Source organism: Megalops cyprinoides, chromosome 3 (genome assembly GCF_013368585.1).
Source record: "Megalops cyprinoides isolate fMegCyp1 chromosome 3, fMegCyp1.pri, whole genome shotgun sequence".
NCBI classification, from domain to species: domain Eukaryota; kingdom Metazoa; phylum Chordata; class Actinopteri; order Elopiformes; family Megalopidae; genus Megalops; species Megalops cyprinoides.
The window spans coordinates 28,465,695-28,752,458 of NC_050585.1; the positions used below are offsets into that span (position 1 = coordinate 28,465,695).

The window sequence follows — 286,764 nt, forward strand, 5'->3', positions numbered from 1 at the left end:
TAGGGAGACAATTCAATGACTTGTTGACTTGTTGGCACACTACAGTTAATCAAAGAAGATATTAGCTTGTAATGATGGTGACTCAGCAGGAGGGAGGTATTGAAGGCTTGTTTCCAGAGAATATGGTGTGTTTAGCTCTGGCACAGCCTTGATGAGCTCACAGATTACAACATCCCATTGTTTCCCTCCAACTTCCTCTTTGTTCAGCTTCTACGGTCATAGTTCAACCTTTATGTTCCCAACCAGCTCACACACTGATGTGAAATAGTTTTTGTGCTTCTTTGCAGGTGCTAGTCAAATTTCAGACAAATTTACAAATTCTAATAAAATTATACAACTAAAGTGAATATTTTGGTCATGAGACATTCACTGTTCCACCTGAAAGATCATGTTCGCCCGACGCCTGGCTTGATGGTTGACCTAATAACATATTAAGATGATATAATGGCCTTATGGTACAATACAGCAGCATATCATTTTGGTTAAAGTCCCTTTTTCTCAGCCTTATGAGAAACAGCAATATAATGCGTGCAAAGAGCAGGCATCTGTGAAACCGCGTTCACACATCTTCTCTGCACTCCTGAGACAACAGTTGCCTAGCGACAGCACCTCTGTTGGCATGGGCTCTTTGTGTGTGGTACAGATGAACCACACAAGCCTCTGCTCCCAGTGTTTGCAGAGAAGTGCAGGTTCCCACGGTGCACACGCGTGTTGGCCTCTGCACAATGGAGTGCAGCACCACCTGCGGTATCATGCCACTCATTTCCCTGTAACGCCTGGATGTTAACATTTTGAATGATGCTGCCACATTATGGAGATCCTTTGAGGTATCAGAGGGACAACAGCTGACCTAAGCCTAAGCCATTAAGGCAGTTGCTTAGGGTGCTGCCCAATCACCAGGGGTGCCACATGTCATTGTTTTAATTTTTCATTATTGATTAGAGATTTGTTTGGTAAGGCAATTGTACTCCCCTCTAATCAGCCCCAGAAAAAGCAGTAAAAGCTTATTGAGCCTTGACGAAAAGAGAGCAGAATATTTAATTAGCGGTAACATCCCTTGATATGTGCTGGTTTGCCAATCAATGCATGTTGATCAATAAAATACATTTTGGTGCATTCTAGATCTCTCCAGCTATCTTTTAATATTTCACAAACCTCTGCAGGTTGAAATCGTAGCTGGTGAAAGCTCCTTGAATAGGCATTTACTGATGCCATCCACCAGAGGGAGACCTAGAACCACCTCTATCTGCAACTTGCTGACTTGACTTCGATCAACTCTATTGCTTGTCACATACTTCTATGGGGTTAACCTCTTGACCATTCAGTTCTGAGAGTAAAAACAATGATGAAAGCATGAAAAAATTAAATGTAAGTTCCGTTTTTTGCAGGAAACAGCACTGCATCTCCTTCCCCCATGTTATAAGAATCAGAAGGAACTGGACAAAATCTGAAAACATATTCATGTATATAAACCGAGTTGATACAGCATGGCTGTGCCCCTGTGCACAAAGCAACGTCCATAAAGACATGGTTTGACGAGTTTGGTGTGGAGGACCTCCGGTGGCCTGCACAGAGCCCTTACCTTAACTCCATTGAACACCTTTGGGATGAATTAGAAAGCCGATTGCAAGCCAGGTCTTCTCGTCCAACATCAGTGCCTGACCTCACAAATACTCTTTTGGCTGAATGGCTACAAATTCCCACAGACACACTCCAAAATCTTGTGGATAGCCTTCCCAGGAGAATGGAGGCTGTCATAGATGCAACTCCAAATATGGCAACTCCATATTAATGCCCATGGTTTTGGAAGCCATCATATAGGTGTGATGGCCAGGTGTCCACATACTTTTGGCCATATAGTGTATCATCCTATTCAAACTTTAATGCAATGGCTGTGTCAAAGCAAAAGCCCATATAATGTTATGTTCCCCTTGTGTCTCCCAACTCCATATGCCCTGTGGAGGACTGTGAGTGGCACTGGGGGGATGATGGAGGTCATGGAAGCAGATGCAGACAAGAAATGCACAGTGTGCTTCACCCTCCACTCCTGCTCCCCCTCCAGATCTTGTTTCTCCTGCTCTGGGACCCATCACAGTGCACATTTTCTGAATGCCTTTGATGGCAAGATCATCTAATGCGCATGGAAATGGAACACAACAGCATCTCCAGTCAATCCCCAGCTCTCTCGGCGGTCCTTACACAGCATCTCCAATCTCTCTGGTTTTCCCCTAATGTTCCCATTATTATACAGCATCTCTAGCGACCTTCCCAGGTGTCACTATTGTACAGCATCTACAGAGGCTCTGCCATATCTGTCTATTCTACAACATCTTCAGTATCCTAACCAACAGTGTCCTTCATGGACACATCCTCAGTAGGAGCAGCACAGGCAGGCCCAGTTCAATAAACCAACAATATTAATGTGGGTGCTCTAATGGATAGGAAATGTATACATGAAGCATTCATTTGTAACACATGTGAATGTGAAACCACCACTCCAACAAGAATAGTTCTTACAGCCTATCTCCGCTGATCGCTTTTCCTATGCTAAAATGAAATAAAACTTGCAATGACAGTGACCTGCATATTTATTTTTGTAAGGTTGAATAAGGTCTTTTTTTTCATACAGCATTGCATTGCCAAGTGGTTTTTCATGAAAATCCCCTTGTGGTCACGAAGACAAAAAGAGCAAAGAAGTCACTTACTGAAAAAAAGACGTCAAAGCACTTGTAAATTAGGGGGTTTTAGATGGAAACCCATGTTCATCCGCACAGCGTGCGTATGTGCGCAATCGCTGACATGAAGGGAGTTACCAAAGTGAACAGGTGTGTGACAAGAGAAGTGTCCCCACAAGTCACAGACGGCGTTGGCTGCTGTGCAAAAGCAGGGATGCAGGCTCAAGGTGTAGGCAGCTGTCACAGTGCTAGGCTAGTAAACACAGACAGTGTGGCACACCTCACATAAAGCAATTGTGTCTGTGGCAGGTGTTTATCATTTTCCCTGTGTGTAGTGCATGCAGTCACCTATTGATTCTAAATAATGTGCTTTCGTTAGAGCTTTGATTTCTTTGCAGGTGAGGTGTAGCAGGCACTGTTATAGAGCCAATACAAGATGTGTGCCGATAAAGGTGATTAAAAATATTATGAAAATATCAAATTTTTCATGATGGGGAGTTCAGAATTATTACTGTTTTTTTTTTCTTTTTACAGGCTCTGCTACAATATCATTTTCTGTCTCATCTTAATCAAACCAGTCAGGAGAAGTCATTGACTGCTGTTATAATTTACCCCATAACTGTACCATTTCATTTTAAATAGGGTCTCCTGAGGAAGAAAAAACAAAATCGGCAGTTAATTACTTTGTGTACTAATTGAGTGATTTGTTGTGGTTTCAAAATCACTGATAAATTAATTGGATTGTTGTGCTTTTCTTCACTTATGGAGACTCATGACTATTGTATTGCTGAAACACGACTTTGTTTAAGAAAGGGAATTGTTTTGATCTCTGGAGGTGAGCATGCCTGTTTGAAATGACATGTGACATTTTCAGAGTCTTTATGGGAGGGAATCATGAATCAGTTACAGCCATAGTCAAATCATCTCCAGCACTACTAACCTCATGAAGATGGATGGCCAATTTCAAATTAAACAAGGCCCACAATGCTCTGCAGCACGTTTCCAGAGTGACATATCAGCTGTAACACAGGGTGTATCCAAAAAAATCCAAAAGGTGATAACCATGGGGGTAAATTACACCACATGTGGTGATACTAATTAGGGCGTAACCATGGTCAAATGCTACACCAGCAGGGCCTGACTGAATAACACTGATGCTAAAAGCTGATCCATGAACTCTATGGATGTCGACAGAGCACAGCAGAAAAGAGGATAAAGACAGCCCTCTTGTGGAGAAAATGGGGCCACGCTTCAAAAAAGTGATTCCCAACCATTTCCCACCAAATTCTTCATACCTCCATACTGTCGAGTCTTCTCAGTAGTTCAATGTCACATGGCCCAAGATATGGCCAGCTGTGATGTTATGGTCGAAGCATCACATTTTCAAGTGTAGACAATGCAGTAAGTCACCTCACCAAAGCTGAGCTATAGAAATTAGTTATTGGAGCACCATAGGTAAACCTGAAGGTCTTATTATCCTGGTTAACTGTGGTCCACCTAGGTAAATAATAAATTCAATATGAAGATGACAGAGATCACTGAGACCTGTCAGTGACTAGACATATCATCTCTCATGTCCTTTGTCAGCGATGAATTTTTGGTAGCCTAGAACCATATTGACATTGATGTCCTCAAGTTTGTAGTGAAAACATTTCAATGGAAAAACATGCATTGACTAGTACCTCCGAGCCATATATATTGTTTAGTTTATACTCAGCTATAATTGTTTGTCTTTTATCATCATGGGGGAGATGTTAATGTCCAGAGCAGACACTTACAGCTGCATGACCCCTTCTCCTTATTCATTTGTAGAGAAGAGGGGATTGGCAATGTGGGAAAAGCAGCCAGGTGATTTGTGGTGAGCTTGGTGAGAACTCATAATCACAGACAACATTAATGACCTTTTAATAACGTTAATCAGCTTGACTTGCTCACTTTGTATTTATTAGCACTAATAAATGTGACAGCTCATTGAAGGAGTTCATTCTTTGTGACACCATGTGCTTCTCCTGGGGCACTGATACTGCTACCACCCAATGTTCAATTAAAACATACATAATTTCATACACAGGAAGGATAAAGCTTACATTTACATTTTTTAAATGTGTAGTTAGAAGTATCTTCGGTCTTGATGGTTCAATTGGCTTAGTAAGTACATGTATCACATGTAATTTTAGTTCTTCAGGACATGCATACACCTCTGAATCACCAGTAGGGGGCCATGTACTCTGTTGCAAGAATTCAATTACAAAATTATTGCCACTCACATTTTCATACTGTACCATTTTTGAAGGAAGCATGTTTGCTGCTTCAATGTAAAAGCAATGATTAGTCTACAATATTGCTGAAACTCTGAAGAAGTGTGGACATTACAGAAGATATCATGTCATTCAAAATATAATCAGTATAATCATTATTTTGAATATAACTATGAATTTCTTTGGCTGCACTTTGCTTTGTGGATTTGTTTTTTATTTAGAAATAAAATCATATGTTTCCAAACTCTATTTGTGCGTGTGTTTCTGTGTTAAACAATGGCATGTAAGTAAAGTGAAAACTGTAATTGTATAGAATATAGCAAAACAGCAGGGGGAGCTAGTGGTTTTCTCACTGACATTGTAGCTACATCAATCTGCGTTGCCTTTTTGTAAACAACAATCCTGCCACCACTCATCAGGTATGGCACACACACGGATATGTATTCACACACATGCATGTCTGCACACATGCAATTACACACTCTCCCTCCTTTGTTCTTTCTGTTTTTAATCTGTCTGTCTCAAGTAAGCTCGGGAATACATGCATGCACATCCACACACACACATACGAACACGTACAATCACTTACAGCAATTGCTTCCATTGTGGTATTTTACTCTCCCTTTGTGCTCAATCAAAGGGGATTGGAATATAGACTATATCCTACCTGCTTTTTTCCATCACAGGTTTGGGATTTGCCCTCAGATGCGATCTGAGCTCAAAGTTATGGATAGAGGTGAACAAATGGTAGCCCTGGCAACAGCTTGTTGTGTGTTGGGCGCAGTGAGCTTCACAGAAGCAGGAGACAGATGCCACCATCAACAGCTGGTCAGAGAGGTGAGAGAGGCTGAGATTTGTGCTCACCACTGCTTTTCAAATTTGTCATTTTGTCTTATGAACAGATTTCGATTTCAATGTGTGGCAAAACAATACAAATGAGAGCATCCTCACTTTCCAAACCGGGATTCAAAGGGAAACTGGAATTCAGAGAAAATCAGTAAACCAGAAGTCACCTGGTTTTAAAAACAGCATATTTACTCATTGACACTTAATGCCCCAACACATAAGAGTGTTGTGTATACACAACCAACTAAACATAGAGAACATTTTCTGCATTAGGTCATAGGGTGATTGGTGTATCAGATCAGCATGAAGTGGATGGTGGATGAGGACCTGAGAGTGGTGTGTGAATCTCTCTGTATGACGCTGCATGTTGAGAGCATCACTGTGCAAGCCACATGCCACTGCCGGTGATGGCTGCAAACATTCCCCTCTCTGCCAATGAGCAGCACCTTGCGTCCAAGGCCATAATGTCAAAATGTAGCAGCAATGGTTCCTAAGGCCCCTGCAGCTTGTCAGCAGTGTGTAAATCACAGTCAGCATCAGGGATACAGGGCACTGCAACTCTCCCCTTTCCAGCTGGACTGGATGAAAGTCCAGTTCTGATATATGGCCTTGCTGGCCTGGTGAGAGACAGAACGGTTCACTGTGGAAAAAAACGTCTGTCACAAACCTTTGAGTTTTTTCGCGTGACCACAGTCACGTAATGCAGTGCACTGTTTGACCTGACCCAGGCCGGCAGTCTGTTACAAGAGCAAACACACGGAACTGCAGGTCTACTCACCATTCGCCACAGTGCATCTTTCTTCTGTTTTCAGTGACAAATTTCAGGCTTCAGGAAGTGGGTTATGAGTCAAGCAATTTCCTTTGGATTAGATTGGTTTGACTCTGTCTTAGTGTTTCTTTGCATTGTGTCCGTGCAAATGTTAGGGGTTACTGTTAAAATAAGGTCTCTTTGTTTTGATTCATATTTGGATGTCTATAGCTTAAAGCAACTGGGGTTGTGCTATGGTGGAAGAATACAGCCATTATTGCTCTCGTTTACATCCACCATAAATTGTCCAAAAAAACCGAACATCTTGAAGGCATCAGAGATTCCATGACATACAGAATACTAATTCATAGCCACAGACAACTTATGACTTAGGATGATTCATTAGAAAAGATAATCACCCTTTTAGAGCTTTCAGAGTCTTTCAGTAGACAGATGGTGCAGAATTAAAGCCAGATATGTTCTGAAGATAATGGAAGATGCACATTTACATCAATCACTGAACTGATGGAGCAGGTGTGATTCTCTTGATGTCTATATCAAGGGGTCAGTGGGGGGATGGGCCTGTGGCCATGACACACACCCCCCAGCCATCTCAGATAACATTAGTACATTACATTATTGGCATTTAGCAGACACTCTTACCCAGAACGACTTACATAGGTTACAAGTTTTACATGTTATCCATTTGGATAACAGCACTGTCCTAGCAGGGGATCGAACCATCAACCTTTCGGTTACAAGTCCTGCTCCACTTACCACTATGCCACACTGCCACTCTGGCCACTTTAAGATAACCTCTTAAAGGCTATCACACATGCATGCATATGCTCCAGTGCTGTGAATAGAGCCTTAGCTTAGTTAAACCCACTGTGCAATTCTCAGAGTGGGATGAACAACTACATGACTGCTGGATCAAGTCAATTGGAGAAAGATGGATCAGCTACGGTAAAACTTTCTTTTATAAGAAGAGATGAGTGAAACAAAAGTCTTTGAAAGTCTGTGGCCGGTAGTGAGGAAGCAAAGTGACTGTCCTATTACTCGCTCCAGTGGCTTCACTCGAGATAAGAGATAAAAGAGGCAGCCATTTCTCACTCGCTCAAGCTGGCCCAGCAGGAGGAATGCTGTATCTCTGATTGGATAACTGAAAAGGGGAAGCTTGGCTCTGTGACCCCCGGAAAGGGCCTGACTCCCACATGCGGAATGCTGAGAAGACAAAACAGACTCCTCGGAGCAGCGGTGCTATGTCATCCTGGGAGCTGTCAGCTGTCAGTCTCAGGTCTGATTGATGAGCAAGCTGACTTTGACACTGGCTTATCGCTAGCTGAGGAAAATGAGATCATCTGAAAACAGACACTGAGTAAATAGTTAGATTGGTTATTGGGGGTGCTTTGGATCAACATTATACTGCTGTCCTCATCAGCTTGACATTCCCTGGACTCTGATGAAAAGGAGTCTCTCTGGTTGCCTTGATGCAGGCACCAATGGAAATCCAGTAAAGGCCCCTGACATCATACTCCCACAGTCTTACCCAAGTAAACATTGTTTAGGGAAGCTTGCAGATAGAGCTGGAGCAGGTTTGAATGCAATAAATGCATCCCTTATCCTCAGCAAAATTCTTCAACTTTGAATGTTCAACTTTACCCTGGATTGTCTTCAAACAATCAATAATGTCTTTTGTGGCAATTAGTGTTATGCAGACTAACAAAGTGAAAAATTAACAACAACAAACCTAGCCTGGTAGTCAGGTACATCCATAACAGTCCTTGGTTTTATAACTTGAGATGAAAGAAGAAACTGTGTGGATGTCACTTGAGATACTATTTAATGTTGCTGGTGAGGACACATACTGCAGCTAGCTGGGCAGAAAAGCAAGCAGCAGTCATAGTAGCTACCTTTCGATCAAGAAATCAGATATCAAAGAAAAGTAGCGATGATCCTGGCTAATGTTTGCTCAGTGCACCATCTCTTCTCTTGCTAACCCCTTAGCAGAAGAAATGTATTTATAAAATGAAAAACTAGCATTATAGGTAGTGTTTTTAAGTAGTGAAGATATTGCCTGGATAATAATGGTGGCTGTACTTCTTGATTCTGTTAAAAAATGCTGTAGTGTTATGTAGTCTAATGACCATGCCGTTAACCCCTCTGTCATGTCCCTTCTTGGCTCAGTGGCATGGGTAAAAGTTAAAGCCTACAGTTAGCTTTGCTCACCAGCCCTGGTTCCTGCTTTGAGTTCCAGCAATGGATGGGGTCCTACACTGAGGCAAAGGGATGGGGCAGACTCCCAGTGAGGTGCTCTGTCTCCTGCATGAAAAAGTCACAGCATGGTTGCTATCATTATGAGCATAACCTGTGTGGGGGTTTCTGGTGATAGAAATTGTTCTGAGCCTGGGATCAGCGCACATTGTCCTTTGCCAGGTTTGTTCATGGAGAGTTTTGCAGCACTGTCACTGAAGCCCAGTTCCTTTTTACTCCTTTGATGTCTATTAACCATGTCAAGCACATAAACCATTCTTAAATATAAAGAATACAGAATAGCATTAGTTCAGTATGTCCAGACTGCTCATTTTTGATAACTGCATTCAGAGGCTATTTTACAAGATGACATTCAAACAAGGTCTTAACAGTCCAAAGAAGGATGTTTCATGCCATGACAGCACAGTCACAGGATGCATCCATCCCCAAGTTCCCTACACACTTTATTTCATAATCCACTGGATCATGTAAATTAAATAACTTTTCACTGATAATGAAAAGTCTTGGACGTGAACAGATTTTTGTTTCCTACCATTAATGAGGAAAAGAATTAGCTGGTAAATATCCAAAACAGCACACCACTCCTCATTTTTATCCAGAGCACAGGTGCTGTGATTTGACAGGAGGAACTAAATGCTTGTTTCCCCTGACTATTCTGACCTCTGTACAATAAAAGAGGAAGGTTTTGCAACCACACACTACTCTGAAGGAGGAACTGCTGTTTGCCCCAGACCACCACTGTGACAAATTTAATCAGGCCCTGGTCCTCTCACGCCTGCCCTACTGCAACTCGCTCTTTGTTTGTCGTCCTGTCTGTGCCATCAAACACCTACAGCCAATCCTGAATTCAGCTGCACGACTTGTATAAAATCTTCCTAAACATAATCAAGTTACACCCCGCCTCACCTCACTTCATTAGCTTGCTCGCATCAAGCACAAAACTTTGGTGTTGGCATACGTGACAATGAATGGGACTTCATACTTACAATCAGTCTTCAAACTGTATGTTCTGCCAAGATCACTATGCTCTGCAACCACGGGGCAACAAACTGTCCAATCCTCTCTCCTCAATGCTTCTCTCAGACCTGATCTCTGTCTGTACTGGTTCCTCAGTGGTGGAATGAACTCCCCATGGCGGTCAGGACAGAGGAATCTTTGGCCAACTTCCAATGCAGACTGAAGGCCCACCGCTTCAGACTGTATCTCGGTTCCACCTCAATCCCCACCCCCTAACACTTGCTACTTGTATTACTTGTTGTTTATTTTATGTGTACTATTGTGATGTCAGATTGCATAAGTTAAGCTGTGGTAGGGCTTGAATAGTGTTATGTTCACATTGACTGGTCTGGGAGTATTGTTAGCCTGGTCTGATACTGTTGCTCATTCAACTTGAATGGGTACACTTCTGTTCTTTTGTGCTGGAATTTGCTCTGGATAAGAGTGTTTGCTAAATGAATGTAATGTAATGCAATCTTTATTGTATATCAAGTCTTTGTGTCTTCACATTGCAGCCTTCCAAAGTCAGTTGGCCCGTGTTTACAGAGTGCATGTTGTTGCATACTGTCGGTTCAGTCCAGGACAAGGGCTGTGGTCACGATGGCTGAGTGGCTGGATTTACAAGTGGTACTCGTGTGAGGCGGGGGTGTGTTGGCATGGACTCCAAAGATACCCTTGAAGGCTGACAGCTGATTGAATCTCCCTCCCTGTATGTGTCCCAGCCCAAAGAATGTGGATCATCCAAGATGGCTAACACCAAACAAGCATTACATAAGAGGTACATACTACCATGTAACAGCATGACCTAATGTACAAGCAATCATATACAGCAAGTGGCCCACTAGAGAAAAGTCCAAACATCATTTAAAAATAATATAGCTGCCAACAACGTACACGACACACAACACACACCTTCTGAGTGGCTGAGAAAGAGCTCCTCTGGTTCCTCTCCATAACTTGCATCAAACTCTTTCTGCATGCAGTTGAGCCAAGCTCATGTGGTATAGGGCCCGCAGGCAAACAGGGAAATAGTAGTGTAGGGAGAAAGGTTGGACAGACTTATTGGGCCAAAATAGAGCTGACACTCTACTTTAAGTTGTTTCCATAATTTGACAGAATGTGAAAATGTTGCCATCAGACAACAGGTCCTGCTGGCCAGGGGTCAGATTGGAGTATTCCCATACCTCTCCAGGAGCCGGAGATTCCACCAAGAGATGAAAGTGTCTTATGTGACCACAAAGTTGAGGATATAGGGTTCTGTTCTAACTGGGTGGCCACTGACTAGGTGCATAGTACTGTATTCAGGTCAGACTAATATCGAAAGTGTATAGCACAGCTCCCATTCATAGTTTTGAAGGCCCATGAACTTGACATTTTGCCATTTTTTGTGCATTGGAAACAATTGTTTTATGTTTCACTCTCAAAGCCCCAGTTGAAAGACTTTCATGCTTTGCCAATCATTATGCCATATAAATTTCTCACACAGAAACCAAGGTTAATTGTCAAATTTGATTCAAAACAATTCCAATGTGCCAATCCATGAGTGGTCAGTCAATTGCAACAGGAAATTAATCTATTCATGAAATGGTCCTTGGAAGTGGCATTGTTTTGTTTTGAATTGCAGCCGTGGGTGGAAAATAACCGCTTTGCACAGCTGAACAAAGCTGAAGCGAGAGAGAAGACCGAGCCTCCCGAAATAGCAGACGTGTAGCCGGGCTGGTGTCACAACAATGTGCCGCACAGCTCAGCTCCGTCCGACTTCCCGGGGCAGATATCCGAAGCCTTTTAATGACATCCGGACCCAGAGAAAAGAGCGGTTAGGTCAGGCAAACATCCGAGGCGCTCCAGGAGGATATCAGCTTTGGGGAGTGAAGAACAAACATTCAACCAGGAGAGTGAGGCCGTAAACAGGAAAATACGGGGAGGAAAGCGACATTCAAGTGCATACTGGTTTCAGGGACAGGGCCACGCTCCCGTCCGCAATGTCCCATTTCCTATCTCCCGGCTCCGTTTCCTCGGTTTGGGATTTGCTCAAATTGTTTTGTCATCACCGACCGACAGTAGCATCCTGTCTCCTGGAGAGTGCATGTGTCACTTTGTCCGTGGATAGCTATTATCGGTACTCTTAATTAGCTACTGGAATTTTTTCCTCTTCAGTAGTGTAGGATGTTACTCTTTGCCGAGGAATTCCAGGGCAGTCCCCGGCTTCTGTCCGGGGCCAACTGTTCAAACATGAATGCACGTGTTCTCCTGTGTTGGAAATCACAGAGCTTTGCTCTGGCAGCTAATGGGACCCCTGAGCTTGATTAGGGTGCAAATGTTGTGGGGGCTGGGCATTAATTCCCCCAGCTTTCCATAAATCCTAATCCCAGATAAGCGATTCATTCACAGACAAGTAGAACCTGATGGATAGTGGCAACAAGGGGAAAAAAAATCAAGCAAATGATGTGATAACTATTAAAAAATAAGTAATAATATGCAAAGCTTCAGTTTGCTGAAAATCTCTGGCAGGTTCGATGCCAGGAAAAAGCTACAAAATGCATGAAACAGATTGTACTAGGTGTCAGACTTGTGGCATTGCGCTGCCCCTGTCCACGCATTCAGTGCACCATAATAGGCTTGGCGGGGACTTTACACGCAGCCTAATCTGATGTGGTAACCTTTGACTATAGAGGCTTGGTGCTTTTGCTAAAAGAGAACAGCTGAAGAAAAGACAGCCTGCTACTAAGCCGGGTAGTTATTCTTTTTCCCTCTTGACACCCGTCAAGAGTGCCTTCATGGTCAAGCTATGACCTGGCTTGGCCCCTGCACAATGAGACGACTTGGTTCCAAGCATGTGCATGTCGGGCTGTCAGTCAAGTCCCTCCATTGTCGTATTGTCTCCAAGGAGGCGCCACCCAGGCCCTGGAGACAAGCAGAGCACAGAAACCCTCAGGGCCTCCCCTGCTGGATAACAGTCCTCAATTGTTCTTGAGCCTCTGCTCCAGCTTTAAAATGAATACTTCCCCAGAAACAGGTGGACTGCATTAGGTGGTGTCAGCCAGGGGTACTGAACATGTGTGTATGCTATAGCGACCACCACAACATCTAAGCCTCTTGTTTTGCTGGCTGCGATGACTGCTTCCTACTGACATTGAGAATGGAAATTGACATAGAAAAATGTGTGTTTTGCCATTTCAGTAATGCTTACTTGACACAATGCAGAATTAAAACAGATCCTAAATGAAACTAATCGAAATAACAACCCGCAAATATAATTGTGTACTCTCAGTGAGCAACATAGCAAGGCAAGACAGACAACATTCACATGTAAGTTGCTTAGCGAGGTGGATAATTGATCGCTGGAGGAGGTCACAGGAGAGGAAAGGACTGATTTAACACTGATTCTGGATAGTAACCAATGTCCATGCTATGAGGCCCAGCTAATGTTAATGTGCTGTGTGGTGTGCTTTTATAGGCATGGCCGCTGCACAGTGGAAAAAAGGAAACACACCAGTCGGCACGCACACACACCACCCCGCGCATATCAAACGCACAGCCTGCCTGTTCGCTCTGACCCCTGGAAATGCTTTCCTCTCCCTGCTCTGGTAGCTGTGCTATTTTTAGGGGATTATATCCCTGGAACTCCTTATTGCTGAACTATCACCTTTCATTACCCTCATATCTAACATCTACAGTGGTGTTCATGAGACCATCACCCTCTGCTTTTATTTCACCGTTGCCTTTAAGGGAATTTTATTTGTTCCTTTCTTGTGCTGTCTTCATTTGCAAAGCAACAGGTTGTCACAGACACCTTGACTAGAATCCAATGATGCATGACTGCCGCATCAACAAGGTGCCAGTTGCACATTGTATCATATCCAATAATAACAAGACAACTCCAAAGCGATGCTTCAAGGGTAAGCCTGGCTTAGAGTGCAGCATCTTTATTGTGACCGAATTCCTTGGAGAAATTGCTGAGTTAATGTTGGACGCTCGTGCAAATGGTGCACTGAAAGTTTATTGGATTGCCCCCACTGTGTTTCTTGGAGAGCATGAAGTGTGCTGATTGAGGATGATGGAACCTTTCAGAAGGAACAGCTGCCTAGACCCCCCAGTCATCAAGCCAATTTTGAGATAATTACCCCTGGGTGAAGAGTGTTAATTAGCAAATATAGCTCTAAAATGTGTTTAGCCAATATCACCAGTTGGAGACCGGGGTTAATGTTTTATGTGACTCAAAGAAACAAACAAACTGTCAGAACAGATCTGTGTGAGGATGAGCGCCATGGAATCATTACCGATTTGGTTTCAGCTCCTTCATTATCACTCCTAACTGTATTTTATAAATGTAAATGCAATCATAAGAAAGCAACAGAAATCCTTGAGATAAAGTTCATCTTTCAGTAATGTGGCCGAATGCTATCTGAGTTCAGGACTACAGAGGACAGGGGATAAGAGCCATACTATCACAGGAATCCATAAGCACCCACAGAGGTGATCACGCTCATCAACAAGAATTTGTTTGTGATTGTACATCTAACCTTTCAGCACCTTCTGTGAATGTACTGATGCTTTAAAACTCTACTGTCTGGTGAGGACAAGGTGACTATGGCTACCAGAATGATCTGCTGAGGTGAACTGGAAATTAAGCCAAAGTTCAATACACAGAAAGGGAGAGAATATAAGTCACCAATCAAAAGTCATAAAGTGTCTAGTTACATATTACAGTCTCACAAAATTAAATAACTTAAAAGGTGACAGTTAGGATGCATCCAGTCCTTATATGTTGTATTACATATTTTATTTGTCCTTATTTTTAAGTACCAAGTATAAACAAGTATTTTGTTTTGTTGGTCTTTTCACAGTTTTCTTCAATTTTAGTGACGATATAGTGGCAATTTTAGTGATGATTCAGTAACAATTTTAGCAACTTGCAAGTCATAACAACATGTGGTACAAAACAAAGCAAGACCTGCTTAAATTCAAAGATAAACACAAAGCTCAAAGCAGTAGGATTCAGTCCAGACCTTAGTAAGGCGTTTCCTGCAGCCATAGCATGACTTTACAGAAAGACATATTAGGCACCCTAACCAGATTCAACAAGTCCAGGAGAGACTGTGTCCTCAGCGTGCAATTGTGCTTAAAAAGGTTCCATTTTCAACACTCAGGCACTGATTGCTCCACTCACCAATGATGTGCCTATCACACACAGCCAGATTTATGTGCAATAAAAGACATCCTCCTCTATTGGTGCATGCTTCTCTCTTGCCAGTGAGTGACCCCCTTGGAAGATAGTTACAATGTAAATAGCCATCATTCAACAAGCAATGTGCATTAGGCTAGTAGGATTAATCAGGTGCTCCATTCAACTTCTAAAAGGGGCAGTAAACTTTCACTCACATTACAGAAATTTGCACAGATGAGATGCAGCCAAGGCCCAACATTTCAATGTTTCCTGCCACACATGACCAAAGGCTGTGTGAAGAGACGTGCCCCTCTTTCATTGACATTTGGTTGGTTCTGGATGCCCATTTCTCTTGAAGCGTTCTTCTTTGTTCGCTGTGCTGTTCTGCAGTGCAATGCAGTTCTTGGCCAGTGCCTTGCATGTCAAGAGCACGTCTGGATCTCCAGTCGTAAGACAACCTTGCCATGGATCTCTTGCAGGGGCAGACCATGTGATGCAGCGCCCACTCAACTCAACAGAGATGGCATTGATTCATAAACCAACGATGTGCAGGGTGACGTGGTCCACTGGCCACTGTGGACACCTTGAAACCTGGGCCGCTGCCCAGGACTTTGCAGCAGTCAAAACAAAGCAGAAACAAGTGCTGTAAACAACAGGAGAGTATATAAAATCTATATGTGACTAATATCAGTGACAAACTGGAAAAGGACTGAAACAATGCCTGACATCTTGGCCTCCGGGATGGCTGAGGAAATGCAGACAAGGTTGACATTCCGAAGCACTTCCTCGGCACATGCTGCTTCACCTTGACAGCCCTTGAGCAACCGCATATTTTCCAGGCAAAGCTTCCTTTTGAGTCGACTTACAGGGATTTCAGGTTCCACGCAAGCAGGTGTGAGGCCAAAACGGACTTTCCAAGGATGTCAAGTAAACAGAGGCCTCATTAATGTCTTTCCCTGCGCAGAGAAAACAAAGACAGAGGAATTCAGGAGGATGGAAACCTGCATGTCTTAGATTGGGAGATACACACTGCTGTACTGGATCTCAGCTTGGGGTCAGGGCCTTGGGGGAATTTTCCTTCCTTGCTGTTGACTGTAGCAGCTGGTAAAAATAGGGAGCGGTCCTTGGACCATTATAAAATTGCAAATGTTTGTGATGCACTACAACAATTGATGGAATCCAGGAGGTGATAAAACAGGAAGTGCCATTACATTGAGGTGGAGAGGAAATGTACTGTGTACTTTTGAAAACCCAAAGGTTCAGTTCAGTAATGCTATTTTCTCATTAATGGATTTGCCCTGGCAACAAGGCACTTCTATGAACAAAAAATAACCAGGTCAAAAAGAAAGCAAATGTGGATAAAACAGCAAATACTCATTAAAGCACACACACACACACACACACACACACACACACACACACACACAAACCAAAAAGAACCACTCTAATACTCTTATAAGGGTCATTAGTGGAATGAGACCATTTTCACCTCATCTGGTTCCTTTCTGACTTTCATCACAGTTCAGATATTGCCATGGTGATTGCCAGAGAAGGGCTTTAAAGTAAAAATTGCTCGTAATTGCTCCATCTCAAGTAAAAAGAGTTCTCAGAAGGCCTAAACTATAGGGCTTCCAAAAAAATGTACTTTCAGCTGGCAAAAGCAGCAGCAACAACAAAGATGTTATTTTTGAAAGACTAGCAAACATTCCCCCTAAAGACATCCACACAATGAGTATGTACACTTTTCTGCCTAGAGTAAAAGAAAAAAATTGAAGACATGTATTCACAGATACTTTCTTTAAATGGATCAGTACAACATTTTAACAAAAAGAAGCCATCAACAATTCTGGCAATTATTGCCACTTTTCTACATCTTCATAATTTGTTGTAACACAATCATTTCATTAGTGTACCAGTGTAGAAACAGCCTTCAAAGAAATGATAGAGAGAATGTTGCCAAGTTGCAACATGACAAAAACAAAGGTCTCACTTGATATGACTAACTAGGCTCTTTTCATACTATGAATTGGAGTACTGAAGAGGAACATAAAGGCTCCATGTGACAAGTGGGCCACAGTCCACGCTGGAAGATTGCCAGATAATTTCTCAATTTGTACATGCGGACAATGCACTGGCAGAAGAATCTGCAAAGTGTTTCATACCGATAATCTATGGAATGTGCAAAGGCCCCTGTGGAAGCCCTCAATAGGTTTCATCCTCACAGATGGAAAAGCCAGTTTATTTCCCTGTAACTGAAGTGTCCTCCTTGAGAGGGGTCACCACAGCCATGAGCTGAACCTCCGCTGTTGTGCCAAGGTGTTTTAAGGGAGATGCTGAAGGACTTGATTGATGACTCCATTACTGTGCCACAACACGGCAGGCTAATTCCAGCTGTTGGCGGGTCTGGGTGGCGACCCCCGGTGCGGAAATCACCTAATTGTTTACAACGGAGGAAACAAAAAACATTCATGAAACAAACAAGGGGCTGATATCTTCCATGCGACAACATCCTGGTGATAGCAAACAATATGATTAATCAGTGCAGCAGACAAACAGCCAGAGGGCCCTCAGTGTGGGTGCACGGGGGTCGGATCCTGTTGAATCTGACTTGGCTGGATTCATCTTGTGGGTGCATACTCCGGTCATGGGACAGGGTGGTTGACCATGACTCCTGACAGAGAGAGAAGAGGAACATTTGTACAGACATTCCCTGTTATGCCAGTGGAAAATTGCTGAGATTGAGGAGCATAGCAAACTGTGTTGTCGAGCCGGCCCCAAACAAACACGGTGTTGGATCAGATGCATTCGTGGCCCTTTGATGCCAGCAGGACACCCCTGACATCACCCTGCATGCTCTGTGAATCTTAATCACCTGGCCAGACTGTCATCTCTGATGTGTCAAGGGGGGAAAGGGGAATAGATGAAAAGGGGAAGATAGCAGGGTGCCGGTACTAGGGAATAGAGTGGGACAAGGAGGAGTAGTAGTGATAGCTATATGCTGAGGTGGTGACACATGATGTACTATGACTCCCTGATTTCAAAACGTTTGCGGTGCAGTAGCTTTTACTGAAAAGTAGCCAACTCTTAGAGTGTGTGGTACACTCAAAGCACACACTTTTGGAGTTGAATAAAAAATTTCAGCAGTGCTTTCCTTATATGTGATATGCAGATTAGGTTATGTTTAGTGAGTGCCATTTTTTGTCTAATTAGTGACATTTTTGTCCATGGATGCATTGGAAAACTTACACTGAGTGATGATTTTTAGGATCCCAGCCACGTAACAACAGGTCATGTAAATTGTAAAACAGGTAGAATACTTCAGAAATGGCAGGTGTTCGCCTGGGTTCTTTTCAAAAGTTGGTGATGGCCCTGGGGTATAACACGGTAATGGGGTTTTCACTTTTAGGTGAGGACTACAGTGCACCATCAGGGGTCCTCTGAAATGGAGTAATGAAAAATGTACCACCCTGCAATGAATTTTTCATGGAGTCAAAAAACATGGAGTGTTCAAGTTAACAAGAACCTACCGAAAAAGTCAAAGGAGATACATTAAACCTCAAATAACTGAGGTAGCACTACACTCACATAAGAAAAATTCCATTACCTCAATGATTAATTTTAAAAACAAAGCCTGCCAAAATATTCAGAAAATATCTGAATTTGTCATCAAGTTTGGTCCTCTGTACGTGTTCTAATGTATGTACTGGCCACTGTCTGCTATGTGTACACTCAGCTCAGAATGAATGAGGAACAAAGTGTAACTCATGTAGGGTGCAAATGCCATTATCCTGTGCTATAGTGTCTAAAAAATGGAGGAGAAAAAGGAGAAAAATCCAATAGATGTACAGCAAAAACTTGCACCAAAGACAACATGTAGAGCCTATAATAGACTTTTGCTGGTACACAAGAGGAGCATAAATCTGATTACCATTGAGGTTTTCAAGAAAACTTTATAAATTACTCCTTCAACAGTGAAAGACAAGTAGCTTTGTAGGTTTGTTTCCTTTTGCTAAGTACTTTCATTTGAATTTGATTCCACTAAAGCAGTCACGTCTTATTGGCATAAATCAACAGTAAGTGAGTTCTGTTCTTTTGTCATCTAAATCAAGAAAAAAGGGGGTTAGCCTGCACTCAATTCATGGATGCAAACAGAGGTAAAATATTCAGTTTATTAAGGTTTTTAAGGCCTACATAAACAGGCCTCTCATAAATCAGAGAAGGTGCCCGAGTGCTTGCTGGGCCACGTGTGCTTCAGAGAAGGAACATTCGTCAGAGTCGCTGACCTTCCTGAAACCCCCCCAAATGCCAGGGCACCTGTTTTCTGTAAACAGAATGAAACATCTGCTCTTCCCTAACCAGGATCCAGCCTGAAATCTCTCTCCTGTGGGAATAGTAGCTCTCAGCTCACCTCTCTCTTCCATGGATTATTTGCCTCCCACTCAGTGTCTCCTGGGTGTCAGCGGGGCACGGCTTCGGACACAGATGGGAGAACAGCCCTGCAATCGCTTCCATATGTCACGCCGCTTTCGCGTGTCCACTTTTTTGTTTTTATTTCTCTTTCCCTTTTTTTATCTCTTTCTCTTTATGTCTCTAATGTAATGACCAGAGAGATGAGCTGTGTGTGATCACTCTCTAAAAGACATTGGTAACATCAAAAGGACAGTAGACCTGTTCACCTTTAGACCCTGGGGAACAGAATGGGTTTTTTGCGGGTTCACAGGCTATTTGAAATGAGGTTTTCAAAAGCTTTCATCGCAACAGTGAAAAGGTGATTTTTTTTTTCTTGACACTGTAGATGCACCTCTTCTTGAAGGAGATGAGCAAGCACAGTACAGTAGATCAGAAATGCAGGTGATGAAAATAAGGGCCACCTTCAATCCTCAAGTCTCCTGAGTGTCATGGTGTGTTAATTCGCCATAAAGAAATTGGGAAACGGAACCATGTTGTAATGCCGAAGGCGTTTCTAAGAAATTAGGGAAAACAGTCCCTTTGATGCTGTCATGTTTGGAGGTCTCTGACATTGGCCCCACCACACGTGAGCAGCAATATCCCCTATCTGATTTTAATCCCCGTGGTCGACCTCATTAACCGGGGAAACGTGTTAGACCCTGTCTGAACAGGGGCAAGGGGTTGGGCTGTCAGTCAACACCAATTGCATCAAGCAAAATGCACCGTAAGAAACTTTGCAGGACCACTGGTCCTTTTTTTCTCAGACCCCTTAGAGTTTTCCCAAAAAAGAGGTGCTGAGACATTATTCCAAACAGAACAGAACAACTCTCTCAAATAAGAGAATTATTTTTTACACATTAGGTGATTACTTTTGAAGGGAACCTGGCAGCTCTCTGTTGCAAATGATCCAAAACCAAACCAAAACCAAACCCATCACCAATGCTTTCCATAAGCACAAGTACACTGACTGTATATAAAGTACTGCTAGAGATGTGGGCACACACTTCTTCTCCTCTTTCCTGCCCTTGCTCACCTTGACAATCTATAGCTTAAAGGAGAGACTTCATTCTCAAGTCAAGTGGAGTGAAATAACATATAAAATGGCACTGGCTGTGGACAGTTTCAGGGTCAAAAACACCAGCCTGTCGAGATGATTAACGATCCAAGCACTGAAGGTGAGAGGAGCGAGGGTATGGCTGGGCTGTCGTGAGATTCTCATAAAAATGTAACACTCTAGGCCCTGGTGCTCTCATAACACTTTCATAATGTGAAGGCAACAGCCTGCAAAAAATGCCTACAAAAAAATTCTCCATTTATGTGATGGGCTACTTTTTCCAAACTGCACTGCACGTAATAGCAAAGAAAGAAATTACCTTCTGTAGAAAGGTTTTACAAAGCAACAATATACCACCAGCATGAGAAGGGCAAGTATACAACACGATAAACTGATCCACTGGTCTCACCATCACCTTCAGACGACACAAGGAAACTATATGTTATGTACCTTAACAATTACATAATTACACAGCAATTCTTGTTCTACATCTCAAGTTAACACAGAGCTACATCTCCAGTATTACGACAAGGCTGCAGGTATGAGAAAGGTCAGAATGCTGGCAATGGGGACATTACATTTCGACATAATGATAAGGCAGGGAATGTGGAGCTGATGCATTGCTACATCCCATATTGACAAGCAACAGTCTATGTAGCTGTGCCTTACAGAATCACAGTGGAACTGTTGGACCGCTGACTGTGAAACAGATGGTATGGAATACCAATGCTGTTATCATCCCTTTCATTAACATTAAAGGCTAGAATTTGTCTACAATATCTGTCTGCCTATACCTCAGGTCAAATCCTGCTTTGTCCTGGGAGAGAGATTAAAAGATATACAGAAGGGAAATTGACTGGACAGCAGCTGAGCCTCATTAGCAGACATGCGGTTTGCTTTTACAATAGTATTAGGTTTAAAATGACATTCCCTTACTGTTGCCTTACTGTGCTCCAAGCTGGTTCCGTGTGGGACAAGGGAATTGCCACAGAGGCAGGAAGGCAAACACGCTGATCTCTAAAATCCAGAATTAGGGGTCTGTAGTGGAGCACACAAAGGTAATGCCGATCAGATTTAAAATGTTAACCATTTAAGTGGGATCAGTGACTTATAAGGGTGTCATTGGGGTCGACCTCATGCAGGGACAAAATTAACAATTTGTAACAAAGGTGGTCAAATAGATAACCAAAAGACATTTAGTGAAACAAATAAATAATAGTAACTCTTATAATCATTGTTAAAGGATCATAGATTGAAATTCAGGCATAGAGAGGCTATGAGAAGATCCGCCATGTAGGACAAAAGCAGAAATTCCCAGAAGGGTTTGCTGACATGATAAAAGAAACCTACAAGAACCAAGCACAGCATGCTACGATACTCATACTGTATGCTGTCTGTTCGCCCAAATAACGAGAAGTGATAGAATTAACAAAATGTGACAGAGAGCTTTTTTCTAGCGGCTTTCTCTCAGAAATCTCTCAGGCCGCAGCCTGGCCTCTCCCGAGTCCTCTTCGCTGTTCAAAGACTTGCTGCAGCAGCGTGAGGCCATTTCAGTGTAAGTTCACGAAGCACGCAGCGCACCCCTGTGACCCTGCCACTTGTAATCTGCTGGGGGAGGAAGTGATTTGATCTCTTGCAGGAGGAAAAAAAAAGAAAAACAGGGCATCTGAAAATCTAATAACTTGAAATCTAAAGAAAAACACTGTCAAGAGTTTGACCTTGATGGCGCGTATGTAAGAGATCAGCCGTGGAGCCAGCTGTCTGCTGCGTTTGAGAAGATGGTCCCTGTAGGACTCTGGGACACCTGGTTTTGGTGATATTCTGTGGAGATCAGCACTGCAGAAAAGTAGTCCCTCCTTATGTATCATTTTACACAGTGTGATGTTTATCAGCGCAAAGGGACAAGATCTCAAACCAGCGCAGAGACACCCTGTCTAATAAAACACTAGAATCAGACCAACACCAACAAGGGGGGCAAAAGAGGTTCTTTGTCTGGGGAAAGTTTTAGACCTGGGGCAGTAGGTCTTTGCTGGAGATGTGGATTGAAGCCATCCCCTGCTGCCTTGTGTGGGTCCTCATCATATAAATCGCTTTGACCAGGGAATATTTCACTTTTTATTGATGCAAACTTTCATGGGTGCCTATAAGTTGGTGAAGGAACCTGTCTTCTCTATTTTCTTTCACAGCATCATTTTAATATTGTTTGTCTCTTTACCAGAACATGCAGTCCCAACACATCCTACCCACACACTGGAAACACTGCTGACCACAATGGCTATTGCCTTATCTGGTACTTCTTCTAAATATAAATTAAAATAATTTCTAAGGAAAATGATTCTGCATCTCCACCAAATGCATATATCAAGAGTCTTGTCTGGTTGGTATTCAGAAGAATGTACAGTATTCATTCTTCTCATTGTATGTGGAAAAAAACTCAAACCTTCCTTGTCTTTTTGGCATTGTTTACTAAGGTTATGCACACTTATACATGAGTATAGACGCCAGCCTCATGATAATCAAGAGACTCGTTACATTCAATAATTCACCACTTTATTTCATTTTAAGGGATAATTGCAACAGACAAACCTTCTGTATCTCCTTTCATTCAGTCCACACTTAATGCAACATGACAATTGTGAAAACCTGCTGCATATAGAATTACTAGTGATTAGTGGAGCTTCCATCTAAATAGGCTCATTATTCAGACCACTGCTCCAAAACTCCACATGGCATGTCATGGTATTTCTCTTTGTTCTGGCTGCTGTGTACCATATTAATCGTGTTTCACCTGAAGCCATTACTGAAGCGTCCTGCAATATGAAATCATGGCAGTCAATCCAAAGAAAAAAAGAGATCAAATTTAGCAGAAACCTGATGTCTGCTCACTCATTTACAGTTCTGACAGCTATAAGTGACAGAGAGTCAGTGATCCTTTCCATGTCAGCCCTTGTGTATACAGCACACCGCGCCCAGGCCAGCCGTCCTGCAAACACTCCCAGTGTTTTAGCAGAGCTGCCCAGACTGTGGGTCCCGGTCATGTCTGATGTCTTACACCCATCCCTCTGCTGTTTGAAGTGACTCCCCAACGGCGCACTCCTGCTCCCCCCTGCTCTCTGTCAGGCGTGTCCTTGAAGCGGTCTCCAATTCCCATACCTGTGAAGACGCCTGGTCCGCAGGTTACAGACACCAGGAAGTGAGGCCTCGTGGCCCTGGCTGGCAGACGGCCAGCCCTGCACAAACAGGCAGTCTCACATCTGGAGGTCTCACTGCAGCTGGACGGGTCTGGGGGAGGCCAGATAGATGAGTGCAGTGCCGGTTGTGGAAGGCCTTATTACCCCACAAGGGCATCTCAAATGTACCAATTTGATGTCATTAATCCTTTGCCATCTCTAGGGTCACATGTCACTTTTTGTTAATGGTCCCACCCCCCACCCCGCAAAAAAAAAAAAAAACCCTCAGAGAGAGAAAGAATTCCTGTAGTGGTAAAGAGAAGGCTGCACATGTGTGTCTGGTGAAGGTTTTAGCTGCTCTCAGCATGAGAGGCAGCTATAATGAACATATCTGATGTCTGTACAGACTCTTGATTACAACAGACATGCAACATGTAACTCAGAATAGCATCAAGGATAGCATCAGAATAGCAACCACTTAATAAAATGTTAATATTAAAAAAGGTAAAAAAAAATAAGAATATTAAAAAAAGTGATTTGGTAGATGATCAGTATAACAGTCTCTGTTAGAATATAATGAAAAGGAATGAGTTTCATTTTGTATTTTAAATAATAATAACATATAATGGCACCAGTTATGAGGCGTGTGCACCAAGGAGAATCCATGCAGAGGTCTAAGCTCTGATGATGGATTGAAGGTAGTAAGGAGCCTTCCCCCTCTACTGCCTGGTGCAGCAGAGTCTTTACTTTGAAGTGCACAGTGATCAGAAGCCAGTAAATTGAGACAAGGAGAGGCAAGACATATTTTGGGAGATAGAAGACAGCCCAGAAGCAGCATTCTGAATGACCTCATGGCAGAGTCCATGAGGTCAGTGAACAGAGAGTTAGAGTTATGCAGACTGAAAGAACTGTCCTTTAAAAGAACAGAGTTTGAGAAACTGAAGTTCTAAGTAGAGGCAGTATTTTTATAAAACAAATAACTTTATGCTGATAATTACTCATTTAGATAATGAAGTGCATCTAGGAGAATCTTTATTGAAGGGCTGTACCTGTTCATGGAGAATCACAGAACACATTGTCAAAAAGGAAAACAACTGTGACTATTAATAAAATTAACAGCACCAAAACAACAGCAACCAAAAAACTGCCATTTGTCACTGATACAGATATGGGGGTATATTATATTATATTATATTATATTATATTATATTATATTATATTATATTATATTATATTATTATATTTTCATTTACATTTACATTTACATTTACATTTATTTATTTAGCAGGTGCTTTCATCCAAAGCGACTTACAAAAGTGCATACAGTAAGTATAGCGACAATACGGGGACAGGATGTGTACAGTTCCACAATGAGACAGTTCTCAGCTGAGAGCAAGGTCTGTTTGAGGACACAATACTATCAGATTTGTACAACTACAGCATATAGGTCAACTAATACGATACACCTTCAAACAGCAAACTTCAACAACTTCAAACAGCGCAATGAGTGTCAGGGTAAAGGCGGCAACAAGAAACAATTTAAAAAGCACAGCAATTTACAACAGCACTCATTGGGGGGGGGGCAGCAATTGTGTGCAGGGTCAGTCCAGGTAGAGTCTGAAGAGGTGCGTCTTCAGGCCCCATCTGGGGTATAAGACATGATACTAAAATTCATTTGTAGCCTACATGAGATTCTGTAGCTCCAGGAGCAAAAAGCAGGCAGTAATGAGTCTAGCAGCTAGCCTGCTCTGTTGCCCAATCTCTGACATGAAAATACACACATACTGTGATGTATAATATCATCTGTTCACCAGAAATTCCCACTTCCCGTGTGTTTAAGGTCATTTGGATAAAGCCCCCTCCCCCCGCCTCTGCGGCTAACCTGGCACATCCACTCAAAACATCCACTGCTCCCAAAGAACAACATAACATTGGTGAACATGATATGTGCTAAAATAGAAAGAAACAGTAATGTGATGTGAAACCATCTGGAGCACTTTTAAAATGCTTGAGGAAAGAATAATATGACCACAGTTAAGCAGTGTCTTTTGATATTACCACAGCTTAGACACTGCAATCTTTGGGCTGGTTGGAATCATTTTGCAAAAGAACGAAAAAAGTTGGCATTATTTGATTAATTTAATTATTCATTATTAATTCATTAATTTATTTAATCAACAATTTATTTCATTCATGTTTTGTATAATACCTGCAATAGACCTATTGGAATGATAAAATCCTTGTGTGTGTCTAAATTCAGCCTTTAAAGAGAGAAAAAAAAACTATTTGAAAAAGACTGCAGGACATTTCTAAGCCTTCTAAACATGTCATACCAGAATAACAGTGAAATGTTCTGCCGCTGTTCCACTTAAAAACTGAACAGCAGAGTAAATACACGAGTAAATAATTACACAGGTGGATGAAAGACTAATAAGTGTTCAGATGCGCTAAACTGTAGTTCCCAACTGCTGTGATCTATTTCCAGTTACTTGCAATTTGCTCCTTTCTTGCTTGTTGGAAAATAACTTTTCTCAGGAAGTTTAGGCAACACATTAATGCCAGCCATAAACCAGGTGCTTAGTGGATTACTGAAGATCCTATGGAGCAGACGTTTGGCCTGCTTCCAACTCCCAGAAAAAAGTGCCTCTCTTAAAGGGCTGTCTCCCTCCCATCCTCCGAAGGGCTCCACTTGTTTCCCTCCGTCTGAGCTTTGTCTGTGCAGCTTTGTGTGTTTCACGTGATTAACGGTGTTCAGGGCAGGTGGCAGAAATTCATTTCCCCTCCCTTTCTTTTCTAATGTTCTGGGCCCAGTTATTGATCAGCCCCCTGGATCTTGTCTGTGTTGGAAGTCCACGCGGCACTTGTCTTAAGTATGTATCTCTCAGATTGTGGCAGGAGGGGCTGCTGGGAAAATGCATCACTCACAGCACAGTCATCACTATGCTTTTTCTCACCAAAGCAAACACTTATGACAACAATAAGGTGCCATTTTGTTTTTTTGTTTGAATCATAGCTGATCTTGATGAATTATCTCCATATGATGTGTGGGTGCTTGGCATGCTACATATACCTTTGTTGATAGGATTCAGTCATGAGAATACTGAAACAGTTAAGGGATGCCTACTGAGGATATGTAGGATCAAAGTGACATGTGCCAAACTTGTCTTCCCTCTCTGACAGCATGAGCCACATGTCTAAAGATCATTTGAAGCATGCTGCACAAGTGTCTGAACACACGAGTGGTGCAAAAGGTGTTGACTAAGCTGCTTTACTATTAATAAGGGCACTGACAACCTCTTCCCTATGAGGATTATATGATTACTCTGGAATCCATAAGGTCCTATTTAAATTTAAGACACAATTTTAGTGTTAACAGCAAAAATGGCTTCTGGACTAGATTGAATAGGACTTCAAACCCTACATGAATATGTCAGCAGCTCACAGATTTGGCCTGGAAAGGGCAAGTAAAAGGGGCTTTAGTTCAAATACACTGTTAAACCTAAACAGATCTAAGGTGTGCATATGTTCTAAACCCTACATCCAAGTCTCAGAAGGAGTAATACAGGGAGGGATCCATAGAGGAGTTTTCTTGCCTTTGAGTTTCCTTAGAGATCTGTCATCTTTTGACATAGAGGTGAGTAACTTCTCTTACACCTTGCAATGCATGCAAGCCATGTGACCAGGAGGCTCTGATGTTTCTTGATGAATGCCAGGGTGATAGAACACAGCCCCCTGGAGCGGCAAATTCAAGCCCTGACACGGACAGGCAAGAGTCTGTCAGAAAGAGCTCAGCCATGGAAAATGTCACTTTGATGAAGTAGATGTGAAGACAAAGAGGCTGATGGCTAAATTAGGCTGATCAATAGGAAGCAAGATTGCATTCCATCACTGCAGCAGTTAGACTGCAAGCCAATTATTGAGGTACCTCATAAATAATACCCCCCACACCACACTATCCACCAAAAAACTTTTTCCAGTCTTGGCCTTTGACTTTTCCTTCATTCCCTGTGCTTTTTATTCATCTCCTCTGAGGCATGCCAGCACCCAGCTTTGACCGACGCATGCTTCTCCCTCTAATCATGTCAGGGAAGGAAACGGATGACATTATTGCCTGTTGAGGGGCAGTCCTTCCTCATTAAAACCTGAGGCCTAACGAGAGTGTTTTCCTCCGTGACAAGTTATCATGGTCGCGCAAGGGCCTGCTCCACAGTGAGTCAGCCAGTCGGGTCTTCCTCCAGATAAAGGGGGACAGTGCACAACTTGCCCAGAACCGATCTGTGACCGCATGCCATCATCCTGACAACAAGGGGCCACACCCTAGTTAGGATGCAGCTGATTAGGGTCTGTTGGAAAACAATGATGATGCAATTTCCAAAATACGTAGCTGTCTTGAGCAAACAAGAGGCCCATCGATGGAGCAGAGAGAAGCTTTTTTTAGAATTTTTGTTGTTGTCATTTCATCTCCGAACATAAAACAGGATTGTTTTGTGTGTGGCCTGAGTGTCCATAATTCACAGGCTATTTAAGGTTTCTCCTTGGTCTACATAATCTTTAATGAGTGGGGGACATATTTAAACAAGGGGGTCAACAGAGTCGTTCCAATGCAGGCCACGGCTGCTGCACTGAACCGAGAAACTTGACATTAATCCTGGGGGTAATGTGGGGGTTCCTGTGGCTAATGAAATCTGAAGCTTTTAAATGGCAGCAACTAATGACGCTCCTTGACAGTTTTTGCATTAAGCAGCTATAGCTGTTGGGAGCTATTTAAATAGCACACAGATGGTAGACACAAAGTTTTTTCGCCTGCGAGCAGTCGCATACGGTTTCTATTTGTGAAACAAAGAAAGCTTCTTTCAACAAATCTACAGGAGCTTTGGCAGATTGCGTTTGATTGGGTTTTTATTGATTTTCACTAATGGGTGTTTTGAGGTCAAGGGATTGTCTTCTTTTAAAATGCCTTTCATGAAACCACAATTATTTTGAAACTAACAGAAACTAAATAAAATAGCATCATCAACTGTACATTGTTCCTTATGAAACTGAGGCCATTTCAAATCCTAACACACAGCATCATTTCTGAATGACTCTAGGACCAAATTACAATACATGAATGAGGAGGAAAAAATAAAACAGGGTAAAAGTAACAAGCATCCAACTGACCAAAACTAGAAACAAACCTTTAATCTTCATGAATCTTTGGTTCCTTTGACACATTTGCCTTTAACAGCTCATATATGAAATTTGATTGCTGTATACTGTGAAGAGTTAATGACTCTCTAAAGCATTAATCTGAAGCAAAGCACAAATTACTTATTTCAGATGCCGTCAACTCTGTTTCCTAGTATGACCTTCGACTCATCCTGAAACTATTTTATCTGTTACTTCATTTCCTGAAATTAGGACAAAGAGTGTGCTAGTCTTGGCCAGAGTTAAGGCTCAACTTCCTGCATGCTACTGCAGTCCAGTTTTGATTGGAGTGGAAGAGTATGAAATGATTGAGTAAATACTGGATATGATTAGTTTATCATTTGGGAGAATGTGGAATCTCATATTGCTAGCCTGATTAAAATTGTCTAAGGTGGAGGTTACTCTTGTCTAGAAAATGTAGACAATCATTATACAATACAAAATTCAACTCCTTCATACTATGCAGATGTAATTATTGTTCTGTATCTCCAAAAAGCAATTCGCAAGTTGATATCACACAATTAATAATTACTCCCTCACAGGAAAAAAAAACTTACCCTCATTGTGTTCTATTAGTGTACTGATGTCACAGGACTATTTCTGAAAAAGAGTTCAAACATGACCTTAAAACAGAGAGAAAAGTGAAGCAGTTCTGCCTTCATAATAATGGACCTAACTAAGTAACCATGGCAACTGACAATGACAAAGACACTGCCATTTACCAGGGAACAATCTTCCTTTTCTCCCGTATAATAGAAAATCTCTCGTACTTTAATGACATTTCTAAATCTTGCATGGACTAGAGAAGAAAATTTCACTGCTATTGATGAGAGAAGTAAAATGCCTAGATACCACCAGGCCGACTTGAGTAATAATGCTTGGTGCAGACTGAGGAGTGAATGGTACAGACAGACCTTTGGACTAAAACCTTACAGAAGTGAACCTGTTCATTTCTATTTTTTGCAACCATTCACCCTTTCCATACTTTTCATTTGTGTCAAACTAGCCACATAGAGCCTTAAGTGGGTCAACATTCTCTGACTTTGGCTTCAGTAATCCTGCCTTACAGTTTTTCTATATATAACTTTGCAAATAATGGGAACTGAGTTTCAATGTGTTTTAGCCCATAAACATTAGCATGTATGTTTGCTCCTCATATTTGTGATTTATTGTTCAGTGTATCTGGATGCTGAAATGCAGATTGTTGATATAATGCAGAATAACCTGTGAATTTGTATTCCCATAGTGTTGTTGTCTGTTATTCTTCCCATTTTTGTTTGTTATGCTAGGATGGAGACCTCCGAACCCATTTGAATCTTATGTGTAATGTCAGACAGGCCTGCGTCTCACATAGCTGGAAATGCATGTGGAATTGGAACATTATTGTAGCTCCAGGTCATTTTATAGTGAACCATTTTCTTGGCACACGCAGACAAAATAAAAACTATTTTATCAAACTGAAACTTCAGGATGAAGCTGAAGGTGTTTACTGGGACAGATGATTGAATAGGTTGGAGTGAACTGACATCTGCTGAGTGTTCATAACCTTTCCTTTCACAAGGACGTTGTTCCAGCTAACTACCATGGAGCAACTGTACCACAACCAATGGACATGGTGTGCAAAATGTCACTGAACACAGAGCGAAACAACAACAAAATCAAAATAGCACCTCAAACGTTCCCTTGCAATGTGCTTGAAATACACTATTAAGTGAAACCAAACTGAAGGAAGTACTCTTTTTATTAACCTAGTAAATTTAACATGGACAGAAAAATGCCCAGCATGAAAAAATACAGATGTTGTGCAATGGGTTTTCTCGCTTTCACTTACTCAGTTCACAGTAAAACCGACACCAGCAGTTCGTCAGAAAAACCACTTCAGTCTCATAACAACAAAAGAGCATGCCATTGGCAGGCACGTATTAGGTGCACATAATAAGAGAGAGCTGAGAGCCAGTTTATTTCATCACAGCCAAATACAGTCAGTCAGCAAAGCTCATTCTGCGTCAAGGTGCAACTATTTTGGCAGCAATTGTGAGGATCGGTGAGGAGAACACGTCTCCATGCTTTTCCCAGCACCACATACATTACAGCTGCTTCTCTGGATGACTTCATGTTTTCTCCCCTCTCCTGCAAGCATGTCTGGCTGTCAGAGGTCCAGGCTGGCAGGGAGGGGGGCGTCAGACAGCAAAGCACGTCTGTATGCCAACACCAAAGCAGCCAGACCTCCTTATTGGAATCCTGTAAAGGAACTGTGATCCTGACCATGTACGTACTCAGAGGCAGGCTTGGCGGTCGCATCGTTCCTGTTGCCCTGATCCTGTTTTCAGCCACAGAGTCTCCTGACTCCGGTTGACTGCGCTGTGTCTCCCATACCACATGCAGATTTTTAGTGCAAGCCTTCACAGGAGCCCTGTATCTGTGACCCATTGAAGGATGTCAGCGCACAAACCCTTAATTCAGTGATGCTCCAGAGACACGCCTAAACCGCTTGACCTCAACAAACACAGCAGTTATTGATCAACCCACCTCTGTTGATGGGTGGGACCCCTGAAACTGATTTCTGGCTCTCCTCCCCCAGGCAGTGCTAGGAGGGTTTGGCTTGTGCCCCCCAAATCAGCTCCCAAGCCAAGATGATCCTACGTGAGACCCCACCACGTCCCTGGCGAGGGCAGACGGCTGACCAGGCTGTCAGAGGGGTCAAGGGGATACTTCCTCTGGGGGCGTCTGCTGGGGGCAGGGCATATGAGAAGCACATGGGCGGGGAGCCGGCACAGGCGGAATGTGGAGTGATCCTCTCATGTGAAACCTGAGGCAGGACCACACGGCACACCCGGCACGGATCCACAGCATTACTTGGGCACAGCCTGCCATGAGGGGCGCCAATCAGCAGCTGTGAAAGCCTGATAACTGCTTCACTCTGATCCTTTCCACGATGCGATCCAGCTCTTACATCAGAGTTCGCAGTAACAGAAACAATACGTGACACGAGGCAGTGGACTGGTGCTTTGCACTCAGCTTTAAACTGGAGGTTCAGATTTCTACAGTAAATAGTTTCATTTTCACAAGAATATACTAAATGGCTTCCAGGTGATTGTTTTTCTGTTACAGAAATTTTACCATGTTACCACAAAGCTTTTGTGAAATTCAGTGCTTTTTACCATCAAGATAAGCATTCTTTATAGCAATTCCACATATAGCACATGTATTTGCAAGAAATAAATACCCGTGCACAAATCTAACATCCTGGCTTCAGATGTTGGCCTTTTAGAAAGAAATACTTGATTTGTGGACACAAGAGTAAATGAGCAGTCTATTGCTTTGGCACAAGTCCTGACACTTCTGAATCAAAGTCCATTTTGCAAACAAGTTGGTTGCATTTGTGCCCTGAAAAATCAGATCAGTCATATCTCACTAGTCATATCTCAGTGCCTGACTCCCACTATCTGATTGATTTGCTGCCTAATAAAAATGAACAAATAATCCATTGTGTTATTTTTGTAGATCAGCACAGTAAAAGTAGAAGGTTTGGTCTGGTACAACAATAACAGTGGGAAAATTCCCAGTTGCAAGCTGTGTGGAATTGGCCATGGTGGGAGGCAAGTGACAGGCATGGTGTCACATCAGAGCAGAACAGTGCCTTCAGCACAAGGAACCGTTAAATTAACTGCAAAGAGGCATTTAAAAAATTAGTCCAAATTTTAGTTAAGATCTGAAGGTCATGTAATTGTATCTGTTAACATCTTAATCTGTATTAAGATGTTAACAGATACAATGACATGACATCCCATTCCAGCCACCAAAAAGCTAGCCCCTGCGTGGCATTCTGCCACAAGTCAGGCTACTGTGTACCGGGAATGGCTTTCTTCATCAAATGGTGCTAACCTGCCAACCTCACAAAAGGACAAATCCATTGCTTCTCTTTCCTGTCTGTCTTTGCATTTTTTCTACTGTTCTTTCTTGTTTTATTCCAGTGGAATATTACAATTAAAAATAAAATTAAACTATATCTCAATGAAGAAAAATCACGGATTGACCATTATGACAGCAAAAATGGTCTGTCATGAAGATGTTTCCTCTGTTACTAGTATTAGTATCACTATTATCATATGTTACCAGTCTTTCTTCCACAAGTGTCATCATGTTATTGTGATCAGCTATCATCTACAATGCTTTAAAACCATGGCAATGGGCATCTTCATAACTGCAGCACATGCAGGCTGGAAACAGGCAATACTAAGAAATCCATGTTTTATTGATCTCAAAGGAGTAAGAAAGCTAAGAGGAGTAAGAGACATTTTCAAGCGTTTACCATCTTAGTTCCACTGAGGAGGTGTGAAAGCATGTGGAACCGCTGCTCGAACTTGTGCCAGGCACTGCCCCCAACCATGCAGCCTTGAGCAGGTGGGGACCAGGAGGGGCAAATAACAAAAAGAACTGATTTATGATTTTAATATTTGTGGCTCCAAGTTGGTCATTAAACATTACGGGTCATTAACCGAATTGCCTTTCTCTTTCAATTGTTAATAGTCCGCAGCTGGGAGAAAAATGTAACAATCCTAAGGCCTACTGGCCTTAACTTTATAAGCGGCACAACATAAATTATGTCCCTTAAACAATGCACCCGGAAAACGCTAAATAATGGAGAGTGGACCATTTTGTTATTTTCCAAGGAAACAAAAAAGTTCATGAAGAAAAGGTGACAGAACATCAAAGCCAAATTTCACAGAAAGATAATGCTGGGTGTTGACAAAGAACAAGGAGTTCAGAGCCTGCCACGCTGCAACTTCTTTTCTAGAGGGCATTTGTTTCCCATGAATTCAATGGGCAAAGTCTGTGAGCTCAATTCCCAATGATTTCACTCCCTTTCCCCTTTGAATCATTCATGTTTTTGTACATCTGTCAATGATCTGATTTATGATTCTCCATTTTTTCCTCATTTCTATTTATCTTTGTTTGATCCAGTGTATTATTTTGTGTTACAGCCTGTCCTGACTTCCTTTCTGATTAGCACAAACCCATTCACGAATCCCCAAAATACTCCCAGTGGATCACGTTGTGGACTGCCGAATCAGCACACGAAGTTGACCAGTGGAAACAGTGCCAGTGCTGGCTCTTTGCAATCCTCTGTTCACTCTGTTTAATGTTTTCCTCTCTGTTTTCTTTCACTGTGCATCTAGTCCTGATTACATCAGGATGAAGTGTCCCCCTCGTGAGCATTACTGGCCCATCAATGTCCTCCCAATGTGCCATGTTAGGGTCTAATCAGAGCGAGCAGGGTAAGGAGAGAGCCTGGCACATAGCTGATGTCAGTAGAGCAATTTACGATAGCACTCACTAATAAATGATGATGGGAGCTTATTATTTAAAATGGGCCACATTAGCTCACACTGTTACAATGCACTTAACGCTCCAATTCACCAGGTTTGCATGTACAGTTTTACTGGCCTTAGATAACAATCTACAACCATGGCAAAATTTGGAACATATACTGCAAGTTTCTGTCTCACAACACTCAACAGAATAGCCATTACCCTTAATCATTATCTCTAGTCAGTGAAGATGGAAATTCTGCAAGATGCTTCACTGAGTATCTTGCAGAATCAGTGATCTCTGCTCTGAACTGTCATTGGCTCAGGCTTTGTACATATTCAAAGCTGCATTTAAGTGGACCATAAGACTGTCAGCAAAGCCTGTGCTCTCCCTTAGGAGATACCATCTGCTGGGTCACATCAATCTATCCCACAGTGTGGCAAAGACACCCAGCTAGAGCATGCTCAGACCTGCTCTTCCCAGTCTGTAGCCTTTAACACCAGCATCTATAAGAAACCAGCCAGCTGTTTCCAACCCCCTTTGTGACTGTACAAACTGATTGAAAATTCAGATAAGTGCAAAAAATTTAGAAATATTTCTTTAGAAAGATGAACAAGCCACTACATTGGGATATTTCAATTTGTTTTGACTTCTTTTGATCTTCCACTACTATAGAGGAACTTCCGAGGAGCCATATGTTTTTTTTGGAGACCAAAAAAGAAAAAAAGAAAACCAAACATCTTGTGTGCTGAGTTGCAGCAGGTCGGAGGAGACATGACATTTTGAAGTTCGCTGGAGCGTGCGAAAAGATGGCCAACATCCACTTTCATACATCGACACCTTCCGCAAAGCCGAGCAGAGGGTTATGTTTACCGCCCTTGCCAACTGTGCATTCAGCGCAACTATTGAGAGGGAAACAAGTGACGTCAAGTGCAGGGCTCCTATCTCCTGGCACCTGGGGGGACCTAAGCCCCTCAGAGTATAAAGACTGGAAGAAATCAAAGCCTTTCTTCATTTGTTGGTTTAAGATATCTAAAGACAATCTGACTCGGATGATAAGGGCAGCATGAAATTGCCTATTTTTAACATTTTCCCTGTGTTTTGTTTGTGCAGCTTGCTGGAGGAAAGTTCATGAAGTGCATGTATGATTGCGAAATTTTCCGCAAAGCAGTCTTAATTGATCTCAACTCTCATAAATTAAAAGGTCAGGATCTAATTTTGAGTACACCTGAAAGGTTCCCAGGGAAGGGTGACCATTCATCCAGTTTTGATTTTGTCCCCTGTCCTGAAGTTGCTCTTGTAATTTAGGCTGTGCACAAGCTCAGATTTTTCACTTTCTAGCCATTGTGGGCCATGTGCATAAGAGCTTTTCTCACTGAAGTGAGCTCTTATCTCTACTGATAAGATGAGATTCCCCCACTCCTGTTCAGTGTACACGTCCTGTAAAGGGACAGGGGGAGGGGGGAATGCATAAAAACTACACTGGTTTATGCCCCAAGCCCAGCCCACATTTTAACCCCATTGATCAAATATAGTATTTTGCTTTCTACCTCTTTCTCGATGACAATGTGCCTGGAGCAATATAACAGTTACGATGGACCTTAATCCTCAATAAGCAGAAACAACTGCAATAATGATATATGAATAGCAAAAAACAAAACAGAAACTCACACATAAATGAAGACAGTACCATTTTGTGTGTGTGCGTGTAGGGGGGAGAAATTGCAAAAATTCTCACTGAATCAAATAACTATCGTTTTTGGGTATTTTAACATTGACGTCACACAAAATAAGCTTTTTTAAAAAATGTTTGCCACGCAGCTGGTATTCCTCTTGAAATATAAACAGACACTTGTAATTGCATTGGGATGTAGCCTAATGCATGTATTTTCCAGTGTAGAAAGGGTACGACAGTAAACCTGGTCATACAGAGCACTGAAAGGGTCTGCCATATCCCATGTTTCAAACACCTTCTATACCTTCTTGGTCTAGCATGGACCCTGTAGGCCATTGCTGTGGACAACCATTGTGGTAAATCGCCCTTGTATTGCATAAAGAAGGCCGAAAATTTGGCAGTAGGAGTAACTGAAACAATTTCTAGTTGTAACTCACTGTGTAAATTTCCCTATTGGAAGTCACAAGGTAGTTTTGATCATTTCCATGTCATCAATGCAATAATTGATGTGCCAATCAGAAGCCCAGCTTATAAGGTATATTTTTGATGCATATGAGTCTGTCTCACATTCTTGGATTGATATTTCCTTCCAATAAGAACTGATTTCACACTTTTCAGCTGACACATGTAAGTTGGACTTTACTGGCCTTTCTGACCCTTCACCCTCTCACTACCACATAACATTTTCACTTTTGTATAATTGTTGATAATCATGGTGCCTTTGTTGGGAGACATTGGTGTTGATATAAGTGGGGCAGTCATCCTAATTGGAAACTGCTGTGGTCAGTTACCAGCATATTGCCCCTTTTTTAAATCTCAGTACTGTCAAGACTACTACAGCCAAAGGCATTAGTATGACCTCACCAATAATGCCAATAATGATCATTTGTAACTTTCTGTGGTATTTTGTCTTAGAGTACATTTACATTTTATGATGTTTGCGACACCTGAATTAAAGTTCTCAAAGCTGTATAGAGCAAGGGTGACTGTACATAAGTACCGTAATACGAACAATAGTTAAGACTAAACCACCAATCCAGGACCCCTCCAGGGCAGCTCCTGCAAAAAGTCAACCCTAATTGGAGGGAGGGAGCTGTTTGCTGCATGCAGAACTCTCCATCAGATAATAGCGTATGAAATTCAAGATGCCCCCATCTCGTTTCTCCTTTTATAACTCCGTATCAAGGCAACTGGCCGGAGCCATCATGCCACAAGAAGAGCTCAGTCATCTGTGGCAGCTGACTCTCTGAAGAATATGGGATTGTAAAGGGCTTTTGATTGGTTCTGGAGATGCCTGAGGGAGGTAAAAAAGGGAAACAAATGAAAGCAAGTGCTGCTGCTCTGCCTCATGGGCTGTTGACAGCACTCGATTCTCAGTTCAATGAATGGGGGAATGATAATGTTGTGATTAAAGCAAGATAAGCCAAGCCGCTCGTCTTCCGATTCTTGACATTGGTGATATGAGGCACACAGCGCCTGGGAGAGTATCGTGTTACCTACTGGCACTCAGCCAGGTACTCAAACACAGGTTTGCAGATCCTCAAATGCGAAGATGTAGTGTGCAGAAAGATGATATATGAACTATTTCATTTTACTTACCTAATGTCATCAATAGATCATTGTACAGTTCTTGATCTACACATTCAGAACTCTGTAGGAAACAAATGGTGATTAAAAAAAAAAAAAAAAAAAACAACTTTACTCATTGGCACAACTGTCTTAGGTCAGATACCTGTTCAGATGTTCAGTCATTCAATAAACAAAACAAAAAAAGGAACAACAAAAGATAAACTACTGTTAGAATATCGGCAATGAGATGTTTTCATCTTTGAAGCATTCTGTGAACTAGGTGCAAATTTGGAACTATACAGTACACAGGAAGCAGATTATAATGAAAAACAATGAAGTGTTGCAGTTTCTGACTTTTTAAAGAGAAGAATGAAGCTAAACCAAACACCTGTTGGCTGGTGATGAATAGAAACACAGGAAGCAAAGGTGCCCTGCTTTCCAGAAATCAAAATTGCACCCTTCTGAGTCACGAGATGCTGATATAGTCTACATACTATTAATAATACCCCAAGTCAAGAACAATGAGTTAAGCGTACACTGTGGAACGCGTTACGCTTGTCACTGGTAGGAGATAAAGACAGCATCGTCACCAGCAGCCAAACGGAAGCCTCGATGAAATTCTTTCATCTGACTATTTCCTGTAAACATCCAAGTGCTTCCTGTGTCAGGGCAGATGTCAGGGAAGTGCTGCCTGTGCCCACTGCGTGCTTCTTGTGTGACTCAGACCAACTCTCCTGAGTCCAACACAAATGCTCAGGAATTCAGTCACCAGTGTGACACATTGCCAACTGTTTGGCCACCAGTCTTAAAATAAAATGTGAAAAAGATGAAAAATGCCAAGGTGTAAATGGGATGAAATGCATTCTACTGTTTAATATCATTATCATGTGCTGTTTTCTCTTCAGCAGTATTTGAAGCTAATAAAGTAGCTTGAATACTAATTTTGTGCATCAAGATTTTGAATATAAAGATTGTACTTACACTTACTTCAGAAGATCCGTGTTGGGTATGCACTCAAGGTACTAACACAATACATTTTATGAAGCACTGTCAAAAGAAGACTTTCTGTAAGTGCTGATTTTCTTTATGCATGGAAATCTCTATATACAGTGATGTCATCAAATTTAATGGTTTTCTGCAAATATCTCAAGAACAGCATATATATATATATAGATATGGACAGAGAGATTAATAGATAAACATAAAGACATCTGTAGATTGTAGCTCAGCAGCCTCTACACATGAGGATCACTTCAGAGGTAATCAAGGCTTCAAGTGGACAGTGTAAAAAGTAAGGTCCTCATGTTGTCAGTTTTCAAGTGGAGCAAATGTGTCAGTCACAGACACACTTAACCACAGCCAATAATGGCTGCCCTGACAGGTGGTGACACTGAAGACACGTGCCCTTTACGCTGATGTGGAGAGATTGAACTCTGTGTGGCATTCACAGTGCAGGAGTAATGTGCAATATTAGTCTATCTGCTGAGAACAGTGCAGAATAGTGTGGGTCTGCTTTCCACCGCATGGTCTCTCTTCTCCCCTCACACACACACACACACACACACACACACACACACACACTCACTCCATATTACTTTAGTCCCCTGTTCGTTTTCAATTCATGGTTTATATTGTCAACACACTCTGTTCTCTCATTACGTGTTTGCATTTTTTTACTGCCAGTTCATTTCTTTAAAAATTAATTTGTGTTTGTTTACTGTATGTGGGTTCCATCTTTATTTCTCCTCAATCTTAGTTGGCTTCTGTCATTTCAAACCTTTAATGAAAATGTGGTGATGTAATGTGTATGGAATACATCTTCATTATTGCTCAAGACTCTTAATAGTATTGTGAATACTCTGCACATTAAACTGAAGTGTGCTTATTTTGGAATAGAAGGAAACTATATTCTCTACCAATATTGCTGTTGATGAAAGACATAGGAATTTAATTTAATTTTAGTCCATGATTAATGTGAAAATGCTTATAGACCAGTGGTACACCTTTCCTTACATCTGGCACATTCATTTCAGCACCATGCATCTGCAGTTGTTTCATTATAAGCACTTATAAGGTAGTGCTTTCCACTAAATAAGTTACCTTGGACCATTCTACCACTAGAACACTCTCACAGCCATGTCTACGTCTGAACAAATACAGATATGTAATTTTACACTTTGTGTTCATACTTTGTATCTTCCACCCATATACCCACATCTGGGCTATTTCTCCTCATGTTTGCCTTCAGTTGTGTGGAAATGATTGTTCAATGTTTTGTAATTACAGTGATTTGTAGGTTTTGTAAGGAAAAATATCCCCCCTGCAAGGAAGAGGTCATGCAGAACATTCTCAACTGCTAACCTGTACCTGTACGGGATATTTTATTTTTGTATCTGTGTCATTATGAATCAACTATATGAAATTTTAAAAAAGCAAAGCAAAACAAACAAAAAAACAATAATGGTAAAACAACAGCATTTCATTGAGAAAGAGAGAAATCTGCCATCCTGAAATGTAAAATTTGACAAATCATTTCAATATATATTCCCATGACAGATAATGTCTTGTTATAGTTTTTCATGTTTCTCACAATTCAATTCAAGAAATACCACCACTTCCTGTTTATAATATGCATAAACTCCTAAAAAAAACTTAAACCCACATACCCCTGAACTGCTGAGACCTTTGTTCACTGAAAGAGTCCTGCAGAGCAAAATAAATAAATGACCGAATCAGGAAAACAAACAACACAGGCAATCGAATAACTTCTTTATCCCCTGAGTACTTCCCAGTGTCACAGACTGTTTGTTATGTTTGTTTGTTATAGATGAAAAGGTGAGATGGATGCATAGGGAAGAAGCTGTAATCGGACACTTGCCCCACAACACAAACGCACAAAAACAAGGAAAACATTAACCTCTTTCCCCCTCTGCTCTCTGCCCTCCTTCACATGAACAGCTACTTTAATCCCTGGCAAGCTTCCTTCAAACAATTGATAGGGTCTATTCTACAAGTCAACATGCCTGGTTGTTATAATGAACCTGAGCACCGCTCTCTCACTCCCCCCCCCCCCCCCCCCTTCCCTCAGTGGGAGGGTCGATGGGCGTGCAGGAAAGAAGGTGGGTGTGTATGGGGAGGCCCCTTTTCCATGACCCAGGGAGTCAATGATACATAAGCCACATGACCGACTGGGCTTCTTATCCAAAGCAAACACATCGCACATAAGAGAGGCTTGCTGCACGCCGGCTCCCAGCGCGTTCACATTCACATTCGCACAGCTCAGCTGAACTTGGCGCACGCTGCCTTCTCCAAGGGAATAAAAGCACAGGCTTACACACACACACACACACTCTCAGCTCCCGGGGAGAGCTCGGATAAAGACGTGCTGACGGTCTCAGAGTGGCACTGTCACACTCGAGCGCCGATATATAAATACACACATATAGACTCGTATTCACACACCCACACGCGGCCGTGCGCGCACACAGAGACGCGCACACACACACACACAGACTCACAGAGAGGCGAACGCACCCTCCCTCTCTCTCTATCTTGCTCGCTCTCCCCCTCTCTCTCTCTTTAACACACGCACGCCACTATATCAGCTCGCGACTTCACGGGGAGCCAGAGGGGAGTGCAGAGATGAATGTGAAGATCCTCACGCTGGTGATTGTGCTGCTGGTGTCTCTGCTGTGCTCTGCCCGCGCTGGTAAGTCAGGGAGAACGGGCTGATGCCTGTAGCCTCCCTCTGATGCATTTTCTCGCCTCTGAGACAGGGTTTGGGCAGACAGCTGTGGTTGATCAGTTACCCGGTGTGGTTCGCCTTTCCGTGCTCCTGACCTGGGGAGTATCAGCACCTGCTGCTGTAGTGTACTGCACTGCACTGCAGTGCCTTTCTTCTCATCATTGCTACTGTATTTCTTTTTTCCATTGAACTTTATGAGGCCATCGGTTGCTTAGTTTTATAACTTGTGCTGGCACGCAGACACACTAGTGGCTCTGTTTGAAATGAAAGGTCTAGAAAGGTTTAATGGTTTTGCATGTGTTTGGGGTGTCCTCTTCCCTGTTTGGAACACCAGTGTGACAACTGATTGTGTGGTGTGCTACCTGGGTGGTACTGTAAATGTGCTTATTTGTCTATATTTGTTTGACATGCGTCCAGTGTTATTGTTACATTAATCATGCCGGTGCGTTCTTTAATGAGTGTTTCATCTGGCTTTGCTCTAGGGAGAGGTGAATGTTTCCAAGCAGAGCAATTGAGAGTGCTACTGTTATGCTTTGTCACAATGAATACCATTTCAGTGTCACTGCAGAGACAGTGAAGACACACACACAATCCTCAAATACGTATTCTGAAATTGCATTGAGTTGTTCTAATATAAAAGCCAACAGAGTGCTCCCCAGAGAAGCAAGCTAGTAGAACCTTCTTAAGATGTGAAAGGAAAGCAATGACTTGACCAAGAGAAAGCCGGCATTTTCAGGGAAGGTATCAGTTTGTTGTAAAAAAAAATCACGGAGGAGTCTGTAAATTCCTGAATGTGTGCAAAGGCTGACACCCCTCCGCTAACGATCGCATGGGTGGTATGGGGGGGGGGGGGGGGGGGGGGAGATAGGTAGCAGCGGCTGAGCACAGTCAAGGTGTCACACCGTGATGCACGGCTTCCCCTCGGCCCCTGCTCGCCGCGCGAACGGAGTGGGCTGTTTTGGCCTCCACGCGTGAGTAAACGCGCACAGCTTTTACGCTGCCGTTGTGGGAGGGCTGGCTCGGCACGCCCAGCACGGGCTGATCATGTGCTAAGACGGCGAGTGCGCGCACCGAGCCGACAGTGTGATAAGGCTCCAAGCCCCGCCGGTCTGGGGAGACCGGCGCGCCTCGGGGGTCACGCACCCACAGGCCTGCGGGGGTCCTCCTGCGGCAGCAGCAGCGCGAATGTGCGCCCGTCGCTTCTATCCATCTGTCCGTCCACGCCGCGCCAGCCCGGGGGGGCATCTGCAGGGACGCGGCGAGTGCCAAGGCTCTCGTCTCCAGATGATTGGCTGTCCGGTTTACTGGGAACCGGTAGCTTATTTCAGTCATGTGTGCTTGCCTTCCGCTCCCCCAACCCCCGATCTCATTTTTTTGGGAGTGCTGGCTTTCTCGGGTGAGGGGTGGGTGGGGAAATGGAAGTGAACTAATAATGCAACAGGCAATGAAGGCAACCTCATTCAATGCATCCTCCGGCAATAAAGTGCCATTTAAAGCGACGGAGGATAGGGAAGATTATTTTGCAGGGCCAGCCATGAATTTCACACAAATATCATGTGCAGCAAGCATGCTTGGCAAGATGCAGTCTATCGATTGGCTGGCCGAGTAAATTCTCTGCTATATTGCATGAAGAATAGAACACACGACGTGTTAAATGATGCAAAAGAGAATATCAGACCAAGGAAGCTCTTTCCAAAGCTCTTACAGATGTAGTTGTGCTATAAAATACTTTCAGTGTGCTATAAAAATCTGGGAAAACAGTTCAGGGATGTCTTGATCCTGCTTTTCAGGACCACACAAAAATGACATAAAGTCCTCAATACAGAAAAATACAGATCATGAAAGCTGCATGCACACATGCAAACAGACAATCAAACACTGTTGAGATGTCTAATTTTAGCTGCCCGGTTGGCTTTCTCGATCCAGCCACAATTGAACAGGTGAGGTCTCCCAGGAGCCCGGTACTCAGATCCCAGTCACCAGTCCATGCCCTGCTGGCACACGCAAAAGGCGGCCAATTTCACAGGAGCTGTCAGCGCGGCTATTATTCGTCGTGAAACTTTGATGTATTGTCGAGCGAGGGTCTTGCCGCAGCCACGCAGCCACGGCGTTCTGGGTCACCAGCAGCCACAGGGAGGCCGGCAAAATAAACACAGGCCTCATTAGGCTAGCTGCAGGCGCACAATGTTTCTTTTCAAAGAAAAGCGGGTAGATTTTGTGAAACAACAATCAACTGAGCTGCGCTAACAGGGAGCAGGAAGCATTAAATCATAATTCCTACTTGTTGAGACCACTCTCTCTCTCCTAATGTAAAGAAGGTGTTTTGGGTCCAGTGGCCGTGATTGTAGCTGCTGTAAAGGGAGCAAAAAAAAAACAAAAAAAATGACCCAAACTTCCCTGATGTCCCCGGGTCCCTCAATGATATAATGGTAACCGAGTAACAATGCGGGGAGGAAATTGTTAAACGGCGGTTGCAGAATTACGCGGAATGAGTCAGCAGGTCTTTTGAGGCATGGTAAAACTTTGGCAGATGGCACCAAAGTTTCCCCTCTCCTCTTTTTCTCTGCGTCTTTCACAAGGTTAAAGGTTCAGATCAATTTTGCAAACAACCTGGATTTCCTCTATGGGGGGGGGGGGGGGGGGGGGAGTGGCAATTAAGGCTGAGTACAGGGGCCCTTCATCCATAGCCACATCCATAGACGAGCTGGGGAACAAAGGGGTCGTCTTTGGTGTGGCTCATCAGGCCTTCGTCTACAGGAAAACGGGGCTCTCCCTGCTCTCTCCTAGCACTCATAGCATATTGATTGGGTCTGTTTTTTTCCCTCAAGTTTTAACCTGAAATTGAGGGAAAAGCAACCCTGTTTCTGTAAAGCATGGTCAAAAAAACAAGGACACGCAGGTCCCAGTCACCAGGGGCTGTCAGGCTTATGATGTGCTTGTGGAGGGAAGTGTCTGAGAGGCACCTTTACCCATGCAATGAAGGGCGGAAGAAATAGAACAGTCTTAACCAATTACTTCTAGTCACTTGTTGCTGGTCCACATGCTGTCTATGACTAACATCCTACCAGGGCACTAACTGCTGAGAGTGTCACATATAACGGTTAGACAGACATAAGCTGACTTTGAGGACGTCAGGGAGGATACTGTACAGCACTGACTTTTGAAAAGATGGTCGGTTTTATCATGCCGGACAACTCTGAAGCACTCTGTGCAAAGTTGCTCATAAATTCATTCAGAAAAGTCTTTAATGGGAAAAAGAAAGAGGAGGTTGGATGTAAATCACCACTCCCTTCTGATAGGGATATTAAACGAACCTGATACCCAGGAGGGTTTTCCAGCTTGGTGAACGCTTTAGCACATGTGACCGCTCAGGGAGGTTGAGCTTAATGTAATTCAGAGCCTATTCAAAAGAATAAATCAAACCCACCTAGGCTTTGGGATCTCCACAGATTTTGTTGGTGAAGAATGGGGGAAAGAGAGGGAGAGGGGAGACAGACAGAGGGTTTGTTTACGCACACACTTCTTTTGACTCAGTGTAGGTGTTAACACACAGCTCTCGGCACTGTCATGCATTAATTCACATACTCACTTATTGCAAGAAGAAATTCCCTGCAGGTCCAGGACTCACTTACATTTTTGATGACGAGGACAGTCGCAATAACCCAGTGCTTCAGTTTTAACAATGCAAGAGTTGACTGTGGCTGCTTGTTTTTGACTCATTGATGATTAACATGCTCTTGAAAGAAAGGATCTGTGAGGCTTCACAAAGTAGTAGCATCTTTAACACTGAGGCCATTCTATAATGATAAGTAAAACTTGACCTCCTTGTAGCTGAATTCTAACTTTGGATGGATTACAGTCACTGATATATTTAAGAGGCTGAGCTTATATTTTTTACACTTTCTTTACAAAGCCTGTTAGTTTGTCAAGTTCAACCCACCGATAAAATGAAACCTTTCGTTATTATCTAGCTCATAATCTGGGTCTATTGCATCTCTTGCATTGCTGTCTATTGCAGGACTGTGAGTTGATGTCAACTACAGCTTCCTGGTCACACACACAAGTTACTGTGCATTAGCATATTTAGTGTTCCTAAGAAAGCAAAGAAGGTTAAATCTAACTGTTATATGCAGTGTGAAGGAAATTACAGAGACAGAGAGGGAGAGAGTCAGAGACTGAGAGATGGCAAGAGAGAGAGGCAGAAATTCAGAAAGACAGAGAGAGGGAGAGGGGCTGAGAGTGAGACAGACAGAGAGGGAGAGAGGTAGACAGAAGGATGGATACAGAGAAAAAGAGAAGGAACAAGACAGAGAGGGTTAGGCAGCAGAGAGCGACAGAGGTGCAGAGGGAGGAAAAGAGACAGACAGAGAAAGGAAGGGAGAGAGATAAAGAGAGATGGAGAGAGACGGCAGGAGGTCTGTGCTACACGGGTCCTGCAGGCTCTCATCAGTGAAGGAGCACATGGACCTTGAAATATTCAAAAGCCTCTAAAACTACACAGCTGGTGGTCGTGCTTGCCTTCCCTAATTTGCAGGTGGACGAAGGAATAAAATGAAAAAAAGGCACACAGGGACGGTAAAAAAGAAAGGGCTTCAAACAGCGTACTTGCGTCAAATCCACTCAAGAGCAGCACTCCTCCGCCACGGCCGTCACTCCCTCTCTCTGCCTGTCAAAGCCAAGAGGCTCGACCGGGGACCTGTGCTGCCACGGTGTTAGCAATCACGCTATTCAACATCAAAAAACATCCCCAGACCCAGAAAATTCTTTTCATTCTCGACAGCTTAATTAAACCCAGAGATTTCAAATGACCCACCATTTCCACCCAAGCCCAATATTAAAATGATTTATTGCTCCCTTCTCAAACATAAAGCGTTACATTTGGAGTTGTTGCCGATCTGATACAATCAGAGTGGACATTTTTATTAAGTGCAGGGCTAACTGCTGAATAAATATTTGAAGTCACTGAATGAATGTGCTTTAATTACTTTTCACGGCCCATTTGCGAAATGTGGAATGGCAAAAAAAATATTCAGAACAGAACCAATAACACTCAACAGACTGAAGGTGGCAAGCAAATGCATCTTTAACACAGTTTAAGATGGTCTCACTCGTGATCCAGAGGGTTTGTCCTTGAATCCTTTGGTAAACAAGGGTAAGTGGCATCAATAATGCCATTGTTGTTTCTTCCAAATCAGGTATTGTGCTGGCCACAATTCATTTTCCGGGTTGAAAGAATTAAATAGGCATCCATTTCTGGGCCAGTTTCATGAGAACTGGAAGTTACAATTGAGCTCTTTAAAGTGAATAATGCAGGGGGGGATTTGGTTTATTTGGCAACACTCAAGCCCCCTGTTGGGACCCAGCTGAACTCCAAACCTTGGTCGAAAGATTTTGTTCTCTCCTATGCTCCTGCTTCTTTATTCCCATCTAAATCCCGCTGGAGTCGTTGATGGTTTTATAAGTGTTGAAAATCAAACATATGAAAATGTAAATGCATGTGCTCCCTCCACCCCCCCCCCCCCCCCCACCACTCCTGGTTCCAGATGACACTCCTCCACTACCTCACAGGAAAATTTGATAATAAGCTCGTGAAGTTTTATTTTAATTTATTTATTTTTCCAGTCGGCTTCCTTCCAGGTGCTTTATTTATTGTCTCTTCTTCCGTGCCTGTGCTGCCACATCAATCTCAGAAAGGTGCCGTGACCGCAGGCAAGTTAGTATCCCGCGCGCACATGTGAAATCTTTACTATCTGTCACTATCGATGGCAATTACGCTGGAAAAAAAAACCCCGCGCTCTGCCCGCTCCAAACAGCGGGGTTCCGGGGAGAAAGTAATGACGTGCCAGATTCTGCCCTCACTACTTCAATCGCAGGGGAATATCGAAGGCTCTTCAGCTTTTTCAAAAAGTTTGCGAGCGCAGAGTGTTGCCTTCGCGGTTTACTGTTACATTTTTGCTCTCTGTGGCTCTCTCACTGCAGCACGTCCCATGAAGTGTCAGCTCCTCCACAAAGTCCCTTCCTTTCGTTTCCGGTCACATCTCTCCTTCCCAGCCCTCTGTTACAAACAGTTGGCTCAGAAAGGTGGCAAAAGGAATACATGTAATTTATTAAAACAAATATATCCGGTGGCGTTCAACAGCTTATTCTAGGATTTGCATGGGTGAGTGTTCATTATTGGGGTATAATGCATACTGAATAGCATAACAGTGATTTAGATAAGTGTTCTTAACCCATGAAGGTGTACTTAACATTTATATTGGTGGCACACTGGATTTTTGCCGTCAGGATTAATCAATTAATAAATTAATTGAGGCCAACCTATAGAGATGCTTAGTTTTATATCAAATATCTATCATGCTTGGCAACCACAGTACACCCCTGAAATATACCAGAAGTGCATGAGCAATGATGGACATCTTGAGAAATATATATGGGAAGCACTGTTCATCTTACATAAGCATTTCTGAAGTGATAGACTTTCATTTGTTAATCAAAGGCACGACTTTCCTGATCTCATTTGTCAGGTTTTACAGATTTCATGTTGCGGTCATACTGAAAAATTCATTTAAGTTCCCCATGCTGTGCTATCTCTCCAGTAACTACGGTTCAGTTTGTCTTGTTGGGTAATGCCTAGCTGTTTTTGGCTCATTTCCTTGAGAATGGGACCCCGCTGGTCAGCTTGTGAGAGGTTGCTTCAAATGGAACTGCTTGATAAACCTTTTTTCAAATGAAAACAGCCTTGACATCTTTCCACGCAAAGGTGTAGTATGAGGATGGTTGCGGTAATTGAATGATGCAAGGCAGTAATACCTTTAAGATCATTGTCTACAGTACCTTTTAGGAAATGTGTATAAACCTAGACAATAGACTTGGATTCAACCTATCGATGGCACTCCATCACCACCAGTGCAGCTTCAGTACAAGCATTAGAAACAATTTTTGTGCTCATAAGATGTGCATTTATCGTGTATCCCAGCCCTTAGCAGTAACACTACAGGGTGTGAGCTGGTGTTTCTGCCTTAGGGCGCAGGTCACAGCTCAGACAGTGCCATGCGGGGACCCCTGGTGCCATACTTCAGCCACGCTGCAACCACACCGCTGCTCACAGCAGAAAGCATTCTCTCCCATCATCCATCTCATCTTCAGCCCCTTCACACTCATCGCTGCAGACGGAAGCGACCATACAGGCTCACAGCGCAGGACACTCCCCTTCCATAGAGGCTAGGGGATGCGGTTCACAGCCATTTAGAGCGCCCATGGAAACGGAGGGGCCGGAGGACCCTTCGCCTCAGCCGCGGTGTCTCCGGAGATTATGGATATTGAAGGGGGCGTGCACCTCCAGAACGATTACCATCACGCAGAGTTAAAGCCCGCTGCTGCTGGCTTTGGGATCCCAGGTCTCGAAACACGAAGGCTGCTGTCCTTGGGATTAAAAGCCTCTTTGAGACAGCCTGCTGCCTGCTCGGGGGAACCAATTCAGGAGAAATCTCACTTAAGATGCTTTGCATGACCAGCTCCCTGGTTTCTCTGTATTTGAGAGGGGGGCAACCTATAGTAACCTCTAACCACGGATTCACCCCACTCCCTGCAGCACTGTGGTACAGTAAAAGGGCACAGAGGAGGGTTCTCTTGTGCTTAATTAGGTACTGTGCTCCAGCTACCAGCATGCAGATCGCACGTAATTTCACACCTTGCCAGCGAATGCGGTCATTATTCCGGGTGCAGTCATACTTGTTGAGCCTTCAAATGCTATTCAAACACCCTACTTCCTCTGAGACAAATCCGAGGGGCTCTGCAGGTTTGTGTGAGGAGGTCAATCATCAGTAATCATCAGTAATTAGCAGACAGTAGGAGCTGTAAAGTGGATTTGACACGGACTGAGGTTTGAGAGAGCTAAGCTGGGCAAGTGGCACAGTGTGATTGTCAAGGGGTTAAGTCCAAACTGGAACAGCGGTTGCAAGTTTACAGGCACCTTCCCTTCATCTGTGGAGCTGCTGCAAGCAAAGGCGGCCTTCATGTTTTCTCGGGCTCCACAATATCACAACATAATGCTGAATAATGACCGGTGGCAAATGCCATTAAATGCACTCCTCTCCACAGTCACCACAGACAGTGATGAGACAGACAGGGCCCAGCTCCCCCAGGCCAGAGGGGAAAGGGTTAACTGCAGCTAAAGGGGGCTATTCCTGGATTCCAGGCTTGTGCACTGAAATTTGTAAACTGGGAAACCTGATCCATTCCAATTGACAATGTCATTCTATTTACTCCTGACTGAGCGCCTTTCACTGCCGCTACCATGGAAACGTGGTCTGAGAGTCGGCGAGAGAATAGTACCAGTTTCTGCCAAGGCCCAGAGTTACTGGTAGACAGGCGATAAGCAGCGCTGACTTTGGCTTGAAAAGGCAGCGGATTTCAGACCGGTGGCTGTCGATTCCAGGTGCTGGGCAGGGAGATGGGAAATGTAATACCTGCTCACAGCATTACGGGGGGCTTATTGTGCAAAAAGCGATCCGGACTATCATTTCAGCAACAACGACCGTGTATTTTTTTTTTTCCCAGATTACATATTATTGATTTTCACATCAGAAGGAGCAATGCCTTAGCGTGTCCTGTTTCTGTGTGAAGCTGGGCGTGTCTCCATAGCGAGATGCTGCAAGGCAGGAGCTGCAGACAGGAAGCAGCTACATGCATTTACAACCCCCATGCCAGGAATCTGACCAGGGAGAGACCGGGAGGACTTGAAGGTCCATACTGACGGACACATGCATCCGTGAACACTACCTCACACAGAGGCAGTCACTCACTTGAGCACACACCCATATATTTTACTTGCCCTGTATGCTGCAGTGGGTAGAGATATGAAAGAAGGACTGAGGGAGGAGAGAGACTGATCTGGTACGCTTGAGCCCGTAGCCTTTTACCATTCAGCTGGAATGCTCATCTGAAGCAACTCAAGCCCCTGGATCTTTCTCTTTGTGCTGAAGTGACATACTGTATACATCCGCTAGGAGATAAACTTCATGATGAAGCCTGGAAGTGGGACAGCAGATAACAAAATTAAAACACAGCGGGGAGTGTCATACGTAACCCCACATTGACCGGGCTCAGCCACTTAGAGGAGTAATCACCTCAGACAGAGGCTTTTCTCCGGAATTTTCTTTTAATACTGTCCAGGCTAAAAGTTGATTGAGAGTAATGAGATGCTCTCAGTTTTTGTTTGTGTTTCGTTACAACCCCCTCTTTTTCTGACAGGGGGAAAAAATGCAAAGCTCGTTATCGTTTCCTGTCACCTTTGACACAAGGCACTTAACCGTTGCCAAGATGGCTGCCCCAAGCGGGGTGAGAATGCCGGGCATCACACTGTGTGTATAGAGAGGCGCAGCTCCGACAGGCTGGTTGCCCGCAGCCCCCTGCAGCTGCTCTCTGCTTGCCATGGTTACTGCAGCCCTGAGACTCCGGCTGATGTGCTCATTTCCACACTGTGTCTGCTTGTTGTTTACACGGTGAGGGCCTTTCAAGTTACTTATTTGCTGCTTCATAGAGGAGGGAGAGAGGGACAGAGAGACAGAGAGGAATAAATAGTGTGTAAGGGAGGTAGAGGAGAGTAAATGAAAGAGGGGAACAGAGCAAGACGGATGCAGGGAAGGCAAAGGGAAGGGCCGATGCAAGGCCAATTAAAGGGCTGTGTTCCTGGGGGCCTGGTGAAATTAAACTTAATTGATGAAGTTAGAGCTCAACCTGGTGGTTGCTGGTCCAGACCTGGACCTGAAAGTGGCCACAGTCAAAAGTGAGGGGTGGTCATGGATGAGATATACCAAGGCAGACATTTGTTGCTTCGCGCCTGCATGCTCGCAGACAGCACCGCAGTGCTCTGCCCACCACAAGCAGGACCTCAGCCTCATTTCCCATGCTCCACCACGCCTGCCCCAGCTCAACATACAGTCCATGCGTCAAAGCAACAGGAGCTCCATCACTCAGCTCCACTAACTGACAGGCGACTCCGCCAAGAGGGAAGACAGTGGAATTTACATGGGCAGGCTGTCACCAACGCTTCTGCACACTGGGCCACGCGTGGAAGAGAAAGTGCGAGACGAATGAGGAAACGTGATAAATGGCACCTGGGTCACGCGGCAAAGACGGCTGCAGCGAACAAGATACCGAGGAGCAGATATTCATCGCGAGCCCGGCTGTCTTCTCCTTCTTTTTCCTCGCTCTTTATCGGGACCTGGGGGTTGCAGCGGTAGTGGCAATATCGAGGCATTCCTGAAATTCCCCCTTTATTAAACTTTAATCAGGGACTTACTGACTGGGGGTCAGACGTGCACTTTGCTCTGAGGCAAACATCAAGCCGAGCTCCAAGGTCAGATGGTGTGATAAGTGCGGGTGTCATGAGAAACGTGTCCTCCAACATTACTCGTTATCCTGCTTATCGGCAATCTAAAAAAACACAGGGGGGAAGAGGGAGAGGTCAACTAGGTTATGGTTCCCCGATTCAAGACATAAACCCGAGGAACGCTGTACTGTGTGCTGCTTTTTGACTGCCGGTCCACCATATTAGAAGTGTCAGGCAACCCTGACTTTGATTTCCTCTCACCACTGCACAATAAAACAGACCGATCTGACCCACTTCCTTCCAGGTGAGAAAAGTTCACATGTAACAGTCAGGCTTATCAGTCTGACAGAGGGCTATTTTTCTTCTGGCGGCATTCATTTCACTTCTCTTTCCTGTGGCCAGACACACTGAGATTTTTCACCAGATGACTCCTCCATTTCTCCCTTCAGTGCTGACAGCTCAGGGCAGCAGAAAACATCTAAATTGTCTCATTATAGAGGAAGCTTTGACAGCCTGAGCCAGGAGATAGGAGTGTATGTTACAGTGTCTCCCAGACAGCCTGTCTATATGTAATTGTAGGTGTAGCTCACCAAGATCCAAGCTCATCAACAGCATCGTGATTGTCAGAGGCACACGTGCCTCTTTGTAGACTTAACAGGTTTGTGGAAGTGCAGTGTCTGGATGAGGGGTTCCAACCCAATTGCGGGAACCCCCCCCCAACCCCACCCCAACACACAGACACACACATACACTTCCCTTTGATTTTTTCCCAGTCTATGGTGACCCTATCACTGACAAGGAAACTGTGGATCTGGGAAATCTCACATCAGCCCCCCAAACCACGCCATAAACAGATTATTTTTCACATGCTAATCCCTGCAGATTAGGAAAAAATTAGCTGAATGCAGACAGAGTATGTAAACTGCCCTAATAACAAAGGGATAAAGCCAGGATTAAAGCGTATGAGGAAAAGTGGCTTTATTTATTCATTTTTTTCCTGAGATGCTTAAATACGTGACACAGCCCTTCTGTATGAATGAATTAGCCCACTGTTCACTGCTAATATGAGCAATGTTCACAGAAGGAGATTTACAAGTTGAACTTGAGAAGTCTGGTATTTGGGAAATATCCTTTCAAAAAATCCTAACAATAACATCCAACATATTTTTTATTTCATTATTCTATGCAGTATCTGAAACTGTTCTGTAAAACTACACAGGTACAGTATGGTCTCTGTAGCTATACATGCAGTGAGAAAATCTGTACTGGAATTTAATGGGTATTATAGGTTTGAATGCCTCCTTTTTTCCTTTTACAGATAAAAATGTTTCCCAATAGCTACCTACTATTTACTTTCCTTTCATTCATTTTACGTTTCTCTACAACCACACAATTTGTCTTTTGGAGAAGAGGAGAAACCTCTAAAAATGGCTCTGAAACCATTGACCAGTTTTTGACAGCCCTGTCCGACATTGCAATTGTGTTAATTAGCCTGAAATTCCCCTTGTTTCTGTAACACTATACAAATGAGCTTAAAAGCTTTGGAACGGAAACTCCAGAACATTCGTCATAAAGCGGGCAAAAGAGAAACAAGCACTTTCCTATTGTGCTTTTACATGTGAGAGGATTTTTTGTGTTTCAGTTTCAGTGCTATTTAAGCATCCCTGTTGATTGTAGTCTGTATCTACTCCAAGAGGTATATTTTCTTGTAAAAGCATTTGATCAGTCACAAGCTTGGCAGATGTTTCCTTCAGTACCTTAACGGAACTGTGCCGGTCTATCCCCAGAGAGGAGTCGGGAATGTCTTGACACAATGTGAGTGATGTCACACATGGTCTTGACAGGAAAACGCAAATGGGATTGCGTGTTTATTTTGGGGAAAAGGCATTTGCCCTGCTGTGATGGATCCCAGCCCTCCGCAGGATTAGACATATTTCTGAGCGTAGGATGAAGGCTGAAGCTGAGACAAGGATAGATGTAGACTTTCTGAGATGAGACTGAACCTAAGGACAGATTCCCGAGATGGACCATGAACAGAGCAGAGAAAATACGCCTTTTCTGAGAATGGGAAAGCAGGACTGACAACAGTTCTGCCTAGCCTATGTGGTTTCTGAGCTAAGGTAGCCGCATATCCACGGAGTAAAGATGTTCTTGTTTAATTCAACAAGCAAAGCCTCTTCTCCTCCCATGTGCAAAAAGATAAGACTGATGAATGATGACTTAGATGAATGAGCATTAGTCAGGCAGGTCTTTCATAAGCTCTGCCTTGGTTCAATAAATGGAAACAGTGAATATTTATAGAGTAACAATGAGCTCACCTCAATAATTCTTTTCAGTCATAGCTTTTGGAATTTTCCACACCATTGGTCTTACACATAAAAATCAAATCTACCCAACAAAGTCTGAAGGATCCTGCCTCAAACTTTCCGGGGTAATATTCAGCTGTGCGCAATCAAAGACTTTTACAAACAAGCAGCAGATCGAGACTCGCCCCCTAAAGCCAACTGAAAGTCCATCACCCTCTGATTCTTGGAGAGTTCACCGGGACAGTAGAGTTGGATCCAGCAGTTTGTACATGAGGAGCTTAAAGGATCTAGGCACCCTAATTGGCAGACGACAGGATATGTCTGCACGCACAAACACACGCACGGGCACAGATGTGCATACACACACGCACACAACCTGCTCTCTGGCACTACCGCGTGTTGGATTTACATTGGCTAGGGGGAGGAGGGGGAGGGCAGGGGCTCAGTCGTTGCCCCGGCTCTGGTCTGACAGACATCTACATGCAATGGCAGGGTGAAAGATTACGTGAGACAGTGGGGCTTGAGTTTCATCCGGCACTGCAAAAGCCCAGCAGATCCCCCCCTCATCTGCTTTACTTTGGTCGCACCATGTCATGTACACGGTGACTAATGAGCTCAGAGACTGGGTGGGCTGTGTCATGGTGGCCCACACACATGCTCATTACATGTGTCCCCCTTTAGTTAAAGCTTCATGCATGTAGACAGTCACTGTGTTAAGACACAGGCTTGCAATTTTCTGTAGACAAATGAATAATGATTGCATTCATGAATTTGCTGTGAACCAATAATGTAATTCTGCAGTGCTGACTGTGTAGAGTTCTGGTATATGTGTATAACCAAATATTTCCAAGTATTTAGTGCATGTATACATACAGTATATATGTATATGTATATGTATATGTGTGTATATGTACACAGTAAGTTCATAAAAATATGCACAATTTGAATTCTCTGTTTGATGTATTGAATTGTATTGCATTAAATTAAAATGTTGAACTGAAGGATAATGTTAACCCCTGTCTTCCGTTCACAGGGCCCATGGCCTCCACAGAGCCAGTTAAAACGGTGGAGGAAGAGGGCAGTGTGAGGAAGCTGGTACAGCAGAACCCAGTCAGGACTGCTCCAAACCACAGACCCGCCGGCTGGAAGAGGAGACGCCCCCGACCCCGCCTGTCTCACAAGGGGCCAATGCCATTCTAGAGCAGGTGAGTTCAATAAAGGCGCCCCCAATAAAAGCGCATTTCCATTTGATGTAGTGCTTTATCAGTACCATGTTTATGAAGTCACACTTTATCGCGTCCATAAATTCTCGAACCACTGTTTCTCATAGCTTTACAAGGTTAATGAGCCCCAATGATATTCACTGTAGAACGCTTTTGTCAACATCTCCCAACAGTTACTTGTTACTTATCTTGTTATTCAAATATTGAGACCATGGAAGAGTTATTAACCATTTTCATGCTGTGAATGTATACAGTTTCAGTTGTTCAAGGAGCTGTTCTATAGATCTGTGGAAAATAGATTATCCCCATAAATGTAGGTAGAGTGTAAGTTGATGTAACTGATCAAAATCAGTTTCCAGATCCCACATTCAGACAAAGTTCTTAAGGGGTTCACCTGAAAGTTATTGAACAGCTCGTAAATCTGGCAAGTCTCCCCGCAGAACTGTATGCTAGGGCAGTGAAAAATTTATCCACAAGTTAATGTGAAGAGAGTGGTGACTCTAAATGATGACCACCCCCTCTCCTTTATCCACCTCTACCACAACCCAGACGAGTTATTGTTGGCACTGAGGAAACCACATCTTTACGAGGTTATTGGACTTTAGCCTCTCCTTTTCAATTTCTCCATTAACTCCTGCAGTTTTATTTACAGAGAGTGAAACTCAATATATTGCTGTGTGTGGCAGAGACAGGGCTTAGAAACTCTACTGTGTATATACCCTGTATCAACTTCTCTGAGGGCAAAGTCATGCTCTATTCAAGAAAAATCAATCAAAACCATTCACCATAGGCAGCACTTCTATCGTGTTCTCCTCTGGGATATGATTTTGTCCATGACATCTTTAATCCCAGAAAGATGAAGATAAACATATTTCCACTTTGTGTTTGCATAGCCAGTATAAAATGTCAGAGCCTGCTCCAAAACAGCCACCAAGTAATTTAATACAGCTTAGCTGAAGTTTGTTCATCTTGTAACTCATTACAATGCGACCTTTTGCTACTCAGAATTGCTGTGAGGTGGCTGTGGTTCCTACTTTCCAATTCTGTGAACGGATTTAGACAATGGCATTGCAGTGAGGAAGCTTTACATTCAGTATCTAGCACCTCAGTCAAATTCTCTTCACAAGTTCCATCTTTTGGCCCATTTGAGAGCACCACTTTTGTCACTGTGCTTTCTTCAAGAGAGGGAAAAACAGCCCCGGTACAAGCAAACTGAAGAGGGTTCATTCCATCCCACAGCTCATTCACATTTTTTTGTCCTCAAGCTTGAGATGACACAGGACAGCTCTGTGGGGGACACTGCCACAGCAGGAGGTGCCACCTACACAATACCAACCTGCGGAGTCCCACCATAAATTAACCCAGATGGGGACAACCGCTTTTGTGAAGAGGGACAGAGGTGTTGCTCCCCGATGAAATAGTTAATCGGTTTTCAGGGATTGCAGATGAAAGGGATAGGGAGGGGGAACTTTTCTTTCCCCCAACTTCCAAAGTTTCACAATATGTCACTTATTAGGTTTATTGTTGTGTTTTTTGTTGTTTTTTCTTTCCGGGAATGGGTTGACTATTTACTCCCTCCTTCGGCTGGAAAAAACTGAATGGAACTGAACTGTGAGGGGGAGGGAGGGAAAATGTGGCCCGAGCAAGGCCTTCTGTGCTGGAAGGATAATGTGAGACTTCCCAAGTTCAATGCACTGCCTGGCTATTAAATCCTTTGCATTTCTTCACTGCATGTTGAGTGGTCAAAGCTCGTTTTGAGTGCTGGAATGCAGGCCAGACAATGAGGGAAGCCGCGGGAAGTTGTGTAGCCCTATAAAAAGGGACGGCTCAGTGACTCACAATGCAGTTCTCCACAAATACCACGTCAACCACAACAAGACTACCAATTTTTTTTAGCCATTCCCCCCTCGAGCAGTTTTCATGCCCGGCTCAGTTCATAGTTCACCTCGTTCTTTCTCTTCATCCAAAATCCCACGGACGCAGTAACAAGGGCCAATGTACTTGACCTGTGTGCAAATTGAGCCTGTGCAGCTGCTGTCCAGTAGCATCTCCTAATATTGTAAAACCTCCACTGTTTGCAGGCAGGTTGATTTAACCTGAGCTGTTGCAAAACAGTAAAGTGTCGAAAAAGTACATTTACCCTGCTCACATGGAGTCCCAACCAAAGCTTGCCAGCAGCAGCTCATTCACAGTAGCCTTGACTGTCCCTTTGCGCGCCTGAAAGAAAGACACATAGATCAAGCAACCTCGGGATGGGTCCTTCAATTGGTCCATGAGTAATTAACAGGTAGAAGGGTACAAATCACCAAGCAATGTGACCGAAATCAAACCTGAGTGATCTTGTAGGGAGAGAGTCATTATAGGCTCACAGGGGCAATGTGGAAGACACAAATGACTATCATTCATAAGACATAAGAGAGTTTTATTGTCATTGTTCAGGACAACGAAATTACAGTTGCTCCCCGGTGTCATGGAATGCATGTTTTTTTTAAATCCAGCAAGTGTCACCCATTGGTGTGGAGGGTCATGCCTGTCATATTCAGCAGTAAGATGATGTGGAGCAAATTGTCTAAAGATACTAGTAGAATTTAGAACTAGAAGAAAGGATTTAGAAAGTGATTTCTAAATGAAAAAGTTTTTGAAATACCAAATTTCCTTTCCATTCCAGACAAAAGCTTCATGTGGCACAACATGATTCTTTTCATATTAGGATGTTGCAGTAAGCAACGCCCAGGATAATCTCCCCAGTGTGAGCACTTTTAGCCTTTAGCCTTCTAGAGTTCATCATTTCTGCTCTTGTCCTGTCTGGGGGAATTAACTCTTCATAAGACTTGGAAGGATACAGGCATCCGGCTCATAGGACCTCGCCACTTAAGCCCCTCTCTGGAGAGTGCTTCATGTTAAAAGGCCCTCCTCTTGTTCTACACATCTCACTCATTCTTCCTCTACTTCCTCTGACCAAAGGCACTTCTTCAGAAACAGCTGGACAGGGCTATTGTTCCACCAGATAGGAAGTCTTTTTACCTGCCAGTGTGGGTCTGTCAGAGTTGGATCCAGGCATCCATTAATGAGTCTGTGAGGAGGACCGGCACTTCATTAGACACACTGCACTTGCTGCCGCCACTGCTCACCCCCCACCCCCTGACCAAGTTCCCTGAGTTTCAGCTCCGTCACAGATAGGTTCGGATGCACATTCAGTCCACACCACCTTTCAGCTCACAGTGAGAGGATGAGGAAGCAGCCTCCTCTGGCTTGTGCATTGAAAATGACAAGCAAATCACACTGTATCGCAATGTGATTATAAAATCAAAACAGACATTACCAACTGAGGCAGTCTGCTGGAGGAAACAAGTTTCAAATGAGCATTTAGCAAAAAAGCCCAGATCCAGAGGCACCTTTCAGAGGAGGTAAAGAGAAACATGGAGAATATCGAGGCTGGACCTGGCGCTACCACTGTCTCACGCAGAGGGAGTCAATAGCGGAGCCCCGCATGCACATGGTTCTTGGATGAGGAAGGCTTGTTTACTCAATTTCACCCTCCATAAACTCCCAGGCTCAGCGAGATGCCATGGGATTACGGGAGAGCTATCGCCTCCAGCAGATGGATACTTTTGCCACAGATAAGACAGCAGAGGGGATTAGTGTTAATCAGGAAAAGAGTTGTATAGTCATTTCTTTAGGAGTTTGAGGACTTTTTGGGGAAAGCAAGATAAGAGAGGCACCAGCCTGGCTGTAAGCTTGTGGTAGAGGGAGCAGCAGGTTGGTTCTTAACCTGTCCCTGCTGGTACTCAGTTGGTGGGGAAGTGCTTAGATCTGTGCACAAAAATGCACTGAGCGCCCATATCACTAGACCATGGTGTGGAATAGTTATATCTGACATTTTTGAACAACAGGGTCCTATGTACCAAAGGCATATAGGTCTTCATTAGGTTTGGCACTTTAACTTTAACACTTTAGTTTTAACTTCTTTGCGAGTGTCTGAATGTGTCTGTGCTGAGGGCAACAGAAGCAGCCTGACCTCACCTGTGGTGCTTTTTCTTGCCCCGCAGGCCATGGCTGAAAGCGCCCTCCCCCAGGTTTCCAACTTCTGCGCTCTTCCTCTGCCTCGGGGAACCTTCCCACACGGGGCTCAGCAAGGCCTGAAGAGGGATGTCCTATGCCGCACCTCCTGGTCCTTCTAGCGACTCTTCGACCGCCCAGAAAACCCAGACAAGCTTCTCACCCTCAGCTCTGCAAAGGATTGTGTGGGGTGGGGGTGGGAGTGGGAGGGGTAGGGGGAGGTGGTGGTGGGGGGGAGGGTGGTTTGAGCCTGAACTGTAAGATTCTCTCTCTCTGTGTTTTTCCCTTGCTTTATAGAGCCCTTTTCGTTACCATCTCTCTGGCATCGCACACTGCATGCCTTGTGGCCTGTGGGGGTGCCAGGCCCAACTAGTCTTAGTCTTAAAGTGTCAGACACTTCTGCAAGGTGTGGTGTTCCTATTCTGTCTGATTAAAGGTGATCACAATCACTAATTCCATGCCCATATGGCTATTTGTGTTTAGGAGTGGAAGGAGGGGCGGCAGTGGGGGTGATTGGGGCCTGAGCAAGGTATCAGGGAGTGGACACAAGGCATTTGGTCCTGTATAAATTCTAAATCCAAATCAAGCCAGGTGAACTGCAATCAGACGGGCTCTGTGCTCCGTCTGCTGCAAAGCTCAACCTCAAACTTTCCTTTAGAAAGTAGAACAAGAGCTAAACATTTAGTATTTAGTTTTTGCAATGGTAATAGTTACTCCAAATATATAACCGTACCCTCATGTTTAGTAAATTCGAAAGGAATGTTCTCCAAACACTGCAGGAGGTATGTAATGATTCCGCTACACCATGTGAAAATGTACACACAGTCATGCAACCTGCTTTGAGGCATTGCCAATATTTCTACTTTTGGGAGCCTCTTTGATCCAAAAGAGAACTTCAGAACTCTGGAGCTCTTAAACACCTGTGTCCCTCCATTCCCCAGCCCTGGAGTCCTGAGACTTTGCCTCAGTTCCGCTGTACAGCTTTGCACAGCTGCATGACTGTTAATTGGCCAGGGTGATCTGCAGCATGAGCGGACTCCCTCTCCTAAACTCTGAAGTGCCAAAATGATGGTCTACTCCACAGCGCTGCCTGGAAGAAAAAAAAAAGAAAAAAAAAAACACAGGTCCCCTCTCATTTGGTATCTTAAAACATGACACCTCTTTCTCAAAAATGTTAACAATCCTAAATATAACTGCATGCCATAAAGAGGCTGTGTGAGGGAATTAGACCAAAAGACTCTCTTAAGCAATCATTTAACATCTTGATATATAAACCACCTGGTCAACTAGCCTAGTCTTCTCTGATGAGTTGGCATGAGCCTGCTCCCTGCCCCCACCACCCCTCCAACTGATTGATGGGATCTGATGCCTTTACATCTTACTGGAATTCCTGTTCTTGTTTTCGTTTATTTTCTCAGGGTGCTGTGATTGAAGCCTGTTCCAGAGCAGCCTCTGCTCTGTGCATTTATTAATGTAACCCACATATAGCTACTGTAAATGTACAGTATATATGCATACACTGTGTCCCTGTCCATGTATACGCCCTAGCTTTGTGCCCAGACGTAGTACTTGCTGATCACTGTCGTGCCTCTTGGGTGCGGCTGCCCTCTACCTTCACCCTCCACAGCGCAGGTGGTCATGGCTTTGATCATTATGGTTATTAAACCCAATGGCTAATCTCTTTCATATGGGCCTCTCTGGGTGGATGCCTATAGGCAAGTAGGATTTGAGCTTGTTGCGAAATAGGCAAAACAAAGGAACCATATCCACTGTGTCCTGCTGCTTTATGTGACCATGCACCATGCTTGGAAAAAAAGTATGCAACCTGTAGAGGGAATACAGTGTAATCAGCATTTACACTGTTCTGGGTTCAGTTTTTTTTTTCTTTGCTCTTAAAACTGATATTCACCAAAACCAGAAGGGTTACAGAACTGTACAACCAAAATTATGGAACTGGGGCTGTACACAGCCAGAGGTTTTCCCACGAAGAATTTTTTTGCGCGAGAAAAAACGCAGAGCGTACAGTATCCAATCTATTTTTCCCTCCAGAAATGAGAATAAAAGGCTGTTTATTTTCAGCCATCTCTCTCTCTCCCAGCAGCAGCTCTTATTAAGACAGAGCCTGTAATCACAGGGGTAATGCACCCAGCCAAGCTCACCTTGATTAAAAATGTATTAAATCTGAGGGCACACTGAATACTAATAATTTTACTCCCACTATCATTCTTTTCTACCTTTCAAGAGGGAGCTGGAGGATTGATTTATATTCAGAAATAAGGCGGTTTTAGTGGGGCTAAGTTGTACACCAGTCAGGAGAACTCAGGGCTGATTGGAGCTGGCTGTCAGACAGGGTGTAGGGGTGGGGTTCTTCTGAAGAACACAGCAGCATGTTCAGAGAGTTATGAGTACCTGTCAGGTCTGGCCATGTCTGGTCTCATCCCCGGTTCCCATATGGAAGCACCTGCTAAGGTACCGAGTAACACTCATGTCCACGCTATAGTTCGTGAATGTATCGTCACCGTCCGTAGCAGCCAAGCCACTGATACAGCCGAGCCACTGATCCAGAGAACTGTCTTACGAATCGCTAAATCAATAGAGATGGTCTTGTATTTCCTTTTATATGACTAAAAATTAGCAACTGCCACCCTTGAAGAATACAATCCCAAAACAAACTATGACAGATTCTAAAGCTTCTGACCTCATTGACCCTTAGTGGCAATAATTAAGGCCCACTCTAAATATAGCACTGATCCTTTGCCCATTGCCCGGCTTCGCTTTTAGACATCTAAGGGCGTGCAAGGCTGCACTTTTGCAATCCCATTATGCTGCTGGAAAAATAAATCCCTATACAGTCTCTTGCTATGTAATGTTTGTTTTTTCCAGTCGACAGTGTCAATTCTTTGTCTGGTTATTGTCTAGCTGGTTGTCCAAAGCTACTTTGAATACAGTGAGGAAAAAAAAGCTCCATATGTTGTGATAGTGAAGGGGTAGAAATAGTCTACAGCACAATATGCGGTGGATACATTAAAGCTTGCATGCCTGTCGCTCCTGCACAATGCAGCCCACAGTCTCCTCCGATGCATCAGGTTAATGGGGATTGTGGCATAAAGGGGCTAACACGTCAGGGCTCAAGCTGAAATGATGAACCAATGCATTACACGCAGAGAGCAGAGAGCATTTTTCTTAATGGCCTCCTCCAGCCAAGCTTACACCAGAGAAACGATTCCCGCTTCCTCCTCTCTCCTCTGCCCCCCCCCCCCCCCCCCCCTTCTTCCTCATTACATCACATGGCCTGACTAATGTTGTTCCTATGCACTTGCTAACATTTTTCCCACTGGTATGTTTGAAGGTTTTCTGAAGGTTTTGTTTATGCACTTAGCTTATGCACTTGGCTTTTATTCATGTGTGTTAAGATGCATTTGGCTGGGGCTGAGACAGCCTGGATTGTGAGAAAGACAAAGAGAACTGTAAGGCTGGGGTGGATGGCAAAAAAGGAAGATGAACTGCTGGCACACAAACTGGGGAAAAGGCAGGGACCGTTGTTCCTTACCGTGGTGGTACTATGGTTATGGATAGGTCACTCCTGAGAGTCAGTGTTAAAAACTCTGGTCCCCTTTTCATCCTGCCATAGCTTGTCGTGCTCTGTTGGCTCCTTTGGCACATTTTCTTGTAAATAATGTCAGCTCTGCATTTTCGGAACAGGCGAAAGAAAGAGCGTGCCGCACCGCTAACACACACAGCTTGCACAATGCAATCTCTGCAGGATCTGCCTTTTGAAATCCTATCCCAGTAATTCACACGAATCCACTGGCTGAGCAATCAACAGGATAACTAGATTGGATCTCCCAGTGGAATGACATAAGACTGAGAATTATCTGTCATTAGCTCCAGCAGCTTCTGATGGGATTTAAGACCCAGAATAGCACAGCTCCCACCCTGTGGCGCTGCCTCTGCGTGTCCCCATTGCATGGTCAATCTGTGCCACACCTTTACTGTACAGTAAAGAAAGAAACGAAGATGGCTCCAGAACCTCTAGGCCCCCCACCTTCAAATCAATATCACTTCATCACAAAGCAAATTCTTCAAACAAATCATCGTATTACTCTCAGTCTCTCATCTTTACTGTTGAAAGATATGTGCTCGTGTTAGCCACCGGGCCAAATGTACAGTCTCTGTCTCTGTTTTGATGTTGAACTGGGCAAAAGTGTAAAAAAAAAAAAATCAAGAAAAATGAAACAAAAAAAAAAAGCGTATCAGAAATGGTTGAAATACTGTGTACATATTTGAACTTTTGGTTTCTAATTTATAAATGATAAGCTTTAGCTCTTGGAGTACTTTTTTTCTTTTCATGCGTAGCTTTGTGTTTTTATTTTCTATTTCTGTAAAGTGTGTAAATATATCTTTATGATAATAAGTAATATTAAAAAAATCTTATTTTAAGAAACCAACGTGTGTTTCGTTCATTTTTGTCTGCTTGCGCTGGTTCAGACAGTGTGAATGGAGACTGAAAACACAGACAGGCCCATTGTGGCCCACTGGTATGCTCACACAGGCAACAAGGAGAACTGCAGGAACTGAAAAATAAGCAAGCCCTTGAAACCAGGACTACAGAGCCATGCACTGAAGAAGATACCTGTCAAAAAAAAAAAAAAACCTGTAATGAGGGATCGGAATGTACCCCAGCTATCACCTGCCCCCTTCCCCAATGACAGATGCTCTACTTGCACACGCTGCATACTAATGCAACACAACTGCTGTTCTGCATTGGCATGTACCTTCGCAGTGCAGTTTCTTTTTTTTAAGCCAGCAAAAAACCCTCAACAGTGGGCTTAATTAGTTCCATGAACCCTACACAACCCCGTCATTTTACTGCATGTGCTTTGAAAGCCCAGCACACCACAGCTATTCCTCTGCTGGAAACATGAAAGTGGAAGAAAGCCACGGCAGCGTGGGATATGGTTCTACAGAGCCTTTCCAATTATTCCAGTAATTTCACACCGCTTCTCGCAGAAACCTTAGCAACAGGGGAAAAAAGGGAGGGAGGCAGGGAGAGGGTTATTTCTTTTGCCACTCTAGGGGTCAAAGGGCAGTCTCTCCAGGATGGAGGCGAAGAGCACAGGGCCAGACTTGTTAAAGCACCGGGGGTCTGTTAATGGAGGTGTCTGCCTGGGGTCCACATGTCGTAAAGATGGCACCAGAGTTGGACACATCATAAAAAGAGGAAAAAAAACAGTAGATGGACTGAGTTGGCCAGTGTTTGCAGAGCAGCAAAGTCTCACTGACCCCAAAAGGGCAGGGCAGCACAGGGCACAGACACTCAGAGCTGGTACGGCAAGCTACAGCAGACAAGGAACCAATCCCCTGAGTTTTAGCATCCCTGTCCAGAAGGAGAGACATACAGGGAAACAGTGGGGGTGACAGAGTTACAAAGAACAGCTGAGTTACAGAACAGTACAGGGATAGCAGGATCACAAGAGAGCCAGGACAGTAGGCTCAGCACAGAACAGCACAGTGCAGCTCAGCACATAACAGCACGTAGCCATAGGTAGGGTATCAGCTCGAGGCTCCAAATAAAAAGGCCATCATTTCCCTGCATGACTCGACCGAAATGAAACACACTGTGTAATCAATAGTTGCTTCATTATCTGATTAATGAAAACGAGACCCCGTCTCACCTCTTCCTCCTACGCTTGCAGTATCTTCATCTTGCAGTTTGTATAATTCACTTTCTTTGGTTTAGTCTCATGGTCTAAACAGAGACCAAATGTTTAGCCACTTGTTGTTATTACGCCAGCATTGAAATGTTTCATTGTGACATGAGAAATCATACGCCATTCTGATTGAACAGGATTGAACAGATATATCTGCAGGCGTTTCATTATGCAAATCTGGCAAAACAATAAACCGCTTAATAGAAATGCAAATGTTCAATCAGTGTCTCCAAATGAGGCTGTTGTGACATACTTCACTGCCGGTACCCAAGCCGTTTCATTTTTATTGTGGACAGTTTAGAAGCGCTCTGTAAATGCAGATTGGCTGGAATCGGGTTGGGAATAATCATCAGTAAAATGCGTTTAACATATTAGCTAATGTCCCAACTGGCAGGACAGATGCAATCACCAGAAGTTGACAAGACCATCCTTCTTTCCTTCGCTGTGGCCATTTTCTTCATTCTCCATTTTCAAAACATCAAAATGTATTCTTTTCATGCCACTGCTATAAGCAGACTCTTTGATTTTTTTGTATTCTTTACATTTTGCTTTGACCAAATCATAAGTGACTCTGGGCACAACGGATGCCACAAGAAGTGTGCTTTAACAGCAAGCATTGTGTTTCCCTACAAGCAATTTATTTGTGTAACTTATTCATTGGTGTACATCTATCCATGCAACTCTTGAAGTAGAATTATGTTACAGAAATGTAGCTAACATTAATGGTGAAAATATTGATTGGTGATTGTAACAGAGATTGTAACAGAGTGATTTTGGACACAGATATAGTCTCCTAAGTTGTTTTTATTATTTAGTTGTGCTGTGTGGATTGTGTTGTCTCGTAACTTTCAGCTTTTCACATTTCCTATCCATTGGCAATGTTTAAGAACTGAATTTATTAATACATGTAATAAATTCTAAATAATAAATCTGAGCACACTGCATCAGCTTTGAAAATCATTTTCCTTCTAAAGAAACATAGTAATACTTATTGTTAACTCAAGGGATAAGTGCTTTACAGCAACTGTGTAACACAACAGCAGGGGCAGGAAACGTAACAAAGGAAACACAATTTTGGAGCTAAAGGAAACTGCACTAATAAAAATGGTTTTGCAAATTTTAACTGAGGCATTACTGTAAATAATGAGTCAGAGACACAGCCAGACTGCCGCTGGTCTGCAATAGTGAACTTTCATCCAGTCATCTTAATTATTGATCACTTCCTGATGGCAAGAGATGGAGATGGAGAGGGAGAGAGAGAGAGAGAGAGAGAGAGAGAGAGAGAAAGACAGAACTAGAAAGTGAATGAAACCCTCTCTGTGTAATCTATAAGCCTGGAAACCTCCAGTACCAAACTGAACTGCACAAGCAACATCTGGACCGCCACTGGCGCCGAGTGAGGACAAGGCCCAGAATCCTCTGCCAGGCAAGATGGGGATTTTATCGGCTCCTAAGATGCAGCCAGGAAGTCTCCCAGAATTTCCCATTTGCTGCAGCCCACTGGCTCCAGGTGATCAAGCTTGTACTGCATGCACCAGTAGAATGGTAGTATACTGCCCTTCCATCAGAAGATGGCACTCTTTTCATCATTCTGGACTGATCAGCCTGGCTGAGAGGACAGGCATCATGGGTGCATGTCCAAGGCATGGTGCAATCTAAGGGAGGTGCATTATTGGGCCAAACCACGCAAGCTGCAGAAATGCATCTGCACTGAGGTAGAGCCGAAAATGTTTGGCTCTTTAAATGGAGGCTATAGTCAGGTGAGAGTCAGGGGCAGCAGGAGAGATCTCAGCTGTGTTAACACAAGGCACCCTGCAGCAGGGACGGATTGCTAGAGTGACCAGACAAACAGGCATCGCTTGACAGGACCAGCACAAACACAGAGCGGAGGAGGGAGGAGTGGCCGGTCACAAAGGGAGAGTTTGCCAAAGACCGGCATCTTCTTATCACCAGTGTGGTGACTGCCTGTCAATTTCCTGTGGCAAAGAGCATTTTTCCTCTGAAAAATCTGAAATGAAAGCTCACTTTCACTCAAACCAGTGAACCAAAAGTGCACAATGGGATTCATTATACAGCTCCGCCACACGCCATTGCCACAGCGGAGCTCACAGGTCGGGAACGAGGAAAGTGCCGCAGTTTAATGCACTCTCCCTCATACCTTTCCCACACAGCGGACGCAAGGTGAAAAGAGCAGTGTGTGATTCAGGGGGTGGAGGTGGGGACACTCGCCACATCGATCTGGGTGATGAGAAAGGGGTGCCACCGGTCGGAGGGCATGCCACACAATGAGCCTCTGTCTCCTTGACATTAGAGCGGCGGTGCAGTTCAAGGAGGGCAGACAGGACTGCTGCCTAACGGAGGTGGAGGCAATAACAGAGCAGTAACCTTTACTGTTGCACTGTTGCGTGTCTGGCAGTAAACAAGGCTCTCCCAGGGGATCTGGTGACATTGTAAATGGAACAAGGCCTAGCGCTGCCCCGCTACTCACTGAGAAAAACACTTTTTCAAGTGGACGTGCGACTTTTACCAATCTGCTGGGGGAGTTGTTTTTTTTTAATACTTTTTTTTTCCAAAGATGTACAGAAGACACGTGTACATTCCTGGTTTGAAAGGGTGTCATTTAACAAGATAAGCCAGAAAAGAGGTCCGTGCAATCTCTCGTCCGCATCTGACAAAGTGGTGATTCCTCCCTTGTTATCCCCACAGAGGGCCCGGATGGGGCCTGCCGTCAAGGGTGTCAAAGAAGAGAAGGCCGGTGCAAGCGCAGGGCGAAAGGGAGGGAGATCGCACAGCCCGATAGCCGACAGCGAAACATCCGGGTTTCGAGAGGAGCACTGATGGGTTCCATTCAAGGTCACTTCGGTAAAACCCAAAACATGTTGAAGGGAACAATTTGCCACTAATCAAGCAAGGCTTTGAGTGTTATTATCCTGTTAAGGCGGTTTAAGAGGCCACGTCTCGGAGGCTGGGCAGGGGGCTCTCAGGAAGTGCCGCAGTCTGCTGCGGGCAGCAAAGTGGCCGGAGAGGCGTTAACGGTCCAGGCCCTTGTGTACCGCGCAGACAGCCCCGCGAGTTGTTACCCTTGAGGTACTCCTCTAATCTTTCAAGTGGGAAATTAATCTCCTGTCTTTCACACAAGGCGGAGGAGAATGGACCCTTTTGTCCCCTGGATTTTACAATATTTAGGAAGTGGTTACAAGAAGGGAACATGTTAACGGGGTACAACAGATAGTGAGACACCTCTGTACTGTGTGTTGCTTTGTGTGTGCATGGTTTTTTTGTAGGTGTTAAATTAACCATAGGTACAAAGTTTCTTTTTATGAGGGTAGCTTCACTATGAAAGAAGCCACAGGACAGTTCATAGGAAAAAATATACAGCCCAAACCTCCAATTTCACATCTATAATAGAGAAACATTGCAATAATAACAATAATAATAAAAAAGGCAATTAAAACACATTAAAAATTTAGGCATTCAAAGACTTAACACAACCTATGAGCACAGTGGGCATTTTAACAGAAAAAGGGAGACAGAAAAGAAATCATATAGAGGGGAAAAAGCAATTACAATGAAGACAATGTTGCTGAGACACATGTTGACCCATAATTACTGGCAGCTCAGGACTGGAGCCCCACAATTGGCCAACATTTAGAGCCAGTGGCCTCTGAGGATGGGAACCATCAAGGAATTGCACACAATAAGAAAATCACTGTCAGATGGGCATTCAGATGGAGGAGGGGGAGCAGCATTTTCCCATTCCAAAAGACACCAAATTACAAATATCTATGGCAGTTCTTTAAAATTACACAAGTTTTTTTCTGGTGTGAGCAGGTTACAAAGGATTTCGGTTGGGTTAAAAAATTATAACGTTTAGTTCCATTATAGCCAGTCATGGCTTCCACATTACACCTGATGTTGCCATTTTTTCCCTTCTGTGCAATTGTCCAGCTTGGTGCAATTTCAGGCTTGTTGCTTGTGGGTTTCTATTCTATCAGGCTAGGAATCTATTCAGCTGCCTTCCAGACCAGCCCATAGGCTCACCCCAAAATATTGTGAGTTGTGGGTGTGGAAACAGTGTGAGAACTGCAATCATCATGTTCAAATCAAAAGTCAAAACTTTGAGTTTGGAGTCGAGTTTTACTCCTCTACAAATTTACCATGGTATTGTATACCTTACAACTCACTGCTTTCAGGCAATGTGGGTAAACGAATAGGATACATCAAACAAAAGCGGAGTGATCTCAACAGGACAACACATGCTGTTTTCTCCCTGTTGGATAGTACACAACATCAGAACTTAAATCACTGGGAAAGAAACAGGTCTGAAATTATAAACAAGCTCGTGTTTGCCTACGTGTGAGACAGAGAAGTTACAAAGTGAAGCAGCAGTTTTGGGAGTTGTCCAGACAGCTCTAATCTGCTAGTGTGGATTAGGCCTAGACGAAAGCCATTAAAAATTCTAAAGCTTGACTTCCTAAATCAGTGCCAAAGCTGTGCACTTTTAGCAAGGCTTTTAAAATGTTCATGGACACCAGCACTCTAGCTGTCAGGCTCTCTCTTGATGTCTCAATACAGGTCTGCCTCCAGAGCCCACGCAAACCAGCCACAAACTCGGAGAGAAAAGCATGGGCTGGCCACAGATCAGCAGCTCCCTCTTCCCACAAAAAGGCTCCCCTCTCTCTTATCTATTCAAACAGCCATCTGAGCCACACACAGACATACCAGTCTCAAAGCCAGTCTCTTGGCACGTCTCCCCTGTTAAGGGAGATGAAAACAGAATTACTACACCTCTGTGTCTAGCAAAACAGAGATTAGGCAGGGCCGGTTGCTAGCCAGTTGTCTCAGCATCCAGGAAGCACTGATTGCTTTTGAGACGGTGGCCAGTTTCTTGCCCCCCCCCCCCCCCCCCCAGCTCCTCCTTCCAAGATGCACCCTGCTGTCTCCAATATCCAGGAACACAGAATAAAATCCTGTGCAAATGTAGAACATTTTTCTTTTCTTCAGAATTCCACAAGGACAACTCTGCATTATTATTTTTGTCTCTTCACATTCTTTAAGCACTAAAATTTCAGCAAATGATAATGACAGGCATGTATGGGTGCAGGGGTGTTTATGATTGCTTCTAAATCACTGCTGTAGTCTGCTAATGATTTTCACCAAATTATTTATCTGACAAGCTGTATTATTTTTCTCCACAGAAAGCCATGAGGACCCTTCTAAAGCGAAAGTGCTGGTGATGTCTTCCCAGTGCAGCCCGAGCACTGGTTTGTAAACAAAGAGGAGAGGGAGACACAGAGTAGATTTCCCAGAGTTTCAAAGGCTGGTTCATCCTACCAAAGGTAAACATTATCAGAGCCAAGGCCAAAGGACAGGCGTGCGGTGGGGCCCCAAACCAGGCACAGCAGAGCCAATCAGAAAGCAGGCAAACAAAGGGCTCTATCAGGTGTACACAAGCGCAATGATAAGGGTGGCAGAGAAGTTAAGTAATTAGGTAGATGGACCTGATCTCAAATGTCAAGTACGTGTGTCAATATTATGAATGCTGAGGATAAAGATGAAATTTAAATGCCCAGTTCTTCAAAATTATCAAACTCCAAGATTAACTCTGATGATGGTTCTCAGAATCATGCAAGCGTATGGATGTAACACTACCTGTAAAAAAACATATATATATGTGTGTGTATGAGAGAGAGAGAGAGAGACAGCGAGAGAACGAAAGAGAGAGATAGGTTTATAGATTATAGATTATAGATATAGAGATATATAGATGCAAATAAAAGATCAGCGACAAACATTTTATGAATTCTGGGTTTTTTTGCTATTCATTGTCAATATCAGAAGAATGCTATTCAATATCAGAAGAACGTTTGTCTCTGATTCCCTAACCAACAAGTTTGTCTTTACTATCATAAAGCAAAAAAGTACAACAGTTCCCCTTATTTGGGCATGTAGAAACTCTACTATAATAAACCTTAGACATATCAAATTGAAAAAGCATGTTTGTCCTTCGATTAAAGTTTACGCTAGCTCAGACAGGGATTTACAATCAGCTCATGGCAGCACCACAGTCATGGTAACTAGAGTTCAGGATAGACGCACTGACCCCAGATGCTCTGGGCCCACTTTTATGGGCCCCCACAGCGCACCACAACAGTGAGATTTAAACAGAGGAGCAATGAGAAGAAACAAACAAACAAGCTAATGGCTCAGAACATTAAGACACCGCTTCAAAGGAAAGCACAGCCAACATCTGGACAGAAGCAGTGCTGTGTCGGAGAGGCGGAGCTCCAGCAAACCCGCACGCATCATTCGCAGCATGGCAAACACACAGGAGCTACGGGCCGCTGCAAATGGAACACTGGGACAAAATCTGCCACTCAGGACACTGCAAGTCAGGTGGTGTTCCCAACAGATGCAGCACACAGCGATGCTCCACTCCTGGTGTTTTCATGCTGAATCTAAAGCCTCCATTTCAGCCGTTGCATCCCCCCCCCAACCCCCCAACCCAAACAAGACAGCTCAGTTGCCTCTGGGGCCTCGGCTTACTACATCCGTGTGTCTCGTCATGACTGACCCATTCCTGTGTAGAGTGCATGTTTGCTATGTCTGTCATCAGACGATTGGCTCTGAAAGTGGAGAGAAACCAAGTGGGAGATGGGAAATGGTGTGTACATGTGATGGGGATGGGGGAGCTGCTCTTCTAACCTTCTGCCTGCAGGGAACCCCATCGCAGCCCCCCCTCGTCTGTCAGCACGCGGGCTGCAGCCCAGCAACTGACAGATTTTGTTCAGAGTTTATGGTGCAGTGATGTTTTAGCCGAGGTCGTCTTCCTGATTAATGCAGGGATTGAGTCAGTATGGTTCCCTCCAGTGCATTGGAAAGGGAGCATGAGCCATGAACCCTCAGCACACAGCAGCACAGAGAAATGGTGCACAGTCTCTCCTCCATTTCCTCACCAGCCATCACAATCCTGTACTCATGCCACCAGCACCACACCAATGTTTAACACACGAAACAGCAGCTGTCCCTTTGTTCCTGCAGTACCATGACATTATGATTAAATGCAGTAAAAGCAGTGGTAATTACCTTTTTTGAGGTCTGCAGTCATAAAGGAGAATAGTTTTAAGAATAATACATTGAATAATTCCACTCTGCCATGTTGCAAGTATGTAAAACAGCAATACACAAATGTGTGAATTTAGTTATGCTGTTCAGCATTGTGATATGCGTGTAAACCCTTCAAACGGGACTGACCTCAGCAGCACTCTGAGCTGTTCAGTATTTGCTAACCATTAACATTTGAAGTTAGAAGAATGGCTTTTACTATTAACTTCAGGACTTAATCTCAAAGATCCAGAACTCTTCTTCTAGAAGGAAGGGCATTATTCTAAGCAAACTGGTCAAAAAAGACAGCAGGATGCAATTTGCAACAGGTCTGCTTGAGGTCTTAAAAACAGAGAAACTGGGCAACTTTATTTTATTTTTAAAAAACATTTTTTTTTCACAGACTTTTAATGATCTCTGAATAGCATTAGTTATCTTTGGACCACTGTATACAGTGACCTTGCCGTGTAAATCAAGATGCAACTTTGGGATGGAGGCGCCATACAGCGTGGCCAGAATCCCGTCATCATAAGCTGAGTTACGCTATGGAAGTTTCCCTGTTAGGCATCACAAGAGCCACTCTGGAGATATATACGAGCATAAAGTGCTTCTGAGTCACTAAAAGTGACAAGAGGAAATATACTTTGGTGGAGGATTTTTAACTACTGCGGCAACTCTGCATTTCTTTGATAAATCCTAAAATCATTCCAAGTGCATATTGCTATATTTGCATCAGCGCTTAGCAATAGGAACAGTGAAGACCTATTTTTACAGCTAGTTGGTTAGGTCAGACCTTACTTCCAGACATTACTTTCATATTCTAAAAATGTACCCATAAATGTCATGATACTAGACAATATTGTCTTTTAACGTATTCATACAATATCATATGATATTATATTAGCTGTCAAAACAGGATGCTATCACATCATTTCCAAGTGCTATCATGGGGACCACTAAGTCTTGAGAAGTTACTTGCACATGCTCTCATTGCCTCTGGGGAATCTATATGTAGTGTGCGTACAGTGTATCGGAATGTTGCCGATGTCTGTACTTAAAAAAATCCACCAGTGATTTAAATTTACCTTTATCAACTTCTGATATTTTCTGGTGTCTGTATACTAATGTAGATTATTTTAAAATAGTTTGATTAGACCGTGCATGCACCTCAACGCTCTAATACTTTACGGATCACCTATAGCAGCAAGAAATTTGCTGTAAGTGTCCCCATTATATGCTGTCAAATAATGACTTTGCTGCTCTTCCATAGGACTCTGGAGTTGGAAGAAAATAGCACTGGAATAGACCCACATGCCTCTGAAATAATGCTTTTGCTGTCTTTTTGGCACAGACCAAGTCCAAAAGCCTCTCCGTGGAACAGATGCATTTTATGCCCATCACCAAGCACATTACGCTGCTGGAAAGTATACTTCTAGGAAGTCTCTAGATGCAAAACAAATCTGATATTGTAGCTATCACTAATTACCGTTTAAATTTTATAATTAGTGAGCGGGTAATTAAAGCAATGAATTATTTGCAAAGTGAGACTGGCTTGCTGAGACTGCAAATGCTAATTGTTTGAACTATTACAGACTGCAAACTTTGTTTGCTAATGTGTGCTTTAGTTATCAGCACGGACTCCAATATAACTGGCCACACACGTGCAGGCAAATGCTTCGGGGATCAAGATTGGTCAAATAGGCCGACTACATATGATTTGCAAAACAAACAAAAAAGAGAAATAGCTGTCAGTAAACTATATTTACAGTTGTAACTGAAATGGTAAATACTGTAAATAACAATCTTACCAGTGGGTGCCATTGCAGTGTATCACTCACATTAATAGAGCCCTTCACTAAAATACAGTGTACTCCACTTATAAGAATTACCAAGATAAAAACAAACCACACATAGCGAAAACACTGAAACATACTGAAATTCAAGAAAGAATCAAGCAATCTGCTTATAAGAATAATTTTGGGCTCACTCATAACATGTAATATGGTTCTCAGTATTACTCAGTACTCAGTGGAGGGCAACAGTGCTTAGTAAATGAAAAAAATCTTTTTTTTGTTTTGTTTTTTTTTTTTTTACTTGAAAGCACTATATCTTTTATCTAATTAATGTATCAAATCATGCAAAATGTTTTGAGAAAAAAGTGCAGTACAGCTAAACACCTGGATTCCTTCCCTAGTCAGATTGCACAAGTTAACTTGTTAACTAGGGTTAACTAGGGTTAACACCATTTAACTTGGGTTAAATGGTGTTATGCTCACACTCACTGGTCTGGGAGTGTTTTTAGCCTGGTCTGACACTGTTGCTCATTAAAGTTGGACAGATACACTTGTGTTCTATTGTGCTGGAAGTCGCTCTGGATAGGAGTGTCTGCTAAATGCATGTAATGTAATGCAATGCAAATGGAAAAGCTAAAAACACTACCTTAAATGCAATTGATATGAGTCTAATTATTATTTTAGCTTTCCATTTTAGTTAAGGACATTAACTACATTACAGCATTGTAGTTCAGACAGAACCAGCAACTTGCACCTTGACATTCAAATAATCAAGTCATATAATTTTATATTCTTTAATAAAGCTTGTTAAAAAGGTTATTGAACTCCATGTTTCTTTAAGTTTTTGAACATTATATTACATTATTGGCATTTAACAGAGGCTCTTATCCAGAGAAACTTTATTAATTACAGGTTGTTTCTTTTACAATGTTACACATTTATACAGTTGGATATTCACAAAAACTTTGGAATTGTGGGGTAAGTACCTTACCCAAGGGTACAGCAGCAGTGCCCCTGTGGGTAATTGAACAGGCAACCTTTTGGTTATGAGGCCAGCTCCTTAATCACTATGTTACACTGCCGCCAACATTACTCAGCTTACAGAAAAACATTGTTTAAAACATAAACGTCCATTTTAAACCATTTGGAGCTCTTTAAGAATCAACCTTTGTAAGAATCAAATTGTCCTCAATGGATGTGTTTTCTTATCAACAGTGTTATGATGTCATGTGCTATTTTAATATATCCTGTGACAATCTGGGAAGTATCCTTCCTCGCATTTTATTACCTGCTTGATGGAAGCTCTGGCTCCTTAATCACTACTTTGCTTCGCAGAGCCATCAATTTTGAGCATATTTAATAATTAGCCTATTTTAGTAGCCTTATACTACTAAGAGAGTCACAACATGAAAATGTGCACTGTTTACACAGCATGTATTCACTCAGCATTCATTTTACTTGTTGATTCTCAAGCCACAGTAATTGTACCAAGTAAGTGTGGTACGCAACAGCTGCATATTCTCACTGTGAAATACTGCATTGTATCATAAAGCATTTAAACTTTCATTAACCACAGTAATGCCACCTTTGCTGACGATAGTGTTAGACATGATGGTCTATGTAGGACAGTCAGTGTAGAAGAGTCTTGGAGGTTGCATACTGTATGAAATAAGAGTTTATTGAAAGTGACAGTCAATACAAGGCTGGCAAGAGCATTAACATACACTAGGATGAAACACCGTATTTTTCAATCTCTTTGAACTTCCTTGACATTACTCTCTATCCAATGATTGCACCCCTTCTGCTTGCCATGTGATTCCCTGGTGGAACACATTCCAAAGTTATAGTCCGGCCATTAAATTTTATGACCATAATCTTTGTTTGCAAACCATGCTTTGTTTTCAGACCAACGTGCCTGCCAGTATAAATAATGTCTTCACATTCACTTTGCTGGCAAGTGTCAACTCACTGAAAGCAAGTTTTGTTTGAATTACATCCTTGATAGGATCTACATTACTTTAATAGTATTCATGAACTAGAATCAGTGTGCTTTAGTAACACTTAGCTCTAACTTCTCAGGCATATTGTGTATGTGTTTATGTGAGGCTCTGTGGGGGCAAGGGGGAATTTTTGCATTAATGCCAAAAGCGTTTTAATACTCTGAAATTGATTAAAACAATTTCTCAACTGAGGTGCAGTGCATCAAGCCCAATTTTCCCTTAATTTGGGTGGCACAACATTTGCTTTTCACATGGAAGCAATAAAAATCACAGTAATGTTAGCCGTAACTATAAAGAGTGTGCTTAATGGACTATAATGCGTGCAGAAATAACTTCTGTGTGGAAGTTGGAACATACTCTTGAAGAAATGGAAACACAGACCACATTAGGGATCTGTGTTTCCCTCCTATGGGTTCCCTGCACACATTTGTCTTCATCTTTTACAGCTATTGAGTTCTGCCTGGCTGACAGCCTGTCCCTGGTCTTCTGATGATTAAATATTTTTTGATTTGCCAAGCTATCATGTAAACTTCCTGTGTGGCACAGTGTCAGATCTGCATTCTATACTGTCCCTCTCTGCAGCTTCATTATTTTCCTCTGAAAATTAGCAGGGCATAACCCACCTCTGTCCCAGCTCTCTTATTTTTAACCCCTCATTTTTCAGAATTTGAATTCTTCAGAGGCTTCTCTTTCAGACACCACCACACATCCAGCGCCACCCCCCAACCCCCCCCCCCCCCCCCCCCCCCCCCGGCTGTCCTTCCCCCCCATACCACCAGGCAGATTCCAGGCCTTCTGAATATTAAACAGCACCGACTATAGGAATGTCTCCTAAATTAGCAGCAGATGTTGTTAGGGTTTGGTTAAGCACTGTTTTGTCTGCAATCCGAGCTGTAAAATAACACAAAGCTGACAACTCCACTGGTGAACTTCCAGAGATCGGGGTTGGCAAGGCCAGCGGCTTCAATGGCCCGTGTGAAGGTTTACTGTTGACTAAATACTTAGCCAGACATTTCACGGCCTCTTAAGTGACATTTAAGGGAACGGACCCCATTTAAGGAAAGTCTCTTTACTAAAACCCACCCCTATTTTCTGCCATTCTCTCCCATTTTCCCTTAAATAACAGATAAAACTGTGATGCAAGCACGGTGATGCATGATAAGCATGTGTGATTCTGGCATCATGTGAAAGACCACACTTTTACAGAAACAAATTGTTTCATCCATTGTACAATATTGTAGATTATGCATGGGAAAACAATTTTTTCCAAACTCCTATCATTTACAGGGTAAATCTCAATCAAGTTTCATGATAGGGAGTTTTTTTCTAATGATCCCCAAGCTGTCAGTAAGCAAAACAATGCCATCCATTGAACAGAACACTGAATTTACACATGGGTTACCATGAAATTAGGTGAATTGGATTCAAAATTGCTCCAGCACTTTACCAGCACCTGAAAAATATTTCCGTATTTTTTTCTACAGAAAACCATAATATTCAAGCCTGACAGTCTTTAGAAACTGTAAGAAATTACAGCATTCTGTTCCAGAATGTGTATTCCACCAGGCATGATCTAATTTGAATAGCTGCAGCATCCCAAAGGGCTTGAGATCATAGAGACCCCGACAGGATGGTCCACACCTCTGCCGACACTTTAACAATTTGGTCAAGCAAGGTGGCAAACAATTATAGAATGGGACCGGGAGCAGGCAATCAGGAGCCTTCTCAGACAAAGGGGTATCCGGGCTCATTCAAACAATGGTATCCTGGCTTGCTCAAAACTGGCACCCTGACTTCATTATCATACAGGCGACAGGTTCGGTTCACTCACATCAGGAGCGTAACCTTAAAAAAACATGTCATTCAGATTTCATCATCATACAGGCGACAGGTCCAGTTCATTTACATTCAGAACAACCTAAACTGTACATATGGGAATTAGTCTGAACAATCAGGGTTCAATTACTCCACGAACCCAAAGAGACTGTTTTTCTGTGACGCTTTGCCGATCATTGTAAAACTTTCTCGTTGCAACTGCTCGAACGCCAATAAATCAAATCAAATGCAGTCAAATTTAAGAGGTAGGCTAATTTGGACTGATCTTCATTCAGTTTTCAACATTCTTTCTGGGAAAATAAAATAATTTGGAGTGGATCCTGACAATCATGGGATATTAGGTTGGATAGTGATGTTTAGTCAGATCTGCATCCACAATATTCCTCAACAGAACAGAACCAAAATAATTCCTTCAGCAAAGTCCCTCAATAAATAAACTGTCATCACCGAGGCATCAACAAAAAGTTCATGATGGCAAACGATCCTGTGAACCTGTGAAATTGACCAATAATACGCTGCGACTGTTTATGGACATGTCATAAATCAATAGACTGATGGGAAGTGTCATTCAGCAGGTCTATTGTACAGTGCAATTACTGAGGATGCATACAAGTCAAAGAGGAAAATGAGTCGTCAGCTGAAAACTCAGCCTGCATCTGGTGGTAAATTCCATCTAATTTCATTATACTAGATATGTATAACACTTTTACCCACAGTTAATTCAATGTCATGTTTGGCTAAGATAAGCTTTATTACAAGTCCTCTTGTGTCAGCCTGTAATTTACTATGTGCAAACTAGGCAGTTAAAAGCATCTTTCCTTTATATTGTGAAAGTATCACTTGGGCCTTAGCTTTTAAGGCTCCTAGGTAGTTCTATAACAAAACATAACACAAAGGTTGTGTCTGATGTTACAAGCATTTATAATTTAGTCTTACAAGTGGCATTGACCTGATGTCTGCTTAGAATGTATGAGGTAATTGCCTAACAGGCATTGTATCCATGTAAAACACCTGGAGGAAAATAGTCATCCCAAAGAAAGACTGGTTAATTTTTACTTTCAGTGCAATTTGTATTTGTACCATATGTTGAGCACCTTTAAGTATCCTTGCCAGTTAGCCACACAGACAGTGGAAATCATGTCTGTGTCACAACATGGGTCTGTTTTTTTATCACAACTAATGTCAGGTGGTCTCATCTAAGAGAAGAAATCAAGAAAATGTGTCCTTAACACCACCCCAGTCAACTTTCACCTCTTCTGGTGTCTGGTCATAACAGAATATGGGGTTCAGTTCAGACAGAGGCTTAGGCCTGTACACCCCTAATCCTGGTTGCCTGCTAACCCCACTGTGCTGAGAGGAACCAGACCAATTTGTGTAACTGGGCCTGGATAAATGCACAGAATTATGGGGAAATCCTTTGGGCATCTGTTCTGACAACAGAGCAAAACATGGAAAGCCTATGTTAACACTGCAACAAATAAACTCCATTTAACAGGTTTTTTTTTGTCATTGTATGCACGCTACCCTGTGAAGTTAATCGCTCAGTGTTTCCAATCTGGACACTGACACAGGTCATCTGGGGGATTAGTCGCACACGGAGAAGAGAATGAAAAATTAGTGGAGAACAGAAGATATTCTGAAATTAAATATGAAAACCAGAGATCAGATTGTTGTGTATTTTTATGAACAATTCCCTAGTCTAGACAGAATGCTATCTCTGAATGCCATTTCCCATTTTATTGATTTGAGCTATTCTATACCAATACACATCTTTGATTTGCAGTTCTAATTCTGAGCCATTGGAGGGAAAATGATGAGTTTATATATGTTATGTATATATTGGAGTACAGATTTCATGAGTCTCTGGGGCCCAATACGGTCCAATGAGGGGTATTGCTTTGGCTGAATACTATTTGGAGGATTACATGCAGGAGCCACAGACCTGTATCCACTTTGCTAAATTAACTCACTATGTGGACAATGGTCTGTACATGACAGAATATTGACTCTGCCTGTGACAGGAAAGGGGCTCTGAGGAATCCTCAGACAGACATTAGTTTGATCTCAGCAATACACAGAAATGCCAGACCTTTCATCCTCATAGCCCACATCAGCAAATCATTCCAAAGGGGCCTCTATGCAGGCAAGAGCTGGAAAAGGGAAAAAAAAAACACTGTTTTACAAAATCAAAACTACACATCAAAGCAGATGTAATGCTTTGTCTCATTTGCAGTACATCTTTTCAGCGTGGCTTTTTACAGATGTAATTGCTCTCACTAGCCCTGTCCTCATTAGAAGCACAATAACAGAAGAAGTTCTCCAATCATCGAGAGAAAGCAGAAAACAGCTTTAACAGCGTCACAACAACAAACAATGAGGAAAAACAGTTGGCAATCAGGACCACCTAGTTTAATTGCGGGAGACCAGCACATTGTCACTGGTAACAGTAGTGTAGGAGTTTAGTACTCACATCAGCAGAGTACTCACGGTGCAATCTACAGCGGTAAATGGTCAATCAAGAACCACAGATTGAGGGCAAATCACACGAAGAAGTGCTTCAGAATATGCTGACTGTAAAGCAGTCACATGACCTCAGCGAAGCCACACACCACATGAGACCACAGGTAGCAGGCTTGTACGGCAAATGTGCTGGAAAGGGGGAGGACTGGGGGCTACAATGTTGCCTTCTCCACTGTGGAGGAGAATCCATGACCCCGCGAAAAGTGTGATGTCCACTTCCCTCCACCCTGCCAGCCCTCCCACGGGGGCCTAACTCCTCCAAATTTATTCCTAGTTCTACCCTCATGAAGGAAATACTTTCTCAACTGCTTCTCCATTTTGTATGTTTTCACAATCTTTTCTCTTCCTCAATTCCCCCATAGTTTTTCTTTTATTTATTTGCTGTGTAAATACCAGCTCTGTCCCCAGCTTCCAGCCATGGCAGCATGGACACAGTAAAAAATGACCCCGCTCTGAAACACTTCCACTAATGTTATTGAACAGCGGCAGGTGTTTATTTATCCAGTGGTTCTGCCTGATAAAGGTCTTGGGGTACCTGTCAGTGGGTGAAAGCTAAAGTGAGTCACATAAGCTGTCAGGGGACCATGGTATGAACGCCCAATTCAGTGCTCCACTTACAACCTTCCAAGATATTTTGACTCTAACTATTGGCAAATGGTCTCAAAAAACACCATTCCTGAGCTGAGGTGCTGTCAGTCTTTAGGGTGGACGCTCCCATTTGAAACTGGGGTCATCTAGTCCATACGGTACAGTGATAACTAATATTAATGTGGGTTATATTCAATCACGTCCACTACTTTGAACTATGAGCATTAGCAGCTGCGCAGGGCCTAATTTTGATAAAAACATAGTTCAGATCAAACCAACACACAAACAAAATGTCTAATTTTGTGCCTTTCAAAGTGTTTTAAAAGCTCACAGAATAAACCATTTTACCCTCTTAAAGGCCTTTGTCGCAGACAATTCCAGAACACCTTGATTTAGGAATACCCCTTGAGCAATACTGATCGCCATGCTATTGGTTATTTTCAAGTGCTTAGCTTCATTGTAGGTCATAGACTTGGGAAATATTACAAATATTTTCCTAAAATGATGTGTTGAGTGAGCAACTGACAGTTTTTCAGGTAGTTTACTAGTTCTATGTACACCAAAGAGTCCCATTGGTCAGGCCCATACTTCCTGTTCATATGATTCTTGAAGTGAACTCGTAGGGAGTCTTTTCACATCTGGCATTCAAATTACAGCCTATCGCCTTCTGATGCATCACTTCAATGTGAAACAAAGAGTCTTAATTCTTAAGTGTTGTCAGCTCGCTTGTTTTGTTGAACAACTGCATCATCAAAACCCTAAAAAATGGAGGAATTACAACCAGATCATGCTCCAAGCATGCTTTTTTGGATGAGTGTGGGCCAGTACGACACTCACAATCCCACACAGCCAGCGCTAAATGTCAGGGTCTGTAAGCTAGTTTGTTACATTACATTCATTTACATTATGTTCATTAAATATGGCTCTGGATTAGAGCGTCTGCTAAATGAATGTAAAATTAGTGTGATGAGTGTAATGTAATCTGTTTTGTTAGTGTCCATTTCCAAACATCTGTGTGAATTTTACAAAACTTTGAACAGTGTAAACACATAGCATATTAAATATGGATCTATTATCTATCATGTTTCCCATAAGGCCATGTATTCACATTCTAACTGCAAACTAATGTGAATTCTATACGGTAAACCATTCTAATATTGTTCCACTTGGGTAAATAACAGCAAAACTACATTCTTTTTTATTTTAAATGTAATGTTTTGTATAAACGTGCAAAATCATGTTCTGCTTAATGATGATACATGTGCCTAAGCCATGTTACTTTATTTGGTGAGACCCAGATAATAACCATACCTATAGCCAATACATATTAAATGCACACACAAACCACATGGCCAATCAATGGACTATCTTGAATCTATCTGATTCTGCCCAGTGATTGTGTGCTAATGAGCAACGTGCACTTGGCTGAGCTTCTGTTTGCTTGTGCTGTGGCACCCCCCATCCCCAGCCCCCAAACACATAATTGCCTGAAGGTGTTATTTTGGAGCTTGCACAGTGCATAATGATAACCAGGTGGTGCAGCTGTGATAACAGATTGAAAAGTAAAATTAAATGTAGTAAAAAAAATGTATTTGTTAATGCCTAGCTTTTTGCCTCCTTCCCACCCCCGCCCCCCTAACGCCCACCGAGGACAACAGGATAGAAAGGCCATCCTGCCTGCTGACCGATGACCCGTGACTCAGCCTTGATGACCGTTGGTCAAGTCAAGCTGGCCAGGGCTGGGAACCCAAACGGCCAAGTGGGCCACTCAGTGTCACAGGGCCAGCCCTGGGGTTAACGACCATTACACTCAGCCATCAAGGGCCTGTGATAGGAGCAGCGGAAACCACAAGGGGTGGCAGCATTCCACTGCAAACAACAACAATCTTAACATGTTTAAGCCCTTCATTCATTGCATTGTGTAACCCATGTTAGCTTCACTTTCACTGCCACACCACAATGGTTTCTTTCCAACTGAGATAATCCTAAACTGTTCAACATAAATATAGGCCTTTGCTATCAGCTCCTTTAGCTCAAAATGAGAGTGTAATCATGTATTTTACATTTTATTTTGTATTTTTTTATTATTCTATTAATTTTTTTTCAATGCTGTTTGGTTTATGATGGATATACCATATAGAGTCAGAAATGTATTAGAAAATTTAACCAGAATCCACCTAATCAATAAATAAACAAATAAAAAGAAGATTGGGGCTATTGGTTTCCAGCTGTCTTTGTTCTCTTGTGAGACTGAGATGGAAGAGTGTTGGGCTTGACTCTTGAAACATAAATCCCACCAAAGAGCTGGACCTGACCCCCAGGTCACCCCCCACCCACCACCCCCACGTCAAATCCTCCCCTGCTTTTCCCCTGGGTGTGACGGGAGCCCTGGCTGCATATCAGCCCCTGCGGCGTCTCCGGGGGAGGGGCCCAGTTGCCAGGCTGACTGCCCGGCAGCACACGCAGGTCCAAGGGAGGGGAGCGAGCTGTGGGGGTCAAACCTTCTCGTGTTGTGGAGCTGATAGAGGTCCACAGCCCTGGGAAAGCAATGCCAACGGAGACCGACCCCCCCCCCCCCCCGTAATCATGTCACTATGGCCACATGGCTTTCTGCAGACCAGTCGCAGCTCTTTAGCCTGTGGTGGAAGTTTGACCTGAAATTCAACAGGAGTTCACTCAAAGTGGATTATCTTATCGGTTCTGTCAGAGGCGTTTTTCATTTTTAGTGTAGATTTAACAAGTTCTCCATTCCACATTTGAGACTGAGAGAAAGTACTCAGACAGCTGAAAGGTAAATTTGTTTTTTGATATGGGCTATTGCCATTTCTTTTGCTGTTGGTTTCTTGGTAGTTCAGCCAACGAAATGAGTGGCACATTAACCTGAGCGCTACAGCAATACACATTTTATTTAGCTATCTGCTCCACAACTGCAGATACTTGTGGAACTAAGAAAGAAACAACATGTACCAATGGAACTCGTCTGATGATAAAAGCATATGTTTTATGTATTCAACTGCATAAAGATCAGCCACATCAACTGTCATGAAGTTCACTTGCATCCGGGGCTTACCAGGTACTAAGAGACACGCACAGACATGACATTGTACAAACATGCCACACATGGAGTTTCGCGTGACATGAGATAGGCGTGACAGTGAGGTAGGTGTAGACCTGACAAGTGAACAAATGGACAATAAATCAAACCGATCAGCAAGAATGGGTTGAGATCCATAGGTCTGAGGTATCTTATCTTGGCGTGAAAGCTGTCCGGCAACTTTGAAGCAGAGCAGAGGTTAAGTGGGTGTAATCTGTCCGTGTTTGCAACAGGGGCCAATTAGTGTCACCCGCCACTCAAAAACCAGCGAGCCATCGAAGTTGCCCATGAGTCTCAACATCTACAGGGCTAGAGCTGACAAGATGCTATCAGTTGGACTGACCCAAACGCTGGCAAACCACTTAAGGACAGCTCTGATCCTCCACAGATCCCCCCACACACATAGTTCTCTGCTCTGAGCTCCATGTTAAACGACAGTCTCCTCCAGACGCGACTTACAGCGCCAGCGACCTGTTATCAGTGTCCCAATTCAGACATCCCAGACATCAAGTAAATACACCAAAATGAGCCACACGCCAGTACATACACAGGCTGTTGCATGATGGTTAGCTTTTCAAGAAAACCACTCTAAGGAACATGTTAGTTACTCGCATCTCTTCTCTTCCGCTGCCCTCTCCTTGATCTCCTGTTACAGGAAGTGCAGCCTCTCTTCCTCCTCTTCCACCAATCCCCTGCGGGCAGAAAAAAGGAAGATGCATATTAACATTTTATACAACAACAACAGTTGTGAGATGTGTATCTGACTCTCAACTAACTCGCATTGTCATTTTAATCTGGTTCAGAAAGGCAGATCACAGTGCAAGCATCAAGGGTGTCACACACATAATAATGTTACAATCACCATTGAGAAACGGTCTTCGGGGGCCGGCATCAATGAGCATCTGTTCAAAAACGCTCTCGTGGCCGCCTTAATGAATTCTGCCAGCAAATGACAGTCATAATGGATTTAAAGTGTCACTAGGGAAATGATGAACGGTCATATTTCATAAACAGAAAAGAATGTAAACCACAAAGACCTCATCTCTTATTCGTGGTCTTAATCAAAGTTGACAAAGTGTCAGTAATTTGAAAATGATAACGCTTACTTCCACGCTGTCCGTCCACCCTGGATGCGAGAGAGTCTGTTTGAAGTGGGCAGACCTATGAGCGCAGGTAGCTGGCCTGCTCTGACTGACAGATAAATCGGCGGGCAATGCTAAAACGCACTGTCCTTGCAGAGCGTACCGCTGAGCCCCTGCGAGGGAAAAGGTTCCGCCGTGGCTCAGACAGACACTTCCTGAGACGTGACACTCCAGGAAGGCCTCCTCAGAGTCAAACGCGACGAGGAGGGTCAGAGGTGGGGGCCGAGAATATCAGCGTGCGTCACGCTGCGTACCAGATGGTTGAGACTTCCCCAACAACAGAAGGAATGGCAAAGGTGTCTTCGACCAAAGGGAAATTGCATCATTTTTTTTGAGACCGCAGCTCTGACATCTACTTCCTGATGACTAGGAAACTCGGGAAGCCAGCTCGTCTTCTTAGGAATGCTACTTAAGAGATGCACGTCATTGACCACGCAATAACCACTCACAAGGGATTACATCATGGAGACACATGGAGCCCCGGGCTTTTCCTCTTCAGCCCACGGCAGGGAAGCTCAGAACTTATGTTGACTCCCAAAGCAAACTGACACGGAACCATTGGATAGCCTCTGTCACTGATGACTGTCACAGGATCATAAGACTGACCCACAATGCTCCCATAAACCTATGGACTACTGTGGACTTTGCTCACCTGTAGGCAGTGATCTCAATATCCAGGGCCATCTTCTCACTGAGCAGCTCCTCGTAGTCTGCACACTGCTCCCTCATCTGTGCCTGCAGCTCCGCCTGAGCCTGCTCCAGCTCCGCCATGTAGCCCTGAGACACAGGATCAGACAGGTGCTGAACTGTGTGTGCTTTCTGTTTTAAAATGTGTTCAACTGCTTGACCTCGCCAAGGCGTCACACCATGTTTGCATTCTCTATTTGACCTCGTCAAGGTGGCACACCCCTTCTGCATAGGAACGTGTGACTTAGTCAGACGGTAATGCCTCCTGCCAATGGTAAAACATTGGTACCACACAGGCACATACGCTGTTTATCTCTCTTTATATATACTTGGTGAGAAACCCTCACTTCAACAACCCCTGTGGACAACTATACAGAATAAACTTTCATTTCTGGTCAGACTACTGAGTCTGAGTCCGTCTCCTCAGAAAAGCTAACACAGGTGAGACACATACAACCATGGATGGACTGGCTAGATTGGTCCTGCTCATCAATGGCAATACACTTGAAAGCTGCAAGACCATATATAGATTCAATCAGAATCCGTGACAAAAGCTGCTGTTGTGCTTTTCATGCACATGTGGGTGCATGGGTGCAAACAGGAATGTCTGCGGGTAGGTTTGCTGTGTGCATAATCAAACTGAACATGCAACGACACCACAGTGTCTGAGATGGAAGCTGAAACATTCCTGCGGTGACAGGATGCTGTGGACCTGCTGGGGGCATCTCCTCACCTCCAGCTCCTCCATCTCCTCCAGGTGATCAGCTCTTCTCTGCCTGATCTTCTCCTTCAGCTCCTCAAAATACTGCTCCAGCTCCTCCAGCTCTCTCTGCAGCTCTGCAACCTACACAAACACAGGCAAACAACAACACACATGCATAAACACAGTATACACATGTACACAGACAAAAGAGATTATCAAGTTATAATGCACATGCATACACTGTCAGAACACAAACATTCAAATAAACTATGAGGTAGTTAGTGCTATCACCAATTGTAGACACTCACTCTTTTGATTTAACCTCACCCTGTAGTTATAAAACATTGCTACCACACCCCTTTGATGCAGAGACAACCAAACAGACATAAAGATGCAAAGACTCAAATGCAAAGTAATGATCTAACCGTCTAGATGGCTTGATCAAATGCATACATCAAGTACATATTACCGCTACATTAGTATTAATGTATTGCTGCATTACGCCACTTGGGATTTACACAGCAGGTTTAATTCATTTTTACGTCTCATCGCAACGCACTGATTGTTAATCTCAATGCATCTGGTAACACCATACAGCTCTGCCGCTCAGGAGAAAGGTCACATCTTATTCATTACCACCTCACAACAAACAACGCACGAAACCCTCCCCCGCACAGCCATTGCGTACGTACAGCGGGAGGGCGAGAGGGCGGGCGAAGACAAAAGCCCTGTCGTGTATCCTCGCTGTGCGTCGTGTGTGGTTTTCACAGTAAGAGGATACGGCACTATGAGACGTCTGCAGTTTCAGGGGACGGTTTATTTAAAGAGGGGAGGGCATGACCACGTTCAGAATAATCAGAGCTGGGTGGACACGTTTGTTAGAACTTGCGTGGGCTTATCGGCTTGTGCCATTTCCCCCCCAGTTAAAATATAGGCAGGTGAGGGATTTACAGCAAGCACCTTTTGCCGACCGCTTGGCTTCCACGACCCCGTGTCATCTAGCCCACAGTGTCACTTTTCTCTGCCTCTCTCTTATAAGAGAGGAGTTGACAGATGTCTGAGGCTTCATTGTTAGGCTTCAGTTTGTTTTTCTGGTCCCTACAGAATTCACTGTGGAACCTGTGACATTTATTAAGTTGGGAGAGACACAAAAATAAGCCTGAAGCATGTGCCATTAATTGAGACATGGGGAAAAGGATAAATCTGGCCATCACCTCGACCACCTCAATCTCTCAGTGTAAGCATTCCATTCAGCAGGAACTCATTTGCTTGAGTTGTACATTATTTTGTGAAGTTTTTCACTATTAAACCTGTTATTTACTACTGTACCTAATTTTCACCTAAATATGGCCATTTTCTGCCTGAGTCAGGTTTGCTGACCCTGGTACAGCTCCACCCTTTTCCACTGCATTTTTTTGTCTAGGTAGCAAGAACCAACCATGAAACACTGGTCTCAGAAACAACATGCTTCTGTCCTGTTTACAAGAAGACTACAGGCAAGGCCTTTGAACACACTGCTACTCAGTGTCACTTCCGCAGCTGTGAGTTAATGCATGCAGAAGGAGTGTACCAGCCAGTGGTGCTTCAGGGATGTCAGAGGTTCAGTCAGTGCGTGTGCTCACATCATGCATCGGCAGCAGTGCTCGTCTGGGGAAACGCTCACCTGTTTCATCAGCGCGTCGTGCTCCGCCGCCGCAGGGCCGCCCGTCAGTCCGACTCCAAGAGCTGCAGCCGCCTCTCCCGCCCTCGGCTGCCCCGCAGTGATGGCAACCGCCGCCTTCGCCTCGGAGCAGAGAAAACATGGTAACTCTCAGCCGTGAACAGGAGACTCACTCATTATGTGAAAGACACCATTCACGTCCCTCTTGTACAATTACCCAGAGATGATGAGGAAGTGAGGCGCAATCAGTTTGCCTCTTCCCCCCATCACAGCCACTTAAATTAGCCATAAACCACTGTTCATTTCACTCCAATTAAGAACTTCAGGGGAAAAAGAAAGGGAAAAAATAATGAATAGCTGTCGGGTATCCAGGTGTGCCAAGGTTGGTCCGCAATCACAATTACAGCTGAATCCCAATTTGCAATCAATTGTGATTGAAACAACTGCACCTTAAAGTGTACTAATTGAGTCCAGACCAAGTGATCAGTGCTGGGGTCCAGCTGGCAGGGAGGAAAAGAGTGGGAGATGGATGAATGGGGGGTGGAGTCTGGGTTAGGCAGAAGGTCTGCAGACTTGGGACAGAGCCAAGGGTCGCTACTTTCCACACCAAAAACCAACCCAGTCTACACACCCTAACCCACAGCCTCTAAAGCTCTCCAACTAATGCGACAGCCTCCATGTTCTCCTCCTAACCTACAGCATCCAAACCCCCCCCCCCCCCCCCCCCCACAGCCTCAAAACTGTTCTCCTAATGCCTCGTGCACACATTACAAGTTTAGTCCTGATTACGTTTTTATCACCCTTGACAGATTGCAACAACTTTTCTAATATTTGTTGTGAAATTTGGCCCATGAATGTCAATATAATACCTTGTCTCTCATTTTTTTCACAGATTCCTGCTCAGTGTTAGTTTCATAAGCAGTAAGGAACTGTCACCAACCAAGGAAAAATAACCAATCAATAATGTAATGTGTCAACAACAATGAAAAACAATATGTTTCCTGTTTTCTACAACAGAAACCAGAGAAACAGCCATGGAAAATGAAGGATCAAATGTAAGCTGGAAACACAAGCCAGACAGAAATGGAAGATGAGGAATTCATCAAGCTGTGGCAAGAGCATTTAGAGAGGGTTTACTTCACCTGTACACACAGCTATGGGTACAAACAACTGAAGCATAATAGGTGGAAAGAAATAGCTAGGGAGCTTGATAGAAAAAGCATGTGACTTGGGTGTCCTAAGGATATGATAAGTGCTTTATAACATTATAGGGCAGCACCACTGACAAGTAGGAGGCTCTGAAATCATTGCCAAGTCCTGACTACAATTCTCCGTTTCAAAAATTTGTGTGATGTGTCAGCCTTGATGCCCCTTATTCTTTAGTGCTTGTGTTATGTGTGTCAGATTAGATCATGTTACTTGCTTGAAACTTTAAAGAACTATCATGTATTTCTTAGGCTTAAGCCACAATTTTCAGTGTAAACCACAACCGCCACACTCTAAACCACAACCTCTACATTCTAAACACCACAGCCCACAAATTCTAACATTAAGCTTCTAAACTACTACTGGAACTGTGGCCTTAGCTCCACTAGCATCCCCTCTACCCAGAACCAGACAGACCAATTCGCCTGTGTTTAGCATGTCAAAACCCAGACCCATGTCCGTCTCAGCTGGTGAGGGGGAGTACCTGCAGGCTGGCGGCCAGCTGGCGGAAGTAATCCTTGAGGTCATGGATTGCAGGGGTGACGTCAGGGCTTGGGAACTCCAGGGACACCAGGGAAACAACAGGAGCAGGTTCAGCCACAGTCTCAACCCTCTGCGGACAGGCATAATAGCATAAGTCCCAACACCCATAAGCGCCCGTCAATACCCCTGAACACCCCTGAACACCCATCAACACCCATCAAACATGCCCTATGAATTTATCATATGTGAACATGATGCTCAAGAGGAATGCACCAAGCCTAGAACTCGGCCTGCTCCGCCATGATAGGAAAATTTATTACAGAAATATGAAGTGTCTGGAAATGCTTATAATGATAGCAGTTAATAAAACAAAGAGCACTCCGCTTTCATTCCACAGTCTGGCGCATTTTTCTACGGCCCTGAGTTATCACCCGCGTCCCAGAGGGAGTACGTTTAACACCGCGGAAGTGAGCTGTAAAGGGGAGCCCTGGGAGAGCTGCCGCTCTCTGCTGCCTCTACTGCGCTTACGCCCTCGGCCCCCTGATCACATAGGAGGATGTCTGTCAGCGGAGGGGAGGCCGAGAGAGCGAGGGAGCTAGGGAAAGACAGAGAGTGAGATAAAGCGATAGAGGGACTGAGAGAGAGGGCAGGCCAGGAGCAGGGGGGAGTGTTGTCCGTCGGCGCCGGGCCCTGCTTGTTGGCCCGATTGTGCCATCTCAGGCGTTTGGTTCTGCCACAGTTCACAGTCGCCTGGCGCCCCGCTTTGCTTCCGCAGTCACTCGTGGTGACACCCGGCCAGCGCCGAGCCCCGGTCCCATCTGTGCCGCACTGACTACAGCCTCCGGCCTAGCGGCACGCTGCTTCTTAACTGGGGTGGCGGCAGGGGTCACCGCACCTAATGACTGTGGAGCCATAGTCATGCTTTCCCTTGATCAGCGTCAATGAAGGGATAGCGTAAACAGCTTATCGCTTACGCTCAGACGTGAAGGAACAGACAGGACTCACCGTCTCCTGCTCCACCTGCATCGAGGCGAGCTGCTCTTCATAGATGGCCACTTGCTCCTTCAGGGCCAGGCACTCTGCAGTCAATGCGTCAACATCCTGCAGGGGGAAGCAGTGAGCTGGGTAAAATAAAAGAACACCCCCAACCAATCTGGCAACCTGAAAGTAGTCTCTGCAATGCAGGAGAAGAGAGGAGGTAGGAGAAGGGCAATTAGATACAAATACCTCAATCTCCAATTCATTCAACTGCAAGGTTTTGTTTTTTTCCAGCTCATCCAGCTTTTTAAGTGGCTAATTAATAGATGATGATTTAAATTACTATGGATTCCTGCATTTGCATTTGAATGCATTGGAGGGATCAGGGAGCTAAGAAGCCCGGTGTGGTAGTGGAACATATGTGTCCCTGATATATGCACGGGCCAGGCCGTCTGTTCCTGTTATCTCTGTACAAACAGAAGCCGGTAATTGGAGAGAGTCTGAGCTCTGTCTGTGTGCGCTAAAGAAATCCCCCAAGATCCTGCGCTTCCCGAATGCTTTAGGCAGAGCTTAACAATTTTGAACACGTCTCTTCTATCGTGGATTCTAAATGCAAACCAGCAGTGGCGGTGCACCACCTCCGGCCCACTTCTTCTGCACCTCGGTGCGTCTTGCCCAGAACTGCTGAGGCACTCAGATAGTCATTGGTTAGAGATTCAACAGATGGCCCATCCAACACCTCCTTTCACGGAACCATTGATCCTAAGGCCTCCATCACTACCATTCCACGGCCCTATTGGGAGCCACTCCTGATTTAGTGAAGAACAGCCAACCAGTGCTGCCAGCGCTGCAGTACATCTGCAATATAAAACTTCAGGCCAGCATGACCCTCTATGCAAATGCACTAAATGGGCTATTCCCCAGATCTGAGAGACTTGAGGATGTACTATAACATGCTGGATTTGACGAGGCGGGTTTTCACGACAGTGAAATGGGTTGTTTTGTGGTGGGTGGCTGAGAGCCCAGAGCTGGCCCAGGGTCTGGTTCCTGTCTGCCCATGAGTGGATCAGGAGATGAGCAGCTGTGCTGATGCGCTGCCGAGACATTTGATTACCCAGGGATACCATTCAGAGCCGGGGAGACTGAGGCAGTGCCAGGGTGTTGATCAACAGTGGCATCTAGTGGCGAAGATATGTTGCTGCTGCTTTTTATTATGAGCTTTGAAATAATATGATCCCATTGTATTCGTTCATTTCCACCACTCTAACCTATGGATATTCTTTGAAATGTTCCTTCAACCTCTGTTCACCTAGCTAAGACAGATGTGTTGGTCCTCCCTTCTGGACTCAAATTCCTTTCCCTCAATTGGAGCAGAACAGAGCAGAGCAAAGCTATAAAAGTGAATGAGTGTCAAATGCCACGTGTATAAACAAGAAGACATTTCTGTCCAACAACATAAGTAAACGATGTACAACAAACAGAGTGTCATTACCAGGGCAACGTCCTCCCTCTCCAGGTTGACGAGCGTCCGTTGCTCGACCGCCTCCTCGTACTGCGCCTGCAGAAGCTCCAGCTCCCCCTTCAGCCTGGCGATGTCCAACAGGATCTGCTCCTACAGAGACATCACATTACATTACATTATTGGCATCTAGTGGATGTTCTTATGCAGAGCAACTTACATAGGTTTCAAGTTTTACATGTGATCCATTTATACAGCTAGATATTTACTAAGGCAATTCTGGATTAGGTACCTTGCCCAAGGGTACAGCAGCAGTGCTCCAGCCAGGGAATCGAACCGGCAACCTTTCAGTTACCGGTCTTCCTGGTTACAAGGCATGAGACCAAGATCACCAGGGCTCTTACTGTCTATGCCCTGTAGGCACAGATTCATTTACTATAGGCTTGGGCTAATCTTCTTTACAATTTTCATCAATCCTGTAGCATATTTTCACAAGGGGACTGTAGCATCAGGATCCCCTCGCTGGGTATATTTAAAAGGTAGGTTTGGCTATATCATTCATTGAGAATTTAGTGTTTTGTCTCCCGAAATAGGAGTTGGTGCTTCATCAGGAAGGTGGAATGATCTCTCTCTAATCAGTTCCATCAAGAAAGCCCCCCCCCCCCCCCCCCCGGACAACGTGTTGGCCAGACCCCAGTGGGTGTCCACTAACTGCCCGGCATGTCCCCTCAGGCCACCTTTGTTGCTGCGGCTCAGGGGCATGCAGCAGCAGTCCAGATCCTCATTACAGCCGTGGTCAGTGAACCGACCTCTGCTCGAAACAGAAAACAGCTTGCAGTGCCACCTAGTGGTGACGCAGGGAACAGAGAACCATTTGTACAGCGTGCTTTCCCCACTCCGGGCTTCACAACTCCCCAGAAGTTCAGAAAAACACCGCAAGGACCTGTGCTAAGATACATAAATACTTGACAGGGGTGTGGGAATTCTCGAGCCTGTCTGCTCAGCGCTGCAGGTCTGTGGGACTACGCTTCTTGGCGCGGTACCTTCTCTCTGCGCAGTCGCTCCACCACCGCCTCCAGGCCACCGTCAGGACCCCGGGCAGAAGCGTGGGCCTCTGCGCTGCTCAGCCTCCCCTCCAGCTGCAGGATCTGGGCCTCCAGAGACTCATTCTCCTCCTCAAGGCACCGCGCCTGGCAGAGCGGTGACAGAGGTCACACCTCCCCGACACACCCGCCCACAGAGGAGCTGCATGTCAAGGGCTGCGCATGTGGTGTTATATTGGACGACCAATCTGTGCACGATATTTACCCATGGGGACAATGTACATAAATGGGTCGGCCATTATGCTCCAGTGGAGCACAAACTCTATTGTTGATATTGTATTATTGTATATTTGGAGAAGTCCTGAGATCAATTCATATAATGGCATTGGTCAATGGGCAATAACAGCTGATGGCACTGTATCATGTGAAGGGCTTTTGTAAGTGTTCCCACCTCCTCTGCTTTGTACCTAGTCCAGTCTTACCGTGTCAATGAGGAGGGCCAGCCGGTCATTGAGGGCAGCAATCAGGGCACGTTCTGATTTAAATCTAGACAAAGCCTCCCTGTTCAGAGCATGGGCAGCTTCGAAGTCTGGCTCCCCCCACTGGTATTCTGTTGCTTCACCTCTGCAGTAGAAACAACCATAGGCCCGAGGCAGCTGACACACCGGTAAGCACTGACACCCTGGTGTCATATGAAAGTTCATGGCCTGACCGATTGTCTCTTCAAGAGACCTCTCCATAAACGAGTGGACATATGTAATCAAAGAAACATTTTCTTTTCCCAACGTCAAGCATAGTAATCTACAGAGGTTTCATTGCTCAATTTGTCTTCAAAGTGACTCATTCAGACATAATTACATTGCAAGGGAAATAAACAGGTTTAACTCGTCTAATTCCTATGAAATTCACACCTTTGTGTATCAATCAAAGGAGAGAGGAACAGCACAGAAGGAAGGCCTAGATTGTGAAGACTAGATTCTGAAGACCAGATTCAGGTACTGTACTTCCAAACTGCAACGCATCCCTCTGCAGCCATCACAGCTTCACGAGCGGCCCTGGCGGGGGGGGGGGGGGGGGGGGGGGGACAGAAGGGGACACTGACCTGGCCGAGGAGTGGAGCTGCAGGCCGCCCCAGTGCTCATCCTCGAACAGCCGACGGTAGGACGACACTCTCAGCATGGCAATGGGCAGCAGTCCAGGGGGGCCGCAGGCAAACAACAGTGCCGGCGTGGGACGAGGACTTAAGTACAGCGACGGGGGGGAATCTGACACAGGGGTGAGGGATCTCTCAGAGCACAAGACGAGCCAGCAAAAGCGGTGACATCAGCAGGAAACCATTTCACAGGGCGTGGAGACAAGGAGGAGGCGATAATCTGTTCTCACAAGCACTCCGCAACAATCAGCCCGTTTACAGACTAGACCATCAGGCAGTAATTAAAATGAAAGCAAGCCTTCACAAAGATCTGAATATACATTTTATGTACTGCCATTTTAATGACTTCTGGATAGATGATCCACAAAAATGACACCCATGTTGTGAAACCAAAAAAAAAAAAAAAAGAGACATTTTCAGTGAATTCACTTGAAGGAGGGATGTTAGGTTTTTGCGTGTCTACAACTGAAGTGCCATGTCATGTTAAAACAATAAGCTTGGATAGCTTGTTGTTGGATAGCTTCTGCTCACTCTAGCTTACAGATGACTTTGCAGTAGTTAACAGAGGATCTCGTTTGTACAAAAATAATGTTTCTTGTGGCAAGTATATTTTACATGCAAATTACAGGAATGGCCCATCTTATTTCAATGAAAGAAATTTCCAGCAGGTCTTATGCCAAATCTACTTACTGCCAAATCTACTCCTTGATGCTTGTCTGAATGCTTTTGTTGTAATGACTCATGAGACTTTTGGTCCCAGGGGTGTCATAATGAGGAAGGAAAGGGAAAACAGTAAATGAACACATTATTTTATTTCCATTAAATAAATTAAAAGTACCAAAAAAAACAGACGATTTGAACAACAGGTGTGCAAGAGGATTTTTTTTTCTAGTATTTGCATATTTACCACAAGACAGAGCGTTCCACAACCCGAATTTTAAGAAGCCCACAGGGCAGATAAAAAAGAAAGACACATACAGTGGTCAAACCGAACAACATCTCCCAATATGACTGCGCTCTCCCTCTGGTCTGTGTGACACCCTGCGTGACCTATGCGAAAAGAGCTGCGACACACTCCCAGCTCCTCTGTTAGTGACGCAGTCATCTTAAGGCATGCCTGGGCAAGCGGTTGAGGCTGCTAAATGTACACAGTAGGTTGGAGGAGTGCAACACCTTGTTTTCACATGTACCTCACCTGCCAATATGGTTCCTACAGTAACTAAGCTTGCTACCATGGCGACTCATTTTATGTAAGCGCTGATATGAAGTGAATCCAGAGAGAGAGGGAGGGCAGTATTTTGTATGGATACTGGCGCTCCTTGTCACATCACACACAGGGGTGTAGACTCATTGGAAAAGAATAGGCAAGTGATACATTAACTCAGTGAGCAAGAGAGGTTTTTCCTAATGCCTAGTTTTAACAATGTACCTACAATACTTGTTTCAATGGCAGATAAGCCACATCAGTCAAAAGAAATATTTGCATTTCAGAATAGCATTTTTCATAGTGTGAAAGTGTACACAGAAGGTGGACCTTCAACTACATGTAGGCACAGCCTGTCATTTCCGGAAGCTTTCAGCCTAGGTCAACATACAATGATGAATGTAAATGACGCCTGCCTAGAGGAAGGCTCACTGAAAATTAGGTATGTCCAGCTGTGAGGCAGCTTCTCCAAAGCCTGCGGGTGAGCGCGCCAGGCGAACACTGTTCGCGAGGAGGAATTGTGGGAATGGCACGCCTTGCTCTCCGTCGGCTCCCGTCCAACGGGGCGCTGGCATCCCAGAGTCACACAGACCTCAAAGCGTTCGCGCGCAGCCGCAATGCCGCGAGCGAAGGCGGGTTCCTTATTATGTGGGAGAATTCGGTTTGAGCGTACCACCAACACGACATGGACTCCTACACACAGACACAAACGGAACAGAGCACATCCTCACACTATTCATCATCATGGGGCAACGGCACGGTCAAACATCACACAGGGACGTGTAACAGCACTATTTACACCAGTAAGACATTGATGCCCTGTGGTGTGATCTGATCTCTGTTGGCATCCTTTTTTTTTTTTTAAGCACAGTGTAAGGAAGAAACAATGGTCTCTTCAAAGGGAGGATCCAGTACTGCAGTGAGTGTAAGAGTTTATCATACAACATTTCAGAGGTGCAGGTAAGAGGAATAGTCCTGGGCTGAAACTTGGCCTATTTTTCCCCCACTTCTCCTCCAATCAGCCCTGTTTAAAACATTGAGCAACATTGAGCTTACTGAGTACAACCAAGGAAAAAAAAAGGGGGCTAGGGGATTATGGGACAGCGTAGTGATGTAACGCAGAGCCAAAGGGCTCATCAAGAAGTCACAGGGAAATCCAGCACTCTTCAGTCAGGTTTGTGAAATGCCCTCAGGTCTTCAAGGGGAGGAGTCATAATAAATATGTCTTTAAAAAGCAGCCGTTAAAAACAGTCAAGGGCTAATATTCCTATGTCTTGTGTAAAATGTCCAGAAATGGTTGTGGAAGGAACAAAAACAATGAAAATGGTGCAAAAGACTGGTTAAAACAAAACAAAAAAAATAAAACGCCAAGCAGACGCATCACTCAGTCAGTGTCCTTAAGGCGGGACCATCACAGAATCCTCGGTGCTTACTGGTAGCCCATTCATCTGATTCTCAAGTAGAAAACAGTTCCTTGGTTTTTTGCTTTCATTACAAGCAAGGATTCAAGGTTGTCATCAAGCATGAGGAGTTCAAGAGGAATACATGGTACTCCAGGCTTTGGGGGTCCATAAAGAGAGGAAAAACAAATTCTGACAAGCAGCATGAATCCAACTGTTCCCAATGCTCTTTAGTGTGTGAGCAGTCTTTAGTGTCATACATGATCATTACTTGTGAAATTCAAATAAAATACATACATTCAGACACAACAGAATATCAAGGGGCTCTTTTGGCACAGAACATCCAGCTATGTGGATCTGATATGCAGAAGGTGCAAAACAGCTAGGGGGGAACCAGTGCCACCTTCTGGAGGCAAGGGCGCAGAGGTGTCATTTTAAAAGCAACCTGCACTTGGAACAGTGACATTCGCTGGAGTGAAGTGGGAGAAATTGGGGAGGGGGGGGCACCTCGTCCCCAGCTTCTCGGATTCCAGCCCTTCCGTATACGACAGGCTCCCTGCTCCTAGCGGGAGGCTGGGGGCGACCTACGACCCCTGACCTTTCCCCATGGCCTTCACTCCTCCTCGGCAGCCATGAGGAACCCCAGGATGAAGTCGATGGCTTTCTGGCGGTCCTGCGACGTCTGCTTGCCCACCAAGTTGGGCGGGGGCCGGATCAAGAGGCTACCGAATAGAGTAGCTGAGGAGAGGCAGGAGGGAAACACTTGTTTAGTAATTTCGGCACTGGCTGTGCAAGCTGTGATTACAAATGGACCGGGGAACTGACCTATGAGGCTGGCAGTGAGGTTATTGTGGTGGGAATACTTGAGCAGCTCCCTCAGGAAGGCCATGAGGTACCGGAAAACGTTGCGATGGGCCCGGGGAAGCTGGGAAATCAGCTGACGGTCAGAGAGAAATGAGAGCAAACCGATAAAACACCAGGCTACAGAACTACTAACTGCACTCAGTGCTTCCAGCAGTCAGCACTCATGCTCTCAAAATTACAACAGATGTTACACTGAATTACGGTCCTCCCACCAATACATGTTAAACACTGAATTATGGCTGCTGGTTACTATCCTGAGACCAAAAATACGTGTATCCTTTGCCAGAGGCTTATACAGCCATGCAGAATGACATTTCAGATTAGAAATTAGTCTGTGCTGGTAGACGTATGTGAGACATAAGAGGTTTTATCACAGCTCTGTGGGATTGTGGCTCACTGCCATTATGGTCAGTATAACACTGATGTACGTATTTGTGTCTGTCTATGCCTCTGCGTGTATGTGCATGTGCATGTGCGTCTGTATGCGTGTGTGTGCATTGGTGAGTGCATGACAGTGTGTGACACTGTGTCTGTGTGATACGAGTGTGTGTGTTTCTGCGGAGAAGTATGCATATGTGTACGTATTTATATGTGTGACTGTGCGTATGTATGAATGTATGTGTATGTGTGGAAATGTGTGCCTGTGTGCGTCTATGTATATGCATGTTGTGCAGGAATATGTGTGTGTGTCTGTGTGTGTGGCGGTCCTGCACCTGTCTGCAGAGGCGGCTGTCGTGCGAGCAGTCCAGGCAGCGCTGGTAGAGCTCGTAGCACACCACGGGCTCCGGCAGAGCCTCCAGGAAGATGAGCAGGGCCTCCGCCACTGAGTGGTTGCTGCCAGCTGATGCACATAGTCAGGGAAATCCACACAATGCCAGGGGAAGGTTACACCGCACAAAAGACACAAGCCAAAAAACAGACCAAATGTATTCAGTGGGAGGGATACATAAGCTATCATCTTTTGTACCTTTCAACATTCTTAATATATTTAAAGAACTGAGAGAAATAGAGAGATTGACACACTGACCAGAAAAAGAGGAAAGAGATGGACAGAAGAGAGCAAGGCCGGAGAGAAAAAGAAAAAAAAGAGAAAGGGACACAAAATACAAATTGATAAGAGAAATTAATTAAAACTGTTCATAAGGAACAGAGAAAGGGAAGGAGTAGGAGGGAGAACGAGAGCCATGGAGGCCGATGCAACCAATTAAGGCAGCAGCCATCTGTACGCAGTGCTCCAAGGCACTCTGCCAAAGCACTTCCACATGGTTACAAGAAACTACATGTCTAACAGATTGAAGCTGGCTTGATGGATAGCTCACAGTACCAGCAGACCGTCTGGGATTGCTTGTATTTACTTACGTTTCTGAGAGCTTGCCAGTACTCGTACAAGGTCAGTTTTATGAAGTCAGTAGTAATTAAAAATGCAGGAACAGAAACGGGGACATGTGGTTTTGATGCAGAACAATGTACTTGCTGTGAGAAGCTGACGTACTGACACGTTAGAGGAGCTACAGCGACATGTTCTGGAGCGAAAGGATACGTATGGTCTCAGGAATGCTGGTATCCAGGCAGTCGATGATGCTCTGCAGTTCGTCCTGCATTCCCGGTGTCTGGAACAGGTCCTCCTGAAATCAAACAGTGACTTTCACAGTGAGGATCTATGCCCTCCTCCTTTTTCTTACCACAGAAGCTCTGACTGCACCACTGTATCTCACCTGCTGGCAGGACTTTGTGAAGAGGTGGTCAACCAGCAGCCACACCTCTTTGGGGATCTTCAAGGGCCTGTCCTCGGTCCCCGTGTTGTCCACCAGGAAGTTCACACGGGACTTCTCCTGGTGCGTAATAAACACAGTTCCAAGCGTCAGACACAGCTGCTTCAGCAGACAAACACAAAAGAACCCAGAGGCATGCAACCGAAGATCACAATTTAATGTTATTCCTTACTTTTAAAATAGACGGAATGTTCTGTCATATCTCAAGTCAATCCATGAAAACTGAACAGGACTAAAACATGTCACAGAATCAACTGAAAGCAACCTCTAGAAAGTAGTGTATTTAAATAACTTGAGCTTTGTCTTTGTCATTGCTAAAGGTATTAGATTTGACGTGAAAGACCATATACCATTTCAAGGGTAAAGAACAGAATGTTACATCACCATTTTCAGCAGACTGCCCCCTTAACTTTGTGTGATGGTCCTAGTGTTTTTTTTTTTTTTTTACAGCCATAGCAAAATTTACAAACCTATTCACAGTGATTAATTTGAACAAATGCATTAAAATGGAGAATCATTTTATAATGGTTTGACTTGGAGAGGGGCCATTTTACACACAGAGTCTATCACATTCTTCCAGGCTCTGCAGATGGAACCCTGACTGCTCCTCCAAGAGCGGTCCAAAAATAACTGCCTGCAGAGGCACTGCACACAGAGGAAACCCGAGAAGGAAATGCGGACAGCCACGGCATGCTAACATAAGGGGCTGCTTTTACTCAGACGTCTGCCAAACCCGCGCACTCTCTCTGACCTTGGGCAAGGCCGCGTGACTTCGACTTCAAAACTGACAAACGAGGACATAACACTGAAGTCTCCACTCCCCCATTTAACAAAACAAACAAAAAAAAGCTTCATGCATTCAAACCAGGGTAACTCCAGAGCTGTGTTCATGACGTGGAGCAGCAGTTACCGGGCTCCTCGGGTCACCAGAGTTCTCGCAGACTTTTTATGGAACATTGTTCCCTACGCATTTGGATCTTATTGCCAAAAAGTGTTTACATAACATTGCATGACATCACATTGTTGTCATTTTAGCGGACATTCTTATCCAGAGCGACTTACATTGGGTACGTGAAAATTGTAACCCTTTATACAGCTGGGTATTTACTGTGGCAATTATGGGTTAAGTACCTTGCCCAAGCAGACAGTGGCAGTGCCCCATCAGGGAATTGATCCAGAAACCTTTCGGTTACGAGCCTTACTCCTTACCACTATGCTACACTGCTGTGCATATGAGGAATGGTGGACACATAGTGCCTTGATGTTAATGAACCTGGGATTAGTGCAGAGGCCTGAGTAACTCCCTCTGCACACCCATTAATGCTGACCTCACAGTCAGGGTGCCTTGCTGAGCACAAGAAAACAAACTTTTTTTATTCACATGGCTTCCCAACCAGAAGTCAAAACTGCTTTGGCTACAAGGCCAAGTTCCTACAGACTGCTACTGATACACCTGCTACTGTAGGTGTGCAGCCCAAGGCCTGGTGTTGCCTGCCTGCCCTCTGTGTGGATCACATTGCATTTTTACCTTCTCCATGTAGCTGTCCTCTCCCTGAGCAGCAAGCACCCCATACAGTGATTGTTTGACAGCAATCAGAAGAGGGAAGCGGAATGCAAAAATAGGGGGGAAAGGGAAGAGAGAAAAGAGACAGTCACTGAAGACTGAGAGCATGCTGAATTCCTGCAGTAAAATATACCCCAGAAAGTTTAGCATAAATGTACATTGGTAAACAGGTATGTCTGTACAAAAGGGGAGCAGCTCCACATCTTTAGCTTTAGAGAGAAGAGTTACTTTATGCACTGGAAAGGCAATGAAACAATGCTCCCATAAAACAGTAGTGGGGAGGCAAAGTGCAGAGGAACTGAAACAATCATTCAGCTCAAGCAGTATTCCACTTAGTGCTGAGTAGCTGCAAGCCAGTTATGTTTTCACACCCCTGTGCTTTGGAAAGGAAATAGAAGTGCAAGATCAGCGTCATAGGAAAAGCTCTATCATAGACATGAAGAAAAAGAAGAACATATTATTCTGCATAACTGCGGTTGGTAAAGAAGAAAAAAAAAGAGACCGCTAGCAAATCAAGACCAGCCATAAGGCAGCGATTCAGCTGTCAGCGGCTCCCCGTCTGTCTCGCTGCGGCGCTCAGGGAAGCCCTTTTTAAAGCAGTCGTGCTGTAGCATGCGGATCCTCATTCCTGTGGTCACCACATCCCTGTGGGCCTGTGGAGCTCTTCACAGGGGAAACATGCCGCCTAAAATCATCCTGCTTTCTAAAAATACCCACAAGTACCCATGGAGAGGACTCCCACAGCCTGCGAACCCGACCCTGGATATGAGCAGCAGAGGGACAGCGGTGCAGAAACGCTGTGCCCCAACTCTAAGGGTTAGTCGCTGTATAGTGAGGAGCGGCGGGGCTGTGGTGTTAACTCCTTGCCATGCGTGAGCTCACTGTTATGCGGCCGATGGTGGATCCCTCCACACTCACTGGCCTTTTAGTGTACGTCTACATCTATCACCTATGCCTAAATCTAAACCCCAGCAGCCCAACCCTGAGCTCGTTAAAGCTGCCTTCCTTGGGGGCCGCTGATGCCTGGCGTCTCTCCACCTCCTATGGGGGGCGGGGTGGGGTCAGTGGGGTGGGGGGCCACTCTACCAGGTCGATGAGCTTGGTGATGGGGATCTCGCGGATAGGCTTCTTCATGCGGCACAGCGTCTCCAGGGAGGTGCCGAAGCAGCTAGGCAGGTAGTTGCCGGAGATGGTGATGAAGTAGTCCTTCCCGCGGTCCAGGTGCAGCACCAGGATGTCCTCGATGGAGTCCTCCCCGGAGTTGAGCAGGGTCACCGAGTCCTTGCTGACGTACACCTCCAAGCAAATCTCCAGAGATTCATCTGCACGAGGTGGGGGGGAAAGGTAACACGCGCAGAGGTTATACCACTGGAAGAGGGCCAATCAGCTGATCATATTTCCCCCTGCCCCAGAAAGTCACAGGCAATCATGCATGCTTTAGCTACGTGTTGGGGCAGCAGTGCAGCATAGTGGTAAGGTGCAGGGTTTGTACCCCAGAGATTGCCGGTTCGATTCCCTGCTGGGGCACTGCTGCTGTACCCCTGGGCAAGGTACTAAATCCACAATCGCCTCAGCAAATATCCAGCTGTATAAATGGATATTATGTCACAAAAAAAAAAACTCTGGATAACAGGGCCTGCTAAATGACAATTATGTAATGTAATGTAGTCTAGTTTCTGGGAAATCAGGAAGTGTGAGCAGCTCTCCGGGGGTCAAGCAAGGGTGGAGGGGGCCTCCTCTGACTCACTGGGGTCCAAGTATCCATCGCAGGGGTCAGCGCGCAGCCACGGCTTGCAGTACTGGGAGTCGTTGAGCTTGGGGATGAAGATGAAGTGGCAGGGCACCTGCCCGTCGTTGGTGATGACGAAACGCTCGCGCTGCAGCTGCCGGAACTTCACATTCTCAAAGGTGAACTGCCAGAAAAGACGGGAGGGGAGGGCGGCTTACACAGTGCATGCAGACCAACGCTGGGCTTAGCACCAGTGCAAGAAAACGGCTGAAATTCACAACATGCACACACACATACGCCCAGTCAGACTTACAAGGCCTATTAATATCCCAGTCGGCCGCTATTAAAGAAACACGTGATATCATGAGTGGAAACACGTGCGATATCATGAGTGGAACACTGAGGCACCTACTATGGTTCACAGGCAGTACTCAAGAGGAGCAAGAACACACACACGAGGAAGCAGTTTGTGCAAAGTAATAGTAACTAAAATTAATCACAGCTCATTTCTCTACTCACGCTGTATTGCCTACTGACGCAGTGCTTTCTAAGCATCTAAGAGTAGTTGCAGTACTTGCAGTTTGAAAGACTGTGTCAGACTGTCCCTCTTTCACTCTTTTTCCTCAATGCAGTGTGCACATTGGCATGGTTTTGAGTATAACTGCATTAGGCTTTATTTATTGGGTGTACACATATAAAATGGTGTGTTCACATATAAAACACACAGCTGCCTTCTCAATCTGTGGAGAATGTCAAAGTGTGAACTTCCTCCTTGCATTGTTCATAAGTGTAAACACAACTGAGTTTCAGTCAGAAACTGGCTAGTGTATTGCATTAATCAATCTTTTTTTTTTTAACCAGGATGGTCCTCTAAATAAAAGTATTGCTGCTCTTCAGGGAGTCCTGGAAACATGAAAATGCCCGAAATGTCCATTTCTGTATATTAAAGCCCAGCAGGTGGAGCCCAGTATACTCCATCCTACAAGGTGGAGCCCTGCAAATGGCGCCCAGTATTCTCATTCTCAGCCACCTTCTCAGTTACAGCAGCTCTCAGTCTCCCTCAGGGCGCAGACTCGTGAGCCCTGGGTCTCTGGACCCCACAGCCCTCCCCTCACCTCTCTCCGGGTGAGCGACAGGGACGGGAGGAAGTCGTTCTCCATCCGGTCCATCAGGCGCACAATCTCCTCGAAGACCTTCTTCTGCCGCTGCTCGTTGACCACCTTGACCTGTCGCACAGAGACATGCTGCTCACCCATCTGTACTGCAGTACAGCATTAGTGTGGGAGGAGCCTCAGAACTAGGGGGCCCTGTGGGCAAAGGAATTCTAACCTAAGCGCCTGTTGGGGAGCCACAAAATTTGTGCTACTCAAACAGTGGATCGAGATTGGGGCATGATTTAAAACAGGAAGCGAATATTACATACATCAGACCTAATATGAGAACCTCCAAAAATGTTGAGAACAACATAAATGTTTGCCTGCTTTCAACAGTTCAAATCTAGAGATAGTCTTGGTTGCTTGTTTTTTTAATATTCCACCAAACAGCTAGAACGCCACTGACAAAGAATATATTAGCCCGCAATCCATGTTTTTTTACAACATTACAACATTCAGAACAATAAAATGTATGAACTTTCACTTTTTAGATTTCAGGTTAGTTGCATTGCATGAGGAATATCAACAAATGTGTTTCACCCACTAATCAACCAGTTTGTTGAGAGACATTGATAGGCTCTCTGCCCACACACCTCAAGACAAAACGTGCACTACCACACCACAATAAGTTCGCAAGGTATTCTGCTTGTCATATACAGTCTTCCATTACATACATAGGCCCAGTGTGAGAAAGAGCCCGCAAAATTCCTTACACACACAATGGGCGACTGTTTTACCAAACCAGTAAAACCAGTTGTACCGAAGCCTGTCATAAAGGGTCTCAACGTGTCACACAGGAATCTTCCATAGACCTCACAAACGAACCAACTTCTTTTACACCCAGTGCATCCACCACGTTACCATGTACAAAAAACACACATTTGCTAATATGCTACAGGGGCAATCCCCAGCTGCAGGAGAGGGGGAGGGTGTTGGCTCGTGTTTCCTGATGAAAGAACGCATTTTTTTCTGCTGTTTCTCTTTCACCTGCAGTCATTTCTTCCAGACTGAATGGAGCCAAGAGGCACAGCACATTCATGCTCTGCGGCTTGGCATTTAAATCCTGCTCTCTCATCGTCTTTGCATTCTGCACTCAGCACTCAGCAGGACTGTCTGCGTTGCTAACTAAATGTTCCACAAGTGTCTGACAGAAAACACACACTCATTACCTACAATCCATCAGTTACTGTGTGTTCCACACGTGGCTCACAGAAAACACGCATTTATAATCAAATACTGAGACTGATTTTAATTGTCAGGGACCCTTTGCCAGACAGACTGACCAGTGGCAGTTTGGGAGAGACCCGGGGTGGGCGTGTCTTACCCCTATGCTGAAGAGGGAGCTGACAGGCTTGTGGTCGCTGGTCTGCAGCTCCATGTGGCTCCGGTAGTGCAGCTGCTTCACGCTGCCGCCCCTCCACAGGATCCTGTCACACCAGGCTGGGACACGGCACTTCCCACTGCGGCACACACACACAGGGACAGCCGCGGTCAGCACACACGCAGGGGGATGGCCACGGCCGACATACACACACAGGGGGATGACCACGGTCAACACACTTACATGGCGGATGACTGCGGTCAACACACACACACACACACACACACACACACACACACACACACACACACACACACACACACAGTGAACATATGCACATGTTACATTTAACACTTGTGCCTATAAGTGTTTTGGTTGGGAGGTGAATCTGGTACATCAAAGTCATTAAAAAATACCAAATAAGACACTGCAGAATTGATGGAAGCAAACAACTGGGTCTGGGGGCTCAGCAGAGCTGGTGAATCACTGCAATGTTTCAGGGTCTTTCAGACAGACACTGAGGCTTATCACCTGGAGTCCCATCGGTCTGTTTTGGCGTCGTATTTATAGGTGGGTATGAAGTTGATCTCTCCCTCCGCGAAATCTGTGAAGGCTCTGCGTGTCTCTCTCTGGATGTTGAGCTTAAAATACAACAAATTAAAGAAACAAGCAGACATTCACTTCTTTGAGCAACAGCTTTAGAGTATAACAGTGACACCATCGATGCCACAAAGAGGAAATAAGACATTTTCCACTGATCATCAACTGTCTATGTGGTGTTGCCCTGCTCAGAATGGAGCCCCTGAGCCATGAAATTGCGGCTTTGCTCATTTACAGAAAAGGAAATAAAAAAAAAATCTCACTAAACAGGCTGTGGTCTCATACACGTGCTGTAGTGAGGGTAATAGGAGAGGACTCCAGCAGAAGTTAAGCACAGTAGTATGACAGAAAAAGCCATCCACCACAGTATCACACAAGAATGTCCACGCATTTCTCACCTGGTCACACTCCTGTAGCTTCTTCAGCTCATTCTGGGAGATGAGCATTTTGACCTCTGAGGCATCATACACAAACAGGCGGTAGTTCAGGTCTCCCAGCCAGATTACTACACTGAAAAGTAGGTGAAAAGAAAATATTTGACCAGTTCTTCTAGTTAAGAGTAAAGTAACTCATCATATCATTCAGTATCAATAATATCAGTCGTGATGGCAGAAATACCATCAATATTTCAGAATCTCTTAAAATATATAGCTATATAGATTCAGTAATTTTTTTTAAGAGATTCTGGAATATTCGTGGTATTTCTGAGCAACAGCTTTATGTGTGTGTGTGTGTGTGTGTGTGTGTGTGTGTGTGTGTGTGTGAGTGAGAGAGAGAGAGAGAGAGAGAGAGAGAGAGAGAGAGAGAGAGAGAGAGAGAGAAAGAAAATGTCTAATATGTATTTTTTAACAACCGTAACAGTATGGGATTTCCCCGCAGTGCCCAGCATGCACGCGGAGATACTGGTCACCGGGGCGGCTCACTCGTGCTTGACGATGCTGAGGGGGGGCTGCTCCGCAATGTGGAAGCTCATGCGGGCGCAGATGTCCTTGTAGTCCTGGTTGCGCCGCTCGAACTCCTCCACATGCGCGGCCAGGTGGGAGTTCACAAAGCAGAAGGTGGTGTTGTGGAACACGAACCGCACAGCCACAGCCCCCTTGTTCCCCTGGAAACACAACGAGGCCACCGCCGTTGTTAGGCAGGACCGATGCTTGGGACCCGACGCGGTTTGCAGAAGCTTGACCGACCACGCTGAGTCCATTTCCATGCACGCACAAGCTGCTCATGCAGTGAAAGTGGACACTGACTTCTGTGACTCATGTCTCTCCTACCAGCAGCCATGTAAGTGAGGGTTCTAAACTGGACAAACGCAATTAAGATCTTATGGAGTATAAATGTAATCTCATGTGTACACATTTCCATCTATACTTCAAGCCCCTTAGGCATTTCATAACCAATTGTAACCAATAACCAAATAACCAAAGTGGATGTGCTGTCAGAGTACATACACACAGATATTAAATGCTAGCTACACTAAATGTACATACGTTTTCCCGAAAGTCTATCCCTTTCATAGGATGTCCTTAAATCCAGGACATTGTTAGTGGTTTAGCATTTCATCACATTTATCAATGAAACAGATGGCAACTAAAGCAAATCCCAATACTTGGATTTTGCACATTAAAAATGAGTTGAAAATACGACTGAAATCCACTCTCCTGCCCACTGAACTCCACAGCATGCAAACCTGCCTTTTGCTGAAATGGGGCTCAATCAACTGTGCACTTAAACATAAGCTTAGATAAAGACAATAGAGTCAAGCAAAAATTTTGTAAAGCTCACTGCTGAAAGGTTATCTTTGTTACCATTATGTTCAAGTCTCACTTCACAAGTCACAGCTTTAGCCTACCATGAAAAAAATACCAGCATCGAAATCTCTAGAGGAACAATGCTAATACATGTCTGATTCATCAGCATGACATCAGCAGTCCTCATTCCCAATTCAATGCACACTGAAATGCAGCTTGCATTATTATATACACATATATATGCTGGGCATAGAGCAAAGGGAAATGACAAAAAAAGGTTTTGAGGATGAAAGGTCTACCAGGTGTGGATGACAAATCATCAGTGCTTTATCTGACAATTACCTTTTAAAATTGTGCACCCCATTGAATGTTTCAATTAATTTTAAGTTTTCTAGTTTCTGAAAAAGTTAAGGATGTGAAATGAACTCCAGGAAAACCTTTCAGTACAAATGAAGCCAATAAATCTTCCAAGGCCATGCAGAAAAGCCTACAACCACCCAATCAAACACTTTCCCTGACCATTTTCTCATGAGGCTGCACTTGGGTGACACTTGTTTAATGAGCATCTTTAAAGAACGTAGCCTTCGAGTTGCAGGAAAAGTTATCTAAAGTAACAGAAAACAAGCAGCGGTAACAAAACCGGCCCACAATGCACCGGGCTTGTCCATACCATTTTACCCAAGATTCCCGTGCCCACGTTCTCAGCAGCCAACTCCCTGATGTGGCTCTTGTGCTCCTTCTTAGCGAACACCACCAGCATCATGCCCACCAGCCGGATGAGGCGCACCTGCGGAGCAGAAAGCAGAAACTTCATGCTTCTGTAACTACCACCAAAATTGTTTTATACTCACAGTAAGACTCCAACAGGCAGGCAGGGTAGCATTTATATTGGGTGTGCTTGATATTAAACCCTGACAAGCATGCACAACAAGTGTCAAGTATATTAACTAATGCGCTCTGTCACACAAGTGAAGTTACTAGTAAAATATACACTAAAGCAGTGACAAACATTTAATAGAAGTTTAGACGAAATTCATCATATACATAAACATGCATTTACAATCCCAATCTAAAGTTTGGATACAACATTTATTTTTTATTTTTACAATTTTCCACATTCTAGAATAATATTAAAGATATTAAAAATACGAAATAACACAAATGGAATTACACTATGACAAAAAAGCGTTAAATCAAAACTTATATTTTTGATTCTTCAAAGTAGACAAAAAATATTAATGGGGGGGGGAGAGAAATTCATACATAGACAAATATAAATAGTGAATGCCTAAGAAACAAATTTCAAGCATTTAAGCATAAGTCTTTAGACCAAAGTGTCTTTGAATGCATGTTTCCCATTATCTTAATCAGGTGTGTCCAAACTATTGACTGGTACTGTACACACTTACATGTTCTAGTACCTGTACATACTGGAATAATTATATGTTTAAATATATATGTATGTGTGTGTGTGTGTGTTACACTGTTATTCTGTGGCAGCCCCTCACTCACACGTCTGTATTTGGCTTTAGGATGCAGACTCCGCTCCACAGCCTCCACCCACTGCTGCTCCTTGGAGGAGTCCATATAGAAGAAGGCCTCTGTGCTCAGGTCCAGCTCCTGGAAGCTAGAGGACCATGAGCCCACAAGGCCAGCGATGTTACACAGCAATACAAGCAACATTAACACAAAACACTACACTTCATTTCCCAGCTCAGACTGCAAACAGGAAGTAAATGACATGTGCTCTATAAATATTACTGTAAACTATGTGAATGACCACTTTGAGGAAGTACATCAGAACTGTAATGGTTAGGATTAATCATGAATGTATGAAATATGAAAATATGTAATAGCGCAACTTCACAAAAAGGACGTGTCTACATGGACTACTCTTTGAGAAGCACAGTCAGTTAAATCTTTAAAACTTTAGGATTCTGGGTGATGAACTTGACCCAGTGTCTTTGTTCCCTGACACTGACCCGATAGCATAAAAGTCTGGTGGCTCCGGGTCACAGCTAAGCCAGGGTTCCAGGCTGCTATCTGGAGACTGTCCATTCACATTCCACGTGCCTGTGAAAAACCTGCAGAGCATGCACACAAACACACAGATGCAGAAACACATACAGTACATGCACACAAGTGCTCACACACATAAACAACTGTTTCAATGGAAAGTTGGAACAGCAGCATAGAATTCAACGTGGACTGGCCTGGCAAGTCCATACGTATCAGGTCACAGCACCTTCTCTTACTCTGTCCATCAACAACTACCTACCCTTTCAAATGATTCACTCCTTCATCCCCTTCAATGATGATAACTTCCCATATTCTCTGGGTTCTGAGTGCAAAGGGACAGAAGAGGCCTGAGAGACTCACCTGAAGTTCTGGATGTCCACGTACTCCTTCTCCTTCTTGGCCAGGCAGTGCTTGATGAGGCCCTCCCTCTGGCCCGCCTGGCTGGTGAACATGGCCTGCCTCATGGTGTTGGTGGTGGGGCTGTCGCTCCAGCCCGGTGGCTTATCGCTCCAGGGCCTGTAACTGGATGAGTGCAAAAGCACCGCGGAATCGCGTTACATTATTCATCGGCTCAGCTGACTCCAATACACAGGATGACCGACCAGACTGAAGTTAACCATTTAAACAGCTGGGTATCTGCAGAGGCAGTTTCCTTTCTCAAGAGCACAGCAGCAATTTCCCACCCAAGTTTCCAACCACTAACCATGTTAGCAAACCTAGAACCTAGAGTGCAGTAGCGCTATGTTTTCTCTCTTATCATTTGCACCTCTCAAGAGCTTGAGGTTTTGAGATATACACTGTGTTCTCTCTCCAAGACCTGTTTTTTTTATCCCCCAGACATACACCTCAACCTTTAATTAATAATCTAATTTATACTAATCCAACTACAAAATAACACATTATGAAAACCTCACAATGAGGGCACTTAGGGCTCGGGCCATGAGGCCATAAGAAGAGACTAAAAACTAAAGGGGAGTAATTAATGCAAAGGAATAGGGGACAAGACATTCACATTGATTTTGCAAAGTATACAAGGCTTGTGGAGGACAACCTGAGCCTGCCTGCTATCTTCTTCATGGTGACACCACGCTATTGATTACACTTGGACTGGCTCCAGAGGTAGTGCTTACTCTCTGCCGGCCGGGGTAATGAAAGGGCTGTCTCTGCCCTGAGCGGGCAGGGCTCTGTCTTTCGAGGGCAGTCCCGCCGAAGCCGCGCTGGGGTTGTAGGAGCCCTTGCGGGGCGGGAGCGGGGGGACTGGGGGTGGGTCCCGCGGGGCGACCGCTCGGTTCTGCTGGTTCTTCTTCTCCTCCGCTTTCTGGGCGGTGCTGAAGTGGTCCTCGATGCCGAGGTCAGCCAGGGTGAGGCCTGGACCTTGCGCGTCTGGGGAGAGAGGGGGAAACTGTTCACAAGGACTGTGAGGCTCATCTTCAGTAATAAAGATAAGGCCTTTCATAGAACACAGAGGTCCAAGCTGACTGCCCCCGCCCTCTGCCCCTAGCTTTGTACACACCTATGGTCACTCTGTGTCCGGCAGTGCTGCTATTTGCATTGACCGTCTTTGTGCCACTGGTGCTGGGGCCTCCAGTGCTGACCAGTTTGCTGGTGCCCCTTGGAGGTGCGGCAGGTGGTGGGGAATCGGTTTCCATCGTTTTGCGTGGCAGACTCTTCAGCACAACTGAAATAAAGCAAACAAACTTTCTCAGCAAGTCTCAGCTGAGCTCATTTAGAAATGAAACTGCCCCTGATACCCAATGAACAAATGAACACTGAGGATATGTTCAAAGACATCTGGGCCTGTGGCAAACAAAGATAAAAATGTCTATATTGACACCAGACTATGCTCCTCTACAGAAGACCTGGGCAGAAATGGTATGCCTGACATCATAGGACAAGGGGTGTGTATGACAAATTGTTTTTCATATAGGTTGGTAAACATTCCTGATTGGTACACACCAGCAAAAATGTGACCTGACATTCAAGGTAATTATCTATCAGTACCTGAACAAGAGAGACCTGGTATTGCAAATATGTGAAATTAAATGTTTTGGAATAATGTGACTTTGGGTCATAGTGCTTAACATATGTAACATCAAGTTTAGCTCCTTTCTAAAGGCACGTGACTGGGGATTCTTACCCCAGGGTTTCTAACTGCTGACAGCATACACTTTCCTCATTTAATGTGCTCAAAATTAGCCATGTCTGTGATAAGGGTCGGGAATGAAACAACTGAAGAGCTACAATCGTAAATGGGTGGTGGCCAGAGAAGTCTGTTGCAACATTTGCATTGTCTTTGACCTAATTACTACAGAATGTAGTAATCATTAACTGCATCCATAACCGTGAAACTGGAAAGACCAGTTTGCAAAAACACATGCAGCTTCTGTTTGCTGTGGCCTGAGGACATCTCTTTTCTCTTCACCAACATATTCAGGCTTCAAACTTCACTGGACAGCTTTTACATCTCATTAAATCAACAGGATTGTGATTGTGTAGTGAAAAACTAATCTCATGAAAGGAATTGATCCTTAAAGCTCTCATTTTCTGTTGTAATATGTAATAAATTATCTTACATTAACCTGACATATTCAGATATGGCTGAAAAAACCCCAGTTGTGAGGTTTTCATATTTCTTCAACATCTCAACAAGCTAATTAACAAGTTAATCACTACTAAGTCTGTGAAGAAGCCTGCTTAAACACTTCAAGAATATATCTTAACACAGCTGCATGCACAATTTATTGAAGGGAACTTAAAATGTAAAAAGTTTTGTGAGTTTTGATGCACTGTACTTAAATAAATGATTATGCATTAAATGTAAATAAATGATTATGCATTTTCCTGACTTGTTAAAAAAATCTTTTGAGGTGAGAATACCTCAAAGGGCATTAACATGTTGACTGAGAACCTTCCGGAAGGCTCCTAAGAATTCTGCCAAATGAATTCCAGTCAGGAATCAGAACATCAAAGCATCGAAACGCTGCACCGGCAGGCTGGGGTTGTCTCCATATAGCCTTCCACAGTTGTGCCGGTGTCTCACCTTGCTGCTTGGCGTTCTTCACCTGTGCGAGAAAGGAGTGACCACAGTCATCGTCTGGCAGCTCCAGAAGCAGCTCTGGGGTCTGTTCGCCTTGCACGTGCACCCGCAGGGAAGCTGTTAGCGGGGGGGGGGGACAAACATTATATGTCACTCATACGTGTCTCAGGGCTAACAGCTACTTGCATAGAGGCCTCTGTCTGCAGGCCAGGACACCAGTGTGCACACTAGGGCCATATGCATGCAAATAATCCACTGAACCAGCCCTAATATAACTAATCAAGATCGATGATGCAATACAGACCTGTTCACCCTCTCTCTTTAAGCATGTTCTTTAAGTAAATATCAATGTAAGAGGGAACAGTGAGCTCTTTGTTTTGTGGGTTTTCTACCACAAAGAAGGCAAGAGGATTCACAGCACTCTGTGCCATAACAATATTACATTTTAATAACAATACTGTCAAAATACTGCCAGTCAGAGTACAACTTCCCAGATGACAACAGCGATACTGCAAAACTAAAACTACCTTTCCTTTCAGTTCATCCAAGATGTTGCATTAACACCACATACTGTGGTTGCATGATGACTGTGCACTGCTGATATTAAAAACTTCCCACTCCTGAGTTACACAGAAACAATGCCAACATTAAATAATAAATTACAATACTCACAGTTAACAGGGATGTCAATGAGAAGAGCTTCTTCTGCCTCTGAAAGAAAGACATTTAGGGTTTTCTCTCTTTTTTAACAGAAAAGTGATGGGAGGATGCAGCTCAAAGCTAAAATGCAAGCACAGACTGGCTGCAAAGACGAGACTCCTAAGGGGTTTATAAGCACTGCTCTGCAAGCAGCTGCTTTAGACCAGGGAGAACACTGACATCTTAACCAAAGACTGCCCTTGATGAAATATTTAAAGAGTGGTGAAGGGGGGCGGCAGTGAAAATGAGAAAACAAACTGCCCTGGACTACTAGAGTTACCCACCCCTGAGGCAGGCAGCCACTCAACATTCAACTGCTAAGTACACAACAGCACGCACGCCCTTACGGAACACTCTCACTTCAACACACGTCGGTCACGCAGGGGGGAGTTCATATGAATAAGCATTAGCAGGAACATCACCGTCATTATCTCCAACTCAAATGCCCATACAGACAGACTGCTGAGGAAGAGGAGTTTACCTTGTACAATTTGGAAGTGGCTGTTGATGGGTATTGACAGCTGAGGCACTGGGCTCTTCGCGGCAGCGTCGGGGTTCGCCAAAATGCAGAGTCTGCAACAGAAGCACAGCACAATACTCACACACCTGAACGCGGCACCACTGTATTTCTCTGTCTCTCTGATGCTGGGCTGAATTTGCATACCACAGTATCGACAGGCCTGATCTGTGGCACGTCAGCGTTTCCATTTCTGGCTCAATCTACTTCCCTTCATAAGAGCAGTTCATTTTTACATGAAAGCTCATCACACTTCAGATACAATCGAAAAACGGTCAGTGCTGAAAGCTGTACTTAATAATAATGCTAAAAATGTTCAGAACTACAGCAATGATGCAACAACTATTCAGTGAATTTGATTTCAAAAACGGATGCAAATTCCACTATGCAGAACAGTGGAAAGAAATCTAACAGCTAATCAAAAACAAATATAACTGTGGAGAATAAATGAGTAAAGTGCAAAAGAGCACTCATTTGGTTGTGTTTTTCTTTCTCCATTTCAAAAAACGATAAGACAGCGGTCGGCTGTATTCTCGTTGTCTAATTATATCTAAGTGTTTTTCTTAAGAGGTATTTTGAGAAAGTTAGATTTAGTGTCTATGATGGGTGCTTTTCGAAGCACAAATCTACGAGACTGTTACGTAAGAAAGAGTAAACAGACCATTGTGTAGAATCCCCTTTACGGAAAGTTCACATGGAGACTGTGCACGCATCTCAGATAGGTGCTGAAAATACAGCATTGCTGAGATAGTAACATGTTAACATGCTGACCGAGACAGACCGGTAGTTCTAAAATGCCCGTCAGATGTCTGCCGAGTGGAAGCTTTGCTGGCCTCTTAAAAATCAGCAGGACTTTCTGGCACTCCCTCAACCAGCATTCAAAAGTTCCTGCTGCGGTATTATACGGTACTATGGGTGGTGTTCCCCTGCTATAACAAAGCATGACCTCTACTTACAATACTCATTTTTATGATGCCAGGAATTAAAACTGAAACGGAAGAAACTGCTCTACATATCCATTTGCAAAGAGAAATATAAAACTGAGTCTTGCTTGTACGACATTTGAGGAGCTGAAGAGGAAAGTTAAAGAATCAATGTGAAAATGTCTGCATGAACAATGTGATTAACTAATGTGGATCCCACTCATTAGGAAGGGGGAATTCACTGGACTGCTAAAGGATATGAGCATGAGACATGTTGCTCCTGGAATAAGACTGAATAAAGCTTTGACCCAACAATTATGTCAGAAATCACAAACCAAAAACTATACACAGTTTTGATCGGAGAAAAGAACCTTTGCACTCCAACAACTATTCCTATGAAAATTAGGATTTACAGGGTGGGGGAGTGCTCACCTAGCTAACTAGCTATCTGAATCTTGATCCAACCAAATTACACACTGATAATCTACACATTCACACACCTCACATTCACGTGCTGTAACAAGTACCGTCTTCACACCGTAAGATCTCTGCAACCCTCCAGTCAAGTACCCCTGTATTCCACACTACCCGCTACTCAACATCCCACAAGTCACTGACGATTCAGTTTTGGCTGCCTTCACACGGCAGGGTCTCCCAGCTCTTACTGCCGGCTAGTTTCACTGTTCTGGGATCAGCATCCGAGTCAGTGGCCCAGCATGGCCGCTGCTTGCACTCTGCAGGCAGGAGGTGGTTCGTGGCAGAGCAGAGATTATCGCACGTGGATTTTCCGCAGAAACACTGTGAGCATGTGAGACTCATTTGGCCCCAGGGGGAAGCATCGGAATGCAGTGTGGGCGGGGGGGGGGGGGTTCAGCAAGGCGGTGTGCAAAGACTGTGGACGGGCTCCGCGGGCCCAAAGTCACGACCTCACACTCCACCCTCAACTGCATGAGCTCGCCAGATCCGACGCACGGTGCAGGCGCACAGAGCCGTTTCTAGACGCAACGCAGCCAGCATGGTTTAAATGTTACACAAGGTTGTGCAAGTGCAGCAAGACCATTACTTCCCTCTTCTTCAGAGGGCCAAAGAACGGGTGCATTCGCTGGATGAATAACGCTTGTTGAAAGGACAACATCCATCCGGGAGTTTCACTTGTAAACTGCAAGTTGCTGATTGCACTTATAGTAGTCACTGTGTATGTGTTTGTGCCTTGCCTTAACAGGATCCAATACTCCCGCGGTTACTATGTGAATGTGAATGTGGCCAGAGGGGCCTAGGTCAATCTGACAGTCCTCCACAGAAGTACCACCTTGCATACAGAACTACTAGCTTGCAGACAGGTGTCTATTAAAGCTACTATCTCATCTCTCAAGCATACTATGCTCATCTGTTGACACAAATCAGAGGGAGTAATTTGCACACTGAAAGTGTAAGACAATAGCACAGGGAAGTCTACAGCAGGATTCCCATTACAGATGCGTAATGTGGAAATGTGTAGTTTGTTGTCTTTTTCAATGTCACATTTCTGCAGATGTAGACAAAAGCAGACCGCAGACTTCAAGTCTTCGATGTCATCACTCTAGAGCTTGTTCCATTTCACATCTTGCGGGCAAATGAACATTTTTACAAACCAGTGCTTCACATACCGTTGCTAACGGTATAGCTGCCAACGCATAGACAGGACCCCACCCCTTACGGTCAACACCTGTACAATATGACTGACTGGAAAACCGTGGTCCGGGCAAAGGTCATGTAATAGAAACACATTTACTTACATGTACTCCCCACCCTGCTGTATGAGGGACAGGAGCCTCGGTTCTTTGAGTCCAGCTCTGAGCTCCAGTCCTTTCACAGTCTAACGGCTATAGTTAAGGAAGCTCTGGCAATGGAGCAGGGACAGGGGATACGGGGCGGTTTGACACAGAACACAGTCCAGTACAGGATCCATATCACCAGCATCGATTGAGACAACATACATGAGCAATGTGAAATTACTTTTTCAAGTCTCCAATGAGAAAGATATTTTGAAAACAAAATCACCACAAGCACTGTATTAAACTAAAATTATGAGACTAACAACTGCAAAACTGTGCAAATCATAAAAGAATACCAAGCACAACCAGTGTGAGCCCTTGTGTCCAAAACAATCACTGAAATCACCATATCACTGAAATTATATTTAGTCTAATTCAACTCAAACTTGATTTCATAAATGTAACATAAATAGCGAATGTTTCGTCATATTTTAAACACAACTACATACTTCACAGCCATAAAAACAAAACACAACGGCAGTTAACCTGACAGCATCAAAATCAATAGTAGGCCTGTGCATTTTTATTTTATATTTTATATAAAAATTTACAGCTAGCTATCCACAGTTAACAAAAATCGTATGTTATGACAGCACTATTACTTTCTGAGCTTAAACTAGACACATAGTACGGAAGGCATCAGAGCATGATTTTGTTTAAATTTTAAAAGTAAACTGAAAGATAGTAAGTTCAAACACCTACTATTAATTCGTGCATTGGTCTGTTGTTTCCACTCATCCTATCACTGAAAACAGCACTACAGAGAAAAGAGCTGCAGTCGTTTAGCTAGATTAACCAGGGAGCTATATAAGTGGTCACGGTCACAATTCAAACATGGACTCTGTCCTCTTTTTTTTGCACATATAAAGAAAACAGGTCATAAAAACACAGCACAAAACCGTACACCTCTCTAGTGAACGTTGAATATCGCCAGCCAACAAAATCACTACTGCCACTGCAAACCGAATAATCAATATGAAATCTGAGCAACACTTCGCAGCAAGTCAGCTAACGTTAGATGTTTGAAAAGAATGCGGTAACATAGCGAATGTTATTTGTTGTCGATGTTATCAACAGTCAGCCAGCTAGCAAGCGAGCGACCGAGCAACCAATGCAACCAGTTAGCCAGCTAACTGGCTGTAACAACAAAAACACTTTTTGACAAAGGATATTATTACGCATTGATCTTCAGAAAGTCCAGTCTCCGAAAGGAGATCCATCAGTTAAAAGTTGGTGATTTGGTCCAACAGCTGTATGTTTCGAGTCTGACCCAGCTACCTAACGGTACACTAAACTAGTTTGCTGCAACTTCGAAAATACACCGACGGCTCGATATCTCTCCAAGTATCCGGCCTCCCAGTAGTGAGACAACTGCAAGGACTTAGATTTCTGTGGAATTCGACACGCCGGTCTTTTCTCCTTCCTCTGAATGTAAAAAACAAAACCAACGTCCCAAAGGCTCCAGAAACAATGAAGGATCCTACCTAGCGAGCTACCGACATTGTTTCACTCGCCTTGTCTTCCAGATACTCTCTGTCGCTTGCTGACTACCATATTTTTCAGCTTACGCCCATAACCGCCCAGGCCCCGGGTGAGGCTAACTAGCTAGCCTGCCAACTACTACCATTAACCATTTGGGCGATAGAGCAAGGAAATCGGAAATCATTCGAACAGGAAAAAGGCAAACTCTCAGTTTTGCAGGAATATTTAATAAAACGACAGCGCCCTCTAGTTTGGATGACTACATTGTGGTCCGTTATCTGTCTAGTGGTTAGTAAAAGAGACCTCTGCGGAAGTAATAGTTCATTTTCGTCTTATCAGCCAAGAAGAAATATGAAACTCCTTGTACAACCTTAAGATTTCTACCACAGCATCAAACATCTATTCAAAACATAGAGCTAGCATATTTTTGTGCAGATAATTGTGCATGTGTGCACTTTATTCAATTAGCAGTATAAAAACAAATGAAATATTTGTTTCGTTTTATGTTTATTTTTATATTCTTTTTGCCATATAGGAATATTTTAAACTGGAGAGGAACCAACAAACAAATGGTAATTGTTTTATAAGCATACTATTATATTACAGAGTCATATTCAACACAGAAATATTGGTTAAATGAAAGAATGTAAATTGTAGCTATGCATGTTAGCATACAGTAAAACAAATGCAAATTTAGTTTGACAGTAAAGTCTATAATAAAAATTATTTTATAATTATTTTGTTTTTATGTAGATAGTCTCCTGAAAAGAAACATGTCACATAACTGTAAATATCACTCAGTTACATAGATTCCTGTCATATACATAGTGTGCATATACACACAAGCACACACATAGAATATCATATAAGGAATATGGAGCACTTTTACTGCTGAGACATCTGATCTAATAGAATTGAGTGCTTGGGTAACTCTGGTCCCCTATGCAGTGGCCTTGATGTTGTGGATGGCAAAAGGACTGGAGTCTGTGTGCAGCCAGATGTCTCCTTTGGGCTCCTCCTCCATCTCCTCCTCTGTGTCCACCATCCTCTCTGGGCTGAACATGTTGGCCACGCGGTAGCAGCGGGTGAGCCTGCGGAAGGAGGAGTCAGAGGCTGTGTCGTCCTCCGTTGGTTCCGAGCAGGGCCCCCTCATGTCATCATCCGCCTCGGAGAAGAGGTCCTTGACGTCCCGCACCAGCGTGGACTTCAGGCCAAACAGGCACAGCAGGAAGACCAGTCCAGCGCAGATCCCAGACACAAAGTAAAGAGCTACCGCCTCTGGGAATCCTGAGGGGAGGGACATGATCTGTGTGGGTGGGAATACTATCTGAACACAAGGGAAGACAGTGAATGTGATGCTGTCTGGGGTAAACAACACAGTCTCTTAGGCGTAGACAGAGCATTCAAACAATCAATCTTTACTTTTGTATCGTGCCATTTGCAAACACGTTGTCACACAGAGTGCTTCACAATGGACAAAGAAAATATGACTGTAGTAAAGAGAAAGCAAGAAATACTAGATTCTGGCAAAGAAAATAAAAAGACAAATGTGTGCTGGAAGTCACTCTGGATAAGAGCGTCTGCTAAATGCATGTAATGTAGTGTAAATGTGTAAATATGCACATGAATAAAATCAGTTGGTGAAAAAGGGAAGCGATAGCTGCTAAATTGCAAGGAAGTCAAGGGGATAGGTCTCACCATGTGTGTAATCAGTGATCAAGAAAGGATCTGAAGACCCACGTCCTAAATCCTCCAGGAGATGTCTGGGCACTAAAAGAGACAAAGATCAGGATATTTCCCATTCATTTTCTAAGAATGTAGAATAGGGCAAGTTTGTAAGGAAGCAAATATATGTACAGTATATGTTCTATTGTTCTAACATTTTCCATTTTGTTTTTAATTGAATTCAAATGTATTTCTGACCTGATATCACTTGGCAAGGCAGGTACAGCTCAATGTCAGACCAGTCATGAAAAGTGAATTCAGTTTATTAAAGTAATTGAGGTTCTTGCTCTTTCTCAGGGGCACAATTGAAGTGAGCTATCTGGGAATAAAACCAGCAACCTTCCGGTTACGAGCCCAGTGTCCACTGCCTCCTATGTACTGACTGTATTGACAGCTCTGCATTCCCCTTCCTCCTGTCACTCACCGCACGTGTACGACACCCGCAGCTGTTTTCTCACCCCAGGAAAGCAGGGGTCCCCAAAGCTCTGAGTGTCAGCCAGCAGAGAGCAGTTTGTTTTACCGTGACACCTGCGGGTCACCCTCCTCAGTGCAGAAGGGGACAGGCACTCTGAAAAACACACACGCTTGCAGATTCTTAAAATACAGTGTATGTTTCAATTAATTTGTTCTCCACAAGGTGGCGATGTTTGCATCAAAGACATGATGTTGGTGGTTGTTTCTCATGGGTTCAAGTTGCAGCTGCATGAGACATGGGTTCCTGCTGAACCCAGGAATTTGTTTAAAAACAGGAAACCGTTTCATCATTAAATAACATTGCAACGCTGCTCCCACCCCTGCCACAGGATTCCCTAAGATTGCACTGACCAATGTCTGGTGCTGTGGTGTTCTCTTGGGGGCAGTCAGGGCTTCCGTGCAGCAGATGTCCAAATGTGGCAGAGTAGATTGCCAGCACTGTGTCATTCTTGCAGGTCAGTCGAAGCTTCTCGTTCTCACATACCAGCTTACTGCGGTGGTGTTCTGATCCACAGGCAGATCAACAGGCAGCATTCATTAAAAGCTCATTAGAAAAAGTAGCATTAATTTCCATTTTATATTTATTACTAAATTCTTAGGAATTTTATTCATATTTCAAACTATATTCTTACAAACTGTCACATATCTGCCCAGATCTGCCTGAATACATTACAGCATCACTTATTTGAATGATGATCCAAGCTAGTGAGGAGTACCCACTGGCAACACTTTCACACAGGTCATTATAATGATGATGATAATGATGATGATGATGGTGAGTTGGAAGAGTATTGTTTTTATTTTATTGTTGTAAGTGTTATTATTTAAAACTGTAGATCACAGTAAAATTGTAGTTCACTGTAAGACATCTATTGATGTAAGTAATGCACTGCATAACTTTTTTAGAGCATATAGCATACACTCTGCAGAGCTCGGATATCTCACTCTCTGAACAATTGCTTTTAATGGATTCACAGGATTGCATCTGCATGGCATTTGTGAAAAAAGGTAAAGTGTATCAAGTATTGTAAAGGCAGTCATCACTGCGTTTACAGCGTCGTTGAGAGTTTGGACTCTGACCTGGGCGGCACTTGTAGGACACAATGAGGTATTTGCTGGTTCCAGGACAGGGGTCTGGCCCAAACACACCACTGGTAACAGGGATCTGGCAGGCCCGCCGGTCCTGGCACTTGTATGTGACCTTCTTCTGACACAAAAGTACACAATAACAGGCAACACTACAGCACTGTCTAATGTCATCCGTTTTTAGAGTTCATTTACACAAGTATAGGTACGATCTTGGTGTTCATAGCTTTCCCTAGAGCTGAATTACTTTTTCTTTTGCCTCCAGTGTTGACTTGACGACAGCATCTGACATAATGTTGTTATTCTGCCCAGCTGTAATTCCTTATTTGGACGACTGCACCCCACTTATGCAGCTGAAATCATTCGTATATGCGCAAATAACAAATCGTAAATCCAGCTCCTGGTTTCAAGTGAGCTACTGTTTACCTGGACAGCCCCAAAGGAAACGCACTCTGCGCTCTCCTCAGTGCTGTTTCTGTCAGTAGCGGGGCACACGTTCTGACTCGCAGTGCGGCGCCCATAAAACACAGACAGAACTGCAATAGCCGTCTTGGAAGGACACGTGACTGTAAGCATCTCGCCGTCACAGGCTTGGGCCGAGTGGTTCCTTAAAATCTTGTGCAGGTAGGCTGGAATAAAATAGAAGGGTTGCATGCATGTGATTTGGTCACACGTACATATCAGCTATTTTCACCGTTGTCATAGACTGCTGGAGATGACTAACTCCCATTCAAAAGCCCTTATCAGTGCCATCATCTTTGGCCACAGAAAAAAAAGATCCTTTAAAAATACACTTATTCTAAATTTAAAACAATGCAATTAATAATGGATTTACCATATGCAATCAAATGGGAGTGCCTGGAGAACCAATTCAGTTTCATCTAATCTTTAGGGTGTGTGCTTGATCTATACATAATTGGCTCAAGATCTGCTCAGTGAAGGTCCACGAGTCATTGTACAGATAATGTTTTAGGACAAAGGATTGGAAACAGATAGTAATCTTACAGCTGCTGTGCCTGGTTGAAAGCTTAGGCAAACTGATATCATTCAACAGCCTACCAAATACCCTGTCCTGAAAAGGAAATTTGTTTAAAATAATGTTGTTAAGGGGATTTTCAATCATTACATCTTTAACCGGAATAAAGTGCTCTAGGAGCGGCCCATCCATGTATGTTGAGTGTATCAAGTAACACTTCAAAACTGTGCATTGTTTGCTCTTGGTAAGAGTGACCGTGATATGAGTTTGACTAATAGGAGGTAACTTCCTATCTCTCCTGTTCCATGCTGAGTCACACAGAGTTGTTTCTGGGAGGGACAGCTCAGTCATAAGGAAATCTGCTATTTTTTAACAATAGGCGGGCAGGCCCTTGTGATGCATCGCCTTGGTATGACGACACAGTGTGGCCTGTCCTGCCTGACGTCCTCGATCCCCCTCTGCCGGGCTGGGCTGATTTGCAGGACTTGAGAGTGTCACCCACGGATGGACGGTCAACAGCGAGGCAATGTACCAGGCTCTCACTCACAATGAGCTATTATTAGCCTGTGATGTGCTGAAGACCTTGTGCCTTTCACTGACATCATGTGGCAGGGTTCTCCAGGCTCATGTATGAGGCACCAGCAACAATAATGTGAGGCACCACAATAATAATCCCCAAAATCAGTGCCACAATATCCAAAACAACTTTCCTTATCCAATTCAAATTCAAATTTTCTTCTTTTTTACAACTTGGGTGAAACAGGAGAAAAAGGATGAAGAAAAGATATAAAATGTAAAAAAAAAAAAAGTATCACATGATATCCAACCAGAAATATAAAAAGGCCATTAATATAGCTGAAAGCCAACTTGTCTGGAGAGGCTTGTTAAGATATAATATGCTCTGTTCAATTTAACGTCACTTTAAGCTTACATATTACTATTAGGTAACAATCAGGCCAGTTAGGCCACCCTTATATGGAACATTCAGTCTTGAAATGACTACTGCTTTCATTTTATCACAGCTTTTGCATGATCAGCAATTGTCTTTATCTTAATATACAGTAGGGTGATATCTCGTTCGTCATTAACTGAATACTGCCTTACCCACCCGCAACATACACAAACACACTTACACGCACGCACACACACACACACACACACACACACACACACGTAATGATGAAATTATTATTGGTTTAATGCACAAACTTCCTCCAAAAGTGGTGTGGGAGTGTATTCTTTGTTTGTAAAGGTGTCCATTTTGAATGTTCATTCAAAAGATGAGTGAACATTTGAGAAAAGCCTAAAAACCTGACCTGCATAGCCGACTACATCTCCAGAGTTGCATTTTTGTGGAGAGAAAAGCATTTTGATGCTTTTAGCAGCATTGGCAAAAGAAGAGCACTCACCTGTGAAATCAGGAGCCGCCTGAATCAGGTGCGCTGACAAGGCCAGACACAGGCAGAGCGAGAGAAAGCAGGAAGACCTGCTCCAGCACTGCTCCACCAACATCGTGCATATCTCATATAATGAGCGAGAGGGGCTAGATGCTCAAAATGATCATGTAGCTATTAACTGCAGACGACTTGCAGCTGAAAAACAGTGGTCAATGATGCCATTGTTTGCCTGTGACAACAGAGCCCTTATTTAAAGAAACAGCTGCCTTTGGCAAGCCACCACATACTGGTATTTTTCAGTATTGGGGGGTAAGCAGAGCATTCTGTGTTCATATTTTTTAACACTGACTAGGACAAATACACTCTGGTGAATGCCAACCCAAGCACCAGAGGTTCCACAAAGTCCTATGCATGTAGTATATTATAAATAATTAGTCGTGAAAATCTGTTCACTTTTTGTGTCACAGTGCACTCACTGTATTATTTACTTCCTTAGTGCAATCAAGGTACACCAGCTTTGCAATGTCTTTCAAATCTTCGTGCTCATACGTTTGTTTGCTCCGATGCTATGATTGAGCTTTGAGTGAAATGACAAAACAGAGAATTTCCCACAGAGCCATTGAGTTTTTGGATTTGTTGATGGAAAGAATTGAGATTTTTCCCAGCTGAGCTCCAGCCAGAGCATATCTCTTCCTGCGTTTTCACACATGGCCTCTAGGTAGACATCGCAAGATAGTTGCTTCCTCTTTCCTCGTAGAGAGGGGAGGAGGAAGATAACTGGCTGACTCCCAGCTCCACTGCTGTCCTAGAGTAACAAACTGGCACGATTTCTCGCTTTACTTACATGATTTTATACACCCCATCTGAGCCAGTAATTTCCTACAAAGTACATGGGTATTGCAGACTGATTATGTGAGCATAATTTACCAGTGCGAAAAAGGCATCCCTATATGTAGTATACTCCAACCCCTGCAGCAAATTGGAGACAACAGGGCAGGCTAACATCATTAAGGCTTCTCTCACAGTGAAATGACAGCACTGCCAGCGCAAGCTCACACATCATAAATGGCCGAGTTAAGGAACCACAGCCAGCTGCTGACAGTGTGGGAGAATGGAATGCATGTCTGCATGGTACCGCAGGTACTGAATATGGAAGCACAAGCCTCCCTCTCATAACTCGGCGTTTAAACGGAGTCAAGAGGAGCTGCACTCCTACACACACAAAACTAATGAGTTTAATGGAATGCGCTACAACCAGAGTGGAGGTTATTGTGCTCCGGGACCATGTTAAGATTCCATTTAAAGGTCAACAGGGATATTCTCAAGACTCAAACGGACAGTTTATCTAAACATTATGACTTTTGTAATGCCGTCAATGAAGCCCTCGTTTTCAGGCTTCTTGCTACCATGGGAAGATCAGGGTTTTCTGTTCACACAACAAGACAGATTTTAGAGTTTAGAGTTGATTTATTGACTTCCATGGCAGTTCCTGATTTCACAAGCACTGGTGGAGGCAGGCGAAAGCTGCTTCTCTGTATGACCACAGCTATGATTGTACGATCTTCTTATTCAGCATAGAGCAGAGGCTACAGTGTTTAGCGTCTGTCCCTGTTTTCTTCAATGTCCCACATGAGTTAATGGAGGGGGAGGGGGTTGGCTGAAGGGAAGGGGTTGCAGATGCTTTGTGCTCTGAACAAACTTTGCCTTTGCTGATTTCCTGCCCTGTGCGTATGTTGTTCGTGTAATTTCCAGGATTTGTTGTGAGTTTCCATTTCAAGCACGCCGTTTTTCCTGCTCACTCCTGTTAATGGAAATTTCTCTTCCCCTTTGCGCAGACAGGGAGATGAGCACAGATTTTCCTGACCCTGTACTACGATATCCACAAAGCAACCCTCTGAAACACTTGTCTTCATCCTCCCTCCATTTTACTGAGTGTGGAAGGGGAGGGTTTTCATGCTTAACTCACTGCTACTAAGTGTCATTATCAGAGATGGGTGACCATTCCCCAAAATGATGCAATGAAATTCTTTCAGGTGCATACAGTATATGGTACCAGTCAAAAGTTCGGAAACACCTGATTACGATACTGAGAAACAAGAATTCAAAAATGTTTTGATCTAAAGATTTATGCTTAAATGCTTGACATTTGTTTCTTAGACAAATACAAAAAGTGAAGTTGCCTATGTTTGAATTTCTTTCACAAAAAAGTTTCTTTGTAAAAAAATATTTTTGGCTATTCTAAAATATAAAATAGTTTTGATTTATTTAACACTTATCATTGCATAATTCGATTTGTGTTATTTCATAATTTGGAATAATGCTTTATTATTATTCAAAAATGTGGAAAATTGTAAAAATAAAGATTAAACATTATGCCCAAAATTTTGACTGGTACTGTACAAACAGTATTGAAATATTTAGTTTGGCTCTGTCACCAAGATTTCAAGACTGCCAAGTCAGACAAAACTAATCGAATACAAACTTCTGTCCTTTCAAAATGTCATTGAAAAGGCAAGTGACCAGCCTGCTTCTGGTGTAGAGCTCACACTGTATTGTCTTCAGATAGCTGTATTCAGCAGACCTGTCAGTGTAATCTTGTTAAATTAAAAGCATGAGCCCATTCTGTGAATATAACTTTGACTTTTATGAAGTAAAGCATGGGCTACTTCATAATAATGTGGCTCTGCCCTGCATTTTCACACCCATTCATGGCTATTGCATGGCTCTTGAAGCCTTCCCAAAATGTCTTGTGTTGCTTCCTTACTGTACTTTCCCTGCAACACTCAGTTTTTGAAACTTATGTCTCATCAACTTTCATCTCTCATCCATTGATACAATGACTCAGGATATCCTGTGGATTCAAAATCAGGTCATTCACACAATGACGTTTGTCTGTAACAGTTAAAATGGCAGACACAGCGTGTGTGATTCTGTTACCATTTAGCACAAAGGTTGCCATCATGACCATATCAAATTTTTATAGATTGAATTGTTTGTTTATTTACTCATTGGGGAAAAAGTGCTGTCAGAACAAAATGCTCACAGTCAGTATCAGCAATGACCAAAATAGCATCAGATGCCCATGGTCTAAGTCTCTGGATACCTGCACCTGAGAAGCTGTGCATTGCACCTTTTTACGTTACTATTCAAATCAGGCTCCAGTTGAGACTAATGCCATGCAGCAGGCTCTTTGGTGAATTACAAGTAAGCATGCTGTGAGTGAGGTGTACAGCTTGTAGTCATTGTGTGATTCATACTGTGGCTGCATCTATTACTAACATTATCACCTTTTTTCAAAGATGTGACAGGATCTATTTTCAGCACAGGAGACCAGCACAGTGTTTATATGGGCGATCCCCACACCCATCGCCTGTGCCCTCCTCCTCTGGCTTTTTAAAGTGTGTCCTGGGTGAGAGGGAGCGAGTTGACACTGACAGCTCAGGCCAGGGGTGGTTACGGCACGCAACGCTGCTTCCTGGACTCCCCATTCACTCCCAGACGTGAGCACATACTCACACAAACACACCCACAGCCTGCTTTGCCTGAACAGTGTGGAGCTGAGACCCTTGGTGTGAAGTTTAGCTTCTTTCTGGTCAGCGTGACTTTTGGAGGATAAGTAACCTTGCCATTTACTGGACTTACTGGAACACCACTGTGGAAAACCATGGATCTCAGACAGAACTCTGACAAAGAACCCAGTATTGAGCTGTTCATAAAGGTCAGTATTTTACACCTCTCTCAGGATTTCATGTTCTGTCTAATTTGAAATTAAATGTCCATACCTTTGTATATTCATGTTTGATTCCACAAGATGAGCTACAAGACACTCAATGTGTTATGACTCTGAAAATAAGTTGTACATTTATTTCAAAGTCAGTGCTATACTATATGCAGGAATATGAATTATTCAGATATTTGTATAGAGTTTAGAGTATTATTGATACTCTAAATTATTGATTTTGTACTCTTGTGTTGTAATCTTGTGTTGCACTCTGCCTCACTTGTAAGTCGCTTTGGATAGAAACTTCTGCCAAATGAATAAATGTAAATGTAAATGTAAGCATCTCAAAAGTATTTGGACAGAGGCATTTTTTCATGGACAATAGTAAAAAACTACATTTTATCTTTTCTTCCAAAAGGGGGAAGTTTTAATGTTTAATTGAGTTCTGTGCTACTCATGGACCTTGGCCAAGATTCCACGCACTTACAAACACTCACATTGTAAAGATGCAGGAAACCACTGTAGTAAACAATAGATGCGAACTTCACGTTTGTGTTCCTCAGCTGTTATGGCTAGAAAATTGTTTACATTTCATTTTCAATATACAGTAGCATAGAGAGCACATTTCAGCACATTTGACCAATAGTATCAGCTGCTGATCACAGGCTTTGTGGGGCAGTGAGTGTGGCCAGTGTTAGTAGTTTCTATGAGGCTGCAGTCCAAGCTGTTTATCATAGACAACAATAATCAAAACAGGAGGTCCCTTGCATCCCCAAGTGGGACATGCAGACAGCACATGGGGTACCCTCACTTGTACCTCACTGACAAGCCCCTTGTGTAATCCTTCACCTTACATTTTGCCACACCCACAGATATCAGCTTGCATCTTTATACCCAATGTCACACCCATAGGAATTAGCCCACATCGCTCCAATCACTACCACACCCAGGAACACCAGCCTACTGTATTTTTGTCAGGGCCATGCCCACACATTTTGACATACCCCTTTACATTTAATGTCCTCACATGTGTACTTAATGGAGATAACCTAGCTGCTAACCTTTATGTGGAGGCTGGTTCTCAGCTCTAGCGCAGTTGCAGCCATGCTGTCATGCAAAAGAGTTCTCAAGGAAGGACATTCTCAAGGAAATGGACATTGATTCATCATTTGCATCTGTTACCAGCTCTGATTAGAAAGACACCACTAGTCCCCAGCAGGGAGGAGTGAGAGGGTGTCTTGTGTAAATGGGTGCATCATTTCCTTTATGGCAGCATACATTGCATTAATACGATTAATCTGGCTTTTTGATCACTATCTTTTCAATAGCAATGGTGTTGTATGCACCATAAGCTCTTCTTTAGCGGACATTAACATTATGCCATAGGGTCATTCTTTCACCAGTTCTATTCTAACCTCAGGAATGATTGCATAGAGGAGGTCAGTGAACAACTGCTTCATGATAAAAGTCTGCAGATAATGTAGTCTTAGAAAGTCTGTTTGCAGCCTATCAAAGAAGGAAAGCAAACTCACAAAAGCTGTAAAAGGAGGGTCATTGAGCTGAGATCAAAGAATTCAAAACAGTCAGCATAGGCTGCAGGTCCACAGGTGTTCAGTTCTTTTTCATTCAGTTCGACTCTTTTCTGTTGTATTGCATTCTGTTTTCCTCTTTATTCATCTTTTTTGTTCTTCTTGGAGTTCAGCAATTTAGCAAATATCCGTCACAATACAAGCGGCTTTATGGGGGCACATATTTAATTTGTTCTGAAGAGTCTGAAGAGTTCAGTGTGGGTGTAACTCTGCATTTGTGTGTTTGTCCCCAGGCCGGCCATGACGGGCAGAACGTGGGAAACTGCCCATTCTGTCAAAGACTTTTCATGGTTCTGTGGCTGAAGGGAGTCAAGTTCACAGTGACAACTGTGGACATGAAGAAGTAAGATATTCCAGTTAGAAGCTTTTGTCAACAGTGTCCCACCTGGGATTACAGCCTGCAAGCTCTACCACCACATGCACACCTGACAAACTACCACATCATAGAAAACTGTTCTGAGCTCTCCTGCTGTGGGATATTAGCAACAAGGTTATGAATCTGAATTAGAAAAGGCGTAGGTCCGCTGACTGTGTGGACAGCAGGGGTGGAGGCTTAAATGGCTGGCCCTATCTCCAAATGCACAAAGAGTCCTGTGTGGTTTTTAACAAATGGTAATCTAATCTATCACTTCTTGTAATGTTTTGTTAGACCTGTCAGGAGTGTTGTGATTGTTGAATTCAATTGAAAAGTGATGCATCTGTGAGTAATCCTGGGAACACAAACACACACCCCTGACACAGCTGGAAACTCTCCTGCCTGTGTGTTTTTCCAGCTAAGCCTGAAGCATTAATCGCTTATTAATCAACATCTATGGCATGGTGGCGGATGTGGTGTTCTCTAGCCGATAAGTTACCTCACATGACCTAACCCTTCCCCCCACACTCCCCACCCTCTCCATTCCCCAACCTTGCACTGCAGGAAGCCAGCGGAGCTAAAGGACCTGGCCCCAGGGACCAACCCTCCTTTCCTGCTGTACAATGGGGACCTCAAAACCGACTTCATCAAGATCGAGGACTTCCTGGAGCAGACCCTGGCCCCTCCCAGGTACCGCAGACGTGTCCCCCCTGCATCTGGTAAAATGCCCTGCCGCCTGGCACAGCCAGCCGCTATCACACGCCACTCTCCCTCTTTCTACCAGGTACCCCCACCTCAGCCCGCTGAACAAGGAGTCCTTCGACGTGGGTGCCGACATCTTTGCCAAGTTCTCCGCTTACATCAAGAGCAGCCCCACCAACACCTGTGAGTGTGAATTCAAAGGAGAGAGCTCAGCCTTAAAGGCGAACAGCTATTACCTCGACCTGATGAATCACCAGTGGTTTGCTATTGGTTTATCAGAATTACAAAGCATGAGGAGTACACCAATAACATGCATTCAGTTCCCAAGTACATGAACACAAGTTCTTAACCGTGTTACCACAGACCCCCATCCCCTTGTATACACACCGTTGAAATGCAACTAAGTTTGACCTGAAACTGATCCGGTCCCACCTACTGATAAAGTACTGCTATCCACAAACTGTACAACCACTTTATCATGTTTGTACATTACACTTTGTAGGTTTACATTCTGGTCCTCATGGTGAAAGAAATACTGATGTTTTTGAATTTATTAATCCTGTTTTGAAGAGACTACCACAAAAACAATATGCAAATGATGTTGATAATATGCAGATCTAGTGTAGGGCACAGACAATTGTCCATATTAACATAATTTTCTATTGATTATATTTAAACAAGGCTGTTATACCTGAATAGGAGTAAACATTGTTACAGACACTTGTTTATAGTATTGTGTTTATAGTGAGGGTAAGTCAGTTGTATGTATCTCAGGGTAAGCACTTCTAAAGATATTCAGTGTGGAAACTAGTGCATATGCATGAACACAAGGATTTGGAGATACTTAAACACCAAATCTCTGTGGAAGATACACTCCCATCCACTGCAGATGTCTCACACATGTCCTTGTCTCTCCATCTTGGCCCTTCTCAGTCCATGAGAAGGCCCTGTTGCGGGAATTCAAGAGACTGGATGACTACCTGAACACCCCCCTTCCACAGGAAATAGACCACAACTCCACCGTGGATGTGCTTGTCTCCAAAAGGAAGTACCTGGACGGAGATCGCCTCACACTGGCAGACTGCAACCTGCTCCCCAAGCTCCACGTCATCAAGGTGAGGGGCGCACACACCTATGGCAATTTCACAGTGCTCAATAATCTTACCATGTGGCGCAAGGGTCTAATTTCTAATAGTAACTGCAGTATATCAACTAATATATCTCCTTATTCTGTAGTAAAGGAGAAAAAGCAGAGGGCTTCATTTCTTTCTTTCTTTTACAGATTGCGGCCAAGAAGTACTGCGACTTTGACATCCCAGCCCAGTTTACAGGTGTGCACCGCTACTTAAAGAATGCTTATGAGAGGGAGGAGTTCAGTCACACCTGCCCGGCCACCATTGAGATTGAGAAGGCCTACCTGGACGTGGCTGGAAAGAGGAAATAAATGACCTGTCCTAACTGCTGTACTCTCCACCCCCCTCATGCTTCTTCATGACTTTCTGAGCAATGACCAACCCCAATACACTATAACTTGAAAATCTTGGACCTTCTCACAGAGCAGAATTGCCACTGGAGATCTGTGGGAAGCTTTGCCCCTTTATGGTGGTCCAATTAAGAGGAGCTCCAAGAACCCTTGTCCAAGAGGAGGAGAGTCAGGATGAGGATATTACTTCACTATGAATACTTTTGCTTGCCCTCAGTACCACTAATGAACTGTGTGATCAGACAGGTAACCCCAGAGCCATATGTTTGTCTCTCATTTGGGAAAACAATTGTTTGATCCCTGATTGTGGTCATGAGTCAGTCATGTAGAAAAGGAACTCCAAGCAGCATCATGTTTTATGTCCCTCCATTTCACACACAGTAATGGCAGATTGGGGAAGCTTACCAACTCTGAACTGAACTAAAAACTAAGGAGAATATTGTTTCTGTAATGTAAATATATCAGCACTTGAAGAGGCAGAAGTTTCTCAATTGACATTTATCTCAGAGTGCCTTTGATTGTTTTGCCAGCAATTAATTGTTTATTAATTATCCTTACCAATCGGCAGCTGATTCCCTTTTCCTACTTGCTTCTTGTGAATGCATTTGTTTTCTTCATGTCAGGATCATGCAGAAAATATATACTTGTTATTTGACCACATGTATAGATTAGTGCCTTGTTCTCTGTGCACACAACACGGACACGATGAAGACACGTAGATCTGTTATTCTGCACAGACTCTGCATCATAAAGAGCACGTATTTTTTGTCAGCATCCTCATTGGCCATTGTTGCACTTCATAGGCCTGTCACAGTAGAATTTACTATATAAATAAAATCCTTATACAGGTTAAATCGATTTTTACTGAATTAAGCTGCAATTTATCATTTAAGTCCTCTAATATGGTGTAAGGAAAATAACCACAAAATATTAAGAAAAAGGAAATCAGTTAAACCTGTCAATGTGTGTGAACAATTCAGCTGAAATGAAACACATCAAACAAAACAAATGAAAACACTGAGAGCAATAATCAGTTTAAAGGTTACATTTCTGCCTCATGTATTTCAAGCCCATGAGCTACCACTTAAATATTTGTATATTATAATGTGCTGAATACATATTCACAAGGCTTTAACTATACTGGTTAGGCCAAGCAGACAAAGCAGCCCTATATTAATGTTATGATCCACTGACATCCTGATGAGGTGGTCCATCTTATAGATGACAGCTAATGACAATGGGGTGGTGGGGATGATGATGATGATGATGATGGAAATCCTACATCAAACAGGAAAACTTGCACAGATAAATCACATCATCAGGACTATTCTTGAATAAGGATGAGGTATTTGAAACAGCAATGAATACTCGACATATGTCTTGCCTAATACTTTATAATATCCATCTGTGTTTGTCTAATAAAAAAGGAAAAGCTTTTAACTGGAAAATATATCCTGTCAGTAATCTTAATGATAGCTTCACGGCAATGCAAAATAAAAGCAATTCATTGTCTAGAGTCCCTGTTTTCAACTTACTGTATGTGGATGAGGAACACTGATTTTCATCTGGTGAAACACTGTCTCCTTGTGGCAAAAAATCATAATGAAAAGTAACTCTCTCCTCATGTTTCTGCTGGAGGGGTTCATTCATGCCATAGTCATAAGAGTTTTATTGGGGTTTTCACATACTTTTTAAAATAGGTTTTGGCATGAGTTGTGTGCTTAGTTTTGTTTTGTCTTCATAAAAACTTGAACTCATCTCATGCTCTACAGGTCACTGTAGGAGAATTTACAAAAAAAAAAACCATCTCTCTGCCAATCCCACCATCACCTGACTTTCACTATAAACTAGTACACAGGCAGCTAGTTAATGATCACATATGCCAAACACAATATCACTACTGCTGTCCAAAGAGTGAGCATGTGCAGCACAGAAAGATGTTTGTTCAACACAGTGTTGGTCCCAACTACAAAGCTTTGTCACCCAAGCCATTTTTCATAGGTCTCTTTATTGCCAGATGCTGTGCACAGCTGCTTTCCCTTTGGATAAAAAAGCTCTTTATCCAACAAATCATCTGTTTGAATCATCTGTACAAAACTATTTACACATTCTTCTCTCTCTTTCAGCTTGAGCTGAAACCTCTGTGTGGGAGAGCTGGGTCAGGAGTTGCAGAGAGGGATTAGGGAGTTGTCAGACTGTTTGCACAAGACAGGGAGCATCTCTGGTATCACTGGAGGTGCCGCTTCTAGTTCGTCACACAGTACTTCCAGAAACAGGCTGTGTAGGAAAAAACAGAGAGGTGGGGCAGGCCCTTCAGTTGAAACCTGTTTGCGTACAACCACTGTCAGTAACTAAATACCACTGAATAAATAATAATAATAAATACCCGCCCTCCCAGTGTGTGTACGTGTGGAAAGAGCCATGCAAATCTCAGAAACACACACTGCAAGGTTAAGCAATAGAGCTGTGAGCAGTGGGGCTTTAAGTAGATCAGTTCCTTTCTGCATTTCCCATCATACAAATTAGTTTTGTGAGGAACTGCTGCGGCAGCCGGTGGGATTTGCTGGTTTACCATACTTCTCTTGAGTATGTACATTGTACCGCTTTGTAGGTAATCTCTAAATTAAAGTGCAGCTCGTGAACTCCTCTGTTCTTGTGTAGTTCTGCATTCACCATGCTGCTTGATGGTTAACTGCTTTATACTGCACCTGTGATAGGCAAACAAATGGCAGCATCTGTCAAGCGTTCAAACAAGTTCAAACAGGGTAGCTGTCCCATCTGATACTGGCGAATATGTTCCCAGCTGAGGGTCCATAAATCGTGAATGTACACAAAGCCTTGATGCCAGGTGGCCTGAGCTTTGGCCTTGAGTGCACGTAAAGCTAACATGGCTGCAACCGGCCACAGGGCCGTGTCCTCACCCCTCTTGTTGGCCTTGGGCAGGCTCTGGTCAGAGCGGATGGGGCTGTGAGTACGCAAGTTGTCCGCCGCGGCCAGCTTCAGTAGTGCCGCCTTAATGTCGTCTACCTGGGGGGGACAACACACAGGGCTATACGCATGACATGGCAAGCACTCACACACTTGCTTATCACATTACTGTAATAAGAGGTGCAGAAGTGTGGGAAGGCTAACAGATGGTAAAGATTAACAGCACCACAATGTCAATGCAAAAGCAGGAATAGTGTGATTCTTGCAATCTGATCTAAATGATTCTCTATTAGTATCTTGGGTGGTCAGCATTGTCTTACCATGTTGCTCATTTTGTCCTGGTTTGAATAATCTTTTGTACCTGGAAAAGCAGAAAAACAATTTAAATTGCATCTGTGGTGGTTCTATGTGAGACTGAACTCAAGGCCAAGTGCCTGGCTGGATGTACCAAATATCCATAAATCAGCCTTGTAAGATATAGCGCAACACTTTCTCTGTGGTGAATTTTGAAATACCTATGCCCTTTCTTCCAAACACATATTTCTTTCTGCTCCCAATTATGTGCATATGTTAAATGGGAATTGTAATGTGAATACAGATATTTTAAAGAGCAGCTGCAGCATGTAGACATTCAAATTCAAATGCCTTCAAGTGATTCTTTCCTTCAAATGTTTCAGAGCCAAAGACAAACATTTCATTAGTGATCGGACAGACTGGCTAGACACTCACCTTTCATCCAGGTATCCCTGGTGCTGTCCAGCTGTAGAAGGAATGGGTGCAGGTCCTTCATCTGTCTGTGGTTCCCAATGTCAGTGCCTTCCAACTCCTCAACCTCTGACCCCAATCTCTGGATCAGATCTGCTGGGAAATTACAGCCCAAGTATCGCCACCGATCTAAAGATTTTCCCGGCAGCCACAACTGAGAAGACACCCATGATTAATGGCATTGCTCCACAAACATTCTGTCGCTTTGACAATCGCTACTGGCAGTGCTTTATCACCCAGTCCCTGATAATCTCCTAAACAGTGAGATCTTAATAGCGCCAGATTGCAATTTAAGGTGTACTGAACATATTTTATTTATCACATGCCATACAGGTGTATGGCATCTATGACTACAGAGGCCATGTGATGGAATGAGGAACTATGATAAACCTGTGTGCTTTTTAAGTAAAATGAATTGAAATGCTGCATATTTATCCCTAGCATTGGAACATAGACAATGGACATGATAAGCAGACACGTCAGTTATCATCCATCACTGCAGTCACAGCTGTCATGATAAAACAATAGCCATGTCTGCAAGGTACTCATTGTTTCCAATAAAGGTACAATATCTCAAAGACAAACATTCATAGACGTAACGCTTTATATTCTGATGCTTTCACCTGCCTCTAATTGCAGATTGTCTTCTGAAAACATCTATTTCTCAGCAAAACCTATTTATATTTTGCACAGTAGTATGTTTACTCTATGTCTTACAATAATTAGTTTTACAATTATTATTGTAAGACATAGATAAAATTACAATAATATGTCTTCAGCACAATGTGAATTTAACATCAATGCAAACCTAGTATCTTCCAAAACCTTTAGTGAAATCTTTGGATTCACAGCTGATTGCCTCCTAAATTTCCATTGGGTCACCACACTTATCTTGGTCTCCCCTTAATAATTTTAATTATGTCATATGCATTTTGTGTCTACTGCATCATGAGCATCTCAGTCTACTTGCATCATGAGCGCTTCAGTCATTGATCCCATTCCCAATGTCTAGTCCTATTGTTATTACATGGCAAAAATGTATCCCATTTCTTAATGTAACCCCATCATCTAAACTGTTTCTGGTGAATCCTCCACAGCACAAAAAAATCACGAAGCCAATTCTGCTCTCTCTGTACCACTTCACAAATGGAGAAACAGGTGGAGCTCCAGCTACTAGGATGCAGATGGAACGTAGAACCACACATCACATACGAAAGACACTGACTAGCAGGCAAAGACCATGCAGTTGGCCTGGCCTACCTGTCTGCGGCTCCATGTCGGTTCCTGCGTACATTGGAAGAGCAGGGGTTCTCCGAGCAGAGTACACCACACACGCCAAAAAGCAAAATAGCGCCCGGGACAACATGACGACAATATTTTGGTTGAGTCCGGTCTCCTCTATGCCCGGGTGAGAGAGGGACCAGACTTTTATACCCTCCTGGGATATCTATCTTGACAAGATCAATACATTATCATGTCATCTCTGCCTGGTGTTAATGGTTTTGACACGATGGCTCCCTCGTCACAGGTGCCATTTAGGGGGGTGCTGTCAATTTGGATCAGTCCTATCTGTGCTTGAACAGAGAACTCTAACAAATGTTTACTCTTAACTGCAACAATCGGGGTGCAGTAAGCCTGTTCCAATCCTTTATGTCTGACAGAACATTTTTGTGTGCATTGTGCACCTCATCTAATCTATAAATAAGGGGATAGAAAAATACACTCACTTTTTGGGTCATGGTTCAAGGGATTTCACACAGATACAGATACATGCAGACATGCATGTATACACAAACACTCATGCATGCACACACACTAAATTCTACTCTTTCGTAAATATTCATTGTGATCAGCCCTGAGTTCCAGTCATCGTTACCCATTCTTTTTTGATTGCTACAGAAAACACCGCATAATGACCAGGTAGTAGACTAAATGTTGCAAACTGTCTTCAAACTGATTGCTTCAGAAATGTTTTTTTTTTTTTTTTCTGCTAGAGTGGCAAAGAGCCTTCATCAGTGTATTTATATATTTAACTCTGGAAGACTAGAGAAAATCAGTCACACAGGTTGAACTAGATTTGTCTTTTCATAATCTTTGGTGACCTCAGTCTTTATTTTAACACTAAAAATAAACTTTACTAAAACATCTGTACTTGCAACTTATTTACTTTTCATGTCTATTTTATATACCTTATCTAGTGCTAATTATAATGTTCACTCTTTTCCCCTTCAACATCCTGTAACACATTAATACAGCTGGATTTTTTCACTCGGCTGAGGTTAAGTACCCAAATGTATTGTACTATAATTTTAACATTATTCTCTTACTGACTTAATTTCCTTACATGGGTGATGTACAAAGGTAATCACTTTACCTTACACCACATGATTACCTTACACAGCTATTTGCTACACATAGCTTGGGTTTAGGAACAGAACCTCAAGCACACTGCACAATAGCATTTTATCAGTAGTTAAAATCAGTGAACCCAAGGTCCAGACACAGTTCTCTAACACATGCTGGAAAAGAATGACGGATGTCATTTTTATAGCACATTGAGCCTGTGCAACACATTTTCAGGTCAAGGGTCTGAAAATATTCCTTAACATATTGACAGAAGCTCTTTGAACTTTTTTTTTCCCCAGAATTCCTCTTTTATCCTGAGGCAGATTTATTTAAATTCATAATGTCGACATTGTATTTCTGCCCTCATGCATAGCGAAGGAAATATAAGAAAGAAGCTACGGTTAAATGTGAAAGGGGAAAAAAGAATGACTGTGACGCATTTGATGACAACTTAGTTGAGCTATTGCACTGAGCCTGAAATGGAGTTATACAAGCCTCTTTATCAAATTGAAGGGTTTCTAATCGAACAGGAAAAAAGCATTACCAAAAAACCTGAAACTTTGCTTCGTGATGGACGAGGCTGTCCCCCAGCCTGTGGTTCTGACACCAGAACCTGCCTTCATTCCTCATCTTTGATGAAGAATAGTGTCTAAACATAGCACTGTATACAGATGATGCATTTGTAAGGACAGAGGGAGCATTACTTACCTCTCACTTTGTAGTGTTTCAAGACACATTGCCGTAGCGCTGCTGGCCTTGTTGAAAAATCCGGGATGTTTTACTTTGTTTCCTTTTTATTGTGTTATGAACGTCTGATCCTTGCTCATAGAGGTGTAGCTGACCAAGAAAAAAGTAACAAATGCAGTCTATTAAAATGGGCCAAAATGTGGTAATACACAAGAAAATTCCTTCCTCATGAAAGTGTTGCCAAACCTTTGAAATCCATTCATTTTTACTAATGTATTTTATTATCTATATCTACGTGAGTGAGTGTGTCTGTGCATAATCTTTCGACATTTTATCTCCCATCAAGACTACTATTGTAAACATCGCCATTGACCATAGGGTGTGCATTGATGTCATAAGATTGTGAAAGAAGGAAAAACAAATATGTACTCAATTTGTGTAACGTTAATTAGCCTACGTATCCGCGAAACTTAGCACACGGAACGAACCCCATAAAAGTTTCACAGCTTGTCACGTGGCGCTTCTGCCCAACCGGAAGGTTTTACTAGCTGTGTAAGATACTCCTGGTGCTGGTTAGTTGATGGTGAAGTATTATGGCTAGCACACCCATACACTATGTTGTCAAGCAAGCTTGACTGCAAGTTTGCTCTATTCTAGCGCTAGATAATTACGTGCAGTTGAGCTGAAATGAAAAAAAGGAAACCAGGGAAGCAGCAGGACTTCGAAGACAAAGATTACGGTGTCGCACAGATTGTTAGCAAACTAGCTAGATCTTCATGAATTAAGGGAAAGGTAAGAAAACGTAGCGTGTATTATTAAAATACCTAAAGTTGTAGCTATTCATTGTAGCTATTTGTGCATTTTAGCTTGCTTGGTAATGTTATTTCACATTTGCAACCCGGCTAGACAAGATTGTAGTTGTCTCTTCCATAGGACAGCTAGCTCGTAGACAGCTAACTCGTAAACTAGATGGCTTTCGCTGTACAAAACGCCGAACTTTATTTGTGGTACTGACAACTTAGACAGTAACGCTGACATTAGACTATTTCTTGCGTGCTCATTCTATGAATAGTTAACATTATTTTAATCACAAGATAGTCATTCTCCTGGTTTACTGACTACCTGTTTCGCTAATATTGATTTAGTATTTGCATAGCTAGGTTAGCTGGGTATCTAGGTAGTTAGTGCATTTTCAGAAAAGGTCCATTTGTAGCTTGTTGGTAGTCTACATGTCGTCTCAGCGTGGCTCTGGCTTTCATCAGGTAGGTGGCTAATCAACCGGAAACGGTACAATTAGCTAGATAGCTACACTAACAAGAAACAACATGGTGCATCGATTGGTGCAGGTGTGTGTGTGTATTTTATATATTATATTTGTATTATAATATATATTCATAAACATTCAGAACAGTCATTTATTAAATGTAATTACTTATTACATGTGTTGTGACCTGGCAAAATTAGAGTAATTTGGCTTAGTTACAATGTATCTTTACTGTCATGTGTAACCTAGCACCTCATTCGACTCTTAAGCACCGGTACTTTTCGGAAGAAGCTGTCTGACTAATTCATAATTGACAGGTCGCCACACTTGGGTTGGCAGCTGTATTCCATCTTCAACTAAACGTTTGTCTGACCTTTGGGTTGGAAGAGCAGTGAGGACAGGAGATATTGGTAACAAAAAAAAAAAAAGTCAAAACTAGCAGACTTCCTGTCTACAGTGGGGCAAAGCTGTTGTCTTTTCTTTTTGGTTAGGTGAGACATTACTACTTAGCTAGCTGGCAACATCTGTTGTTCGGCACTGATATTCCTAGCCAGGCTAGTTCTCTTTAGTTTCTGTAGCATGTTCCCAGAGGAAACATGCTATAGAAATGGGTGAGATACTTATGCCTGTAGTCATCAGTACATGTTAATCAGGCACTGCCAGATTAATGATGTAATATCATCCTCCACCCTGTGCTGGAAAGTTGTAACATGTGCGCAACATTGGGCACATTTGTTATATCTAGGCAACAACTGTATTGGTTCGCCAAATGCATCTATTGTTTGTTTGCCGTGCTCAACACACCCTGGGCCAAGCCATCTGTTAACAGAGACTCAGCTGTTTAATCAGGTTATAGATACTTGACCATGGCCAACACAGCCATAAGCTTGCCAGCCCTGGGTGGTGTAGTGGCTTATTCTGCTGGGGGTGTTGATGGGTTGTGAGCCCTAATTAGTGGTGCCCCACTTGATTATGTCTGTGTTGCAGGGGACTAGGTTACCCTGCTCATATTAATGACCCATTACAGGCTGGACATTATGTGTTGCAGTTTGTATATTGATAGTGTATGCTCCTTGCACCTGAACAGAGCAGTTATGTGAGTTAATGTGTTAATGTCTAAGGGTCATGGTGTTTCACATTAAGAGAGCTTTGGCTTCTTCTGTTGCAGTCATTGTATCCATTCTGTAGCCTAAATGGTTGATTATGGTTGATCGACCACAGACATTTCCCTGCCCCCTCCTGGACCACAAATGTCCAAATGGTTTAACACACTCATTAGCTTTACCAGTTAGCTTGTACCTTGGCTGGCCAATCATTGATACCTGGTAATGCAGTACCTCTGATATGGTTTTTTTGCTGTTTTGTAGACTACCTCACTTGTAAGTCGCTTTGGATATAAGCATTTGCCAAATGAGTAAATGTAAATATAAGTGTAAACTGCTGGTTTTCTGATTTACCTAAGGAGTTGGTATGCCTCCACATTGTTTGCCTCCATTTACAGGCCTTTGAAAGAAGCAGGATACAGGATGTTACTGCATACCCCGGTGTATGTCAGGAGGACATGTGCAAAGGGCTGGGAGGTGCTGGATTTCAAAGTATCTTGCATAAGCATCTTACCCATATCTTGTGGAGGGAAGGGATTCCCTGGGGCTCTGTGGTGATCCGCTACTGAACTCAAAGAACCACATCTTCATGTGTATTCTAACGAAACATTTGGTTTGCCTGTTGTAGGTAATGTGCCTGTTGTACCTATTACCTGTTGTAGGTCATATGAAGGCCATTATGTATCTTTACATGATTAATTCAATCTTTAGGTTTTACCCTGCATGCTTCCTAAAACCGTTAGAAATGACAGGGAGCTGGAAAGCTATGGCAAAATCCATTTTATGACCCAGAGAGGTTGTAACTAGCTAAGTAATAGCACTAACTAGATGGCAGACATCTATAATGGCTGTGACTCCTACATGATCCATTAACAGAAAAAAAGATCGACTAATCTGCACTGTAAAGTCATGCTAAATTTCATTTTGTTCATTTGTTTTTCATTGATATGGAAAGTAATGTTAGCTAGCTGCTGAGCTTTTTTTTTTTTTTTTTACCAATATTGCAACAACTGCATGCTGACAGCTTCAGAAGGTCAAGGCCGTAGAGCAATCCAATCTGATGAAAAGACACCACTTACCATGTTACTGCTGTCAGTAGTTGTTGCATTCTTACTCACATTACCCTCAAGAGTGTCTTCGCATCATCTGTTGTTTGTAACAGATGTAAGAAATGGAGAGGCTAGGCAGAATCTCAGATAGAATATTATGTATTCATCTCAGTAATATTATGGATCAAGTGAGAAGGAGGCTAAAATGTCTCATGCTATGAAACCTGTCAAACCAGATAATTTGGCTTTTGCTTTGCTGAATTCCTGTTGTGTGAATCACTCGTCATTCGAAAAAGCCTTAAGTGAACATATCCACAGTATGTTAATTGTTCTTACTCAAAATATAGCAACCTTTTCACTTTTGATCTCCCCCCCCCCACAGTTTACACCAGGAAATGAAAATGTTGTCAGAGGGCAGCTCCTTCCTGAAGGGATTGCTGCTTGGGGCGCTGTTCTGCCTGCTGCTGTCCTTGCTGGGGAGTCTCAGCTCAGAGCCCCAGCCCAACACAGAGCATGGTGACGACCACGGTGATGACCACCACCACCACCACATCAAGGCTCCCAGCAAGGAGGAGCTGCAAAGAATGCCAGAGGACCTGAGGATGCAGCTGAGCCAGAACGTGCGGGTGTATTGCGCCATCATGGTGCAGCCCAAGATCCTCAACTTCTGGGCCACCGCCAAGGACACCTGGAGCAAACACTGTGACAAGGCAGTATTCTACACCTCGGAGTCGGCCAAGGCCCTCGAGGCGGTAGACCTGCAGGAGAAGGACGAGTGGCCGAAGATCCGCAAGGCTCTGAAGCACGCCTTCGAGAATGCCGGAGACCTGCGCTGGTTCTTCCTGGCACGGGCCACCACCTTCGCTATCATCGAGAACCTCAAGCACCTGCTGCTGATCAAGGACTCCAGCCAGGCCTTCTACATGGGCAACGTGGTAAAAGCCGGGGAGTTGGAGTACGTGGAGTATGACAGCGGCATCGTGTTCAGCTATGAGACTCTGCGGCAGCTGGTGAGGATTTTCAATGATGAAGAGCGGTGCCCGGAGCGCGGCCGCGCCCTGTGGAAGCTGAGTGAGGAGAAGGAGCTGGCCCTGTGTCTGAAATACACGGGGGTGTACGCCGAGAATGGGGAGGACTCGCGCGGGAAGGGGCTCTTCAACAAAAAGAGCGTCAGCGCCCTCATCTCCGAGGGCCTGGCCAAAAGCCCCTCCAACGTGGTCGAGAACTGCTGCCCCGACCTCGCCGTCACCTTTGGTGGCATGTCGCCCAACCAGATGCAGGTCATGATGTTTGGTGTTTACAGGCTACGACCATATGGGCACATATACCATGACTCTTTGATATTTATGCCACCTGAGGGCTCAGATAATGATTAAATGTGACTGACTATATTTGCCAAATGTATTGATGGAGTTGGAATTTATGTACGTCCAACATACTCGCACACAGAGGAATGTCCGTTACCTTCACCTCAAGCACGCTCTGGAAAACTGATAAAAGATCGTAAAGGGATGTGAAATAACTGATCATGGGAGGTGGTTAGAACAGACGTAATAGCCTATGTAATATGAAAATATAAACCAAAGTTACTACTAAGCAACTTTGTTTTTCATTCCTGTTTGATTTTCTTCTGTTTGTTACTTTTGTTGTTGTCTGTTATCCCAAATTGTTTCAACTGCCAGTCACTGGTTCATGAGCCATTTTTCACTAATTGCAAAGAGACAGACAGGGTACATGAACTTTCTTTTACTTGTTAATGTGTCACCTGTGGTATCTGGGAGTTGAAGTCGCATCTATACCATGATGCCTGAAATTGTCAGTGACAGCTTTTGAAAGAGAGAGTGTATTGACAAAAAAGCCTTATTGCCTTATTCTAAACTGAACTGCCTCTGTATTCAATGAAATAAACTGCAAAACTCCCCAATTCATCAACAAGGCTTTTCAAAATGGAAAACAGAACCACCCCCTTGGTCAGCTAAACTGGGAAAAATAATAATGTATGATTGAGTCAGTGGAAAAATAATACCTGGCTAGTAAAGGAATGTTGTGCAGAGCAAATGAAAGCACTGTACTATAGTTGTATTAATAACACATACAAAAAAACATCTAGGTTATTTTTGATTGCTTAACCTTCAGCTGCAGCTGACTGAACTGCCTCATAAGAAGGCAGCATGTTACAGTAGCAGCATTTCATTTGTTTCCTGTAAATGTAACAGAATATTTCGCCAGGGAATTCTGGAATGACTCATCAGTTAGAGGGATTATTCATTAGAATGCCTAACTCAGCATTTGAGCTGACAAATGTGAGTAAAAGGTTTGTTTGTTTTTTTGTTTTTCTGAGATAAATGTAAGCCGTGTGTTTTTGCAGTTCTGTCAGTTGCGGATGTTTTTTCCTGATCCAGTATGGCATTTGTTCATTTTTTTTTTAAACTGGTTTGGTTATGAATTTTATAGAGGTGGTAAGATTCATTTTTATAATTGAACTGAATATTCAATACGTCTGTATGAAATATCTTTAAAGTAAATTTTATTTTTTGGTGCTTATCTTTAATATAGTAGAAGGGAAGAGTACTATTTTCATAAAAGAAAGGCTTATCAGCAATTCCTTTTTGGTTCTGTAAACAGCTCCATGACTGTGAAACTCATTTAATCGCAGAATGCATTTCACCACATCTTCCTGAATTGAAGATGTGCAAGAAGCAGAGAGGAGCTACACTGAAGTAATGACTGTTTTGCCTGAAATCCTAAAACTAATAACATCCTTGTGAAAAAAAAGTACTAAAATCGCCCAAGACTGCCATAAAAACATTAAGAGCTTAAATCAAGATCCTATAAATGGCTGTTCTTTTGAGAGAGGAACAATGTAACATTCAGAGGTAGAACAAAGATGGATGGGAGAGTTCTCAGCTCCTTAAAGAGGTTCTGTGCACTTAATTTGCATTCCCACTGAATTGTCAGTAAGGTACAACTGAAAAATACATTTTGTTTGTGGTTTAGTATTGCTTAACATTTGAAATGGGTTAACCAGACTTGCGTTTAATGTTTATTTACATCCACATCCCACCATAAGGCATGTGGGGGAAAAAAGCCTCAACAAGCGAATTGATAAAACTGGTAGCTTTTCTCACCCTACTTCCTTCTAGCGTTCATTCAGAATACTCCACTTTTGTGGTTTATACATTACTGTACTGCTATGCCACTTTCTCTGTGATGTGTGTGTACACGTATTTATTATCAGAGCTATGAAGGACTCCCTACTATGTAAATTTGTAGTGAAACCCCAAACTAGGGCAGAACATTTGGGACACAGCCAGATCTGCCCCAAACTGTTTTCTACCCAGATAGGTGTAAGTGTGAATACCACTTCCTCCTCTCGTGATTTGAACCCCCGTCTCAAAAACAAGTAGTCTACAGGAAATGAGAATTTTCTTCTCCAGTTAAACTCATCTGTTTCAGACATGGCTAAAAGTGTTCAGTGTCAGTCTCACTCAAGCAAACTGATGCAGCATATTTGAGCATGTAGTCAATGACCTGTATATGATAAAGAAAACAAATCTTTTAGGCAGTGTTTTTTAGTGTTTGCTATCTGGAATAGAAAGAATAGCCATGCATCTGATGGAGGGGATTCTTGTAAAGGTGTAAAACTTTGGCAGCATTTGGTGGCCATTGCACAGAATGAGCACACTAATGACAGTTTTTGCCAGTTCCATTGTCTGAATGTGCTGGACAGTAAATCTTGATGTTTATATCATCTAATCTGAGACAACAGACCTATCAGCAATTCTACATTCTGTATAAATTCTCAGAATTGCTTAAGTTACTTGACTTGACTTGAACTGAACAATGATTTAAATGCAGTCACTCTGTCAGTTAAATGAATACTGAGCCTTATCTGATATTCCCAGGTCTAATATTCCCAATAATTGATGTTCAATCAGTGTACAATGTCAGCCAACGAATACATTGTGATTTCACATATTTTTGTAAGATTTAAGGATTTAATTCATCCTTTTAAAAAGTAACATACATACAATGTAAAATGCTCATGGTGTAACAATAAATATTTTTGGCGAGACTTTGGTACTTTTTGGGGAAGATAACTTATTGTATCAAAAAATGGCAGAGTGTCTGTACAGGTTATGTCTAATGAGATTTATGATAAAATAAAACATGATATTAACTAATATACCAAATTAATGCAGTTTTTGTGGTACTCTTGTGTTTTCAACTCAGGTGTAAGAAATTTAGTTGTTTGTCTCTTAACTTACCCAGATGTTGACAAATTTATTAAGCTGTAGCAAGAGCCTAAGGGGTGATTTAATCAATCTACAAGCATTCCATTGAGAACCTCTGGAGCCTATAACCGGTTGAGATATGGAAGCAAAACCCTGAGAATGCTTACAGAGCTTTGAATTGCTGAACACACTGCATGGGACATGCAGCAGAATCCAGGAAATAAGCAATAAATAAAAATCCCAGACCCATGACTTAGCAACTAAGAGTAGGAACAGAACCTCCAGGGTTGGCCTCTCTGGAATTCTGCCAATACCATGTGCTATCTAAGGGAAGTAAGACTTGATATTTCATCAGAAGCTTACAATCAGCAAAACCTCAGTGTATGTTTGGAAATCAGCCACTCCATCACCTCATCCTTCAGTGGTTTCCACATGCAACTGACATAATGCTGCATTTACAGATCACTGTTGGGCTCTGTGCTACGTCTAGAGTATTAAGTCTAGCATACTGCTTTAATTGGTAATTATTTTTTTGTTATTTTTTACCTTCATGTCTGTTTACCAGAATTCTGGCTTCTCTGTAAGGTATATTATTGTTATTCTGTTTTCTGCTGTGATGTTATAATATCTTGTAATATATTTTAATATCATTACACATTAGTTGTTTTGGCAGCTAATCTGAACAGGCACACACCAAATAAAACATTATTATTATTATTATTATTGATGTTGTTTTGTGAGCAATCATAATAATACTATATGTCAAATTATTATTATTATAAAGTTTTTTAAAAGACGTAGAGGATCAATCCATATGAGACATACAGGTGTTTTTCCACAATCTGTGTAGAGATCTGTGCTACAGAATGTCTATGCAGTTAGTCAAGTTTTTGTTTTCATGCATAAGTACATCTACTACATCAAGAATTCTCTCCAGAAAGAGTGTGCTGCAAGACACAGTACTGTAATTTCCAAGTGACCTCACACAGGATGAATTTGAATGTTTATTATATTCTGAATGTTTCTGGGTTATGGAATGACGATTGGTTACAATGTCCTTACTGACGTGCACTTCAGTGCCTCGTCCAGTTTTGGTGTCCTCCATCAGTATCCTAAATGATTCATGATCGATCTGAAATTAGCAATGTTAAACCAGTCGTTTTAGTCATTCAAACCAAAATTGTTTACACTCAGCTGCTTGTTTTAATGAAACAATATCCCCAACGCCTACTTTGGCACGCACGTGAAGACAGAAATTAACTGTAACATTTTTAATAAAAGCGTCGGACCTGAATAGTTTTGTTTGTCTACCCTTGAATATCTGTAAACCTATGATTGATGAAGCCATGCAGTTACACATATTTCATTTCACAAATGTTAGTAAAATGAATGTAACAATTATCCTGGTAACTCGCTTCTGAAACACCAGTCTCATTTCCTTTGTTTTACTAAAGTAAAACTCAACAAGTAAAATTTTATTCCTGGCGAGAAAGGTTACACTTACATCTGAAACGACAGCGTCAATTAAAATCGTGTTGATTCATCCTTCGTCCTCCACGAGCACTTCTCAGTTCCGAGCTGGGGAGGGGGGCGCCATCTCGCGGCAAATACAACTCATGAGTTTACGGGTGCACGACAGAAGTACTTCCGGTAGGTCAAAAGAAATTATGGACGCACTTAGTTAAATCCAACGCTAGACGTGTCATGCTATGATCTTGTTTACAACAGTATCTTAACCTATAATAGGTGAGCTTTGGCATAGAATTCCAATTAAAAGTTTTCCGGCGAAAGGAATACAATAGTTGTCAATAGGAAGTAATTTTCCGCCATCTTTTTCTGCCAATAACAAGAGAGAGAGAGTGGAGCTGTAGTTTAATTTTATTGTCCGTTTCCAAATTAAAAGCGACTTTGACGAAGATTTGGAAGGAACCTGACTTTAAGACGTAAATAGGGTGACCGTTAACCTTGACGTTTTTAGGATTAATAGATTAGCTATTTGATTTTGTAATTTTTTTCATGTTTCCAACAGGTTTATCTTCCCCTAATCCCCCACCGCCAGCTCAGGAGGTTAGACCAGCAGCTTCTGATGGTAATAACGGCAGCAGTAACACTTCAACGTCAAAAAAGAGGAAAATAAACAGCTCAGAGAAGGAAGACTTTGATTCAATTTCTTCGTCTCCCCCCAAAACCTTTAGCAATTCCACCTCTCCTTCCTCCGGCACTTCCTCCTCGCATCACACTCAGAAGAAGTTAAGGTTCGAGGACTCCGTAGATTTCATTGGACTGGATGTGAAAATGGCTGAGGAATCTTCCTCATCTGCGTCGTCTTCAAACAAGACTAAAAATGTTTTCTTGGCTGCGGGTGTCGGGCACCACGCGAACGGACTTACGAAAACTGTCGGTTCCACAACCTTTTCCAACAACAGCAAACCTGGAGCTGCAAAGAAACTAGTTATCAAGAACTTCAAAGGTAGCTAACGTTAGGTCTTTTGACAATTATTGCTCATTAGCTAGCTAGCTTACGAGTCAGTTTTGTAAGTTTCAGTACTAGTCATTTCTTTTGGCTGCACCTGGAGAGATGGTTAGGTAGAAATACTGCTGTTAGTAACGTTACCTAATGTGTGGTGTTGTATATCTGGTTAATGTAGTAAATCCACTAACATTTTTAAATGATATGTGACAACTCAGATCAAATTTATTTATGTTCAGATTTCAGTCGAGTAGTATTCTGGGTACAGAGTATCTACCTGTTTAGCTAACTAGCCAGCCTATTGTCAAAATAACGGTAACTGCCACTTGTGTGAATTTGGTCTTGACACGATGTAACTTGTCGATGTTTTTGTAATACGAATGTAAAATACGTGTAAGGCAATCTAACGATAATATGTGAACCTGATCTAACGGTATGTAGGCCTACTACTTCTGGGTAGTGAAGAGTTTAGGGTAATCGGTAGTGTCCATTTGGAGTGCAAAGCGTCTGTGAAAAATATTTTGCCATCAGGAACCGGCTTGTAGCGCCTTTGCTCTACCCGCCTCCATGGGCCCTGCGTTTTAGGAACGCATACGACACCTGTGGTCCCAAAATGCCTCAGTAATCTGTCATTGGGTTCCAGAAAAGCCGAAATTGCCAGAAAACTATACAGACGAGACCTGGCAGAAGCTGAAAGAGGCAGTGGAAGCCATTCAGAACAGCACCTCAATCAAGTATAATCTCGAGGAGCTCTATCAGGTAAGGGATGTCTCTGTGCCTCTCCCCAGTCGCGTCCCTCCCCTCCCACTCATGTTGTGATCACGTGACCGACCGCCTGTCCTCTCTTTGCCCCTCAGGCCAGGCTTAACACGTGTTATCCTGCAGTGAGGCCTGCTGAGAAGCTTCTGTTTTATATGCTTTCAGAGGCAGGTTTATAAACCTCCTTGGGTTTTATAACCCTGGCTCTGTGTGTGTGTGTGTGTGTGTGTATGTATGTGTGTGTGTGTTTGTTGTTTTCCTGAGGGCAAGGCACTCAAACCAAATACTCCCCATCCCGTTTGTGAGGGGAACCAAAAAAATAAAATGACAAGAATTTTATCTGGCAGGATGATCAACACATTGTGAGGGTCGGAAGCATGGGTTGCCCTGAAGAGTTGCAGGCATTGTGGTAGCTTTGCCTGTTGGTGGCGAAGGGCAAAATTTGGGGCAGCTGATGTCAGTCTGTAGCCACAGGGAGCCTGTGTGCTGTTGCCACTGCAGGAGCTTCAACATTTCCTTTTGTCGCCACAGTCCTATCAAAATTGTGCATGACGTATCTCTCCCACAAATTCACTGCTAAGCAGTGCCTTTTCTGTTTTAGTTCATGAACAGTGGTGTGTTTAGTCTTATATCTGCGCCTCAGTTATTTCACTGTCTCACACTTCCAGTATGTTGCAGAATTGTTCCATTACAGATGCTCATTATTTTTCTGTAATTTTGCATGTCAGGTATTTCATTATTGTGTATGATATATTATAGGAAGAGCTATTAGTAATTCTCTTTTTTTTTGTACAACAGGCTGTTGAAAATCTCTGCTCCCATAAAATATCTGCAAAGCTTTATAAACAACTGAGAGTGGTGTGTGAAGATCACATAAAGGCCCAAATTCATCAGTTCAGAGAATATCCTTTTGTGTTTGTTTGTCTGTGTTTTGGGACATTGCTAATGTATCAATTTCTTGTAGCCTGAGACGTCTTAATGTTGCCGTTTCATCTGGGGCTTTTCTTGCTTTGGTCCCACATCTGATTGTCTAAACTGAATTTTCTGTAGCGTAGGCCATGAGGTAGATTTTGCAGGTGTAAAAGAGTTCTAATGTTGTGCTCAATCCACTCTTGTTTGTTTTCTTAACTCAACTTTCACGGAAGCACTGGACAGTGTGCTTTTCTTGAAGAAGATAGATAAATGCTGGCAAGACCATTGCAGACAAATGGTAAGATGAGCTGGTAAATGCTGTCAAAGCACCTCATAAGCCACTACAATTTCAGCTGGTTGGTGGAGTTAATTAGGCACTGATTTGATTTTCTTCATCTTTACAGATCATGATAAGAAGTATCTTTTTGTTTTTGGATCGAACTTATGTTTTACAAAATTCAATGCTGCCATCCATCTGGTAAGTCACCTGCATCAATTATACTGTAATACTGTATACTACAATTTCATATCCACAATATTTGTACAATGACAGTGAAAATGGCGATATAACTATTTGCCATAAGTATGAGAAATAAAACTGCAATTCAAGGATTCTTGCTTGTTTCAATAAGAGACTAATGAGTATTGGCACTTTGATGCATTGTTGATTAATTTGTGTCAGTAAAATATTGCACTAAAACAATTGGGCTGTCAGGTGATCAAAAATTATTAAATTATATTTTTCTTATTAGATGGTTGATAATTAAATGAATGAGTATTTAAGGTAGTTACTCTGGTGCCCCCCCCCCCCCCCCCCCCTTTTAAAATGTTTTGTCAGTATAAACACTTATAATATAAACTTATAAACACTATAATCAGACAGACACAAGGACCTAACCAGGGTGACTACAGCTACGCCATCCCCACACGTACACATGACATTACCATATCTAACCTGTAAAAGCAGTCAGTTTTGATTGAAATCGTTAACTAAAGCTGTGCGTTCAGGTGCTTTTGACCAGTGCTAACGTAAGCGCACTCCTCTCCAGGGACATGGGCCTGGAGCTGTTCAGGTTTTATATCATCAGTGATCAGAAGGTCCAGAATAAGACCATCGACGGCATCCTGCTGCTGATCGAGAGGGAGCGGAGCGGCGAGGCCATCGACCGCAGTCTGCTGCGCAGTCTCCTGAGCATGCTCTCCGACCTGCAGGTGGGGGCCGCATCCGCCACGCCGCCTCGTCCGGCCCGGAGCTCATGCAGGAGACGTTCCCCTGTGTACCTCACTCCGGCTATCTGGTTTTCCTAATCTGATTCCATAATCTAACTCTTTATGGAAATGTCTTTCTTGTAGAATGCTGTGTTAATAGTTTTCTCCGTCAGATTCTCAGGTACAATGCAGTTAATTATTTTTGTATTTACAATTTATTGTAAGCCTTGGCATGGTTTGGGGGCAGTCCATTTGTGTATGAATTTAATCAGCCAAAAAGTGTTTTGAATCCTTATAAGGTCAGGGATATATGAAAACTTAATCTGGCTACTAATCCAAACCTACAAAGTCTGAGCGGTTGGCTGCTCCTTTCAGAAGAAGAACCCACCAGGCCAACAGAAAACAATTCTGTGAATTGTAGCACTGGTGTGGCTGAGAAGTGTTCATTGATCAGCCTCATTTGAGAACTCTGTGATGAATTAACTGCTCTCTTCCCCCCCGGCAGATTTATCAGGACTCGTTTGAGCAGCGGTTTCTGGAGGAGACTAACAGGCTATATGCAGCAGAGGGACAGAGGCTGATGCAGGAGAGAGAGGTGATTTGCCGCACCTCAGCGAAAAGTGCACTGCATCACCACTTAATTACTGCTTCTGCTGATGCCTCAGCTCATACTGCATGTGTTTAAAAATCTCCATCTTAGGTTCCAGAGTACCTCCATCATGTGAACAAGCGCTTGGAAGAAGAGGCTGACAGAGTCATCACATATTTAGACCAGAGCACACAGTAAGTTTCCTTTATGGTAGTGTTTGCTTGAGATGTTTTCAATAACCTGGAATCTTGTTTAAAGGTAACAAAAAATAGGCTGTCTGCCAATTTCACGTAAGTGGTTCAACGTGAAATGAGAGCAATGTTAAGAACTGGTTTTGTCACCCTTGATTTAACTGCCTCGCAACATCTTGTAGGAAACCCCTTATTGCCACTGTGGAAAAGCAGCTGCTGGGTGAACACCTGACAGCGACTCTCCAGAAAGGTATAACTCTCAAAAATCAGATATCGTACTTTGTTATGAACTGTAACAAAGTTAACATAACAGTGACTTGAGTTGGAATGTTTCAGGCGGATGAGTCGCTGGGACCAGTTTATATGCCCTCTGTGTGCTGCCATCTTCAGGTCTGAATCACCTCCTAGATGAGAACCGAATTCAGGACCTGTCTCTGCTGTACCAGCTCTTCAGCCGGGTTCGAGGGGGCGTGCAGGCTCTCTTGCAGCACTGGATCGAGTACATCAAGGTGGGCTTGGAAATCCTGCACCATTTCCCCATACTGACTATCATCACCATCGGCCTGTTTGTGAGAAACTGCTGAACCCATCGGTAGCCACACTGGATATCAGAGCTTCATGTGTGGAGCCTGAAGCAAGCATGACATCCCTTATGAACTGGATTAATGCAATGCAGTATTATTTTGGTGGCCTATAAAATGTTATTAGAGAGCAGACAAACATGGGGGCACTCGTGAGCAAGGAGTCTTCAGGTCACCCCTGTTACTCATCAGAGGTATAAACACTGGAACTGTGGAGCACTGTGAAACACTGTGGAACTGGAACTGTGGAAAGTATGTTTGGCAAAACAGCCATTCCATCACCCCCTCCTTTCATGTGTAAATAAAGCATTTCACATTCAGATGAACACATGGATGGATACTGGAAATATTTGGCAGCTCTCAGTATAATAAATCATACAGACATTAAAATCCGGTATTGTTACTGTCAAAAAAATTCTCTGACATTCATCCAACATAAATGAAGCTCTGGCTTGAGAAAAACGCTGCCATATCTGTGTATTCACCTTTGAATGTTGACACCTGAAAAGAGAATTAATAATATATGGTTAGCATTGCACAAGCAGATTATTTGCTAAAAATATATGTGCAAAATGACAATAGAACAATAGTGTTTACATGTTGAAAACCACATTATTTACCAAATTTATGTGGAATATTTCAATAAGCCGTATGTTTACAGCTACAACGTATGTATATCTAAACTAAATAGGATATTACAGACCAACAGTGCAAATATATATATTCTTATATGCATGAATAAGGAAATGCACGTGTACACATTGTACGTACTTTAAAAAGGAAAAAAGAATTGATAGTAAACTCTAAGATTGTCTCCTTTCTGTACTCCAGTATCAAGAATTTTTGGGGGTCTTGAGTTTATAAGTGGAGTCCTTGCAATTCTGATCTGCTTCATTACAAAGATTTTTGAAAATGGAGTGTTTTGGATAAAATGTCAACATTTTTCTAAAGCTTTAGGGGAATCCTGTTTTTCTTATCATTTCACAGGCGTTTGGAAGTACAATAGTCATCAACCCTGAGAAGGATAAGACCATGGTGCAGGAACTGCTGGACTTCAAGGACAAGGTGGATCATATCATCGACGTCTGCTTCCTAAAGAACGAGAAGTTTGTCAACGCCATGAAGGAGGCCTTTGAAACCTTCATCAACAAAAGGCCAAACAAGCCAGCTGAACTCATCGGCAAGTATTTATTTATGTCCTCTTTAGCAGTGTGTCAGGAAGAGCAAAGGAATCATCTTGGCTGGTAAATGCTTGTTCAAGGATCCTAGCGTCATTTCAGTGTGCCAGCTTATATAAACAACTGATCTTTTTTTCCCCATCAATTTATTTCATGGGGCACTAAACCAGTTTGAGCCGGTTGCATCATAACAATGGACAGGTTAGAACCAACCACAGCTCTTTGTCCAGATTAGTGCTTTGTGGAGCACAGCATTTCCCGTAACTTTCCCATGTCATGCTGTACAGCTTTTGGTGAACTCATTTGCGATGTTTCACAGCCAAATACGTGGATTCAAAGTTGAGGGCGGGGAACAAGGAGGCCACAGACGAGGAGCTGGAGAAGATGCTGGACAAGATCATGATCATATTCAGATTCATTTATGGTGAGTTTGAATTTTTCACTCCAGTTTTTTTATTATTATTATCACTGAACGTTTTGCTTATTATTACTGTAATTGTTTTAAACAGGTAAAGATGTTTTTGAGGCTTTTTATAAGAAGGACCTGGCTAAGAGATTACTGGTGGGAAAAAGCGCGTCTGTGGATGCTGAGAAGTCCATGCTGTCGAAGCTGAAACACGGTCAGTTCCTCACACATCCTGCCATTTTGTGTTACTGTTTCAACCTGGTTGCGGACCTGTTCAAATTGTGTACTGTTAAGGTGTGCTGCGGAACTTGGTTTAATGTAATGGTATTACATTTATTCTGTTGATTACATTGAGGCGAATCAAAAACTAAAATATTATTGTAGTAACCATATCCTTGCCTGTAGCTACAGCATATGTATTCAGCAGAACTGATGTTCTTATAATTTCTTTCAGTTTCTTTTTAGTTTCTTTCAGTCTTTTGATTTCTAATTATTTTGTTGGTGTTTTATGAAACCCGTCCCTCTCATTGTGTTGGCAGAGTGTGGGGCGGCTTTCACCAGCAAGCTGGAAGGAATGTTTAAGGACATGGAGCTGTCCAAGGACATCATGGTGCAATTCAAACAGGTAACATATCCTGAAAGTAAACTGTCTACATACATGTACTGAATGGGGAGCGTGGACAGAAACTTCTATGGCTACATGTTGCTTATATTTTTTACATATAAAATGCGTTTTAATTACATTATGCTATTATAATTTTAGCAGATCCTCTTATCCAGACAATTTTATCCAATGATATACAGTAGCTGAGGCACTTGGGGGTTAAGAACCTTGCCCAAGGGTACAACAGCAGTGCCCCAGCAGAGAATGATTTAGAAGCTTTCTTATCAGAGAGGTCTGACAAAGTTTCTAAATGCATTTTAATCTAATAAAAAACTTCTAACAAGGAAACTAGTCCTATGGTGTTGATATCCAGTCCCTCAGGTGGCATTCATTTATATCAAGGATCATTCTGTCCAACTATATAGAAAAGGCACATTTATAGCTTGAGTACCTGATTTATATAGTACATGCATTAATTTATTTGAATCCATAAACAGCTATAGATGTGTTTTCAGTAATTCATTGTTTTGAGTTGACTGTCATAATAAATGCCTCTCCTCCCCTTCTCCAGCATATGCAATGCCAGAACATCCCTGGTAACATTGAACTGACAGTGAACATTCTCACCATGGGTTACTGGCCAACGTACGTGCCTATGGAAGTGCATTTACCTCCAGAGGTCAGTGTTTAGCAAACAAAATGTGACTCAGACCATAATGTCCCTTATCCACACTGTCAGTCAACATTTTGTTTTGTTTTGTTTTCCCCTCAGATGGTGAAACTGCAAGAGATTTTCAAGACATTTTATCTGGGAAAGCACAGCGGGCGGAAACTTCAGTGGCAATCAACTCTAGGGCACTGTGTCTTGAAAGCTGAATTTAAAGAGGTGATTTGTCTCTCATGTCCTGTAAAAAAATTGCAAGGAAACATAACTACAAAATATAGCCATGCCTCTCATGCCTCTGCTTTTCCCTCACAGGGAAAAAAAGAGCTCCAGGTCTCACTGTTCCAGACACTAGTGCTTCTCATGTTTAATGAAGGAGAGGAATTCAGCTTGGAGGAGATTAAACAGGCAACAGGGATAGGTTTGTTCTGTTTTTTTCCAGTCATGTCAATTATAAATTTTATTGCATAGTATTTGTTTTTCAGAACATCAAGTGACCTTTTGTTTGCTGAAATGTTTGGTGCTCCTTTGTGGAGCTGAGGGGGGCCTCAGTTTAAACTTTACAATAGAGATAAATAGAAGGATCGCTCTTTGGACTAAAATCCTTATCTTCACAACAGGCAGAAATCACCCAGGCACTGGGAGAGTAGCACTGACAGCAGCTGGTTAGTGCTGTTGACAGTTAGTCATCTGATTGAACACATTCTTGAGATACCACTGTACTCATCTCTTAACTGAGGCAGTGTGTTTTCCAGCAGTCAGTAATGGGGTTTCCTGATGCCAGAACAGGGAATGAGCCAGGTGTGATGAACATCATCCAGTTTACAGCAAAGGATGCATATTCAAAACATATTAATATGTTAACATCCTCAGAAAAAGTGGCAAGGTTGTAGGTTTGAATCTCTGTTTGAACACTGCATTTGTGCCCTTGAGCCAAGGTTCGGGAAGTTATGCAGGTTCAGTTTAAAAAGACCTGACAACTACACAGCATGAAAAACGTAAGGGCCAGGCTGCTCTAGATAAGGGCATCTGCTAACTAGGTAATTAATGTAATACATGCATGTGTGTGTGCAGAGGACAGCGAGCTGCGGCGGACCTTGCAGTCTCTGGCCTGTGGGAAAGCCAGAGTGCTCTCCAAAATGCCCAAGAGTAAAGATGTGGAAGACGGGGACAAGTTCTCCTGCAATGACGACTTCAGACACAAGCTCTTCAGGATAAAGATCAATCAGATCCAGATGAAAGAAACAGTATGCTGTGCACCATCCCATTCTTTCTCTTTCTTTGTCTCTCGCTGTGAACCCCCAGTCCCAGCATTGGGCACGTGTGCAAGCTGTAGTAATTTTTACTTGTTTTGGTAACACACTGCAATTTCACTGGAAAGCGCTGTTCGTCTCTCTCTCCCAGACACATCCAATTTGTCCGATTTGTCCAATCTCTGCAGCCCAAGATTAATACCACTCTTAAGTTGTGTTTCAAGTGAGTGCCCATTCCTTTGCAGGTTGAGGAACAGGCCAGCACCACAGAACGTGTTTTCCAGGACCGGCAGTACCAGATAGATGCAGCCATCGTGCGTATCATGAAAATGAGGAAGACCCTGAGCCACAACTTACTGGTCTCAGAGGTATATAACCAGCTCAAGTTCCCAGTCAAGGTGAGTGAAACAGTGTATAGGGTGTGAGTTCACAGGCCAGATGAGAGGGTGGCTTTTTTTACCATGAGTATGGTGCTTTACCTCAAAGTTGAACAATGTCAATATGCTTCAGAATGTATTGCAAGTATTGTCAGCCTTAAGATGTATTCGGTTATGCACAATTTTGACAAAGTCAGACTTTTTTTAATGTTAGCTATGTGCTTGCCACAAATGCTTGCTTAACATAACATGCTTTGCTTGACCTGAGCAAACATTTTGAAAATACTGCTGATCGCCAAAAAAAGACAACCGAGAGGTACTGAAGGAGCAGAATATTTGTAGATGGGAAATGGGCACAGCATCAGTGTAAAAGATTTTATTTTGCCGAAGTCTGGCAGGTACCTTCTGTCATAGCAAGTCATGGGCACTCTGCTGTTTCCACTCAATATACCAATCTCATAAATTAGTACAGTGCACATGAATCAATATACAACACGTCACACATTGTATGTGGCCTGATTGGTTTCTTATACCTGTGGATAAAAGCTCAACAGTTTAAGTCAAGAATTTAATAGGTATTGTTCTATGGGTGTTACTTGATTATATTTTTCCCTCTTGTGGTAAAGTGAATTTATTGTAGGAGTCAGTGACTGTACCATTTCTAGTAATTCCTATCATTCATAGTTAAAAATAAAATTTAACCTATTCATGAGAGTAGTTGGTTTTAGTGTAAGTGGACTCATTTTTGACCTTTCCTCCTTTTGTTGACGGCAGCCTGCTGACTTAAAGAAGAGAATAGAGTCGCTCATCGACAGGGACTACATGGAGCGTGACAAGGAGAACCCTAATCAGTACAATTACGTTGCATAGATAGAAAGGGTAGGTTCTTACTGGCCATCTGCTCCAAGCACTTGGTGCCGTCCATGCTGAAGTGGATGGCACTATTACCCTGTTCAACCCAGCGACCGACAACTGAATGGATATGGCCCCACCAAACAAGACTGGGTCAGTGGACTGTTTTCCTGTGGACTGCATGCCCATTTGAGAGAATATTGTCCATCTTCAAAATGCTTGTAATAAGCAAATGCTATCCTGGACAACTGCAAGAAAAGTCAAACCAGGCCTTTTTAAGGAAAAAAAAAAGCATTTATTTTGGAACTTAGGCCCTTGTGAGTTGCTTGCTGATGGCATTCTTCTCCTTGTGTTTTTAAGAAGACACCTTTCTTTTAAATCACTGTTTATCCCGTACAGTAGATCTTTATTGACACTGGTCTCATCCCGTTTATCAGATATAGGCAAGTAGAAAATGCGAAATAAACATTTCATCCGTTTTAGAGCCCCGTTGGATGAATGCTGTGAGATTTGAGTCACAAAGAACTTTTGTTTGTCCTTCCACTACATTGCTTTAGGTCTGAAAGTTGAATAGGATGAGCACATATTATAGTCACATCAGCAGATGATTGACATTCACAGGGGAAAAATAATCAGATCATTCTTCAGTGTAAAACATTTTAATTATGTGCCAAAAAACAGCACTTCATTTGTAGGATTTGGTTATGTTGCTGAACATTGTAAATGTTTGTTCATTCAGATGTTTAAGTTCCAGTGCAGTTTTGGTTGTAATCATTTTGAGTTCTTTGTTGTGTACGGCAATTTTTTCACAGAAAGGTGAGATCAAATGGCAAACTATTGCACATGGAAATATCTTCCCCTCCTCAATAAATCCCTGTCCAAAAACTGGGAATTGGTATAGGAAAAAGTCTGGCTTATACCTTGTGTTTGCCCAAGTATCATTTATAGGCTAGAGGGGCAACATTTAAGCGCTATCTGGTTCTGTTGTGACTGCATAGTTTAAATAAAGAACTCTAAGGTACACTGTATATTAGTGAGACTAGGGCTGATGGTGTGCAAGATTATGCTGAACCTGACTTCTACCCATGTCTGAGTCGATCATAAACTTATGTTCTATTGCTTCAGATTAAAGTTATTTCCGTATTTTCCTGTTATTGTTTTTTTTTATTTTATTTTATTATTTTTGATTTTTTTTTTCTGACTACTCTCTTCAGCGCTATGGTGAAGTGTGATTTGTTTGGACATGTATAATATCTGCACTGTTTCAACAGTCAGGAACATTTTCTTTAGTTTTCTAATCAGGGTGTGTTACTGCAGCAGTTTTCAAAATGAATATTAAATGTTTCTAAGAAGCACTTCCAGAACTAAACTACAGCACAGCTGAGCCTTTGGGTTCTGAAAAACGTGTGTTTGGATTAAATGCGGGATTGTATTTGGTCAGATAAAATGAAATCATATAATTATTATGATCAATAAGAAAGTCAACGTATTTGTTGGTAGGTTCTCCTCTTTGTTGGTGATAACTATTTTGTCTTTGAGATGATATTAAATGATGGCAGAAGACAGGATCATTATTATTCATTTCTGTGAACATGATGTTCTGATATTGCAGACTAACTTGGTCTTTTTTTTACGACTGCTTTGAGTGGAAAGGGTGCCAAATTATGTTTTTTAAAAAACCTAACATATATGTGTTCAAGTCTGCCAGAACATGCTCGGGGTAGTTGGTGTTGATTTGAAAAAGTCCTGGAACATGATTACGTGTTCAATAATTAAATCGGTCTCTAAAGTACTTATCAAGGTCTGTGCCAATGCTGATAGTGATCATTTAGGTGTCAGACTCCTGTCAGAGCCATCTGTTCTGCTTTTCATCCTCTTGAATTGAAGAGTTTAAGTTTGAAATCATATTAGTTATGTTACATACCATTATGATACATCTAGTGAAATGATAGTGGTTGAAGCTCATTGTTCAGACTTTCAGCTTGTGATGTGCAGTCATTCCATACTTTGTTAGACAATGCCGCCTTATCTAGCCACACATCACTACAGAGCACACAAACTGTTGCACAGCCAGGGGTTCTTAAATTGGGCTTTCTTTAGGCAGATTTCATTCTTTAAGTCTCCACACTTACAAATGATGGCACATTGGTATTTTTTAAATGTTCAAAAGAAATGGGCATGTTACACAGTTGACAAATTCTACAACAGCTAAATATAACAGCTGATAGTCTTTTTAATACTTCACAAAAGAGGTGATAAGGGTATGTTATATACTGTACATAGATATTCCCTAGGAGAGAGTGAGAGTCTGTACTCTAGTTTGTGTGCGTCATGAAATAAATATTTAAAAAATGAAACGGTTTTTGAAGATTTTATGTCTTTCAAATCCTGTCTTGCAATCCTCACTTGCTACACATTCTGGAGAGGTCAAAGAAACTGAAACAAGCTGCAAATCTAGCAATGGTTCTGTGAACACAGGATGACTGTGTCAGTGCTTAAAGAAGGGGTGTAGTCCTTGTCCTCCACCGCACATGCCTCATACCAAAGTACGGCAACTGACAGCATAAACCTCTGTATCCCACTCCAGCTGTGATGAAATCATTTGGCAGCCCACGTTTTTCCCTTTCAGGAATCTCCTCACGCAAAAATCCAGTGATGGTGAGCACCGAAGTTTATCCAATGTTCATAGAGACATCAATGTTTATGTAGTCAACCCTCTGTGTTTGGGGATGCCATGCTGACCTGGTCAAACTTCCAAAATGTGTACTGCATGGCCCAGGAGATACACATGTTAGTAAGTTTTCCTTTTAATACAAGTAATTAGGATTTTGGCATAATATTCTGCCTCACAATTGGGAAAGGAGGTCCTACCTGAAGGAAAGTTGTCATGGTATGCTGCTTAGGAGAAACAGAAATAGAAGGACAGAGAAGAATTACGTTCCTGGCCTCCTGGGGGCAATAAGGCAAAGCTTGTAAAGGCTGTGCCTGACTGTGCTGAGTTGCCAGAACCACCGGCAGTGGTGGCAATGTATACAGTGTTTCGTCTCGTCATATATAGGGTAGTGCATCCAGGGGAGGTAGGTTTGTGTTGTTTCCACTGAGGCAAATAGGTCTGCACATGTCCTGTTGAACATGGCCCAAGTCTGTCCAATCACTTCTGTGTGTTGTCACCACTCTGAGTAGATCTATTGCCCAGTTGTGAAGATCAGGAATATGGATAGGCCTCAGGGAGGTTAGATAAGAAAAGGCCATGCCCAAATCCATTGATGTACACTAAAGGATTAGTGAATCTTTTTCCCTCCTGGTAGTTTACATGGAGCACCGTGGAGGTGTTGTGTGATTATATCATGATATGTGTGCTGCATAGCTGTGGGAGAAAATGTCTTTTGGCCATGAGGTACATTACCCTGAGCTCCAGTACACGTGTGTGTTGTCCTTTCCAATATCCCCACCCCCCGCCTTGCCACGCTGCTTTCCCAACCTTTCCTACACACCAACAATAGCTTCTCAGAGTAGCATGTGACACATCTGAGAGACATCTGCTTGATACATGGAGGTTCATCCTTCTGTCCCATTTGGGTTCCAGATTGTGACTGTTGAAGTCAATCTGGGCTTTTGCCAGTATTTCCTAATCGGAAAGGCTTTAACACCCTCGGAAATTACAGAGGGCAGAATTTTGTCTGCCTTCAGAGGGGTCAGTTACACTCCTATGTAAATCCTTAGTCCCTTCCACATGTCAGTATTTCAGTGCTGCCCAGCTGCATCTAGAGAAGATGCAAATGGCCAAAGAAAGGCCAAAAGGCATCACAGCAAACTGATAGGTTTCATCTTGAAATGCAAAATGCCTGAAATGTCTGCATTTAGGATGACTTAGGATATGAAAAGGAAGTGAACTATTCCAGCTCTGCAATGGCTCATATAAAGTGACTAAAGTGATGTGCACAGAAGGGCAAGGTCTCTGAGGCATAAATTCACCTGCCTGAGGTGTAGAATAAGGCAAATGCTACCATACGCTTGTAAGACCACTAAATAGATGGATAAGAGTTCATTGAGTTGTTCTGATTGGTTACTTATTGAACCCTTTTCAAAGAGGGAGGGTCTTTCCTGGAGAAGGGAGCAAACCTGTGCATTTTTTATTATCATGCAACATTTCATCAGCACCCATAACACTTCGTCCTGCCCCAACCCTCGTATATGATTATATGATGTTGTCTCTGTGCAATGATATTAATCATTAATGAAAAATCTAATATGTAGATATTTTTCTTTTAAAGCATATTTTGTCGAGCTAGGGATATCAATATGGAGTACACTGTATCTTATGGAAAATGTGTTCTATTGCTGCAACTGTGTTGATAACAGAGGTAAGCCTGTTTGTTTAGCCAGCCAGTTTAAATAATTACTTTGAAAATGTTTCAATCTTTAATGCTACCTGACAGCCACTGTTAACAATGAACACCGAAAATACAGAGCTGGCGCTGTCTGTAATGGACAAAAAATGATGACTGTATAGCTGAAACATGGTGTGGTTGTATCAGTGGTTTGCTAAAAAAAAAGAGAGAGAGAGAGAGAGAGTGGATAGAGAGGATATTTAGCTAAAATCTGAAATTCTAAACATATTTCACCTTTGCTGAATTCCATTTTTTCATACGTTCAATTAAAATGGTTCGTTCAAATTAAATAGTTTCATAACACCTTTAATCAATCCTTCACCGGCCTTGACTTGAAGAACATAACGTGAGCTCCAGCTTCTTCCTGCAGTCATATACCGTTCTCACACCCTCTTCGCGCTGATTGGTCAGTAGTGTAAAGTACGCAAGGTTGAGGTTTGTCATATGACTTTAATTTCCTCCTGATCCCTGGTCGTTCTGTGCTGTTATTTCCAGTTTCCATCCACTGTTTAGTTTAATTTAACGATACACCATGCGTCACTACGCCTTCTTGGCTTTATTCCTGCTTCTGGGGAGCGGTAGGTTTTGGAGTAATTACATTTTTATATGTATTTTTATTGCACAAGGAAACGTTTGTTGTTCCAGGCCTAGTCTTTGGTTGCAGATATCGATGACGAGCTAGTCAGTTAGCTAGCTTTCACTATGATTTAGCTTGCAAGCTGTCCAGACTTGAGAATCCGTATGACTCAAAATCACATTTTCTGCACGCGTGTCACTGGATTTTTTTTTTTTTTTGGTGGTTGGCTAATTTTCCAGGTAGCAATTATAAAGATCATAGCTAGCTAGCTATATTTTTTGGCTAATTTACTTGTACGTGATTTTATGTTTAATGCGAGTGTAGCCATCTTGCTAGGTGGCTAGATATTTATGTCTAGTTGTTTACTAGCCTAGATAGATAGCTACTAAGTTGTCGATGCCAAGAAGAACGTAATGTTAGCTAACTTTAGCTAGCAAGCCATGGCAACGTATTTGAGAAGCAACGATGGCACGATGCAGCTGGTTAAGGGACAAGTTAGCTACCGTTAACTTAGCTAGCTGTTCTTATTTTACGTAACAAGTACAAGTTAACCATCTGATTTTGCTCACATGCTAACGTTAGCTAGTTTCGTGAATTAAGGAAAAACAGCTTTGCTGCTAGTTAATGTTTGCTTCGTACACGCTTGGAATTTAGCTGATACGTTTCCCGACTTTTTATGAGTCGACAGAGCAGGTGAATTGGATAGTGATTTTCTGTCTAGCTTGTATGAGAAAAACTAGCTAGCCTCTCGTTACAGGCGGAATACGTTTGTTCATTTTGAGGCAGGCATCAAATATTTGTCTGAGCATTGCTGATTCACGTTTCTACATTGCTTGATAGCTAGTCAGCTAAAAATGTGGCCCTCAGTTTACGGAAAGTAAAAGTCTTAGCTAGCCGGAGAGCCAACTACCTAGTTCGTTAGCTAAAAGTCTTTTAACACAAACCGTTGGATGTATTACTGGTTAGATTTTATGAGTCATCAGTGTGGTGGAACATTCCGTGCAGTAAACAGGTCGCAGCTAGCTAGCTAGATAAATCCCAAAGCTTATATCATAGGAGCACGTGATGTACTTTGCTAGCTTCAGTGCGCAGGATCTGGTTTCGCACCTAGCCGCTCGTGTGACAGCAGTATAAAAACACAAACACTGAAACCAAGACTTCCAAATACGAGTTATTGGATAATAGACTATCATGAAACAGTGGTATTGCATCGGTGTGTGTGTGTGTGTGTGTTTTGAGCATGGGGGTGGATTTTGTGCAGATGTCTTTAAATAACTGATGTGTCCTCCCATTCTCTGACTGCGCATTTACATTTGCATCTGTCGCCGGACCGCGCTGAAGAAAAGCAGACAGTCTTGATCTTGGCGGCGCATGAGGCCTTGTAGTGGGATTCCCTTTGCAATTTAAAAGAATCACGGATTCGGTAATTATGAAATATATATGAAATAAAACAAAGGTATTAGGGGGTATTTGGACACATTTCCACGTTTGGGGGATTAATGACGTTAAAAACGTTAAAGGTGTGGTCAGATAGATATGGACAACTGACCAGAAGAGTACAGGAACATTAGCTACTGCCTGTCAGTATCATGAGTCTTCTGAGATCCTTTTACATTCGTGGAAATAGGCCCACCTGTTCCATCCGCTTGGACCATGTCTCAGGCCAAGACTCTCAAGAGTAAAAAGGAGAACGTACTGTCTCTGGTTAACCCTGATCTTTTCCAGCACTAGTCCACCACTTAAAGTTGTCTTGGGATAGCAAACTTCTTTGGCTCTTGAACAGGCAGCAGCCTAGCTTTTGTGTTGTTATTGTTACTTATCTGGGAGATGCTCGTATCCAGAGCCTTTAATGAGGTTAACATTCTAAGACATGTTCAGTACACAGCAGAAATAATACATAAACAACAAGAATATAGATGCAGGGGGATGAAAAGAAGCAAAACATGAACATATTGTTTGAAATAGGAGATTAGCTTCACACCACATTCTGCATGACCTGACATAGTGTGGTAAGTGTAAGTAAGTCCTGACACCTTAGCCAGTGGGGGGGGGGGGGGGGGTTCTGCCCAGCCTGTGAACTGGGTCAAGACCTTGATCTGTTTTCCGCACCACTCTGAATTCTCCTGAGAGTACCTACATTTTTTCAATAAAACAAATTCAGCAATTTTTTAGAATGCTTATTCTGGCACAACCCATAATGTAACCAACAACATGCTAATGCATTTGCTCTGCCTCAGATGTGTTGCCACAGTCATGTAATTTGTCTTTAGGTTTCTTTTGCCCTCCAGGCCCTCAGACACGCAGGCTGATGATGATGTCATCAATGTGATGAGCAAAGAGGCGAAGGTTGCATTAGCATTCAGTATCACAACTAATTTCTTCATTGCATGCCACAGGCTAATTAAATGCAAACGTGAAAGTTGGTCATCCATCAGCTAAATGAGATCAGTGGAGACATCAATCCAACATTCATGTGGAGATATCAATCCAATATTTATGATTGTATGATAACTATTTTGTTACCCTATATCTTGTCTAGTTAGGGTTCCAATAGCTTACAGGGTCTAACCAGCTATTCGTTGGTGGCTTCAACCACTGAAACGTTTTTATGTGCCTGATTTGCACTCGTTTACTGTTTGCCGGTGAACAATGTGTTCCTTACATTTGACCCAGTTTTAATACACTTCCTATTTCCTCAGAGTAGTATAGGACACATGGGTCTGGAGACACATTATTAGAATGTTGCATGCTGTTGTCTTTAGTCTACTTACAGGCTCGATGCTTTAAGGATTCCTTTCAAAACACGTGCTATAGAGACGCCTTTCCTTTGGTAGATAAATTTCAGTCTTTGGCATCTTACATTTACAAATATGATATTTAATTGAATTGAAGAAATAAAGCTGCATATCTTCCATGGATCAAGTCTGTTTTACCTGAAAACAAACTTAACATACTTATTTTACCAGTTAGAAGCGAATAAGCTTCTGTAGTGTGTGTGAAACAAGTTTGGCAGTGGGGGAAAAAAGCATTTGTGATGAAAGCATTTGTACAGCGAAAACTCTGAACTGGACATAAAACCATTTTAACTTCATTGAGTGAAGTTAAAATGGAAGCAGTTTATTGCTTTTGCAAATGAAGTGCTGTGTAAGTGGTGTAATTCAAAACATGTAATTTTTATTTTAGGATTATATTTTGCAAGCTGTTGTTACCTTTCCAAAGGCATATACAAATTAAATACTCAGAGAATTGTAATTAAATGCAGATTGCTTTTTGCTGAGCAGTAAGCTGCACAACAATCATAGCAATCATGAATTAGACTGATTGTTGTGGGCAAACATTTTCTTCAGACACATGTAGTCTGCATCCAATAGCCCAGTTCATTATCATTTTCAAGAAAGTCACCATGAATTCAACACCTGTGTTCCAAATTAGAAATAATATTTAAGAGATGTACAACAAATTTATTTATGGTTAAAAGTTGTACGTTATTCGGCTAGATCAGTGACAGCTGACAAGAATTTACGAAACACTCGACTCAAGAGACTGAAATTGACTTTAAAAAGGCAGTGAAAAAGAGGAAGACAGTAGTTGTGATTAAATATTGACTACCGTAGAAAATTGCATTGAATATCAATCACCATGTTTTCCACTGGTCCTTGCAAATTTTTGAGATAATGCATCTGTTTTTATTGGCCTGTCTGATGATTCACTTTAGACTATGAGGTGAACAGATATATTTTCCTGGTGAAGATTAAATTTGTCAGCACAAAATAAGCCTGTATACTGCATTGACTGCCTCCAGAGCAAATGGCCTCCATAATATTTGATTAATACTTAAAATTCAAGAATTTTCATTTCTGTCTGCATCTCTCTTCTAAATAAATCCAATTTTAAAACAGAAAAAATGCAATATTCATGCGGGTATTGCCATTAGGTCTCTAATCTATTGCTCTGTTGTACTAGAGCATGCACCTAATATAATCCAAATTGATGCATCATATTTGGAGTTTGTTGTGTAGGTGTATTATGTAGTTCTTCTCCACTTAAAAAAAATCCTTAAATTGGTAGACATTCATGTGTCATATTTTCAGCCCTGAAAAGGAATTTGCAGCCTCCTGAGATATGGTCTCCAGGTGTCTGTTATTTATTTATCAGATTTCTTTCACACTCTGGATCTTTCTAGCATCTAGTAGTATGTATATGTTAAATGTTGCCATGGGTTTGTAGTATGATAACACTTTTCTCAACTCCTTTTTAAAATAGCCTGTTCTGTAAATTCTTCTCCATCTTAAAAACAAAAGAATTTTGTTTTTGTCAAAAATGTAAGGATTTTTTTTTACTCCAAAGGTGGCTTACTCAACCTGTCTTCTGTAAATTGTGAAATAATTTACAATGCATATTGAGAAGTTTCTTTGAATTTATGCCACCTGTTATTCACAGCTCTGTATTTGTGAAGTTGCCCCCAATCTATTATTCTTTAAAGTCTCTCTTGCCTTAAAATTGGCTTGTCAACGTTCTTTTACTGAAGGAACCTTACAAAAACAGATTGAAGATATAGAAAATGTTTAGCAATTTAAATATTCCTGTGGATTTGCATGGTAATTGGTGAGGCTTTCCAAACTGCATGAAGACTGCAGCATTAACTTGCTGCGTTCAGCGGAGGTTCCAGGTCAGAGGGTGTGCTGCTGCTGAGCGTGCAGATGCAGAACTGACTTTAACACACAATGCAGTTTCACGCTGTGTACCACTGTAGCTTATCACCTCGCATTAAACCACCTCGCATGATTTAATGAGACAGATTTGTTGTAATTTCAGGCAGTTATTTTTCGAACTCCACTCTAATGCCACTTACATGTGATTAAATCGTTGCCAATTTGGTAAATACGAATGAACAAGAATGCAAGTAGCTGCAAAACGCCCAGAAGTGTGCTCAAATTATGTGGTCGTCACAGAGCGATTTTGTTTGCTTCTCTTTCCATGTTTTAGGAGCTAACAAGCCAGCTGTTGCTTGGACAGATATAAATGGTGGGTTTGTTTAGTGAGAGTTCTATAGGATCCTTGGTGAAGTATACCAGGGATTCAGCTCTGTGGCTCAGATTTGATCCCAGCCATGTCATCAGTTCACATTGACCTGAAGCCCACAGTCCCCAGTTCGGCCAGGGACAGGGGTGTGCATGTTGTCAGGGGTTTCTTGGCTCACTACACTCAGGCGCACAATGTGATTAGTCTTGTGCCTGTGAAGTAACTCGGATGTAGTAGCAGCTAACCTCCAGTCAGCACCCACTCCACTGTAGCATGCCATGTGACATTTGGTGCCTTGGCTTTGTGTGACTATATTGGAGTGTTTCAGTCATCTTGCCTCAGAGGTCCTGTGAGAATGCAGTGGCTGTTGTGATGAGACAAGCAAATGACACGAACGAACGAACATACACTTGGTGATACTAAAACAGGGTAGCATGCAGGGGCATTAAGTATACCTGCAGAAATTCACCAGGACACACACAAAGTATTTGGAACAGCTCTGATCCAGTATGGTACAGACCTATTTTAGCGCAAAACAATTGCTATAAAAATAAGCCTGGCTGTTCAGAAGCAGCTTGACAGCTTCAAGGGTTCTGTCTGCTCCAGTACTGAGACATCACTGGACATTGTAATATGTTGTATAGTAAGTAGGGAAGTGCCTTTGTAGGAAACACTGCAATGGTTGCTGCAACAATGTCATACAGAAAACATCTGGAATGTTCTCAAGGGCCTAATCTGTTAATCTGTTAACTCATAATCAAGTCATTAAGTGTTATCTTCGTATCAGCAACATTTGTTCCTTAGATACATAAACTGTTATTGATTTAGCTTATTAACTTGTTTTACCATCATTCTCATTTTAAGTAAAATGGCCTATCTGCCTATCTCTGTTTAGCTTGAGCACTATAAAACATTGATTAAAAAATTAACAATTCCATGACAGTTGTAAATTGGCTAGCAATTTTAAATATCACAACTTATTGGAGGTGAAATCAGAATGATGTTAGAAAAGGTCATTTTCCAAGATCAGCCTAAAAAACAAATCTGTAATGTTGCTGCTTGAAAGAGAATATGATGAATGTGTTAAAGGGGGAAAAAAATTAGAAAATCAAGTTTAGCTGTAAATTGCAATTGCATCTGCTAACAACATTGCCTAGACTTCAACAAGTCACAATCTCCATCTTCACGATGAGTGTACATTAGCGGTAGCAGCTGAGGTGACAGCCAACCAGACTCATAACGCATATGTAACTTGTGGTCCAGGGCTCTTCCAGTCGAATGTGCTTCCATTGTTCTGTATTGTACTTGTTTCCTCATTCCCTGCACAGAAACTGTGTGCGCAAATGTCACCACGGTCCCAACCGCAGCTCCAACCACCGTCACCACAGTCCCAACTCCAGCTCCAACCACCGTCACCACAGTCCCAACCGCAGCTCCAACCACTGTCACCACAGTCCCAACCCCAGCTCCCACCACCGTCACTGCGGCCCCGACCCCAGCGCCAACCAACGCCACTGCACCCCTGACAACAGCAGCAGCCAACGCCACCACAGCCCCGCCCCCGGAGCCGACCACCGAAGCGACAAACGCCACCACGGCCCCGCCCCCAGAGCCGACCACCGAAGCGACAAACGCCACCACGGCCCCGCCTCCAGAGCCGACCACCGAAGTAACCAATGGCACCACGGTCCCGCCCCCAGAGCCGACCACCGAGGTGGCCAACGCCACCACAGCCCCGAGCCCAGCGACCTCGGCAGCGCCCACAGCAGCGCCCACACCCGCGCCGACTCCCCTCCCTCAGCCCAGTGTCGGCAGCTATAGTGTGCGGAGCAAGGAGAACAGCACCGCCTGTCTGATGGCCACCATGGGCCTGCAGATCAGCTACAAGGAAGGCGCAGTACGTTGCTGAGGGGATCTCTGGCACGGAGTGGGGGCATTGTTATCCACACCAAACACATTTATGTCTCTGAGTGCTGAAATTGTGTATCGTAATTACAGTCTACAATTTTCTGAAAAATCTACTGAAAAATACATTGAGTGAATACATTAATGCAGACTGTAAACCCTTGTTGGTGCATTGGGCTCATTGGTCTCTTCTCTAAGATTGCCATTTCCAAGTGTCATTTCTCTGTTCAGCTCCTGAGGCTGAGATGTGCAGCAAATGACCGGTAGCAACAGAGATTAATTTTGCAGTGTGAGAGCCACAGATAATGAGCATCTCTTTGACCATCTTTACTGGAATGTTGTTTTTCATGTTGCCAATATGTGATCTCAAATGACGTTTTTTTTTTTTTTTTGTTACTTTTTTAAGGTTCTTAAGAGTATAAACCTGGACCCTAACAACACTGTTGCTGCCGGAAGTTGTGGGGTTAATGGGAGTGATGCCTCTCTTCTGCTGACGTTTGACAAAGGATCCGTTGCATTTGTTTTCAGTGAGGTAGGTCAGTCAAACTTCCCTGAAGGAAACTAGGCACCCCCTGTGATGGAAATGGTATCTCTAGCGCAAAGCAGTTTGACTGGTGGCTTCCACCAAGTGCATTATCCTATTTATTGCAAAGCCTGGAGTTCTCATTTCCATCCTGGTCCTCACAAGAGTCTTGATATTAATAATGAATATTATATGAATAATGAATTAATCAGCACATCAGGAGAGACATTTCACTCAAGTCATTGAATTTTTTCAGCAGTTTCATTAAACACGTTTGAGTCGTTTTAAGTCCTGAAAATCTTGTTATGTGGAAATTTACAGGAGGGAAGGAAGTTCCGCCTGCACGTGGTAAATGCGACCATAATCCCCAGCGCTAATGGTAAGTAACTGGAAGGACTCTGTGGCCTCTGGTTGAGATTTAACCAGCACCGTTGCTGAGCTCATCACCCTTTTGCTGTTCCAGGGACGGCCTTCAGCGCCTCCAACACCAACCTGTCCCTGTGGGAGGCCTCAGTGGGCACTTCCTACATGTGCCGGAAGGACCAGACCTACAACATCACCGACGCCCTCGCCCTCCATACCCTGGGTCTGCAGGTGCAGCCCTTCGGAGTGCAGAACAACAGCTTCTCCACAGGTAGGTGATTTCCCCGCCCATCTTTGAGACGCTGGTCCCGCTTTAAGCGGCCAGTGTGTAAGTGACCGGATTTACAGATCCTCCCTGCGGGAGGCGAGGCATCCTTCTAGCGGGTCCCCCAGCACAGCACTGGGGAGCTCAGCCTGTTGGGAGTCATTTACAACTGAACAAGGAGGATACCCGGAATCTGGAGTGTTCCACACGTATATGCTCACACATAGCTGATTGACATAAACAGGCCTAGGTGGGGAAGGAAGAGGCTGCCAAACCTGTTTTTTTAAAAAAACTTCTCACCCGTCCATGTCAATGTCATTAGTAGGCCTTCACTAGTAATGAGGCTCTTTTTTGTGGTGCTTTACAGATTTTTTTGGGGGGGAGCATTGTTTATGTGTTTTATACACTCTCTTTCTGTCTGCAGCTCATGAATGTTCAATGGATGACACCAGCATCTTAATCCCAATCGTAGTTGGTGCCGCTCTGGCTGGCTTGATTCTCATTGTAATGATTGCATATGTGATCGGTAGAAGAAAGACCTACGTTGGATATCAGACCCTTTAAAGTGACCCTGGATGATTATGCAATGAGTCAATCCTGTTATTTGTCGTTTTTTTTTTCTTCTGTTTTTTTTTTTTTCACCTTTTAGGAGCAAGTGCAGGTTCTTTATCCTCCCTCTGTCTGTAGTTGCATGCCTGGGCATGCGGCTCGTGTAGTAACAAGCCTGGTATTCAGTATTACGTAAAGAAAGTGATTGAATCACATGATGTGCTCCATCTGGACCAAGTGTCACTGACAGCGCAGGTCTGCACTGGTCTCCTTCTTAGGAAGTACCTAATACTTTACTTATGCTAGCGAGGGGGGCCAGGTTCTGAATCTGAATGAATAGAGGAAGGAAAAAGCCCTGGTGGCTCTCACTCATGGGGGTTAAAAATTCTTTGACTCGGTTCTTTTGGTCCTGTATATTGGGCAATACAACATGTTGTGGCTCATCTCTGTACTGGAGGTGAATGGAACACAGGCCCATGTGAGTCTATGGTGGAGAGGGAGGCTCCCCCCGACCACAGATCTGCGGCGGAGGGCGTTTCTCCCCCCAGGGCAGCGCCAGTCACATTATGACCAGACCAGCTCTAGCACCAGGAGTGACCGTTAGTGAGCCCTGAGCCTGCACTTGTTTCCTCCAGTATGCAAATTTGTTTTTCACCCTCATTTCATTCCCCCCCCCATCCATGTATATATGTTACCCAGCCTTTGTCTTTGGTGTTTGACGCCCATCGTATGCAGTCAGTATTTCTGCCTTGGCGATCGAGGCCACAGGCTGTTCACATGCACTCTGCATCAAGATGACGTGAATTACCTGGGAGCTCATGAAAATAATTATCATTTGGGCCTAACAATATCAAAAAATGAGATGCATAAGCAATAAATTGGCAGTGCGTTTAAAATTCCGCTGGATGTTGTCTTCAGGGAGAATACTGCACCTTCACTAGTATTTGAGCACATACTAGTGATCAGCCAATGATCACAGCAAAGTCTTTACATCCTAATGGAGGTATTCCCACCTTATGATTGAGGCATTAATACCTGGACTTCAGGGCAATGTCCAGCCAAGGAGAGGCTGCCTGAACTGAGCTGGTGTCCAGCTAGCATGCGAGGCGCAGGTGACAAACCCAAAAACAAAGGTGGAGCTCTTTCTCTTTCTTTTGTTCTTTCTTTGTAGACATACTCATAATTTGTTGGCATTAGGTTTAAAAAAGGGATAGCTCAGTAGTGTGCAGAAAACTACCTTCATTTCAGCGACTCTCCCAAGATTTGTTAGTTTTGTTAATTTTTTTTTGCAGTGTACTCACTTAAGGACACTACAAGGCGTGTTCTGCTTTCTTATTAATTCAGAACTGTTGCTGCTTGGTTCCACTTGTGAATGTAGTTCTCGCTGCAGTGTTGGTGCTGGGAGCTGCAATAAAAGTAACACCTTTTTTTGGTAATTGAGCCATTACAAGCTTCTGCGCAGTGCCAGCAGATCAAAAGGTGTTATGATCTCAAACGTGGAGGGAAATTGCTCAAGTGCACATATGCATATTGTAATGGTGAGGGGGTTTTGTTGTAACTTCAATTTGTTTGACTAGAACACTTGATTGCAAAGTTGGTTGCTGTTAATCTCTTTAATTTCAGCCCATTTGCCTAATTTGATTCATACCTCAAAATGATTAATTGTTTGAAAGAATGGTCAGTGATTGAGCAGTTCTGCCCATTTGTTAAGCAGCAGTTTATCCAAAGGCGATTCCACTTTTATAGCACAAAGGTTGGGTGCACCAGCTTGGCATAAATTTTCTGGGGCCTAGTCATGAGCTTCAAGCCCAGTGCACACTACACTTCATTAAACCAAGAATGCCGTACACATAGCTGGTGCATCTGGATCCTGCTCCCCCGAGTCCTATAAGTTGTCGCTGATGTAATTGATGAAACATTCATTTGAATATCCCCCCCCACCACCACACACACACCCCTTTGTCACTTACCGTAATGAAAAGTATTGAATTCAGTTTCATTCCATCAGTTGCTCCCCAGTCATAAGCGTTTTGTCTAGGCCTTTTCATCCAAAACCACAGATATAAGCAAAACATCCATGAAGGCAGTGGGATGCAGTTTTATTCTTGTTTTTTTGTTTGTTTTTTGTTGTTTTGTTCTGTTTGTCGTTTATTTTCCACTGATCATTTCAGTGATGTGTAATAGTCTTTGCTTTTGGAAATGGAAGCGTCTGATTATCATGAGAAATGTGTGCCTTTGCGATGAGAAACTGCATTTTGTCAACTTTACAGTAAGCATGAGATTTCCGTTATATTATGATAGCAGTTTGGTTCTTTAGCGTTTGCCTTCGCCTCGAAAGGTTTTGCAGAATTGCTCCTTTAGAATAGCATTTCAAAGAATGTGTTTTTTGTGAAAAGGGAGTCCAAATTGTAGCATGTTGTTCACATAAAAAATGGCAGATGCTTGCTTTTTGCTTCAGTGTAATCTGTCAGTTAGATTTTTACAGCCCACATCTTAATGCACAAAAGCAACAATGCGAGATTCCATTTTAATTGATTTTCTAATCTTTTAAAATAGAAGAGAACTGACGATACAAATGGACAGATCTGCAAAATCTTGGTGATTTCATAAGGTTTTGTGTGTTTAAAATTGTAAGGACCATTTTATATTTTTAAAAAATACTGAAAATAAAAATGTGCTTCTTGGTTCCTCTGGAAAGTTTGGAGTAATTTCTTTTCATATAATGGTCTGTTTTAAAGCACCTTCTGAAGATGTTTGTTTTAAAGAATCAATCCTTCAGATTTTCTGTGTAATATTAATAATTTCTTCTTTGTGTTGAATGTTTTTTTCCAATTCCTTCACTTTGGCTTTGTCTCTATTCTCATCCAGCTGAGGATTGCCAGGCTGATAAAGATGAAAGCTTCATTGTCCCCCTAGCTGTTGGAGCTTCCCTTGGTGTTCTGTGCCTTATTGTGTTGGTGGCCTATTTCATTGGACGAAGGAGAATCCAGAACAATGGATACCAGTCATTATAATTATAAAAGCGGCTCTTAAAAGACAAAAAAGGAAAAAAAATTCCAGTCATCGTGCAACAAAGACAGTGTGCTGTTGGGTTTGAAACAATGAACTTAATGAAGGTGTACATTGCATTGATCCCCCACCCCGCATTGTACATATTTGATTTGACGTATGGTAGCCCTCTTTTCAGACTAGTCACTTTATTGCTGTTAATGTGCCAATAGTGCTTATAAAGGGAATCGCATCATTAAAGCTATTGATGTAACTAACTGAAACTCACCACTGTCTCTTGTTATTTGGTAAGAATGAAGTGTTGCTAGATTTTATTTCTAGATTGGCGTCATAAGGATGATGTGCTAGTCATAAGGGAGTTTGTGCTAGTATTTTAGTAGCTGAAAGTTGTAGTGCTTGTACATTAATAGGGTTTGTTTGCATTGTATCATCAATTCTAAACTTCTAAACGTTGTCAATGTGTTTATGATATACTCCAGTCTCTTGGTTTGTCCTGACATTTTTGAAATCCTATCACAATGTTCGGCAGGATTTCTAAGTTTTGAAGTGACCAGTGACTCTTGCCCTTCATTACTAAAGGGAATAGGTTTCCTGTGTTGCACAAAAAAAGGATTTTATCTCGTCTGACATTCCCAGAGTTAAGAACTTGGATGCAGTGTTCGATCTCTGTTACAGGCCATGACGCTGCTATTTTCTCCTTCCTTTTCCTTCCCTGGCATCGGCTGTGTACCGGAAGTCAGTTCTCTCCTGTGTCTGACTAACCCTCAGTCTTTTCCTGCCCTATAACCACTAATCCCCTACTCTCTCTCTTTCCATACCAGCTGAGGAGTGCTTCCTGGACTCTGATTTGACCTTTCTGGTGCCTATCGCTGTGGGCGTGGCTTTGGCCTTCCTAATCATCCTTGTGCTTATCTCTTACCTGATTGGGAGGAGGAAGAGTCGCACTGGGTACCAGTCTGTATAACCCCCTCTCGGCTGTGACTCTCTGCTGTTTGTTCTCTAACCGCAGTCCCAGCCATTATTCCTCCATTTCTACCCCCTCCATTTCTGAACATCGACGCTAGAGGGACTCCTAGGAATCACAGTTTGCTATTTTGCAGTTTCATATAGGTTGCTGATGTGATGCTTAAACTATTTAAAATACTACTGCCACATTGTTTATTAACGATAGACATGACATCTAGTGGTGGCAGGTAACTGGGCTGTTTTATTAAGAAATCAGTGCTTATTATTAAGCACTGATTTCTGATAAGAAACAATGTTGCCCCGTATGCAACCTTATCATGAATGGCGCACTATTTTAAAACACCAATTTAGACAAAAATACTCACCGTTATATCCTGTCAAATTATGAAATGCATGCATTATCACCCGTTTCAGTTAAGCTCAGCCTAGCTTGTTATCACTTCACACTTTCATGAAACCGATTCTCTGAAGCATATCCAGTATTTCCACAAAGATAGTCCCAGCTCTTTAGATTCTGTGCTGTATGGTAATGAATGAATTTTGGAGCAAATGCAGTTAGGTGATTATTGAATGTGGAGTCCTTAGAGGACAAGTACTCCAGTTTTGAAATCAGTGAATGTAAGAGTGTTTTTAAATCTCTCTCTGACACAGCAGATCAACTCGTGGTCTAATTAGAAAATCTTACAGCTATTCAGTTTATTTTGCAAACATCGATGGCAAACATGGCAGAATAACCAGTGGTCAAGTGAGAAAATATCTCCATGCACTTTCATTTTTAAAAACTTTCCTTAGTTTTTAAGCAGGCATTATTTAAAGTAATGTCTCCCCCTCCCCTCAACACTTGTTATGGGAGAACCAAGTCATCAATTGAGACCAAATTGACTAACCAAACATTCAGACTGAGCTGTGAACATGATCAGTATATGTGTAGGTGGAGAGCATTGTGAAAAATAGTATTTTGTTATTTTCACATTTATTTTAGTCTTCTCAGGGAAAGGATGGTGGTAGCCCCACATTCATACCTTTTCAGCAAAGAATCCTCACCTGTCTTTCCATAAATGTAACACGATCCATCATTTTCACCTGAAATTTTACTTTTATTTGCACAAAAAAATGATATTGCTCTCCTCGGTCATCAATAGATAGATGGTATGTAACACAAATGAAACAGAGACCAGTTTCCCAAATTTCTGTGCCTTTTTGTTGCAATTACTTTCCCCATTACTAAGCGTACATATGTTAAATACAATTCCAAGACGTGTTAACTTGGTGAAATTAAGTTGTGGGAAAAAATTAAACTTCTCCTTTTTGTAAAACCGTGTGCAGTGTGATACTTGTTCCTTCTCAGAAAATGCTCTATTCTGGAGTATGACATTCTAGAAAGTTCTTTAGCTTTGGGACTTCGTTTAAACAAGCTTTTAGTCATGCACATTACCTTAAAACTAAAAGCTGGGAGACATGAACTTATAGCTCTGTGGGTTGTTTCTTGGGGATTTTAATGTATTAGGACACATTTGCACAATTAATTCAACCCTGTGTTGTAAGGCAGATTGAGATTTCCAGGTCCTGTGCAGCCATGAGCAGATGATGAGGAAAGATGCCCCCTTGTGGCAAGAGAGCTGTACTGTACTCTCTTTTACAGATTTGCTGAATTACTAAGCAGGTAGCTGTAATGTGGCCCAGTCCAATCTCAAAATCTAATGAAGCACAATAAATGTTTCGGAGCCACAACTACATCTGAATGCTTCAGGTCCAAAGAAATAACTCTTGACTGATATCATAAAAGCACCACCCCTTGCTGTACTGGTGTCTTTAATTGATGTGAACATGTAATATTTGGAGCCAATTGCAATAAACACATGAGTACGTTGCTCCAGATTTGAATTTTTGACACATATATTTGTATAGGTTTTCTTTTTTGTTACATTCATCTCATAGGTTATCAAGTCCAGCTCAGTGTTACAAGAGACCACTGTTAAATGCTACTTGAGGACAGATTTGTCTGACCTTGGAAGGTTTGTTTTCAATGCTACTGGCCACTGCTTTATACTGGTTTAGTTCACAAATGATTATTCAAGTGGCAAACATGCACTCAGCTGGCTACAACTCGCAGCTTTTAGATGCCGCCTCAAAGGTTAGACAAGATTGTTCTTAACTCTGCTGAGACATTGTTCAAGGCAGACATATTAAAGGCACTTGTTGTAATCGTAAAAGAGAAGATTCATGCTGCGCCATCTCTCCCTAGCAATTTGTAGAAGGACTGGAAAATTACACTCACTAACACCCCTGCTCAACAGGAGCTGAGCCCGTAGAAGTAGAAGCAGAAAACAGGATATCATCCCCCTATGATTTAGTCAGGAAACTCGTGAGTATATTTTGTATTTCAAAGGATATCCAGTTGCTGAAGAGGTGAATAAAAAAGAACAGACACACACTGTTTAAATTAGTCAATTTAGTTCCATGTGTTTACTTGAATTGCTAGAACAATGTTTTAGGAGTTTTAAATATAAGATGGCACACTTTTCCCACAGAATGTTGGTGCATGTCTGAGTCTGTATGTGCTTTTCATTTTCACGCATAGCCTTTACAGCTCATAGCCTCAAGTGCCGTAATGAACATTAACAACCTCTGTAAAGTTAATGATTGGAGAAAAACAATGATAAATAACTCAATACTTAAAATGGTGAATTCTGTCATTTTCCAAACAAATATTTGGACAAACTCTGATATCCAAACAAAAAGGGTGAAATCTAAACTTTTATCAAGGCACACACTGACCATTAAGTACCAGCTAACATGGAAAGATTGTGATTCCTTTATTCACATCTGATAAAAACCAAAAGTTGTAAAAATGTACATTTTAGTGAAAATATTAATTGTCAATGGATTGTAGTGGCCATAAAAATAACAGCAGTGCACTGGGATAGTTTGCATAATGCAGTAAATGTTTCAGCTACTATATACCTAAAGTCTTTCATGTGGAGAGAATGTGACCATGACGAAAAAAAAAACACGCACTTTAGAAAAACACATGGTTATTTTATGAGTGGGTGAAATCGCTAAAGAGAATTCAAAGTAAAGTGGCGCTAAAGCCAATTAGAAAATAACACGACAAGATGAGTGAAGTGCATCTGTTGCCTCATTGGCTGCTGCTTTTGTAGGAATAAAGGGAAGACAATGACAGTGAGACCCTATTAATACGGTAGAGTTGTCCTGACACGAACAAAAACCGCCCGTTCCAGTCCTGTGTTCTGTCACTGGGACTCCTCTCATCTGGCCCCCAGTTAATTCAGTTAGTGACTAGTCAGGTCAAGGGTATCAAAGGCACAACCAGTCAAATCATACGTTATGCTGGCTTATGATATGTAACCTGAATTTAACACTCTTTTCTTTCAAAATATAGTTGGCGTATTTCTTATTTTACATAATTACTGCTGTAGCTATTACCACTAATCGGAAAATAATTAGTAGGTGATGTCTATGTCATTTGTGACATACATGGTATAACTTTATAAATGGAAATCAGAGAAAGCAGAGTATCAGGTATTCTGTTGTCATTGTTATGCTACCGATCATTTGTTCAGCAGTTGAAACAAGTCACAGGAAGATAACTTATATTAGCATATGAAGGCGTAGGGTGAATCACTGAGCATGTGTATATTGGGGTGGGGTGGGTGGGAGTTTACAGAAGGGGATCAAAGATTGCTGTCAGACCTGGGTGGGGTAGACAGGGGGATGGAAAGAGGCGTTTCTACTGCTGTACCCACGCCAACAGCTCCTGGTGTTCTTGGTTCTTCATCTGCATGGTGTACTCCTGCCTATAGAGTCAGGTCCGCTGGGCCTCACGGCCGCAGCTGGTCAGCAACAGCGCCCCCTATGCACCCACCTCCAGAGAGAAGGTCACACTGCCAAGGAATCGGTCTGTGGGGGAGTCGTTGATGATGCCTTTGCCGTTCAGCTTGCACTGCACGGTGAAGTGGGTGTCGAGCTGTACCCTGGGGAAACGCACGGCTACCAGGGGGTTGGTGTAGTTCACCTGTCAGCAGTGCGGGATATATTACTCAGGCTACTCAGGCATATATTACTCAGGTTAGATGTTTTTTGAATCCTGTTAAAAGCACAGTTTCTGAGTTTTACACAACTAGTCAACAAACCCATATACAAGCACCTGATGTAACACACCTAAGCGAGGGTTATAACACTTGAGTTTCTAGTTGTAATTCTACTACTTCAACTCAGCCACCAAACAGTTGGATTCATACTTACATGTCTCAGCTTTCCATAGTAAGGGTAGTACATAAGGTTAAAAATGCTTTTAGGGAAGAACTCAATGTCCCCAAGGTTCTCTGAGCCTCCTTTCTGGTAGTGAGAGAAAAAGTGAATCAATAACCAGTGTCAGCTCTTTTATTGCAGATCACACAGAGACATAGAGGCAAAGGAAAGATTGTGGGATGAATGAACATGGTTACCTTAGCAGCACAGGTCACATTGATCGGAGTGCCTTGGCCAGGTAAGTATCCAAGAATCTAAATGGGCGGACACAGTTACAACAATTACATAAACATCAGTAAAACTGAAGGTACTGGGCTGAAGGCTCGCTGGGGTTTGTTGTGGCAGCTGGACGAGCTTCCTGGACTCACAGGGGATAAAGATATTGTGCTTTCCTGACTGGGTGGCCTGTTTTATTTTTATGTACTTGAGGGCGCTGGGAGAACGTACAGAGCAGCGAGGCTCCCAGCTGACACACTGCCTCATTAGAGAAGACTGCAGTCTGCTCCGTCTCATCACGCCATCCAAAGACGAGGGAACACAAACCACGAGCGTGACTGCACGCCTCTCTCCAGCTGCAGGAGGGAGCGGGCCAGGGTTAACCGCCACCACCTGCTGGCGGGACACATGGCTGGGATGTTTTTTGAGTTCAGCTTTGCAGCTTTGAAAACAGTGAGGCTCGTTTGTGTTGCCTGGGCCTAAAATGCCTTCTTTTGTGTGTGGGAGATGCTGGGATAGAGAAACTTCACACGGGCCAGGCCACAGCTGGGGGGCCCATCCCTGCTTGTGTCCCACCAAGCGAGCTTCCCCAAACCAAATAACATGTACATAAATATGAAGTTCTGACATTTGCCATCTGCTGCATGTTCACTTGACCCGAGGAGCCCTGCTCCTAGAGTCAACAGATCTCCTCCAGCCATTCTAGGTTTTGAGCACCAATTATCCTTCACTTAATGTTGGCTCCAGATGATGTAAGTGCCTCTTAATTGCCATGCATATCTTGTGATTGAGCTGGCTTCTGATTAAGTCACAAAACTTCAGATGCTTGTCCTTGTGCGGTACATATCAGCTCATTTTATGAAGGGCCTCTTAAGGGCCTCTAATTCTCATACTCACCACTAGATGTCACTAAAACTGTGGTTCTCATTCTAAATCTCATTTCAGTCCCCATACTTCTATATTACAGTACCAGTGCTTAAATACCAGTGCTAATATGTACAAACCCAGAGGCAGTCTGAGGAATGATGACAAGATACATGCGACAGACAGGTTCATATTTTCATCTTGCCCCTGCATACATCATAAACAAGGGCAGTTCCAGTCATCCTGTGTGCCTCTCCCCCTCCCTTCTTACCCGGTTCATTTTGAGGAGCACGCAGGGCTTTCCTTGAGAGTAGCCGAAGTCAGGGTCGTCCAGCCCTGAGCAGTCTCTCAGCCAGGACCTCTTGAACTGGCACGCCTTCCGCTCGGCGCTCTCCTCCTTGTCGTCCTGCATGAAGTACGCGTCCTGCGCACACTGAATGTTCTGCTGCTCCTGAATGGAGTCGTCGTACGCTGTCAGAACGGAGGAGGGGGGAGAATAAGAGGAAGGTCCCATGAATATAACAAACAGAGGCAGCCGTTTGTTGGCCCCCTCCCCGGAGTCCAGCGACCCAGCACAAAAGCAAGGGCTGGAGCAGAGCTGAATGGAAATGCTCCGCTCACAAAGGTCTTCCGTCCCGGCTTTCTTTCTGCTGGCGCTACGCCTGAAGAGAAAGGTGGGGAGGGGGGAAGGGGATCCTGCTCTTGACATTAAGGTAACGGCTTTGTGCTTCATATACCTCCTCAAACAGACGAAAAGCTGAGCACGCTTGCGGCCACGGGCCACAAACTCACGTTTTAGGTAGGCCTCCAGGGCCTTCACATACTTCTCCCAGGAGTGACGGTCAGAGGCGTTGAAGGAGATGTCAAATCCGTTCAGCCCACATGGCGACATGACCATGCCTGCCAAACAAGTGCAGACACGGTCAGCTGCTGCGGGATATTGGTGGTCTGGTTACTGACATCACAGAAGAGGGCCAGCAGGCCCCTGAGCCCGTAAGCCAAGGGAGAGGAAAAGCGGGCAGACAAGGCTTTACATTTACATTTATTCATTTGGCAGACACTTTTGTCCAAAGTGACTTACAAGTGAGGCAGAGTACAACACAAGCAAATAGCCATACAAGGAGTCAATGATATTAGAAGCTTTGCATGACCACGTTTCCATAGTTGGCCAGGGAAGGTACAAGCTAGCTAGTAAAGCTTTACCTGGTGGCATTACCCTGTCGTTGTAGGTGGGAATGTAGGGGTTGATTGACCACATCAGGGCCCACATGCAGGCTGCAAACATGGCTGCCAGGAAGATGTACAGTGCCGAGTAGAACAGGAGGATGAGGCCTGCGGATGAGCAAGATAACACGGCAGCCATGAGGACTCAGTTCACAAGAAATTTCCTTACCCCACCTGCCCAGCGGTCATGTTGTCTCCCCACAATGGACAGTGAAGTTGCAGGCCTTCTTGCCTCTGATCATGGGGCTGTGATGCCTATAATATCTTTATGGTTAAAACTTATGTCTTCAAGTGAAGCACAAGGACAGACAAAAGCCTGCCCAGCAGAAATAAAGACGGGAAGTCAGTAAAGGTGGAAGGCCTTGATTTTGTCTTGTTGCCTCTCAGATGTGAGGGGAGCCCTGCTAGAGTGGAAAACTGCAACTGTGGTCACATTTGGGAGTTCTGGTCCAGACAAGCTCTCAGGGTCACTCTGTGGCTCGAGATGCATAATTCAAATCTTACAGAAATCTCCAGGCACGGTGCTGGACTTTTACACCGGAAGCTGTACGGTGTGTACAGTATGTGTTGAGTTTGTCACACAGACCACATGCATTACTTCAAATGAGCCAGTCAGTTTAGGGCCTGCCACACACTGTCACTTTTGTTCTCACTTGAGTCTTGAGTCACTTTGAGTCTCATCAGATCTGAATACGTTTTATTAACGTTCTGATTCAGTTGAGTGCCAGCGAGCACTTCATTTGCTTTTACGTATCATTTCAATGCTTTGCAATGCTATTATACATGTGTGTTGAAAACTTGAAAATGCAAAAAAAAAAAAAAGAAGTGTGAGAAAAGAACACCTAACAACTCTTTAATCATTGATTAACAGTCCATTAGTCAATAATCGGGCTGAACGTGTCTCCACATTAAATGGCTTTGGCTGCATGGGCGATTTCACAGGGGCTGGTGGCAGCCAGCGTAGCGTCTCCCAGCCACAAAGGCCTTTCTGTTTCAGCTCGGTGAGAATTCTTCCAACTGTGAATTCACTCAGGAACACAGTGAACTCCCGGGTGCCATCAGAGCAATGGCCCCTTGCAGTCACACAGAGCTGCCGGCATGGCCGCCGAGTTCAGTCACTCGGCTCCGTCTCCCAATTAAACGAACTCCTGCGACCAGACATACAGCACAGATACCGATGCCTTATGCATGTATTTTGCTTGCGTGCTTCCTGACAGCCACAGGACATATCTGTATCTAACATCTCTGCTTCACCATAACTGTCATCTTGTTTGGTTAGGAATGTTTTATGCGGGAAGTGACTTCAGTTAGCCGGCAGTTTTATCCATCCGAAGAAGCAGAGCAGGTCTGAGACAGCAGTCCTCCTGCGCACTTGCATTCCCCAAAGGCTCGTTTCTCCGGGTTCAGTTTAAACAAACTCCCTTCGAGCCATCTATTTTTGTCATTGAGAATGCTACTAACTGAGAAATCCGTGAGTCGCATAGCAACAGAGCCGCGGCTGCTCCGTCACTGGTGACCCCCTGAGCCTTCACAGGAAACGCTTGCAGGCTGCGGTGGAAGCTGTGGCCCGTCCCCGCCCCACCCTGCGCTGTGTGTGTGACAGTGAATATGGCGGTTTGGGCGCCCATGCAGCAGGTCTGTCAACACATGTGAGTCTGAGGCGAGTGGTGATTTGTGGGGGGGGGGACAAGCGCGTACGTGGTGCAGAGGAATGAGACTCGCAGGCCGGGATGCAGCAGGCTCCCACCAGGGATGACTCCCAGACCACCTGTGTTTGTCAGGACTGGTCTGAGTTATCCGCGCACCTATGTAAACATTGAACTCTTGACATGCTTGGCTGGAAAGGGGAGAGAGCATGGGGCTTGTGTCCAAATGTACCGACACCAGCACCCCCGCCGCCCCCCCCTCCCTCCCCAATTTAACAACACGCAACCTCAGTCTACTTTTGTTTCCGTAGTCCACAATGACATAGTAATGCTCAAGATTACTGAAACAATGCAGGAAGCCCCATTCTATCCCAACACAAGTATCTCTAAGGAACTGATGAGGTCATCTAAAAAGTAAAGACCAACCATATTCCCTTTTTGAACAGTAGTGATCTTGACCATCTGGTGGGCTCCAGTGGGAAAGGCAGGACTGAGGCCTTGCAACTACTTGCGTAACTTACCTGATTCACAAACAGAAATTCAAACTGCCACTGAGGTAAAAACAAGTAGATGCACAGTAATAAATTAAGGAAAATTAGGCCAAAAAAGGAGAAAACTACACAAGAAAATAAACTCATTCAAGTTGAAAAGTTTGCTATTATAAAATGTATGAAATTTTCCTTTAAAAGATACCCATCTCAGCTCAGCAATAATGTATCATTGATACACAAATCAGTAATGATCTGACATTAGAGACACACATAACCACTAATAAATGGAAAATGGCAATATTGTTATAAATTCTAAACACTGTTCTTGACATGTAACTGTAACCATCATAAATAGAAATGTGTTCTCCTCCATCTTGGAGCTAAAACTATGTCCTCATAGTGCGAAAACCACAAAATGTTAAAGTTGGAAAATTGTAACTGATTTGATCTTAAACCTTTTTTTCTGTTTATGAGTGCCTAAGTGAGGCACACACAGGTGGGTTAGTGAGCTAAACTACTGCGTATGATGACAACAATGCAAATTTCCCTATGCTGATAGGTCTTGATAAACCTCATTTACAGGTTCATTTTGTTGAATGATTGAATATAAAATCTTAGTTCTTCTGTTTAAAATGCTAAAGTAGTATCATCTGCGTTGCATCAGTCTTTCCTGGTATCATCAAAAATCATTTCTCTTTATTTTTTCAATGTTAAATCACCACTTTTTCAAAGAGGCCCTCAGAGGAGCCTCACTGCCAAAATGTGAGCATAGACTCTATAAAATGAAACGGTGTAATTTATGTTATACCAAAATGTGAGCATTGACTGTATAATATGAAAAGTTGTAATTTATTTTATGCCTGGGTCACAGGCCATCAAAGCTTATGCAGTCACATGGGTTGTCCCCCTGCCCCCCCCACCCCCCTTAATGGCACCACTGCCCAGAGTTGCTTATGTTCTGTTATGAGGTGTTACTAACGCTTCATTTCATCATCTCTTTTAGGGAAGACCTTTACAAGCTATATTATAACTTAGATATAGGTGGATGGATGGGTATTAAGAGCTGTGGGGCCAGCCTATAAAACACATTCAGGGCCCCACGTTGTTGCTCACAGTAAAACTGAAGAACCACAGCTCTAGCCTGGAGGATATATCCACTTAACTCAAGTGCAATTAGCTCTGTCTGGAAGTCTTCATCTGAGGGTTTGAACTTACTCCAGCTCTTCCCGGAGCGCCCCATGAACTCCTGCGTCTCAGGGTTCCACAGGAACTTCTTCAGCTCCGCCATCTTCTGGCTGAAGGTCTTTTTGGGCTTGGGCTTGGGCTTCCACTTCTCGAAATTGAGGTCCTCTGCCTCCAGGGGTTGGTGCTCCACCAGCTCTTCCTCTTCCTCCTCATCGTGTGCGCCCGGAGCCAGGTCCAGTTCGTCCTGGGGCTCGATCACTTTAGTCTGTGACAGGGACAAGGACAAGGTTAAAGAGAGGCGTATTCCCTTTGTCCCACTGACAACTCATATCTATAAGTATCAACTGTCGATTTTCCTTTAAAATAGGTGGACAGACAGTATATTGTAAATGCATAAGTATCTTTTTAATACTTATGGTATTCTTGCATTGTTTGCATTGGGGTGCATCACTGACACCTCTCTTGAGAGAAATATATATTCACAGCTAGTCTCTACACATTCTACCTTCCACACCACTAACCCCTACCGCACTCTATGCGACTCAAAACTGAACCCTACTACACTGCTGACCTCTTCAGCACTCTGAACGTCAATATGGTGTTCTGCACTGATTCTCATCATCTGGCCTGCTAGGACCCCAGGGGAATGTTCAAGTGATCATCCCTACTGCTCTAAGGATATGAATGCAGTGGCATCAGATGGAATCTTCTCGCTTTTGGAAAAAGACTGAATAGGCACTTCATCTTTTAAACATTCTCCCCCTTTGATATTGTTAATTCATTTTCGTATCCACATCCATCCATGTTAGGAGCAGTTTTTTTAAGGGGGGAGCTTAGTTAACACAACCAGTAGTTCAGTGTTTACTACATCCACAAGTACAGCAATGGGGTGCATATTAGCTCTGTGGTTCTCAAATCTGGTTCTCGTGATGCCAACTGCATTGATTATGCTCCTGGAGGAACCTAACACACTGAATACACACACACGCATAAAAAACTAGTTGGCTTCCCAGCCAATACAACATATTCTTATAATGAAGACTCCTATGTGGTTCTTTACAAAAATCAAACTTTCCATTGATATTCTGAGGTTGGACCAGTAATGTTAGGTTATATAGACTATTCGTATATTCCAAAGTCATACTAGTAGTTACTGCTGTTGTTGTTTTATTGTTTTATTAATTTTGTCATTAAGCAAACGTCTTGCAGCTTACAAAGTATTACAAGATATAGTGGTCACAGAAATAGCTGATAGCTTATAATTAGTATTCAGGAAAAACAATTCACAACATAAATTTCAATTTAGAATGAATCTTAGTACAAATCTCAGTATAATCAGAATACATTGTCACCTTGTCACTTCCTACCTCCCCAGTAGACTCCCTGGTCTTCTTGTCAGGACTTAACTGCAGTGGTTTACGATGGCACTTATTTTTTATACACTTACTCTTATACACTTGAGTAGAAACACCCTAATACTTGGTTAGATAACTGCTAAAATTTCTGTAAAACCAAATGAATAAAAAATTACACAAACAACCCACTTTTTGAATTTTGACAAGGGTGCTCTTGTTTCAGGTACTTCATAGACCAATTCCTCAAACCTCTGTCAGCTAACTATAGGCCTATTTGACCCTAAACGTTATATTCCCCTGATACAATTATAATTGTATAGTGCTCCCAGGGAATCATGGTAAAGTAAGAAACTCACAAGAGAAGTCAATTGCCAAGAAACTACTTATGTGGACGTTTTTTGTAAATCAGCCGTAAGCACGTGAACAGGGCTAAATGTATGATACAGTGAAACGATACAGTGCAGTTTGCTTTATAGAGAGTTGTCTGAGAACACACGAACAAGGACCGAATTGCTTGACTTGTTACCACAACGGATGATCACGACTGAACGGAACTTACCGCCTTAGATTGGTCGTCTCCATGGTGCTCTTCCTCAGCTCCGCCTGCGGTGGTATTCGGCTCCATGATTCTACAGAGAAGAAAAAATGTACTTGTTAAACCAATCACATCTCCTGTGATCTCCAGTGAATCAAAGAGGCACCTTAAGACTCATCATTCACAAGTTTCCCGTTTAAAAGTGTTAAGCATAATAAAACAATATCCTTTAACTGTCATAGATACATTGGACTCGTTGCAAATCCATACTGGTTATTGCCAATAAATGATAAACTGGTAATAGCCAATATTCGAAACCTCGAGTTTTCTTTTGCGGTAAAAAAAAAAATGACGGGTGTCCCGAAGTCCACTTGACCTTGTTAAAAACAAGTTGTAAGCTTGTCAAAAAATACGTTCTGTTTTCATCAGAGAATCGGACACATGCAACAGCAGCTGGACAAGGAGGACCTCTTCTCAACTAAGCGGACATCATAGTGAATGAATTCTTGTCTAAACGAGAAACTGGGGGGTGGGATACAAAGTGTGAGAGATTTTTTTTAATCCCTGCCTGTGGAACTTTTGGCAGTGGTGCAGTGTTCTGGTCTGCAGTATTCCACACACGTAGACTGCAGCCCCTTTGTCTGTTGAGATGAGACTAGGGTAAAGCCCGGCGCTTTAAAAGATAAGATTTTTATCCCAACTCAGTGTGCTGTTGTCAATCAGCGCGAGCCGGAGTTTGAATGGAGGGGATTTTTCGACTCAGACTTAGCTTCTATTTTTACACACTTGGCTTATTCTGACCATGTACTTGTACATTTGGTCATTGTTTTCCTCGACAGACTACGCAACAAAAGAGTTGTGGAGGTGCGCTTGTTGCACTCTTGCAGAAGTCCTGCATATATCATCATTTTCAGGCTGCGATACCCATGCACTTGAGAAAAACCGTTCATTCACAGACAAGAGTCCCCGAGTGTTCATATCATCCCCATCATCTATTTGTACACTGGTCACGTTGCGCGCTCTTCGTCAGGAGACCTGTTGTATTTTTTTCTCCTTTTTGCAAAAGGGAATGTCGTCATGGAAAAAGGCGCTCTAAGGGGTTCTCCGTTCTTTTTTCTTCCCTATTTCTAGAAGTTTTCTTCAGCTTTTACGGACTGCATTCTACTGCGCCTGCAGCTAGATATCTACTTTGAAATATTTTTGAAAAGTAGCCAGAAATTAAATTCAAATCTGTTCACTGCAATTTAAGTCACAATAATATTCATTTTAAAGATGTTTACAAGACTACAAAGCGCCGATTGGCTCTGAGAAGTAATAGAAAATAGAATACAACTGGATAAGAAGTAAATGTAGTAATGTGTTTACGAATATTTGTTCCACAATCGTAAACGATATGTACTGAATAATTCAGTCTGAATTACTTGTAACGTGTCTTCATTGTGTTAGCACGAGGCTGGTTTTTTCACTGAGGAGCGGTTTTTGAGCACTTGTAGCAGGATTGGGTACGTAAATTGGGTTGTGTAATTTTCCATTACACCACAGCATGGCGCTCTTTGTCAATCTATTTAGAAATTCTGAGACTATTTTGTCACAGCAATTACCCTTCGTACTTAAGACCCAACGTAGCTACTTACTTTTACCCGAGCATTTGAAGGAACGTGTTATTTTTCTGTAAGAGCGAAAAAGAGAACAAATTAAGCTCACCGTGAAGAACACTCTTTTTTTAATGACTCTGGTTGAAATGTGTTCATAGGAATACATTTAAAACGCTTAACGAAATCGGCCAAGTAACAAGTAATTGTCATCGCTGCCCTGTATGTGTTTAGGTTTCGTGTGAGATGACATACACATCATTGACACCTCTAGTATTTGATTTTACGTGTAGTATTGTATGTTTTTTGATTCTGTGTTCTAGTGACTGATGTAGGCCTATCGTAGTAGGCTATACTTGGCTTCCGTTGCTTCAGATTTCACAAGTTGACTTGTGGTAGGACTTGAATGGCGTTAAGCTCACACTCACTGGTCTGGGAGTGTTGTTAGCTTGGTCTGCCACTGGTGCTCATTTAATTTGAATTGATACACTTATGTTCTAATGTGCTGGAAGATGCTCTGGATAAGAGCGTCTGCTAAATGCATGTAATGTAATGTAACGTGTAAAGTACGGCCTGTAAAATGTGCGTAATTGCATATAATTACGATACACATAGATGATAATATAGTAGTACTATAATGACTATATACATTGCTTTATTTACTATGTTAATACTAAGTTTACATAATATTTTAGCACATAATAGGCTATGAAATAATGACTTAAAGTGACTATTAAGCGTAGACACATAGAAGGCCCGTTTTTTAAAATTAAGGAATATAAGTAGTGGGTCCTCAGTAATGCTGCTACAGTGGGAAAAGTAGAGATCTTCTTGCCCTGCTAGCGTAGGTCAAAATTATTTACTTTTGTAATTATTTATGGTTTTATGGGAGCTGAACGATGAATTATGAAGACCGACTGGTGCTAGTACATGCGCAGACGATCTGCCATCTTTCGAGCAGCGCGCCGCGCTAGCACGCAGGAGAAGAGGACCACAGAGATGACAACACGCGCAGATGAAAATGAGACAGGCGCGGCAAAGGCGCGGAGGTCGGCAACACCACCAGTGCATGCTACAGAAAGCAAAAAACGGTCACGCTATGACGCGGAGCGCTGACATACGGAACAGGAATTCGGTCTTTTAAACCTTACTCATAACGTTTTCTCATACGTGTCGATAAAGCCAAAATATGTCTACCGGACTGAACCAGCAAGCCAATGGAATAAGTCTCTCCGACACCATGGGTATGTGCAAGGTCAATGCAGTGACTGCAGGGTGAATATATGAGCTCCCTCATATACACGAGCGCTGTTCTCGCAAACGTAGAAATATGTGAATAGTGTGCATGCATATGGGCCTAACATGTTTCAACCATGTCAATCATAGATATATCTATGTTATGTTTAAAATGCATGTCATGTTTTCTTACTGCGGTTTACCTGCGATTGGCTTAAAATTGAATAGCTTTATGTCACTGTTAATAAGGAGCATGTGTGTGTTATTTTCTCTGCCATAATGTATTAAACATGTATACACACGAATAAATTACTGATACTAAACCCCGTGACATGTGTTTGTGCAAAGCTATGTTGTGCATGGGCTATCTCGGCTGTCTGAAATGGTTCATCAAGAAATTGCTGCCGTTCCAAGATGAGCATACGGTTAATATTACATTATCCGTATCTAACTCTGAGGGCGAGAGCACATATCACTGCGATAAACGACCTGCCCTTCGCAGCGTTCTCCGCGTCTGCATTAAACGATGGTCACGACTGCTTTGTGCTGCAGGTGTGGCTATTTTTTTAAATACGTATTTTGAAGACTGTACGCCTCGGTGTAGTTGGCAGTCTTGGTTGTTTGTACTTGAAGGCATGTACTGACGCCCATGCGAACACATGTTTCCAATATAGTTAGTACAAACGAATATGACATTCGTTTAGTTTAGTGACCTTAACTTCAACAGTCCTGTACTAACATAGGCCATAGGTTCATATATTTTTGTTACTATATCTAGTCTCGAAGGAAAAGTCCCAAGTACGTCTGCACCACACGTTTTTTCTGAAATGAAAAAAAAAAAAAAAAAACGTTCGCTTTCACCAAGCAGGTGGATAACAGCTGGTTATGGGACAAAGATAAACGTAACTTATATTGTGCATTAGCATTTAGCTGATATTTTAATAGAAAAGAACACGGCTTCTATCATTACATTAATTTTTGTGATCTTGGCGTAACGTTCTGATGGCATACACATTAGTTAAGACCAAGGGAAATTTAGCACCAGCTGCAGAGGGTGGTTCTGCTTGGTTCAGGCACTCTGAAGGTCTGATAACTTTGTGTTAATCTCACGGAAGGTTCATTCAAGAGGAGGAAGAGGAACTCCATCATTGTGACGGCCTCCCTGTTTATTGTGTCACTCCTCATTCTCACCATCGGGCTGGCAGCGACCACCAGGACAGAGAACATCACTGTTGGAGGGTACTACCCTGGGGTCATTGTGAGTATCATTGCCAGCAAACTAGTGATTGTATTAAATAAATCATTGTACAAAATGAATGGCCATAGCTTTGTGTGGCAGAGGAGAATATCTGTGTTATTTTAACCCTGTCCTCAATCATACTCACTGTGAGGACGCATGTAGTATAATCCCAGAGAGAGAGGCTTTTCATAGTCTGTCCCTCAGCTGTGTTGTCATATCAGGGCCCCAGGGTGCCACGCCAACCAAGACAGCGTGTAAATCAGGGCCTGTCCTTAGAAAACCTCTGCTTTACAGCTGCAAGAGGCAGCCCCAGTTCTTTAGGGTCAAATACAGATAACTCTCTCAGATCATCTCTGAATCAACAAGCTCTGTGTATCTGTTTACACAAGACAGGCAATGAGGTGTTCAGGATGAGCGGTTTTAGGCCTTATCCTCAGTTTAAATTTAACACTTTTTCTACAAAAAGAGGATTCGGCTTAATGTTCAATAAAGCATTTCCTTTCAGCACCTCATAATTAAGCATATTAAATGTAGGATATTAATTATAGAATTGAATAATCTTTTGTCAGCTTTCCTATTGGTTAAAGCTAGAACAGATGGCAAATGTAGAACAAAAAGTAATGCTTTACGCACAACTTCCATCATGCCTCCCTGCTACTTCTGTTTACTTACTGCACAGACAGACAATCCTTCCCTATAGCAGCACTGAGGAAAAACTAAAAAAATAAATTGATCAGGTTAACATACACATCTCTGAGGAGGACTCATACCAACCATAGAGAAAGCTTAGTTCGCATGATAAATGTCATGCCGAGCACCTCTTACTGAGATTCTCCAGATCAACATTGAAGACAAAACCCAATAATGTTCTGCTAATGAGTGTGGTCGTTGGCCCACTCATCGAATTGAATTAAGCTCCCATCTCTCTATCTGTCATGTTTTTTCCAGCTCGGTTTTGGCTCTTTTCTCGGAATCATCGGAGCTCATTTGATTGAAAACAAAAGGCAAATGGTATGTCTACATTACGCCCGTCTTTGGCAGTACAGTCCATTTATAAGCTATCACTGTTTGAACTTTGCTGTTAAAGACGCATTTATGTTGTTCCCTTGAAGCAAGAAAAAAAAACACAGATTAATATTTAATGAGAAAATGTTTTTCCAAATTAGCTCTGCCTTTTATTATGTTCATCAGAATTTCACAATTGCTTCAGGATGGGTGGTTACTGGATTAGCAGGAACATACTCCTGAGCTGCTGGTAAGGTACACCCATAAATACCCCCTTGGGTGTAACAGAAGTGTAACAGGAGTATGGGGCAGGAATGTGCAGAAGGAGTAGGTGGGAGGGCTGGGTGGGGGTCTGCCTTGGATCGTAGAGGCCTCTTCTCTTGTATCCATTGGCAGAACAGTAAATATATGGGACAGGGTAGCTCTTTCTGTCACCATGGTGACATTCACTTCACCCACAGCTCACTGAAAAGGGCAGGGGTCAGGATGTGACATGTTTATTAACATGATCACATGCACCTGAGTCTAAAGAATCAGTCTGCTATCTGCTTTTCCTGTGCCCACATTTTTTTGAGAACACCATGTAATTCATGTCTGCAGGGTAGCCATGGGCATAGTATTATATGCTTAGCATTTTCCATATATCCAGTTTTGGTGTGTGAAAATGAGCTTTTAAGGAGGGAACATTTCAGGTAAAGGAGAGTAAATGTTTTTGAAATACTATGGGTCACATGAAATGAGTGGAGTGGCTGTCACTGGATTGGCTCTGCAGTGACGATGGCAGTTGGCCCTTCTTCCCAGTGGGATCCCAGTCTTCCTGGTCTGCCATAACTGCCGATGCACTGCAGACAGAGTGGTGTAACTGAATCTTTCTAGGTTTTTTTTTATGGGGAGAGAGGGAAAGAGAGTGAGAGCAGTCCCTGAAAAGACCTGGGCCTGGAGCCAGTAATGGGGCGCTGCTGGAAGGAGCTGACACCAAAAGCAGTCGATCACAGCTGCCTACTGCCCCCACGAATCCTCCCCCCGCCCCACACACACACACACACACACACACACACGCACACACAGTCTGGTCCACAGTGTGACATGTTAGCCTAAAGTGCAGGGTGTGTCCTTATGTAAGGGTGAGTGTTTCAAGTGTCACAGTCATGCCAGTAACTTATACTGTACATAAATTTGTCTGGCGCCACATTCTTAAAATGTAACTGCTTAGCTACTTTCAAGATGAAATCTTTTGCTCCATTTGAAGGAATGTTGACAAATGATTTATCAGGAATTAGATCATTTTGCATCCAAGATCCTCTGTGTCAAATGAGCCACGGCATTTTGTATTGTCATGTCACACTCAATTGTCCCTCCTGCACCCCCTTTGCCCACTCTGCAGGTTACAGTATGTACAGGCCCACAGGTGTCAAAGTCTGTATCTTTTAGGACCTGATGTGTTGACATTTTGACCTGAATCAAAGCGCTTGGTGTAATCTCTTGAATGAAGGCTCCCTACACTGGAAATACGACTGCACATCCACTGAATCGGCTGTCCTTGCAGCACCTTTTTTCTGCGTGCGAGTCTCTGCGAGTTGCTCGCGTCTGTCACTCCGTGCGACAGCCATACAGTGCCCGTCAGAAGAAGGGAGAGGGAAAGTGCTGACTGGAGACGTGAGCGGCTCTTTCTCTGAACGCAGTCAGCTGTAACGCGCTCCGCAGAGTCAGGAAGTGGAGGGAAATATGTCTGCACGTCCGAGTGAGGAGGATTCAGGGACAGATTATTCTACACAGTTTATGGACTGAGAGCATAAGAATTGATTTGCAGGAAGGAGACGCCTGTGTCCTTGTGGTCTGAAGGGCAGCGGAGGCCATGTTTGTAAAAATGGCAGGGCCACACTGAATGCAGGAGGACATGGTATATCCTGATGGCCTGCTGTCACACTGAGTAAAGGGGGGAAGACAAATAAAAAGCAAACGATAACACCCAGGACCTGGTAATGATGTGAACCCCCACGTGGAGCTGAATTCTGCCTTATCTCTTTCTCTGCCTGTGTAACAGCTGGTGGCCTCCATCGTGTTCATAAGCTTTGGGGTGGTGGCGGCCTTCTGCTGTGCTATTGTGGACGGTGTGTTTGCAGCAAGACACATAGTGAGTACAGTACAGCTCACCAGACACCCTATCACAGCGCTTTGCAATGAAGGGGCCATTCATGATCAGCCATCAGATTTCCAGAGCATGTGTAGCCTGAATTCCATTTACATATGCAGTGTAACCTAGAGAAACCTAGAAATCTAACCTATTAGATTTGGGGGTTTTTTTGGATTTCTTACTCTATCCCTCTTATTCAACATATCCAGAGCTTGTAAATTTTTTGGATTTTCGTACTTCTCATATTTATGATTACTTAACCGATCAATCCATACATGTTTGTGTGTGGGTTCCAGTTAGATGTATGCACTCCTGTGTTCCTGGTGCTTGATCATTTGCACTCTTAAGTAATACTGTACATTTTACAGTCAAGGTGGCTTCCTCAAAATGCTCTCAAGTTGACTGGTGACCCGTGACCTTTGATATGTGTTTATTATTCTGCAGGACCTCAAACCTCTGTATGCTGGACGGTGCAAGTATTACTCCAGCACATCATCATTGAACCAGGAAGTGAGTGTAGTGACCCTATTTATAAATCTCACTGAAGTGCTGCTATGCATTTTAGCAAATACTAAATGCTGGTGAACATAAGAATGCAAAATTATGAACATTTTTATTACAGTAACATGAACTAACTGTTTGATGTGGGTGCCGTTTAAAGATATCTGTGACATGCTTATTCTGTTGGGGTGGGAAAACAGAGCTCAGTCAGTCTGTGTCTCTCTGTTTGCCTGTCTGTCTCCCAGGTTCACTGTCAGACGGCCTCGCGTGCCTCCTGCACCCTGCGTGTGAAGAGTAACACCTGCTACTGCTGTGAGCTCTACAACTGTGGCAAGTACGCACATTCAGCTCTCCATTCAACTCTCACACAGCCCCGACACAGTCCTCACACCAGGGCAACAGGGACATTCACATTCACTATAGAGGTGTACACATAATAAGAAAACCATTTTGTGTATCTGGGTTATAGACCCTTAATAGAACTATATGCCATTTCTGTTTGTTTTTTTATCACGGATCATGGCCAAATGCAGATTTTTATCCTCCAACCCTTACTTACGCAATTGTATAGACAAGTCATCACTAGTGGGAGGCAAACAAAGCAACCATTTGTTTACCTGTGTTACAGAGAACATCCTCTTTTGGGACCTCAAAATAAAGATGTTTTGAAAAAATTTAGGAAATCACCCATGATTTGGAAGTAGGTCCTTTTTTTGCTTTCCAGTACAGTCAGTGGTGCTTTGTGGTGGTTGGATTAACCAGCGTGGCTGTGAGGTGCTGCTTGGGAAAACAGACATGGGAATGAGCAGAGGCTTTCTCTTGCATGTCCTGGCTCTTCTTCACGTGCCTCATGTAAGACCAGGCCTCATTCCAGTCCAGCTTTTTTGCTCCCTGGGGCAGCTGCTGGAGCCCTCCATCACATTTCACTGTGAAACCCCCTCCGGTTTTACAAGCTCAAAGCTCATTTGTGCCAACTGTAACCAGGGGTCTGATACTCCATGTGTGTTGCACTCTTCCCGAAGAGTGTCATGCGTTGGTGTCTGTGCACACAAGTGTGTGTTGGTCAGCATGCTTTCCAACATCAGTGGTGTGGTTCTTGCAACTGCTTGCAGCTATGTAAAAAAAATAAGAAACTGACACAGATCTGGCTGTTGTACTACAGTTTCTCATTGACCTTGCCACAGCTCATTGCTCACAGTCTCTCTTTCTCTCACTCTTCCGCTGACCTGACGTAGCCGGGTGGAGCTCATGGGAGGGTACCACGAGTACACGGAAGTGCAGAGCTGCCAGGACGTGGTGCACCTCTACCACCTGCTGTGGTCTGCCACCATCCTCAACATCGTGGCCCTCTTCCTGGGCATCATCACAGCCGCTGTGCTGGGCGGGTTCAAGGATATGGTGAGACTAAATCGACCGCTTCCGTGGTCTTGGGAATCCACTGCCCAGGATTCAGATGAATTGCCTTTGTCCTTAGTCCACTCTTGCTCTGCCCACTCTGCCCACATGACTGTTAGCACACAGGCTTCCATAAGAGTATTATAGAGCAATTCACAAGAATGGAGTTTAATTGGGATTGAATCCAAAAGTGGGATTGGCTAATGACAGTGGCCTCTCTGAAAGACATGCTAGGCAGCTGTTGACTGTCAGCTAGAGTGATCCGGATTCAACAAAATCACATGGACCATTTACATTATCATGTGCTTTCTGTGCCAGTCTGTGTTGACTGCTGTAAGTATGAGAGATGGGCAAGTATGAGTTACTGTAGCTGTGTGTGTTTTGTACAGACTCCTACATCTGGCTCTGATAGCTGTGAGCCGGACCCTCTGCCTGCCCCTGCCCCCTGTGATGCACCGCCCCCTACTACTTCTTACAACTCCTACTACAACGGCGCCCCCTGCCTGCCCCCATACACTGCCTATGACCTACAGGTAAACCATTACCAGTGTAGCTTTGGATACAAAAACAAAGCGAATATATTTGGGTGTAATGCATTTTTATTAATGTTTGTTCTATATTTTATTTCAGGTTTGATGTTTTATTTTGTAGAGGCATTTTACTGGTGCTATAATGCATATTTTAGAGTGATTGTCTGCAGTCACTGATAAAAGGTTTTAAGAAATGATATACATCTAATATGACAACATTTAATAACTACGAAAACCAGAGGTATGCCAAACAGACCATCAAGCTATGTACACATTATACACATTAACTCAATGCAATTCAACAAGAACTTAACACTGAAATTGTTAGTATTAGAAACAATATTATGTGATGGAATGTAAATATGTGATTATGCAGCCAAGTTGTTGAAGATTGCATTTACATTCCACACTCCTTGACCTTGGATTAGGAATTACTCAAAATGACTGATGACTGTAATCACCAATTAAGTAGATGAATACGTATAGAGGTGTAAACTGATTGGGTATGTCAACACACTGAGTGACTGTAGAAGCTGTCCATCCCTTGTCCCTTCCTGTAGGCCCCTGGTATGTTCCCAGACTCCTCTGGCCTGTCAGATGACTCGCAGTCCGGAGCTAGCTACATGTGGCCGACCCAGATCCCTCCGCGCTACTCCCCCCCTTACTACCCTCCTGACGAGAAGCCTCCGCCTTACACCCCCTGAGTGATGCACTGGTAGGGAGGGGGGGCCACGCTCTCCCTCAGTACAGTTTACTGCCCCTGGGAGACTGGAATTGACCAGTGGGTGGGGCGGGGGAGAGAGGAGTGGATGGATGAGGAGGAAACAGGGGAAGGCCCTTCTGAGATGAGGACGTCTCTCTCCACCCAGGGGGTTGACAGGGACTGCAAGCCTTCCCTGTCTCCTGCTGTCCAGGAGACATGTAGGACTGAGGACGCCCTGTGGACCGTGGCACAGAAACTTCTGCTGTGTATAGACTAAAGGGATGCCCCCGTCCTCATGGTTTTACTGAAGCAGCTCTGCTTGAGCTGCTGTGTGCATTGAGAGTTGGAGACAAAAAAGGCAAGCTGTAATCGCTAGCTGCAGAAATCCACATCAGGAGTTCTGGGCAAGGGACAAGGGTTACTCTCGTCGACATCTGCAGGAGTGTGAAAGTTTTGCACCGACTCCAGATTTGATTTAAGGCAATAGTAAGGAAAATCAGGAATGGTTCACGTCACGTAGCTGTACTGAAATCTCCCAACACGCTCTCAGTGATACCCGGACTGTTTACAGATCTGCCTTAAATTACCGTCAGTTTCCAGAACAGCGCCCCCAGGGCTGCACTGGAACAGAACTCTAGCTGTGCAGTCCTCCATGGTCCTTCTCAGTGAAACCTTCCTGTGACTCTTCCACCTACTGCTAGCCCCACCTCATATTCCTATGAGACTTCCTCCACGGTGATGTCTTCACTGCCTTTTCACATAGCATGAAAAAATATCAGAGACTGGAGTCAATTTGAACATTGAACCCATCAAATTTCCCCTGAATCACAAACACGTCAACTATACACGTCAACAATGTTTCTTGTTTCTGTCATAGACTTGGCAGCTAGATCATGGTGACTGTATATAAACCTTTCAGCCCAAACCATATTGTGCAATGCGTTGAAAACCGCATCATGTATATCCTGTCATTTATTGTAAATTCATGGAGTAGTGACTCCAATTGTTAAGTATAGAAAGCAAACTCACTCTCACTCTTCAAAAAATTTAAATCTTAGGAATATTACAATTTCATTTGTGTAAATTCAAAACTAAGGTCTGTGTTCATTTGACATGAAATGCATTGTGTGATTTGCTTTAGAATTAAGTGCTTCTTTATTCCATATACATTTATGTGTTTGGCGGTCACTGAACATGAACTATATGAATAATACTGTGTAAGAGGGGTTAGACACATTGCACTTAATTTGAAAAAAATGTTTTTATATATCACTATTCTACTGCAGCAAATACTGCATTCTTTGGGCAGGTCCATCTTATTAGAGGATTGTATGATTGATCTTGTCATTTGTACTGCACTATAATGAATTTTTTATTTGTCAGGTCTACTTTTGCTGAACATTCAAATCTACTGTCTAGAGAATATCAAATTCCTTTTTTAGCTTTCTAAAAATATACATCATGTAGCACTGTATTCAGTTACTTTCCTTCCTAAAGCTGCAACATTGATGCCCTTATACATCTGTTATTGAGAATAAGGACAACCAACTCTGGCATCCAAAATAGTTCAAAATTCAGGAATACTGGGGCCCCAGATGACCCCAAATCAAGCTTCTGCCTTTGCAATGGTCTGTCATTCCTCTCAGTTTACTTCTGTGATAGTTAGCTGCCTTGTTTACAATGTTTATACAGGAATTGCCTTGCAACAGACATGCAATAGCCAAATTATTGATATTCACGTACTGTCATTCACATACTGTCATCTAAAATGTCAATCATGTTACCTGTTTTCTGTGTTTTTTATAATGGTACTAATGTTAACCCTGCTCATACTAATAGTACCATAATAAATGTGTACTTCTAACAAAAATCTTAGTCTGTAAATGCCGAATAAGAAATCATTCCTGCTGTAATCTTTAAGTCCTTTTTGCATTTTGCAAAACTGTTGTGATAATGTTCTGAACTGTCCATCTCATAGACCTGCTGTGTGCAAATTTACCAGTTAACTGAGCAAGAGGTCTCAAACAAAATTGTAACAAATTTTGCCTTACAACAGTGCCGAGAGTTTGTAAGAAACTATGTAGATTTGAAGACATTAGAATGAAAACAACTGGGGGAAATTCAAGTGGTGCTTTGTACAGTAGTTACAAAATATTGTGAATACCCAGCCATGGCTTTGTTTGTAATGAACAGGTTTTAAGCCATTGTGTTCTATGTATTTGCAGTGTCGTAGCCACACGTGAAATCTGCTTCCTTTCCATCTGAAAATGTCTGCCACATAATAAACATATACATCCTACAAAGTTTTCATCTTTGTCTAGAAAAGCTGACCAAAGTGATTGCCACTCATACAGATTGCATATATGAATGAACTTGTGGGTCCTTCTAGCAGCGAGCGTGAGAAATGAGTGTTAACAGCATATTCTTCTGTATGTCTTTGGTGTATTTTGACATGTGAAGATCCCATCAGTTCTAAAGGATGAATAACATCTTACTAAGTGCTACTGAAGGCCAGTGCCAAGCTTTTAGAGTTTTGTGTTTGCTCAGTTAATTTTCTTTTTCTCTGCCAACATCCATTTACTCTTCTGTTGAAACAGTTCCTTCGATTACAGAAACATGTCACTTAAGCTTAAAGTTAAGTGTTATGTCCACTTTGAATAGTACTAGGCACTAATCAATATGTTCTAGAACATACTGGATGCAAATGTTGCATTGACAGATAATTTACACAATTCATGTTTTGCACATTTCTGTTATAAAGCCATTTATGTATTTTGTGCTTTTATGATCTTGCATACTAAGATACTGTATTGAGCGACATGTTCAAATGTGTGTGTGCTGGCTAGCTTGAAGTAGTACTGAACTGATGAAAAATCAAACAGCCCCATCTTCTGCAAGCGTAGATGCAGCAGGATGATTAAGTAGCATGACCAGTATCACAAAGCTGGTGACAATAACATTTTGACCATAGCCAGGCAGCCCCTTATTTACACAATCACGTTCCTACCATACGCTGCACTGACGCTGGCACTGAAGTGCCAATCACAATGTGGCACTTCCCTTGTGAAGGAAATTATGTGTAAAGATTAAAGTGAAACTTTAAGGAATATATTTTAATATTTGTCATAAAAGGCTGCATATATTATAATGTATACAGAGTACAGATGTGTTGCTATACTGTTGCACTGTGTAACTCACTAAGTTACAATTTTACCTGCCGTGCAGTGAGCTTACAAGCCTCCTGTGCTGTATGTTCCTATAACCAGCATCATTTTCCAAAACCTTTTGTTGTAATTCCCAAAAAAATACATTGGTGTAAGGACTTCTTGCTCCCTCAAAAGCAATAAGTGAACACATGGCAAGTGACTTGTAGACAAACACTATATAGATGGGTGCAGGCAGTAATAAGTTCACACTCCAAGAAGATGGAAGGGTCAGTAGTGCTTTGCACAGTAGCAGAGATTGTCGATTTAAATGCAAACTGCCACACTGAGTCACACCAGTGTGCCAAAAACACAACCTAATGTTCCGCATATTCTGCTATTCAGTTTTCTGCTTAACACTGCATGTCACAAAGTTCCAATACATTTGTGTATTTTGTGATATAAGGTATACATTTTACACTTACAATATGGATGTGCTCTTCCTTATATTCTGGGCTTCTTGTATTACTATGTCACTTTTATCCATGCAAGTTGACAGAAGGAGTCATATTTGTTTAAACAGACAAAGCACGATATATGGTCAGCATATAAACATAACTAACATTCTAAGTATCCATGGATAGTATAAGAGACTGGATCATGCTGAATAATGTGGTGAAGCAATTTTTTGCCAAAGATTTTCCTTTTGCCTTTTTCCACCGTACTAGATTGCTGTACTAGACTGTAATAGATGTCAGGGTGGTCACCATAACAAACCTGCTACCTCAATGTTTTATTTGGTTTGTTTCAGAGCACTGCCAGAAATGCTGGTGTCTATATTTCAGAACTCACATCAGAAATCAAAACGCAAAAAGCAAGCCAAAAAAGTGTGGATTTTTTTCTGCAAATGGGTCACTTGCATTTACATACTGATACATTGGGAGAGGCACCCATAAAAGTAATGACGTAGAAAATCAGTCAGAGCAGAGGAAAACAATCCCATTTTGAAGAGCAAAAAATGATTCCTACAGCCCAGAGCTACAAGATAAACTGTCCCATATGCTGTAGTTGTACAAATCTGATAGTACTCTGTCCTCAAACAGACCTTGCTCTCAGCTGAACGTCTCATTGTGGAACTGTACACATCCTGTCCCCGTAGTGTCGCTATACTTACTGTATGCACTTTTGTAAGTCGCTTTGGATAAAAGCGTCTGCTAAATAAATAAATGTAAATGTAAATGTAAATTCAAGTGTTTCCTTAAATATTGAGAAACTGAAACTGAAAATATTTGTAATTTCATGGGAACACTTCTGATGTGCCTGCCAGCTGCTCAGATGATATCACTGGAGGAGCACCTATCCTCCAACAAATGTCCACTTTGTGTGAGTGCAGTGTGAGGCTTTCAATGTAAAAAAGAGCTATTGGCTGCATGTGAGTGCATTGGAGGATTTCATTCAACTCACCTCAGCGCTCCTGTGCAAATGCACAGATTGTCACGGTGAGAGGAGCCTAATACACAATTGCCGATTCCAAAATACAGTTGCATGAAAAGAGAAAAAGGCCAAAAAAAAAAAAACCTCAGATATTCAAGTGTATTCTCTGGACACTTCTCACAGCTTACGTTTTTGCTGCATATTACAATGTTTGAATACTTCCCAGACTACATGTGGAACTCTAAACATCCAGTCCATCTCAAACCGAAAAGCAGTAATTGCATTACTTCAGACTCATTAGTTCTGCAGTCTAATTTACTGAATGTACTGTACAAACATATTTCAGATAACAGCATGAATAATTGAAACTACCAACTGCTCAACAAGTGTTTGTTTTGCTTTACCACAATCTGCGGGTTTGCAAGTCCGACTTATACAAAAATAGAACCAAGAATCTGATTCTTGATTGAGATCACTTCTCTTCTCTACCATGTCTACAAGTGGAATGGTGCGTTTCTGCAATTTCTTCCCTGATTGACCCACCTTTATTCCCAACTCTACATTATAAATTATAAAGACAGATTTTGAAATTACGTTAAAGGAAAAAAAAAAAAAAACTAAAACAAGTAAAGAAACAGTGGAATCACAGTTTAAGTTAATCCATAAGAATTCTAAAAATGAGATGTAAATTAATCATTTCCTTACTTATTCACACGGAATTCCATGAGCAATGCTATTAAACCTGGATATATCTCATTGTATGCAGCCTGGCTTAATATGTGCTAGTGTCCTGACAATTGCTAAGAGTTCAGTACCCATGACAGCAATTTTTGTCATGTAGGGGTCAGTAAACACTCAAGCAGCATAGGAGAGAAAAGGTTACAAACACCAAGAATCACTGTGCTAGTGCTGACAAACAAGGGAGCTTTCCAAACGTACAGTGAATTTAAAACAAACGGCTAAACAGTTAAAAGTACAGATATCTGCCCTGGATCCCAGAACAACACATAAACAGAACCCCATCATAAAAGGCACGATTCCCAGCACTGTCTGGCCTTGGGCTCAGTAAGTCTCTGGTATAACAAACTCAAACTCCGGTGTGTCTTCAGAAGGACTCGCACAGCTCTCTGAGCGAGACTGTCTCCCCGATTCTACAAAGATATCATCCCAATTCACCACCCTGCCCTGGACTGAGGGAGACCCTGGGCTGGCACCGGATGCCTTTCTAGGGTCCACATGATAGACAATACCATCCTCATTGATGATAGGGATTGTGCCCGGCTCATCAGACATGTAAGAATAGGACTTGATCTCCAGGGTCCTACAGGGTAGCAGACGGTACAGGTTGTTGTCTGTGTCTTCTTTCTCTTTTCTGCCTGAGGGGTCCTGGTTGTGCACCTGCTTGCAGTGAGACGACAGCAGCTGGTAGTTGATGAAAAATGCACTGCAAAGCAAGCACTGGTACCGCCGCTCACCCGTGTGCTGGATCTCATGCTTCGTCCTGTACTCTGCAAGGGCAAAGACCTTGTCACAGTAATGGCAGGGGTATTTCTTCTCCCAGGAGTGGACGTTGAAATGGCGCTTCAGACTAGTCAGACACACATAGGGCCGCTTGCACACGATGCAAACGTAGAACGTCTTCCCATCCATAATGAGCTCATAATGGTCATCCAACCCAACTTTTGGTTTCTTTTTCCCTCGGGCCCCTGAGGAGGGCATGTCTGGACTATGTGGTGAAGACTTCCGCTTCCGGCTGGCTTTGGAGTCCCCTTCTCCTGGGTCGTCTTTTGCTGGAACAATGTCATAATTCCGCTCCCCAATGTCAGTGTAGCTCTTGCAGCTGGAAGAGAGTGAGTCAAGTGAGTCTGACATCTTTTTGCCCCGCATTACATCTTTGGGGCTATTTTCAGACCTCACGTCAGTGAGTTTGATCTTGAAATCTCCAGGTTTATCTGTTGACTTCTCTACAACTGTGGTCACGCGTTTCTTCTGGACCCCTATCACTTTGTGGTTATTTGTGGCTAGGGGGCTACTGCGAGGCTCCTCAGAAGAACCATTTTTCCGTCCAGGAAGAGCTGGCAGGCTGCAGAGATTGTCCTGTGAGGATGAGCCAGAAGGTGATGGAGGCATATTGGTGCTGGAATCTGGGGACTCCTGCTCCATAGGGGAAGTCAAGGAGGTAGAGTCAGGATGTGTTTGAGATGAGCTGTTGGGAATGAAAGACTGGTTATCCTCCACTGTTTCAGGTGAAGGCCTATGGTCTTTTCTCTCCACGTTACCATCCTTTTTTGTTGCAGCAGAGCTGGCTTCAGTACTGTTCCCTACATCTTCCTTGGAACCTAAATCTTTCTCTGCAGATGATTCGTCCACATTGATAACTTCAGAGGGCTTGCGGCTCTCTTTGGTGTTGCAAAAACTCATTGTATTCTGGGGTCCCTGTTTTGATACAAAAAGAACATCATCACTGTCTGAGTCCCCATCCTTGTATTTGTCACCGTTGAACTCCTCTGCAGACAGCGAAAAGGCCTCAGTGATGATGGGCATGGCTCCTGACCCCTCCTCCTGAGTAATGAGGTCATTCTTTACTGGAACGTTTCCACTGCTGTTTTGCGCACCTTTGGCATCCCCATCGTCTGTATCTTTAGACAGGTCAGGTAAACCCTTGACGTGAGCCAGAGGTTGGCCTAGATTAGCAATAAATTTCACGCCTAAGGTCTGGCCAGATTTGATGAGCTCACTGACCTTGTCAGAGCGAACCCGGACGATCTTGGCGCTATAGATGTAATTCAGAATTTCTTCAAATATCTCCGCGTTGATAAAATTCAGCTCTATTACCTGTCCAGCCACTGAGAAGAGCTGATGGAAGTAAGTACTGGACGCTGACAAGATGTTCCTGTGGGCTTTAAATTTCCGGTTCTGCACAATTATAGTGACATCACAGAACAATCCATTAATCCTCTGGTCATTGAAGGACTTCAGTAATGACCCTGAATACTGTGTGTCAGCTGCAGATATCAGCTTAATGCTTGACATACCTGTCAGAGGGATAATAAACAAAACAACACAAAGTTATTTGTAAATTTGTGAACAACTGACATAGTGCACATCGTTGCATTCTGAAGTACTACCGCAAAGTTGGGCAGACAACCATACTATAAGTATAACTGCAAACCATATTGGTACGCAGGATTAACGTAGTATTGATCAGAATTTGTGAACAAATTTCTCAGTGACTACATGACACGTAGTATTCATATGCTACTAGGTGAGAGAGATTAGATGTATCATATTTGGTAATGCACTAGAATCATGTTGCACTAGTCGTTAGTTAACGTGTTTAGTATGTGAATTTGCGCATTTTCCTCAATAGGAATCAAAGTTGCCAACTGCAGTTCAAATTGAAATTGTCTGTCAGCACGGAATGCACCTCCATGCCGTCTACAAACAAAATCCTGTCACGATGAAAAACTCTGCTGCGCAGTAGAAATGCCCATGAATAGTCACGAACCCCGCTGCAGTTAGTAATACAGCTAATCAACAACAACAAACACAAGCTAGGTTGGCTAGCTAGGAATCCCTCGCTTTAGACTTAGCTTGATAGCTAGGTAGCTGACAATACGTGCTTGTCTACGTAGCTACTGACTTTAGCGCTAGCTAGGCAATTATTTCACGATAGTTCAAAACTCTATTTTAAAGATTGTATACGTAATTTTACAGATAATATTAGTTGCTAAAGAATATACCAAATGTGGCAAAATTCTGTAAACAATAAAGGGAACTATTCAATTGACTTTTCTTCCTGGTTCAACAGCTGGCGGCCTTATGCGCCGGAAACCGAAACCTGTTATTTTATGGTCGTTTAATGAAATCATTAGCTTGCTAGCAAGTTACCTAAATAGATCTGATAGTTAAATGAGTAGGAATACCCAATATGTTTGCTGTTTACCTGCACGGTCGAACGAGCTTCCAGTCTATTTGCAATACAGCGAGCTAATGTTACAGACACATACAACACAGACCTTGCTTTGGATAGCAGTCGACAGTAAATGTCTGCTATTTACTCGAACCACCGACAGGAGTCGCCTTTACAATTGGATATCGATGCAAGATAATCAGTCTAAAATTATTAAGCTGCCTTTATTTGTTTCGAGTTTCATTATTATAGTTGCTACAATTTACAATATTTAGTGTTACACCAGGTTGGCTATGGGTGGGCGCAATTTATTTTCATTCATTCATCAAAGTTAATTTTTAAACCCCCTCATTTCAAATGACTTTGTTGTGCAAGTAGTATGGGACACATCGTTGAAAATGTGTCTATTTCAAAGTGTACAGCTTGTATTAGTAGCTAGCTGAGTAACGTTAGCTGGATAGATTGTCACTTTTAACTGTGTGATACATACGACTGCTAAGGCTATTATTATACGTCTATGGGACGCATGCAACAAACGGAACTAAGACAACGGGTTTTGTGTTGAACAAGGGTCTGCTTACATTAGTGCACCACTCTTGTACAGTTGTAAACAACGGAAGCAGAATGGACTGACGCTAAAAACACGGTGAGAGCTGTGTGTTTTTATCTCAGCCAGATAGCTCAACTGCATGACAGTTATCTGTCTACACATCTGTATTTGTAGATTTAATAGACTGAGCTAGCTAAACAGATAGCTAACTAATTTGTTGCTATAGAACCCGTCCCACTAAGTCATATTATTTAGCCAGCACGGCCTGATTTGGCTTTCCTGTTTTTAGCAAAGTAGAATTAAACTCTTATGACATGTCTAGCTAGCTGTGAAAACTCGAAACTGAGGGCTTTACGATAAGCTAAACATTGATAGTGTTGAATTTTAGATATTTCAAGTGGCTGCTAAGCGTCATTCCATGGTGCAGTTGTACGAGGTGGCTATTTATCATGCGACATCGCGATGGCAATGTCTGCAGATATGCAGCTACCACTTAGCTTGTTAAGTTAAACTGTCAATGGACAGCGAGATCGCTGTGTAACTACGCATATGTATGTGTCGGCAGACTAGATAGCCGTACGCGGAGTTGTACTTCTATTTTGTTAAATGTATATAGCCAGCCTCGAAAAATTCAAACACGATTGTTTTTCAGTTATACATGTTGGGTCACTCTGTCAACAGTGATCTTGCTGCTCTGACTTTCTAGTGAGGGCAAGCGTTGTTGTTCATCTAAATGTTCATCTAAATGAACTGTTGTTTCATTGTGATCTATTCTTTAATATTAACTAACCGTGGATGATGTCATGTTTTTATTTATTTATTTTTACTTAAATAAGTATAGTCAATGTGTATGTTTTAATAATATGAAATATTGTAACATGTAATAGTGTAATATTTTTTCTTCAGTGTACTCGGACACACGCAGTTCATATTCTACTCATCCCATGACCATCGTTCAATAAATCTTATTTCCCTCAACGAAAAGCAAAGCATATTTAAAGTACAGATTTTTTTACGTAAACAACAAATCGTATGTGCACATGTAAGGTTACGATGAAATAAAAATGAAAATGTAGATAGACAAAATATAAATTTTCAGTCTTGCTTGCCCCAAATGCTGTATCGAAATACTCATTACTGGTTGTCCTTGTGTACTCCACTCCTATTCGTACCCATCATCAATAAACATAAGAAATAATGTTCTTCCCTATGCTGCAGGGAACCCAATGGTCAAGGGCTTCCCTAGGGAAACCTGCGACTCTGTACCAGACTGCTCTGTGTTTAATGAATGGATGAGCATCTTCACATGTAGTTTCTCCTATGTTTCGTTTTGTAGCTGTAAGCAGATGTAGGTGCCGCAAACATGCCTCCCGTACATCGTTCGAGGAGCCGCAGTTCAGAACATGTGAGCAGCCCGAAGAGACAACGACGTAGTCGTTCCCGCAGCGGCAGCAGGAATCGCTCCAAGAGCCCCGCGGCCAAGCATAATGGGAGCTCCGTTAAAGAGGACCGAAGGTCGCGATGGTGTGACTTTAGGGAGAGAGGCGGCTCTAGATTTCGCACCTCCCGCAGCCGCTCCCGCTCCCGCTCACGCGAGAGAGATTCGTGGTCCAGCCAGCAACGAGACGGGAGACACAGCCACGGATCACGCTTTGACCATTACAACAAAAGGGACGACGTTCTACGGCAGAGACAAGATGCGTTCATAGCCAGGTAAACAATCATGTCTGTTGGTTGTTGTGCACCTTTGATAAGCATATAACACTGGGGTAACTCCTCATACATCTGTTCCTTTTTTTTTTTTTTTTGACAAAAGGCGACTGCAAGAACGGGAGAGGATTGGGGAACTGGGCGCACCGGAGGTCTGGGGCTTTTCACCGAGGGTCAGAGAACCAGAGTAAGCTGAAAAACCTGATTGATGTATAATGGAAATGTTTAATTATGGGCTTCTCTTAGCTGACCACATGACACATAGCTTTATTGAAGTGGTCTTATTGTAAGCATAAGTAGCATGTTGTAAGGGAGTCCATGTACTTGTGTTTTAACCTTTTGCTTTTTTTTGAAGTTCTGATGAGCACACCCCTGTTGAAGATGATGTGAAGAACAACAGCTCAGACTCAAGTTCAGAAGGTAAAGTTATGAGTCATAACTGTAACACAAGAGTTTGTGTGTCAGAGGGATGGAATGCACCAGAGCCTAAATCACAAGTGAATGTCTGAAGTGTGTTTACACTTGCATATCAACTCATGTTGGCATAGAGCCTGTCTCCTGCTCAATATTGTTTTGAGTATTATTAAGTACAAGAGGTTTGGATTGCATGTCTTGCACTTTGACAAAACATTGCTTACAATGTACAGAGGAAAAGAAGAAGAAAAAGAAGAAGAAAAAACGGTCAAAAAAGAAGAAGCATAGGAAACACTCTGAAGATAGTGAATCAGAAAGTGAATCTGATGGTAAGGTGATTGAGCAGCAGCTCCTCTGACAACCAGCATGTGTAAAGCTCTGCACAAAACTGACACAAGTCATTTTGCTCTTCTTTTACAGAGGAAGAGGAAAAAAAGAAGAAAAAAAGGAAAAAGGGGAAAAACAAAAAGTATCATATGCTTACATTGTGTTATTTTTTTTTCTCTTGCACAGCTTCTAAAAGTACTAGAATGGAACTGTACAAACCATCTCTTGTGCCCCCCTCCAGGAAAAAATCAAAGAAGAAGAAAAATAAGAAAGCCCGCAAAGAGTCAACTGATTCCAGCAGCGATCAGTCTGAGGACGAAGAGGAGGACCAGAACGGGGAGCTGTGGGTGGAGAAAACCTGCGGTGACGAGCATGTCGTTGGTCCTGAGGCTCCCCTCACACACCTGTCCCAAGACGACAAACCTCTTAAGTGGGTGTCTTTCCCATGTCTCTTTAACACCTTATGTGTTTTTTACAAGCAGAATACCTACCTTAATTTCAGGGGTATGCTTTCAGAGTGATTTTTAAAAAAATTTTTTGTTTTATCAGTACATAGCTGAGATGTAAACTTAAGCGTTATATAGTGAAAAGATAACTGCAGAGTCTTTTCTTGCATTTGAGGATTGAATTTTCAGGAATTATTTGTCTTTATTTAATGATCATTTAATTTACTGTGCTCACACACACAGCTGTAGTGCACACAACTATAAAATATCATATAGTCCAAATATAACAGCAGAGTCCCTACTTGTATTTGAGGATTGAGTTTTGGGGAAGGATTTTTAAATTATTTTTTATTATTTACTTTGCTCACAGTACAGTAGATAAGGTACAGGCTTAAAAATTATACAGTTATATGTAATTAAAACTGCACAGTCAGTAATGGCACAAATAAAGTTTTACTTACACATGGACATGGTTCAGCATGAATATAATACATTGTAATGGAATACATTGTGAGATTGTTTCCTTCTTCTTGCCCCAGTTACGGTCATGCGCTGCTGCCTGGTGAAGGTGCTGCCATGGCAGAGTATGTGAAAGCTGGGAAGCGTATTCCTAGAAGAGGTGAAATCGGCCTGACCAGTGATGAGATTGCCTCTTTCGAGCAATCTGGCTATGTGATGAGTGGCAGCAGGTAATCTCCCTTGCACACTACAAGCACATACACTGCATGCACCCTCACAGACACATAATTACATTACATTACATTACATTGCATAATGTGATCCTTGATGTACTAGTGGCAGAGAACAGGTGTATAGAGACGTGCTGAAAAGTAGTAATGTAAGGGAAACTGAGTGTAGAGTGTCACGCATTAAAACCTTACTTGTAACCCTTTCCCTCTAGGCATCGACGAATGGAGGCTGTGCGTCTGAGAAAGGAAAACCAGATTTACAGTGCAGACGAAAAGAGAGCCCTGGCATCCTTCAACCAAGAAGAGCGCAGAAAGAGGGAGAACAAGATCCTGTCAAGCTTCCGGGAAATGGTATACAGGAAGACAAAAGGCAAAGAAGAGAAGTAAAATAACACAGATTTCGGACTGCAGGGTTAAAATCTGTTGGACCTGGTTTTCCATTTTCTTTATTTTCTCAGTGGAGTATATATTTCAATTCATGATTCTTTTCCTGTTCTTTTTCCACCTTGTTGACATTACACATTATAAAAACATTAGAAGATACATTGATATCCTTCTACATTTTGTGTTTATATTTAGAGGTGAATTGTCAGGAACTAAATATTGTTGTAATTATATGAAACTTCAAAGGAGGAGGTTCTCTTTTCACTTAGAAGAAAAAAAAGACTCCACTCCCTATACACATAAAACCTTATTACAAAAAGCTCTTAATTTAAAAAGGTACTAACACAGGTAGTAATTTGCATTAGTCTGTATATAGTAAACCTTTGATTCACAGAATGCTTGTAAACATTAATATGTTTGATTAAAACATGTCAATTGTCTTGAGTAATTGCAGCTTTATATATAGCTGCACAGTAAAATGTAATCCTGTTAATCAGTACCAATAAAACAGCTGTAGCTACAACAGTTGAACAACTGAATCTGTGCTATCGCTACTTATTTTCATTATTCAATTATTTGTTCAAATGTTATTTGTAAAGAAAACAAAAGGAGAACTTTCAAAGGAGAAAAATATTGTGAATAATTTTTGTTTGTATAATGCTGCACATGTATTAGAAGTCGACAGTGTCTCGAAGTAGAGTCTTGCTTTCAATCACATCTCTCAGCCACTTTTCTCTGAACCTTGTTTTTCCTGGCCTAAGAAATGAAATGAGGAAAAAATGTGATTCCACAGAAACTCTGCATTATGTATTTTGTATGTGAACAAGAAATGTGTGACATTCACCTGTGTCTCAGGCGGCATGATTCCACTTGAAAGTACACTTCTATGGGCAGTGTCTACAAATGGGGGTGGGGGGGACACAACAAATAATCAGTAATTTATTCATTTGACTTCTGTTACATTTACAGGACACCTTTAGCTGATGGTAAATTATGATTTTTTAAAAGTTTGATGTATCCAAAATGCAGAGGGTGCTGATGGAAATACCAGACATTGGGATTGGGAAAATGGGACAAATTGAGATTTTAAGACCTTTGTGGTTTGCTGTCATTATGAATGGCTTTGTTTTTAAGCTCTCACCATGGTACTTTGGAATTTCAAACTCCTACCTCCTCTCTTGCATCTCTTTCTCTTTATCTTTGTAATGTATAACAATTAATGCAGGGACAACTGGGTGAAGGAACTATCCACCCGAAGAGTTATATACATTTGAATGGGTTTCAGATAACTCAGTCATCCCATGTACACTACAGTATAAACCACCACAAATAGACTCTTTTACCGGTGGCTTGACCTTGGAGATTTCTATGATAAAGTAGACACATGCAGTGGCCTTTGGGATTGGAGTCCTTGCAGTTGGGATGCTCCATTGTGATTTGTAGTGATACTGTTTGTGAAATTCCAGTTCCTTCTCCTCAAGAAACTTTAAACTATACAGCCAACTTGGGTGCAGTTCCCATGTCTGAAAAAAGCAACAGTTATTTTAAGCAACTTCAAAGTATGTATTAGGAGATCTTGCAGTATCAACAACAAAGTAGATTTAAGTGCTGAAATGGTGTAACATAACAGAAGCCCATTACAATGTGTCATAGTCCATCAAAATTAAGAGGAGCTGAGAGTCATAGGCTAATCAGATCAGGGTGTAACTACTTTGCAAGAGGGATCTATAATGTAAATTCTATTCCTTGCAGCTAGCTGTCCTGTCGTTACGACAGCATTACAGTACAATTCACTTAGATAATTAGATTTACTTACACTGATATATTCTTCAATTTGTTTGTTCCCAAGGTTGACTGTGAAATCCTTGCACGGGATCCAGTCGATATTCGCAATCTCATGATTATCAGGGACTAGAAGTGAAACAGGATTTAACAGCGAGAATACTCGTAGCTATCCAATATATGTCAAACAAGGATTCAGATTAATTACCGTTTTCTTCCTGTTCCTTCTGGAGCCACGTATCTTGAGCATTGTCAAACACTGCTTTCTCCATGTCAGGGCCTCTTGTGTTGACACATTGGGAAGAGTCTTCCATGTCCATTTGCAGAACAAAAACTGTTATGAAAGCTTCTGTAGGGAAGTTGCATATTTAGGAAGCTTTACCTTAAATGAAACTTGATCTACAAAAATATGCGGTATAGGCATAGTTATTTGATTTTAATGTAATGTTATAAATTCTGAAATATTCCGATAAGGAACGTTACCTTCGACCGGAGAGGGGATTCTCTGGCACAGTTGTTTTCACTGGTTTCCGAGGCAACCGAGGGAGGCATCGAGGACTATGCTAAGAAAGGAATCGCAAACAAAGTGTGACTGGCTGGGAAAATATTTGCGCCAATACTGCTATATATTTCCTGGGTGAAACTTGCTTCTAACTTTCATTTTCTAGTTATACTAGATAACATTGTGTTAAAATGATTTCTAATTTCTTCTTGGATCACTGTGCTAGCCAAGGTAACGCAATGCAGATAGCCAGGGTTAGACCTGAACTAGCGTAGACAAGGTTAACTATAGCTCCTTGATTACAATTACATTAGATTGCTGCTGGTTTTTTTTCTTGCTTGTTCGCTTAGAGGTGGAATGAACTTCAACACTTCATCCGTTCTGCCGAGTCCCTCCCTGTCTTCAAGAAACATCTGAAGACAGCTCTTCCGCTCTCACCTGAGCACCTGAAACACTATCCCCTAAAGGAACTTCTCATGTCTCAAAACTGTGTCCCGCCAAACTATAAAATAAAATAAAATTTTAAAAAATGTAATCTAATGGTTTAATGCACTCGTTAGCTTTACCAGCCAGTCTGTACCTTGTCTGGCCAACCATTGAAACCTGGTCATGCATAAAAAGAGACAATTCCAGTCTAACTAGTGTATGTTATGACTGGCTAATCACATCTTTCTAGAGAACAATTCCAATAAAATTCATTATTTTATAGCATATGTACTGTGGAGTCTTGGCAGAACAGAAACACGGAATAATTTTGGTGTTCCGAAGCAAACACCATTGAGAATGTAATTTTAAAACACGCTCTGACGTTATATATTAATCTTTAGATTATTAATAGCTTATTTAATAATTTAATAATTATTATTAGCTTATTTGTACGTATGTACTTAACATAACATGAAGGTTATGTACTAACATAACCTTCATGCTCTCTCAGAATGTATTAATTTGTATTAATAATATAGATTTAATGTAGCAGAGAAGTTATAAAAAATAATCTCCGAGGAGATCACTTCAACTGAGAGTTGAGTCAAATTCATACATGTTTAACTTGTTTATAGTACATTGTATGTTTTGTAACTCTCGAAAGGTACAAAATGTACCTTTCCAAAGGTATTTTTGTGCCTTTGCATTTTTCCGTTTGAAGTTAAGGGAGTGTTTAATTAAAACTGGAGGACATTAAGTCATAGCTTGTGATTCCCTTCACAAGAGAGAGAAGGGTGAAGAAAATGTGAAGGAGAACCTTCACCTGTCCCCAGATATGTTAATAGTTTAAGTGTCTTTATGCTCTTAAAAGTTTAAATGTCCTTCTATCAATGTTTGAACTCATTACCATCACTTACAACCAGTTAATTTAATTAGTAAACTATGATATGTAAAAGATCACAACTTTAACAAATTAAAAATGCCTGAATATGTATAAGCAAGACTAGTATAATAAAATTTGATCTTCAGCTCAATAGCAGTTTACATGGGAAAAGCGTTCAATGTTAATAGGGTGCGGGTTGTAAGTATATCATAATTTCAAGAAAGTTCTTGTGTTCAGCAATGGAGAATTACACCATGACCACAATAAGTCTTTGAGCTGTTGCAGTGGTCTCTTTGCCAGGTTTATATTTATGATGACGGTGATAGGCTATCTGGAGGTTTAAGTCAGTTTCGGATGTTAGGTGGTTCATTGTATAGCACTTTTCAGGATTGAACTTCAGGATGACTCTGAACTTTGCTGTTTGTTGTTGCAATGCAGTAAGGTGAAAAGACCAACCTTTTTCAGTTTAGTTTCCTTTTGGTTGTTTTTAAAGATTATCTGTGAATTCAGTCCAATGAATCTGTCTCAAAAAAGCCTTTGGTACGGTATCAGAGTGACCTTTTCCTTATGACCTCTAAAAGAACACATCACATGTGACATGTGCTGAGTGATGCATGATCTGTAAAAACAAAGAAATGTTTTCCAAAAAGTAAAAAAAAAAAACCTACCCAAAAAAAAAGAGATTATATAAACCATCAAACATGAAAGGCCATTGCCAACATTCACATATCAAATCAACTGCCAAATCAATCGGGCAGCCTAATTAAGCGGTTGAACCCGATGTCAAAAGGGCTACCTTTTTCACTGGTGACACTGGTAACAATTGGTGCGTCAGAAATTAAGTGGATGGTAGATTTCTGATATAGGTAGGTAATAATTAGGGAAATAAATTGAGAATCCTCTAAAGTGAATGTTTGTGTATAATCTTTACAACTATCATTCAGTTTAAGATATGGATGTGCCAGAGGGAATGTAAACTACTTTTACATTAATTCAGTGCATTAAGTCATTCAGTGCATTACATTAAGTCAGTGCATTCACATATAATAATTTACGATTTTTAATGAGAGGTGAAGGCACCTCCTTGGTATCATACTTTATATTAAGTGTGCTGTAACAGGACTTGATGAAGAATATGTAATAGTATACATAATACTTTCACAGGCATGACTTGAATAATTTCTAATCAAGAGTGACATTGAGTGAAATGATGTTGTTGAGTAACATGCAATGTCATACTTTTTTTTTTCAAACAAGTCACAAGCTTTTCCAATTCTCTTTTGCGTCAGATATGATTCACTCTAAATCTTTTATTGTGAAAGCTGCATTGATTCACACTTCAGTCTAAATAATTTTAACAGGGAAAGCTTTAAGGGGTTGGATATCAATTTCCAGCTACAGAATTTGTGGTCCAAGCTGACTTTGGTCAGTCATAATCGGCACCTCACTGCATTCAAGCACGAGGAAGGGTGGAAAAATTGGCATTCTTCATAGCTGTGTGTGGAAAGAAAGAGGTGCTTTGTTTGAAATCAAAGAGTCATGTATCTAATTTGATTATGAAATTTTGTGACTTTTGGGGACGTTAGGGTTTTCATATTCCTTTTTCATGCATGAAACCCACTGGCATTGTGAGTTCCTCATGTCCAGGTTACCCTCGGAGAAATAATTGCAGAGAGAGCAAGAAGGAAATGTGCAGTATTGCAAAGAAGCAGTGTGTGTGTGTGTGTGCATGCGTGTGCCTCCGTGACTCAGCAATAAACCCGCATGAAAAGCCAGCGACTTGGCCCGGGATACCAATCATTCAGGCACACCTGCCCTCACTGGAGAGAGTGTGTGAGTGCATGTCAGTGTGCATGTGCGTGTGTGTACTAGAGTTGGGCGTGGAGCTGTTGTGAGTGGACATGTCAGCACGGATGGGTCCACTGCTGCTCACCATTTCCCTCCTTCAACTTCTGTCTCTGGGGACATGCTTCCCAAATGGCGCCCCGTCCTCTGCCTGTGAGGACATGGTCCCTCGTCATGCTGGTGTCCAGCCCCAGCCCTCCCCGGCTCCCTACACCATTCAAACCAGCAGTCGCACCTTTCAGCCTGGCCAGCCTCTCACAGGTAAGAGAAACTACGCCTTTGTGGCCCTTCTTAGCTACATGCCTGTCCTTTTGGACATGCTTTTTGGTTTCATTCACAGCTTTACAATTGTGATAAAAATATGTCTTAACTGTCATTCAAGTTGTCTAAATTCACTAAACTCTGCTTACTGTATGAAGATTCCAGGAGTATTACATGGAAAATAGATTGGAGGGAATGAAAGGAATCTAAATGCACTGTACTATAAAATCCAAATAATAAACCATTGAAGTCAAGTGCTATTTGTAACAGCTTCATGCCATAATATTGAAATTTAAAATGGTTGTAATGATGAAGCATCACCAGTACACACAGGACCCATTTATAAAATATGAGTATTTTCTACAATTAAATAGCCTTTTCAAAAAAACATTTAGTCATTCAGAAGATGTCCTTATCCATATCACAAAATGCATGAAATTATGTAATAGAAAAATAATACACAATTGAATATGATTTTTAAGGTACACATTTTTAGTGTTTTTTATTGTTCACTCTATGATGCAAAATAGTTTTGGTTGACAAAAAGTTATTGAAAGTATCAAATATTTAATATTATTATCTATTATTTTGACCTGGCTTCTCGTGATTATAAAAAAAAAACAAAGAACACATACAAATGAAAAAGACATAATATTGAACAAACAGATGAAATTTGAAAATTATCATTACATGAATTTTAATACCACGACAATGACACATATTACGGAAGGAAGTATATTGTAAGCAGCAGATGATTTGTATTTCGGACACACCATGGATTCCTTATTTTCAAATGTTCAAAAATAGCACTATTTGTTATTCATGTTGACTTTGATTCAAAACTTTCATTCACAGTCAGAGTCAAATCCTATGATTGAATGATATCAAAATATAAAAATGTAGTTTGTGTAAATTTAATAGTCAATTACTGTTGTGAACTATTGCCTGGGGATTACATATACTACCAAAAAGTCAAGATGGCTTAACATTATGTGGTATTTAATGTGGTACTGTAACTGCTCTCGCCCTTTGCTACAGGTACATTTTAATTGTTTTATTTATTGAGGGAAATCATTTGTAAATTAAATGTAACATGACAAGCATCACTGTAAAAGTTGCCATGCATATCTCACTGGAGACCTCATTACACATCTATCAGCCATTGAGTAGGAGATAGAAAATGACAGCCTTAATTCCCAACTGAATGGGAACTGATGGTTTAAACTGTAACATGCTGCTGAGTAACATTCGAGTATGCTGTTGTCATTGTTGCAGTGACCATCAAGGGACCAGATTACAGAGGTGTGCTGTTGGAAGCTCGCACGGGGACCAGTGTCAATGCCTTAGGAAGCTGGCAATCTCCTCCAGCTGACACAAAATTCCTCCAAGTGGGTTACCTTGTTGAGTTGATGAGTTTATGTGGATCATAAGAGACATAAGATCTTTCATGTAAGTAGACTTATGTGCCACTGATTTCAGAGGACTTACTGGGATATTTATTTTGCAGTGCTCAGGCAACCCACAAGGTGCCATCACCCATTCCAACACCAACCTGAAAGGCAACTCCACTGTGTACTCCTGGATACCCCCAAGTGGGGTCAACAATATTTACTTCATGTGAGAGATACATTACCAGTATCTTCAGTTTGGATCCATAAACCTGTAAATGCATTACACTGAATTAGGTGTATCTGCTGTGACTCTCTGTATTATCAATTTATATTCTGTACACAAGAAACACCTGATTTGGTGTTTACGTGCTTTAATCTTCTTTGTGTGTCTGGTTTCTAGGGCTACAGTAGCTCAACAGCGCACAGTTTTCTGGCTGAATGTGAGGTCAGACACCCTGACCCAAGGTGGGTTAAGTTGACATGAATTCCACCTTGACTTTTGGAGTGCAACAAGATTAAAACTGTTAGCTCACCCTAAGGGGACTGTTGGTAATTCACTGCCTCTCCAATGTCTGTTCTTCCTCAGGTGCAGCGGCAGGAGGGATTGGTTTGGCTGCAGGAGGGGAGCCTGCGGTATGGGCCAAGGCAGGGCTCCTATTCCTTGTTCCCTGCCTCCTGTCCATACTGCTCCACTCCAGATAGCTACATGAGGTCCTGGGGTACCACACTGGAGTGACTCCACATTAAACACAGGGTCACAGTGTAGTGCAGGGTGTCCTATAAATGCCACCCGGTACACTCAACAGTGCTTTGCATTTTTGTTAAATAATTAGGACTTGCAGCACTGTTTTAGTCATTTTTTTACTCGCTGATTAACACTGAAATGAATGTCTGAAACTACTTTCAAATAATGAGTATTGCAAAAATGTTTTGAAATTTTCACCTATATAACTTCTTGACCTACATCTGCTTGCTTTAATTTGAAATGTAAACACTTCTCATATGAAGATGAAATATTCTCAATGTTTTATTTTTGTATGGGTTTAAAGATGTTACTGAATACAGTTACAACAAATGACAAAAGGCCTCGGTTTTGTCTTATATAACTTTAATATATAATACATGACCAAACTCAAAATGTAACCACATATTAACATCTCTTCAATTATGTTTGTAAACCTAATGAAAGAAATTATTTCAGGCATACATCCATAACAACTATGCAGTTGTTTGGCTCAGTGAGCAACAGCCATCTTGACAACTGAAGAGGTTGACACCTGCCACAGAATTTTGACACAGTGGCTTGATGTCTATTGTGAATATTAACATTAGAGGATTCAGTTGTGCATTTTTAAATATTTATGTTGCCCAATAATGTGAACAATGATCCACAGGAGCCACTTTACTTGCATAATGCTGCCATAATCTATGACAAACAATAACTGAAACAGCAACACTACATTTGATTAGATTTCACTAAGAAGTGGAACTATATCACAAGGCATTGAAAGTGTACAAGTTCTGGGTCCCAGGGTCAAAGTCTGAATAGGTGTGTTTTTAGTAAGAGTTGGAGGACTGCACATTTGAATATAACACCAAGTGACTTAAGTTTTAAATGGAAGTGCAGCAATAACCGAAACAGATTTGATTTGTTTTAGAACAACCCACGGAACACTCATATATGCTCACAAACAAATAAAAACAAACTATAACAAAGAAATGTGTTTGAGAAAAGTGAGCAAAAAGTTCAAAGTGTTAGGAGAGACAGTGCTAACCTGTGCGGTTCTAAAACTGGATTGGTGGTATTATCGGGGGCTGCTTCTCCAGCGGAACAAAGGATGGCAGGCATTGTATTTTAGATTCGGGTTAAAATAAGGATACCGTTTCTTGGTGTCATATATTCTTGAGTTATGCACATAGCTAAAGGCACAGAACAACATTATATTCCATTTTAGCAAATGTGTTCAAAAGAGCATCAAACAATCGTTATAAAACCATTCAAACATTAGCATGATGTTCTCACCACGTAATCTATGGGCGCTCGTACTTGTCAGGTTTGAACTTTACGTATGACATATTTGGACGAATCAGACGAGACCGAGCAGCAACAATCTTTACCAGTACATAACAGACATGCGCTCAAATATCGCGTGGTTTTAAAACGATGGTTGTCACAGACCAATCAGAGAACACTTTCGCTTGTTGTCAAATAATCCCAAACAAAGTTGAGAACAGGGACACTGCGGTGATCACGACAGTGTTAGCAGTACCTACCTAGTAACATTAGGAGTGTGAAATAAAAATACATCAAAATGAAGGAAGACAAGGAAAACGCTCGTCCCCGGGAAAAGAAAGTGGAGATCAAATGCGAAGAAAACGAAAAACCAGAGAAGCCAAATAAGGAAAAGAAGGAGGCTGCAATGACCAAGGTACTCCGAGAGCACGAATGACACAGGCCTGCCACTGAAAACAATACTAGCAAAACTATATTTAACAAACTGAATGGCAGAGTTGAAACCTTTACTGGGGTTTCCGTTTTAAACTACCTTTGGACTCTACTGCACTGCTACATCGTAGGCAATTAGGTTGCCAGCTAACTCGTTACACAGTTAGCTGACGAGCTACCTAGCTAGATTTATTTTAGCTAATTTAACGTGAAACTTTTTGATACAGTTTTACTGTCTCTAACTACATAACGGCAGATACGTAGCTAATAAGTTTTGATATTACTTACTTAGTCAGTATGATCTCATAGTGCACCGAGAACGCCATTGCCTTCACGTTACCACGTAGCTGTCCACCGTGTGGGGATCCTTTCAGGGCCACCGTAGCGTATCGTAGAGATCCAGCAGTGCACGAACCGCCTCATACGCGCTCATGTAAACTGTGCGGTCCTGAAATACTGTTTGTTGGCAAGGATCTCATTTAAGTAGCTAACCAAAACATTTGGCTAGAAACATTTGCCATTGTTATTTCGTATTTTTGTGAAATTGTTCACTCCTCCACATTTGTGTCGCTTACTTGATTTTGGTTTTACGTGAATTTGTGCTGTTATTTCCTGCCTAATTTTATGGTCATCTTCAACTTTAGTAATCTTTCGTCCATATCAGATTGTTATTCGCCGCCTTCCCCCAAACTTAACGAAGGAGGAACTCGAGGAGCAACTGCAACCTCTGCCTGAGGTGGATTACCTTGAGTTCTTCTCCAGTGACACCAGGTACCTTCAACATAGCATCAACGTCAGCAAGTGTAACTGTGAATGTCCAAATACAAATAACTTACTATATTTCTATGGGCTTTTCACCCCCTACAGCCTACGCCCTCACATCTTCTCGAGAGCTTACATTAATTTCAAGAACCAAGAAGACATTGTTCTATTCAGAGACCGCTTTGATGGATATGTCTTCATAGATAACAGAGGTATAACATATATTGTAATTCTTTTTAAAAATACATTCTTTCTTATTTAAAATTAAAATTGTTTCTAATGCCATGATTTATTTCCCATAGGGCAGGAATACCCAGCCATAGTTGAGTTTGCGCCTTTCCAGAAGATTGCCAAAAAGAAGAGTAAGAAAAAGGATGCCAAAGCTGGTACTATTGATGAAGGTAAAAATGAACCCATACAAGTATACAGATTTCTCAATCTGTAATTGAATCTTCCTTTGAGGTTTGTAGGGTACTGCTGTTGGTGACTGTGATACAGCCTTGGTTTCTGTATTTCAAAGATGCTGACTTCAAGAAGTTTTTAGAGAATTACAATGGTGATGAAGAAAAGTTAATGTCAACTCCTGAAACATTACTGGAAGAAATAGAGGCCAAAACCAAAGAGCAAGTCGGTATGTAAATATAGATATTGTAATTACTAATCTTCACTTTCATGAATCAATCTGTGATTTAATTCTATATATCAGCAGCTCCCATTCAAAATAATTATACAGGGCCTAGATGTGTTTTTGTTTTTTTTTCTCAGCTAAAAAAACAACTCCTCTCTTGGACTTCCTGAAAAACAAACAGGTGCGTGTACTTGGTGTTATCGATTTATGCATTCTGTCGTGCTGATTTATGGTTCGTACCGAGCATTTATGCTCACACAACGAATTGCCTTTCCCTCTCAGCGAATCAGGGAGGAGAAGAAAGAGGAGAGGAGGCGGAGGGAGCTGGAGCGCAAGCGTCTGCGGGACGAGGAGCGGCGCAAGTGGCGGGAGGAGGACAGGAGGAAGCGCAAAGAGGTGGAGAAGCAGAAGAAAGGTGACAGGAACTACAACAAAGACAGGGAAAAGGCCAAGGAGGAGCCACAGATCAAGGTATTACACGTCTCCCGAACTGAAGTTCGCCTAGCATGACAGCAGGTCATTTCCCATAGTCACGATTGTCACTTTGTTTTACCATACCGGAAACCCCAGCAGGGTAAGTCATCACAACAGCACACTCACCAAGCTTTATAAGAGTGAAGAAAGAGAGGTTTGTGACAATTGGGATGAAACAGAAGACAGTGTTGACAAATAGAGTGCAGTTAATTAATTCGTTTTATTAATCCAGCAAAATGTGGTGTCGATTGCATATTACAGCTGTGTAGTATTGCAGGGAGTATTTGCTTGTGTCTCCATGTATTGCTGCTTATGTCAGACTCTTCCTGATAAGGCAAAAGGAAGTTCCATAGAATGGCTTGCAATCCATTAGACTGGCTGTTCTTGTAGCATTCATTCATCTGGGGGTTTTGCTTTGTGCTGCGTGCTTTTCCATGCAGCTGCTGAGAAAGCCAGAGAAAATGGATGACCCAGCTGACTGTGACAAACTTAAAGACTTAAAGGTGAAGAAAAGCGAGAAGGAGAAACCTAAAGACGACAGGCCTTTGGGGGCTGTGGATTTGAAGAAAAGCCAAAACAGCGGGAACCAAGATAACCGAGGAAGGAAGTGAGTGGCAGTCTGAAGTTTGCTGTATTGTCAAATTGGTTTGACTGTGCTGAAGGTTCAGCAGGGAGTAGAAAACTGCATTTCACTGAGACTTTACTGGTGTTTCCTCTTGTTTGTGCAGGGCAGAGGAGGACATGCAGAAGGAGAGCAGGGATTGGGATTTAGAGCGAGAGAGGGACCGAGACAGGGAGAGGGAGCGGCGCCAGAGAGAGAAGGAGCGCATCAGAAAACAGGACGATGACCGACGGAGGAAGAGGGGAGACGGGGAGAACTACCGGAAGCGGGATGAGGAAGTGAAAAGGGACAAGGATCACATGTGGCAGAAGAAAAGGGCCGAAAACGCAGAGGACCCGGTCGCTCGTGCCGATAAGCCCGAAAGGACTGCCAGGGAAGACAGAAAAGAGGAAGGTGCCAAAAGGGACCGCTTAAGGAACAAGGTGCGATCATTATCTCTCAGGCAAAGTCCAGTCGTGGGCTGTCGCTTTAGCCTCTGTTCTGGGTGGGCTGCTCTTGCGTAATGCAGTGCAAGGGCAATTTCCAGAATTTTCACATTGTTACCTGTAGCACGCATCCTGTGCCTACCAATGTTTGCCTGCATTCTTTGTGCTTCAGGATCGGCCAGCCATTCAGCTGTACCAGCCCGGCGCCAGAGGCCGCAACCGCGGAACGGCGGGAGGCGACCACCAGGCTGTGGAGAGGAAACCAGAGAGTGAGACCAAAGGTGCTCAGGAGAAGAGAGAGGAGTGACCCTGCAGCCTAGACCACGCGCTGCATCGGCTGAGGCAAGGGAGAGGAGCTTGCTCTGACTGAGGCCACAGAAGCGCAGCAGTCGGTCCACTCCTGGCCCCCACCCCTCGCTCCCACTGCAGGAGAGCCAGGAGCAGTGATGGCGACATTTGTGACAGTGACGCCTTTCAGTTCGTCACCCTCCAGTGCCTGAATGAGTCCCTTAATATTGCATTTGCAGAGAGTGAAGAAAAGTAGTCACTCTGAATGTGAACAAGAGCTCAGCAAAGGGCTACCATATTAGAAACCAAAGCTTGCAAGACCAAGTGAACCAAAAGTGACCTTACAAAAGGCATACAGCCAAATGTGCAGCACTATACAGCTGCATAGCATTTCAGTGGCCTGCATCCTTTAAGGGGTAAATTCACACACATACACAATATAATTCACAGAGGTACATGGGGCATTTCTGCATTTGTTAAAGTAAAGCCTGTTCATTTATGACTTGGGCTCCTATTTCATCTTTACACTTTTAAGAGCAATGTGTAGACCTGATTCCCCCATATCTCCATGTGCTCTGTATATCTGAGTTCTAGCTATGAGTGAAATTTCTATCAGAATGTCAGCATTTTTGTTGAAAATAAATTTCTTGCAAGATTAAAAATACGTATTGATTTATTTATTGGTGTATAACAACAAAAAATCTTTTCTTATTTCCTGTGGGTTTGTGCTGTATCTCTACCTGACACAGCTGCACAAGATTTCTGTGAGTGGTATACTCTTCCTTTGTGGCCTTGAACATGCACATTATTGTAGGTAAGAGTATTACTGTACTCTTAATGTAAAGCAAGCAGCTCTTAAGTACACCTGTGTATGCCAATTAATGATTATTTTTGTTGAAATTTACAAGGAAAGGGGAATGTGATTATTTACTTTGGGCCCTTCCGCTGCCTGAATACACAGTAGACTGACCAGTGTTTCTTAATCTTTCCCATAATTGGGATCTGCTTGCTACTGCTTGAACTCTTTGATGACCACTCAAACCAAAGACAAAAGAGGCACCCCTAATACATTCTGTATCAAATAGTCTGTATGCCTGTCTAGCTATGGTTCTGTTTCTCTCCTTCCCTGTGGCTCTATCCACTCTGTGACCTTTTAACCCCACATCCATTTTATCGACATCCACAGAATGATTTTTGCATTTGTGTAGATGAGCACAATATTGGCCTAGTATTGCATATGGAAATACACTTCCTAGAAGCATATTCCTGTTATATTACCAGAAGACAAAATATTTTTAAACATACCTAACATAGTGGCCAAGCTCCTGATATTTTAACATTGAATTCTGTAGGTATCTATGTATGCTATGGCTGTATTCATGCCATACTGTGGTACAATCATATTCCTCTATACAGAGTATTTTTTGTTAAAACCTCAGTAAAAACTGTAAATTAAGCACATGAATGCAAGAACTGATGTAGGAATGGTCGACCAGTAAGAGCGCTTCAAGCCCTAGCCTAGGTCCATAGTAGTTTGTCTCCACCTTGTGTTGTATTTTGGAATTAGAACACTATTCCCACTGACCCTATTGAAACCCGCTCAACCTGCCTGCTCTGGCTAGTGTTATTCAGACTAAGCTCAGCTCACAGTTTCAGCCTTATTCTTAATTACTCTTCCAGAGCAGACACATTGTTATGGAGAGGTATATATGGATTCAACATCTTTTCCATACATTCATTAAATGAAAAACAAAATATCAGAATGCCAACAACATGAAAATGTAGAAGTGGGTCAGATGAAGCTCACAACAGGAGTTTTACAAAATTTTCATTTTTCGGTTCAATTGACATGTCTGAGTTGTGAAATGTCAGAATTTATATGTTTCCATTGAGACCAAACCATTGAGAAACAATGTCTGTTCTTACTAGGCCATGTGATGAGCTACAATACATATTCCAGCAATGCGTTGCCCTGTTTGCCTGAGACAATGTAGAAAAATGTACCTGTACAAAACATTCAGAAGAAGACTTCTCTTTATGGATCTCACTTTATTAATATCATTAGGGGTTGTGAAAACTGGAGGAAACTCATGTCACCACAGCATTGTGGAGTAAGATAAATTAATTATATGGAAAGGGATTTCAAACTAAGTGTATTTTTGTTCTTTGTTGTTCTTTGTTCTTCAATTTCTGCTGTAAATGGGTTTGAAGATTTTTAAAATATTCAATATTCATATTAAAGGTGTACAACACAACTCTATGGTCTTGTTGTGCTTTTGCCACATTCATGAGGTACAGGGTTGGCATGCATGTAGCAGGTCTTGATTCCAGTATTGCCCGCTAAAGGTAAAGGCACAATATACTGTGGAGTTACAAACAATTGATGGGAAAATGGAGGGCAGAAATTGCAGGGAAATGACATCAAAAGGGAGTTGTTTGATACTCACTATGTTTTGTCTGATTAGTTAAATAACCTCTGACTGTGTGTGGATGCAAGCTGATCAAATGCGAATGTGGCTCAAGCTCACTATCATGCCAGCGCAATCCATTCTCCCACTTCCCCAACTGCATTCTCTTAATGAAACAATGTGTGGCTAACAACAAAAAAACAGATGACCATTGACCTTAAGCGTTGTAATGCTCAAGCAGTCTCATTTCATTAAAATAACATACACAACTTGTTGAATGAATATGTAAATTAATAGTTTGTTGAATATTAATATATATTCATAGATGTTTTACATACAGAACTTATTTGCCAATGTCCATGGAGATGTGATTGAAATAATTATTATACACATACTGCTTCTTATACATATATTTTGTCTACCGACAGCCCCCCTACTTTTGCAAAGGAAACGTAGACTTTATAATTGCACCCACAGTCTCACTGCTGACATTCATATCATGGAGAATGGTGTCCTGTGCCAGGACAATGTGAGCAAGTACGCAAATAGGAACACCACAGAGCAAACAGCAAGTCCTTTTATTTTTTTATAGTCCAATCTGGAAGAAATCTGTTGCATGATAGGCTGAAAGACCATCACCCAAGGATTCTAGGAAAGAATTAAAATGTGTATATATTAACAGCGTGTTCAGAAGGCCTGGTTGGGATGCAAGCACGTAAATGTTTATATGACACTTCAGACTGTATATTCACTTACCGCCTCTGTAACTGTTAATCTAATTCCAGCAAATGCCTTAAAGACATTTTACTGTCTTCAGTACATAGGAGTGGAGGAACATTTTAACAATGGGAATGAGGGGCCTCAGAATGTGTGGAGCCCAGAATTGAACAATAGTGTGGTGGAATATTTTTGATAAAGTGTATACCCCCCCAGAGAAAAGCGGAGCTTGACGTGGTACGATTAAGCTTGTTACATGGTGGAAATAAGTTATTGCCAGCAAACATCATAAGCATTGCCAACAGATGTTAGACATCACAGTTATTGACATATGAACTGAAGTTATTGATATATTACATTAGCTATTTATTTTATCTTTACTGTACATGTGGAGGTCTGGAAGTGTATAAGGAAACCAGACAATCTAATATGTTAGCCTTAAATAATATGTATTCTATTATACTTTGTATAGTGGAAAATATGGTTTGCATTAAGCACTACTACTGAAAAGTAATATGATGTGATTCTATGCCTAAATAATGCTGGGGGTTACCCTAGGTCATAAACATTGCATGTAGGCCATTGTAAGACACCGCTAGGGGGGTAATCTTGGGGGCTATTACAGGACAGTGGGTGACCTTGGAGAAGGAACACTGCCTTCAGCATTGGCCCTCCCTGGAAGTCACCCCAGAACCTTTGTGCACTATGTTGCTGTTCTATAGTCATGCCAACTTCTCCTATTGGTTCATAATCTACGCTTATTGTATCTTCTCTCCCTTCACTTCTCCTATTGGTTTACGGTCTACGCTTATTGTATCTTTTCCTCTGACTCATAGTCATGCCACCTTCGCTTATTGTATCTTCTCCCCCTGACATGCCCCTACAGCATGTCAGTATTTTTTGCCTCCTTTTAACATATGCATCCCATTTTAGTTTTACATTTTCTTTTAGGAGTCATACAGCTAGAAAATAAGAGCTGATTGCCTGCTTTTGCCTAGCTGACATCTACTGGCAAATGCTTGCGAACTGTATGTGGATTTACTGCAGTTTGTCATAGTTGCCCATAATAGTAGTGCTGAGCCAACGGCCCCCCTTTGTGGGGTTTAATTCTTCTTTGTCTTGTTCCCGTGGCCCATCTTCTGGGCCATGTCCAGACGGGGCCTAGTTCTTACATTAACCCTTTGCTTTAAGGCCTAACCTTGTAGCTTATGGCACATAGATATCTGTGTGCCTTCTTACAGTCTGCAGCACTGCGGTCTGGCTAACTGAGTTACTTATAGTTATAAAGGTTACTTAACCTTTTTTATTATTTAAATATGGGCCTGGAAATAATGGTAATATTCCAGGCATATATGCTGTGTATTATTTAATTATGTTTAAAAACCATATAGGTGTGGAGTGGAAATAATGGGAAATTTCAGAAGTGTTATGTTTAAAAATAATATACAATTGATGACTATGGAGTTTATGGGACTTTCCAATGTAACAGCTAAAAAATTAAATAATGCTGTATTAAAATGGAAAATGGGATGATCCTGAAGGAGGAGCCTGGGAGGAGTTGGAAATTGTGGTCTGGGATAGGAGGAGTGAGAAAAGGCATAAGGGATGGATGTAGGCTGAGGGGAAGGGGGAGTGATTGGGGAGTGTTTGTGAATGTATACACACCGCATTTACACCTGTTGCTCTGCGGACCAACCCGGTTTACTGTATGTGATTGATCACCATATGCAATAAACCAAACAACCATGATTACATCAGACTCTGTGAGGACTTATTATTTTCCGGAAGGCCTCAAAATGTGGAGGAAGACCCTCGGTCCATTTGGCCCAGACCAGGGGGATATCCACCACAATAGCTCCTCAAGTGATCACTATGCCTTTGGTTGGGCTTCAAGCAACAGCAAATGAAATCATGCAATTCTGTTAGAGAGGAAATAGAATGTGTGATTGGTCAGAGAAGAAAAAGGGAAGCTGACATTAAATGCATGACCTGTCACTCTCCTGCTGGCTCCTCACCTGGTGAAAGGCCCTCTGGGAATTCCACCTGGCTCATTGATACTCTGTCAAGGTTGTGAAGGGCAACTTGCTGCAGACTAAGCTACACAGTGTTACTCCACCTGACCATACAGTCCTTGGGCCGGCAAGAAATTTTTGTTTTTCAAACCATTTGGGTGGGAGGTACTCTGGGGTGCCCGAGAAACAGACAGACATGCACGTAAATATGGACATCCCTCAGTACAATAGTAATGCAATGTGTCATGTCAGGATTTAACAAATGTGCTCACAAGACACTAAAAATATGACTGGGACTATAACTATATGACTAGGAAAATATTACTATGTTCTCTGGTTTGATGTCCTGGTGTACAACTCCTTGCATCTTTCAGTGTTTCTCATTTTTCGTTTCTCATCCTCATTGAATGCAGTACCGATCTTCAGTAAAGTTACACAGGTCCTCCCAGGGGTCTACACAGTCCAACATCATCGCATAGGACATATCCCTATCAAACCTGTCAAGGAGGTGTAGGATATTGTTACGAGGTGCTGCATTAACCGCCTGCATTAATCCCACTTCCTTAGGAATGAGATCTTCCTGTGTGGGCTGTGGAGAGAAAAAGTCAGGCAGTTTCATAAGAGCTGGTGTGTGCTGTGTGTGGAGAGGAAGGTCATAATATGCTGCTGGTTATATATACTACAACACAGTGAAAGAAATTACAGGACACGTGAGTGGACATGAGACACAGCACCAATGCAGGGCTGGGGAAAGGATGAAAGAGGTACTTACCAACTCCATTTCATAGCCTCTAAAAGTTTCAGTGTATTTCAGAGCCACCTGAGAAAACCATGATGGACACCATAGAAGTATTCAGTTTTACCACATTTGTTAAGATGTGGTCATATATATATATAATTATTATTATTTGGCCGGACATTTGGAGAATGCTATACAGAGATACAATAGATAAGTTATTTTGTGTTTACAAATTCCACGTAGTTTCAGTCATTTTGCCAACCGAAACAAATGTTAGCTTTTTACCGTCCATTCAGAAATTCTTCCGCTTTAGTTTCTTAAATTTCTACATATGCGAACTATAACGTTCCACAAACCAACTTTACATAAACTAAGTGAATATTTATGCAAATTATTCCCGAACAGTACGTATTCTATCACATGGAAACATAAGCATAGCTGAGTACGTATGGACAACCCCCTCTTTATCAATAAAACAAACAACTCAGTATTTGTCACATTTCAGCCTTTCGAACGTGTCTTCCCGGGAGATTCTCCTGCCTCAGGAAGGGAAAAACCTCATGCTCGTTTGGCTTCACTCCCGTTTTGTTCCTGCCTTGTTTACATACGTCACTACGCTTTCCATTTAATATAACGTTCTCTTACGTCTTATTCTGATTGGTTGCCAAGGGGTTTGAAAATTCTACACACTCCGCCTCTTAGCAACCGCATCATAGCCCAGCGTTGATTGGTTTGTTCGTTGTGACTCTGAACCAATTAGCTGAGACCTTTGCATGTTGGTGCTTTTTTAAGATTTCAAAACGCCATAGTGGGATGAGGTTTTTGTTGCTCACGTCTTCCGATTTGCGAAGATCAAAGTATTTTATGGTAACTTTGCATGAAGGCTTGAATTAAGGAATTTGATATCTGGTGTGAAAGGTAAGAATGTGAATTCTTGGGTTACAGGAAAAATTAATCACACTACTCTTTTGTTAATGAATCGCATGTAAGAATGTCTGCTAGGTTAGCCTGCTGGATAATTGAGTAGCTAAACGGCTTCGTTTCTGGGTATGAGTGGGTGGCTAACAAGTCAAAGGTAGTTTTCTCAGTTTACCCGAAAAGAAGTCTACTAGCCTTGCCTTTGTTATTGAATCGACTAACATCATAGCGGGTGGACCTTATCCAATAGTTAGCAGATTGTATGGCAGAGGCTTACAAATATTGTCTCACTGATTTCCCTAGGAGAAGATTGTTTGCAGTTAAACGAAAAAAGAAAATCAGCCGAAAGATGTCTTTTTCAAGAGGAAAGAAGACTTGTAGTAATATTCCTAAACTGCATACCAAGGTACCCGGGATGGAGAATCAGGTATGTTACCTAAGGCAGTCATTAACAGCACTTCTTTGCTATTAAAATGTGTTTTGCTGACTACCAGCCACGTATGGGGAGTGGGTTTGTGGCAAGGTTATTTTGTCTGTACCGATACTGCTTCCATTAACAAGATAGCGGAGTCCTTTAGTCCATTTGGGCATCAGTCCCATTGCCAAAAATTTAGACTTGATCATGTATTTGAATACAGTGGGTAAACGGTGACGCTGTTTTCCCAAGTACCATTGATTACCTGGCTATCGACTTGGCTGGTTACATGCAAGCGCTTTGTTTGAATGATTCTGAGATGTTTTGTACTTTGTGCATCCCAGGAGGAAGGCTTCCATGTTAAGAGGTCTCCCTCCTCTCCCCAAGGAGCCCCTAAGAAGAGATCAGCCTTTGTTGATATCACCAATGTAAGTGGGTTTCGGTTTTTCTCGGGCTAGGAATGTGCAAAGAAATTCTTCATGCATTTCATTTACCTGGCTAGGCTTTTGTCGCATGTCTTTCGGATCATCATGATGATCAGCAAGTCGTCAGAATAGTAAGTTTTGGGTTTATGTGACATATGGCACTCAAACTTACCTCACAGTCCTAACAACTAATCTGGATTGTGGTGCATTTACATTTCCCTGAAGAGCACCCTTCTAAATGACATAGTTATAAGTACATAATATTTGAGGATTATCACATCACCTTCCATAGTTTTGTGTTCAGTCACGGGTGATTTCACTACGGTATCAGCACCTTTTCACCAATGTAGCTGATGGTTTGCTTATAATTAAACAGGGCTTTTGTTTTATCAGTGATGCACACTGTACATGGTTTGGGTTTATTTAAATACATTTTATTTATTAAACTGTTTTAACCAAAATGGATTGATGATAGCCAGTTCTCAGCATTGCACATTGTATACCTACAGTATGCTATACACATGATACATGTTAAAACAGATCAGGAAGAAGAAGGGTCTGACAGGATATTCATGATTGATCTGGAACTAGAAATAAGTTTCATGGTGTAAATCATCTTTGGTTGCATGGGACTTGGTTTGCATGCTTCGTTGACACGCATATTCACAGGGCAGTACTACAGCAAGAGATCATGAAAATTTTAATTGGATAAGCTGTTAATTTCCAAAACAGGCAAACAAGACCCAGGTCAGCAACCTAACCAAGAAGGAGAAGACCACCAAGAAGACCCAGAAGAGCAGCACAGTAGTTACCAAAAATGAAGCCAACCTCAAAAAGTGATTTGTTTTTTTTTCCCCCCTTTGTCTTGTGGTGTGCATGGATTTGTATCCAATTCTAGAACAATTCCCTGTGTTTGTGGCCTTGCTGAGTTCAGAAAAGAGTAATTTATTTTTGTTCTGTATCCCCTACAAGTTTATCTTACAAAAATCAATCAAAACTTTCAATGCTGCTCAGAATCTGAGATCGGCAAGCTACATTTGCCATAGAAATGCCCCATATCCACCTGAAGCTAGTTTTACTTAATGAGATAATATATATATTTTTTTTCTTTTTGTAAATAATGGGGGCATAGAATGGATTATGTGCTTGTTATGATCCAGGTTAGACTTTATGTGTGTGTGTGGTTAAAAACCCTTTCCAGTGTGTGTGTCCTGACTGAACTGTTCCTCTGCCTCTGTCCCCATCCAGGAAGGCCCCTGCCAGTTTGGAGGGGGAGCCTGAGAAGATGAAAGTAGGGAGATTGCCTGTTGAAGAACTGGAAGAGTCGCCACCAAAGGATCCTCCATGTGGCAAGTGGCAGCAGGTGATGAGCGTCTCTGATCTTTGACAGTTTCACGTTACAGGTGGAGTGTGCTGTTCCTTCACTGGTATGCTAGTTCAGTGGTTCCTGGTGTTGTGCTGTGTGCTTGTCATGGCAAGGACCTTTGCTGAATGACAGCATACTTGGCTGGAATTGTGCAAAGTCAGCTGTATAGGAGAAAGCTAAAAATACTGCTGTGACTTTCCTGACAGAAGTCCGATATTTACAAAATCCATATTTGGTGCTTGCACTCTTTCATCTAGCTGGGTTCAAATTTCCAGCTGTTAAGGTACAAATGCATTTTTCTCGAGTAATAGACTTTAAGATGCTTCTGATTGAATCTGCAGTGCTATTATCAATGTATTATCTTTTTCAATACTGTGAATTGCCAGTTCCAGAATTAGTTCCATTGATTTTGCTTCTAAGCTGTGTATACTGAAGACAATCTAAGGCTCATAGCTGCAGTGCAATGATAATTATGTCTGAGGCACATATGCTGAGAAATCTGTCAACTGTTTACATTTGTAGAAATGGGATTTTCCATATTAAGCTGGGTTTGGGGGGGGGGGGGGCATCGGGACTTTCATGCAATTCTCAAAATTTATTCTCTATGCAAAATTCTTCAGTATCAAAATACTCTTCATATTCCAGGTATGAATCTTTGTTTAACTTGTTCTTTGGGAGACTAACATTTAATTGAACTGAATACTCTGGTGTGCACAGTAACACATGAAGTCATGTCAGGCGTCTCCTGTTTCCACCTTACAGCATATGGACTGTGGCACACAAAACAAGGGGCTGTTCAAGTAAACATTCTCGGGCCATAGGAGTGACTGTCACTGATAGTTTATAATGGCTGCAACCAAATGAATAAACGTGCCTTCTCTCAGTTCTGGTTCTAGTTTTCTCTCACAATATATTTAATACTGTTGGAGTTTTTAGCAGCATAGCATAGTTCGCCTTCAATAAAAGTCTAAAGTGCTCAGAAATTGTCAAAACAGCATGAACCCGATGGCAGACATATAGAGCATATCAAAAGCACCTGTGAGACAGGCAGATGCGTATCAGCTTACAGCAATATTAGACCCTTTTGTCTTTTAGTGAAGCAAAGGTCCTTCTGTGAATGTTATTTTCCTTTGTCATTACTCATTGCTGCATTTTGTGTGATAGAAGTTTAATGTAAGTGTCCATTAGGCAAGGAAAGGTTTGTTTACTTGTAATTGTGGGGCATTATGACAAAATGGATGGTGTTGTCGCAAGCATCTTATTGATCTTGTTTTTGGTGAGTGAAAGCTTTTGAACTGATTTCCTCTCATTGTAAGAAATCTCAATCATGTGAGGACTATTAGTCTGTCTAGTGCTTGACTATTTGGGGTGTGGATTGGTGTAATGAGCATTACTGACAGGCATCCCCTTAGAGCTGATGCAAGTTTACATTTCTCCCTTTTGCTGCAGGTGCCTGAGGAGTTTGACATCGACAAAGAGCACAGCAGTGACTGCTTCATGACTTCTGAGTATGCGAAAGAGATCTTCGACTACCTAAAGGGCAGAGAGGTCAGCCGCTGTCTTAAGTCAAGGGTGTTGCAGGTGACCCTTGTGTTCACCCTCCTTGTAGTCGGTAGCCAGCAGCAGCAGTGGTACTTGTCTGATGCTATAGGGAATGGGCATGGCCAGTTTTAGTCTGGCATGTGAATGACTGGCAGCCACTGTTTGAGTGCAGAGACAAATCTTTCTGCGTGTGCTTGCTGGCTGATGTGCCAAGGGCACCTACAGAACCTGCGGATGTCCGAACCTCAAGGATTAGACATGCTCACCCAGGCTCCTGGTGGTATGCATTGGGTGGATGTGTAAGCCTGGTTTTTGTCATCCTGCTCTCTCCTTCAGGAGAAGTTTGTCCTGGAGGATTATATGCACAAGCAGCCTGACCTGAACAAGGACATGAGAGGCATTCTGGTGGACTGGATGGTCGAGGTCCAGGTGAGCAAAGTGTAACCAGATAAACCCTTGTATTTCTCAGTCCTGGCTTAGCCTGCTCATTCCTCACAGCCCCCACCTCCTCTTTGCAGGAAAACTTTGAGCTGAACCATGAGACGTTGTACCTGGCTGTGAAGCTGACTGACCACTACTTGTCCAGTACCGTGGCCATGAGGGAGACTCTGCAGCTTATTGGTTCCACGTCCATGCTCATTGCCTCCAAGTTTGAGGTGAGAAGTCAAGGGGAGGGATGATGAAGGTGTATCAGAAGGCAAGAGACTGAGAGAGGGTTTGTAGGTGAGGGAAGGGTTTGTCCCCCTCATTTTGCAGTGTAGTTTGATTTGAGAGCTCCATGCTGTTGGGAGTCCATGGTCCTGGTGACTTTTTATTGAGCTTGCTCTGACCTATAATCTCTCTAATGTCAGGAGCGCTGTCCACCCTGCATCGATGACTTCCTGTACATTTGTGATGATGCCTACAAGCGGGAGGAGCTCATTACCATGGAGATCAACATCCTGCAGACGCTGAAGTTTGACATCAATATCCCAGTGCCCTACCGCTTCCTCCGCAGATATGCCAAGGTGAAAGGGGGTGAAGTTTGCTGGGTACACCACAAACAAAAACCATGAGAACTTTCATTTGGTCATGTTTTTGTTTTTGTCATTAACCCGTGGACTAATTGACTGACAATTCATTGTTGATTAATAAGCAGAACATCTGTTTACAACTTTTTGGTCAAGGTTACTGCATTCTTTATATTACAAATGGATTAGAATTAATGTGGTCATGTTTACAACATAAAAGTGTGTAGCATATATAACATGGATATATAACGTGTGTATATATGCTACACACGTTATATATGTGGAATGTGTGTTGAGCTCACTGTCAGGAATGTGCATCTTACCCAGGATGTCTTCCTTTCCCCAGTGTGTGCGTGCCAGCATGGAGACTCTGACACTGGCGCGCTACGTGTGCGAGCTGAGCCTACTAGAGCAGGAGTTGGTGCCCGTGCGGGCCTCCCACCTGGCCAGTGCCTGTCTATTGCTGGCCCTCATCATGAAGGAGCTGGGAGGATGGGTGAGGACATATTTTCCTGTCTGTCAGCAATTTTACAATTTACAGCCCCACTGTCTCACACTGCACTTGAGTTGTTCACATAACATATTTCCCCAAGTGCTGCTTTAAAGTTGGGATGGGAGCCGTGGGCATTCTGCCTAATCACGACAGTGTTCTGTGTACTGTGCATGTTTTTGTCCGTCACATGGTCCATGTATACTGTTTGCGTGCATAAACGATGCTGTTAAATTCCATAGACGGCCATTTTGGAGTACCATACGGGCTACACTGTGTCAGATCTGTGCCCGTTGGTGAGGAGGCTCCACTCCATGGTGACCCACCCCACTGATGACAAGCTGAAAGCTGTGAGGAGCAAATACTCCCACAAGTAAGGCCTCACACCTCCCCTGCTGTTGGTTTATTTGTACTTTGAAGCTGTCAACTATTTTTGTAGTGCCTCAAGCCAGCATAGCCTTTTCCCCCTTTTTTTTTCCAGTTTACACCTGGATAACTTCATGTAAATTATGTCCAGAAAATGATTAGATGGCTTGTTACAGTGATGCTGGTTTTCTTTCTCCTACAGAGTGTTCTTTGAGGTGGCGAAAATCCCTGTTATGGATGTTCAGAGACTAGAAGAGGCTTTGAAGTAATTGAAGTTGATGCACCAAAAAGTTAATAATATGCAGAAAAGATGAATATATGTTACAGTTTGTAAATATTGTTCCTATTTATCCTGTATGTATTATGCTGGTTTTGTTACAAGGTTTGGTAATTAGGTAATTATTTCCTATCCAGTATTGTGTTTTTATACACACTAATCTTTTTATAGCCATTTTATTTGTTTATTCTATTACTTAAAAAAAAATTAAATGACTTTAACAGTAAGCAAGTAGAGGGCATAATTTGAATGGAAAAATAGTATTTTTATGAAACCAGAGTATGGAATTTGATTTTTAAAATTCCAGTTTTTCTGAAGTGAACATATGCCAGTTTGTATCAGTGATTGGAGTAATTGTACGTTGCTTGTTTGTCAGTCTATATAAATGTGAAAGTAAATTTTGTACAGTTTATCATGATGTCACTGTGGGTATGCCCAATGGCTTGTGAATAATGCACAACTGACTGTTTGCTATTTTTAAATGGCTTTGTTTTGTAAATAAAGACAGCTTTACCCTTCTTTTGGAAATTTGTCTTGCTGTCATGTGGAACTATCCTAAAACTAACTTATTACTGGTGTACTGCTATCTACTTCTGAAGTCACAAAGTTGCAGTGCCTCAGTTTGGCCACAGGAGAGCAGTTGTATCGCACATTTTAAGAAATGACTGCAATTCATGGTGAGCAAAGCAAAACAATGATTTACTCTCACATTTGTCACACAAAAGCATGTACAGTAATTACAACTCTGGGTCAGTCCCCTTTCTAATGTATCTTTGTTTTAGTCAGGGAGGTCTGATTCAAATAAAATGCACACACTGGGAGAAAGACAACTGCTCATATTAAGGCCATTGAAAACAAAATAACCACTTTCAACAACTTGAAGTAGATTTTTCTGAATGTTTCCTGTTAAAAGGAAGACATGCAAATGTAGGTGATGAACATATGTTCAACTTGTTTAGTGAGCATGAAGTAAACCCAGATTATGTGTGTCTGAGACGAAGCAGCAGAGCAGCATGTCAGTTGGGAAGTTATAGCAAAAGAACAGTGAGATGATTTGGGAAATTCCTGTAATTTCACAAAGAGAACTGGATGCAATTGGGATGAGCCTGCGGAAGACCGTTAAAGCGCAGTGCTCGATTTGCTGATACACTCTGAAGTGTCTCAACATTTACTGTGGAGGAACCTGTTCTGCCCGCACAACTTTTAACCCAATGCCGGACAGACACTTTCCAGGCATCTTAAACACTGAACGCCCCCCCCCCCCCCCCCCCCCCCCCCCCCCCAACACCCACACTAGTATGAAGGTGTGGGTGGGTCTGTGTTGCCTATTCTACAATCTGAATGAGTGAGCTTCAGCTGAGATCCTCTTCGCCCTGTGGGTACGCAGCTAATATTCAAACTGATGTCGGTAAGATGTTCATTTGGAAGTACAGTCATTTGCATTATGTCATCGTAATGGTAGCCTCAGGAAAGCAACTTTACTTTTCCTTGGCAGGCAGTGTTTACTGCTCAAGGCTGCCCATTAATTCTTATAATGAAATGCCTTGTGTACATTAGCCATAAAGTGAACCCAGGTGTATTCTGGCTGCACAGCTCTATGAGGAAGGTGATTCATCATGGATGCTGAAACCCTATCTAGCAGGCAGGTTCTCATTCCCCCTGAATATTGAGTGACTTGGTTCCCCAGCCTTAGGTGGTCAGATAATGTGGTTAGGGTTGGAAATCCTGCATTTGGGCTGTGGTATTGCAGCACCAGAATGGGCTGCATGGGAAAAAAAAAAAAAACATTCCTGGTCTCCATATGAGCGACTACTGTTATATCATTCTCATTATCACTGTTTTAAAGAATGCTACACACACCATACAAACATAATACATTAATATATTAGCATAAAGCAGCACACATTTCTGCATGGCAGTTACGATATCCATGCACTGCATTTTAATTTACCAACTGCAGTCTTTCCTGCAAAATGTCAAAACATGAAGTAAACCAAACTAAAAGGTATTATTTCTAAAAGGGGGTTCTGTGAAGGGGTGTTGGATCCAGGACCATATCCTATGGCCATTGAAGAAAGACTCAAGCTATTTGGGTAATGCAACTGAATGAGCGCATTGATGAAACGGTCTCTCAAACCATCAACTGTGCTGTAAGTGGTACAAAATGAGCTCAATGACAATTTTTGTTGTTACACTTGCGAACATTGCACAAGTGTAAGAATTTCACCTCTACAAAACAAAGCAACCCTCAGGAAATGGAGTTCAAATCGAAGATTCTGTTGCAGATTATATATATATATAGACTGTAGGACTGTAGGACATGGCAAGGACTGGCCGCCATTTGCACATAGGAACAATTTCCTGTGTTCTCCACAGTTTTGAGCTGTGGAGTAGGGTGGTAAGATGGAAACCACTTCTCACAACAGAAGAACATCCAGTCTTGTCAGAATTATGCACAAAGACACTAGATCTCCTTTTGCCATATGGAAAAAGGTCCTGTAGTTTGATGAGCCTAAGGGACAAACAATATGTTTGACGCAACGCCAACACAGCCCACCAGCCTAAGAACACAGTCTCTACTGTCGAGCATGGGAGTGGCAGCATCATGCTATGGGACCATGCACTGAGGGGAAAATGAATAGTGCAAAATACCAAAAGATTTTAGAGAAAAACCTGCTACCCTCTGCAAAAGAACTGAAGATGGGGAAGAATTTCACCTTTCAGGATGAGAATGACCCAAAGCACACAACAAAATCCACAGTGGAATGGCCGAAAAGCCCTGACCTCAAACCCATTGAAAATTTTTGGACTGACTTGAAGAGACCTGTTCATAAATGATCCCCCTGCAGTTTATGTGAATTCAAACTGCTGCAAAGAAGAATGGGAGGCAATTCTAAAATCTAGATATGAGAAGTTGGTAGAGACTTATCCAAACAAACTCACTGCAGTTATCAAAGCAACCAAGACATTCAAAGTTTTTCATTTTTAATACTTGCTTGAAAACTGAGGCATTTGATTTTTACTCATATATTGTTGGTTACAATGTGTAAATAAAGCTAAGAAGTCTGACTTCACTTGTCTTGATTTCAGTCTTTAAGACACCAAAAACAAGAAATTTTGAAAGGGTGTGTAGACTTTTTGGATTCATTTATATACATACATACAGTCAACTCCCTGCTTCAGGAAATCAATGACCATTTGTCTTCAGTATTTGTCCACAGCATTTGTCTGTAGCCTGTAATTTGTCTGTATTGTTTTTTTTTCTATTTTTTGTTGTTGTCAGATTTTATTTCAAAGATTCCAAGAATGTGTAAATAAATATATAAATGCAAAAAATGTCACCCTTATGTTTACTGGAAAACACGTACTAGTGAATAATGTATATACATGTAATATTTTCTTGGTCCTAATTCTTAATAAAGTGTCATCACTGCGCCAGGTTATAGCACTACTATCCAGAGAGAATATTATACAATATTGATTTTTAATTTATTTTTCCTGTGTTGACATATTAGTCTGTTAGTCTGTATCAGAAATGAAATGCATTCTAATGCTAAAATCAATACCAAATTAATCTTGAGACCTTTCCATGTAAACAGTGAGTGTGCTTTTTTTGACCCCTGATTTAAATGTATATATTTCAGGACTGAAGGGTCACTCTTATATGTAGGAGTATTGTGATTAACTAGTCCAGGCATATGTGGGCTCTGTGCTCAATCGAAACATGCGCCTTCAAAACCAACTGTGCAGCTAACTCTAATCATGATGGAAATCACCATCTCTCGCCTCTATCTGTGATGCATTCAGACAGGTCAGATTGCATTAGAATTTTACTCATTCTGATAAGAATGTATCCTGAAGCTGAGTTCACTGTTGAAGAATATCTCTGAATGTTAAAATTGCATGTAGATGAAGATAAATCTGCTTTAGCAACCTTATCACTGGGGAAATTGGCTCATTTTTTATGTGCCACTTCCACAATTAAAAGAAAAATAAAAAATCCAGAAAGTGGTAAAATACTTCAATGAGAAGGAGGAGAGGGAGAAGGAAGCATTGGCCTTCATTGATCACCCTGACATACCTCTGACTTGCCCTAAAACACATTCCTCTGAAGACATGGGATCAGCTGTGAGCATGTGTGAAGGACAATGCATACTGCCCTTCCTGTTTGTGTGTGTATGTCATTGATGTACACCATGCATGCAAGTATTTGGGCCCTTGAGCTGCTCCACCCAGGTGATTGCAACTTCCTTCTGGCCTCCCTGATGTCAGACCCCATAAAATCTAACTTTCATGCACTCCAGGTATTTTCCTTCCACACCTTGTGCTGTGCCGCCCCATCAACAAAGTTTTTCCCCTCCCTTTCTCCATATTCGGGGCCCTCCAGTTCTCATCCTCGCAACCTCTGACATGAAGTAAGCTGCTCACAGCTAGAAGAGCAGAAATAACTGAACTTCTGCTGCCTGCCGAATAATCGTGCCATGAGGTGTGTCGTTTGAGGAGGAAGAGCTTCTTCTCCTGCGGCCACTTTCCAGAATGTAGTCAAAAGACTTAAAGGCTCGTCTGACTTACTGACACTATAAATTTGTTTTTGTTTCAGGGATGCCCTGGGTTTTATTGTGGATGTGATGGTTTATTGTGTTGATATCAGACAGCAGTACAGGTGAACTGAGGTAGCTTACATTTTTGTTTGCAAATTTTTAAACCTGTTGAGTATCAAATAACTTTTCATGGTCCTCAGACCATGAAGATTTTAACTATAGTAAGTCATTCTGGACATTCTTAAACCAGCTTGCTCACACCAAGTGTTACAACCCTCTTCATATCAGATCCCAAACTTGCATCAATCCTGACACTTGGCTTGACTGTCGACACTTTGACTGCCTCTTTGAGTCTGCTTTATGTATCTTATTATCTTATTATGTATCTTTAAGCAATCACAGTTAGTAATAAAACATTATTCACTGTGCTTGCTTTTAAAATGATGTTATGAGCTTGTATTTTTATCATTAGGACTAAGGTTAGGGTTAGGATTAGCATTAGCTTTAGCATTGGTGTTAGGGTTAGCATGAGGGGTGACCAGTTGGCTTAGTTTTAATGGGGGTGACGAGTTGGCTGTCCTTGTCTGGGGGTGACCAGTTGGCTTTCTTTCTCTGGGGGTGACCAGTTGCCCATTATTCTATAGCCTGTGTATTAAGGACAATACTTGGAAGGGGGCTTTGAAGTTTGGGTTCTCCAGGCAAGGGTTTAAGGGTAAGGGTTTAGGTTTAGGGATTAGGGTTAGGGTTAAGATTAGGTTTAGGGTTAATGTTAGGGCTAGGGTTAGGTTTAGGATTAGGATGACCTCTGTTGGAGCATTGACAAAAGAAAAAAGATCAACCTGTACTCATTAGTGAGCATAGCCTAACAGGAGGAAGATCTGTGGTATCAGTGATTTTATTTGGTGTATTTGGTGAGAATGGAGCAGAACACCATGGCTAGATAAGTCACAAACCCATATTCTATATGTATATATATATACTTAGTTACGCTCTAAAACTCCTGACAGTTTATAAAACATCACTGAAGATTTCTTGTGCATGAAGCAGAACTGGGCAGTCTGGCCTCATCAGAGAACAGAGATGTTAGGCATTTTTAACAATACTTTGCAACACAGGCACATAGCACACTGACCGTATGTGCACACTAAAGCAAGTCTGCCTTAAAATGAAAATGGTGTGCAACTAACTTTGCCATAAGGGCAGTATGCATTGTCTTGATTTAATTGTCATTCAGGTGGTGGTTGAAATGGTTTCTGTAACTTTTTAAATGATGAAACAGAGCAAATAAGAGGCATCATCCTAAACTTCTCTCTCACTTCTAACCCTGCTGCCTATCAGGGGTTTGTCACATTTTCTGTCCTCACCTCTGAATATACTCAATATCTTGAGTGTTTCTCTCTCATACAAAGCCAAAATAATTCTAGAGACTTGTTGTGTCATCTAAAGGAAAACCCTGTTTGATCGAATATCAACCAACCTCAAGAAAGAATTTTCACAGGCCTACTTGCAATATTCATTTTCTGTTTCATCTGACATCTTTTAAAGACTTGGCTCTTAGGTCAGTTAAATAAGTAGAAGCCACTCTATGAAACAGCCAGACCTCTAAATTCAATTCAGGTTTAGTCTTTGGGAGTTTGGGTTCAGCAAGAAGTGATGTGCTGTGCATGCTTCATTCCAAAATCAGCATATATAGACTTTTTACATTGCAAGTAAGTAAATATCTATTTTTCACTTCTTTGTGGGTTACATCACACCTTTGTGATATAAAATAAATACAAGGCACTAAGCTAATCTTTCAAGCATTTTTTTTTTGTTATATCCAAGTAAAAAGTATGTTTGCAGTGTCTGAGAGAAGTGGACTGGAACAATATGAAAAAGCTTTGATATAACTTTATAGTTGTTAAAATGAACTTTACTCTGCATACCATATGGCCATAACCATGCTATTGAAACATTATTGTTTAATAAAGCATGAATAGAATGGCTGAATAAATAATAAATTTCAATATAATGCCTAAATGATTAATTCTGGGATCAACCCCAGAAATGTGTGTTATGTTCCAAGATGGTTTCCTATGCCAGAATTTATTAGCAGAATTGGACAGTTCACTAAAATATGAAGTTCTGTTTTACACATTTAAAGCAGCCAAAGTTTAAAGTGAATCAATTTTTCACAATAATTGGTATAATGCTAAAATACACGTTTGTAGTGCAATTATAGCATCCCTCCTCCTACTTGTAACATATATCATAAAATGTAGCATTAATATTATAGACCCTCTGCTGTGATTATTCTGATATTTTTCTGAAGTTTGCCAATCTCTTATGTCAGTATTTCACAGTTTTTTTTACTGAGCACATTGCCTCATTAAGTGAAACCTAAAAAGGTAAAACAATGACAACAACACATCAAATATTTGAGGACAGAAATTAGACATTAATTTCACTCTGTGAGATATTAATTTATTTTTCTGACTTTGTAGCTATCTCTTTGTCTGTTTGGAATGAACTCTCCTATATGACATAATGTCTGGAGTCAATTACTATACCTTTTGTGTCACAATGATAACGTTTGAATTGTCTGACTAAAAATATTGCCAGACTCATTAACTATCACACAACATAAAACGTGACGACGTCCAAGGGTGCTCACAGAGTGTTGCACCACATGCAAATAAGAGAAATAAATGAAAGAGCTGGCAGCAGAAGGCAGATTTAAGCCTTTAATTAATGTATTCTGGCAACATCCCCCGCAACATCTCATCCCCGAAAGGCGACCGAGTACAGATCTGTCCTCTCTCCCACATTCACTCTGGTGAACTAGCTCCAATGACAGGCTCATGCAGAAGGAGAATGGGTGCCCTTAACCACGGTGGAAGAAAAACAGATCACCGCTGTTTTCTCCCTATAGCAGATAGAAGCACCTGTTTAATTCTGTTTTGCCCAGTTGTGCCAACCTGACATCTGGTTCTGGGGTGCAGCTGTGCAGCTCTGCACTGTGTTCACATAGCTAACTCACTTCTGTGACCACCTCCCACCCAGAATATTGAACATTGACGTGGAAATTGTCAGATGTTCCACTACATCTATTTAAACCATAGGAAGTAACACTCCAATCAATGGAGAGACCAAAAACACCTGAGCTCATTGAGCCACAGACACAGCTGAGAAAGTCCCCAAGCCTGGGGGAGGAGGAACTCCACACGTGCAGGATAGAATAACTGAAATCTACAGTATGCCCCCTTTACCACACTGTTGATTATTAATAACCATTTGCTTTGTGTAACTTGCTTCACAAATAACCTTGGTCAAAATCCCCATTAATTTCCGGGGGAGATATTTATTTAGAACACATGTTGGCTATCTCTGTCAGTCACAATGGGGGAATGGCGACAAGAGAGAGAGGGGTCAGAGAAGCACTCATGGCCCCTGTCAGAAAACTGAATGTGACAGAGTCTCCAGCTACCCTTTCCTCCACTGCTCTGTGCAAGTTATTAAAAATAATTGTGCTGTGACAGGCAGCTGCACACAGTCCAGCTTCCATTCATTTAGGCAGTTTAAATGTGTCAGACCTAATGTAGGCCCACTGCCTGCAATGTATCTTTACAGACACAGCCTGGGTGCCATCAGTCGCAGCGAGCACTCCGACCTGCATGAATACCCTCCACAGCAGAGGTCAGGCCAATAAAGACAGAGACCAATGAGAGAACATGGCTGTGATGAGGGTAAGGCTTAATATCCACAGCATGATTGGTTCTCCCGTCTGCTGTATCGAAACACATTGAGCCTTTTCATTGGGCCTACATCACCTCCCAGAAGGGCGCAGGCAGACAATAATGAGCTGCTCTTTATGTTCTGCTGAGCAATGATGCTTAATTTGGCCACTGCTCACTCCCCCTTCAAAGCGCGTTGCTCAGTGTTGCCAGAAGGGCCCTCCTTAAAGGAACTACAACGGCTAATTACCTCGACTTTGTTCATAGTTATGCGGTTGAAAAAAAAAATCTTTTGTCCTTTTAAGAAGGACTGATTACTATTTCCCATTAGAAAAACAACAAAGAACCACAATTTGTCTCAATCTTTAAAGACTCCCGCTGTGACTAAAGTGATGGCTTAACAATACAAGCAATTTGTCTTTTATTTATTATCATCAGTGCAGTTTATCTCTACAAAAAATCTTAAAAGTTCCAAATATAGTTTTTCTGTGATTTTCTGTGAAGCTCTTCCCGCTGAAACTTTTGTCATACATTTAAGGCTGTATTCATTTTTGATCATTTCAAAGATGGTACAAGGTGAACTGCTGATTGGTGTTCAGAAAAACAAAGGACAAAACAAAGTAATCAGGAACCGATCATAAAAGGTATCTCATTAAGAGCCCATCAGTACAACTGAACAGTGTGCACTGAACTGCATCTCTGATTTTGCCATTTGCTTTTTAATTGCTTAATTGGATTAAACTGGCTTTGTTCATCCAACAAAACTATACTTGAAAGTGCTCAGTCAGATCTGCTGTTGGCTTTCAATTTGATGGAGAGATCTGTCACTAACTTAAAATACCAGAATAGCCGAGTTCCATTCCAATGTCCGTTCTCGAGTCTCTTTCTTTTTCCTGCTTGGAGATACAGTGTCAGAGCAGTTGAAGGGCCATCATCACAAAAGATTTTCTTCAATTCCACTGGATAGTCCACAGTGTCAGAGAGCATTTTCCCCTAGTACCCATGAGGCTGTGCATTCCCCATTAGACCCACTCTGCTTGGGTCCTCTTGAGACCAAGAGGCAGAGCCCCACTGTCCTGAAAATGTCACTCCTTGTTATGCCCCACTGATCTGAGTACATGGGTGACTGTCTAGCCTAAAAAAAATACTATTACAATTGTCAGGTTAGTGATGGATAAAATTTCTAGGGTTGAATCTGAGACTACTGACTCTGTGTTCCCTCTTGGTTCAATTAAGGAGATATATCACCATTTAAGTTGTAGAAGTTAAACTGAGTTGTAGTTGAGTAAAGTAATAATAGTACAAAGGGACTGAGTTGAAATTTTTGTTCAAGAGTAGCACAGACATTTTTCAAAGCAAAGTATAAAGTACAATTTGTTGACACCTTAGAGAATCTTTGGTTAAAAAATGGTAGTAGTTCACACTAACAATTGGTGCACATTGATAGATACTGTACATCAGAGAATGAGAATAATAGAGAATAATAACTTCCAGCCTAATAAAAAATGTAAGCTAGTCAGCTTGAGAAGTAATGAAGAAGTAACAATGATGAAATGTGGCTTCCTGCTGGACATTCAAATTTTTTAGGTAATGAATTTAATGTCGTCTGATATACTGACCAGTAACATAAATCCAATGTTATCATCTGATTTATTTGTTCACTTGAGTCTTATTTATCATCTTTTCTCGGAAGTCAGAAATGCCTGGGCAACAATCTTGAATTGGTCTGCATGTTCGCTGTTTGGAAATGCAGGGCAGAGATGCCTTGGGCTCTGCCTTGGGCATGGACAGATGGGACAGCTTTTTTGGTTAAAAAAGGGGAAAAATCGAGAAAACAAGATGAGGAGTCCTTTAAAAATGAATCACATCCTATTTCATACACAGTCGTCACACATCACTGACAGCTCGATAATCGCCGGCTGTCAAATCACGGGTTTGTTTCTCTCATAGCCTTTGTACTAACAAACATTTAGCTTTAGCTTACATTTAGCTTTCTAAAAGCACTGAACCAGTCCAAAGGCAGTCACCAGTCCAAAGGCAGGAAGGTCTTTGGTAGACTGGAAACGGTCTTTGACTTTCATGTAAAGCACAACATGGAAAACACAAGGCTGGAAAACGTGGTGTTTCAAGAGCTCTTGAGGAAGTTGCCACAAGGCACTGAGATCCTGTGTGTATTTCTGACTTATAATGGGACATTCTGTTCCTTGCATCTCGAGTGCAATCTGACAGTTGCTGACCATCTTCATTCATGAATGCCCCACTAGATATCTTATGCTGATCTGAAATTCCCCACTCTTTGAGGAGCACTTATCCCGAGGCAATGCTGTGTAATACTTGCTTAAGCACCGCCTGGTGCTGCATTCAGATGACCCCAGCATCAGACGGTTTGTCCATGCCTTTGTCATGATTTCCTTTATCTGAGCAAACCACACTTCCATTATGCGTAATAAAACAATATCTCAACATTGAGAGTCGGCAGCCATACCACGAATGGCGTGCTGTGATTTTAGAGATGCAAGGCTAGTCCTTGCGAATCGCTCCTGTCAGTTCTGGTTATCCTTGTGAGTCATTATTCACCCTGCATTTCAGCTCATTAAGGGTGCTTGTACAGTACTGCATGGATGCTGTACTGGCTTAAGTTAAATCATTACCATGCTGCAGGAGGCCTTGAAACTTTATTTCAGAGGAGAAGAACAAATGAAGAGTGAAGGGGATATTATGCCATCAATTCTAAATCATGCTTATTCTAATTGCTAAATAACCATTAATCAGATAATTGACCCCTCCCTCACCCCCAGATGATGTGGTAAAAAGATGACTTGGCCTCCGGGGAAAGGTAGTAAAGGAACTGTCAGTGTTTGAAACAGTTACTTTCAGTGCCAAATCTTTCATTAATTATGTTATTAATTTAGCTCTTCTTAAATCTGCCAAGGGAGCGATAAGCACCCAGACTACTCATATGGCTTTCAAGTAAGACCATAGGTTATTCCATAGACTCCATTAATGTACATTAGATGCCAGCATTAAAAGAATACTTCATTTTGTGGGCTGGACATTCCTCAAGACCCATAAGTGGGTCTAAGTGATACCATCATGGGTGACATTAATATTTATAACAAAATAGTGCTGATAGTTCTTTATTAAAATGAAAGGCATACACTGTAATGATTTTAACTTGTAAAAGTATCATGAGGCATGCTTGTCCTTTTCAGTACTCTGCTATGTCTACTCATATTGAGGAGACAGGTCCCTCTTGTTTGAGTGCATATTAAGTTGTTTATGAGAGTTTCCTTTGCCAAACCGTCTGTCCTCACATGGCTAACACAGCCTCTAGGAGGCAGTGGGGGGGAGAGAATTCAGTTGCAGTTACCATTTCCCCCAGGCGGTTTATGTTCCTGCCTTGGCTCTCGGTGCAGGTGAACCTCATTTAAGGAGGAAGCGGAACGAAAAGGCAACCCACTACCACGCCTTAGGATAAATGCCCAAATCCACCTCTTCAGTGGCAAGAATCACTGAAGGACAGAAGAAAAGGTGACCTAAGCAGAGGTAAAGGCCTTGGGTGTATGGTGGTAGATTAGCGGAAATGATGCAATCTACTGTGTGTGTAAATGTAACCCTGCTTCCTCGGTTGGGACCTGTGTGATTTATTGTCTATGGGGCATGGTATGTAAAAGGTTTTGACAGAGGGTCTTTGCATTTTAAGGACTCTAATGACATTATTTCAAGTCAATGACATTATTCCAAGTCAGAATGATGCATGCAGCTTGCTACAGAGTGATAATTGCAAAAAGAAGACCTGAAGAAATTATATGAATGTGGAGACCTGGACTTTTTTGTATGCAGACTGTGAATCTCTGCCTCTTTTGATTTTATTTCATTTTATTTTTTTAAAGGGAGGATGGGGGAATATGCAGGCATTTTGATTTATTTGGAAATGCAGACTCTAGGAAATGTGAAACAAATAAAATCAAAGAAATCTGTTGTTCTAAAAGAAATGGGAAAGAAGACGCAATACTCAGAGATTGCAGCAGCTGCAGACAAAGAGGAGATTAATCCAAGGTATAGTGGATGGGAGGTAGGAGGGACTGTGAGTATCATTCAGAATCAATCCCCACTGTGAAACTGAAAGACATTTTCACAGAAATTGGCAACAAATCCCTCACTATTCTCCTCTGCCCCTGAAGGTCATCGTTTAGGAGAAGATGAGCTCTGACCCATCGTTTAATCAAGAATTACAGATCCCCATTACGGGTCCTTTAGGTGGGGGCACTGTAAGTGCAGGAAAGAACTGGAATACCACAAGCGTTTTCACATTGGCACTCGAACGAAAGAGACTGTGCTTTCTGTGGGTAATAAATATGGTGATCCTGAAGTGGAAATTGATCATTTCAGAAAAAAGTGCCATTATATTAATAATTGTGGCTAATTCCAAAACATTACTGTCATTTTGACATTTTGTCACAGCACAGAGTTTCTGTGGAGCTGAAAGCTTCCCTACAGCACAGTGCTTCCCCGGAGTAAATTTCTTCTGTGGGGTGGAACATTTTTTTCACAGCAGATCTCTTCACTGGAGAAAATTTGGACGCCAGAAGGAGTTATTGTTAACATACTGGGAACATCAGCAGCCCCCCAGCTATTGTCCAGAAGACCCCGTCTCATACAGTCCATTGTTAGAGTTGTAGGTCTGAATACAGTTCCAACATTATCGCAGTATCACATTTTTTTGGCAGTATTTTATCATTCAAAATGTGACAAGCCTATCGATTAATTTCTTTGTTACATTGTGCTACAAGAGTAGAAAATGTAAGCAGGTCCCATCTGATGGGTACCTATACTGTTATCTATATTAAATAATGTATTGTGAACAAGGTTAAATTCATTATTATTACTCACATCCTTCTTTGGATTACTGAATTATCCTTAGAATTTATGCTTGTTATACTGTGGGAGTTAAAGAGTGCATGACTAACTCATTCAGTCATCAGGTCAACCCAAGGGTTCTTGTTTTCCAGTCCTTATCTGTAATTTTGGTTGAACCACCCATGTACATTACATTGTTTTAACAATGCAGGAGAAGTGAGAGAACAGAGTTTTGGATTATTCTCCAAGGAAATAAAATCACAGAACAACTTTGGTCTGATGCCAGATGATATTCTCAGTTCTCTACTTTAACTGCCAGGATTGCTTTTTCTATGGATTTGATTTCTGTCTCTTTCTGAATATAGCTAAGGTATTTTTTTTCTCAGCAGTTCCCACAATACACTTTTTCTTTGATTAAATACACATGCACAATACAGCTTTTACAAATGTATAAAGAATCCAATGTAAATAGTTAGGTGAGAAGGTAAAAAGAGATACTGGAGACATTTATCTCATCTAGCTGGCTGTATAAATATTAATAACTTTGCATTTTTATGGAACAAGGTCTTATTAAACCAAGTTACTTGTGCGAGTTAGCTAGCATCAATAATTTTAGATTATCCTACATTAATTTAAAATGGTTCTGATTGCTCACTCGCTAGCAATCACAAGTAGGTAGTTAAAGGGCTAGACCTGTTGGTTAAAATGCAAACAAGTAACAATTAAATCAAGAACAATTACAGTAACATATCAGCAATGATTAGATTAAGCTAATCAAATATGATTGTAAATATAATTTATAGTGTCAACAGTAGTAACTAAGATTATAACTAAACAATAAATCCTAATTTTAGAGCGCCTGAGCCAAGGGTGCAAGGAGAATGCTCTTTGTACCTGAATTTCATGTCATCTGCACTATAATATCACTGAAGTGCAAGGAATGTCAGAATGCATAAATTAACCACCTTAAAAAAAACACTGCATGGATGCTCCATGATATATATCCTCCCCACTTTTGATGAGAACTATACCCCTGGATACCATTTTTAAGCAAATTAGTGTGCACTAGCTGTCCAGTTTACATCATATGAAGGTAACAGAGGTAGGTATAGCGTTAGCTTCAAACCATGGTCCCATCTTTTTTTTCCTCTTTGAAAACTGCAAATAAAGTATGGTGGAATACTCTGACTTTGTGTCTCTCAAAAACATCAGTGCTGTCAAGATGGATAAAAACAAGCTAAACTGCTGCAAAGGAGCTGACAGTTTCAAACAAACACAATGACCGAAATTGACTGAGTTGGTTTGGTGCAGGAATCGTAACAACAATGTGCTATCCAAGTGCCTCCTTGTCCTCTTCCCTATAACATGCTCAGCATGACAGCAGTTGACAAATCACACCTTGTACCTTGCTTGCCTTCCTACTCCATTGATCTGCCTAAAAGGGATTCAAGTTGAAGATGAACCCATCAGATAAATGGAAGCAATTTTCCTCTGAACAAAGTTTTAACTGTTAACTCATGATCCATTGTGTGCTATATTACAGGGGTTTCTCAGCAAGGTAAATATCACAGGGAAACAGTAAAGACCTTTCATTTAATTTGTCCTCGTTCATTTTTTAAAATGCAATGCAATTAAAAGTAATTTAAACAGTAATTAAACCAATTCAACATGTACTGTATGTGAAAGACAAGTATATCTCAAATGGGTGTGCATATTTCTTGGACAATTCTCAAGTGAAATGTTAAAAATGCTTACATTCCCTTTAGTATGTCTGTCAGCAGTAGGAGCAGGGAAGTGATATAGAGTGTTGGACTGGAACTGAACTTATGACCAGAATGTTCCAGCCTTTGAATCCAAGGTCGGACACAATTGTTGGACCTTTCCGCATGGATGCTAGAGTGTGTAACATGTTATTTGCCCTGGATAAGAGGGTTTACAATGAAAATTATTTGTATATTGTAAGCACCTGCATAATAGAGATATAATATACGAGTGTGTGGGTGGAATCGTGAGATGACAAGAAGAATCCCTGGAATAATTACATTCCAATGCACTCTAAAATAATTAAAATAAACACAGGCTAGATCTGTCATATAAGTTTTGAAAATGAGCATTTGTTCCATTGCAATGTCTGTGTGGATCCTGTCAATAGACATGGTACTGCAATTAAGACAGCTTCATCCTGTGACAACCTATGGATTTTTCCAGATGTCTTTTGTTTTGGTCATCCTACACCTACACATGTGTTATTAATTCAAATAGTATGGAAAATAGCATACATCTATTTGTAAAACATTAGTTTATTCCATCTGAATTCCCTCCTACACCTTCTTTTATTAAAGATCGTCAACTCAAGTTTCAAATCTCCTCAATACCCCTCTCCTTGGGAGTGACCCTCACCCTTAAACTGAAGGGTTCCATATGTTGTCAGCATCAGAGTTAGTAGGAAATGGATTCTTCATTATTCACTTGCCAGTCTGAAGCATTCGTCTACAGTGACATGAATACCATACATGTTACATATTGTCCGTTTAGAAAGTATATTGGGATCTGTGGAACCAATTCAGGCAAAATCAATTTTTCTTAGAGTGCACGTTTCTGTCTCTGCTACTGCTGACCGAGATGGTCCTCATTACTGTTAACAAGTGCTGATTGTGAGGACAAGTAGAACAAGATGACTAATTCATTGTCATAACAATGGAGTTTTGGGGTGATGAACAACGTGCAAATGTCAATAAGTTCTCCTGCTGGAGAGTATTAAAACTATTCTTCTATTTTAAAATTCTATTGCAATGGCACAAGGAAAGAAATATATATGTATGAAGGAAAAGAGGGACTGTATGAGCTGTAGATATGCACATCACTGTATCCATGTGCCAAAGTTACTGTCAAAATGAGACTTTGCGTAATATACCACCTTATACATAGAGATGAACAGTAGAATACCGAACAGAAATATCACTTAAAATGCAAATCCTATAACAACTGCTGAGCACATATGACAAGACAAAATAGAACATGGCACAGCATAGAGCCTCACAATCCTCTTAATCCCACTGAAGATGAAGGGTGTCACCTATAGGTTATTCTACCTACAGCTTCAAGCTCAACCTGTCTTATATACAGTTTGGAATTTTTCATAAATTGGACTGGATCTTCTCAGCAGTCATATGATATCTTTACACTATCTTGGCATCATTACTCAAAACATTCCTAGAAATGAGCATATTTTGTTCTTGGGATAATTGCATATGAAAAAGTAAGGTTCATGGCACGTGCAGAAACACCCAGTTTCCGTTTTACCCCTCGATGATGAATCCCAATCCTTCTAAAAATAGATGCTTGTGTCATCCGTAATTATCATAAGTAAACAACCAGACAATCCCATATAAAGACGTTCTAACTTCCGAGCGGCAGGTATAGCCGAAATGCTACTACAAAGGAACACGTAGTGTAATTTTCTTTTATTCAGAGACATAAACAATTCTGACGTGGGTGGAAGAACAGAAACAATCGTAGAGTGAGAGTGGACTGTCTGCGACGTCAGTAAATCACTGGTCGAAATAAGTATGATTTAGACATGACTATAATCTAAATAATTTGTTTCAGAATGAAAAGCGTTTTTTGACTATGCAAGCTGCCGTGGTTTCAACGTAACTTTGCTTAAAAGACGACATCACAAGTAAGGGTCGCTTGAGCGAAATGTTTGCAAACTTGCGCCAAAATGCACTTTGGCACTTCACATGCGTTTACCTTATTACTTTGTGGGGATTTTTTAGTCCGAGATAATAACGGTGTGCGGATTTACAGTTTTATCTTGTATTTCCTTTCGTAGTTTTTTTTCTGGGCGCAGAATCAAATACTTGTAATACTTGTACGCATGTATATGCAGGTGCGCAATTATAATTTGGCAAGCAAGATAATTACAATATAAGCCTGTTGATTAGACTAGTTACTCATTATATATTTGTTTATTTCAGATTGAATCGCGTGTATATGTGTTTTAACTGTGAAAGGTCATTTTGTTCAGCTATAAATTGGATAGTTGTACAATTTTATGAATGACAAAAACAAGTCAAGAACAAACATGTGGTGCGAATGGTCTGGAGCAGTCATGAATGTCATTCATAAGTAAGAACAAATTCTAGCTAAGAACAAATAGTTGAATTCCAAAACATTTGTCAGATTGATCGTACACGCAGTCTACGCACAAACTCGTTTTTGCGCATGAATCGTGAATCTGCCCATCTGCATCTGAAGTGACAAAAGAATACAACAGCAAACCTTTTAGACTTTTTAACGTTCAGAGCACGTTAAAAACTATCCAAAACTATCCGTAACCACACAAAATGACAAATGAAGGGGAATATTGTTACAACAAAAGAAGGAAATGCAAAGCAAAGGAAGTACACCCAAAATCACCGTGTTATCAGTGTAACTGAAAACCGTTGTTTTTCCTCTAAATGGCCAAATGTGCAAATGCATGATTTGCTTTTGTTTATTGTCACGGAAGACAGTAGGCTGAAGGCTGGGAGGTTTTTCATTAGGCATGTCCCTCCCTTCTCAGTCATTAAATGGGAATTGTCGTCATCTGTATGTCATTCTTTATCTGGGGTGTTTCAGAGTAATACCATGTCTATTTCTTGTATATTGAACACAACACTTGTTTTGTTCTTACTGACAATTCTAGATTGCTTCCATCCAGTCTCTGTTTCTTTGAAGCCATTGAAAGGCAACTAGCATGAACAAATTGAGTTGATTCCAAACAGATCCCTCTATTGTTCATTTTTTCCCTCCCTCAATATCTTTTCCACATATGACAACAATTACAATGACCGATTCCAGGAGAGATTTAAAGGTATCACCCAGCTGCATAAGTATCCGTCACAAGGTGTTACGTTAAAGAGCCTTAACCACCCTTGCTTCATCCCCTCTCCTCCACTAATTAATATGGGGAGAAAACATTACCTTGTGTCAGCGAGGTCAAGGAGACTTTTGCAAGGAGAGGGCATGAACCCGGCATACATTCATCTGTGTCCGCTTGTGTTCCCCTGATTTTAGGGGGAACACGTCAATGTCTCCCTCATAGCACGTCAATTTCTCCCTCATAGTGTAGGTGAGTGGGACTGGGCAAGGTTTCTCAGAGTGGGCATGTCTCAAGCAGCCTCACACAAATAAGTGTTTGTGTGGGGTTTTCACACCATTCAACAGTGTGGTTAGATGCTGCAAATGCTGGAGAACCATCAACAATCTATCCAGGGTGGAAAACTGTATTAAACTGTAAAAATATAAATTAAATAATACTATGTGGAATAATTGTGCACTGCAGCGACCTAACATTTTCATATCCTGTGTTTGGTCTGAACTAGACTGGATTGCCAGAACTGTGTCTGACATATTAGAGCATGTCTGTTTTTTCTCCCAGCATTGTTCTAGTTCGCACAAAACTTGCTTGAGGTACAGAAACACATTAATGGCACTTGCATTAGCATTCACTAAAGTCTAAGCTCAGCTGATCTACCAGAGTGTATCAGTGAGTTGTTGCCTATTCATACCCAAACCCTTAATTTAGACTGTCCGTTTCAGGGCAATGTGATGAATAACTCTATAAGGTAAATAGATATGGTCTGATAATCTAATAAAGAAAGGTGTACAAGTTGTTAGTAGTCTATATGGTTCCACCGCATTCTTTTGGCTTTATGTCATGGATGTTCACATGCATTTCTGGGAAGTTGGAAGGTTTTTAAGGTTGCATATTTAGAAAATAAAATTTCCTAATGAAAGTCAATACAAAATATGAGTACATATATTTTAATTTTTTTTCTTCTCCAAAAAATTCATCAGAAACAAATGAATGGTTTGGGTGGATGTGTAACAGATTGCTCTTTTTGGTTTATACCTATTACTGTAACCTACAATGTCTTGTTTTACACATTATGTAATGATTTTGTTGAATAACTTGGTCTTTAATCAATACAGGGCAAAAATATGGACACCAAAAACTGGGTGACTAAGCTGGATAAAAAATTACAAGAATAAGAGGCAACACTCAAAAGGCTGTAAGATAGGAGCCAAACATGATGTGTTTTGCCCTGAAGGAGTCCAGTGCTTTGTTGTGTAATGTAGTGCAAGTGCATTGACCAGCGTTTGTTATAAAAGCTCAGTTAGTTCTAGTATTACACCCTTAATCATCATTCTCAGCACTGATCTTGAACAAATTTTCACTTTATGAGGAAACATGCAAGGGAAGATCATCAGTCACAGAAGAAAGAGTCTCCTAATATGAAATGACTCATTAAAATTGTATACAATACTTTTTTTAAAGATGGCCAGTCTAATTATGATCAAACATTCTTTTAAGGGTCTTGTTTTTGAAGTGAGCTGCTTCTGTCCCCTTTTTATGAAAGTGGTAACCCAAAATACTAATGCCCTCAAATTAAAAAGCTTTCTGATGACTGTAGGGACTGGTAATTATTCTGCCCAAACTAAGTAACTGCTTAATGTGATCTGAAGCTAATTTCGGGGAAAATTGAATAAACGCAAATGAAGCCGGTCTTTAATGAGAACATTTGTGGGTTCCTTCCTTTGTTTTTTTTAATACCGAGATACAAAACATTCTCCAGCCTTATCACATCCATATTCGTTTTGCAAATCCATTAATCCTCATTATATCCTTATTTTTGCACAGATAAGGAGAAACAAACATGGACAAAATCCCTGAATGCTGCAGGATCAGTTGATCCTTTTACAATAGCAGTAGTAAAATCAATAATGCAATTATTAGACAATAGAATTTTCATCATCATGGATGTAGTTCAGAATTAATTGCAGCTGGACACAAAACAAATGAGGCCACACCTTGCATATTAATGTCATAACGTCTGTCACAATTTGGCCCCGTTTTCTTTGTGACAGCTTCTTTTATTTTGTGTTTAAGTCTTGAGCTCTCTATGTTCCCACCATATTTCAAAAGCAAACTTACGCTTTATGTGACAAGGAGGAGTGAGGCATTTGTCTCTCTGAATCTTATTAACGAGCATCTCTCTCTCTGTCCTTCTCTCTCTCTTGACCTCTGATAACTTTTTTTTGCAGCATTATGATACATCTCTTAAACCTGCAGTCTGTCAAGGGTTTCTGCCTGGCCGCACACAGAGATCTGTAACGAAAATCAAAGACTCCTGATTTTCTAGGGAAAGGCAGAACTGATTGCTATCTCAAATACACACACACACACACACACTCATACATTTATAAATATATATATATATAAAAAAATTTGTTTGAAAGCTGACTTTCCTCTCTGATCTCAGATACGACTGGCTATGTTTGGGAGCGGGATTGACTCTAGTGTTTTATAAGCAAATCCAGCAAACAGGAAATCATTGCCTTCAGAAAGAAATGCATGAATCACGGCGCAGTGGAAAATTGACAAGTCATCACAAGTAAGTGGCTTTTAAATGCTGGGCCTCCTCTCTCCAGGCGAGGCAATCAGACGTGGCTGGTGGCAGCGAGTTTTTAATTTTGCGCTGCACACTGCTGGGCTGATTGGCCTCAGCCAGGGAAATGGGGCCCGTGACTGTCGCTGTCCTGCTGATTCTGTTGCCGCCGCATCCCCGTGACTCATTGCTCTTCCCTGGCGCCGCCGCGGACCCGGCTGGCGAGTCCGCAATGGGGTGCACTGCGCTGCTGAGGCTTGGGGAGAATCTCCCAGAGGAAGCTCGCCTCTTTTTCTTTCTATGGCCTGGCGTTTTGTCCTGGATAGCTCTTGGTTTTTTCCCCCTCCACTGCTGCAGAGAAAGAAAAGATGTAAATGCAGTTCACAGTGTGATGTGAGAAAATAACTCACAAACTGAGCAATCACACCAGACTGTTTTGGTCGAATAGCACTGCAGTTTGACGCAGTACACCTGTTTTGCTTTCTTGAATGATTTTATGCATAGAAAATGAAGAATGCATTTTGCATCATATGCATAAAACAGTATCGATAAAAGCAGCAGTGTGGTGTGGTGGGATGGAGCAAGGCTTGTAACCCAGAGGTTGAGGGTTCAGTTCTCAGATGGGGCGCTGCTGTTTTACCCATAAGTAAGGTACTTAACCTGATTGGCTTTAGTAAATATCCAGCTACATAACTGGAAAGTAAGTAAAATATATGTAAAATGTTCAGGAAAGGGTGTCTGCAATGCATATGAACTGTATAACACTTGGGCACATTTTCTAAAATATATTCCATTTGTTTTATTTTTTGTTTATTTTTGTTTTAGATTTTAAATACTCCTTGTGAGGTTTTGCTGTTGCCCCTTTAAGTAGATTGCTCTAATTACAAGCAAGAAAACAACATACACTGAAAAGCTGGTATGAAGTATATTTAATATTATAAATAATTATTTATTTATTAATAAACATACTTCTATGCTGAACCCACTGAGGAGTGTGAGATGAGGTGAGTGCAGTCCTCCAATACACATGCATACCTGCTGTTTGCCACACAAGTGTCCCACACTGCAGCAAACCCTGTTGAAAGACAGGCACATTTTCCTGAAGGTATATGAATAACTCACCAAGCGACCCAGCGAGTCCCAGGATGTTGAGATCGGAGCAATGGGGGCACCCTGGCTGACCTGCCCACTGATATGTCCGGTGGAGTGAAGAGGATTTGATCCACGGATGAGGTGGGCCCTGGGTTGTTGTCGGCAAATGACGTGGCTGGTTTAGGGTTGAAGGAATCAGCCTGTGTACTGTCTGAGCCACTCCAGAGCCATATGAGAGGTATTTTTACATTACATTACATTATTGGCATTTAACAGATGCTAAATCAATTACAGGTTTTTACAATGTTATTCATTTATACAGCTGGATATTTACTGAGGCATTTGTGGGTTAAGTACCTTGCCCAAGGGTACAGCAGCGAACTGGCAACCTTTCAGTTACAAGTCCTACTCCTTAACCACGCTGCCACCACACAGGATGGGGGATTGCCTTGGATTTACCCCAATAAGTGGACACATATGCTGTCATGTTTGCCATCATTGCAAAATGACTCAGACCTGTGATAAATAAAATCTGTTAAAGATGAGATATGGGAACCATGGAAAAGCATTTCTTTTCAATCATTAAAATGTACACACGTTACAACATCAGAACTTGGAGGCAATGCTTGTGGTAGACAGACATCATTGTTTAGTGTATAGAATATTCTGCATTTACAATGACCTAATGCACATTTCTGTGATTACCCACTGTGCTTGTATTTGTCAGTTATGCATGCATTGTGTGTTTGTTTCCCCCTCCTACCTCTCCGTGATGTATATATTCCATTGAAAGCTGAATAAAAAGTAAGAATCTCATTGTTTTTGCGTTTGACAGACAAGTCATCTCTGAAGTGGAGACATCCCACTGGTTCTACCATTTCAGAGATTACAGTAAAAAAAAAAACTGCTTTTGCTTCAGTTGTCATTCATAATCTCTCGAAGTTACAATGAGGCTATCTGAGAGTGATTACATCTGAATGACCGCGCTCCTGCACGGTGCTTCGTATGGGTTTTGTGAGTGGCACAGGTGCTGTCATCTGTCACAGAGGAAGCCCAAGCTCATTTCAGTGGCGATTAGCCACGCAGCGGGACTCTCCGTGAGAGTGCCTCCACCACGCAGGTGAACAGAGGACGCGCTGCTCCAGAGATGTGACACCTCTGTGTCCCAATGCAAGAGGCATCAGAGGGACCACAGGAGGTGAGGCCGGGTAATGTCTCTTCCCCCCTTCAGACAGGTTTCAGTGCGTGACTGAGAGATTTATCTTTAAGGACCGCTTCCATACAATTGGACTTATATATCCCTCATCATAACCGGTTTCTGCAGCTCACACATTCAACAATCTATTGTGCTTACAGACCTCATTCATAAAAACTGGCATCAACACAATGCTCTTTCCCATCCTTCTTCCCTCTTACCTACCCTGATGACAGCCCCTTGTAACAAGATGAGGAATCACCCCCATGGAGGTGAAGGACCATGGAGTGTCCCCTGGTGGTAAGTGTGCTGATGCACCACACGCTCTCACTCACACTAGGCAGATGCATTAGATTCCACAGCAACAAGTGATGACATAGGAAACCCTCACAGTGCAAACACTGGGAACCCCACACCATGCATTACATCACACCATCATATCAAAGGACCTGCAGTAGCTGTACAGTGATGTCAGTGCTCAGGAGGAGGGTCAACACTGAGGGAATTAGAGGAAGTGTGGATGCTCAGAGTGTACACACCATACACAGTACAAGGTTAAACAGGTTTAAAAGGACATGGATAGCAGCAGTGCCCCAGCTGGGCGGCAGTGTAGCATAGTGGTAAAGGAGCAGGGATCATAACCAAAAGTCTGCTAGTTTGATTCCCTGCTGGGGCACTGTGACTGTACGCTTGGACAAGGTGCTTAACCCACAATTTTCTCAGTGAATATCCAATATTCAATATACATGAATAGTATGTGAAACTTGTCACTGTGGACAAGAGTGTCTGCTAAATGACAATAATCTAATGTAATGTGTAATGGATAGGTTTTCAGTCCTCACAGGTACTGGGAAATCAACATCCATGTTCTCTGTCTCTGCTGATTCATGCTGTTCTCTCCACCAGGTAACTGCTTCTTTGGTTTGTAGCTCAGTTCCATTCCATGCCAACTGAACTTTCAGAGAGGGTTTCAGAGAGCTCTGCTGCTTCACTCCGCAGTTTGCCATGTGCCCATACAGAAGAAGCACAATGAAAGCTTACAACTCCACAACCCACCTTAACTAGTGGGTTTCTAAAGCAGTGGCTTTAACTTCTGTTTGCGAATGAACCGCAGTCTGTGATGTCTGCTCATTAGGATAAGTCTCCTTCTCCACCTCAGGCCAGTACCCAGCCGGCTCCCAACACCATTACACTCATGGCTCAAACCCCCGATTCTCCATCCTGCAGCAAAACATACACATGGACACACAAACACATGTTCCCCTCCTCAAAGCACAGCTCTGGCATTGCCACAGACACATATTCTGCAAAAACAGACACATCTGCTCACCTCATTCACACTAAGTTTCTAAGTTCCTGCTCAGGTGTTGTGCAATCACTGCACAGTGAGGCAAACGAGGCTAAATAAAACACAATTAGCACAAATTTTAATACATGCGATAGGTATCACTCATGCCTCATAACTATGTAAATGATTGCCAGTAAATGTGTGCATACATATATTTATATGATATATGACACATATTTGGCATGTACCAAAGGTTTATTCTTCACCTTCATATTGAATCTTCGGTACTGGTTTTTAGCAGGTGAGAAAGGAACACGCTAACTTCTCCATACCAAATGCTGATAGGCTTTAGCAGAAGGATAGAAGAGATGGAACATTGCTGTTCTACTGCATGGATAACTGAAATTCAGAACATGCGAGATGAATGATAGTAAGTGCAGCATAGCCTGTCTTGGGACATACACAGAACAAGGCCCAACAACTCTGCTGCTGGCCCATCTATGACTGCGATTTTCAGCATTTGAAGAATTTCAAGGCACGCATGATAGGTTCAATGTATAAAAAATGAGATGCTTCTTGAAATGGAAGAAGGCTTTTTCCAGGTGATGGGTTGACAGTAGAAATAAGACACATGGGAAAACATACCAATAACAGTATTACCTTTATACTAACATGTCTCAGGGAAGAAAAAGGTGCTGATATTCAGGTTATCTGTCTGACTAGAGACACCATATTCTGCAAGATTTTTATTTGACCAATGACAGACACCCCTATCATGCACAATCTCTGTTTGAACAACAAGAGACGGTGGATTCTGCAAGGTCACTATTTGACTTTGAGAGGTACTGTGTTCTGCTGGGGTTTAATAAAAATGAGAGGTGAAATATTCTGTATGTGAGGGGGGTGTGCTCATACTCTGTGTTTGATTTCATGCATTTTCCATTACTGGCAAGCAATCATTAAGTGGAATTATCACCTCATGCAGACTTGAAGAGAAGTGCCGCCATCCCTAATAGCTGTGACCATGTAGAAATGTGTAAACATCCTGCCCTTTAAAGTACAAATAAAAACACTTCAAAATACAAGAATGGCACCAACTGTAATTTAGCTGTCAGCTTGAAAAGTATTTTAGTATACTACTAATGCTAGTTTTAATTGTGAATTTGAAGTGTTTTTTGTGTTACTGTCGAAATTTCCCATCACCATTTCTCCCAAACCCTAAAGATTAATATGATTTGTGTGTGTGTGTGTGTGTGTGTGTGTGTGTCTGTGTGTGCTTACTATATCACCCAAAGGCTCTCTGGTGTAGGCCTGACCACCATCTTGGTATTGGTGTCTGAGGAAATCTCCACCCACTTATCTTTTCTGACCTTAACATCTCAATACTCATAGCATTCTGCTTCCTCTGCTTAAAAACCTGACTCTTTTTTTCAACAGATGTGTTATATAAAATTAACTTGTTCTTCCAGAATTATGTGAGAAGTTAAGAAAAAATGTATTTTTGGTCACCATCAGTCCTGAAAATGTAGTGTGACTTTGTAGACTTTGACTTCTGTGAAATTTGAATATTGGCTAGTAAAAAACTATCCAATATGAGGTCAAACATGACTTACATTTTCATGACAATGATGGAATATGGTGGACTGGATGTGGTCGTATATCTGTGGCTGAAAGATTAAGGACAACTAACACTCTGGATCCCTTCACCTTCTCTTACCCCTCTTTAACCCTTCCCACAGAAAACCGATCATACAGGGCAATCATCCACAATTAATATTGTCCTTTTCAAACACCAGTGAAGGATGTCACAATTTGACAAATGCTTGGGTTAGTGGTTCAGAGATGGCTTAACCATAGCTGACGTTCTTTATGTGTGGGGCAATGGGGGTTAATGTGAATGAGACCTCTGTTAACATTCTGTTCTACAGAGAAGTTTCCACTGCCACCTCATCAACACCATGAGGGCACCGTGAATTAAGGAAGAGTATGGGGGGGGATATAAAAAGTCAAACCTGATGGAAAAGGGCATATCCATTATTCAGCAGCCAGTGGCCTTTCCTGTCCCATTTTATGTATTCAGAAATAGAAAAATAGATGTGCTTTTGCAAACTGGATTGCTCACTCTGACATTAGTTTGTCTTTCACATAAAATGAGAACTTTTGATCTATCGGACAGCTTTACGGTAATGCCCCCCAGAATGCTGAAACATGTATTCACGTACAGTAAAATAAACCTTTTTACTATTCAATAAACAAAACTGCAAACCTAGCATCCGTTAACTGGAGAAATGTCAACAGCAGCATATGATATGGCAATAAAGATATAGACTGAGCGTCATGAAGCACACATAAAATGTTCTTGCCTCCACTGACACCAACATGACTCTGAATATTCTAAGCCTCTTTAGTAACTATCGTGATAGACTGACAAGCTTGCTGGATGCTTTTAAAATAACAACTGGAACTTACATTTTTATTGTTACTATGCTTTTTTGTGTCTGCTAAATTTCATTGTTTAATCTGATTAATGCATTAAACTTGTGATGATTAAGGTTTTTTTACCTCTTGCTCATCTACGAATACTGCCTTACCTCTGCTGTTTGAACATCATTGATTAGAAAGGACAGCTACTAGGGTTAGAGGTTTTTCCTTATTTGCAATTCAAGGGAAATAAAACATAATTTTGATGAGGTATGGGCAGACATGAATAACATACATGGTCTTAATGCACTTGACATCTCTACAGCTAATATTCTGGGGGGGGGATTATGTTGTAATGATGAGTGTGGCTCATCATTACAAATGCACTCCTTTGACTCATTTGTGCATTGTACATGTACACTGCATAGGGTCAGGGTATTCTGAATACACATGGCATGGGCCTTTTGCCAGGATTTGTTTGGAAAGGATCTCCTGAACAAAGAAAAGCCTCTGGGCTGTATGACCCTCAAAGAGGAGGGCAAACAGGACTCATATCGTGAATGACTACATATGCTTACATAAACTTGTCAGCATATTTATAAATCCATCCCTTAAGCAAAGGGAAGTGCATATTTTCATATTCACTCACGTTACAAAGTGTGGTGGTTACTGACCAGAAACTGTTTCAGTTAATCATCTCCATATTTGACAAACTCATGAAGTGTGGTTTTGAAGCTGATGATCTTGTCACTCAGGTCTTGAAAACAAGCCAAACACTCCTACTGAACTGAAAATATTGCATGAAACACCAGTTTGAGTGCATGCTCGGGTTAGAGTTGGCATTAAAATTTCACATGAATTGGAAACTCGCACACATCTTAACTTGCATTAGCGTGGAATGACTGTACTATCATTAAACTCAGGTGTGTCATGCTGTTTAAATGGAAAAAAATTGAGATTACATTTTTTTAGCATGTATCCAATATTTGTATGATAATAATTTAATCATAAAAGAAACTAACTGTCTCACACAGTTGTAAGGTTATTCTAATTAATTTGAATATCACACACTGTTGAGGGTCACTGCAATTTGCATAGGCAATACCCAATGTATACTGACAGAGATTTTCAGTTGCAGTGTTGCAGAGTGGTTAAGGAGCTAGACTCATAACTAAAAGGTTGCTGGTTTGATACCCCATGGGGGCACTGCTGCTGTGCCCTTGAGGTACTTAACCCACAATTTCCTCAGTAAATATCCAGCTGTGTAAATGAATACCTTTGTAAAAACCTCAGTTTGTGTGTACATATTTTAATGTGAATTTGTCATTGCAGATGTCCCATTGTTTCAACACTAGCACAAATAATTGCCTTATTTCTTCAAGTAGGTCTTTTGAGGCCACGTGGAATAGGCTTCTTAGCAGAGAAATCTAATGATAATAATATTGCAAAATAATAAAGGTTTAATTTGAATTGAAGGTCCACTTAGTTCAAAACATCTCTTAAAATGGTACTTGTAAACATGTATTGGTATTTTCACAATCTTTTTCTTTATTCTTTTGTCTTCTTCTTTCTTTCAGTGTGCAATAATGTACATTTCAGATAAAAAATGCAAACATCCTTTTTTTAAATCCAAGATCATTTAAAGATCATATTGGACTTTGAAATCACTTTTTATATATTATATTTGAATAAGAGTCTGTTGCTGAATTTGTCATGGTTACAGTTACACAATCAATTTTTAGAGTGTGAAAGTCAGTAAAATATCTTATTTTTTTTTACGAATGGTTAAAGAAACTGTTGTCAGATTGGTAGCACCTTGTTCATTACACTCATATGTGTATATTTAAAATATGTATGAATAAATTCTGGCATGAAGATTTTCCTGCTCTAAAAATCAAGATTGTGGTTTCTAGTGTCATTATTTGTAAATATCTTAATTATTCATGGGTGCTTCTGTGGCAGTGAACATGATCCACTTTACATGATATCCATCTAAGACATTACCTGAACCTTTGTACTCATTAGATGACTTGATTATTTGTAAAAAAAAAAAAAAATAATAAAAAAAGCAGTTTTGTGGTAGCAAAGATACTAAGGAAAATCAAACACATGAATTTTATGAATTATATTGTCATGATGGCAGGGGGCTGCAGAGAAGTTGTGTTAAACAGCCTAGTTTCAGGGGAGTGCATTGAATGTTTTTAGTCCTTGAAGGGGCTTGGCATTTTAAAAAGGCAGTCACATTTAACACTATTACTGAGCATGAAAGAAGAGGAGAGAAGAGCTGAATGTAGACATTCCTGGATGTCCATTGTCTCTGATGTTAATGACAGCCCAACAGTACTATGTATTTTTCATTGAAAAGTACATATGCAGAAACAGGAATCATGTGATGAATTGTAAACTACCAGCATCAAAATCAAGCTAGCATCCTTTGAGTTTCATCTCCTCTGAGACTTCATACAGTGATGACAGGGGAGCCAAAATGTGCAGTGTAGCTTTGAACAGTAGACTGCTCCTTGGCAGTGCCTGGCCACCCCTGACCTTAAATGTAAAAGCAAAATTTTCTTTTATCATAAGAACATTACATTCCTTCTACAGTGCTATCTGGCTAGCTGGCTGTGAACAGACAAATACAAACTAGTAATGCTTTATTTCAATGTAATACAAGCACAGACATCTCACAGCCATGTACAGGTGTCATCAAGCCGATTACAGATTTGTTCACTGCTAATAATGTTTTAAAAGCTTATGATCAGGGAACTGAGCATATGAAAACCACAGAGACACATGCCTACAAATAGCCGCATTAATGAGAAAATGTTAATCTTGTCTAGGCTGTTAATACTTCATTATGAATAATCCTTTTGATAATAATATTTGAATATCCTCTTGGGATTTCAAGGGCTAATAAAATGTCAAATACATATTTACTTCAAACATATCATATTTGTTTAACATTGTGTTTTCATGTACTGTGAATTGTCCCTTTTTCTCTCCTGTGAGCTTACAGTAAGAAGTGTTTATATTTTTGGAATAAGCATTCATTCAACTGCAGTGATGCTTGATTGTGATTTGATTTACCCTTGAACACATATAACTGTAGTCATCATATTTGTATTTACATGGTTTGAAATCAAATTAAAATAAACGTAATGTCCTATAGAGCGAAAGGGCTTCCTGTGTCATATGATGAAATCCTTTACTGCTAAAAGATATGGCGGTAATTAGCTACTAGAAATGTCCAATGCCATACAAACTGAATCATTCTGCTGTTATAGGTGCCAAGATTAGATGCATGTACACAAATAGAAAGACATGATGACCTTCAGGGCTTAATTGTGCTTTACATGTGTGGTGTCAAACTGTTTGAGTAGTGCATGGCAGTCAGTTTGATCTTGCCCTGGGTAGGTATGCAGAGCCTGAGTGGGCCTAATGCACAGATGTAGGTTTGACATGGGACTTAATCAATGGCTTTTCTTATGACATTTACTTATGCGGGGTTCTGAACCCCAGAGTATTTTATGAAAAAGTGTACTCAGCACTGGTGCACTGGTTTTAGACAATTTAGTAATACAGTATACAACTGATTGGAGTATACAGGCTACCTGTCAGGTTGATTGTACTGTGGAAAGCTGTTTTTATTATTATGTCCTGTCACTATTTTCAAATGATTGTTGCTACTTCAGGTTCTAGTTTATTGCAGAAATGAAGTGCTTATTAAATTTACTAAACATGTTTGAAGTCACAGAGCAATGCTGCAGCTATATAATTTACATCGTATAGTATATATCTATATAATATATTTCAGCTTTGTCTGACAAGCACACAGCCAGATGACCTGCTTTTAATCTTGTTTATAACCATTCAAGTATCAGATTTATGTGCCATAAATTCCAGTTCAACAATGTCAAGTCCTTCAGCGGAGAATTCCAACTGCTGAGCCTGACCCAGCGACCTGTTCAGAAGATGGTGCTGAATATTTACCTGCTGTGTATCCCCATTCCAGAGGTCAATGCTATGGAGCTGATAAGATGGAAAGGAACACTATTAATGGAACATAAGTATCCTGTTTTTTTTGCCCTTGCTACATTACTCACTGGGTGAGACAAAATGAAAAATCAATAAAATGAATGAACTCATTTTAAATTAATTCATTCATTTTCATGGGTTCTACAACACTATACCAATCTAATTGTGCTCCTAGCTGCACAAAATTAATTTCAAGGATTCTTTTGAGCTGACAGTACAGATAGTCATGATATAAACATTACATAAGTATAGTACATTCTCATTTTATTACATTTTAATGCTGGCTGACTCAGTGATGACAGCTGGCTTGAAAATACAGAGGAAATTGAATTTTGGAGCAGGGCTTGAGCAACCTGAATTTTACATCAATTTCATTTTGCTGCTCTGAATTTTACATTAATTTCATTTTGCTGCCATCTGAGAACTTTATTGAAGGTGCTGAAAAACGAAAATAGAAGGACGGCAGCTGCCTGTCCCGAGCAGAGAACATCAAACACTGATACAGAACAGGACAACACAGGAACAAAGCTGACAGAACAGGTTTTTGCATTTTATTGTGTAGGCAATTGGTAAAGGTTCTGTTTGAAGCTGTTTGAAGAATACTGAGCGAAGCTGGTAATTTAGGCAAACATGACTGGATGTGATACCATTCGAGACTCTGGTTTAAAAGGGTAAGGAGTTTACCCGCTTAAGCTGAGCTGACTGCTGAGGCCGGTCTGTTACTGTGAGCCAGTGCCCTGAGATGACTCCCGGTTCGAAACCATCCTCAATGTGACTTGTGCCTCTGCCGTGCTGCCCGGGTTTCATCAGATTTACCAGAAAATAAACAAATGAGAGTTGTGTAGCACAATTCTCGGACACAGATAGAGAGACACTGTGTGTCTGTCACGTAGCAGCTTTATGAGCCTAGTCTTTCCAGTGAACAGGCAAACGCCAGCTCCAGGACTAGGGATCTAAATTCTGAGTGTGACAATCTACAGCACACCTTTACAGATTGAGCACAGGTCTCTCTGAACTCTGCGTAGTACCATCACTGGCACCACGGGGTTCTGAGCGTGACGGAGATTAAACTGACCTACATTATGCCACCGTGTCTTTGTGTATTTCAGCCCAGTGCAATAATTTTGAGAAGCCGGCTTCATTGCTGTCCCAGAGGCACAGTCTATTATGGTGGCTCCATTCTCCCACAGAGGTGCCTTCAGTCCCCACTTGCAGCCAGCAGTTTACCAGTTGAGTGTACCAGTGGGCTCTCACAGGCAAATGAGTAGTCTTTTGCTTCACCATTCATTTTAAAGAACAAAATGGTCCTGCACATGGAAAACTCCACCATTACCTTAAACAACCACCTCTTTGCTTTGATGCAGAACATGTGGGATTACCTCAGTTCTAATGCTATTGGAACTGCCATGACAAAAACCTGCAAAAATTAGGTAAATGGACATGACCATATTGTACTAGGATATTCTGATTTTGGCAAGGCAGGGACAAAAGTTTAGGAATTTTTGGAAAGTGAATGAATGCGGCAAACTGTGCTCTGTCCAGTTGAATGGTATTTAGATTTGTAATTTTTTTCCCCCCATTGGATAGGCACATTAACTCAAATCCTAATTGACTTATGGTTTTTCCCAAAGACCTACCTTTAAAAATGCCATACCCTCCTTTGTTCATGCTGACAGACCAAGGTGATGCATGCTGCATGTAAAAATGCTGCATGCAGTCACCGTGCAAAAGAAGAATGATTCTCCCTTGAAAAGAAAGAGCACCGCACTGCAATCTTGTCCTTTTCAGGTTGCATAAAAGGCATTGTCCTCGTGCAGGAAATTATATGCCTAGAGGAACCTCTAACAGACCACTTGAAAAAGTTGAGATGAGCACTCTAGACAAGAGCACCATTTTTCCAATCAGGGAATGCTCCACTGGAGATGCCATGCCTGCTGCTGTAATTTCTGAAAAATAGACAAAAAAAAAACACTCTTCCTCTTCTTACTCTTACTGTTGCTTAGATTTGAGTCCTGCTACCAGGAGCTCAAGTATGAACTTTTCAATTAGAGATAAAAACTCTCAGAATGTGAATTACAAAGCACCCCATTTTTTTTTTTCCAAAAAACACAAACCCTAAACATGCTGATATCAATAAATATTTTTTGACAGTTTTACAAAGGCATTAATAATAGGGGAAAAAAAGCAACTTATACTGAAGCACTTTCCCTATCAAGATGTAATCAGTGCATCAGGTACAGCAAATGGAGGGGCCCAAATGAAAGGCGTAATTAAATTCATCATGCAAATTAAGACTGCAGATTATTCGTGGATGCAGATATGCTACTTCGCAACAATGATAATGTGTTTTATTATAATATAGGGAAGGACCAGTTGGTTTGAAAATAAAGTTATGTTTGGTAGAATTTTGTTGAATCTTGTTTGCTCTTTTGTGAATAGATCTTAAATAGAACTGATGCACCATCTCCCCATTTGTTGATTAAGTACCTGGTTTTTAATCTATATCTATCTATCTATTGGTATCTTGGGTCACTTCTGTGAAGTGGATTGTTTGCTGTCTAATCTTTTCCTTTTCAGTGAGCAGCCAAGCCAAAGGAGTGAAATGCGTGAACGACTACACAGATTGAAGTCATCAGGACATGAAGACCAATGCGCCCCATGACCCCAGAGGTTGCAGCCATGGCCCTGAGTGTGGATTGAGTTCAAAGTCAGATTTCAACACATCTATCGCAGCTGACAGGAGCTGAATTCCAGGTAACAGGAGAAATGTCTCCTTTGTGTTCTGTCATAGGTCTCTGGTGGAATCCTCCGCTACTTTAATTGCAATGAGACTATCCATGCCTGTTCATCCAGACTGCCTAAACTGATACTCCGAGGCTTTGCTGAGAATGTCTGCAGAATAAGAGACGAAGCAGATTTGTAAGATCCTGTACCTCAGTCAATCAGGTTACCCAGTGACAGACGAAACACTGAGGCTGGAGGTCTGTGCGGCGCTACGGTACATTTTGAATTTAACACTACTGGATTGGTGTTCATTGCCTGGTGGCATGGTTTAGTTTCCATGTTCGCCCTTGCACAGTGAGCTTATTTAATGTGCAATGGGGACTTTCCTTTTAAACCCCCGTCCCCCCCCCCCCCCTCCCCTTCACAAGCGTCCAAAGGGGCTGAGAGACCAGTAATGGAAACTAACTTGCCAGAGCAGATTGTTCTGCAGGGACTCAAAAGGAGAGAATGCTGCCAGAAGCAAAGTCTGCTACAGCACCTGTCATCTTGCCTCTCTACGATGATCCCTGATAGGGCACCGAGTTGTTAGTGCAACCTAATTAGACGCTATTATCAAAAGACGCGTCTACATGCGGGAGGGAAACGGCGACACTCGCTATGAATTAAGCGTATGTGCCTCAAATTATAGGTAGACGTGCAGAGAGTCATTCATTACTGCTGCCTTCCGCCAAGGGTAATTCCTCTTCCTACCCTTATTAAAATGACATTTTTTGTCCTTTTTGAAATTTTTTTGATGGTTACACTGCGCATTTCAATTATATCCTGGAACATTTCATATGCATATTCATTACTTGCATGCTCACTTGTTCGCTGATAATAACCTCTCCATGTTCAGGGGTTTAGAAATGGTTTGACGCATCAAATTACGGTGCAGGCTTTTCCATCATTACTGCTTGATTATCAATTAGCTGTCATCAGCTTGCCTCGGTGTGTTTCTCTCTCCTCATCTGTTTGCCCGCACAATTACGCTCCCGGTCGCGCTGCTGTTGCAAAGCGCTGCGTGTTTTCTTCCTGCTGCGGGACGCGCAACGACGTACGACTACAGTTTAACAAAAGATAAGGGAGACAGAGGACTAATGCGAACTTGAAGGAAAGGCAGAAGAACAGATGGGTATTCTGTAGACTAGAATACGGAATCGTCCCTATTGAGATTTCAGAAAAGATACACTCTTTGTACACAGATCTGCTATAATAACACCAGATCTTTGGCTCCTGCCTTCTGTCTGTCCTCCCCACTTCCTCGTCTAGAAGGTTCTGGATGCTTGTGGGAAATTTCAGTGTTATCTGCATGACCATGCTTGCCATTTTAAGACAGAACCCTTAGTATGTTTATAATGAGCCAGTTAATGGGAACACTTGTAACTTCAACAATGGAAGAGACAGAAATGTGATTTGCTCTGGTCTATACATATTGAATGTGATTTGCTCTGGTCTATACACATTGAAGAGGCTATGAGTCTTTCTCATATCTAAAGTGGGTATTTACTTGTACACACTTGATCAGCTCACATTACCCAACCAGATTTGCTGATGTTAGAAGGACATGCACTTTATAAAAGGATACACTATATGTACTGAATGCACTTCATTCAGTACATATAGTACATTCAGACTTGAAGCTTTATATGTTGTTCATGTGTGGGAACAGGTCTTACAGTTTTTCTCCACATTTGTATAGGTTTCTTCTGTATCAACTCTGTCTTAAATTATACACAAATTAAAATATTAACTCCTTTGATAGCCCCCAGCTTCCCTTGGTGTGGTCTCCCACTATGTGAACCCTGCATGTTGTCCCCATTCTTAGCCATGTCAGACACCCAGCAGGCAATGAAGCACTGTGTGTTATTGGTTGCACACAACACGCCTTGGGAGAGAAGCCAGTCATTTAACTGTCCCGTGTCCTCAAAGACCTCTGCAGTCTGCTGTCTAATCCAAGTGAAATATTTCTGTACTGCTTGAAACATCAGATTCAAAAGATAAAGGGAGGGATTTGCATCCCTGCCACAAAATGAACTGGATATTTTTCTTTCTTTTTTTAAAAACCTACTCATAGTTTCACTATTTGGGTACATGGCCAGGAATGTGAGGTCCAGTTGAATTTGAGAATGAATGAAGTGTTTTCCCTCGCAGAATCCGAACATGAATATTTATATTGCATTTTCTTTCAAGGCGGTTTTTAATCCGCACCACATCAATGGAGGCACGGCACTGTCAGGATCCTGCTGTCTCAGCTCAGCTCTGTGCATTTCTCAGAATTTAGCACATTCAGCTCTGCCTCAAACTTTGATCACATGCTTCTCCTGGGTTTTGGATCCAAAATTGGTGGGCTGCCCATACCTTTTGGCCCAGGCTGCTAAATGCTTGAATAGGACTAACATTTCTTTTTTGGCAGTCTTGTAAGTTATCCCAGAGATTGATGTAGGAAGCAGGAAAATTGAAGCCTTCTAAAAGACATGCTACCTCATTTGTGGTACTCATTTGGCCACTATGGCAAATTAAAATGGCACTGAAATTGTGACACTGAAAATGAACTTAATTGTAATGCTTGGTAATTATTACATTATCATTTGGTTGCTTTGGATGATCATCCAGGGCATTAGATTGTTCACAAAGACCTAATCCATGACCCCTTCTTCTATGCTGTTGGCTCTTTTGTATGCTCTAGCTTGTGAATAACTGTTAGAATTACTAATGGGACCTCTTTTAAACCCTTAAAGCTTTAAAAGTATACTGCTCTCTTTTTAAAGGGTGATGCATGTTGAAAATTATGATCTGTAGTTGATGAATAACGGTTTCAGAATATTTAATTCTAAATACGATTTTGGATCATCCTCTTCTGTACAGTCTGGAGACCTGACAGCCCCATACATTGAAATTTTGTGTTTCCTCCAGGTTGATTTTTGATAAGGAAAAAATCCCCATAGTTCCCCCTTTAAATGATTGAATAACCACCTGTATTGTAGTGCTCAAAAACACTGTAGTGCTTTTATTTGAGCTGATGTTCCAGTGCCTGGGAATTTGTTTTCATCAAATGTTTCAGCCCATCTCATCTCATCACTTCCTTCACAATGTCAAGGTTTTTTCAGATCAGATTCCCTTGCTGCTCTGTGGGGTCAATGCGCATGCATAGGCTGTTTTTCAGGTGAATAACAAGAGCTGAGCAGGGAAAGACATCCAAGGTTGCGGTGCTCCTGGTGAATCACCCATCCTCGCCTGCTCCCTGCCAGTCCCGGTCCTCTGTCCTCGTACACACTTCAGTCATGAACGCGTCATGGAGCCAGCTTCAATTACCAGCAGTTGATCTCTTGTAAGTTTTCCGAGGTGCCTTGTAGGTGAGATGCCCTGAAATAGGACATCGGTGGATGCGGCTTTGCGGTGAGGGTTGGGTTGAGGCATTGCAGCGAATGTGGTCCTTTCCCACCGGCAATGTTTTATTGATGTGCGACGCCGAGGTCCTCACCGTCAAAGGCCCCGGTCAACTCATTAAAGGGGCACAGACAACAGCAGCATTGCAAATTCCTGAAATGAATTCAGCTAATCGACACACCGCAGTGAATCTGATGTGACTCAGCATGACTGAATATGACTGCCTCCGGTGACACAGCCTCGAAGCTGCAGCAAGTCAGCATATAACTGCCTGCTTGTGGTGTGAATTCATTCCAGGCGTCACGCGCAGTGACATCATAAGTAGAGGACAGTGGAAATCACCATTCCATTCAGCCAGAGATGTTTTCAAAGTGAAAACTCACTGTGAAGTTATTTACAGTGCTTGTCAACCCTTTTCCAAGGAGCACACTGTGATTATATTTGTTTAAATTGAGCTGGTAACTTGAATACTGATCTAGATCTGATATCATTATACAAGTATCTGATGTTAGGTCTTTGTTACAGATATTGGTTGTTTGGGTTGTTTATACAGAAGGATGCAAGAGGAGGTGATTCTATTCAATTGAAATCCTTAAACAAATTAGTATTACATTCAGCTTTATTGATTAATAGTAATGAGTTATTCATTAAGATCTGAAAAAATTAATTCAACAACCAATCAAGCTTATATGAGACAGACCCATATTTGTTCAAAGGGGAGATATTTACAAATATAAATTGAATAAAAAACTTTATCTTTAAATGAGCAAAAACATGCCTTGAGCAGCAAACTTTTCTCCAGTACATCTATAACTTAGGCCCACAGTTTTCTCTGCTGATTTATGGCATGTATATCAATCCTCCAACAACCAGAGGTTGATATAACCTCATTTTCAAGCCATTTATTAAACAATTATCCCATTGCCGTGCCTCAATTATGTTAATTAGTTATTTAATTACAACAAATTAAGTACATGTGCATGAAGGTTGACCACAATGTTTATGTCCATGGACACTCTTGGAAAGACCAGACTTTCTCTATGTATTGTTTTTATGCCCCCTATTAATCAGCGAAAATCAAGGTTCAGTTCCTCCTGAGGGCCAGCTCCACCCACTGAAACCTGGTTCTTATGCCACTGCTATTTGAGTGACAGAGTCTTTAATTTATGAGCCCGGAATGACGTATTGATTTCTCTGACATCTTGTGTGTTAATGTTAAGATTACAAACACTGCAACCTGGGTGAAATAAATTAATATGCACACTAAATGTCCATTTGTTTGAAATATGAGTACCATTTTACTTTACAGCGATTCATTAATTTATTACTGTTCTGCCACTTTCACAATTGCTTCTCACTATATATGCCATAAAAGCAGCACATCTGTCATCATTGTTTTTCCCCCAAATGGATTTGCTTTCATTAGGGAGAGTTGCCAAGGAGGAAATTAAAAAGAGGCTACTTGTTTGTTTTATTTATGAAGATAATTGTATTTAATTTTCTCTAGGACATAGCGGGCTTGTGGTGCCTGTGTAGAAGAATTATTGAGGGACTCTGAATTTTCTGGCTTTTGAATTCAAACGTTGATGCAATTTTATAGTTCATCATTCATAAGGTGACGTCATGGCTGCATTTAGCCAGTCAATCAAGCAAGAGGGGAAAAAAGGATAAAACTTTTATGAATGCATGTATAATGTTGAAGCCAAACTACTTGCAGCCATTGACCTATCATGCAAGCTTTATGTCTTTGAGACCTTAATGCATTTGACCTCACAACGTCCTTCTCACATTGTCAGCATAGGGAAGCTGCCAGTGCGGCTTCGCTTTAGGGTTCTGACAAGGCCAGTTTCCATACGCTGATGTGTATACCTCAGCTACACAGTTACAGGCATTGGGGGAAACCACGACAGCGTTCACACAGAAGGCCAGCATGTATTGGAAAGTTGCCTTGTGTCCATTCCTCTCTGGGAGTGATGAGACAGCAAAATGAAAACTCTGAAAACTTTTGTCAGAATAGGGTAGATTTTCAATGAGGAAAAAAGCCAATGAAGGAACATGGGAAGTATAAGTGATATACAATGGAGAACTGAAGAAGTGCAATTATAATGTCTCTTTCAATCTCTTCAATTCACCCGACGAGTATACACTTACATTTCCAATAGGCTAAAATATCAAATAACAAATGTAATTGTCAAAAGATCTATATTAAAATAACTTTGGACCATTAATGAAACAGGTCTTCTGTATCATTCACTGCCCCCCCCCCCCCCTTCCTTATTACTATGCAGTGTAATAGAAGTGAATGTAGTAGTAGTAAAAATGCAGTGTACTTGAGATACATTGAGATAATTCTTACAAACAGACGCTCTGTAGAAGTAGAAGTGGTCCAAAATGTGCAGGCTATTTTCCAAAATAGATTGCTGCCATCAGTGGTTTAATGACCTGTGCACCAAGTTGACAGGACCTGTTTATCCCAGCATATGTTTGATGCAAGCTTGTTTCCTGTATATGTATCCTAGTCTATCTATCTATCTATCTATCTATCTATCTATCTATCTATCTATCCATATATCTGTCTCTCTCTGTTTGTCCTTCTGTCTGACTACATATGTATCTATCTATACATCTATACATGAATTAATTACATATTTATTCAAGAAATTAAATACAATCTTTTTGTAGTATTAATAATATTATCAAATCAGTCTATTAAAATGAAACGTAGATATCAGGTAATTGTTATAACAGATTATACATTAACTTATGTGTGAAATAAGATTCAGATTTATTCTAAATTTTCAGACCCCATTTGTATCTGAAAGATGTTATTCTTCCAAAGGGTGACTTGTGTCTCTGTGTGTTCTTACTACCCAGTAATGGAGTGGGAGGCTTGGAGTCCCTCCAGGATGTCAGCTTACATGCTTTGATTTTGCTCACCAGACTCATGCTTCCAAACAAAGTGCTCATGCGCACTCAGAGCACTTCCTGCTCAGTGAATCATCACAAGTGCTAAACAACTGCTAAATGACAACTGTCTTACAATATTTTATTACTTCATCACAATATTTTCCATTATTTCTTACATTCAGTATAGGATGGTGCGAATGTTATAGTAAACTAAGCTAGTTTTGAGTAGATTACATTGACTGGAGATGCAACCAGAAGGTCAGTGAGGAGGTATAGTTTTTTGTGGCATCTGGTTTCTAAAAACAGAGGCTGTTTCCCAAAGAAGATAACATGCTCCAATGCTCCATTTACTTAAGAGCTCACTTAAAATTTCATGTCGAGCTGATTGCTCTATCATTCAACTCAATGGGTAATATTTGCTAAATTAAAGTTATTTACCATAGCTTTGTTCAAGATCAAATATTGTGATTCTTTGATGTGCTTTAATGACATGTCACATGGTGCTCTCAAGGTATAATCCTTGGACCTCTTTTGAGATGAAATTCCTCCATCTGGTTTGGAATGAATTTTTTAACTTAAGGAAAAGCAATGGGTCATAAATTATTCCAAAGTAAAGGAAAAAAAAATCAGGGTTTAACATGCTCTGTTTAAAGACACAGGATGCAGTAACTGCTGGAGTCAAGCTAAAACTACTGAAACATGAATGTATGTGTAATCTTGTACATAGAAATTTGAAATATATGCACTTCAACCCCTAATATTGGCACACCACAACAAAACAAACAAATAAGTGCAAAAAAGAAAAAGAAAAATCATCCATTATTGGCACAATAATATGTCCTGTTCAAGACTAATGTACATATAGGTGAAAATTTGTATTCATTCGTCCACTTGCCCATTCAGTGCTGCTATCTTCCCAGATACTGTGCATTCAAATGGAAGGACAGATAAAACAAATCTTAGAAAAAAATGTGAGGCTTGCACATGACAGCTGTATGCCTCATTAATTGTATCTTCATGACAGAGACATTATATATTGATAAGAACTACTTTAAGGCCCTATTCGGTGACATTTTTTTAACCTCCAATATGAGTTGCAATAACATAACCTATTTACGGTTCATGAATAGTTCGCCTGTAGTGTTGGTCAAGAGAAACATAACCTCGGTTCATGTCTGGCAGCATTTATTTCATCTCTTTGTTCATTCAATTAATGTTCATTCAATTAATGCATTCCTCGGATGATAACATTGGGAATAGCCAGGGTTTTCAATTATACAATGCTGTATTATTTCAGGTTAAATAAGGCAAGGCTAAGAGTATTTGTTCTTAAATTCAGCAGAGCTGTTTTAAAGGCTATACAATTATCATTATAGCTCAGAATGATTTACATTAAGTAATTAAATAATTTGTACTAGTCTGTATCAAGATGCACACGCACACACACACACACACACAAACAAGCAGTTGAAGACTGCAATAGCTTTGAATTTTGCTACAGCATTGCACTGGGATTTATTCAGCCAATTAAACGTGCTGATGATTTGATGGTTGCATATTATGATCCAGTATGGGACATTGGCCAAGGCACCAGAGAAAAAGCTGCAAAGCGCCATTTTTAATGACCGCAGTAAGTCAGGACCTTGGTTTAAAGGCACATCGGAAACATGGTGTCTCCTTCAGCACAATGTGACCATTGTTGCACTGGGGTGAGGCTGCTCTGATTTGTCAAGAGGAAAAACTGCCCCTTCTGGCCCATCCACACCATTTCCAGTGGCGACCTCACTTTCCCAGGTGGTCCTAGTAGTAAGTGTGGTCACCAGGTAAGATGGTCATCAAATAAAGAGGAACTGAATCAGCATTATGAATTAATTTCTTAGTTTACTGCTCATGAAAAAACAAATGTGCTTTGCCTGTCACACCATTTTCAGTATTCTAAGTGCAGTTCTCTAACAGTTGCACTAAGTATAGCATGTCTATGAAGTGGTCTATTCATCAACAACAACAACAATAGTAATAATAATAATTAAATCTATGAAACTATTTGAATCAGGGACTGTTCACTTGTGAGTTCACATGAGTTTTTTTGGTCATGTGTTTTATGCATATTGAGTATTGTTTAAATGAGTTATATCTACTTCCATTTACCACCTTGACAATAACTAACATGAATTTCATCAGCCTCATTCAAAATAGGTTTATTGTATGTCCTTGTGAAAAACAATGTGCCTTTGAAGTCATTGGTTAATAAGCCAGACCTGCTTAGACCTAATTAGCTTGATTAGAAGCATATTAAATACAGGTGTTTAGAAGTTAATTTCTCTGTGGTGCTGTTCTGGTTGTTGATTTTTTTTAAAATGATTAAATAAACAATTTGTTTTTGTAACTTTTCCTCCTTCCTGCCATTTTGTGTGCAATGCATCATAACTGGTACAATGAAAAAAAAAAAGAACTACAGTTAGTCAGTTGAAAACCTAAAAGAATGTAACAATTATCACTGGTGAATCTACGCTTAGGATCCTTTACAATAGCTGCAGCAAGGGAGTCTTTGAGAATCGATACAGTGCTGAGGTTAATGCCTAAAGATAACCTTCACTTAGGGTAAATTTCATTGTGATGGTAGAAAGAAAAGAAAGAGAAAGGTAGTGCTTTGATGACTCATGCATGGCCTTTCTCTCTGTGGCAGAAAGGCCTTCAGAGGACAGCAGATTTATTGTTCTATGCCGTGGCAACATTCAATTACACAAACGACTTCAGTATCAATTAATTTCAGTTCAACATTTAAAAATTGCAACCTTATAATCAGATCTGAGGTTTGGAATGCTCTCAGGAAAAAATATCGAGCTTCCTTAAATCAATAGTGCAAATGTAATTTCCTTTTAGGAACACAGTACGGTATCTAATGCGTGTATCTTGTTTAGCACTACAGTAATATCTTTTTGTGAATGTCCCACATGATCTGGTCTTGCCCCAATTCCTAAAAATCTCAAAAAACACATACCGTGATAATTGCTATTAACATTGACTCAGGGTATTATGTTAGTTCTCAGATGTTTTAACTTGTTGAAGACATTATCAGATTAAGAATATTTGTACGACAAGGTCTCCTATCCAGGTACTAACCCACCTGAACCTCACTTAGCTTCAGCTATTTGGTAGCAGAAGGTTACAGTACTGCTGGCCTCATTAATGAAAATGTACTCTTATTCAATGACAATGCAAAGAGCTTTGCAAACCTGAACTAGATATTGTTAAGGAACTGAGGATGAAAACTGTTGGATTCCTTGCAGCAGTCAGGATTACCCTCACATTGAAATAAAAAGGTTTGTCACAGATTTCTAGATTTTATAGAACAGATATAAAATAGGAGGTTTCATATGGGTAATTGCTGCAAAACATTAATGCAGCTATAAATTCAAAATGAACATTCTAATTAATATGTGTTACCATGTGCTATGAATATTAAAGTGTCTACTTTAATTCAAATTCAGCATACAGAAAGTATCACTGAGTTCTCCATGATCATAACAGTCCATAAAGAAAGTTTTTTTTTTACTAAATCTTTTTTTTTTCACTCAGAATTCAAACTGATGACATAAATGGCAAACAGCAAGGTCCAAAGGCATTTGGATCTCTGTGGTCTTCAGGCTGACTTATTTCCTTGTCAACTATATTTATGTTAGTAAAACCATTAAGAATAAATTATGATTGGGTTAGTTTGGGGCTTTGGTGGGCTAGAACTGATATCAAGAATCTTTAGCAGGATACATATTGGTGATAAGTCCCACTATCCCAGATTTTCTCTTTTTTCCTGAATGGGTTCAGATTTACTTTAGTGTGCGAATGTCTTGAGTTTATGTCAAGGTGATGTGATCTATCAGTGGACAGAGGAAGATGCAGTTTAGAGTCTCTGCCATTCTCTAATGGTGCACATTGTCAAAGGAATCCAGGTTAATACATCATGCCTTTTGGAACAAAGGGAGTTGGGAGTCCTCATAATTTTTAACTTTTGGCACTTTCAAGGGTGAACTTGAGTTAAGTCATTTAAAGAGACAGCCGATCATTCTCACATCAGCTACCTGTCTGATGAGATTATTCCACTTAAAGTGCACACGTGCATCACAGAACTGGCAGGCCACTGTTATAAATGAAGCATTCAATCTTATCCTATGCTGTGAAAATGGTCATTGATTATTTTGCAACTGCACATGGAAAAATGACTGTCACAGAGCAGTGAAACAAGTTCAGCGCTTCAGTGAGATTGTTTGCTTTGGATCGATCATCTCTCAAACCTATTATTTCACGTTGTTTGTTCCCATTACTTTCCCAAGTGGGACGAAGCAAAACCAATCAATAAACTACACATAGCCACAATTGAAAATAATGTGTCTGCACTTAAAGACACGGGATAAGCCACAAAGGAGAAGTGAAGAAAGTTGCTGGTGAATACTGGACTTTTTTGGATTTTTTTTTCACTAGAACAAGTTTGAACGCAATAGCTCTCCGCATTTGGTTTTTGAAATTTAAAGGCCCTCACATCTTTCCCTGATGCACTTTTAACAAGCAATCCTGTCTCCCCAAAGAAATTATTCTTCAGGAGAAAGCGCCAACAGAATGGATATTTTGGGGAATTGCATCAGCAAATCACTTCCTTATCATGATAGAAAGCAGAGAGGGCCTGTGCTGAATTCACAACAAAGTAAATGACTCATGACGTTGACCATTAAAGCGCCCCCCCCCCCCCCCCCCAACTCACAGAACTATCCCTTTCTTTTCTTTTTTTGCGTCTTTTCTTTCAGGAAATGTCAGTGCTGTGTCAGTCTGTGAATTACATCAGCCCCACTCTGTTTATGTCTTGCACACAGAGTTTCCTAGTTTGTGACTGTGCTCCAGTACTTTGCATAGCCAACTTGCAATGTGGGAGTGTTGATTTGAGACAGAGTGCTCCCCCCTGCCATGTGACCCTCCCTCACGCATTGGAAATGGCAATTGGAACTGGTACAAATTGTCAATGTAATCAGCCCCTCGGTAGCGTTTTGTTCACTCCTTTGTAGAACTTTGTTCCACCCCATCCTCCTAATCCCCCTGCTGCATCCACCCGTAAAGGAACTGTTAAAAACACGAAAGCACTCGCTGTGATTAGGGGTACTTATGTTCATGCACTGATCACTATAATGTAGCACTCACATCGTTCAGCCATTGTGCAAATGCAATCGACAGAGAGGGCGAAGTCCATGCAGTTGTGGTGATCAATCATTTTCCACCTTGACGACTGTTGGCCTGCAAGCTCTTAGAGAAAGGGCATCATGGAAAGGCAGATAAAGCTGTACATGCTGGTATTCTGTCCACATGCAAATGCACGTCAGTCACTCCTCACATTAGTGAAGCAAATGGATAAGAAAATGATTGGACATCTAGCGCTCTTGTTCATGCAACTTAGATGGATACACTTATGTTCTCTTGTGCTCGAAGTTGCTCTGGATAAGAGCTGCTGCTAAATCAATGTGATGTAACATAGGCTGCAACCTGGAGAACATCTACATCAGGATGCAAAACTCCTACAGCAGTACAGAGCAATGGTTATGGGGCTAGGATTGTTATCAGAATTTTGAAGGTGTGAATCTTGTCTAAAACATTTGCTTACCTCTAAGAAAGGTAATGCACCATGCAGCTATGTACTGTAAATGGATTATCTCTAAGCTGTGTAAGGCATACCAGAGCATCTGCTAAGCAAGGTAATAAATTCCATATTTTCCATTGCTCTTAGAGGCAATGCATAAACTGGTAGTTCAACAAATAATGTGGTCAAATTGAACGTCACAAGATGAGTAAACATTTCCCACTGTCTTGCTGCTAAAAGGGTTGACTCTACTATGTTTGCATTTGCTTGTATTTACATATTGCTTATGCCACGCTGCATTCTTTTCATCATTGCAAGTCTTTGTCAATCTTAAACCATCATCTAAATTGGAACATGGCTGGCATAATGTTATTGATAAAGATGTTGTCACTGTGCACATAATGGGTCAGATTCATAGCTGCTGTGTACAATGATTTGTGCATGTAATTGATGCTAAAAACATTTTGGAGGTCATACACAGAGTGCACTATGGGTTTGTTAAAAGGACAGTGGATGTGTTTAGACACAGAAGGTGGCGTTTGTACACACCTGTGGCCTGCTGTGTTTTACACAATATGGTCATGAAACATGGCATTTCTTTGCCACCAGATGAACCACTCTGTGCTTGATGATCTACCAATTGCTCCAGGGGACAGATGAACAGTCTGTGATTCAGACTCCCTGAGTCAAGGTATGACTTATGACTACCCCCCACATACTTTCCATGTTTTGGATGCAAATTCCATTGCTGAAGAAGACAATATAAGGACAGAACTTTTGGACCTACAATTATGTGTATAGTCATTAGAGTCCTTTCAAATTTCAACCATGTACTGTTGGTCTGGGACCAAGACTCTCCCCTGCTCACACTGCAATTTCTAATGTATTTTCTTGCATCCACCTCAGTCCAAATTATTTATGTTTTATAAATAAAAGAAGTAATTTTCATTTTTTACATTTTGGCAGCATTTTGGAAATCCCTGTGAGAGTGCCCTGATACAGGATTTTCGGAGGATTTGCTGATTACAGACAACATATACAAACATCTAACTAAGGTACAACCGAGATACTTCAAACATTGTACTTACTAACAAGGGTAAAAACAAAATGGGGTGTTTCCACAACTTTAATTAGTCTGACTTGACATGGTCATCCAAACTTTTGATAAGAACAAAATATGCTCATTTCAACTAACATTTTATATGACTGAGGCCTTATAACTGATAAGCATAGATGTATGGAAACAGAACTTCCTATGAACGGTGATCACTGCCACAGGTCTTAATAGGAATGTGGCTTCCTATTGCATTCAGTACACCACTGTACCATGTCCCCTGCCTTTGCAGGAGGTTTTACCGCAGAGCAAGCCATTCCCTGGACAGTTCTATTGAATTTGTGGCGTCTTATGTTAATGACATGTGCTTAATGAGCTTTGGGAGGAAGCAGGAACCAGACAAGGTTGACGTGGGGTCACTGAGGTGCTGGTGTGAATGTGCTGTGCTCAGGGAGGCAGAGTTCCACAGGGACTGGGTTAAGGGTCTGGCTTACGCAAGCTGCAGGGGAGAGAGACCTTTATGGGTGGAAGGGTAATAAGCAATGACGGAAAAGATGATGCAAATGTGGGCAGCAGTGTGGTGAAGCAGTGAAGGGGAGGTCTTGCAACCCAGGCAGTTGCCATTTCAATTCCCGGGCGGGAGCTTTGCTGTTGTGAACTTGAGTAAGGCTTTTAAAGTGAAATGCTTTATTAAACAGACAACCACATAAATGAATGATATGTAAGTTTCTCAGGATGAGGGTGTCTGCTATGCAGAAAATCTGACTTATAAAGCTACCAGCTTTGTCAGAGGGTGCCTCGGCTGTCTCTGCACATTGAAACATAAAATTTGTTGGGAATCATCCATCATGGCCAAGGATACTTAGATATTGATCACTAGCCTGTGCTGCTCAATCATTGTCACAGAGGTGATATAATCAATGGGAGGAGACAAGCACCTTATGCATGACTGCATGGGATTTGTATTTTCTACACAGCTTTCATGATTTTTTAAATTCTCCTCATTTTTCTCCCAATTTGGAGTGCCCAGTTGTATTGTGTAGCATTGCTAATTAACAGTCTAAAAGGGCACAGATGAACACTTTCTGTCCCCCTAAATACGTGATGCCAAACATCATGTCTTTACACACCACAGTTCCTATTCCAAGCTAGCGGAGGAAGATACATTGCATAGGTAGTCCATGGCCAGCCTGACTGACTAGCAGGGTCGCTAATGAGCAATGGGATGTACAAATCCCTGGTTGACCTGCCCACCCCTATATCCAATGAAACCAATTTGTTTTACCACTGTGGGCTCTCAGTCATCGTCAGCTGATGAAATGGCCAAGATTGAACCCAGGCTGTAGGGCTCAGTCTTGTGCTTGAAACATCAGGTGCTTTTATCAACTGAGCCTCTCAGGAGCCATAAAATGTAAAAATGATGTAATCTTAAGCAAAAAATAACATTTACAAATTGATAGTGTTACATACCTGTAGACAGGATGTGAAGTTTCAATTTTCCTGTTGTCACTCAACCCCACGACGCAAAGCACAACACTCATTTGGTTGAGTGTAATGACTGAACACAACAGAGAGTGTAACAAAAATGAACAAAATTGCCAACAGACAGCACATCTCTGGACACCCAGATCATCTGTGGCATTACACAAGATGTTTGCCTCATCCAGTGCTCATCGGACAGTTTCCAAGACAACTCCCAATATGGAGTAAAATGCTCCATTCCATATTGAGAGTATGGAACAAAGTATTTATTTGAAAGCAGCAATAATCCTACTGATTGTTGCGTAAAGTGAGCACATGTTCAACAGCTTGTGTTAATGACTTGGTATGAATTAATGAATTCAGTGCTCTTTGTGAAGTGTGGTTCTAGTGTAAACATATGTAGTGTGAATGACAGTAATACACACAATAGAGAAAAAAAACACACTCCTCACCCCACACCTGTCCCCAACCCCCTAAAAAGAACACCAAAATTTAAAGTACTTTGGGACCTGTGCCTCCATCATGTTGTTTGCCCTTTTAAAAAGACATGAGATGACAAGAACAAGAGATGTATTCCAGGAGATATCCCCACTATCTCTTTCTCCACAGTTAGGATTTTCATTCTGTTGAGGAGCTCAGGCTTACATGACTTCACATGGCACACACCATGCATTTATCACTGTTGAAAATAAATATGCTGGGTCACCTGTTATGTGATACCGAAGGCTGATTGTCAGAAGAGAGATGGCTTGTTTTTGCCACAGCAACAGGGCTTGGAGAGAATGACTCCGAAAGGCATGGCACACACAGCCCCATTCCTCCAGCCCACATCCCTGTGCCTGAACAAAACAAAGCAGTCTGCGTGCTGCCTCTGAAACCACTGCTCTGCAAGCTAACATACTGGAGACGGCCAATCTGCACTTCCCTGCTGCAACCTCACTGATGTCCAGAGAGCACTACTACAGGGTATAAAGAGAAGTCTCCCAAAACATAGAGTGAAATGTGCTAGAGAAGGTTTTGATGCTCCATTATTGAAATGGGGAGCTTATGATTCAACTGACGTCACACTCACAGTGAAATCTTTATTCAAATTTAACAGTGGAATTTTAACACTTATTCATTCTATGTACAGCCCTGTTCATAATTTGCTCTAGTATAACAGATACCATCTACAGCCATTTTTTGGTGAGCTGGCACTGATGGAAAATTCTGAAGAAATTCTCTGTTAAAAGCATGAACACATTTGAATGCTTGTGTCAGGGCTCCCGCCCCCTAGCTGTTGTGTTTTTGTTTTTCCCTGTCCATGTGCCTTTGTTTTCCTTGTATTCTAGCCCTGCCCCACTCTCCGCCCTGTCTCCGCCCACCTGATTGTCTCCACCCGCCTGCCTGCACACCTGCTTCCCATCACCTAATCAGCCCAGCCCTATATCTACCCTGCTTGTCTCTGTGTTGTTTGCCAGATCGTTTCAGTGTTTTCTGCCTGTCTCGTTTCCTGCCTGTTTTCCTGTTTGGATTTTGCTGGTTTTTTGCCTTGCCTGTTCCTTGACTACGTTTTTTTTGCCTGCCCTCCTGTCCTGATTGCCTGATCTGCCTGCTTTCATGGTTTGACCCTGCCTGTTTCTGTTTTTGATCCTTGTTTTTCCCCTTGGACTGCCTACCTGGTATTTTGACCCTGCCTGTTTTTGGACTGCCTGCTTGTTTGACGATTCTGCTTATAAACGCCTGGAATTGGAGCACTTGTGGTCCGCGTCTGAGTCTGTGCCTGAGTCCTGACAGCTTGATTAGCATGGTGGAAGAGGTTAAAAAATTAATATTTGCTTTTATACACTATTTGTGTTCATGGTTCTCTGAAAGCACCATCTGGCTCCAAAGACAGCAATGCAGAATTGAGCTCTACAATTCTGTATGCTGCAGTTAGTGCTGTGTACTCTCTGCTTTCCATAGAGATTATTGCCATATTAGCTGGGAGGCACAGAGTGAATGATTGTTATTCTTCCAACTCTCACAGAACCAGCTGCATTCCTGCAGTGGGCCTTTATGAGAAACAATGTCACCATTATTAACCAGGGACACTTTTATATCTGTGAGCTGTGAAACACTCATACCTCTGTACAAAAAAGAGTTTCAGGTGGCTGGAGTGAGAGGCGACACATTCCAGGAAGATCTAAAGTGCTAAATTTCATGAGATTTAAAAGAGACCTCAGGTGTTATTGTCCTGCTGATGGCCCCCCATTACACGACAGAGTGAGACCCATCTGAAAAGGCTTTGAAAGCAATCAGCATCTTTAACATGCAGCAGCCCCACAATGCCTTTGAAACTCTCTGATGAGCACTGGATGAGGCACGTGCAGGGCTGAAAAAACTGCTCTTCAGGAATACTTGAAAGGGAGAAAATCCCAACAATCAATGGCAGAGCAGAGAATACAAACACCCTCGATTGAGAGCCTTTTATATTCAACATCTGATGCTGAAATGTTCAGTCATGTTATGGTGGACCTTTATCACCCTTAGCTGGGGTTGCCCTGCTTCAGAACCCACTCTGCATTTGCATACACCCACAAGCCCACATACACACACACACGCACGCACACACGTATGCACACGGCCAGTGATTGTATTGATCGTCTGAATTCCAATTCTCAACAAACTCATTTGGAATGCCTGCAGGGGGTAGAAACACTATATAATTTACAACTGATTGAGTAGCGTACCTGAGTGTGACTCATTCCTCACATCAGAAGGCCCAAGCGCCCGTCTTTTTAACCAATTTGATGAATAATACCACTTTGAGTGAGTCAAAATAGGGTTTGTGCTGAAAAAATGACAAGCATAGATTTATTAAAACCAACAGGCAAAAAAAAATAA

At 42.1% G+C, this 286,764-nt stretch overlaps 16 protein-coding genes across 25 annotated transcripts; 10 read left to right on the plus strand and 6 right to left on the minus strand.

The window, feature by feature from the left end:
- Positions 1-40,961: 40,961 nt before the first annotated feature.
- On the plus strand, positions 40,962-59,204 carry apln (apelin). Its single transcript, XM_036525850.1, has 3 exons — positions 40,962-41,090; positions 54,799-54,970; positions 59,038-59,204. The coding sequence occupies exons 1-2, from the start codon at positions 41,024-41,026 to the stop codon at positions 54,963-54,965; spliced, it is 234 nt and encodes a 77-aa protein (XP_036381743.1). The 5' UTR covers positions 40,962-41,023; the 3' UTR covers positions 54,966-54,970; positions 59,038-59,204.
- Positions 59,205-84,342: 25,138 nt separating this feature from the next.
- LOC118774455 (vimentin-like) lies at positions 84,343-97,419 on the minus strand. The gene is made up of 14 exons (XM_036523797.1): positions 97,410-97,419; positions 95,844-96,104; positions 94,157-94,319; positions 93,537-93,678; positions 93,055-93,201; positions 92,045-92,164; positions 90,580-90,675; positions 90,319-90,476; positions 90,103-90,169; positions 89,576-89,704; positions 87,889-88,008; positions 86,256-86,360; positions 85,488-85,612; positions 84,343-84,385 (listed from the first exon to the last, which is right to left on the minus strand). Exons 1-14 carry the CDS (start codon positions 97,417-97,419, stop codon positions 84,343-84,345), a joined length of 1,686 nt encoding a protein of 561 aa, XP_036379690.1.
- On the minus strand, positions 95,866-118,182 carry LOC118775219 (inositol polyphosphate 5-phosphatase OCRL-like). Of its 2 annotated transcripts, XM_036525013.1 has the most exons (24): positions 117,745-118,182; positions 116,534-116,613; positions 113,800-113,891; positions 113,292-113,330; positions 112,623-112,736; positions 111,096-111,260; positions 110,713-110,965; positions 109,943-110,104; positions 109,546-109,647; positions 109,076-109,190; positions 108,234-108,350; positions 106,739-106,920; positions 106,214-106,325; positions 105,747-105,856; positions 105,219-105,354; positions 103,856-103,966; positions 102,759-102,924; positions 102,098-102,333; positions 100,976-100,999; positions 99,391-99,507; positions 99,216-99,300; positions 98,389-98,516; positions 97,637-97,748; positions 95,866-97,549 (listed from the first exon to the last, which is right to left on the minus strand). In XM_036525013.1, the coding sequence occupies exons 1-24, from the start codon at positions 117,790-117,792 to the stop codon at positions 97,425-97,427; spliced, it is 2,931 nt and encodes a 976-aa protein (XP_036380906.1). In that variant the 5' UTR covers positions 117,793-118,182; the 3' UTR covers positions 95,866-97,424. The 2 variants fall into 2 exon arrangements, with proteins under 2 accessions (XP_036380906.1, XP_036380907.1); XM_036525014.1 differs by lacking the exon at positions 100,976-100,999.
- Positions 118,183-118,821: 639 nt separating this feature from the next.
- LOC118775472 (protein eva-1 homolog C-like) lies at positions 118,822-123,888 on the minus strand. 3 transcript variants are annotated; one of them, XM_036525412.1, is made up of 7 exons: positions 123,725-123,888; positions 121,766-121,968; positions 121,334-121,460; positions 120,605-120,757; positions 120,204-120,347; positions 119,753-119,824; positions 118,822-119,377 (listed from the first exon to the last, which is right to left on the minus strand). In XM_036525412.1, exons 1-7 carry the CDS (start codon positions 123,825-123,827, stop codon positions 118,995-118,997), a joined length of 1,185 nt encoding a protein of 394 aa, XP_036381305.1. In that variant the 5' UTR covers positions 123,828-123,888; the 3' UTR covers positions 118,822-118,994. The 3 variants fall into 3 exon arrangements, with proteins under 3 accessions (XP_036381305.1, XP_036381306.1, XP_036381307.1); XM_036525413.1 differs by having other exon boundaries at positions 118,823-119,377; positions 121,334-121,457; XM_036525414.1 differs by having other exon boundaries at positions 118,823-119,341.
- Positions 123,889-127,233: 3,345 nt separating this feature from the next.
- On the plus strand, positions 127,234-133,038 carry LOC118774707 (chloride intracellular channel protein 2-like). The gene is made up of 6 exons (XM_036524147.1): positions 127,234-127,430; positions 129,256-129,365; positions 129,942-130,067; positions 130,162-130,262; positions 131,013-131,194; positions 131,362-133,038. Exons 1-6 carry the CDS (start codon positions 127,377-127,379, stop codon positions 131,521-131,523), a joined length of 735 nt encoding a protein of 244 aa, XP_036380040.1. The 5' UTR covers positions 127,234-127,376; the 3' UTR covers positions 131,524-133,038.
- Positions 133,039-138,827: 5,789 nt separating this feature from the next.
- On the plus strand, positions 138,828-144,003 carry LOC118775208 (C1GALT1-specific chaperone 1-like). Of its 2 annotated transcripts, none has more exons than XM_036524984.1 (2): positions 138,828-139,080; positions 142,087-144,003. In XM_036524984.1, the coding sequence occupies exon 2, from the start codon at positions 142,100-142,102 to the stop codon at positions 143,078-143,080; it is 981 nt and encodes a 326-aa protein (XP_036380877.1). In that variant the 5' UTR covers positions 138,828-139,080; positions 142,087-142,099; the 3' UTR covers positions 143,081-144,003. The 2 variants fall into 2 exon arrangements, with proteins under 2 accessions (XP_036380877.1, XP_036380879.1); XM_036524986.1 differs by lacking the exon at positions 138,828-139,080 and adding an exon at positions 139,476-139,550.
- Positions 144,004-147,607: 3,604 nt separating this feature from the next.
- Positions 147,608-160,341, plus strand: LOC118774853 (cullin-4B). Of its 2 annotated transcripts, XM_036524403.1 has the most exons (22): positions 147,608-147,685; positions 147,969-148,028; positions 148,135-148,409; positions 149,053-149,168; positions 149,967-150,070; positions 150,309-150,378; positions 150,485-150,558; positions 151,130-151,292; positions 151,795-151,884; positions 151,990-152,072; positions 152,252-152,319; positions 152,460-152,578; positions 153,638-153,830; positions 154,148-154,252; positions 154,338-154,448; positions 154,774-154,859; positions 155,410-155,517; positions 155,611-155,724; positions 155,818-155,923; positions 156,577-156,749; positions 157,001-157,153; positions 157,907-160,341. In XM_036524403.1, the coding sequence occupies exons 3-22, from the start codon at positions 148,235-148,237 to the stop codon at positions 158,000-158,002; spliced, it is 2,307 nt and encodes a 768-aa protein (XP_036380296.1). In that variant the 5' UTR covers positions 147,608-147,685; positions 147,969-148,028; positions 148,135-148,234; the 3' UTR covers positions 158,003-160,341. The 2 variants fall into 2 exon arrangements, with proteins under 2 accessions (XP_036380296.1, XP_036380295.1); XM_036524402.1 differs by lacking the exon at positions 147,608-147,685 and having other exon boundaries at positions 147,784-148,409.
- A 2,463-nt stretch (positions 160,342-162,804) lies between these two features.
- On the plus strand, positions 162,805-177,454 carry LOC118774252 (lysosome-associated membrane glycoprotein 2-like). 3 transcript variants are annotated; one of them, XM_036523453.1, is made up of 6 exons: positions 162,805-162,953; positions 169,303-169,871; positions 170,286-170,411; positions 170,724-170,781; positions 170,866-171,036; positions 175,410-177,454. In XM_036523453.1, the coding sequence occupies exons 1-6, from the start codon at positions 162,908-162,910 to the stop codon at positions 175,550-175,552; spliced, it is 1,113 nt and encodes a 370-aa protein (XP_036379346.1). In that variant the 5' UTR covers positions 162,805-162,907; the 3' UTR covers positions 175,553-177,454. The 3 variants fall into 3 exon arrangements, with proteins under 3 accessions (XP_036379346.1, XP_036379345.1, XP_036379347.1); XM_036523452.1 differs by lacking the exon at positions 175,410-177,454 and adding an exon at positions 174,448-174,840; XM_036523454.1 differs by lacking the exon at positions 175,410-177,454 and adding an exon at positions 171,455-174,146.
- Positions 177,455-177,991: 537 nt separating this feature from the next.
- On the minus strand, positions 177,992-187,888 carry atp1b4 (ATPase Na+/K+ transporting subunit beta 4). Of its 2 annotated transcripts, none has more exons than XM_036523012.1 (9): positions 187,719-187,888; positions 187,367-187,436; positions 185,483-185,717; positions 182,110-182,238; positions 181,699-181,806; positions 181,178-181,377; positions 180,024-180,080; positions 179,821-179,913; positions 177,992-179,590 (listed from the first exon to the last, which is right to left on the minus strand). In XM_036523012.1, the coding sequence occupies exons 2-9, from the start codon at positions 187,430-187,432 to the stop codon at positions 179,429-179,431; spliced, it is 1,050 nt and encodes a 349-aa protein (XP_036378905.1). In that variant the 5' UTR covers positions 187,433-187,436; positions 187,719-187,888; the 3' UTR covers positions 177,992-179,428. The 2 variants fall into 2 exon arrangements, with proteins under 2 accessions (XP_036378905.1, XP_036378904.1); XM_036523011.1 differs by having other exon boundaries at positions 187,661-187,885.
- Positions 187,889-189,903: 2,015 nt separating this feature from the next.
- On the plus strand, positions 189,904-198,693 carry LOC118773980 (transmembrane protein 255A-like). Of its 2 annotated transcripts, XM_036523062.1 has the most exons (10): positions 189,904-190,178; positions 191,286-191,428; positions 192,359-192,421; positions 194,460-194,549; positions 194,994-195,059; positions 195,296-195,384; positions 195,679-195,750; positions 196,286-196,448; positions 196,835-196,978; positions 197,536-198,693. In XM_036523062.1, the coding sequence occupies exons 1-10, from the start codon at positions 190,124-190,126 to the stop codon at positions 197,677-197,679; spliced, it is 1,029 nt and encodes a 342-aa protein (XP_036378955.1). In that variant the 5' UTR covers positions 189,904-190,123; the 3' UTR covers positions 197,680-198,693. The 2 variants fall into 2 exon arrangements, with proteins under 2 accessions (XP_036378955.1, XP_036378956.1); XM_036523063.1 differs by lacking the exon at positions 195,679-195,750.
- Positions 198,694-203,026: 4,333 nt separating this feature from the next.
- Positions 203,027-206,283, minus strand: LOC118775300 (transcriptional regulator Kaiso-like). Its single transcript, XM_036525137.1, has 2 exons — positions 206,202-206,283; positions 203,027-205,290 (listed from the first exon to the last, which is right to left on the minus strand). Exon 2 carries the CDS (start codon positions 205,286-205,288, stop codon positions 203,318-203,320), a length of 1,971 nt encoding a protein of 656 aa, XP_036381030.1. The 5' UTR covers positions 205,289-205,290; positions 206,202-206,283; the 3' UTR covers positions 203,027-203,317.
- Positions 206,284-206,743: 460 nt separating this feature from the next.
- On the plus strand, positions 206,744-210,973 carry LOC118775302 (NF-kappa-B-activating protein-like). Its single transcript, XM_036525139.1, has 8 exons — positions 206,744-206,814; positions 208,055-208,431; positions 208,535-208,615; positions 208,784-208,848; positions 209,076-209,171; positions 209,263-209,599; positions 210,155-210,304; positions 210,517-210,973. The coding sequence occupies exons 2-8, from the start codon at positions 208,082-208,084 to the stop codon at positions 210,689-210,691; spliced, it is 1,254 nt and encodes a 417-aa protein (XP_036381032.1). The 5' UTR covers positions 206,744-206,814; positions 208,055-208,081; the 3' UTR covers positions 210,692-210,973.
- Positions 210,974-211,114: 141 nt separating this feature from the next.
- On the minus strand, positions 211,115-212,758 carry akap14 (A-kinase anchoring protein 14). The gene is made up of 5 exons (XM_036523066.1): positions 212,679-212,758; positions 212,505-212,599; positions 212,032-212,211; positions 211,533-211,585; positions 211,115-211,444 (listed from the first exon to the last, which is right to left on the minus strand). The coding sequence occupies exons 1-5, from the start codon at positions 212,740-212,742 to the stop codon at positions 211,360-211,362; spliced, it is 477 nt and encodes a 158-aa protein (XP_036378959.1). The 5' UTR covers positions 212,743-212,758; the 3' UTR covers positions 211,115-211,359.
- Positions 212,759-216,083: 3,325 nt separating this feature from the next.
- si:dkey-251i10.2 (uncharacterized protein LOC562682 homolog) lies at positions 216,084-218,584 on the plus strand. The gene is made up of 5 exons (XM_036524487.1): positions 216,084-216,387; positions 217,663-217,775; positions 217,895-218,004; positions 218,179-218,243; positions 218,365-218,584. The coding sequence occupies exons 1-5, from the start codon at positions 216,183-216,185 to the stop codon at positions 218,478-218,480; spliced, it is 609 nt and encodes a 202-aa protein (XP_036380380.1). The 5' UTR covers positions 216,084-216,182; the 3' UTR covers positions 218,481-218,584.
- A 1,404-nt stretch (positions 218,585-219,988) lies between these two features.
- LOC118774897 (regulator of nonsense transcripts 3B-like) lies at positions 219,989-224,011 on the plus strand. The gene is made up of 10 exons (XM_036524486.1): positions 219,989-220,207; positions 220,889-220,995; positions 221,092-221,198; positions 221,289-221,387; positions 221,507-221,617; positions 221,752-221,795; positions 221,897-222,085; positions 222,529-222,695; positions 222,817-223,132; positions 223,308-224,011. Exons 1-10 carry the CDS (start codon positions 220,091-220,093, stop codon positions 223,440-223,442), a joined length of 1,392 nt encoding a protein of 463 aa, XP_036380379.1. The 5' UTR covers positions 219,989-220,090; the 3' UTR covers positions 223,443-224,011.
- A 6,529-nt stretch (positions 224,012-230,540) lies between these two features.
- Positions 230,541-236,100, plus strand: ccnb3 (cyclin B3). Its single transcript, XM_036525736.1, has 11 exons — positions 230,541-230,644; positions 230,977-231,060; positions 231,790-231,893; positions 232,306-232,420; positions 233,873-233,971; positions 234,302-234,394; positions 234,484-234,621; positions 234,817-234,972; positions 235,322-235,471; positions 235,708-235,838; positions 236,034-236,100. The coding sequence occupies exons 1-11, from the start codon at positions 230,567-230,569 to the stop codon at positions 236,098-236,100; spliced, it is 1,215 nt and encodes a 404-aa protein (XP_036381629.1). The 5' UTR covers positions 230,541-230,566.
- The last annotated feature ends 50,664 nt before the right edge of the window (positions 236,101-286,764 follow it).

Excerpts from the sequence above, each read along its gene's own strand:
- apln (XM_036525850.1), top strand. The coding sequence starts at position 41,024 with ATGAATGTGAAGATCCTCACGCTGGTGATTGTGCTGCTGGTGTCTCTG. Across the intron at positions 41,091-54,798 it reads GCTGTGCTCTGCCCGCGCTG|GGCCCATGGCCTCCACAGAG; the intron begins GTAAGTCAGGGA and ends TTCCGTTCACAG.
- LOC118774455 (XM_036523797.1), bottom strand. Across the intron at positions 93,679-94,156 it reads CAGCTCCACTCCTCGGCCAG|AGGTGAAGCAACAGAATACC; the intron begins GTCAGTGTCCCC and ends TTTCTACTGCAG. Across the intron at positions 90,170-90,318 it reads AAGCGGGGCGCCAGGCGACT|CTCCCTCGCTCTCTCGGCCT; the intron begins GTGAACTGTGGC and ends GTCTTTCCCTAG.
- LOC118775219 (XM_036525013.1), bottom strand. The coding sequence starts at position 117,792 with ATGGATCTCCTTTCGGAGACTGGACTTTCTGAAGATCAATGCGTAATA. Across the intron at positions 109,648-109,942 it reads GTGGACATCCAGAACTTCAG|GTTTTTCACAGGCACGTGGA; the intron begins GTGAGTCTCTCA and ends CATGCTCTGCAG. Across the intron at positions 102,925-103,855 it reads TGTCGCTCACCCGGAGAGAG|TTCACCTTTGAGAATGTGAA; the intron begins GTGAGGGGAGGG and ends CTTTTCTGGCAG.
- LOC118775472 (XM_036525412.1), bottom strand. The coding sequence starts at position 123,827 with ATGTTGGTGGAGCAGTGCTGGAGCAGGTCTTCCTGCTTTCTCTCGCTC. Across the intron at positions 121,969-123,724 it reads GGCGGCTCCTGATTTCACAG|CCTACCTGCACAAGATTTTA; the intron begins GTGAGTGCTCTT and ends ATTTTATTCCAG. Across the intron at positions 119,378-119,752 it reads GATCACTGATTACACACATG|TATTCCCACCCACACAGATC; the intron begins GTGAGACCTATC and ends GTGTTCAGATAG.
- LOC118774707 (XM_036524147.1), top strand. The coding sequence starts at position 127,377 with ATGGATCTCAGACAGAACTCTGACAAAGAACCCAGTATTGAGCTGTTC. Across the intron at positions 127,431-129,255 it reads GTATTGAGCTGTTCATAAAG|GCCGGCCATGACGGGCAGAA; the intron begins GTCAGTATTTTA and ends GTTTGTCCCCAG. Across the intron at positions 129,366-129,941 it reads ACAACTGTGGACATGAAGAA|GAAGCCAGCGGAGCTAAAGG; the intron begins GTAAGATATTCC and ends CTTGCACTGCAG.
- LOC118775208 (XM_036524984.1), top strand. The coding sequence starts at position 142,100 with ATGAAAATGTTGTCAGAGGGCAGCTCCTTCCTGAAGGGATTGCTGCTT.
- LOC118774853 (XM_036524402.1), top strand. The coding sequence starts at position 147,956 with ATGTTTCCAACAGGTTTATCTTCCCCTAATCCCCCACCGCCAGCTCAG. Across the intron at positions 151,293-151,794 it reads GCATGCTCTCCGACCTGCAG|ATTTATCAGGACTCGTTTGA; the intron begins GTGGGGGCCGCA and ends CCCCCCCGGCAG. Across the intron at positions 154,860-155,409 it reads TCATGGTGCAATTCAAACAG|CATATGCAATGCCAGAACAT; the intron begins GTAACATATCCT and ends CCCCTTCTCCAG.
- LOC118774252 (XM_036523452.1), top strand. The coding sequence starts at position 162,908 with ATGCGTCACTACGCCTTCTTGGCTTTATTCCTGCTTCTGGGGAGCG. Across the intron at positions 170,412-170,723 it reads TTGCATTTGTTTTCAGTGAG|GAGGGAAGGAAGTTCCGCCT; the intron begins GTAGGTCAGTCA and ends GGAAATTTACAG. Across the intron at positions 170,782-170,865 it reads CATAATCCCCAGCGCTAATG|GGACGGCCTTCAGCGCCTCC; the intron begins GTAAGTAACTGG and ends TTGCTGTTCCAG.
- atp1b4 (XM_036523012.1), bottom strand. The coding sequence starts at position 187,432 with ATGGAGCCGAATACCACCGCAGGCGGAGCTGAGGAAGAGCACCATGGA. Across the intron at positions 182,239-185,482 it reads GCGCTCCGGGAAGAGCTGGA|GCCTCATCCTCCTGTTCTAC; the intron begins GTAAGTTCAAAC and ends GCTCATCCGCAG. Across the intron at positions 179,914-180,023 it reads ATGTGACCTGTGCTGCTAAG|AAAGGAGGCTCAGAGAACCT; the intron begins GTAACCATGTTC and ends TCTCACTACCAG.
- LOC118773980 (XM_036523062.1), top strand. The coding sequence starts at position 190,124 with ATGTCTACCGGACTGAACCAGCAAGCCAATGGAATAAGTCTCTCCGAC. Across the intron at positions 191,429-192,358 it reads GGTACTACCCTGGGGTCATT|CTCGGTTTTGGCTCTTTTCT; the intron begins GTGAGTATCATT and ends TGTTTTTTCCAG. Across the intron at positions 195,385-195,678 it reads GAGCTCTACAACTGTGGCAA|AGAACATCCTCTTTTGGGAC; the intron begins GTACGCACATTC and ends CCTGTGTTACAG.
- LOC118775300 (XM_036525137.1), bottom strand. The coding sequence starts at position 205,288 with ATGTCAAGCATTAAGCTGATATCTGCAGCTGACACACAGTATTCAGGG.
- LOC118775302 (XM_036525139.1), top strand. The coding sequence starts at position 208,082 with ATGCCTCCCGTACATCGTTCGAGGAGCCGCAGTTCAGAACATGTGAGC. Across the intron at positions 208,616-208,783 it reads CCGAGGGTCAGAGAACCAGA|TTCTGATGAGCACACCCCTG; the intron begins GTAAGCTGAAAA and ends TTTTTTTTGAAG. Across the intron at positions 210,305-210,516 it reads TATGTGATGAGTGGCAGCAG|GCATCGACGAATGGAGGCTG; the intron begins GTAATCTCCCTT and ends CTTTCCCTCTAG.
- akap14 (XM_036523066.1), bottom strand. The coding sequence starts at position 212,742 with ATGGAGAAAGCAGTGTTTGACAATGCTCAAGATACGTGGCTCCAGAAG. Across the intron at positions 212,212-212,504 it reads AAATTGAAGAATATATCAGT|ACATGGGAACTGCACCCAAG; the intron begins GTAAGTAAATCT and ends TGCTTTTTTCAG. Across the intron at positions 211,586-212,031 it reads TCTCCAAGGTCAAGCCACCG|ACACTGCCCATAGAAGTGTA; the intron begins GTAAAAGAGTCT and ends CCCCATTTGTAG.
- si:dkey-251i10.2 (XM_036524487.1), top strand. The coding sequence starts at position 216,183 with ATGTCAGCACGGATGGGTCCACTGCTGCTCACCATTTCCCTCCTTCAA. Across the intron at positions 216,388-217,662 it reads GCCTGGCCAGCCTCTCACAG|TGACCATCAAGGGACCAGAT; the intron begins GTAAGAGAAACT and ends TCATTGTTGCAG. Across the intron at positions 218,005-218,178 it reads GTCAACAATATTTACTTCAT|GGCTACAGTAGCTCAACAGC; the intron begins GTGAGAGATACA and ends TCTGGTTTCTAG.
- LOC118774897 (XM_036524486.1), top strand. The coding sequence starts at position 220,091 with ATGAAGGAAGACAAGGAAAACGCTCGTCCCCGGGAAAAGAAAGTGGAG. Across the intron at positions 220,996-221,091 it reads TTCTTCTCCAGTGACACCAG|CCTACGCCCTCACATCTTCT; the intron begins GTACCTTCAACA and ends CACCCCCTACAG. Across the intron at positions 223,133-223,307 it reads GGGACCGCTTAAGGAACAAG|GATCGGCCAGCCATTCAGCT; the intron begins GTGCGATCATTA and ends TTTGTGCTTCAG.
- ccnb3 (XM_036525736.1), top strand. The coding sequence starts at position 230,567 with ATGTCTTTTTCAAGAGGAAAGAAGACTTGTAGTAATATTCCTAAACTG. Across the intron at positions 232,421-233,872 it reads CATGTGGCAAGTGGCAGCAG|GTGCCTGAGGAGTTTGACAT; the intron begins GTGATGAGCGTC and ends CTTTTGCTGCAG. Across the intron at positions 235,472-235,707 it reads TGAAGGAGCTGGGAGGATGG|ACGGCCATTTTGGAGTACCA; the intron begins GTGAGGACATAT and ends TAAATTCCATAG.